The 272,500-nt window shown below is 36.3% G+C and overlaps 1 pseudogene across 1 annotated transcript; it reads left to right on the top strand.

The window, feature by feature from the left end:
- The first annotated feature begins 130,757 nt into the window (after positions 1 to 130,757).
- Positions 130,758 to 248,435, top strand: LOC308431884 (glutathione peroxidase 2-like; annotated as a pseudogene). Its single transcript has 4 exons — positions 130,758 to 130,888; positions 131,174 to 131,278; positions 131,345 to 131,381; positions 247,952 to 248,435. The product of its transcript is annotated as a glutathione peroxidase 2-like (transcript).
- The last annotated feature ends 24,065 nt before the right edge of the window (positions 248,436 to 272,500 follow it).

The raw sequence follows: 272,500 nt of genomic DNA, 5'->3' as shown, positions 1-272,500 counted from the left end.
CTTTAAGGCCAGAAACATAACAAATTTGTGGATTATTTTCTACTTTGGTAGGGCCACATCGTATATCAAAGATGATGGATGGTCCCACCTTCAATTACATATATTTACACATAATCATTTTGTTATTTTTTGAGATTGTTCTTTAATCACAGTTACTCCCTTTCTTTTCTTTCCTTCATACATTCCAGCAAATCCATTCCCATTATCTTTCAAAGTCCTGGCATCTTTTTGTCACTAGATGTTTTGAATGAATATGTGTGTTCATGTAAGCATATACATTCCTAAATACTGCCAGCTGCGGGTGTATAATATTACTTGTATGTTTATTTTAGGGATGACTTAAGGGCTAATTGAATTGCACATCTACGGAGATGGCAGCTTCTCTCCTAGCTTTACCAAATTGCCTAAAGTTTTTTTGTATAGGGCTGGAACCTTGTGTGAGCTTTTTCCCATCCAGTATAGCATGTTTGTTGGTGTCATTCTTGTTCAGAACCTGTTTGTGAAATCAAGATCATGAAATTTTACAGGCACATTTTCTTATGTTATTAGAAGGCACTACTTATATGTTGCCTTTAAAAAAAATGCATCATCCCAGTGATTCTCAAATTGGCCTCCAAGAAAAAAGTTGCTGTATGGTTCTGAAAGGCTTGTAAAAGAAGTAGTTTTGAGTGATGCCTGGACATTTATAATATGGGTCCACAACTAGCCACCAAAAAAGTCAAGATTTCAGCCATAAGCCTAGGAATAATTTTATATATACCCAAATAGCTTAGCAAAGGATTTGACTTCTACTTCAAACTCAGTGTGCTCTCTGATTACAAGCTTTTAGAATCCTGAGAATAGCTACCTAGCTAAGGTATATGAAATAATATTATACTGCTATGAAATGCTAAGAAAAATGAAGCTGGGCCTGGTGTCTTAAGCTTGTAGTGCCAATTACTCAGGAGACAACAAGATGACAATATCAAAGCCTACTGGCCATCAAATGAAAGCAAGGCTGGCTCTGTCCTCTTAGCAAGACACTGAAAAGGGTCAGGCTGGTTTAACTCAGTGGAAATCAATTTAGCAAACATGTCATCATGGATTCACTGTACTAAGCCACTAAAAAAATTAAATATATACATACCTATATATACACGCATACCTACCTACATACATCATAAATACATAAATCTTTTAGAACATTCCATAAAACTATAGTGTGGCCTGAATTTCAGTTTGGGGCAAAGTATGTTTTCTCAGTCATTGTACAGGTTGATAATAGCAAAGGATTTTTATTTAGAAAGACATATAAGAAAAAAAATCTATATTTTGTGGAGCTAAGTGCACCCAATCTGATCAATAGATGTCGAATTTCGATCTGCATTTTGATGTCAGTCTTGTAATTAAACTCAGAACATATTTCCAAAGGGGAAATAATTACTTTTCAGCAAATGCTAGGCCACAACTAGAAGTCCTCTGAGGCAACAAAAAATCATGTGCAAGCTACAGGTTTCTGACAGTGTGGATGATTCTCACCAATAGAATGTGAACATAGCCAGGCATTAAAAATTTCACATAATTTTTGCAACAGAAACAAGCAATCCTAACTTAAACAAGAAAACTTGTACAGTTTTAAGTAATAGATAATTTTTATACTTGTCTGTGGTGGTTTAAATAAGAAATTCCCACTATAGGCCCATGTATAGTAGTCCTGGTAGGTGGCCCTATTTGGGAAGGTGATTAAGCCTTTCAGAAGTTGAACCTTAATAGAGGACGTTTGTTGCTGGAGCAGACTGAGGAACTGTAGGCTCACACTGCTTCCTCTGGTCTCTGTCTGCTTCCAGAGTTCTTCATGCTCCTGCCAGTCACCAAAGTCTCTACAATTATCAATGACTCTATTCTATAGAACTGTAAGCCATACAAATTCTCTTTAAGATTCATTTGTCCACTGTATTTTTTTATCACAGCAAAAAAAGTAGTTCATACTTTGAAGATGGGCAGTTACCAGAAGAGAGTTTGAAAAGTGAAATGGCATCTGAAATGTAAATACAGAGTATCCAATAAAAATAATGAAATGAATTACCAGAGGTTTGTTTTTGAGTTTATCTGTTTATCTGTTTATATGTTTGTTTGTTTGTGTCTTTCTTTTGTCTTTCCAAAAATGATTAATTTATTAATATTTAGTTTTAATGTTTAAAAAGATCAGGGTCTCTTTCCCAGGCTGGACTTCAACTCACAATCCTTCTTCCTCAGCCTCCTAAGTGCTGAGATTACAAGTGTGCTCTAGAATGGCTAGCAACTGGAGGTGGTATTTATTTCTGTTCATTTTCTGATTACTCAGGGCCATGCATAGCATAAGCTCGTTTTCCTTTTAGGTTTCTAATCATCAACAGATATTTAAAGCAGAGTAGCAGTCACCTGTAATTATGAAGGAAGGTAGTGCAAATGCTCAGGAAACAAACATATCTAGCACTGTGTCTTTGTGGAAAAATTATTTTCAAATTGTAAGTGACAACTGCTAGCTAGTTGTGAAGCCAACTTACAAATTATGTGCTATCTTAAAATAAAATGGGGTAATAGAAAAAATGCCAAGGTGTGTGTGTGTGTGTGTGTGTGTGTGTGTAATACTTAGAGAGGCCTAATATTAGGGGTATATGAGTTCCATAATGTAATTTCACAAGGCTGTCTCTACCTTATAAATCTGTACCAAAGACCAGGCTTGGTTCCAGTTTTAAGTAAATGAAAACAGTTGAGCAAAAGAATTCCCGATTATCACAAAGCATCCACAGTGTTTATTCATGTGTAATACCAAATATAGGTCACTCTTGGTCGTTTCCCATAAGGCTTAGGTCTCTCTACATTTTAAGCAGCCTGGAATTCCTCAAACTGTTTTTCCAAATGAGGAAAGCTGGCATCTTATAGATCAGAAATATTTACAAGTGCATAGATTCTTTTAAAAAAAATATTTTTCTCAGGAACATGCTAGCAGATGTAGCAGGTGGCAGCACTGTGTATAAGTGAAGACCAGGAATGGAAAATATTGCTCATTTGTATATTCTCAAAGTAATGGGATGTAGATAGTAATTAATAGGTATATTTATACCCCCTGATTTAATTAATTTCAGCTTAGATGTTTGCAAACGTGTAATTTTATATTTGGGTAAATGTGTCAAAGTGAAAATTAGTTTCTGGTTCAGACATCAAGGAAGAATAGAGGCCAGCAGCAAAAGGCAGAGCCCAAGGTAATTCTCAGTGTTCTACTTTTAGACATTTTGCCTATTGAAATCACCAATGCTATTTAATAACACAAAGCTCAGGAGCAGTGGAGGGAAAAGCAAGGTAGAAAGGACAAAGGCAAGAGTAAAAGGTGGAATCCATCTAAGTCAGATCACTGTAGGATAGATTAAAAGATAGTGCATTAATGTATGGCTGTGTAATTTCAAAGTTTCATTTTAAACATACTTTTCCAAGGCAAAATTAAAACTGTGCATAAAATATGTTTTATTTTGAGGTGGTCACTACTCCAAGAGTCTTCACAAAATTAAATGAGGACCACACAGTGCTCGAAGGTAGGCTATAGAGAGACAAGATGTTTCTAATGCATTAAGACACTAAATTGAAATTTGTTCTACACACTTGCAAGGAACTTTTTAATACATGTCTATAATGTCGACAATATATAATGGGTATACATATGTATGTGTACATATTACAATATTATATATGTGTATCATGCTATCCCTTACAAGATATATGTACATATATGTTTAATGACCTAATTAGGGTCATTGGTATCTTCACCTTATCATTGGCTCTTTTCTAGTGATGGAAACCTTCAAGGTCTTCTCTTCATTATCACTGTCATATATTGAACCTATGGTGCTGTAGAATGCTAGAAATGACTTTTCCAATCTATAATTTATACCAGTATGTACTACTCAACAATGGGTCCCTCTATCCTTCCTACCTACTAGTACCCATTATTTGACATTGTTTCTATGATACAATGTAATCACACCCTGCAAAGATTTTATACTTTCTTGTTCTTGCCCACAGTTATGACATGGACTCAGCAGTGGTATTGCCAAGCAGGAAAGGCAAGGATGTCTATGATCACTTTTGTAACACTAGTGACTACACCCAGCATCTGTTCGTATTAGGAAGGAACTTTGCCAAAAGTTCTTCAGCTCTTTTGTTTACTTTATTTTTGTATAGGTTTCTGCTTAGTTGGAAAGACTTTCTACAAAATACCTGGGATTACAAGCTTGCAGCAATAGGCCACTTCTTACTGTGTATTGTGGATCAATTTGAATTAAATTTATTTGGCAATGAAAATGGATTCAGGGTGAGATAGGACATCAACAGAAATACTTGACACATATTTTAACAAATTCTAAAATGACCCTCTAATTTGAGTCTATATCCTCTGATGCTTAAAACCAATCACTGCACACCACATCTATATATACTGGTCACAATCAACAAAATACACATCCCTTAAACATTTCCTTGGTGTATAAGTGATTCCATTAGGCTTGTTAGAAATGGGGGCACATAGGACCAGGACTCCTCACCATCACCCACACCAAAAGCTTGTGCTCAGAGAAGGGTCAGATAGGGAGAGAACACTTGTATCAATGTTGAGGACCATAGCTCAGCCTCACTAATTAGTGTCACTGACTCATGTGGTGTGAAAACTCAACTTAAAAGGATCTATACCAGCAGGGAGTCAGCTCTGGCTAAGGGAAAGAGCAGGGAACCCATTATGTAACGAAGAATGAAGGAGAATCTTTAATATTCTGTTAATTACATCTTTCAAATCTATAATTTCTAAGAAGGACAGGTAGGCAAAATCAAATCAGTGCTGCTGCGACACTGGTTTTATTTTAATTAAAATCTACCACCTTCAGATTACCTCTTGTAAGGGCATGTACTGGAATCACCCTGTCTTGGTCTTAGCTTCTATTTTTCCCTTTTAATTAGTGCATGAGCATTTTTAACCTTGACTTTTATACAATAACTTTATAATGTAGCATTTTAATTTATAGTAGAAATAAAGATGCATAAATATGGATTTGTATGGACTCACACGCATTCGTGAATACATATGTATACACATATTCAGCCATGCACACGAGGCTTAAGGAATATATAACACTGACACTGTCCTTTATAAAACAATTTAACTCCTCAGTGGACTCTCACTTCTTAGACTCCTGGTAGATCTTGTGAACTAACTGATATGCAATTACTGTATTAACAACTCTTTCTACTGAATAGACATACTATTCTATGATGGGAAATTTATAGCCCAGAAGGGAATGCAAGACCTTAAATCAGTTGCTAATGATACATACTGTTCAATAGTAGAGAAGCTGCTTATTAAAAGGGAGGACTTGTGTTACAACTTCTGTGCTGAGACCTGAATGGCTTTGGAATTGACCTTATGGGGTGACAGGGAATGAAGAAAGCAGAGACACATGCATAGAAAAGCTTGAATTCTGTGGTGTGTGCACTATAATGCTGAAACAGCAGCACAGAAAACTAGCACTTTAGAATATGCGTCTGAAAGAGAAGGCAGGCTTATTGTATGCAGGCCATCAAGAAAACAAGCTAGATAATCCTGATCATTGGGCTTGTAGGGGAGCATTGTCAGGCTGCAATCATGTGATTGAAGAAAGTTGTGGTTGATAGTTTTAGGCAAGATCCATAATTGAACCAGAGCAAGGCTTTGCATTTCTCTGAGCCTTATCCAGAACTTTGCCATTCCCAAGGGTCTGAAGCAATTGGGTCCTTAAGACGGAATTGTTTATGTCAACAACATACATTCACTCAGGACTTCAACATACCCCCAACACACAAACATACACACACACACACACAGAGAGAGAGAGAGAGAGAGAGAGAGAGAAAGAGAGAGAGAAAGAGAAGGAGAGAGATAAAGAGAGAGAGAGGGAGATTATATAAAATATTTGGAAGGCAAGCCAAGCCAAAATAATTTGGAAAGTATTGAAATAAACTGAAAGAAATTAGTTTAAATATTCACCAAATTTCACATATATGTGTACTTTAAAAGGTATAAAAACTTATACATAGAAAAAGTTCACTAGTATATGTGCACTTGACTTGATAAAGCCTGCTCAGTGGGATATTTTTATATTTGGTAATAGCAAGGCATAGGCTTGCTAATTAAGTCTTTTAATGCTTCTGTTGTAAAGAATTATAATGTTATTTATATTTTACAGATTCTACTCTATAACCTCTCATAACCCACTTTTAATTTTAAAAAGTATATAAAATGTGACATCACTTATAAACTTTACATATCACACTAATTTTCTACCAGTTACCAACTACACATAATAAACACAGGGTATTTTCTTTGCAGTCAATTCAGAAATAGAATTGGTTGCTGCTGAATTGCCACAGTACTAATTTGGACACTTTCTAATTCTCCTTTTGGGGGGGGGGTACACAAACTAGTGCTAAAGTTTTTAGTTTATGAGAAACATTTAATTTCTCTTACATGATGAAGACAATATTAATGGTTTTAAAAATACAGTGCATAGAGCACAAATAAAGTATGGATTTGTAGAATTGTAAAAAATAGAGTCCAATTTGGGGTATGTGTAATAATAGTGCAAGAATGCTGCATAAGAGGCTGTTTGTTTGAGTGGGCTTTAGCCTATGAATATCTGTGTATATCTTTTTGGTAGCCAGAACACACATACAGATTGCTAGAGGAATGTAAATGCATTTTATGCAATGAGTCATACCACAGTCCCGGCTTTGTTGCAGGGCAGTCATTGCTGCACATTAATTTGGATGCTAACTATGCTACCGTGGAAAACACAAAGGCAAAGGACCTTGCTCACCCAAGGAGATGCTTTAAAGGACTCACTTAGTGAAAACATCTGCAATGCCTATTTTAAATCGAGCCCTCTAAATTACATCTTCGGAAGAGTAAGCTCCTCGTTGTAGTGAACTAACATCTCGTCATGAAGTTAGATTAAGAGAGGAAGAAAAAAGAAGAAATAGAAATAACCAGAGTGGAAATGAAAGGAGAAAAGGAGAAAAAAAGCGAAAGCAGGGAACATGTACTACAAATATCTCTGGGGCTGGCAAAGGCATATATGAAGTTTTCTAAATGTAAACAGGTGCTGTGCCCAATTACAACCATCTTTTGTTGATGTTATAAACAACTGGGAATGTAAGTATGAGAAAATAGAGCAACTGTCTACCAAATACAGTGTTCTTTATGACTCTGGACATTTATCTTTGATAACAAATACAGTAAGTTTCTTTTCTCAATATACAATAAAGACAATCCTCTGTTTACATGTTTTGCAATGAGGGTGAGGCGACTTGCACTTTGACTGTTTCTGGAAGAATTCTCAGTGCAGCTCACATGTTAACAACCTTCATTTTCCTGCTTGGAACAAAGCATTTTATAGACAGTAAGACTGTCAAACAATGCTCACATTATCCAGAATATGGATGTTGAGGCCAACTCATGGGCTCCAAAGAATGACTTGTAGAAGAATGACTATCTTAGAATCTTCATCTCAGTTAACTAGTTATTCATTACACTTAGGAGAACAGTCATTAAAGTACTCATGAAAAATTATTCAAGAGAAAATATAGAAACTGATGTTTATTTTGTTGGCTATAGTTTAATAGAGGATCAAATTAAATCACTTTCCCATATCCTTAAAGTTTACCCTTTTCTACATATTGATATAATTTATTAATCCATGAGATAAAACCACTCAGAAGGCCAACATTAAGTTTGTTGTTTTTAAAAGTTAACATATTAGAACTTTAGAAGGAATAAAAATTCTAACTAAGTTCAAAATGTAAGAAACAGCTGCAAATGTGTAGGTATTTATGTAGATATAAACCTCCTGTGAGATAGACTTGCTAATTAATTGAGGCAAGACATGCAAAGACATCATATTTAACAAACTAAATGGCAAGCACATCGCAGGATGGAATATTTATATATGGTAATATCATGTATGTAGCATAAAAGAATGAAACATTTATAAGCATGGAAATAATTTCCTAGAACTGAGGTGAGAATTGGAAGACTATTTCGTACATGGATGAGTCACTACAATAGTACAATGGCTTTAGGTTCCAAACTAGTTTAATCTAATAAGAATCAAATCATCTGAAGTACTTCAGTATTTGACACTGTAATTCAAGCCAGGTCACCAATAGTTCCACTGTTTTACCACAATTATTTTTCTATACCACCATGTATAACAACATTGGCCTGAATCTGTTACCCACTAGATTCAAAAGATCCAGTGTCCTGGACTACTTAACCACTGCAACATGAGAAAGTTTTTGAACGACCACACTATGTTGTGGATGAGTCTCTTACAAAGGTATGTTGAAACTTACCACCTATCATAGTGGTAAGAAAAAATGAGGCTTTGTAAAAGTAGTTAAGTCAGGAGTTTCTTGTGTCTGCACTTAAAAGTGTACCTTATGGGAGGATTGTAAGGAATGGTTGTTCTTATAGATGAGGAACAATGTACAGATTTCTTACATCAGGAAGTGGTGAATTATTAAATACAGAGAGAGATTCTGAAAGTAGGAAACACTACATTATAGAACTCCTCGCTTTGTTTGTTTAAACTGTTGAACAGTATGAGGATAAGAAAGAATATAAATAATGAATGTATTAGTAGTTAACAAACAACAACAAAAGCACCAAACGAACAAAGAAAAGAGCATGTAGTCTAAAAGGTGTCTTGAGCATTTAAGGGATGGTACCTGCACAGTGTAATTATGTGAAAATAAGAAACACCTACCGATGACCAAGAATAAATGGAGAGAGAAATTATGTACCAATATATTTAGCTCTGAAGTCCAACTTTTTAAAAACGGAGAAATACAAGTAACAGGTTCATAAATGGTTCATGTAGTTGAATAAATAGGAGGGGAAAATCCTAGTAAGAGTGCAAGGTTCTATACACTTTAAAGTTAGGACATTGTTAATCATCTTGTTACATAGAGCATGGATTGAAATAGCCAGCATAAGATCCCAATGACCTCTGAATCTTCTTTCTTAATGCAAAATAAAATAAAATAAAATAAAATAAAATAATGTAGAGGGATGGTTTCCCATGTAATATAAATACATATCTATTGCCTTGCATACATGGTAGATGGGCAGGTGGTGGAAATTCTTCTTAGCTAATCTGCATATTAGTAGATAAGGAAGCCTTCACTGGATGAGCAAAGCTGAAAATAGGAATTTAGCCAGTGAAAAACAGACGAGTAGATATTATACTAAGGAATCAAATGCATCACATTACAAAGACACTTGCACATCTCTTGTATGGCTATATTATTTATAAAAGCTAAGAATTACAAGTAGGTGAGAATCAAGAGATAAAAAATATATAAAACAGATATGATGAATTTATACAGTAAAATTTATTTTTAACTATAAAACAAACAAAATTGTGCTATTTTTGGGAAAATGGATGCAACAAGTATTATTATACTAAATAAAGCAAACCACTTTTACAAAGATAAATACAGTATTTGTATTTTTATTTGTATTTGTATATCCAGAGCCTTGATTTTAATATGTATGTGAGAAGTCAGGGGATCATTTACGTACAAAGGAGACAATAAGAGGTGAGCAAGAGAATTTTTAGAAGAGAGCCACTGAGTTTGTCATGAGAAACAGTTGGGAAGTATTTCCTGCAAGAAGGGAATGGGTCGATCCTTCCGAGCAGCATGTGGGTGTGTGCATGAATGAATAGGAAGAAAGAATAGTGATACATGTGCATGAAAATGCTGTAACAAAGCCAATTACTTCATATGGAAACATTTATAAAGAGATATTTAATAAAAAGAGTAGGAAGAAACCATGGTACCGATGTCAGCTAGTGTGGAAAAATGTAAGCTGTTGGAAAGCAGCAATACCCTGAAGATGCTGGAGCTGATGACGTGGGAGGAAAGCGACCGAGTGCTTATAGGATTAAAAACTGCATTCACTCTACAGGGTGACCATCTGCAAATATACAAATAGCCCACTTGATTTATGTCCCTAAACCATCTTGTCTTTCTCTCCTCTTTGTTCGGATGGTAGTTTATATCACACAATCAAATGACTCCTTTCCCCTTTAATATAAAATTCATCTCTGGGAAACCTGAACAGGAAATCAGGACAGAGCCAAGAAACCTGAGTTGCATATTGCCTCTGTCCCTCCTACTCTGCAAGGCTCTGTGAGATCTTCAAACAACTTCTAGTTCTTTTAATGTGTTCTTTGCAGAGTTTCTTCCATTGTCTCATGAAATCCTCCCTTTCCATATCTAGAGGTGATGACAACTCTTGTGTCTCCAGATCCAGGTTACTAATCACTTAACTCTATGTGTTCACCTATTTTTGAAAATCCTTCCATTTATAAAACAGTTTCTGAAAGATGCTAGTTTTAAAAGTACCATGAAACTGTGTTTCCTAAAAAAAGTCACTAATGTTCAGTTCATCTGTTTATAGAGCAACAACAACAATATTGACATCTAAGGCTTAGCATCTATTAAATTAAAATATTCCCTTAAATACAATGTGCAGTCGATGACAGAGGATAAAAGTTCCAACAATATGTTTTTTGGCTTGCTTTATGTATAGCTCATCCCAGTGCATTTTAAGTACTGGCCTGTTTGCTTTCCTCTCCCAAGAGACTAAGGAGTTCTCAAGGATAAGGCCACAGGCATGCAGATCAGGACCTAATCATCCAGCAGGTGACCTGGTAATGTCAGGTAAATGATCACAAAGAAAATATGCTGTACCTTCTGCAGAGACAGAACTCTTAAGACAAGTCATCCCCAGGTGAAGCAAGAATATAAAAACCCATAATTTGAAGATGTTATAATTATAGATAGCATTAAATTGAGAAGACAGTGTTGGTATTTTTAGTCATATCTGGCTAGCAACTGAGTTGAGACTCTCTATGTGTCCCAGTGTGCTTCTCTGCTCACTTATGGATATACAGGTACATTGAATATGAGTGGGTGGACCGGTATGCAGGCCCAGAGACACATGGTGCAGAGAAAGTGTGGCTCACATTCAACTGAGTAATGTGACATATTTTCACCAGGAATGACACCTGGAAATGAACTGTACCTAATTAAATAGATAATTGCACCAATCCACTGTCAATTACCTAAAATCTGGGAAAATTAAACTATTAAAGAGTGGATTCAATTAAAGTAAAGAGCCTATGTTTTCTAAAATTTAGCAGTTAAAGGCCAGCTTGATTTCTACTAAGACATAATTTCAGAAGGTTTTTCTTTCATTATATGTTATCTATTACAAAATGTATATTAACATTTTTATATGTGGGGACATGAAAAGAACTGTGTGTTTCTTCCATTCGAAAATAGAAAAGTGAAAGACAATTTGAGGATGGCCTAAATGATTGGCACATGTACTTTAAAAGCATGCATGCAGAATTCGAAAATGTCCTTCTGTGATATCCTTTTCCTCTTGAAATCTACTGGGCTGTAGTAAGAGGGGCATGTGTTGAGTGGGAGGAATTCTGGCAGCATAAGCAGAAGTCTAGTGTGTTTGTGTGTGTGTTAAACCAGTTCAGAGGACCTGACAGATGATAAGATGGAAAATCATGTTTCTGGCATGATTTCCTGCTGGCCTGCAGACAGCCTTTGACTCTATCTCATCTCTGTTGGTTTCCTATTCACATTTACCTATATCATCTCTCCCTGTCTGCTCATCACTGTGTCTCTGGTGAGAAAGCAATGGATTCTTTGTAACTGAATTTTATAACTGTAGGATAGTGTTGGAAAGTCTTTTTTGTCTATGTGTGCTTGTGCCTGTGCTCTCTGTAGCATGTGAACACATCCCCTTTTACACTTTCAGTAGAAATAACATCTGCCATTTTTCATTACATTTACAATAAAGTCCTCATTGATTTTACATTTGGACCTTTAAAAACAGGGTCTGCAAAGCAGGGTTTTGTCTATGATTCCAACAACAAGCAGCACTGGAAGCTCACAGAGAATGCTACAGGAGACAGAAGGCAGAGCTTTGTACTTAAGTAGATGCTTACATCAAATGGATGAAGATGTGAGTTCAGCTCCCTTTGTTATTCACATGAAGCCATGGGAAAGTGACTAAACCCTTCTCAATCCTCATGCTGAAAACAGATTCAGAATAATGAAAGTTTTTAAATCATTGCATTGTTCTAAGGAGCAAATGAACTACTTTGCTGGGTTGAGGACACTGTGGGTATAAAAGAGAATAGAATGAAAAAGGAAAAAGACAAAGGGAGAAAAGAAAAGAAACAGTGACATATTAGAACAGTGAGATGTGGCAGAAGGATTGAGAGAGGCAGGAAGGAAAAGGCCAGTGAAGAGAAGGAAGAGGGAAAAGATTAATAGAGATAAGGAAAGAGGAGATCCCTCATAGTAAATGGAACACTATCCACAAGAACACACTTTCAGGGAAGTTGTGACTTCACATAATAGAGAACGAATGAATCACAATGAGCAAACCACACACAAGTTCTTGAATAATTTCAGCCTAATCTATATCTAAAATTATGTATTTTATTTTCCTTTGATTTCTTTGCTACAAAAAGAAAATAAACATCTTTCTTTTATTAATAGAAGCAACCATACACCAAAATTTCCAAATAATATTTGACATTTTCTATTTTGAATTTTCAGAATTATGCTTCCCTACGTGATGATATACTTTGCAATGGTCTCTTCATCATGTATTATTGATATCTCTATCATCCATACTAACTAGAATGCTATCATCAATAAGGCAATGAATATGTGAGCAGACGTCCGCGACCAAGAGCAAAGCGGTATACATATGGAAAAGGAAAATAGCAACAGGACCAAAGGTTAAAAGGAAAAAAGAAAAGAAACAATGAAGAAAAGTGAGAAGGTATAGAAAAAATAGGAGATAGGGAGAGAAGATGCTGGAGAGTGCTAAAGGCAATTTTATTTTTATCAGTTATTAGAATAATTATTCCCCAACTGTACCCCATTCATCAATGACTACCTATTATTCAACAATGAGGATCTATGCATATTCCCCAAATGAAACATAGTTAACCAATTGTTACAATATAGTGACAATAATAAACAACATGGTACTTTTGTGAATGATACTTTACATTTTTTTTTTAGTAGTCAGGCACAAAATCTTGTCTTGAGTTTCAAACTGAGAGTTTCACTGTTGTCTTATTCTTTCTGTTTTCATTGTAGGGTGCTTTATAGTAAAGTGCTTTTTCCTGCCTCATTTCTCCCTTCATTATATCATCCCCCATCTATTCCCTCCCCTCTTTCTCTCTCTCTCTCTCTCTCTCTCTCTCTCTCTCTCTCTCTCTCGCGCGCGCGCGCGCGCACGCTTTTCCCCTTCTTCCTCTCCCTCTTGCTCTCTGTGTGTATCTTCTCTTCATCTATTTTCCATTCCTTTCTTCTCTTCTTTTCCCTTCTTTTCCATTCCATTCCAATTCTTCCCCATTTCCTTTATTTGAAGCTACACATAATACTGCACATGTTTATTGAGTAGGAGAGGATCAGAATAGGAAACAGGGAATAGGTCAAAAGTTATAGTGAAATATTCCTCCTTTATCACAATTTCTATTGGTACTAAGTTTGATATGCATGTTTCCTTAGAAGATAAGACAAACACACACAAAAAATTAACTCCCATAGCTTTCTTTGGCTTTGTTTTTATTCTTCAGGTTTTGAGGCCAGATGGAATTATGGGATAATAAGACAATAGCATCCCTGTTTAGTACCATAAGAATGCTTTGTGATTAACATTTTTAACGTACATGACAAGCTTAGTTGGCATGTAAAGCTAGGTATAACATGACCAATTGTATTATTGTACAGTGTCTGAGAGCAAGGCTAGTTCAGCTTAGTATACTTGCCCATAAGCAAGGTAATATGGGTGATTGAAAGGTTAGCATAACCTTTTATAAAACAAGTCTTACTGAGTCATCAGGAAAAAGCTTAAAGAAGGAGAAAATCAGAATACTAGGATGGCTGTAATATGAAGGAGAAACACAAAAAAAATAAAGCTTTGATAATTGGGGTTACAAATTGATAATCTGGTGTCTCAATCATATTCACCACTAAAATGAATCTTCCTGTCTTTGGTAAGGAACACTTGTGGCCATCACTGTCCCTTTTCTGATCTTAAAGTAGTGGGGAAGAAATAATTAGAGAGATTGAGATATGCACAGTGGGAGGATTTGCAGATGATAGCATATTTAATTCCTAAATTTCTTAAAAGAAGGCATATATTAGTTCCTGTATCTTAGGTTAAGCAACCTATTTAAATTTATCTCTGCTATTCATTCAGGGACATTTAATGTATAGTACTTAAGTTAACAATTAAATATTTTGCTATTTGGGATAATATTTACATTTTTAAGTAATCTGCTGGGTATATTATATGCCATTCTTTCTTCACTTTACTCGTGCACACCAGTATGAGATAGATAGTAGTATGTTTGTTGTCCAAAATAGGATCTTCCTGCTGTTACCACTGCACTTCCATCCTGGTCTAAACTACCAGATGGACATCTCACCCATCAACCTTGTCCTCAACACAGGAAACAGACAAAGGGGGCAAAATAATATTGTTATTTGATAATTTTTTGTATTATAAAATCAAGAGAAACAGAATTGCTTGTTAAACATCTAATATGAGCCTTGCATTAAAATAAGGATTCTAACTGATATGTACATGACAATATAAATTGAATGCGGTGTGGCCCAGTATACACAGCATTGCACACAAATCCATAAGAGTCAGACTGAAATAGTCACAATTACCTTATTGTACTTAGATCTCAGTTGGCTGATGGTTTCTTTGTTCATAGAGTGGAGCTTTGTTAACTCTCCTGAGTCTGTGTTTTTACACTTTTCTGAAATTTTATTTCTAACATGTGCCATATATTTGCTGATCACTCTTCTAGAAACATCAGGTCTTTTAATTTTTGCAACAGAGATAGAAAGAAGGACTATTATTATTCCTGACTCACAAAAGAAAGTTAAAAATCTAGGGCATGGAGAGGTAAGGAAGACTTGTAAGCATGGTGACATGATGGTGCAGCAGATGTGAATCCTCAGGGGGCCAGAGTTTAATACCTGGGATCTTAATTACTATCTTGTAACAAAAATGTTAGCTTTATAATTAAGGTACAATTAAAAGATTTTTCAAATGTAGTTTCTAAATTAGCTACCAGTAAATGCAAAGGTGTTAACATTAGGGTTAGGGCAGAATGAATTTAATCACTACTATTTTAATTTATTTTTTAACACCATTTTGTTGGATTGCTATAGTTATCTGATTTTCTTTTGGCTATTACAAGGTAAATCAGACTCTTTTTTTTTTTTTTTTTTTTTTTTTTTTTTTTTTTTTTTTTTTTTTTTTGCTCAAGTAGTTTATTTTTCTAATTATCAATATCAAATTATCACAGAGTACTGTCTGGAAACAAATACAAAAGTTTGTTTTATTTATTCTTCTTTCTTTATATCCCCCAATAATATAGTAATAGCTGAGTTTACCACTACATTTCTCTTTTTTTCTAGTAGTCTAACACTTTACATTGCCTGTCCCCAAGGAAAACAGGAGAGTGGCCTCAGTTTCTGGATGCCTACTACCATGAAGCTATGTTCTTTCCAGACCTTCACTTCTCTACTGCAGTTTATGGTCTGGAGCATGGATTTAATAGCACTGTTGTGCCTGGACAATGATTTCATTCTAAAATCTATCCAAAACTTGGTGGCAATTTTGATTCTGTTGTTTACTGAAAGACTGAGTTGACTAGAGAAATAAATAATTAAGACTAAACTGCTATATCTTGGGTTTCCATTTGGAAGTGTGAATCTGGGGAAAGACCTTCCTAACTTTGAGTTGATTCCCAGGCACTTGTCTTCTGCCCTTCTATCTCTTATCTGTGATTACACTTGAGCACTGACACCATGCTAAATGCAATCAGAATTGGTCATACCAACAAACGCAAAACCCTTGAAAGTGTGACATGTGTTAGAACCTTATGAAAATAACTTTGGTATTACATCATATTCAGAGAATATCATATAGTCCTAGGAATAATGAAGAAATCAAATTTCTTATACACAGTAAGCTACAAACAGGTATGGAGATGAGGTGAAGCAGCCAGATGATGAGGTATCTGTCTAGAATGATTATTTGTTTCTGTTTTTCTATTTGTTTGACAGCGTGTCATAGCCCAGGATCCTGACATCCATCTAGTTCAACAGAATCCTGGCACTGGAAGAAGCCTGACATACGCACAAGAGGGAATTCTGACACATGAGTGAAGAAGATTCAAATTGTATCTTGTTTTAAAGAAGGATGCTGAGGTCTAGTTAGTGAAATGCATGAAGGTTTAAATAGGAAATAAATAAAAAATGTTGAGATTTAACTGTGCCTAGTCTTATACAAAGGGACAATAAAATCTTTAGAAAGTAAACTGTGTATTTGAGGAGGGAGGAAGGAAGAAAACAGAATCAAAAGAAGTTTGTAATTAACAAATGTATTGAACCTAGAAAATTATACACATATAATAAGAATAATATATGATAAAGTAGAAAAAAAGAGAGTCACTAGAACACATAAGTTTTTGAGTAAATTTTGGGAGTACTACCTGCCTCCCAGTTATACTTGATGATGGAGTTAATGAAATTTAATGTAGTCTTTTAAACAGATTGATTTTTGCAGAAGTCATGGTTTAAGAACAACCTGTACCACTTAGACCTAGTTGTATGCCTTACAAAGATTAGAAAGATGAGAATTGCAAGTATTGCAGCTTGGAGGTCAAAAGAGACTTACAGACTCTATTGTTCCTGCTTCTCAGATAGGCAAGGAACATAGAGAGGTAAACCTTGCATAGGTGACATTTGTCCAAGGTAATGAGTAACAAACTCAATAGTCTGGTCCCTAGATAAATATAGACAAAAAAGGAGTAGAAGCTTACAAACTCTCAGCAAAGCCCCACAACCTCTACTGTTCCTAACTGCTTACAAGAGCTCATTATTGTTGAGAGCACAACTGGAAGGTCTTTACACCAACGATCTCCAGTGATACCAATCATGTTAATCATGCAGGACTCTCTTTCCAAAGGGAAACATGTAAAACCAGCAAACAAAACCCAAACATATTTTTCCAACCAGAACACTGGGAATTCGAAGTGATTAATACTGTAGTGATCTGTGATATCTCTTGAGCTAGTACATGTCAAGTTAATACAACCAGGACATAAAGTGGCGGCGAGTAATCTATGTGTTCTTTGCAGCTCAGAGATTCTCAAGCTTCCACAATCATGATCAGAAGTAATTCATCGTCTATATGACCTTATATCATCTGTATCTCCCAAACTCGTTCAACTATTACCAGAGGTGGTTAAAGGTCCAAATCACCTCTATGCTATCTGTATGGCCAAGACTAGTATAGAGCCATCGCTAGGGCCTTAGCACAGTACAGATAGCCTACCTCTAGAACCCATCTTCTTGGAAGAAATCACATGTATCCTGAGTTAAGTTTTGATGTAATTATGCTTCTTTGTGTACTACCAGGAATTTTATTTTATCAGAAAACTGTTTCCCCTCCCCCCAGACTGTACTATGTTTAAATTAGTTAGAAATAAAATGCCTTAGAACAGACTCCCTAAAGTCTTGAGCCAGGCTGATCAAATCTATCTAAACCAAGTTCTCATTCTCACCTCTTCACAATTTACTTTCCTGCTTCCACATCTGCAGGACAACCTTATATTAATCATGTCTTAGTCCTTTTCTGTTGTCATAAAAGTTTGTCCACCCTCTCTTTCAGAATCACCAGTTGATGTCTTTTCCTGTATATTTATAATTCACCTGTACTTTTTGTGATCACTATTTTACGAGGTGGTTAATTTATGTGCTTATTTTTTTATACAGATGTATTAGTTTAGCTCTTACAACTCATCAGCAAAATTTTTATTTGCAACAGCTGAAAAATAACTAATAAAGAGTCTCACAACCCATCAAAGTGCATAGAATAAGATGCTATGACATCTGCAGACTTAAATGGAACATCCTTAACACATACCTCCCCTTCAAAGGTACAGGGATCATAGTTGAATAAAATGTTAAATGAGGTTGTAGAGAACTTCTCTGAAACAGTGCTTTCCAGTCATGACATGGATCTTTAAAATACTGATGACTTATAGCAACTGAAATTTCATTAATAATAGCAATCCAACAAAATTACACCATGGATGCAGAGGAGATCAACAAGTTCCCACCTCTCCTTGAAGTGATATGGGCAACAGATGTCTGTGAAAGACAGAAGTCGGTTTTCTACAGGTGCAGGCACTGACAGGTTGTCTGTGTTTTAGTAACTGCCCTCATTTGAACACATATTGTAAGCATGAAACAGACACAGTCGATATTTAAAAAAACATGAAGTTGAGAAGGAAAATGGTAGTTTTTGAAGGTGTCAGAAAGAAAGAAATGGGTGTAAATTTTATAAAAACAGCACAGTCTTGTAGTCTCAATTAATTATAATTAATTTTTCTACAACAGCAACAACCACTACTACTACTACTACTACTACTACTACTAATAATAATAATAATAATAATAATAATAATACATTTTAAAGGAAACAGTGAATTGTTGCTTCAAGTTTTTCATTATAATTTCACAAATGACCCAAAGGTCTTGCCAAGACAGTACTTTCCGTCAAAAATTAATGGAATGAACTAATGCATGTTTAAACAAATAAAAACTAACCTATAATTAATGGCAAAATCCATGATTTTTTTATTAAAGGACGGACCTCCTCTATATCACAAGTTTAGTTGATGTGATATTTATTTCTGAGTATTTAGAATTTCTTCATGTCTTCAATTCCAACTTTAAGTTTATTTGCACCTATGTGCTGGATAAATGAAAATTAGATGTCATTAAGATATTTATTTCCCTTCATATATTCCTGAACCAAGTCTTCATTACGTGGATGCTGATATATTACAAAGTTGTTTTACAGCCTCTTTTACACCTGGAGATGTTTGGAACTGGAAATATGATTCTGCGTGGTTGCATGAAATTAAGGATGCTTAAGTCTGAATTTGTTATGTTCTATTCTTCCAAAGACATGAACAATATTTTTGCTCTGTGAGCGGTGAAATGACTCTCAAGCTTTATGCAAGTTTGCAGCAGATTGTCGACTCCATTGATGAACATTGCTGCCACTAGAAGGTGGGTTGTCTGACTTTTTCATTTCTACAGACTGAGGCTTAATAAAGAAAAGTTACTGATGGATAGATTTTACTTCTCCCTCTAAGCAAATTATATCACACTCCAACTCTCCACTTGATCTTTTTGTGGGTTTGAGGCCTGCTGTCAGGAAGCATTTTGTATAAGATGCCCTCAATAACTTGGGAGTGGCAGGATTGTGCCAGAGGGTGGGGACATACTTGGGGGTGATTGCAGCAGTTGCTGCCCCTGACACATTTCAGTCTGACCACAACAGCCCTGTGCCAAGGAGTATAACTAACAAAAGTAAGCAGTGAATGCTTTGAGGCTCAAAACAGATCATATCTTTTTGTTTAGGGGGGTGGTGCAGTGAAATAAAATGCAGCCACTCAGCAATGCTGAGGAAAGCCTAAAGAAGCCATGGCCCTGACTTCTCTCTTGATTTTAGGGACTAGCAACATGCTAAATGTAAAATTGTATCTGAACAATTATCATAGCAATGCTCCAGAGCAGCAGAGGCATTCTCAGGTGAAGATGACAATTCTTCAAGGGGAAATGCCTTTCAGGAAGATATTTTCTGAGCTACTGAGTCAGTGCCATTAGATGAAAATTTTAACTCATTCATTTCCACTGAGTCTGTTATCATTTTCAGTATTTGGATCGATAGTCTCCTATGGGCAGTTTCAACTCTTTAGTTATAACTATAACTGAAATGCTACATCTCCTCCTCCTCATTTCTTGTCCAGAAGCCTGCCTCTAATTTTTCTCTTACAAATTGGCTGCTCTCTTTCTAACACCAAAAGATATTTATACCACAGAGACTAGGGACTAACCACTCCACTATGTATTGGATACACACAAGGAGAGAAAGCAGAGGATTTGGAAAGACACATACTTTGATATTGTCGATGCTTGTTTTGTCCACGTTGTAGCATGTTAACACTTTCGACTTAAACATCAGTTCCTTCATCAGTATGAGAAGTGGGGAGACTGAATGATTGTCATAAATGAGGGACTTTTAAAACCAGTTCCTAAGGAAGGACACTTTTTAATCATCACAGGGGAAATTTGTCAGGAGGAACTCTCAATCCTTAACATATATGCTCCAAATACAAAAGCACCGATATTCATAAAAGAAACCCTACTAAAGCTCAAAAAATACATTGTGCCCCAGACAATAATAGTGGGAGACTTTAATACCGCACTCTCATCAATGGACAGATCAGAGAAACAAAAACTGAACAAGTAAATGGTGAAAGTAGCAGAGGTTATAAACCAACCGGTAATAATAGATATCTACAGAAAATATCATCCTAAAATAAGAATACATCTTCTTCTCAGCACCTCATGGCACCTTCTCAAAAATTGACTACATAATTGATCACAAAACCAGCCTCAATAGATATAAAAAGATTGAAATACACCCATGCATCTTCTCAGAACAACATGGTCTAAGGCTGGTCGTTAACAACAACAAAGACAACAAAAAGCCCACATACACATGGAAACTAAACAATGCTCTGTTAAACGATATCAGGGTCAAGAAAGAAATAAAAAAAGAAATCAAGGATTTTAGAATTCAATGAAAACGAAAACACAACATACCCAAACCTATGGGATGCAATGAAAGCAGTACTGAGAGGAAAACTCATAGCTCTGAGTGCTTCCAAAAAGAAACTTGAGAGAGCATACATCAGCAACTTGACAGCACAGTTGAAAGCTCTAGAACAAAAGGAAGCATATACACACAAAAGGAGTAGACTGCAAGAAATAATCAAACTTAGGGCAGAAATCGACCAAATAGAAACAAAAAGAACCATTGAAAGAATCAGCAAAACCAAGAGCTGCTTCTTTGAGAAAATCAACAAGATTGATAAACCATTAGCCAGACTAACTAGAGGGCAAAGAGAGATTATCCAAATTAACAAAATTAGAAAGGAAAGTGGAGAAATAACAACTGACACTGAGGAAATTCAAGAAATCATCAGATCATACTACAAAAGCCTATACTCAACAAAGCTGGAAAATCTGGAGAAAATGGATGAATTCCTAGACAGATACAAGGTACTAAAGTTAAATCGGGACCAGGTAAACCAGCTAAATAATCCCATAACACCTAAAGAAATAGAGGCAGTAATCAAAAGCCTCCCAACCAAAAAAAGCCCAGGTCCAGATGGGTTCAGTGCAGAATTTTATCCGACATTTATTGACGACATAATACTAATACTCTCCAAATAATTCCACAAATTAGAATCAGATGGAAAACTACCCAACTCATTTTTTGAGGCTACAATAACCCTCATTCCTAAACCACACAGAGACCCTACAAGGAAAGAGAACCTCAGACCAATCTCACCTATGAACATTGGTGCAAAAATACTCAACAAAATCCTTGCAAACCAAATCCAAGAACACATCAAAACGATCATTCAACATGATCAAGTAGGCTTCATCCCTGGCACGCAGGGATAGTTTAACATATGGAAATCCATCTATGTAATCCACCATATAAACAAATTCAAAGAAAAAAACCACATGGTCATCTAACTAGATGCTGAGAAAGCATTTGACAAAATTCACTACCCCTTCATGTCAAAAGTCTTGGAAAGAACAGTAATTTAAGGCCCATACCCAAACATAATAAAAGCAATATACAGCAAGCCAACAGCCACCATCAAACATAACGGTGGAAAACTTGAAGCAATCCTACTAAAATCAGGGACTCAACAAGGCTGCCCACTCTCCCCCTACCTATTCAACATAGTACTGGAAGTCCTGGCTGGAGAAATTAGAAAACAAAAGAAAATCCAAAGGATACAAATTGAAAAGGAAGAAGTAAAAACATCACTATTTGCAGACGACATGATAGTGTACTTAAGCGACCCCACATATTCCACCAGAGAACTCCTACAGCTGATAAACAAGTTTAACAAAGTGGCTGGACATAAAATTAACTCACACAAATCAGTAGCCTTCATATATTCAAAGGACAAGCATGTGGCAAAAGAAACTAGGGAAAAGATACCCTTCACAATAGTCACAAAAACTATGAAATACCTTGGTGTGACTCTAACTAAGCAAGTGAAGGACCTGTATTACAAGAACTTCAAACCTCTATTGAAGGAAATCTAGGAAGATCTCAGAAAATGGAAAGACCTCCCATGCTCATGGATTGAAAGAATCAAAATTTTAAAAATGGCCATCTTATCAAAAGCAATCTACAGATTCAATGCAATCCCCATCAAAATTCCAACCCAATTCTTCACTGAGTTGGAAAGAGCAGTGTGCAATTTCATTTGGAATAACAAAAGAACTAGAATAGTGAAATCCATCCTCAAAAACAAAAAAAACATCTGTGCTAATCACTATCCCTGACCTCAAGCTATATTACAAGGCAATTGTGCTAAAAACTGCATGGTACTGTACAGAAATAGTCAGGTGGATCAATGGAATAGAATAGAAGATCCAGAAAGAGCCCTCATGTATATGGTCACCTGATTTTTGACAAAGGAGCTGTAAACATTCAATGGAAAAAGTACAGCCTATTCAACAAATGGTGTTGGTCCAACTGGCACTCAGCATGCAGAAGAATGAAAATAGACCCTTTCTTATCTCCTTGTACAAAGCTCAAGTGCAAATGTATCAAAGATCTCCACATTAAACCAGGTACACTGAAACTATTAAATGAGAAAGTCGGGAAAACCTTTGAACACATAGGCACAGGAGAAAATTTCCTAAACAGAATACCAATAGCTTGAGCTCTAAGGTCAAAGTTTGACAAAAGGGACTTAATGAGATTGCAAAGTTTCTGTAAGGCTAAAGACACTATCATGAAAACAAATGGCATCCAACATAGTAGGAAAAGATATTTACCAACCCTAAATCAGATAGAGGCCTGATATCCAAGGTATACAAAGAGCTCAAAAAGCAATATACCAGAGAATCAAACAACCATATTAAAAAATGGGGTACAGATCTAAACAAAAATTTCTCAATTGAGGATTATCAAATGGTTGAGAAACATCTAAGAAAGTGCTCAACATCCTTAGCCCTCAGGGAAATGCAAATCAAAACAACCCTGAGATTCTACCTCACACCAGTCAGATTGGCCAAGATCCAAAACTCAGATGACAGCAGAGGCTGGCAAGGATGTGGAGAAAGAGGAACACTTCTCCACTGCTGGTGGGGCTGTAAACTGATACAACCACTCTGGAAATCAGTCTGGCAGTTCCTCAGAAAAATGGACAGAGTACTACCTGAAGACCCATTTATTCCACTTCTGGGCATTTACCCCATAGAAGCTCCAACATACAACAAAGATATATGCACCACAATGTCTATTGCAGCTCTATTTATAATAGCCAGAAGCTGGTAAGAACCCAGATGTCCTTCAGTAGATGAATGGATGCAAAAATTGTGGTACATTTATACAATGGAATACTACTCAGCTTTCAGAAACAATGACTTAACAAAATTCTTAAGAAAATGGATACATCTAGATAATATCATCCTGAGTGAGATAACCCAGTCACAAAAGAACAGACATAACATGCAGTCACTGATAATGGGATACTAACCCCAGAAAACCCTGAACATCCCAGAAACAACCCACAGACTGAGTGAGGATCAAGAAAAAAAGGAAAAAAAAAGAATATATTTTAATTAAAATAGAACTGTACCACATCCCCCTTTTTTTTCCTACAGCTCCTCCCAGTTTTTCTTCTATCTCTTCAAATTAATAACCTCTTTGCCTATATTATTGTTATATATATATACATATATGTATGTATAGGTACCCTCAAATACTTAATTACAACCTTATAAAAATGTGTTTGTATACTTTTATGCAAAAATGCTTAAAAATCTGTACATGTATCTTTTTTTTAAATAAAGTTAAAAAATAAAGAGCTTTTTCCCTCACACAGAAAAAAGAAAATAAAGAATAAATAAAAATAAAACCATTTCCCCACAATTAACAGATACAACACTCAAGCTTTCACTCTGATACTCAACCCTTAGGGGAAAAGGGCACAGGGAATAGAAAACAAATTTGGGATGCAAAAGGAGACATTGTTGGCAAGGCCAGAGAAGAAGGGTAGGATAAGGAAACTGTGGCACACAGGGAACATTCCTTGGGTTACTTAGATGGAAGGGACATCTGTTATTCAACTTCAAATGAGTAATTCAGTAACACCTTGAAGTGAACAATACTGAACAGATACAGAAAAGGATACAGTTTAAAGCTCTAAGGAGCCAATTTGATAGATGTCAAACAGTGAAGATGCTGGCTTAACAGAAAGTAAGTTGGATCATTCTCCCAACAGAACCTCAAATTCTTTTCGATATGAAGAGACCTTACTTAGCAAGAACAGACTGAGATACGGAGTTTCCTTAGATCCTAAGCAATATTTCTGAATTTATGCTTACAAAAGTTTTATTCAATAGTTTTTCTCCATATGGTAGTGAACCTCTCTTATATATTTGAATAAAAACATCTTTGGCTTGAAATAGTAGGATTTTTTCTTGAAAATTTGGGGTATATATCTAGAGAATTTGTATTATTAACAGTATAAAGAGTAATATTATTTTTTTTATTGCTGTGTTATGTTTTCAATTTGGTATATATGTATCATAGTATATTAAATCTGCATCATTTTACAACCTGGCATGTTTCTACTTATGCATACATATATCTAGATCATTTTTACACGTTCAATGGATGCAAATGAAAGCTACAGCAAGAAAGAATCTTTATACCAAAGCATAGGCGTCTCTATACAAATCTGGTGCTAAATGAGGCATGATTTGTTTCTCATGTTCCAAAAACCAGAGAGCTATAAATTTCAAATCACCACCAAAAGGGAGGAAAACACATGTACTTGCAATGCCATGTGCAGACTGTGGTCCCGATTCCTACAAAGAAGCTTCAACATGGACCTTGATTACAGGGAATGGAAAGGGTGCAAACACGGTTGTCATGGAAGCTGTCTCTGTGTATACTTGTGTAAATTTTTGATATTCAGTTGATTGCTATGTTCCCCTGAGAACAGATTTCAGAAATAATCTTAGTACATCAATCATGAGGACTTTCATTCAATTTCTTAAACGCTTTTGCATCAAAGCAAATTTACTGTGCTATGGGTAGATGTGACTATGTCAAAGCAGGCAGGCTGTCTGCTCTTTCCTTTTGAATCTGGGCCAGGCCTTTTATGAACCTGCTCCAGGTCTAAAATTGGGCCACACACCTGAAAATGTAACTTGACTTCGTGACCCTATTTTTTTTTCTATTCCTGTTGTGATCTCCTAAAGATTAAAAGAAATGTCCAGGTTTCACTTCCTTTTAACTTGTGGGGTCCTGCAAGGTCTTTTCACTGGGTTCTTTCTTCATGCATCTTTTTCTTATAATTAAACAGATTTTACAATCCTGAATATTAGCCCACTGATGTACAGCATTGTATTCCTTTGGCTTTTGCCTCACATAGATATCCAGGCACAGAAAACATAATGTATCGGCATGCCTTTCACAGTTCGAAAGTCTTGCTTTCAAATTCCGATTCAGTTAGACATGTCCCTTATCCTGGTGCCTCAGTTCTGTCAACTGTGAGAAATAGATAGCCTAGTATCCTTTCAAACCACTTTATGAAAACCAGTGAAAAAACACAGAAACATAATTAGCAGAGAACTTCACAAGTCACATAGAAGCTACTTCACATGAATCAGATTCAAGTATCAACTACAGAAGAAGTTATCTCAAAGGCACATTGCAACATGAACAAAACCATGATCAAAACAAAAGACAGGACAATGTTGTTCAAGTTTTAGCTTTACTCAAGAGTTCTCTGTGATAGTTAAAAGAGTTTAAGAGTATCTGATCTCTAAATGTGGCAGGATTTTGAGTATGTACAAAACAGAAAAGGAAACAAAACCAAACCAAACACGGTGACAACACTGAGCAATCATAGGTTAACTTTTAAAATTAAGAAATACAGTTTAAAATGCACCAATTAACCTTGTCATTTGTGACATTTGTCACTTTCATAAACAATGAGGTCAAGCCAAAGGCTCACCTGCCTTCTTCATAAACAAAAACAGCCAGGGATTTTTGAGCCACGATGCCCTGTGAGAGCTGGCAGAGAAGAGTCAACAATAAAAACCTGACAATGTGGGACTTTTGAGACAAGACAAATGAAAGCTAAAGTCATAATATATGGGAGTTTCAGGTGTATCATCAGAAAAAGACTGCATTGATTTTTAGATTTAGATGTTCCTCGATAAGCTGCTGAAATAGTCTTCCAGCTATTGGGGTCCAAAGAGCAAAGTACAGTTACATCCTTATACCATCACCAATCCAATCTGCCACATGGCTCCTCTGGCACACAGCTGCACACTAATGAATTCTAGATATGTTTTGATTTGACACAGATGCCTTTAATTATTAGTTTAGTCAATTAGAACATGAACCTGAAAAGTCACCTTCTCGATTAGATATGTTTGAACAAGAATTTTAATAGGCGACAATTCCTGAAGTGTGAGGGTTGAGAGAGGTAAATTCTAATGAAGTCATTCAAACATGAAACGATTTTGCCTGGGAAAAATCAGTTTTTGATGAAAGAATTCCTTGAATAAGCAAAGAATTAACTCTGCCTTTAGTCGGAGAACACAGGTACAACACAGTCAGAGGAGGGATAATGACTACACCTGAAACTGCACGATGTTTCCCTTTGCTTTCCACAAAGCATTTTCAAGAGCCACATCCAACCAGCTTCCCTGCCCTGTTGCTCCCTAGTCTTCACAAGGGGGAGGCTTGCATCAAAGGATGCCTGCAGTATTTACTGATCCAAAAGAGCTTCCATTCTGTCAGCATCTACTCACTGTGTTTGCTGATGGAATAAATCAGAGCAGCAGCTACTACTGCTGAATATGATACACGCACACCCAGGATTATGAGCACCTCCTACACATTACAGCAACTAAGCCAGTGTTTAATCATGTAGATGAGGAAACAACTCTGTGAGAACATGGTGCTAAAATGCTGGGAACTCAGATTTGAACCTTGGTTACTTATGAAGAGTTAGCTCACAGGAAGAACATTGAGAGGAAAGAGGCTCAAGTTCATATAACTTCTACAACACCCTACCTTACTAGTTCCCTCCAACAGCTGAACCTGCCCTCACATTTTGAAATAAATGTTCCTCTTTCAAATGCACGTATACTTACACTCTAAACACATTGGCCATAGCAATTCTCCATCCTTCAGTGCTTCCTGCTCTTAATAAGCTATATGAAATCTTTTGCAGTATCCCCCAAATTTCTATTCCAGTCACATCAAAGCCAACACTAATTGAGTGTGACATTCTTTCCTGGTGAGCCAGATACAGGTGAAAATCTTTCTTAGAGTAACTAAGATCATGGCATTTTATCCAGAAGAATTGACATTCAGGATGAAACTCATTTGCCACTCTAAGCATACTTGCCAAAGTTATTAATTACTTTTGTACTTAAATTCCATCAAGTTATATAAATCTATCATTTCATTCATATTTAAATGAGTTTTATAGAATGGCATAAGATTCTAAACTGAAGATGAGAGCCATGTCTATATTTGGCTATGTTATATTCCAAGTGAAATACTTTCAAAAGATTGCCTTGATATCTGGCAAACAAAGAATCTCTCTGTGTCTCTCTCTGTCTCTCTGTCTCTGTCTCTGTCTGTCTCAGTCTCTCTCTCTCTCTCTCTCTCTCTCTCTCTCTCTCACACACACACACACACACACACACAAACAGACACACTCACAAACACACATAGAGAGATGAGAGTATAATTTCTCATCATATAACAGAGACAAACAACTGGCCTAGAATGTGGAAACATGAAGCACTTGTGAGATAAAGCAGTTTGTGTTTAATATCAAGTAAAAAGTCAATTGTCTTCAGGCATTGGATCTTTTTTGTGCATGAGGATAGAACACATGACCAAGCTAAGGCTTTGGTAGGGAAACTCAGAAATGATTTATTATCAAAAATATGGAGTTGAGTGGATACTAAACAAAAGCTCTGCCAGAGTAAGATTAAAATACAGAACACAAAACACTTAAAAATCCCCCAGGAAATCAACAATTCTAAATTATGTGTCCTATCACAAGGTAGGTGGACTGAGAGAGGTTATGAGCTGGCAACATTTGTAGTAAATAATAATACTAATATTAGTACTAATTATAGCAGCAGCAACAACAACAACAACAACAACAACAACAATAATAATAATAATAATAATAATAGAAGAAGAAGAAGAAGAAACAACAACAACAAGGGAAGAACAGAAAAGGAAGCCTATTGTGTTACACAGCTCTACCAAAGACTTCACGCCTTGAGCCCGACCACCTTTCTTGCTGGTATTCACTTCCCTTTCCTATGTAACTCACATACAGACACACACACATACACACACAAACACTCACACACTTGTAGGCTCTTTCAAATATACCACAATAAAACATGGGTCAGTATACACAGGTGTTCAAGAAACCATAATAAATAAAAAATATATCACACAGAATCTTTCTTGAGTGGTACATTTCCCATTAGGAGATATGAAAATTTAAGGTGTTACTCAATTATCTCAACTGAGATAATATGTTTCACCTCTAAGCTTAGTATTATGTCATAGATAAATAAATAATAACTATTGTTTTCATAGTAAAATGTCAATCATTTTGGTACAATGAGCACATATGAATTTAATTACTATCCTTTTAATTACCAGGTAGAATATTAATTATTCAAAATCAGTTAGATCTATGATTTACCCAATATCCCTAGTGAGGTATTTGAACACAATAATAGACCATTAGGCTGTAGTCCCTTGGGCAATTTTCTCTGCAAAAACTACATTCTAATAGAATAATCAAGCATTATTGAGGAGCTCGAGATGTACCTCAGTTGACACGAAGCATGTCTAGCATACGTGAATGTAGGATGATGTCATCATGCAGAAAGGCAAGTCTAGGATAAGGTGAAGCCTGTCATTGGATGAGATGAATGGTAAGTGGGGAAAACTCTAGGAAGGAAGGAGGAAGGGCAGAAGCAGCAGAATTGCGGGTGGAGAGAACAGGAGGAAGAGGTAAACTGGGAAGGAACTGGAAGCCAACTTGAAAGCAGAAGTAAATATTCTCTGTACATAAAGGCATGTTGTTAGGAGTATTTTGGTGTGTTCATTAATGAGGCAACTTAACTGTATGAAAAGGAAGTACACTGGCAGGATTGGGATGTATGAGTGTCAGGTGTGGTAACAACCTGACATGGGAAAGTGAGAGAAAACAGCGCACTGGGACAGTCCTTGGACTACCCAGGTCAGAAGCAGCCAGTGTGGGCGGGACAGACCACCTGGGTCAAAGGAAGCCAGAGTCTGGGAGTGTTGGGGAAGCAACATGGAGCTGCTGAAATAAAGATGTCCCACAGTGTCCTATGGCTCCCCAATGCCAGAACTGACCTGGGATAAAGGCTACCCCATTTTTGTTATTTATCTCAACAGGTGGCAAACCAACATGTTAGGCAGTAATCCCCTAAATTTAAGATTATTAACCTGAGAGATTGTTATTTTCTAGGTAGAAGGGGCCAGAGCAATGTTGAGTCATGTGATGTCTCAAGTTTGGGAACCTTAAACAAAAGAAACACAGAAGCAGCCTAGGTTTGCTGGCTGAGGGTACCCTGCTGTGATAAGTACTGACAGCTCAGAGAGTTAGAGATTAGAAACTTCTTCCTTCCTCAGCCATGGGTTCTCTACCCCAAACCTTGTCTTACTGGTGCACTCCTATAATCCTAGAAGTTAGAAGGTATAAACAGGAGAAGAACTTAAAGGTTGTGTTCAGGCATGTAGTAAGTTCAAGAGAAGCCAGTGATACATGAGACACTGTCTTAAATTTAAAAAGCCAACCACCAAAGGTAATCACTAATTATTGGGATATAGAAAAAGATATGTCCCATCTCACGCCCAAATTTAAAAAAAAAAATTAAAGTAAAATAAACAAAAGTAACTAAGCTAATTCATCCAGAACTAAGTACCCTTTTAGAATGCTAGCCTCTCAATGAAACACAGTTTTAGCATAAGTGAAGTAGTTGGGTTTTATTGTTGTTGTTTTGTTTGTTTGTTTTTCTGATAGGAAATTAAGATCATTTGTTCTGAAAACGTTTGCATTCTCTCAATTGTACCGTTTAAGTTTGACCATCAACAAATTATGGTAACCTTAAAATTAACCTCCTTCATTTAGTTACGTCTATGACACGTGAGAGCTTATAATTGATCAGAGACATCTTGTCACCTCAACTCATGTCACAGTCTTCAGTTGATGCTTGTTTGCTTTCAGTTCTGTTGGAAAGACTCTCCTGAAAAGCAACGTATAGGAATTGGGGCTTATTTAGCACCAATCAATAAATGTTCCAGAATCTTGCTTAGAGGCCAATAGAAGTCCTCTCTGAACCGAGGTTCCTTCTTCCTAGAAGAGCCAAGCTTGTCTTAAATTGGCAAAAACAAACAAAGGAAAACTAACTGGAGCATTTAGCAACTGATTATTATGCCAAATTCTCCCTTGTTCAAAAATATCCATAGCTTTCTTGTAGCTCAGATGCAAGACCCTAACTCATTTCACAGCTAAAGCTTTCACTATGAGATGGACCTACTTTCGATTGTTTAAAATTGTATTATACCCATCATGGCCTATAACTTAGACTTCACTTCTGCATTTCAACTTTACCAACTATAGCAATTCCGTGCCTTCCTGGAATCACTGCATTTTACCAAGAAAGTACATTATTTTCTATAATGGTATCATAAATTCCTGGAGGACCATACTGAGTTTGAATATCATATGTCTTTTTATGTCTAACATAGCACTACATAACTTTCTAATCAGTCTTTTATATCTATGTCACTAAAGCCACTGTTTGATAAGGCAATCTGAATAAGCACTTTTATGTTAAATAGAGTTATTATATTATACTAAAATATGTTGCTAGGAATAATCAGTTTTATGAAAATCATATTTAATAAGAAATATACCATTACTTAATAACAAGAGTAATGTAGGATAAAGGAGAAGACTGTTGAATGTTAGAGAAAGACAGGCATAGAGTAGTTAGATTAGATTATGGGCTTTGTATAGCATTGCTTATTTGAATAAATTAGAACAAGAAAGAAGAAGGAAAGACAGTTTGTGTCGAATTTTTGTTCTCATTTGTCACTAAATTCTGGATCCCTTTGGACACATGGAGAAATAAGTGCTAAGAGGCTCATTGATTCATGTCACAAATGTACCTTATATGCATGGGTATGGAAGGGACAAGTGTGACTGCATCTTAGGAATCTATGCTCATCTACTTACAGCAGAAAATACCACAGCCCCATTTCATATTTGAATTACTGTATCTCTTATCTCAACTCTTCCATTACTTTGTTTACTTCATTAAGAATCTTTAAGAAAGAGTCTCCACAAATACTTTACCAATACAAAAGATGTCCCAATCTGCATATCAAGATACACATTTATTCATGTATTCCTTTGAGAGGGTTAAATGTAGTCAATTTTGAAGCTCAAATAAGATTTAGTATAAAATCCCAATTCTAGACTAAGATTAATGCCAGTCCTTATCTAGCATCGGCACCCATGCATATCTGTAGGCCATTCTGGGTCTCAGATACAGAATAATTCTACATGTATTTACATTCTTCTCATTTGCTTATTCAGCAAGGTTTCTAAATGGATTCTGGCTGGTGCTTTAGTAAGAGAGTCAAAATAGACTTAATAGAGATCTCAGAATCAGGGCACAGATTCAAACACAAACATAGCTGTAGAGTAGGAATTACAAAATCATAGAGCAGACGGGTTCTTCTCCAGAGATTATGCCCAAAAGGAGATGAGGGAAGTATATAAATTATAGAAAAAAGAAAGGACAGAGATCATCAGATAGGAAGAAGGCTGGCTCATGAGTACAGAAACATAGAAGAGACAAGGTAAGGACAAAGCATTACTTCTACTGTGAGTGTTGAGAAAAGTTGGCTCCAATTACATCAGGTACAGCAAACCATTTTTAAGAATAAGTTTTTTTCACACTTATTGAAGAGCTTAATTACCATGTTTTGAGATGAGAAATGCTTCCACAGATTTTGTTTTAAAGGGCTTTCTTTATCTTCCTTGATTTAAGATAGTTTCATGGTTTTACAAATGTAAGGAAATGAAACCTATATCTAGTAAGATAAGAACAGTATTTATTTTAAAATGATACTGAGCCTGTAGAACTTAAGTATGAAAGATCCCTTTAAGATAGTCAGAATGTATGGCGAGTTTTATAATATGCTGCTTTTCCTCAAATAATTTTCATTCTGAGAATGTTTCCATTAGAAAGTATAAGATAGTATAAAATATGAGAGTCAGCCTTGTAGATTGGCTTCAACCTCTTAAGTCTCAGGTAAACTAATATTATTTTGGAAAGAGGAAATAAATTTAGAGAGTCTTAGAATCAAGATCATGCAACTAATAGTAATGGTACCCTGACATAATCTCAGTAACAACTCTTTCTGAGGATTATATAGAAGCCTAGTATTACTGAGTTAGCCAAAACCTATAATATAATATTGTTCAAGCACAGAGCATGGTAACCAATACACAACCCAAGAACAGCTGCAAAAAGACTATTTTCTTGTCTTCTCAATCTCCTCTTACAGGTAATTTGCCAGATACTTGAAAAAAGAGAAACTTGCAAGGAGAAGATAAACAGTCCCAGCTGGGCTGGAGGGAGGGCTTGGTCATAAAAGATCATGTTCACAACAAAAACAATTGGAGTGAACTGGTCATAATTTGTTCTATGCCCCAATTTTTATCTTTTTGTTATATTATAATAATATTATAAAATACTGATGCCAAACATTCACCAAAATTTATATCATCTTGGCCTTCAGCCTTCAATTCCAAAGATTCTCATGCCCTGTACAGCATTCCTTAAATTATCAATTTGATATACTTTATCTTGTTATTTTGTCCTTTTAGAACTCTTGTCCTAAAACTCAAAATCCCAGTTTTTCATAAATAGATAAGCTTGAATCAACAACATACAATTCCTAGAATCTTCATAACTGAGGGTTGGCTTTTTTTCCTAGTTTTCCTCTTTCACCAAATTTTCATCTCTTCTCAATCAAAAGTGGTTGCTGCTGTGACATAGCCAGGGAAAGAAACTTTCACACTAAGCAACTGAGTAGGAGTTGGGTGGGCATGCACATAGATTTATGTGATGCAAGCTCATGTGTACATATGTGGAGAAAGAGAGGAATAGGAGGAGGTGGAAAGAGGTAGGTGGGGTGAGGCGGGGGAAGCTCTGTCCATTGATCCTGATTAAATTTCACCCATGGACTTTAAAAACAGAATCATTACACTGACTTCTACTTGCTTGACTCAGTCTTAAACGTTTAACGTGGTACATGGAAATTCTTACCATGCATTATACTTAAGTTTCCAAACTGATTTAAAAATACGGTTGTATGAAGTTTTTCCTTCTTTCTTCGGTTCTCCTAACTTTGTCTATTTACATATTCATTCCTAGAGAAGAGGAAGAAGGGGGGGAAAGCTCCACATTATTTTTGTGATGACAGACAACCATTTAAGGAAAAAAAAAAAGAAAACCTTTTCATCTATCTGAAGAGTTGATGATTTCTCATTTTATCTTAAAAGCAATGGAGGACATTATTTCCTGAACAATGAAGTCATGGCTCTTATTCAAGGACTCCACCTGTGATCTGTTGTCCTCTCTCACAAAGGGTCATTAATGCCCACAAGATGCTCATGGACATATGGACAGATATGAGTCGGATCCAAATAAAGTGCTCAAGTCTTCACGTTGAATGATACTTGCATTATGTATTAGTCATGAGGGATAGAGGAAAATACATTTTATAGAAAGTGATGCTTTTAATACAGTTACTTGTTCACCATAGCTATATAGACTCAAAATTAACTTGAGGGAGGAGCAAAAAGTGGGAAAGAGAGTTAACAGACAACAAAAGCAACTTCACATGGTTCAAAGGACAGCACATCATTTTACCTATCTCTTGCCTTTAACTATAGTAGCAGTTCAGATAAAGATGAAGATGAATAAGCAAAGAATATTAGTTAAGGAATCAGATGTGTGAATTAGAAAGATTTCTGCTAATAATCTGAGCTCTTACACTTAGAAGTCTTCGATTTGTAGAAATATTTGGTCTTTTGAGATAATCGGTATCTGGGCTTACTCTGGAAACCATTGGAGGGAGCTGGCCAATCACGATGACACCTAAGCAGATTTCCTCAGAGGGCATCAGCTTGATTACAACACAAGGGTCTCCAGAGTGGCCTGTGTTCTCCTAAGGAGGTGGTTTGTATGAAGAATAGCTGACTCATAAGTGTATTTCTGCTCACATCAGTTTCTCATTCTCTAATCATGAAAGCATCACTGAATGACAAAGAAATGTCATCAATTAGAGGGAAAGCTAGGCAGGAAGAGGGATTCTCTTCCTGCACCCTACAAAATTTTCTACCATTTATAGCTCACATAACCTTTGTGGGTCTTGTTTCTCTATATTCAGTATAGATGTATGTGCCTGGGAAAAATGTAAACACACAAAAGTTTTAAAACTTTAGAGGCTTTAATTTCCCAAGAGGGAAGAGACCTCTTTAAGATCCCAATAAACAAGAGATTTTGGTAAATGACTCTAGGTCCTGCATTATGATCAATTCCTAATACCAGTGATGGGTCCATCCTGGTATAATCTAAAGCTAGCCTGCAGGGAGATGTTGCTGAAGCAACATCTAAAAGCAATAGTCAGAGCTTTGTCATTTAAGAAGAAAAAAAAAAGGAATTTTATTGCTTTTCTAGAACACTTCTAGAGCCTAGAAGCTCCTGGAGCAAAATATGGGAGCTGGCCTAGTTATCTGTCCTTAAAAAGGATAAATTTCTATAGCACAATTTGCATTTATTGTACAAAATTTAAATTTGTGTACTTTCCCATCCTTATTTACAAGTCATTATAAGAAATTATACCATTTATATGTACCTATTCCTCAGTGAATGCTCTAAGGAAACCTTAGCCACTATAATATATGAAATTTCCCAACTGAATAAGCAAGCCAAATATAGACTCTATTGGCAAATTCTGTCATCTCTTTGCAACAAGGCATTGTTATTTGTGGCTCTCTTTAAAGACTGGAGTTTACCCATGTTCAATTTCAGCCAGTTGAAATGGTATGAATATGTTGTGAAGTTAGTACTGGTGAGTCTATTAGTATTAATATACAATTAGCCATGCTGTATAGTATAAATGAATATGCCAGACATTATCTGGAAAGCCTTTTAAGAATGGAATAAATATTCTATTAACCTTCTCACAAGGGGACTCTTAACAGTGTAGGACAGATGCTGTTGATAGTCATTCTTTCTTCTTCCATTCTGGCCCAGGCAAAGGGGAGATGATGTTTTATTGAGTTGAACTAGTTCAATAGTGCTTGGTTTCCCCGTGTGATAGTTTGTTATCAGAAGTGCAAGGTTACTTTTATTAGTGAAATTGCCAGATATTTTACCTATTCTTGATTAATAGAACTGCAAAGAGAAGAAACGTAAATCCTTAATATCCAAAACCAGAAAAGGAGGAAGTTACTGGGCCATTAAAGAAAAGCCACATAGGAGTAAAAATGAATGGATTAAAAATAATGAGCAAGTATCTCACTTAGAAGTGGAGCTGGGTGATACTTCAGAGGAAGTTTTCTCACTGAATGGGCTGGCATTTCACTCCACAACTTTTGGAAGTGCTGATGGGATGTCACTCAACAAAGGGAGTAGAATTCTTAGTGAACTATCTGCCTCTCCATTCTAAATATGTATTTTAATTCTAATTAAATTCCAACTTGATTAGATTTTTAAGTTAAATTTGAGCGAGTACCAAACAGACATCCTTTGTCTCTGTTCCTTCCACGTGGGTTTTCTAGAGAGCACTGGGAGTTTGTCATTCAGCCTTAATATTCTCCTGTCTCTCAGCTTGGCTATAACATAGGCAAGACTCTGATTTTTGGCCCCCTAAATTTTCTTTACTTAAAATATTTACTTTAGAAACTCTTTAATTATAAATTCTTCATCTGCTCTTCTGGCATGTAGAACTTTTTACAAGTATCTTGCCAACTTCTTAACATTTTCAAAAGACCTGGGAGCCTTCTCTGAATTGTAACTAATCAAGTCGAAAGCTCCATATGTCTTAGCTTCTGTGTGACAGGGGGAACTGATCTTCCCTCAAGTGGCCTTCTCTATGTCATTAGGCTAGCTATCTTCAAGGTAGGAGAAGGATGCCTTGGAAAGCACAGCCATCCTCTAAATATTTGCCATGCATTTTTCATGATCTCACTCCAACCATTAGACAATTTTTAGTCTTGCTTCTGTGAAAGAATTTTATCTTTAGTGGTGACTTCTGTCTCTTACTGCAAAAAAAAAAATTGAATAAAAATATCTTTCCTGCTTACAGCAATATTTTCATTTTGATATATGCCCGTCACAGAGGCTTAAAGCTCTCTGATGTTCATAGATGCCAAAATTCACACATTCATGTAACCACTCCATCCATGATTAATCCCAGTCTTCCTCATACTAAGAAAGAAATGAATTTCACTAAAAATTTTAGTCAATTTCTTTTACTCCGTTTGAGTCTACACAGACAAGGCCTAATTTTTATACTTTCTTTAACTATCCAAAGTAAACTTCTATTTAAATTAAACCTTCTCAGTGTTTGTGTTGCCTATAAAATAAAATTTCTAAAGAGGTAGCCGAATAGAACTACTTCCAGGTACTCAAGAAGCATTGAAGGATTTGTTGTTGTTCTTGTTCTCTCTGTCTCTCTGTCTCTGTCTCTCTCTGTCTCTGTCTCTCTCTGTCTCTCTCTCTCTCTCTCTCTCTCTCTCTCTCTCTCTCTCTCTCTCTCCTTCTCTCCCTCCCTCCCTTCCTCCCTTTCCCTGTCCATCTCTTCCTCGCCCTTTCTATCCCTTCCTTCCTTCCTCTCCCTCCCTCTTTCTCTCTCTGTCTTTGTTTTTCTCTCTTGCTTTTTTTTGCTGCACAAGGAATATAAAAGGTTATAACATAAGAATATGAAATGTCACACACAGATCAGAAGTCACAAGAATAAATTACAAATATATCCATGTTTGTTTTTGTAATGTTTTCTTAATCTCATAAATAAAATCATTCTTCATAAGGTTTCAATAGCCCAAGGCAAAGATCGCAAAATTCTTTGATAGTTTCATCTCCCAAACATCACCAAGAAAAGATGTTAGACGTTTATTTAGGGCTGACTGAAAAGGACAACAGCTGGCAAGCCTTTTTGTGACTGTGATCAAATCATGGCAGGAGATCAGCAACCGCTCTGACTTACTCCACATTGTGTAAAACAGTGATTATTTGTGAGACTCTGTCTTGCTCTTAGAGAATTTTTTGCAATTATATTCTAATTCCATCCAGAGGACAGGGGATGGATTCAAAAATAGTACCTTCAATACAGCACCAATGCAGCACAGATTAAAAAATGAAGAATTCCTATGAGTAACAAAGATAACAACCTATTAATTTATGAAATGTACTGGAACCATGAAGGGACACTATACCAAGGGAGGGGTGAAATCTCTTCCTCTGACCTCATAAAAATAGAAAGCACAGCTCTTGCTCTCTTGCTCTCTTGGCCTCTTGTTCTCTTGCTCTCCCTCCCCTTTATCCCTCCTCTCCTATTTCCTTTCCCTCATCTCTCTCCACATGCTCATAGTCCTCTGCATCTCTTCTCCTCTACTCCTCTCTCTCTGCCTCTACTACCCTCTTAACTCCCGCTCCCATGACCTGAATAAATGCTAATCTATATAAAAAAAAAAGAAAAAGAACAAAAAAAAAGTACAAGCCTTTGTGATTGTGATGGCACCTGCCCACGCAAAATCTGATGTGATTTGTACATCGAAGACTGACAGAGACATCTTATTGTTTCCTAAGCTTCATCTAGGCTTAGAACCAGCTGCTAATATACTTAACTATGGACTGCTTATCTTCCTACGGGAACATCTGAGTTTGCCTTTCCTTCATTGTTCTATTCCTTCCTCTTGACCTGGGCAAACAGTTTCATCTCTATAGCTGAACATATATCTATAGCTTCACTCTCAAACCTGTGAACTACAAAGGCTGAGTAAAAACATCAGCTTTTCCCTTAGAGTTTATTTTTATTTAGGGTCTGTTTTCAATGTAGTGATGCCTGCATCCCTTTAGTGTCTCATGGTTAAGTTTTCAGGCCCCTTTCTGATATTTGTGACGTTTTTGTTGGTTTCATTGTTTGTTTTCCACTTATGAATTTTGTTGTGCAAAAACCACAATGCATTCACCTATGTGGCTAACATAGTGTATTAATGAATCTTGAAGAAACTATCCACAGTCCTCCTACTTTTTACCACTTAACACTTCCTTGTTTTGGTTTTAGAGATTTTTATACTCTGGATGATCTTTGGGAGTTCATAAGTTACTCAGGTGATTAGCCAATTAGTTTGATTAAATAGATTTTACATCCATAAAAATACTATCAATTAAAAATGTATTAGTGGTGGACTCAGAAGGGCACACATGGATTGAGGACTAGAAATCTCAAGGTATGTTACCTTTTCTTTAAATAAAATTTTATAGATACATAAAGCATCCTATATTTGCTTAGATCCAGTCATTAGTTTGATATCCTTTTCATTCAGTATTGAACACCATTTTATTTGTATGTTTAATATGGAATAAGCCTTCAACATACTTTTACTGTATTATGATTATACCTTCTGCTTTCTCCATAAGGGCAAAGTTATCTATCTTATAGGTCATAGTGCTCAATATAGTACCTAGTCATTATTTTGTTAATTAATCATACTATATTTCAATAAATATATTCAAAAACATAAAACAGAGATTAAGTAGGGCAATTATTCCAACTGTCATATAAAACTAAGGGTGGGAGTAATATTTATTGACACTTTACAGGGAGGTTAAATGATTATTTAGTGCATACTATTAGAGGCCTATACTCCTAAGTAATGAGTGCATATATAGCCAGGATATATTTGGGTGTGTATTTAGGACTGCAGTCTCTGAGTATGTGTGTGTTGGAGATATGTGTGAATTCCAGATATCTGAGAAAACTTACAAAGAGGAACCTAAAGTTTTCTATGTGCATATGTGTTTACATTTGTGAGAAAGTCAAGTTGATCTCACTCTGTTTAGGTTAGGTTAAACATGCATAATTATTTTATTTGGATTTGAAAAGAATGACTTCTCCATGACAGACATGAGGAAGAAACACAAGTCTGGGGAGGAGGTACTTTCCATTATTCACCAAGAAATTAAGAGATAAGAAAGTAGACAGAAAGTATCCTTGGGGCAACAGTGATGGTGGACTTCCATCCACTAGTTTACTCTGTCCTTTAAACCCCAATGTGTTCAATTCAAGATGAAAAAGCAATTTTCACAAATCAGTTATCTGTTGTGAAAGCCTTAGCCAATCATATATTTAGATATGTACAAAACCTTCTACATATCTAAAATGGCTTCTTTTCTTCCACCTTAATTTTGCAGGAAATGCATTTGGCAGGGGTAAAAGTGAGAAATTCAGATGAGGAAGTATCATTAAAGCTACTTCCCTAGGCCATAGGAAATTGTGAATCTGATGCAATTGTGCATAAAAAGCAATACATTAGGTTTTTAAAAAGAGGAGAGCCAAAAGATTTCTCAAGAGCTATTTTTGAAATTATTGTAACATCTTTAATGCCCTGAAAATATCAACTTTAAAACTTTAGGATAGTCCATTAGTCATGCTGAACAAAATCAAGGATGACTGTCAGCTGAGCATAAGTCTATGGATCTGTTCAGGCTCTGCTACCCTTGGTCTACTGGTGAGTCATCGGATGCTCCAATGCAACTTGATTCAAATTCATTCCAAGAGATAAAATTTTTTAAAGTGGTTAAGTTAAACTTAAGGGCTATTTTAACGCTAACATTTCATTCATTTGTATAAAAACCTCTTCTTCATAGGGCAAAGAGTAGCCTCATCCCTATGAATAATGCTTGAGAAGAGAGTCAGGTTTCACACCTTCTTGACCTACCTGTCTGTTTGTTAACACTGGTAGTGTATTAATTAATTCTCTAGAAGAACAAGGTTAGTAGACTGTGTGTGTGTGTGTGTGTGTGTGTGCCTGTGTGTAAAACATATACATTTATTCTATCAATTATGGGTATAATACATATACACATACACACAAACAACACACAGAGTTCCTAGAGTGCCCTTTAGGCTATGGTCCACTCAGTCCAACAATGAATGTCTATCAATACATAGCAGTTGCTCAGACCATAAGGCTGGAAGTCTCAGCTAGTTTTCACCCAACGAAAAAGCTTTATCACTGATGAAAGAATAAACTTGCCAGAGACTGAGGGAGAGCACCAAAGAGCAGCATGCTTCCCCGTCCTTGTCACTTATGAAAGCTGCTATGAGAAGGAGTGCTTAAGATGGACAATGCGTTTTCAGAATTTATTCAATCTCAGCTTCACATAGGCTTCCCGCTTCAAATGATTCAACTAAGAATCCCTCAAAGGTGTATCCAGAAGCTTCTGTTTTTAGTTAATTTCAGATGTAGTCCATTTGAGAACCAAGAATAGCACCAGAGATGGGTAATGTGGAAATCACAAGTAGGTATTGTGGAAACTGAATCTATTGTTCCACATCAGCCTAGGTTTTTTTCTTGAGAAGTTTTCTAGGATGTCTCTAGATTTTCCCTCATAGTGTGATAAAACTTTCAGAAATAACATCAAATCAAGAAAACACATATATTCAAAGGACACATTAAACTTAAATGTACTCATATCATGAGTGAACTTAGCAAATATAAACCAGTTGAATATAAACATAAAACACCACAAAAGTATGAAAGATAAAGGAATGCTAAACTACACTGCAAATAAAAACTTTTTTTTTCTTTTTCAGTAAAAAGAGAAAAGACCACTGAGATGGTACTGAGAATCTACACAGGAGCAGAAGAAATCTCAAAGTCAATGAATCAACCCAGAATCAACTGCCCAAATTAGATATGTAGCAAGTCATAACTATGATTTCATTTACTGCCTTTTCGAGCCATTATGAAGTGGAGAAGAAGAGGATTTTGAAATAAAAGCCTATGAGTTTCTATTGTGCATTAGTGTTCCTTTTCTTCTCTCATATTTTCCAGTGGAAATTTCAGCCACTTTGTTTTCAAAATGTTGATATTTTATTCAAATTTGCCTGAGTCATCTCCAGAAGTCTGCCCTAATATGTACTTTATAAACATATTAGCTTCTTGAGATCAAGTCTTTTCTTGATCTCTGTGGAAGATCCTCAATAATGGTTCAGCAGCAAAAGCTTATGACTTCACTAGATACAAATGTTCTTTATGTGATAAATAGATGGACTCATCTGTCAACTTTTGTGTATATATGTGTATGAGGGTATGAATTTGAATGTGTGTGTGTGTGTGAGTATGTGTGTGTGAGTGGATGTTTGTGTGAGTGTGTGTGTGTGTGTGTGTGTGTGTGTGAGTGTGTGTGTGTGAGTGTGTGTGTGTGTGTGTATGTGTGGTGTTTCTGAAAATCAGTAAAACATTTACTAGCACACCCTCACACCCTCACGATAACCCCTAAGACTTTCAGAGAAGGTACTATAGAGTCTCATTCCAACAGTCTGCAGAAGAAATGCAAAGATGAAATAATGATATCCTGTATGCCAAGGATGCTTACAGTCCAGTGATGATCTCCTGGTATAAATGAATGCATATGCTTTTCATTTTATATAAACCTATGATAGTCTAAGGTTTAAATTTTGCCAAAAATAACTATTTTATGGTTGTATGTTCTATTGTCAATTAGAAGATGAATAAAATTTATGTGAAATGCTTTAAAGTACATAAAGCACAGAGAATGGTAAATAATAAGTCCATGTAAACATATATTTAACAATAACTTCTGATAAATATCATGTATCCCTGCAAATAATAATTTTTGGAAGGATTACATAATCAAAACACAATTTATATGCATATTCTATTTTCTTTATGCTGTGAGCATTATCCTCATCTTTAATGGGGTATTTTTTTTTCACCCAAAACAAAATATTTTTAAACTGACTGTGTGCCAGGTCCTTTGCTAGGTATCGGAGTTTCCAGAACAAATAAACTTTGCATTTGACAACTTAAGAACTTCTATTCTTGTGGGAAATAAAAGGAGAAGCATAAAATCCTAACAATACACAGAGATGCCAGTGATGACAGAAGTAGAGAGCTGAACGTGGACAGAAGTAATTAACTCTCAGAGAAAAAGCTAGGGAGACCTTTATGAAGGCAATGCCACAGAGTAATAATAGCACTTTGTGAAGCAGGGGAGGAAAAGGCATGCTAGACAGAAATATACAAACAATTATGCAACACACACACACACACACACACACTCTCTCTCTCTCTCTCTCTCTCTCTCTCTCTCTCTCTCTTTCTCTCTCTCTCTCTCTCTCTCTCACACACACACACACACACACACTCGCACACACACACACTCACAGACACACACACTCTCACACACACACACACACACTCACACACACACACTCTCTCTCACACACACATACTCACATACACACACTCTCTCTCTCTCTCACACACACACACACACACTCACACGCTCACACACACACACACACACACACACACACACAGCACAGAATCCTTCAGGATGATATGTTAGGGTAGAAGAATGAATGCAATGAGAAGTCTTAAAATAACTGTCCTGAAGGAACACAAATGTAACAGCTCAGCTACAGTTATCAAGGCCAGTTTTGTATAAGGACATTTTATTACAGAGAAGGAAACACACTTACAAATAAATGAAGGTTCCTGGAAGACAGAGGCACAAGGTTGAAGACTTTTAAACTTTCTGAGCTGACTGAAAGTCTCTAGAGAGTAAATAGTTCAAGCTCAGCATAGGAAAAGATTCCCTATTCCCGTTTTTATTTTCTAGGCCTAATGAAGTAAGCTTCGCAGAAACAGTCAATCAATCAACAATGGGAGAACTGGAGAAGAGAAAAGTAAACAGCAAAAGTAAAACCAGACGTCTCTCTTTTCTCTTGGGCTTGGGCAATTACAGTGTGCTCACTCACTGTGAGGGGTGCTGGTGTCACCCTTCCTCTCACTCTGTACGTGTCTCTGATGCCTCATCTCCTACAAATCTTATTTGTCATCCATCACTTCCAGTTCCCTTGCCCTAGTTGACCCTCTGGAGCTCTAAATGATAAGCTGCTTCGAGCACATTTTCACCCAAAGGCATGGGCATGCTGGCTTTCTCAACAGAGATGCTCACCCCATCACCCTACTTAAAGAGCAGTTCACATTATCCAGCACCTTCTTGTCCCTAACGGCTTTATTAACTGCAGTCTAAATGATGCTACTGATTTATCATCTCTGCTGCCCCATCAAACACCTGAGCCCCAGACCAACTTTCACTTCATTTTGCTCACTCTTGTTCCCAACACCTGACTTAGTATCTGGAATGCAGGAGAAAAGAGGTATAATAGGCAGAAGCTGAAGGAAAGTGTGAGTTTGTGAGTTGATTTCTGTCTGTGTTTTGATGAGACTGTTTTTTAGTCTTAAAAGACAGTGTTGTGAATCAATAAACTTAAGCCAAACCCTCCAAAAAATTCACTAATTGTGAACTGATTTCAAAGGATAGGGAAGAGCACTACATGGAAAACAACATTAACAATTCAATATTAATGGAAAATACTACCTTCTAAATTAACAATTCATTTGGAACATGATTTTTATCTATTTAGTAACATTTTCCCTTTTCTTGCATAAAAATTTAATTTTAGTTTTGGACTAGAATGAGCCTGAAATGAAGGGTAATCTCTTCCATAAAGGAAGAGTCATAAGAGTCGGAATGAGATATGTCTGCATGCCCTGTAGAGATCCAACAATAATGTACCACCAAATAAGCTATGTTGAACTAGAGGTGTTGAAAGGAAGCCCCTTCCACACCCTTTTACTTGCTGTTTCCTGTAATGTGCACACAGTGGGCTGAGACTCTGGAAGCACTGTAATTTTAATTACAAAGCTGAGCCATTTCTGCTAGAATGTTAAAACAAGAAGTCTTCATTTTAGAAAGGGAGCCTGTGAACTCCGTATGATTTCTGGGCTTTTCTGTGAGACACTAGGACAATTTTCTGACAATTCCACTGTGGTGCTTTGAATGGCAATGGGCCGAACAGCATCTTATATTTGATTGTTGGTTCCCAGATGGTAAAACTATGTGCAAAATATTGGGTAATGTGGCATTGTTGGAGGAGTAGTGACACTAAGAACAGACTCTGATGTCTTAAAAAGACTGCCTGACCCCTCTACACACACACACACACACTCACACACACACACACACACACACACAAACACACTCCCACTTTCCCATTTCCCTCACCATACCTCCTGCTTGGGAATCACAAGGTAAGCTCTCAGATAATCCTTCAGTACCATACCTGCTTTCTTCTATGATACCCACCATGATGATGGATATCACTCTTAGAAATTGTAATTCCCCAATCAATTCTTCTATGAGTTGCCTTGGTCATGATATCTTATCATAGTGAAAGAAAAGTGACTAAGTCAGCCAGTGTTGTTATATTTTTGTTTTTGAAATATAATCTAAGATTCTTACTTCAAATGAATATCTTAGAATACACCAGCAGTCAAGTTTACTTTCCCATTTGTGTGATTTCTTGACTGGGACATAAATGTGAATGCCATGATTACTAACTCAACTTGGAAGTGACTCAGATGTAAAGAAGGGCTACTGTCGCAGTACTGTTTTTATCACCATTGTTGACACATACACCACCTGCTTACTGAGGACATCTGTTCATTTTCATGATTTCACTAAGTCTTACATAAATATTAATTAAGCACAATAGCTCTGGAAACAAACTAAATGTTTGTTGTTGAGGATTAAGAGCAAAGAACTCTGAGTAATTACATGTTTCTTTCAAACTTTTCATGGTTTATAAAAGCAGACAGCTTTTAAGTACCCAGGCATGATAAACAGGGGGACACAGGAAAATAAACATGTGTGTGTGTGTGTGTGTGTGTGTCTGTGTGTGTGTGTGTCTGTGTGTGTGTGTGTCTGTGTGTGTGTCTGTGTGTGTGTGTGTCTGTGTGTGTGTCTGTGTGTGTAAGTGTCTGTGTGTGTGTGTGTGTGTGTGTGCTTTCTTAAGGTACTCTCAAAACCTTGAACGCTGGGGATTATAAATGAATTGAGGTACCTCTTTCAGTCTGTTAAAATGAGAGATTTTGAATTTACAACTAGTGAAAAGATTAGTAAACTAGTTGGGTAGTCTACTTCCTTAGCTATAATCACTGGGGATGGTATTTTATAAAACTTATATATGTAATCTCCACAATCCTAAGAGGTCAATATTAATAGTAATTCTTATTTTTTTAAATATGAAGAAGCTACTGTGCAGAAATCCTAAGTAAATTGACCAGAGTCCTAAGATCAGCAAATGGTGGAGTCAAAATTGGAAACCAAGCAAGTACATTTTAGAGTTCTTTTGCTGAGACATCAATCTGGTTAGGAGATGCTTCAAAATGGTTGGGAGGAAACAATGTGAGACATTTTATACAAATAGAAAAAAAATCCAGAAGTGAAGTTAGAGGATAATAGATGGGACTGAAACACAGAGGTTGAGGGTAAGCATCTTGCCACCATGATACACCTGTGTTATCTTGCAATAATCTCACTGACAAGACCTGGGTGGATGACAACGCTTAAGAATTAAGTATAACTCAAAACAACTGTTCTCCAGGCTCTCATTAATGAGTAGCAATTCGCCTCACAGAAGAGCACAACAAGGGACTTTTCTAGCAATAGTGCTTCAAAGCAATATCTGTATTCTTATAATTGTAGGGCACTTGAGATCATGCCTCTTCGTGATATTCCTTACTTTGAGCTTGCTCTTTCTTGTGTGAGGTCAGGAAGAATGGCATGTTGGCTAATTCAAGGAGATGAGGGCTTGCTAGGAACATCAGTCATCACTGTGATGGTAGCAAGTGCTTGAGTACTGTTGGTGTATATGGCAGAATGCAGATGGAATCAAGAGGCTAAGACTCTCCACTCTGCTATATAGTACCTGAATAAAATTTTCCTCCAATTATGCTAATAGCCTTTCCTAGTAAGCAAAAGAAAGGGACATTCTGTGGGCACAATAATCCGTAATATCTGCCTATCTTCATTAAATCATGGTGGTCTGGGAAATAATCAGAAATCATATTAACATAGAGAGTTGGGAGTGTAAATATTTCTCATTTCATGTTACCACAAAGATTAACAATGCAGATATTAGTAATATTTCCTTCTTTCTGAGTGATGGCTATGTTGATTTCACATCAATTGCCTTCCAAGTTTTTTGTCTTATATTGCATGCTTAGCGGTGCCTTTATGGTCTGCACAGTACCCAAGAGAACAGATAACAAAAAACTAGAGAAAAAAAGGGTCAGATAGCATTTAGCCACTTACTTAACCACAGAAAAATCAGAAAATGGAAGGCGAAAAAAATTAATTCCATAGCTAGTAAACAAGAATAATGAAATTATTTTAAAACTTAGACATATCTTATCTCATGCTGAGGGTTAAATTGTGTCCATTTAAAATACATGTCAAAGGCATAAAGTCTAGCATAACTGTCTGAGAGAAAGCCTTTCTGAAAGCCACGTTATATAGATGAGCCTCTCTTCATAAATGTTCTGTGAGAAGGCAGTCCTGTGTAGGGCAGATAGATACCTTCCCTGATTAAGTCCCACTGACATATCCTGACCTAAGAAGTCTGCTCTTTTGCAGTGTTTGGAGACTTCAATTTTCTGTTATTTAAGTTCTTCAGTTTCAAGGCTTTTAGTGCCATTTTCTTTACTCTTTTTTTTTTTTTTTTTTTTTTTTGTTGTTGTTATTGTGCCTAGTCAGTGATTCAACTGTACCAGAAAAAAAAGTTGGAGAGCGAATTGACAAGCCAGAGAATTTATATTTCATATGTGAATTGTTGGGGGCAGTCCATAGAGATTTCCTGTACACACTCTGTTGCAGAACAGCCTCATGGCCCTGGGTAACACCTTCATAATTAACATTAACCCATAAGATCAATGCATCACTCGGTGCCAAATGCTTAACTTGTCTCCCTTTCAAATGACTCCATTTAGTGCAGTGATGATCCCTCTGCTACGCATTTTGTGTGCACTACTACCAGCAGCCCAATTTTGAGAATAATTAAACAATCTCATTCACAATCGATTTTTAATTAAAATTCTTTACTTTATTTCCATGGCACAGGTATTGCCTGTGCTTTCCAGATGAAATGGGAGAACTTCGGGTAGAGAAGTGGTTGACGCAGTGCACACAGTAGGACCTCTGTGCAGTATCTAGTAACCTTGGCCCTATGGGCTCTGAACGTGCTTGCCTGTCTCTCTCTTCCTAAACTAAGCTTTTCCACGGCCACTATTTTAGCAATTGTAAAAGTACATTTGCCAGAATCCTTCTAAAGGGCAGATGGAAGGAAGGCATGATTTCCAGTGAGTGGAATGACCTCACAAAGCATGCCTAGTGAAATGAAATTCTACCCGTGGGGGTGCCACCAATTAGCTTCAGTGTCTAGCTCTTGGAGCTAAGATAGTGGAACAGCTTCAGAAAAATTCGTTAGATTGATTAGTCCAATTAACTCAGATTCTGACACATAAAACCAAGCAGGAAACCCCTGCTGGGTCCAAGAAATAAATAAAAGGCTCGCCCCTGGCCTCGACTGCATAAGCATGAGGAGCCGGTGGAAGAGTTCCCATGGAGTAAGAAACAAAGACAGGCTGGGAAAGGACCAGTGTCAGGACTGGCTGGAGAGGCACACAAAGAGCAGAATTAGAGACTGTTAGGAAGGCAAAAAGCCTAAAGGGAGCTGGGGGAAACAAGGGCTCTTTGGCAGGCCTTCAGGTCAAAGAGCTGAGAAAGAAATTTGCAGAGTATTCAAGAAAACCAAGAAAAAAAAAGATCTGATTCGGAAAAACATGGCTTTCTTTGTCCAAAACTCCTAATGAGATCACTCCTTCCTTTTTTGTTTCCGTGAAAAATAAATGGAATAAATGAGAAAAAATGAGAAGGAAAATCTCCATGTGAAAAGATTCCTGGTCAAGTACACATTGTTTTGGTTGGTTGGTTTGTTTTTTTTTAATTTTTAGTGGCTATTTTATTTATTTACATTTCATGTGTTAGACCCCTTTCCCAGTTTCCCCTCCACAAGATCCCATTTCCCCACCTCCCTCTGCCTCTGTGAGAGTGCTCCCCCACCTGCTCAACTAGCATTCCCCTACCCTGGGTTGTCAAGCCTCTAGAGGTCCAAGGGGCTTCCCTCTCAATGATGCCAGATAAGGCCATCCTCTGATACATTTCTAGCAGGAGCCATGGGTCCCCCCTCCTCCCCTCTGTGTATTCTTTGGTTGGTGCTTTAGTCCCTGGGAGTTCTTGGAGTGGAGTGTGGTGGTTGATACTGTTCTTACTATGGAGTTGCAAACCCCTTCAGCTCCTACATTGTTTGTATATCTTATAGAGGGCTGCCTGCCTTTTATGGATGTATTGAAAATAGACACAGTCCTAATCTCCTTCCTTTTCCTTCCTTTTCCTCATGTACTTATTTCATATTTATGTATGTATTAGCTTGATCAATCACTTCATTCAATTCTTAAGCAATAGAGAGAAACCAGGCCTCCTAATGTTATGAGGGTGTTATATCTCAGAGCAACTTCCTTTATTTTGTTAACATATAACAACTAAATGCTGAGGTTTGATCTGGTGGTGGGTATTCAAATGCTAAGTTCTGATCTCTGGGATCTGCTTCCACCATGGGACTAAATTCTCACATTAACTGATAGCTGTTGTGTAAACCCTACTCCTGAATTCAAAGCTACTGGTCAAATAAAAGTGCCACAGCCAATTACTGGAAAGAATGGAGTCAGGCATTTCAGTTACTGGGCTGGGGATTGCAGGTAGAGACTAAAAGGAAATGAAAGAGAGGAAGACGGAGAAAGAAGACAAAGAGAGGACGAGGATAGATAGACTAGCACATGGCCCGGAGAAGTGCATCTTCAGCAGAATGGCAGCCCTGGCAAAACTGAATTTACAAAAAACTTGGGGAGCACAGCTGGGAATTAGCGACTACTGTAGAGCAGAAGAAAAATAGATTAATGGGATAATTGTCCATTAATTGTACTAAATTGATTAAATAAATCAATAGGACTCAGTCTCAATTATTAGGGTGCTGGCTGGGTCACATTAAGAACTAATAGAATTAATTATTAATCCTTTACAAGAATTGAAGCTGGAGACTTGTATTCTGACTCAAACCAAGGATCTAAGCAACACTATTAGAACCTGAGATACTTCCGTAATCCAGGCTAACAGTGTAATTTTGTATAAAGTTGGGCTTGGTAAACAGAATCTTTCTACATGTGAAAGTTCTTCATCTCCTCAAGACTTAAATACTTCCAGAGCTGTTTTCTACCATACTTGTCTTCAACAAGACCCAGAGATCAACTAAATACCAATGTCCTTTACCCTCTTCTTAATTTCTCTCCTTCTGTGCATTAGGCTTTGACCTTAGATTAGGATCAGGGTGGCATTATATACATTTTTTCTTCTTTACAGGTCATTTTCTTACATAAGAGGGACAGAGTTTTTATGAAGCCAAATGAATCATTTTAGCAGAACAGGCCAGATTTCTTCAACACTAGCATGATGAAGAAAGAAAGAAAGAGAGAGAGAGAGAGAGAGAGAGAGAGAGAGAAAGAGAGACAGAGACACAGAGAAAAACAGGGACACACAGAGACAGACACAGAGAGACAGTGACAGAAAAGAAAAGGAAATAAAAGAAACACAGAAAGTATAGTGCAGTGTAAAAGTAAACCCAGGAGATTTCCAGAAACAAGAAAAGCAGGCATAATATCCCAGTTACTAAACCAAAAGAGAAAATAAAAACAAATTCATTCTCCACTTGATGGTCAGTATTTGATAGCATATAGTGAGTAGTAGAGTTCGTAGACAAGTCACAAGAGCAACAAGAAGACACGCTCAACCACAAAAAGCAGCAGTCCATAGGATGCCAAAGCCAATCTCTGTGCAGACACTGATCATGAGCAGACAGCCCCAAACAGAGAAAATGTGAAGGAGTCCAGGATATTTTTCAGTTCCTTGCAAGGAAGTCATTAGGATGTTAATCAATTTTCCTATGAGTTCATTAATAATGGTATCTGGTTGCATATAATCTGTAAATTATAAGAAGATGAAAATGAAGGAGTGTGTAGTTGGAAAGACAGAAGGAACATTGGACTTTTAAAAAATCTTCTTAACAACTTAAAGAATTAATAAAAAATTTTCCCTTATGCATGCTTATGTAAGTACATCAAGTAAAATAATTAATAATTGCCCAAATGCATTAAGTCTCTATTCTGTCCTATACTGTTTTCTGTACATTTTGTAAAGATTATTCCAAGTAATACAATGGTATTTTAATGCACTGAATTTCATCAGCATTTTGCAGACAACATAATTAATAAATCAATGCTATAAACAAGAAAAGTAATGTCATCACGATTGAAATACTTCAGTATCAACTGAGATACTGCACTAGATACTATGTGAGTTAAGTTCAACAAGGCATTGTAGGCACAGCACAGAGCATGCATGTATAAAGTAATAGTGCTGGTAGTGAATTTATACCGTTTTGTTTATTCAAGGACTTACTTGGTGCTACTCAATAAATGACAAGCAATAGCACATTTTAGAGATTCCTCAACATTCACCTTCAAATGCTGTTAAGATTTTCTCTCCTCTTTTCCACTTTTCTTTATATAAGGATCATTTACCATCATCTAAACTGATGAAAGAAAGAAAGAAAAAAGAAAGAAAGAAAGGAAGGAAGGAAGAAAGAAAGGAAGGAAGGAAGGAAGGAAGAAAGGAAGGAAGGAAGGAAGGAAGGAAGAAAACAGATTAAGAGGTTACAATTTTTAAAAAGGAATTTAATTAAAGGAAATCAGTCCTCCTTAAAAATTTTCTGAATTAAAAGTAAACTTTGCAAGGAAGGCATTATAATTATTATTACAGAGCTATCTGGCTTTTTTGATTTTTTACAAATGAAGTCACTGATAAAGTTAAAATCTAAAAGAATAGTTTCATAGTCTGTTATACAAAAATTAAATGTCTATATATGTTGAAAAGTGTTAAAGTATGACAGTATTATTTTAGTGAGATGTAATTCAAGACAATTCTGAATACGTGAAGCTTCCTTAACATCCTATATAGTCTTACACACCTAGTAGTTTTAATTGAAAAAAATTTTGCTTGCTAGTTTCTTCTGCAGTGTGACCTAAATTTCTCACTAGTTTGACAGAATTGCCAGCCTATAAAAATTGGCCTATTTTTTTCCATAGCATGTTTCCATTACATTTGGCTTTTGAGATGATCTCACTCTTGAGACAGAAAAAGGACAACTTTGCTGTGGTCAGGATGGTCTAACAGTCAAAGGGGTAACATACCTTACCAATTGGGCAAACAAGAAACAATAGGTATTCCTTAAAGAACTGAAGAACAGGTGAAATGTTTATATATATATATATATTTCAGCTAAAGTACATGTCTACAAAGGCTTGAAGGAACTGGAAGCCTAACAAATTGTTATAAAATTTAAGATTGAGAATGAATGTATACTATTTTAAACTTTAGGGTCAAGTCTCAATTCCTCACCAAGGACTTGGCCTCCTGTCTCTTATCCTCACACAGATGCATCCAGACTGTCCTCCATTCCATTTTATTTTAAAGCCAATGCCTTTGCTAACTCTGCTTAAAACCGTTTGCTTTCCTCTGCACCAGCTTGTTTATCCCTGCACGAATACAGATGCTCATGTCTTGGGAGAGATCATGTGGGAAGGATCTCACTATATAGCCAAGGCAGGTCCTAACCTTCTGATCTTCCTTACTCAAATTCATGAGCATGTGTATTTGAGATGCATGCCGCTCTTCTGCAGGACATAATCTGCACTTTTAGAACTATATGTGTAACTTGCCAACAGCATAGGTACACACCTCTTGTGGTTCTTTAAATTAATTACAACTAGGTAAAGTTTAACATTCAATTATTAGTCATACTTAGCTTAAATCTAGTATTCTATAACTATGTACAGCCTGTGTGTCCAAAAGCAGAAAACACTGCCATCGTGGTCATTTCTATGGGACACTACTGTTCTTGGTTTGCATGTTCTTTTTGTGATTGCCATTTTTATTTGTGGGTTTTTGTTTTCTTTCCTTTTGTTCCAGATACTATTTATGTAACCTGTCCATGTCTTTCCCATGGAAACGACTGTTTTATAATTCTTGCTTTATTCCCAGTACTCATAGCAATCTTAGGCCCACAGAAGATAAATTACCTTTGAATAAGAAAATGTCTTAACACAGAAACTTCATTATTCCCTCAAACACACACACACTCACACACACACACACACACACACACAGAGAGAGAGAGAGAGAGAGAGAGAGAGAGAGAGAGAGAGAGAGATGGCTAGTTATATTACTCTTCATTTTTTGGAATTTCAAAATGGCAAATCATTGTAAGAATTTATCTGTTGCTTGGTTTTTTTCTATTTCTTCTTACAAAACATATTTTATTGCAGAAGTTAACAGCTTCAGGTTCCTTTAGAAAATATCATTTTGAGGACAGATATATAGATATGTATATATACAAATACATAGGTATATTCATGTAACAACAATGAATACAAAAGAGGCCATGAATTTTATAAGAGCAAGTGGGCATACGAGAGAGTTTAGAAGTAGTAAAGGAAATGGAAAAATTTCATAGTTATATTATGATTTCATAAATAATCTGGGCAGATATTCAAAATATGCAACATATTTAAATGTGCTTACAGACACTTAAAGCCTTATTTTTAAAGAAAGAAATGGGACATATTGCTATCTGTTGTTTATAATTGGCCAAACATCTTGGAATCATTTAATATTGTATTTTTTTCTGTAATCATTTGTCCTCCTAGCTTGAGAAAGAAAAAAGATGTGTCAGGGTTTGTTAGAAAAGACTCCCAACTCTGACACCTACCAGAAACATGTATTTATAACAAAGTTTTCAGAATTGAAGTTGTTCTCTGAGCTCAGGCTATTGTAGATACATATAGACAATAGCCATCAGACAATATTTCTATTGGCATTTGCACATAAAATTTTTATCGTTTAAAATTTTTCTATGATCCTGTAATAACAAAAGCTTCCAATGGATCAGGATAAATGGTCCCACCCCATCTCATGACCATCATTTCTACTGCTTAACGAAGACTATTGATTACTGGGTAGGACACACCATAAAACTTTAACCTTCTCTTAAAGATTCTTGGTAACGTTTTTGCACTTAATTTATAAAATCATGGAAGAGAAAATCCAAGGCAGAGCTCAGAACATTTGCACCATGAGGAGTGACTAAAAGGTGCCTTTGTCATTTGTGGAAGTGGACAACCATTAAAACACATGCTAATTCAAAATATAACCCAAGAGAACAGACATGTGTCTGCTGGACAAAATACACCAACACCAATTTTATCTGCATTTGCCTTTGGGGAAATTAATTCTTTCTCTCCTTCCCATCACCTACCATTCATGCACACCTTTGCTGAACTAATTATTTTTAAATAACTACATGCTTTTTATGCTGCTGTAAGGAGTCTTTGGTTTCTATATTACATTATGTAGCAGTTTAGCTTCTATGAGAAAATAAATTTCTATAAGAATTTTTATTTCAATGTATTTTTACACTCATGGAAACTATTATTTGAGTACATTGGTATATGTACTTGGGAAAAATTAAAAGTACCTTTTAATGATATGTGTCTGTGTATGTATTTTTTCTTAAATTGACCATTTTGAGCTTAGAGAAATGTTTTATCTAATCTTGTTTGTATTCTTCAAGTAATTGAACATCCAGTATTCCCAGGGAATAAATTTTAACAGAACATGGCTTTTTTATTCAATGCCAGATGTAAAATAGCCAATAGCTTCTACATACGTTAAAATCTGTATTATATAATGTTAATACAACACATATGTACATATTTTTTCTTTTTCCTTCCCTGGCCTGTGGTTCTCACTGTCTTCACTCTTACTGCGAGTGTGCAGCCAGCCTTGTTCTATGTGCGGCTCACGCGTATGTGGTTTAAGAGGCTTCCAGGAAGCAAATGCTTTACAAGGTTCCAACACTGGAGTGGCAGGTGAAAATGGCATGGGACAGAAACTTCACATTTCCTTTGGTGACTAATCAACTGCTTTAGCCCTGAATTTTAGGATTCTGTCCTTTGTGGAACGGAAACTACTGCACCACAAGTCCAGTAATTTTTTTTAAACGACTTTATTTTGCAAAACAAAGATAAATGTAAAGATTTTAAACTTTTTTTGCTTAAAATTATACATTTTTGTCAGTACTGTTTTTTCAGACATTAAAATAAATTTTACATAAAACCATGTGAATATATTTTTTAGTCAGTACTTGATTTTTTTCAAGGGCTTGACAGTATGCATTGAAAACCTACTAGTTGTAATAAGCGTAAAGTACATGCAAAACAAAACGCAACATGGAAATAGTCAAAGTCTTCTTGTTTTGTGAATATATGTATATTTTTTGTTTTCTTTATTTCTTGGACTTCATACAGTCTGTGAGTTGTTTCTGGGGGAGTGCAAGCCTCTGGGGTTAGCATCCCACTATCAGTGACTGCATAGTAATTTGAAACTGACACATACCTATCATGCTGAGAATTCAGCATCCTGCTCAGTATCACCGGTGCCTCTTCAGATTCTGTGATGTGAAACCCTTGAAGCTGCGTCATATGGAGAGCACCCTTAAAACCATTCTGCATCTCTAGTTTAAGCACACAGTGCTGTATCAGGCGTATTTTAAACAATTAACGAGGGATTGTCAATACAATTTATAATCAATAAATAAGCCTTATCATACCTATTTATCTACCATCCTTATCATGTCATACTCAAGAGTGAAATACTCATTAATGTCATTTTATAAAAAATCTTTTCTTTCTGTTTAGTAGACTCTAATCGCGACAGGAGAGATCAAGTACAACTTCTTCAAATAATACAAGCATAACAATGATCCCAAGAATTTGCTGTATAGACCATTATAATTGACTCAGACTAAAACAGTTATAAAATATAATAGCTCTAATAAAAACATTGATCTAAAGAATCTTTGAAAGTTGCCTGCTTAATAAAACCAGAATTCCTCAGAGAGTTGAAGCTACTCAAATTGAATGACTGACTCCATTATGTTTACTATACATGAGGAATGTATATGTGTGTGTGTGTGTGTGTGTGTGTGTGTGTGTGTGTGTGTGTGTTTGCTTGTTTTATTTGGTAAAAATTTTGTCATTTACAAACTACACTTATTGAGCTAATATTTTATTTATAGTGGATAATATTATGGGATCAATAGTAAAATGATATTTTTCCAAACTATCACAAATAATAGTCCTTCAAACCACATGTTCTAGAAATTGTTCCATCTTTTAAATGAAAATAAAAACTCTACAAAAAAGATTAGTGATTTTTCTAGAAAAAAATGTAGTAAGTAAAGTGGAGGAGCTAGGATCCCCAAACTCTAGCTATCTGGGTCAAAGTGTTGATGGGGTTCCCTTATAATTCAACCATGCCGCCTAGCCTATCAGCAGCAGTTCCAGGCTATAATAATATCAGGTGAAAAGATTCATTCTGAGATGTTTCTGTAGCCTGCTCTATACTAGAAGCTTTCTGTACAGTTTTCCATAACTCCAGACCACCACCATCCAATTCTACCTAGTCCTGGAAGGTGTTGGCTGCCTCAGCAAATGGGGTAGATTCTTGCTGGTAACCATTCCCTAAAACAAAGTTGACTTCAATTCTACATTTTTAGTTTTTCTGATAGAATGTAAGTTATGTATGACCTTCTATGCAACAGACATAATACTGCTAATCATTAAGGTGTTTTCAGGTCAGTCACCAACCGTCTTCCCCTCAGTTCTAGGTTGGATCCCATAGGTTTCATGTAGAAGCTCTCTATCCTGAGGCCTTTTCTGGAGGTAAATAAAGCAGGCAGGCTGATGAATCCAAGCTCTAGTTTATCTTATAGATTCCATAAACTCTAGGTTCTCAGAGATTTCTTTCCAAGTCTGCTTCTTAAAGGACAGGGGTACTAAAGGGATAGTTTCACTTTCCTCCCAGGATTAAAATCCTTCATTTCATATGTCCATATGTATATGCATGTGCTGTGAACTTTACTTTTAGAGAATCACTAGAATGTCTGTTAGCTGAGGAGGAATTTATTTAAAACTAGGGATATGGTGGTCCTCTGGTTTACAGACTTCTAGAATTCATTAAATCTCATCAGTCTGTCAGAAAAGTGAGGCTCCAGCCTGCTATTTCCTGTCATATTTACATGTGATATTTTAGAACATAAGGCACCCAGAATGTAGCACAGGGCACTCAGCCTGCAAATTGGACAGCAACATCAGGGGACAGTTCTGGTTTTCAGTGTTGTCTTGGGAATCTTTGGCAAACAAAGTTAGTATAACTACTGGCATGACGGCCCAGCAAGGAGTTGGAGTTGCGCACCCAGCACCCATTTCCAGAAGGTGAGTCACAAGTTGCTATAACTCTGCTAGCTCCAGATGTGTGAGAAAGGGAGGGGGGAGGGAGAGAGGGAGGAGGAGGGGGAGAGGGTGGGAGGGAGAGACAAGGAAATGGGGGGGGGGAGAGAATGCTCTTCAAATTTTGATAGAAGCAAGTTATCCTTGTCCTCCTTTTATCCCATGGTTTATGAGTACTGAATGCAATTTGTCCTATAATTATCTCTCTACTACAAAAAAAAAAAAAAAAAAAAAAATTAAGTATGTGATGCTTTGTTTAAGGTTACAGTGATGACAGCTTTCACTCTCCTTGCATCTCACATCCTTCTTCTGCCAAAGGAAGCTCCTTAGTAAAATCCAAAATCAAACCTTTATTACTGACACCCCCAAAAGTTATTCATTTCCACACCTCATTTTAAAGGTCTAAAAGCCACAGCGGTGTTTGTTTGTTTTCTGAAGGAGTGGCTAGAAAGGGAGGAGGAAAATGTATAGACTTCTTTTGATGAAGGGTTCTTATTTAAATACAGGCACCCTCCCCTGCCTTCTTGAGTTAACTAGCCCTGGTGGTATGTAAATTCAGAAACAATAGGAATCCAGGTAGAAAGAAAGAGAATACTCTGAACCATGAAGAAACTACAGAGTATGCCATTTACTCCTGATCAAAATAAACTTAAAATAGATATATCAAGTAGAATTCTAGTTAAAAATAGAAGGTGTTGAAAACTATCTTTCCTTCAAATTCATTGCACATAGTGGGACTAGACCCACTGTTGAGCAAGGGACCTGTTGCCTTCCTTAGGACATGCTCTGTGTTAACCTACACAATCTAAATAGTAGTCTGCTGATTCCTAGGTGTAGTTTCACTCTATTACACAGGGAGAGAAATCTCAGAGGACTGATGAGCTAACTAGGAGTGATAACCAGAAAACTTGAAACCAGGACTTTCTGAACCCACTTTTTAGTCCAAATATTTGTTCCTAATCGCCTTAAATCATCTCTTTCAAATAGAGTCTTAATAGCCACTTTCAATAAACATTAGCAGAAAGGCTGTGTAGGACATTCATAAACTTCTACATCCCAAATGTCATAGTTTACCAGTGGGGATAGATCTATGGAATTCCGGTAGTGCATCAATGAGGGTACACTAAGTCCTGTGTTTCTCCTTCAACTGCCAGCAAAGCACTTTTTATATACATTTAAAATTAATGTTTTAGGGTTGCACAACTCTCCAGTTGAAGTTGGCCCCACCAAAGAAAAGATTCAAGTTTCCACTGTTATCAATCAGGGAAATGGAAATAGGGACAAAGAACTCTGCCAAGAACAGAGTAAGGAAGGGTTGAGGGAGCAATCTGACATTCTATAACCCCATTGTTAAAAAAAATAAAATAAAACTTATTTTGTTTTGTTTTGTTTGGAACATTTTCCTCAGACTAGACTCATGCAAGCAAAGAGAAAAAAGACAGTTCTCTTTTCCCAAATATGGAAGGTTAAACAGTATTATAGCTAAATCTGCCTATAGTCTAACCTATGTCTCCATGCTTTCTCTGAACTCGGAAGTATACATGGAACACAAAGACAATGGGAAGGACGTCAGTACTCTTTCTATACCCATATCTACAAGACTATAAATAAAGTCACTTTTTTTATTTTTACCAACTTCCGTTTCCTAATTCCTTTGAAATACAGAAAAACCAAAGTAACAGGTTTCCAAACCTAAATGCCAATAAGAATCTGTGCCCATGTTTCCATGGATTCCAGGCAAATTGGGAAAGTAACATAGACTATAGCTTAGACTTCATTTCAAGGAAACTCTACTGTGCACTGTGGCTTGCGCATGCTTTATAAGAATCCTACTTCAAAGTGAAACAGATCCCTCTCGAGGGAAGGGAAAATTCAGGTAATAAACCTGCTCTCTCCTCCACTGCTGTAAGCTACTATGCTATACAAACGATCCCACATTCATCCACCTTACAGAAAGTAGAACAGATGGAGCATTATGATGACCAGTCACATTTCCCTAAGTGCCCCACCATGAATTATAAGAGGGTCCTTTGCTTGTGTGATGATGGTCACCAATCATCCTTTCAACACAGGACTCTGCGAACGCTTTATGTTTGTGCTTCAGAAGTCTGTGCTTGAGCACAGTTCTTCCCTTAATCATTTAGAACATGCAGTAAGTGGCTGGTAAAGGATCAAAGAAGTACCATTGCCAGTCTAAACATTCTGGGAACCACTCTGTTTTGGACGGCTGCACAAAAACTATTTGCTCAGTAAATCTGATTTTTAGTTGATCACCAATGAATATGCATATGGCAATGACTCCCCTGTTTGCTAACAGGACTCAGCTACCTTGCCACCTCGGGATTCACATGTCAAAAATCCTGCCAAAGGTTACCACATGTAAGATCTTTCAATTTATTCAAAGAAAGCAAAGGAAGAATAAGTCACTTGGAAACTCAGAAAGCCATAATCATTTTATATAAGAATTTTCAAAGCTAGACTATAGAGAATTAAATAATCCTATTTAAAATGGCGTACAGAGCTAAACAAAGAATTCTCAGCTGCGGAATATTGAATGGCTGAGAAGCACCTAAACAAATGCTCAACATCCCTAATCATCAGGGAAATGCAAATCAAAACAACCCTGAGATTCCACCTCACAACAGTCAGAATAGCTAAGATCAAAAACTCAGATGACAGCATATGCTGGCTAGAATGCAGAGAAAGAGGAACACTTCTCCAATGTTGGTGGGGTTGTAAACTGGTACAACCACTCTGAAAATCAGTCTGGCGATTTTCACCTCAGAAAATTGGACATACCTGAAGACTCAGTTATTCCACTTTTGGGCATATACCTCAAAGATGCTCCAACAAAATAAGGACACAAGCTTCTCCATGTTCATAGCAGCCTTATCTATAATAGCCAGAAGCTGGAAAGAACTCGAATGTGCATAAACAGATGAATGGATACAGAAAGTGTGGTACATTTACTCAGTGGAGTACTACTCAGCTATTAAAAAACAATGACTTCAGGAAATTCGTAGACAAATGGATGGAACTAGAGACTATCATTCTGAGTGAGGTAACCCAGTCACAAAAGAACACACATGGTATGCACCCACTGATGAACTGATAAGAGCCCCAGAAAGCTCTGAATACCCAATACCCAAGAAACAATTCACAGACATTATGAAGCTCAAAAAGAAGGAAGGCCAAAATGGGGATGCCTCAGTCCTTCTTAGAAAAGAGAACAAAACTCTCATGGAAGAAAATGCAAGGTCAAATAGAGGAACAGGGATAGAAGAAAAGATCACTCAGAAGTGGCCTCACATGGGCCACCACATATGCAGTCACCAACTCCAAGCACTATAGCTAATCCCAAAACGTACTTACTGGCATATCCCCTCGGGTACTATGTCAGAGTCATATAGATACAGCTGAGCGTGCTTGCAGCTAACTATCAGTATAAACTCAAGCATCCCAATGAGGTTGATAAAGGAAGGAGCAAAGGATCTGAAAGGAGTTGCAACCTCATGGGAAGATAACAACATTATCAACGAACCAAACTTTCCAAAACTCCCATGGAGTAAAACACCAACCTTTGTGTGCACTTTGAGAGACCTATTGATCCAGTTGCATATGTAGCTGAAGATAAAAGTGTCTGGCATCAATGTGAGAAGAGGCTTTTGTTTCAGATTGGGCACATTTTTCCAATGTAGGGGAGTGCAGGGTGGAGAGGGGGATCAGAAGGGAGTACACCTTTGTGAAGACAACTGGAGGAGGAGGGGAAAATGGGAGCAGGGCAGGGTAAAAGGATAACATCTCAAATGTAAATATGGACTATTTAATAAAAAAAGAAAAAACAACAACAACAAAGGAAAATGTATAATTAGAAAAATAAAGAAAAGAAACAGTATGGACATGTACAAATGCAATTTCTTTCCCACTACATGATTTTAAGCTACGGTTAGTTGTATCTGCAAATGTGGAGCACCAAGATATGGAAAGCTGACTGTCCAGAACATACTTTCAGTTTTTTAATTTAACATATTATAGATATTGCCATAATTTTACAGATGATCTACCTTATTCATCATTATTACCAAAAGATAAAATCAACATGATGAGCATTTCTTTAAAAAAATAAAAATTTCAAAGCAAATTTATATTTCCCTCTTTTTCCTGCCCATTCAAGGAACTGTCTTCTCAAAGCCTCCTCTCCTCAGAGTTCCTTCCTTGTGCTATTGCCCTCCACCCTTCTAAACCTCCCATTTCAAAAGCGTTCAAACTTTCCTTTTCATCTATATTGACACTTAAATGGATTAAAATCATAGCTTTCTAGAAAATGAAGCTATTTTGAAAGTACTTAAGAGACTCACATGTAGAAGGGTTAATCTAGATCTTTACACCCTACACAGACACATGAACACACACACACATGAAAAAAAAATGTATCAATGTGGTCAATCAAATAGCTGAAGCTCTGAAATTATCCAATTAAAACAAAGTCAAGCACTTCAAGATATACATACAAGCATGCACTTGGGGACATGGACTTCAGTATCTCAGACAATGATGCTAGAATTGACAAATAGGTTTGAATGAAATTCTAAAGCTTCTGCTCTGCAATCAGCGACAATGGATAGGCAGCATACACAACGGGAGAAACTATTGCTAGTCTTATACAATTATATGGATGATTAAAGAATTAATACTTCACTCTCTAAGTAACTTCAAAAGCTAGAAGCTAAATAATGAGACCAAACGTGAGTTAAGGAAATGAACAGACGTCATTAAAGATGAAATAAAAATAAGCAATACATATTTTATTTTGGTTTACATTTCCTAGGCTGACTTCAAACTCTCTACGTATTGCCTGCTAGTCAATACTGAAAAGCAGAAAAGGAGAAAAGGATGCTCAGCTTTATTATCGGTCAGGAATATAAAATTAGAAGTACTTGAAATCCTATCTCACTCTAACCAGATTGGTCATTTACAAGAAAACATATAGAAAATTTCAAAGCAATTGTGTGGGGCTGGGTGGAAGGAGTATCTCTTATGTACTGCTGCAGCCAGTGTGAAAGACAGTAAGAAAGTATTTATTATTTTTCCTTACCAGTTAGAAATGATAGGATGCTTAGAGTTGTATTCTCCTCACCCAATAGGATGGATTCACACATATATGTACATAATACACACACTTACATGCACACACACACAAACATGAAGACACTCATACATACACAATCACACAAGAATATACACACACACATACACACACATTCACACACACACTTTGTTCTATACAAGGCAATATATACAGTATTCCTTTAGATGTACAGTGCTCAAATAGGTATACACTACAAGTTCACAAATAACTCACTAAAGAGTACAGAGCAGAAAGATATTTCAAAAGCACAGAAAAATAATCGAGGCTAATGTTTATGTCATGACTGGTATGTTAATGACTTCTTTTCCTGAATTGTGTGCTTTCTCTCTCATATTGGGCACAGCACCATCTCCCATCTGCTCTCTGAGCAGTCAGAATATTGAAAAAAAATCATGTTCATACTTGGAATTCCCTTCAGAAGAATAAAATTCCAGTGAAGGGGAAGAATGTGGAATTTAGCAAGTTTATTTCTGTGGAGTGCTGTGTGAGACGCTTTTGATGCTTACCAATCAATAAAATTCTAAATGATTATTCTGTGTTAAACACAAGCATTCTTCACTCTCTGAGAAAGGGGAAATACGCAGAAAATGTTTCACAAACAAGACACTGACTTAATTTCTGGATCCTTTCAACTGTTGCTGCCTAGCAACTTGAAAACTGATTTCTTACCCTACTAATGTGGGGCATAAAGAAAAAGTGTACAGAAGTTACCCAAGAGAGGGAACAGCAAAATTAAATGGAGATGAGGAGGATTTGAAGATCAGTTATTCTTGGAGTTCAAGCAGGTCCCAAAGAGTGGGTGAGGACCCCAGATTTTAGCTGAAGTGATTTACACTTGACAAGTATTAAGAACATAGAGAAAACGGTTTTATAAGAAAAAGAAATGCAATGCATTTATTTTTAGACAAATGAATTTCAGATATCTATGAAATTTCTATATAAAGATTGTCAAAAAATCAAATGGAAATGGGATCTGAGAGAGGGGAGTCAATAACAATTAGTCATAATTATTTGAATGTCTTCCCCAGCATGTCGGTATTAGATGAAGAGAAGGGGTTGGAGGAAATACAGATGAAAAAAAATACACGTTATTGTGATTTTAATCATGGTCTTTCCTACTGTTCTTTGTTTCATATAACAACAGGTATACATGACATTAATGATAACAGCAAGTCATTTCAAAGACTCAGGTGCCTGCTGACTCTGAAGACCACTCTATACCACACACGATCATGATTTTTCAGTGTGTTGATTTATCTTTGTGTTCTTGCCTGAGGAAAGTGTATGTTTTGGAAAGCAAGCAATCCTGTCTGTCTGGCACAGAAAATACAGCCAGCAAATACATGATAAAATACTTAGTCAGTCAGTGGAGGAGGGCAGAGTATGAAGACAGGAGAGACTCTCAACTCATGCAAGTCACATCTGTAGGTTTCTAGCTCATCTTCTCACAAAAGTTGGCAGCAATGTTTGAAGCCAACAATTATCAAAAGAAAATGCAAAACCAAGCAATTTTAAAAAGGGGTTCAAAAGCTGTATAACATATTGAAGTCACTAGGAGCCATTATTTTTATAATAGTCAAAATTTGGTATATCATATATATATATATACATATACATATATACATGAATATGAATATAGATGTCCAAAATTTTCTAGAATGCTAAAATTATTTTAAATAAATTATATATGAAACATGCAGTAATGAATATTATACTGAAGTGGTATGTGGACATTTGAAATTTATTAGATGATTAATGTGCCAAATGCTAAAATCTTGAATTATCAGAATTAATAATTAAATTAACACTATATGAAAAATCAAGTTACACTTATATTAAAAGTATGTTAGGTATACATATACCATAAAATACTTTCATAGATCAGATTTAGTCATTGAAATGGAACGTTTTATTTTCTAAATATGACATTTAAAGCCTTATAATCTGGCTACAATTGTATATACATCCATATCTGGCATTTATAAAATTCATATTCCACACAGCACACACTATGTTGGCAAAGATATGGGCAATTTCTTCTTATGTAAACTCTTTTAATTTTTACAGTCTGCATTATTTTGAATTATATGCATGTGTCTATGTGTGGCTATGAACAGGTAAATGCAGGTCCAGGGCAGATTAGAAGAGGGCAGTATTTGTCAGTTTAAACATGGTGTGCTCTGTCATGAACAAGATCTGGGGGTGATTTAATGAGGTAGAAGACATTGAATCATTGAGCCTCAGTTGCTAACTCATTGATACTCACTTGGACTATCAATCTGGATATTTTCTCTCAGTCCCTAGCAAAGCCTACCTTGCAAGAGTTCTTGGAGGGAATGCCTCTCCTGAGACCAGGTCCTTCACATCTAATGTGCCCACTTGCTCTTCATCTTATCATATCAGATTTCAGGTTCTTATTCAGGGCTCTGCAATTTGGAAGTCCAAGTTCAGAGTCCACTTTGTAAAGTTTGACTCCAAATCACAAATATTTCACATATGAGTTTCTGCTGATTTATTAGCCAGTATGTCTTTAGTGTATACTACTGATAAATAAAAAGAAAAGCCTAAGGCAGTGATCCCCTGATCATACTTACAAGTATTCTGTTGAAAGCTCAATACAGAATATGATTGGTTTAAATATTGTTGGTTACCAAATAAAATGTATATATTATGAAAAGTCAAATGAAAGTACTAGATTCAGAAAGCTGATTTTGCTGCATAGGAACCAAACAGAAAAAGATGCAAACATTTCGAAAGAACTTGGAATACAAGGATTCCAAAACTGTATTTTAAATTGGCACAGAAGTTCATCTAAAAAGTAACAGGACATTATTTTATAGGAGCAGAAACTCAGAACTATTGATAATTTGGAATAAATTCTGTCTGCTGATGCATTGTGCAGCATGAGATATTAGAAAACTTAGTCCATCTACATACAACTGATTCCAATAATATTCCTCTTCTTAGACATGGCCGCCCTAAATGTCCTCGGTGTAGTGGCAAGGCATACTTGTGTCTATGTTTTCAAATATTGCTTTTAGTGGTAGATTATTGCAGTTGGCATGTCTGAATGAAGCTCAACACTCAGTGATCACTTTCAATTTCCATATTTTATTTAACAGGGGCAATTTATGTAAGCATGGTTTCCTTTATTCAACTTCAAATATGTCGTCCAAGCTGAAGTTTGCTTTTATGATATTTTTCTCTTGAATAGTTTTGCGGAGTTCGAAACTGTGGAAACAGTAGGACCTAAGTTGTTTAAATTTTACTGGGTCAGAAATAAGCTGATGGTCATATGACACTGGGAAATTTTCTCACACATTTCTAAACCATAGAGACGCTATGTTAACAAAGTCCTATGTAACAATTATCCTAGATAAAAGAACACGTCCCTGTAGCCTCCTTTATCGTAACGTCTATGAACCGAACATCTTATTAGTACAGTTCACAATGGCATCATTATTGGTAGTTTTATAATTTCTCTTTTCTATGAACAGTTTACAATTTCCAAGCAGATGCTCTCCAGACTCACTAAAGTGATTCACTGAGTTACATCACATTTTAAAATACTTAGCACATCCATTATATGAGTACAACCTTAGACTGAGTGGAAATTGGAAATTAACACACAGTGACATGCTGTTGAGGAGAAACACTTGACTTGTGTCCAGGAATGCACTACACTATCATTATGAATAAAGCACTGTAAAATTATATTTTCTATAATTTTTTAAAAAGTGGTACTACGTATTATTTCTATATTCCTTGCATGCTGCCATGACATTCCTCAATAGAGTATCTTTTTTTTTCCAATTATTTTTCTGTTAAAGTTATTGTCAGAGACATATGTTCTAAAAACAATAGAAGAACACACTGCATCATTTAGCCGGTTTATTATTTTTCAACTCTACTCTGCAGAACTGTATATTTTCTAAAGCAACATATGCAAGGCATTATCATTTTTATAAATAAAATATGCATGGTTTTATTATTTTTAACTCTTATTTGTCTTCAAAATATAGAACTCTCCAATGGCCTACGCTTTGATGTTTTCTATGTCCAGTGCCAAGAAACTGTCTCAATATTTTCCCATGCCAGTCGGAAATGCTGAGACATTATAAAGAACAAGTTCCTAGCAGGAAACTAGCTACTAGGGTGCACAGCTTCCTTCTGCCCTTCATGCCTCGTGAGCACAGTGGGCAAGAAAAACTCTCTTCATTCTATGACAAAACATCTGCTACAAAGCCACTGTCTTAAGGAAAACAGAGACATACTCTAGGACCTAGGTTTGATTTTTAAAACACTTTCCCTTCTATTTATAAAGGCAAAGCAGCCAACTTGAATGTAAGAGAACACAGGCATTTTTAAATCGCGAGTTAATTATTTGAGATGAAAAAGGAACTCTGTAAAGAGAACAGCAGCTGCTGGAGTAAGGAGCTACAGGCCTTGCCAAATTGTAATATGGCCCTGAGTACTCCCCTGTAATTACTATTTTCCTCATATGACTGAATCCCTCCCTTAAAAGGAGATAACTTTTTTAAAACCTAATCTTTATTCTCCAAAGAACACGTGATTCTTCAGCAGCAACTACTGGTATCTGTTAATTATTTCATGGCCCAGAAAAGACACTTCTCAGCACCCTCCCTAGCCAGGCTCCCTTTTACACCCTCTGTTAAAAATGCTCTGAGAAACAGAAGGTGAACATTACTGAGCCAAGTGTAGAGTTGACTGGAGAAAGCCCTTGAGGCTCTTTCTTCACGGGACAGCAAGAAAGTGAAACTCCATGTGCAGAAGGCACTGCCATATGTGTAGACTGTCCTCTGACAGTTGCCTCCAGGGGGTGGTGCCTTAGAGGACAAGGCTTTGTATGAAGACTAACTTTTGTTTGATTTGTTTAAGAATTGATTTGTTTTGGCGGCACAGTCCTGACATTCCTAATATTGTTCTTAATACAATTTCATGAAGTTAGTAATTGTTTCCTGTTGTGTCATTCTAAGGACATTTGCCCCAAATCTGAAATATCATTTACTAATAACCTTAGATTTAGATTTCAATAGGAGAATAAGAAAGATCATTTCTGCATATTAAGCATGTATAGATTATACATAGACCATCTACTAATTTGGGAGATAATACCCAGCATGTTTCTATGTCACTGACTAAAAGATGGAGAGATCACAGTCACATCAAAACACGGTGCCTCTGTATTATGACCTGTATAAAGTAGTTAGAAAGACAGTGAACATGGTAGGTAATGTGCTTGTATCAAACTTTTATTTAGTACCCATTCTTCTTAAGCTTTTTATGTAAATTGATAATCTCATCTTTATTTAAGTTGATTGTAAAAAAGAGAAAAAGAATGTTTGTTTCGGATGCACTGGGTAGCAGGACAAGCAGATAAAGATACAGATTCTTAAATCATCTCCATTTATGAAGATATGACAGGGCCTTTTCATTAGAAATTCTTACTGTGCCACTGATGATGAAGGGTCAATGGAAACAAGGCCATGTTTGCTGACAATGGTCTCCTTGCCCCATACAGATTGACTAGGCTCACATGTATAGATTCTAGTATACTACTTAGTACCTCATGTAAGTTATCACTCAGCAAAGGTTGGTCTCATTTCCTAATGTCCTTATTACCCCAATTCCTGCTCTTTATATCCTTTCCTTGTTTAATTCTGATGGCTAATAGATCCTGTATGCTTCACACTGCAAAACAAAATGCTAAATGATCTCTACCACCACCACCACCACTGATGTCATTAAAGGATGGTTATGGTCTGTCATTGGAGATCAATAGCATTATCTGACAAAAATCCGAACAATCCTTAGCTCACACAGATGAAATCAGCGTGTGGCGAGAAACAGTTACAGAAAAGGCAGCCATGGCAGACACAGGCACAGAGGGGCAAGGTGAGCCTGAACTGCAACAGGTCAGATGACTCAAAGGAAAAAAATAGATTCAGGAACTCAAATTGTCTTAATGGATTTTAATTAATTTGGATGGATTGAAAACAAATTTAGTAAACAGGGTACATTGTGTCAGTCTCAGTGGAACTCAACAGAATCAAAATTTGGAAGTGGCCCAGATTTTTTATTATCCCCCTGTGCTCTAGAAGAGTGTCTCACAAAGGTGGACTACCAAAGATCTGAAGTGGCTCTTCCAGATCTTTCTGGTGTTTTAGGCATGACTTACCCATTATAACCAACGTGTAGTGGGACCAAACGATTTCCATCAGGTCAGGCTCTAGTCACTGTTTCCTGGCATCTTTACAGTTTTTAATCCTCTTGAATTTTAAATTTCTTTCATTTCTGGGATATGGCCCCGAACTTGTCCTTGTATTTTATAATGGTCAGCCCTAGTGATTATTTTTATTGTTGTCTACACTTGCTCTTGAGTCTATATGGATGACAAAAATACTAGATAGGACCCCAGCTGGATTCATTCATGCCACTGCATCACACACAAAAAGGATGGTTATAGGCCTCAGAATCAAGGTTATTACACATGGCTTCCCAACTGCAGATCCAGCAAGAAGAGCAATCAGACATCTTTCTTATGCTCATTCTTCCAATGTAACCATAATAAACAATTTATTTGCTGTTTAAAAAACAAAGAGCAGTGAAACGCTATGGCAATGTGTGCTGAACATGATCTGGAATGTCGCACATCTTATCAGAAGTCCTGTGCTCCTGTGTTAAGGGGAGATTCGTACATAAAAGTGTGTTTCCCTCCTGGTCACTAAGGGAACAACCTACTATGAAAAATCTACTTTTAAGAGGTTCACTTGCCCACAACCGATTAAAGTGTAAAGAATGAAACATCATGGAATTCTCATTCATAAATGGGATGTCTGTAGCACAGGTCCAGTTCTCAATCCTCAAATATCACTGAGGAAGAGGGGACCGAATGATTGTGAGTGTTATAAACTAAGGATCATTACAAAAAAAGTCTGTCTTCTGCACAGCAGCAGGGCAGCGGCAGATAAGAATTCATAGCAGTTGAGACAACATATGTAAGACCTGCACAGGCTCAGACAAAATGTGAACATGGAGAAGAGAGGTGGGCATGAACGTAAGCATACATTGGCAGTTACTAGATGCTGGCATAGGGAGAGTCCATTTATATTAACAGTGAGGCACTTAGGTTGACCATACTCTAGTGAAACACATAAAGAATATATGAGCAACTAGAAGAGTACTTGATGGATTGGGATGAGAGGAGTATTCATAATGTTAGTGGGTAGGGAGGAGAGAATGAATCTGGGTGGAGTAGATATAAGCAAAGCACAATGAAAGAATTTTGTAAGGAACATAAAATAAAAATTGAAAATCTATGTTCAAATTCTTTCTTCAAAATAGTTCTCTAATTTCTCTGCAGAATTGCCACCCCCCCCCATTTTTACTTTACTTTATATGTAACTATGTAATCTCCTAAATTTAAAGGCCAAACCATATTACATTTGGGTACATTCTCCTGTTTCTTTAGCATGTAAAAGTAGAAAGCCTGGAATGTGCCATCTGGGTCAATATATTTTACCCAATGCCAAGTATACTACTTTGTAACCTAGTAACTGGATCACGTTTGATAAATTGGATTTAAAATATATAATGCCATAGAAATTCCAAATAGTTGCTTCCTGTTCATTTTTATTTTAGAAAAGTGAGTGATCTAACCCAGTGCAAATGTTCAGAGTATCAAGAGAAAGAGCACTGAGGTCACCAATCGAAAGTCCACAATTCTTAAGGCTGCATTCGACTTTCTTCATTGCCTTATCTAATAGGTCTCCTATTAGATAAGACCTTGTAAATGTCCAAAAAGCAATTCAACTGCCTTAGCCATGCATAGTCTCTCTAGATCTTGTTTATTCCTAATTCCATTGCACATAAAATCCTACTTTCTCTCTATCTATCATTCAGGAAATTCAGGGAAGCATTAGAAGCTGAGTGCTTTCACAGCACTTTCGAATAAAAGCAGAAAGTAGAAGGTCTTTAATGGCGTGGCAATGTGTGTGTTAGCTGGGAAGGATGTCATTCTCTTGATATATAAACTCTGACAAATATATGACTCCTTCCTGCCAAGATACAGACTTGACTCTTGGTTGTAGGTAGTAGCCTGAAAGTGCACTACTTTGGCATTCAAAGTGCTGGAGTCTAACAGTATTGCATTGCCCATGAGTTACAAAGAAAGAAGAGGTCTCAAAACTCATAGAGACAGAGACATCTTAAATCTGAATTAGCATTGTAAGAATATCCCCAAGTGCCTCATAGGGAGATACCTTGATGAAGCCTAGACATTCGTTATTCTAGTACCACATTTCATTTGCTTTCTAGCAGTCTCTGTGCTTCCAGTCATGATTTTCTTAGAAATATTAAACTTTTGCTTCTGTTACTTCTTCCTTCTCTGCACTTCATGTCTTTTTAATGCACTTGTGCATAGTTTTTAATATATAGTGCAAAAAGACAAAATAGTTTTCATATTTATTTACTATTTGATAACCTTATGGATATATATTATTGATGCAAAGTTGACAGTATGTCATTTATGCAATAGATAGGCAAGATGCCTGCATGTTAATCATTTGAAGATGTGGAATGATTCCCAGAACAGCTAGTGAACTTTATAACCTATGAAACAGTGCATTTTTAAAAAAATATATATTGTGTTAAGAAGTTTCAAAACCTCTCGGTTGTAAATCTTCTTCTGAAATCTTCTGATACCATAAATACCCAACTTATTCAGCTAATAGCCACAATGCATTCACAATCCTGATGAAAATGTGTTACCTTAACGTTGTACGATTTCTGTCAGTTGCCCAAATTGTATGTATGAAATAAATGAGATTTTGATGGGGATTGCGTTGAATCGGTAGATTGCTTTTGGTAGGATTGCCATTTTTAAAATGTTGGTCTTTCCAATCCTTAAGCATGGGAGATCTTTCCATTTTCTGAGATCCTCCACAATTTCCTTCTTTAGAGGTTTGACGTTCTTGTCATACAGGTCCTTCACTTGCTTAGTTAGAGTCACACCAAGGTATTTCATATTTTTTGTGACGATTGTGAAGGGTACCTTTTCCCTAATTTCTTTCTCCACATGTTTGTCCTTTGAGTATAGGAAGGCTACTGATTTGTTTGAGTTGATTTTGTATCCAGCCACTTTGCTGAACTTGTTTATCAGCTGTAGGAGTTCTCTGGTGGAGTTTTTGGGGGTCACTTAAGTACACTATCATGTCATCGGCAAAGAGTGATGTTTTTATCTTTTCCTTTCTGATTTGTACCGCCTTGACAAAAATTATTGTATAATTTTATGCAAAAAAATGCTTAAAATCTGTACATTTATCTTTGTTTTGTAAAATAAAGTTGTTAAAAAAAAAGAAATAAATGAGAAAGAGAAGGCGAATCAAATTCCCATGTAACACCATAGGTGTTTGCTGTCTTGTACAGCATGAATGTTCTTGTGGCTCTCTATTCACTCATGCGATCTGAACTTTCTTGGTTATGAATAAAACAACAGAGGCAGTGTTGTTATTCAGCACAGTGGTGTCATAAGAAGGTATTTACAGAGACAGGGTGCCATGTAGTAAGCTGTCAGCTGTGTTCAAAAGGAGGGTGCATTTCCAAATGTTTATACAAGACAAGGCAACGTTTTGAAATAAATAAATGAGCAAAATCTGAACATTAAGAAATTTAGTGTCCATCAGAATGTCTCAATACTGCTGCTTGGGCATAAACATGAAATTTCTTGTTGATGGTGTTTCAAGATATTTGATCACAGCAGAAAGAAGAAGTGCCTAGAATTTGAATTTCTCAGTGTGAGATATTAGAACAAAATGGTTTATACCAACATCTATCAAACCTATCCATACCTTCATTTCTTTGATGTTTAAAGGAAGCTGAATAAGGTCATAGGACATGTCAGAGTTTCTAGTGTGTTCTATCACTTTCTATCTAAATAAGCTTCATCAAGTCCTTTCTCTTTCATTTTCAGTTTCTGGATATGCCAAATGTCACTGGCCTGGATGATATAGGCTACCAACTACAACTAAATACTATTTTATGGACAACTAAAAATCACAAACTAGATTGCCTCCGTTCCATTAAAATAAAAAGAAAAAGGAAAAGAGGAAATGTCTGTTAATTCACAGTTCCAGGATTTGGCTTTTAATACGTTAATTCCATCTTAGTAATTTGGCATCATGGGTACTGTGGTTAACCATGACCACCGAGCAAAGTCAGAGCCGAAGAAGGCTAGCCTACTGTGCATGGAAGGCTAGCCTACTGTGCATGGAAGTTGCTGTTCAGCAGTTAGTAGAGAAGGAAAGATAATAAATCTCACCCTTTCCAGTAGCTCTGTGCTGGTCTGGGTTCACCTCAGTAATATTTTTCAACAAGTTCACTGATGCCCTGGGAATCTAACCCTTAACCTAACCTCAGACAAACATCCATTTCCTTCTGGAAAACTCCCTGCCTTGACAAGTCAATAAAATCTTGAAAAGGAACTCCAGGCTCCAGGGAGCTGCACATGTTCTTGTCTTTTAATCTGTTTGTCTGCCTTTGGCTGGTCTGTGTAAAATCTTTTTGTTTTTCCTCTAATTACAATTTCATCATGTTAACAAACAAGGAGTCAGTTCACATAATACAAATGACAAATTCAATCTTGTAGGCTTGGTCATGAACATTTCTTTTTACACTTTAAATACACTTATGGAGCTTTCAGCTTTATTGTATTACCATGTAAGATACTGAAAATCGTTCCTACCTTAAAAAAGTTGACTCTTTCACTTTTCTTCTTTTTTATCATTGATATTTTCTTCTACTAGGAAACCAAAGATGTCAAGCAGTAGCTTAGTTTATTGTTTTTGTTGTTTTGGGAGGGGATGATAGAAAGGACAAATGAAAAAGATATAAATCAGACAATCTGGGCAGTGTTGGTGAAGGCCTTTAATCCCAACACTCAGGAAGCAGAAGCAGGTAGACCGCTGAGCTCAAGGTCAGCCTAGCCTATGGAGTAAGTTTCATGTCAGACTGGATTACACAGAGAAATCTCACCGCTAAACAAACAAGCAATTAAATCAGGCTTTATATTTGTATAAAATGATGCTACCCATATTCCTATTAACATGGCAGTTCTGAAACAAATATTTAATGTATGGGATGGTTTGTGACATGTAAATGCCTTCAGAACTCTTTCTTCTGTTATTTGTAGAGAACTAATACCATAGAACGACTGTATCATCACTCCCATGTGTACTGGCATTTGCTACTTTTAATATTTTCATTATCACTATCGGCATCAAAATCACTATCCTCATTTTATTGTGGACAAGTCTAAGGAGTGTGTTCTCAATTCTTTGTGGTTAGTTTTAAAACTTATGATGGTATTGCTGCATTAATCTTAAAATATGACATCAAAGTGCCAGAAATTCTCCCGCCAGCTTCGGGGCTTACTCAGCTTGCAAAAAAGGGGCCATAAACTGTAATTAGTTACAAGAGAAGCAAACAAACAAACAAACTAACTAACTAACAAAAAATATGAATGTATGATACAGAAAAGCTGTGTTGGGCATAACTAACATCTACAGAACAAACACCTCTATTTTTATTTAAAAATAAAATTAAATCTACAAAAATCAACAAAAAATAGCAATCCCCCCGTTCCTGGAAAATGGTCAAGCCAGTACAATTTCCCCCAGCCTTTTGATTATCTATAATGTCTGGGAGAATAGATCAAATCTGCATTACCCAACCAAACACTAAAGACTAAAAATATAGACTGTTTTTAGTATGGCTTTCTTTAAAATAATATGGGCTGGAAAGGGGTCTAATGAGTCATTCCATTCTGAAAGAGTATTTTTGATACTCCTCATTGAAAACAAATGCACACCCATTTCATCTCTGTCAACAAACCCTCACACTGCCCTCTGCCTTTCCAATTAGCTAACATTGCCACAGCATTTTCTATGAAACTCATTCCAATTTCTTTGAATGTAGTTTTTGAAACAACAGAACACTCTGTTCATTTCTTGCAAGGTAATACAGAGTCAGCAAGATGAACTTTTAAGTGGTATGTATTAAATTGACTTTTGAAAGATGAACTTCAACACTGTACTCCACATCAGTATTTTTCAAACAACTTTAGCCATGAAGCACTTCTTTGAAAATCATCTTAAGGAAACACACTTTAAATACCCATTATTAGTGCTGAGAATGCCTCACCTACTTTGCTACACACGAAGAGCCCTCCTTGAACATGAAAATAAGGGGAAAAAAAAAAACACCCTATTCTTCAGTTTGAAACACTTTCTATTATTCCTTAGAAAACTGATTTCTTCAAGGAGAAAATCATTTGAGCATGCTTGTTACACAGGGACAAAAGTTTGACTCTGTGACTCATTCAGTCTTTCAGACTCCACTTCGTATTCTGTGTGGTGTTTACCATATACACATCATATGTACAACTTCTAACTACACAAATCTCCATCCATCACATAGTCATTTAATATCGGAGTACATGTTGTTCTTAGGTCCAGTGTTCTGAGTTTTCTAAGTAGATGTTGCTATCTGCAACAAATATTTTGAAAATATAGCTGAGGATGTGCCAAGCACATAAATAGCTTTAGTAATTGGCAGAATGTGTTAATTGTTAACACCATGGGAAAGTATGAGAATTTAACAACTGCTAATTTAATTATTTTCTAGACTTACATAGAAAACTTTTATCTATTAAACAATTATTAAATTTGCATACACCATGTGAAAGGAAATGGGGTTGTAATTAACAAAAGTTGAATAGCTAGAAATTTAATATACATTTATACAGCAGCGATTCATAGTGAAAATTTGTTTTTAAAAGCTATAACAGTAATTAAATATATTGCAGCAACGAATTCATTAAATTGTTGAAAGGGAAAAACTTTGTGACTAACTTTGTGTATCTGAGTAGACCATGAGAAATACATGGAATTTTTCTGTTAAGTGTTCATTATTCCAATGTAAACAGTGTTAGAGATAGGCACATTCCACTATTCCTCCATATCTTTAAATACTTTTACAGGAATCACTATATTAAAAGTCCCAATAATAATTATGCTCATAAAAATAATAATATCTTTAATGATTTGCTGTGATTTTCACAAATCTGATTCTATTTAAATGCAACAACAGGAAGATGTGACGCCCAGGTCCACAAGACATGAGTGAATCTCTCTTTTATTCATTCAAGAGACAGAAAGTTTACTCCATTTTAAATTGTTTTACTTCAACATTATGTGCTCGAGGCTTTCATTATTCTGATTTTTAATGAACTTACAGATGGATCTCATTTATTATTTATTTATTCATTTATTTATTTATTTATTTATTCATTCATTCATTCATTCATCCATTCATTTATTTATTTTTACACTCCAGATTTTATTTTTCTCCCTGTCTACTCTTAGACTCTCCCACATCCTCTATCTCCTCCCTACCCTCCCGGTCTCACTGCAGATAACCCTACCCTACCCACCCTGTCAAACCTCTAAACTTCCTGGGACCTCCAGTCTCTTAGGGTTAGGTGTATCTTCTCTGACTGAACCCATACCTCTGCTGTATATATGTTGGGGGCCTCATATGAGTTGGTATATGCTGCCTGGTTGGTGGTCCAGTGTCTGAGAGATATCAGGGGACCAGGTTAGCTGACACTGCTGGTCCTCCTACAAGGTCACCCTCTTCCTCAGCATCTTCCAGCTTTTCCCTAACTCAACCACAGGGGTCAGGAGCTTCTGTTCATTGGTTGGGTGCAAATATCAGCATCTGACTCTTTCAGCTGCCTGTTGGGTCTTTCTGAGGGCAGTCAGGATAGGTCTCTTTCTGTGAGTACCCCACAGCCTCAGTAATAGGTCAAAGACAACGTAGTTACATAATGAGTCTCAAAAGTATTGTTGTGTGTATTTGAAAAGAAATATAATTCTTTCTACATTGATATATATATATACATATATATGTACATATAAATTATTTATGTGTGACATCAAAATACACACACATCTATATAAGCCATAATATTTAATGGAAAGTTATATTTATAAGAATATTAAATATATTGTGACATATATAAACACAACACATCAACACTGCTTACTATGAAAGAAATCTTGTGAATAATTTTTGCACAAAAGTCCATTTATGAAAATATGATACTTGCTTTAGTTTACCTTTGAAGTAGTGGATGAAACAAAGAATCCCAGGTAACATTCTTTTCTTTGATTCCTGACAAGTTATTCATCTCTTTCCAGTTTATCACAGGAAATAAAAGCCAGTTTCACGTTGTCTGACCCTGCTGACTTCTGTACAGGAGCTCTCCATTTATTTGGCGTGAAAGTCAGAGTGACTGCAATGTTCATGCCAACGTGTGATGAAAAACGCTGCCTCACCTCAGAACTCAACTGGCACCATATTCTTTCTTTTATTTCCCACTCCTAAGTTTTCATTAAAATTCTAAAAGCAGGGTAGGTTTATCTTTCCATCTTTAGGGAGTGAGAAACTCATGAAAACCCTTATTTTTGCTTCTGTAATTTCAACCCCGCGTAAACCCTCAGAACAGAGGTCACTCACAAGCAGACATCAACCATCCTTGCAAATCACAGAAGGCCTTGATGTCAGGGCACATTTTCCTAATGGTGACATCATTCCAGTTTTTGACATACAGACTCTACTTTTCTCATTATAATAGTACGGGCAAGGTACTGTTCTGTCTTTATAAGGAGCAGGTGATTGAGGGGAATATATGTGAAGACAACTAAGACATTGCGTGCTGCCATTTAACTGCTCAGTAAATGAGGCCAAATTCAGCCTAGATTCAACTCAAGTCACTAACTGAAGGTGTCCCAGAGGACATGGGGTTCCTTTTGCACCACTCTTGTATACGCTAGCCATAATTAGATGAAAACTTGCAGAGATATTTTCAAATATACATCTTTCCTGATCCTCCTCTCAACTTTATACACAGGAAGTTTGTTCCAATGAAAATAAAAATAACCGAAAAAGAATTGAATGTGTGGAACATTTAATTCAGAGGTCAAGTGGCCTGCATACCCGAGATAAGAAACAAGCACGAAGCCTTTCACCTTCTCATTTTGCATTAATGTGTTTCCTTTTATTCCTGTTACACTGAAGAAACTCCTTGGCTCTAATAAGGTTCCTTAATTTGAAAGAACTGACTTCACGTTTTCACTAATGGTGTTCCTTAGTGTATACTAACAGACATGTCATTTCCTGCTATTTTTACTGCAGTAATTATGACACAGCCAAGATCCAGGCTCAACTGACCTTCTGCTTCTTGGGTATACAGTGTGGAAGACATTCTTGGTTAAGAGGCATTTTATTTCTAGACCTATCTCTCAAATAGCTGTAAAATTCGATTTCATTAATTTCTAAAAAAATATTTATTATATACTATGTACCTATCTTATTTATCCATAAATATGTACTTTATATCAACATAATACAAATGAATGCACTGTACAGGCTATAAAATCACATTCACATTTAGTGACTGGATGATATTATTGATTATGGACTCAATTCCTAAAGCAGAAGTATATACATACATATACTTAAATACATACATTCATAATATACATCTATTATAATATATAAATATATACTTGTAAACACATTACTCACTTTGCATATACTTTTAAATGTACCCATGATATTCTTACATACATATTGCATCTAACAGACATATGTGCCTACATATATATGCAAATATACATATAACACATGTATCTCCATAAAAGAAGAGAGAGGTCACAAGACAAGTGTTCTTGACATTCACCCCACAGCTCTCCGTCCAAACTGACAGGCTCCATTTTGTCCTGATAGGGGTGTGGAAAGGTTAAGCATTGATTTAGGCCTTCAGGGGAAGGAAAAACTAAAAATGCCTTTCTGAGAATATTTACTGAACTTTGCTTTCATTTGGCATGTCTTTGTGGCGCAGAAATGGTCTGAAACAGAAAGGATCACAAAGATATAAAGGCCCAGTTTCTGAATGTAGTCCTAAGATCAATATTACTTGTTCCTCTGACCTTTAATACTCAAAGCAGAAAACTCCTGTAGAGTTGCAATAGAGACAATATGAGAGGCCAAAGCAAAGCAGGTGAAAGGTTTATGTGATCCATGTATTAAAGTACATGTTACTATTCATGTTTATAAATAAGCAGCTTTGCAAAACAGCCTTTCTGTGTAGATACAAAAATGAATTTACAAAACATCAAAAATTTTTTGGAGAAATAGACTTGAGACCCTCTTTTCTGTTCATATCATTGGAATGTATGCAGAGACACATGTAATGTCTGAGTGCAGTGTTTCATATGTGTACGACACCAGTGAGAAAAGCATTGGAATCAGAAGGTATTTCACATAAACCTGCTTTAAATTATGTAGACAGGAGCACTTCCTAATTAGATTAATTAATGCCACAGAAATCTTTGTTTTCAAGGCAGTAATTTAAACAGGTTTTTGATCTATTCTTTTTGTTACTATGTTCAAATATCCCAGGATATTTCTATACAAAGAAGTTGAAGTTATGAAGAATTAAGACCCGAGGTATGACTAAAATAGAATTCAGACCATGACAGAAAGCAAACAGAGCTCCTTTAATGAACTTCCTTGTTGTTATGGTAAATACCGAGCTAAGACACAGGAAGGCTATTGAGCTGATGCGGAAATAAACAGATCTTGTGGTGACGCTATAATGTCGTATTTTCTAAAAGAGGGAAGGAACGTGCCATTCAATGGCAGTTCAATGGCACTGTATTTTCATCATCTACTAAACATGATGTGAAAATGCCAGTACTATAATTTGTGTTGGTACAATACTAATGTCCGTGAAAATGGCATCCACTGTTGCCTTTTCTCATTAGCTGAGAGAATGGGGATGAATGTATGTTTGTTTAGGTTTGGTTTTTGATTTAAAGAGCAGTAAAGAAACTACATGAATTTGGGCATTATTAATTTATTCGTTCAAGCTGCATTCAACTCACTCACTGTTTTAGATAGGGACTCTAGCTCTGACATAAACCATGTTTAGGACCTTCTATGAGTCATTTAACCTTCTTTGTCTAGGTCGTTTTGTTTGTTGTTTAGTCTGGGACTTTATTAGTGAGTGAATATAGCACCCCCAGGCTATTGTTCTGCCCTGTCACCAGCTCCTTCATCTCACTTTCTTAAATGACATGATGGGACAGATCACTGGATTGCTTAGAGAGTTCAAAGAGTTTATATCTGCACAGTGTATAATATGCTTCATATTGCATTGTATTATATTATATGCTATTATTATTATTATCATTTCCATTGTTTTCTGATGAAAGAGTACCACAGTCTCTAGGCTATCCTCAAGCTCATGATGCATCTGAGAAAAGCCCTTAGAAATTTAGTCATTTTGTCTTCACTTCCCATGAGCTGAGGTTTTAGACATTTGTCACTATGCCTGCCATCATGTTGTGACAGTGATTAAATTTAAGGTTTGGCTCATGACCTTTATCATCATCCCTGCATGCTATGGTATCACTTTAAAATACCAGTTAGAATAAAGTGTTTGCTCCCACTGCATACCTTTAGTTACTGAAAACCAACCAACAAACCAACCAATCAACCAACCAATTAACCAACCAACCAATCGACCAAAACAGCAACAGCAATAGCAGCAATTAAAGCTTGCTTCCTACAGTAAGCCAGAGAGAGCAGATGACCAAGAAGGATGAATTTCTACTCTCTTTAACTTATCTCTAGGCAGAATAAATTCGGGTCTGTCCAGCATCCTCAATTTCAAGACTTATACATTTCTGATCCTTACTGTAACTTTGCATTTGGGTCTTAGCTGCGTTCTCAGGCTTGAGTGAAAATACTAACAAAATGCAGGTCAGCAACTGAAAAGAAAAATCTCTAGTTTTCTAATTTTTATCAGCAATCCTACTGACATGGTAATAAGGTTGATGAGATACAGTAATATTTGTTATTTGTAAAAGAGTATTAAAAATGATGTTGGTGGAACTTAGAGAATTTACACTTTTCAGTCTACTATTTAGCAAGGGAGTACAAGAGCTATGAAAAACTGCTTCTGGATATGAGTAAACAGTAGGAGCCTTAGTAAACAGTATATACCACAACCATAACAAAAATGAGTTCCTTATGTTTGTTTTCTTGGTGTTTAAAGCACTGACATTTGAAAGCGCCTTGTACCATTGCCAATAGGGTGGAAGGTACAAAACCAAAGGACTGAATGTATTTATTTTCATGTGTCTCTGATCTTGCTTCATATTTCATATTGACTATGCAACAAAAAGATGAAATTATGGCTTTGAATTTATATATAAGTTCAAAATTGCATCATGATCAGAACAAGCCATTCTCAGATGTGATCAAATATCAATTTCTTTTTCACATGCATTAAACAAGTTGAATATTGTGGGTATGTGTGCACAAGAGCTCTTTCATAATCAAGTAGTATTTGTATTAACTAACATACTATAACTGGCGAAATACTAAACATATAAAAAATGGTTTATTTTGAAAAACAAGCTTGAAGGCTTTTAAGGCACCAGTCTAATATCAATTGCCCTGTAATTATGGGTATTTGGTCACGGTACCGATTGTGCTTCAGGTGACAACATAGAAAAGAAAAATGCAGAACACTTGGATGCACCATTTCTCCTACTCAAGGCACATGAAATGCATTGAATAAAACTATACAACTCCTGATTTTTTAATGTATGGGAGACAGTGTCCTATTCAATTAGCAGCTAGTCTATCTAATCAAAATGGTGTTGAAACAATGAAAAATAACTCAATACTCTGCTCTTGAGGAATGGAAGTTTGTGTAAGACCCTTGGCCCCTCTGGTCCAGTCTTTCTTTCATCATACAATGCAAAGAGACATACCTGCCTTAGGTATGACATTCACTGAATTGTTTGACCTTTAGGCTGCTAAACACTTAATGCTATAGTAATATTTAATGCTTAAAATTTGTGAATTATACGAACATTATATTTATGTCACTTAGGTTGTTGGTCTATCATCCTCATAAAAGAAACCTCAATCATTAAAGAGGAGCTAAAAATAACTTTAGAAGACACATTTAAAATACCAAGTACATTTATTTACATCAAGTAAAGCAGAAGATCTTCTCAGAGTAGATTTATTCATTGCTTTGGTGAAATTCTAATATCTTAAACACAGAGGTTTCCATGAGTACTACCAATTGACTTCAGCTTTGAGATATCTGATTCTCTTAATTGTGTTGGATTGATTTGGATCCACTCAAAAATTCAAGAGAGTTAGAAATTTGACAACAGAATTGTCAAAGTACTTAGAGATAAAAAGAGTCTGTGATTAGGGTAGAGAGCAATTCACTTCAGAGTGGAAAGATCTCTGTCCTGGAATATCAAACTCTAAATTTAAAGAACAAGTTCAGCACCAACAGTAATATCCATGCTGAGTGGACTTGAGGTACACATAGAGCCCCAGTATTCTGTTACAAGAACTTGAGGCTATAACATTTGTCCTACAAAGTCATAAAGAGAGCCAAGGAAGAAGGGAAGCTTGGTAGTTTGTGTTCCTTTCATTATCTGACACATGCCTCAAACTCCATCCTTTCATCTTCACAAGCCTGAATGTGTATAATGCTCTAAAAACATCTTAAGTAATTGAATGAAATATGAATAAGTGAACATATTAATAAATAAATGAATGCACAAACATGGAACCTTGTATATGAACCTATTCACTATTTAACTACAACTAATGAATCCAGACCCATCATGAAAATGTTATGGAATTGACAACTGCTAGGAAAACGAAAAGCCTGCTAGAAAACTGTCTGTTCTGTTTCTCTTCCCCAAACTAATGCATCAGCATTGCTCCTTACACTCAATAAAACACTGTCTGCAGCCTCCATTCCCTCATGCCCACATCTCATTTGGATTCCACAAACTGTCCCCTTTTTAATCTCCTGCCAAACACTTGTTGCTTTGTATCAGACCCCAGCTCTACCACGTACCCCTAATAATACAAAGTCATCTCTTCCCAAGGCAACAAATAGACTGAAGGCAAACTTATACCCTTTATACTGTGCCTGGGGTCCAATCACAAATTTGAAGCAGGAAACTGCTAAGATTTCTATATTTCCACTCTGATCCACACCATCCCCAAAAGATCACAAAAACCTACATTTCTAACTTTCCTTCCCCCAAGTCTTCACTGTATCCCTGCCTCCAAAACTAGTAGACATTTTCTGTGAACACATGAGCAGAGCAGACCAGTAAAAGAGGCAATACAGAGATATCTTATTCTCTGATAATAAAGAAAGAAACAGAATAAGGAACAAAACACACCCATGTAACAAAGACAAATTAAGCAATCAGCATCTAGATATATAACTTTTCCAATCCTACATGCCCAGATGTCAGTGTGTAATGCACCAATAACAGCAGCCAGTACAGTATTTCTTCACTAGAGCCCAGATATCTTAACATATCAGGCCCTGAACATTCCCAAATGTCAAAAGTACAAGTAAAAAGACCTTAAAACCAACTATATGAATATGGTAGATATCTTTAAAGAGTATATTAATAAATATCTTAAAAGAAATCCAAGTAAACAGAAATATTTCATAGAAATGAATAACACTGTTCTGTAGTTGGAAATGGAATCAATAAATAAAACACAAAGAGGAAACTCTGTAAATGAAGATAGGAACTTGTACAGGAGCTACTCTGACAGGGTTCATCAGTAGCACACAACAAGTGGAAGAAAGAACCTCAGACTTTGAAGACACAATGAATACATCAAGAAGAAATTAATCCATCTGTCAAAGACAATGATAAATGGTAAAAAGAAAGGGAAACTCACTCAAATAATTCAGGTAATCTAAGAAGACTAAATCTAAGAGCCTAAAAAAACCTGGTTAAAAAGTACGGGGGGAGGGGAAATCAATGTCTACAAAAAAAAGGGTCCAGCAATGTCTACAAAAAAAAAAAAAGAAGAAGAAGAAGAAGAAGAAGAAGAAGAAGAAGAAGAAGAAGAAGAAGAAGAAGAAGAAGAAGAAGAAGAAGAAGAAGAAGAAGGAGAAGAAGAAGAAGAAAAACCTTCAAATCTACCAAAGTTGGTGGCTAACAATACAAGAAACAAAGAACCAAATAGATTGGAACAGTAAAGAAAGTCCCCTTACTCGGTAATAATTGAAACCCAAAGCATACAAAATAAAGAAAAATATTAAAATGTGCAAGGCAAAAGCAAGTAAATATAAAGTTAGACGTATTAAAACTACACCTGACTTCCTATTTCTAAAGCCAGAAGGGCATAGTTCGATGTGCTATGTGTTTTAAGGGACTGCAGATTCCAGGCCAGACTACTATACCTTGGAAAGCTATCTATTACCATAAATGAAAAAAGATATTTCATGGTAAAGTCAAATTTAAACAATATTAGCCTACAAAACAGCCTTACAGAAAGTGCTAGAAGAAAATTTAAGGTAGTTAAGTATACCCAGGACAACACAGAGAATAAACAATCCTGGATAATCAAATTCAAATGAAGAGATGCATGCATGCAAGCCCATGTGTGTTTAGCTGCTCCCACACCTACATGTAAACTCTCATATACTCTATAATATACACCATCACTATTACCAACAACAAAATAATAGGAATCAAGAATTATTAGTCATTGATATCTCTCCCTATAAATTTTCTCACTTCCCCAATATAAACACACATGCACAAACACACACACACAAACAAAATGATTCCTAAAATAATAAAACATATCTTGGGTAACTCTGACCAAGGAAATGAAAAGCTTATATGATAAAAATTTCTAATCCTTATAATATCTTAAAATAATAATCTTTAAAATAGTATTACATATTAATCCTAAAGTAGATATCCTACTGGAAGCAATCTACAAATTCAGTGAAATAACTCTCAAAATTCCAACACAATTCTTTATAGACCTTGAAAGAACAAATCTTAGTTTGATGTGGAAAAATGAAACACCCAGGCTATTTTTAACAATCCTGAAAAATACAAGATCTTTTGGAAGAATTACTATCTCTGATTGAAGATACATTATAAGCCAGGAGGTGGTAGCACATGCTTCAATCAGTTCCAACACTCCACTATGGAGGCAGAGAAAAGGTGAATATCCATACATTTAAGGCCAACCTGGTTCAAGAGTAAATTCCAGGACTGTCAAGGCTACACAGAGAAACCCTGTCTCAGGAAAGATAAAAAAGAGCCCAAACAAAACAAACAAGCAAACAAACAGCAAAAAACCTTCATATACTACAGAGGTAAAGTAAAAACATTTGCATTGAATAAGCATAAAATATATATTTATTAAGGGAATCAATCTGAAGACCTAGATATAAATTGAAATAAATATTAACACTTGATTTTTTTAAATAAAGAAGCTAGAATTACACATTGAAATAGACAGTATATGCAACAAATGGTGCTGGTCAAACTACATGTCTGCAAGAAGAATTCAGATTGGTTCATATTTGTCGGCATAATGTTCCAGTGCACTGTGTAAATGTTATCTTTGTGTTAATAAAATGCTGGTCTCTCTGCCGTTATATATTGTTTCTATTAGGACACAGCATTTTAACACTTATCTACATAATCTCCAGTCTCAGGTTGCTGTAAACAATTCTTAGCATTTATTCTCTGCCTTGCCAATGAATACTTATTACCCAGTGGCTAGGCAAAAAAGAGAATAGAATAGAAATGTGTACCAGTCAGGGGACAGAAAGAGAAGGAGCAAGATTCTGATCAGGCAGGAGGGGAGGCTCCAAGAAGACACAGTGAGGAGGCAAAAAAATAAAATAAAATAAAATAAAAAATAAAAAACAAGTGAAGTCCAAAGAAGCAGATTAATACGAATATGCAAGAATCATGGGATTATGCCTGGAAGGTAGCCAGATTAAAGTATGGGTTAATAAAATTCACTACTGCTCAGGCATTGCTATAAATACTGGTACAGATATCTTGGTGTCTTTATTGAGGACTAGAAAGGTAAACAAATACGACCTGTGGATTACTTCACTGCTTGCACTTATATAAAAAATAATTCCACTTTTAGATATTTACGATTTCTCACAAAACTCAACTTAAAATGAATCACAGACTTCAACAGAAAACCATTTACAATGAACCTGATGGGAGAGTAGGGGACAGTGCTCAGTACATTGGCAGAAGAGATGACTTTCCGAAAAGAACACAAATAGCACAGAGACTATGATCAATAATAAATGAATCCTTATTAAACTTAAGGATTTTTATAAGGCTGATGGCACTATCAATTAGATTAAAACATCATACAAAGTGGAAAAGGCATTTTAAATAATCCATATCTGATAGAAGACCAATATGAAAAATACACAAAGAACTTGAAAAACTAGATACAAAATAATCCAATAAAAATGAGATAGAGGATCTGCCACCCGGAACGGTGGCTCTTAGAGGCTGAGCAACTGGTAAGTGGGAGACCTGGGCTGCCAGGGAGCAGAGAGATTTCTGCGGAGTGCACACAGAAGGTTCACCCCCTGCCTTGCCCTGCCCTGCCCTGTCTGATCCAGCGACCAGAAATAGAACTTTAGAACTTCTATTCCCACCCGGCAACTCTGAGGCATAGAACAGGGCTCGACTTATCTGCCACCTGCACAGTTGAAATCCAGTGACACAGACCAGATACAAGGGAAAGGCAAGAACATATCACTGACAACAAAATGGCAAGAGGAAAGCAAAAGAGTATATCCCAAGGAAACCAAGACAACCTGGCAACACCAGAACCCAGCACTCCCATAACAGAAAACATCGGAATTCCAAACACTCCAGAAAAGGAAGAAACAGACCTGAAATCATACCTCAAGATGCTGATAGAGATACTTAAACAAGAACGGGAGGAAAAGCAAAAAGATTCAAAAGCTTTCAAAGAGGAAACGAGAAAAACACTCAAAGAACTCAAAGAACTAGAGGAAAACAGAATCAAAGAGATGAAGGAATGGAAGAGGGAATTTAAAATGGAAATTGACACAATAAAGAAAACACAAAAAGAGATAACCCTAGAGGTAGAACACCTAAAAAAGAAATCAGGAATCACAAAAGCAAGCATTTCCAATAGATTACAAGAGATGGAAGAGAGAATCTCGGGGTCAGAAGACATTGTAAACATAGACAAAACAGCCAGAGAAGATGCAAAAAACACAAAGCTCCTAACCCAAAATGTCCAGGAAATCCAGGACACAATGAGAAGACCGAACCTAAGGATAATAGGAATAGAAGAGGGAGAAGAGTATCAACTAAGAGGCACAGTAAATATCTTCAACAAAATCGTAGAAGAAAACTTCCCTACCCTCAAGAATGAGATTACCACGAGCATAAAAGAAGCCTTCAGAACTCCAAATAGGTTGGACCAGAAAAGAAATACCTCCCAACACATAATAGTAAAAACATCAAGTGCCCAAAGCAAAGAAAGAATACTAAAAGCAGTAAGGGAAAAAGGTCAGGTAACATATAAAGGCAGGCCAATCAGACTCACACCCGATTTCTCAACAGAGACTATGAAAGCTAGAAGAGCCTGGAGAGACATCATGCACACCTTAAGAGAACACAAGCGCCAGCCCAAGCTGCTATACCCAGCAAAACTATCAATCACCATCAATGGAGAGACGAAGATATTTCAAGACAAATCAAAATTTACACAATATCTGACCACAAACCCAGCACTACAATGAATTACAGGTGGAAAACCCAATAAAATGAGGGAAAATACAGCCTAGTAAAAACAAGAAAACTCCTAAACAAGAAAACTAAAAGAAGAAAAAGACACAGACACAACTCAACCCACAAAAGCAATAATGGCAGGAAACAGAAACAACTATTCCTAGATATCTATTAACATAAATGGTCTCAACTCCCCAATAAAGAGACAAAGACTATCAGACTGGATACATAAACAAAATCCAGCTTTTTGCTGCATACAGGAAACTCATCTCAGAGACAAAGACAGACACTATCTCAGAGTTAAAGGGTGGGAAAAAAACTTCCAAGCAAACAGCTCCAAGAAGCAAGCTGGAGTGGCTATTCTAATATTGAATAAAGTAAATTTCCAACCAAAAGCTATCAAAAAATATAAAGAAGGACACTTTTTAAACATTACCAGAGAAATCTGTCAGGAGAAACTCTCAATTCTTAACATATATGCTCCAAATTAAAAAGCACCCACATTCATAAAAGAAATCCTACTAAACCTCAAAAAATACATTTCACCTTACACAATAATAGTGGGAGACTTTAATACCCACACTCACCAATGGACAGATCATGGAAACAGAAACTTAATAAGGACACTGCAAAATTAGCAGAGACTTTGAAACAACTAGAATTAATAGATATATACAGAACATATTATCCTAAAGTAAAAGAATACACCTTCTTCTCAGTACCCCATGGCACCTTCTCGAAAATTGACCACATAATTGGACACAGAATGAGCCTCAATCGATATAAGAAGATTGAAATACTCCCATGCATCCTCTCAGATCACGATGGTCTATGGCTGGTCTTTAACAACAATAAAGACAACAAAAAGCCCACATACACATGGAAACTAAACAACGCTCTGTTAAACGATAGAGGGGTCAAAGAAGAAATAAAAAAAGGAATTAAGGATTTTCTAGAATTCAACATAAACAAAAACACAACATACCCAAACCTATGGGATTCAATGAAAGCAGTACCGAGAGAAAAACTCATAGCCCTAAGTGCTTCCAAAAAGAAACTGGAGAGAGTTTAAATAAGCAACCTGACAGCACAGCTAAAAGCCCTAGAACAGAAGGAAGCAGATATACCCAAAAAAAGTAGACGGCAAGAAATAATCAAAATTAGGGTAGAAATAGACCAAATAGAATCAAAAAGAACAATTGAAAAAATCAACAAAACCAAAAGATTGATAAACCCCTAGCAAGACTAACTAGAGGGCAAAGAGAAAGTATACAAATTAACCACATAAGAAAGGAAAGTAGGGACATAACAACTGAAATTGAGGAAATTCAAGAAATCATCAGATCCTACTACAAAAACTTATACTACACAAAATTGGAAAATCTGGAGGAAATGGATGAATTCCTAGACAGATACAAGATCCCAAAGTTAAACCAGGACCAATTAAACCATTTAAATAACCCTATAACACCTAAAGAAATAGAAGAAGTCATCAAAAGTCTCCCAACCAAAAAAAGCCCAGGTCCAGATGGGTTCAGTGCAGAATTCTATCAGACATTGATTGGGGATATAACACTAATAATCTCCAAACTATTCCAAAAGATAGAATCAGATGGAATACTACATAACTCATTTTTTGAGGCTATAATAACCCTCGTACCTAAACCACACAAAGACCCTACAAGGAAAGAGAACTTCAGACCAATCTCACTTATGAACATTGATGCAAAAATACTCAACAAAATCCTTGCAATCCAAATCCAAGAACACATTAAAACGATCATTCATCATGACCAAGTAGGCTTCATCCCTGGGATGCAGGAATGGTTTAATATAAGGAAATCCATCAATGTAATCCACCATATAAACAAACTCAAAGATCAACATCACATGGTCATCTCACTAGATGCTGAGAAAGCATTCGACAAAATCCAACACCCCTTCATGTTAAAAGTCCTGGAAAGAGCAGGAATCCAAGGCCAATACCCAAACATAATAAAAGCAATACACAGCAAACCAACAGCCAACATCAAACTTAATGGCAAAAATCTTGAAGCAATCCCACTAAAATCAGGGACTCGACAAGGCTGCCCACTCTCTCTCTACCTATTCAACATAGTACTGGAAGTCCTGGCTGGAGCAATTAGACAGCAAAAGGAGATCAAGGGGATACAAATCAGAAAGGAAGAGATAAAAACATCACTCTTTGCCAATGACATGATAGTGTACTTGAGTGACCCCAAAAATTCCACCAGAGAACTTCAACAGCTGATAAACAAGTTCAGCAAAGTGGCTGGATCCAAAATTAACTTGAACAAATCAGTATCCTTCTATACTCAAAGGACAAACATGAGGAGAAAGAAATTAGGGAAAAGGTACCCTTTACAATCGTCACAAAAACTATGAAATACCTTGGTGTGACTCTAACTAAGCAAGTGAAGGACCTGTATGACAAGAACTTCAAACCTCTAAAGAAAGAAATTGAGGAGGATCTCAGAAAATGGAAAGATCTCCCATGTTCATGGAGTGGAAAGATCAACATCTTAAAAATGACCATCCTACCAAAAGCAATCTACAGATTCAATGCAATCCCCATCAAAATTCCAACTCAGTTCTTCATGGAACTGGAAATATCAGTGTGCAATTTCATATGGAATAACAAAAGACCTAGGATAGCGAAATCCATCCTCAACAACAAAAAAACATCTGCGGGAATCACTATCCCTGACCTCAAGCTATATTACAAGGCAATTGTGCGGAAAACTGCATGGTACTGGTACAGAAATAGGCATGTGAATCAATGGAATAGAATAGAAGATCCAGAAATGAGCCCTCATGTATATGGTCACCTGATTTTTGACAATGAGCAGTAAACATTCAATGGAAAAAGGACAGCCTATTCAACAAATGGTGCTGGTCCAACTGGCACTCAGCATGCAAAAGAATGAAAATAGACCCGTTCTTATCTCCTTGTACAAAGCTCAAGTGTAAGTGGATCAAAGATCTCCACATTAAACCAGATACACTGAAACTATTAGATGAGAAAGTAGGGAAAACCTTAGAGCACATAGGCACAGGAGAAAATTTCCTGAACAAAACACCAATGGCTCAAGCTCTAAGGTCAAAGATTAACAAATGGGACTTAATGAGATTGCAAAGTTTCTGTAAGGCCAAGAACATTGTCAAGAAAACAAAACGGCATCCAACAGAATAGAAAAAGATCTTTACCAACACCACATCAGATAGAGGCCTAATATCCAAGGTATACAAGGAACTCAAAAAGCTAGACACCAGAGAATCAAATAACCCTATTAAAACTGGGGTACACAGCTAAACAAAATGTTCTCAGTAGAGGAACACCGAATGGCTCGAGAAACATCTGAGGAAGTACTTGACATCCTTAGCCATCAGGGAAATGCAAATCAAAACAACCCTAAGATTCCACCTCACACCAGTCAGATTGGCCAAGATCCAAAAATCAGATGACAGCAGATGCTGAAGAGGCTGCGGAGAAACAGGAACACTTCTCCACTGTTGGTGGGGATGCAAGCCTATACAACCACTCTGGAAATCAGTCTGGCGATACCTCAGAAAATTGGATATAGTACTACCTGAAGACCCAGCTATTCCACTTCTGGGCATATACCCCAGAGACACTTTAATACACAACAAAGATATATGCACCACAATGTTCATAGCAGCTCTATTTATAATAGCCAGAAGCTGGAAGGAACCCAGATGTCCTTCAGAAGATGAATGGATACAAAAATTGTGGTACATTTACACAATGGATTACTACTCAGCCACCAGAAACAATGACTTAACCAAATTCTTAAGAAAATGGCTGCATCTAGAGAATATCATCCTGAGTGAGATAACCCAGTCACAAAAGAACAGACATAATATGCAGTCACTGATATTGGGATGTTAACCCCAGAGGCTTGCTCTTCCCCAGAAACAACTCACAGACTGTATGAAGTCCAAGAAGTAAAGAAAACAATATATATATTACAAAACAATATATATATTACAAAACAAGAAGACTTTGACTATTTCCATGTTGTGTTTTGTTTTGCATGTACTTTACACTCATGGTAACTATTAGGTTTTCAATGCATACTGTCAAGCCCTTGAAAAAAATCAAGTACCGACTAAAAAATATATTCACATAGTTTTATGTAAAAATTATTTTAATATCTGAAAAAACAGTACTGACAAAAAATGTATAATTTTAAGCAAAAAATGTTTAAAATCTGTATATTTATCTTTTTTTGTAAAATAAAGTCGTTTAAAAAAATGAGATAGAGGTTCTCTTTCTTTGTTGGGACTTTGTGTGATTTAAGTGTAAGGGTATTTGTGCCTTCAAAGAATGAACTGGGTTGTGTTACTTCTATTTCTATTTTGTGGAATAGTTTGAACACTATTGGCATTAGGTCTTCTTTGAAGGTTTGATAGAATTCTGCACTAAATCCATCAGGTCCTGGGGTTCTTTTGGTTGGGAGACTTTTAATGATTGCTTCTATTTCTTTAGAGGTTATGGAACTTTTTAGATGGTATGGTACCTGGTATTTTCCAGTTGTATTGAGTAAAGGCTTTTGTAGTAGAATCTGATAATTTTTTTGAAATTTCTCAGTTTGTCTTGTTATGTCTGTCTTTTCATTACTGCTTTTGTTAATTTGGATACTAGCACTGTTCCCTTTGGTTAGTCTGGCTAAGGGTTTATGTATCTTGTTGATTTTTTTCAAAGAATGCCCCAGAGCTCCCAGGCACTGAAACACCAACCAAAGAGTACATGCAGGGGAACTCATGGATCTAGCCACATATGTAGCAGAAGACCGATTGTCTGGCACCAATGGGATAAGAAGCCCTTAATCCTGAGATTGCTCATTTCCCCACTGCAAGAAAATGCTAGGGTGTTGAGGTGGAAGTAAGCAGATAGAGGGGCAGCATCCTCTTAGAAGCAGAGGGAGGGGGGATGAAAGAGGAGGAAACCTAAAAAGTTTTAGTGCAAATAAAACATTTTAAATGCAAATACATAAACAATCCAATAAAAAAAAAAGAGAAAACGTAATGGTCATAATATTGATAATTTGAGTTTCATAAGATAAAATTTAAGATAATGTGTAAAAAAGTGGGGTACAAATCTAAATGCAGAATTCTCGAGAGGAATGCCAAATGACTGAGAAACACTCGAAGAAATGTTCAACACCTTTAAACATCAGAGAATGTAAAGCAAAAACTTATTTGAGATTCCAACTTAAACCTGTAAGAAAGACTAACACCAACAATGCAAGTGACAGCTTATACAGGAAGAGATGTGAAGCAAGAGAAACACTCCTTTTTTGTAGGACTGCAAGCACACTGCCACTATGAAAATAAATTTAGTGATTCCTCAGAAAGTTGGGAAAACCTTAAAATCCAGTAATACCAATTTTGGGTATATAATCAAAGGATGCTCCATTCTATCACAAGGACATTGGGTCAACCATTTTAATCATTTTTTAAATTGGATATTCTCTGTACTTACATTTCAAATGTTATCCCCATCCCCCTTCCTCATCCCCCTCCCCTTCCCCTTGCTTCCATAAAGATGCTCCTACTTCCAACCACCTACCCCTACCTCAGCACCTTGGGAAAAAGAGCCTTCACTGCTTCAAACGCCTTTCCTCCTTGATGACAGACAATGTTATCCTCTGCTACATATGTAACTAGAGACATGGGTCTCCCCATGTGTATTTGGTTTGGTCTTTTGTTCCCTGGGATCTCTGGAGAGTTTGGTTGGTTGATAATTTTGTTATTCCCATGGTGTTGCAAACCCTTTCAGCTCCTTCAGTTCTTTCTTGCAGTTTTACTATAATAGTCAGAAAGTGGAAATACCCTAGTTGTCCCACAAAGAATTGAAAAGTAAATCATGATACATTTATACAATGGAGTTTTCCTCATCTCTAAAAATGATATTTATAGATAAATGGAAGTGACTAGAATAAATTCAACCCAGAGATAATTCAGATCCAGAAAGACAAATATAGTATCTACTCACTTACAACAAACCTATAGTCCATAGACTCAGAGAAGTTAGATAAAGAAGAGGGCTCTAAGGTGAATGCATAGACCTCTCAAGGGAGAAGAATTAATTTTGATTTTGCAGGTAGACTGGGTCAGGTGGACATGGAAGTGGAAATCTCAATACAGATTCCTCTCTTTGGGACTTCTCTGTTTATATTCATGTGAGAGGGATGATCTAGGGGTAGACTGTGTGGGAAGAGATGGTGAGAGTTGAGACAGGGCATTTGAGGTTGGTGTAGAAACTATCTGCAATCTATAAAGGCAATCCTAATGAGAATTCTTAATAATTGGTGGTATAGAGTTTCACCTCTTTTAGCCCAAGAAGGCTTTCAGAGGCAGAACTGGGTTATACTCAGTTGAGTTTTTAGCCAAGAGTGCCTCCAGGATATTCTCCAAACAAATCATACTGTTTCTAAGACAAAAAAGATTGCCCTCTGCAAACTGACAGAAGGACCCCATTGTCAAGGACATCATCTACAAAACTCACTGAACATGGACAATTTGAACTAGTAACAACATGGAGCCTTCATACCTATGCTCTATTCTCTTGGTGCAGAACAGGATGCTGTAGGCTGCTGAAAGACATATGGAGACACCAAACTCAGCCACAATGCTTATGACCTACCTTAATGAAAATTTTTAGGTTTTTTTGGAAAGTCAGTTATGTCAAACACATGAAAGGACACATGATCTTCATAAAGAATATAAATATGACCACACAGACAGTGGGAGCTTGAGCTTTAGTTTGCATTGTTCCATCTTGCTATTCTTCACTGATGATACACATGCATTAGTTTGCCTTACGTCACTCCTTAATGGTAAGGACTTAATTTAAAAAAAGAAAATACTTGCTGACAGGAACAGCGGAGATCCAGGGACACAGGCCTGGTGAGACTGCACTGCGAGTAGCCGGGGCGCAGAGAAGTCTGGCCTGAGCATGCGGAAAGTGCACCCCGACTTTCCGATTGGTTCAGGGAAGCAAGAACTATGCCTTAAGGACTAGGTTTTCACCAGGAGGGCTTTTGCATGCAGACCAACTGCCATAAGGAAGAGCAGAGATCCAGGGAAGCAGGCCTGGTGAGACTGCACTCCTAGTAGATGGGGCACAGATAGGTCTGGGCCAAGCACATGGAAAGCACGCTTTCTACCCACCCCCGATTGGTTAAGGGGAGCAGGAACTATGCCTTAGGGACTCAGTTTCTACCCAGAGGACATGTGGATGCAGAACAAATGCTCAGGCCGTCTGCCACCAGGAAAAGGGGCGATCCAGGGAATCAGGAAAGGTTCACTGGAGAGTCAAGAACCAATCAATGACAAAAAAAAAAAAAAAAAAAAAAAAAAAAAAAAAACATGTATAATCAAAGACAAGATGGCAAGAGGAAAGCAAAAGAACATACCCAGTGGAAAACCAAGACAACCTGGCAACACCAGAACATACATAGTTCTCCCATCACAGCAAGAAGTGGAATGACAAACACTCCAGAAAAAGAAGACTCAGAACCAAAATCATATATCAAGATGATGATAGATATCCTTAAACAAGGAAAGGGGGAAAAGGCATAAAGAAATAGAAGTTTTTAAAGAGGAAACAAGAAAAACACTCAAAGAAATCAAAGAACTGGAGGACAACAGAACCAAAGAGATGAAGGAATTGAAGAAGGAATTTAAAATGGAAATGAAAACAATAAAGAAAACACTAAAAGAGACAGCCCTAGGGATGGAAAACCTAATAAAAGAAATAAGGAGTCACAGATGCAAGCATCTCCAACAGACTACAAGAGATAGAAGAGAGAATCTAAGGGGCCAAAGACAACATGGACAACATAGACAGAGCTGTCAGAGAAGATGCAAAGGCCAAAAAGATCCTAACCAAAAATATCCAGGAGATCCAGGACACAATGAGAAGACCAAATGTAAGGATAATAGGAACAGAAGAGGGCAAAAAATATCAGCTAAGAGGCACAGTAAACATCTTCAACAAAATCGTAGAAGAAAACTTCCCTACCCTTAAGAATGCTATGACCATGAACATAAACCAAGCCTACAGAACTCCAAATAGAGTGGATCAGAAAAGAAATTCTTCCCGACACATAATAGTCACAACACAAAGTTTCCAAAGCAAAGAAAGAATACTAAAAGCAGTAAGGGATAAAGGCCATGTAACTTATAAAGGCAGACCAATCAGAATCATACACAACTTCTAAACAGAGACTATGAAAGCTAGAAGATCCTGGATAGATATCATGCAGACCCTAAGAGAACACAAGTATCAACCCAAGCTGTTATACCCAGCAAAACTATTAATCAGCGTGAATAGAGAAACCAAGATATTCCAAGAAAAAACTAAATTTCCACAATATCTGACCACAAACCAAACACTACAATGAATTATAGATGAAAAACCGAATACGAATACAAGGAGGAAAACTACATCCTAGTAAAAGCAAAAAAAAAAAAAAAAAAAAAACCTAAGCAAGAAAACCAAAAGAAGAAAGACACACAGGCATAATTCGACCTCTAAAAGCAAAAAAAGCAGGAAAGAGCAATCACTATTTTTTAATATCTGTTAACATAAATGGACTGAATTCCCCAATAAAAAGATATAGGCTATCAATCTGGATACATAAACAGAATCTAACATTTTGCTGCATACAGGAAACTCATCTCAGAGACAAAGACAGACATTATCTCAGAATAAAAGTTTGGGAAAAAAAAACTTCCAAGCAAACAGCACCAAGAAGCAAGCTAGACTGGCCATTCTAATAGCGAATAAAGTAGATTTTCAAACAAATGTTATCAAAAAAGATAAAGAAGCACACTTTTTATTCATTACAAGTAAAATTTGTCAGGAGAAACTTACAATCTTTAACATATATGCTCCAAATCAAGAGTACCTATGTTCATAAAAGAAACCCAACTAAAGCTCAAAAAAAAATTGTACCCCACACATTAATAGTGGGAGACCTCAACCTCCCACTCTTATCAATGGACAGATCATGGAAACAGACACTGAAAAAGCACACAGTGAAAACAGTTGAGGTTATGAACCAATTGGAATTAATAGACATCTACAGAATATTTCATTCTAAAACAAAAGAATACACCTTCTTCTCAGCACCTCACGGAACCTTCACCAAAATTTAACATATAATTGATGACAAAACAAGCCACAATAGATATAAGAAGATTGAAATACTCCCATGCATCGTTTCAGATCACCATGGTCTAAATTTGGTCTCTAATAACAACAAAGACAAAAAATGTCCATATTAACATGGAAACTAATCAGTGATCTATTAAACGATAGCATGGTCAATAAAGAAATAAATAAAGAAATAAAGGATTTTCTAGAATTTAATGAAAATGAAAACACAACATACCCATACCTATGGAATGCAATGAAAGCAATACTGAGAGGAAAACTCATAGCTCTGAGTGCTTCCAAAAGGAAACTGGAAAGAGCATACACTAGCAACTTGACAGCACAGTTGAAAGCTCTAATACAAAAGGAAACAGATACACCCAAAAGAAGTATACGGCAAGAAATAATAAAACTCAGAGCAGAAATTGGTCAAACAGAAACAAAAAGAACCATTCAAAGTATCAACAAAAGCAAGAGCTGGTTGTTTGAGAAAATTAACAAGATTTATAAACCCTTAGCCAGACTAACTAGAGGGCAAAGAGAGAGTAGTCCAAATGTGAAAGGAAAGCAGAAACATAACATCTGAAACTAAGGAAATTCAAGAAATCATCAGATCCTACTACAAAAGCCTATACTCAACAAAGGTGAAAAATCTGGAGGAAATGAATGAATTCCTGGACAGATACAAGATACTAAAGTTAAACCAGGACCAGTTAAACCATCTAAATAATCCCATAACACCTAAAGAAATAGAAGCAGTTATCAAAAGCCTCCCAAAAAAAAAAAAAAAAAAAAAAAAAAAAAACCCAGGTCCAGATTAATTAAGTGCAGAATTTTAACAGACATTTCCTGACAACCTAATACTCTCCAAACTATTCCACAAAATAGAGTCAGATGGAACACTACCTAACTCATTTGTTGAGGCCACAATAACCCGCATTTTGAAACCACACAAAGATGTTACTAGGAAAGAGAACTTCATACCAATCTCACTTATGAACATTGATGGAAAAATATTCAACAAACTCCTTGCAAACCAAATCCAAGAACACATCAAAACGATTGATCATTCACCATGATCAAGTAGGCTTCATCCCTGGGATGCAGGGATGGTTAAATATATGGCAATCCATCAACATAATTCTCCATATAAACAAATTAAAAGGAAAAAAAAAACACATGGTTATCTAACAAGATGCTGAGAAAGCTTTTGACAAAATTCAACACCCCTTCATTTGAAAAGCCTTGGAAAGAACAGTAATCCAAGGCCCATATCTAAACATAAAAAAAGCAATCTACAGCAAACCAATAGCCAACATCAAGCTTAACGGTGAAAAACTTGAAGCAATCCCACTAAAATCAGGGACTCAACGAGGCTGCCCACTTTCCCCTTACTTATTCAACATAGTACTGGAAGTCCTGGCCAGAGCAATTAGACAGCAATAGTCAATCAAAAGGATAAAAATTGGAAAGAAAGAAGTAAAAAAATCTCTGTTTGCAGATGACATGACAGTGTATGTAAGTGACACCAAAAATTTCACCAGAGAACTTCTATAGCTGATAAATAAGTTCAGCAAAGTAGCTGGATATAAAATTAACTCAAACAAATCAGTAGCCTTCCTTTACTCAAAGGACAAACATGCAAAGAAAGAAATTAGGGAAAAGGTAACCTTCACAATAGTCACAAACAATATGAAATACATTGGAGTGACTCTAACTAAGCAAGTGAAGAACCTGTATGACAAGAACTTCAAACTTCTAAAGAAGGAAATCAAGGAAGATCTCAGAAAATGGAAAGATCTCCCATGCTCATGGATTGGAAGGATCAACATTGTAAAAATGGCCATCTTACTAAAAGCAATCTAGAGATTCAATGCAATCCCCATTAAAATTCCAACCCAACTCTTCATAGAGTTGGAAAGAGCAATGTGCAATTTTATTTGAAATAACAAAAGACCTAGAATAGCAAAATCCATCTTCAACAGTAAGAAAATATCTGCAGGAATCACCATTCCTGACCTCAAGCTATATTACTAGGCAATTGTCTTAAAAATGACATGGTACTAATACAGAGATAGGCATGTGGATCAATGGAATAGAAGATCCAGAAATGATCCCTCACATATATGGTCACTCGATTTTTTCCAAAGGAGCTCTAAACATCCAATGGAAAAAGGGCAGCCTCTTCAATAAATGGTGTTGGTCAATCTGGCAATCAACATGCAGAAGAATGAAAAAAGACCTTTCTTATCTCCTTGTACAAAGCTCAAGTTCAAGTATATCAAAGACTTTCACATTAAACCAGGTACACTAAAACTATTAGAAGAGAAAGTAGGGACAACCTTAGAACACATAGGCACGGGAGAAAATATCCTGAACAGAACACCAATGGCTCATGCTCTAAGGTCAAATCTTGACAAATGGGACTTAATGAGATTGCAAAGTTTCTCTAAGGCTATGAAAAGTGTAATGAAAGCAAAATGGCAGCCAAAAGATTGGGAAAAGATCTTTGTCAACCCCACATCTGCTAGAGACCTAATATCCAAGGTATACAAAGAACTCAAGAAGTTAGACACCAGAGAATCAAACAACCCTATTTAAAAATGGGGTACAGAACTAAAAAAAACTTCTCAATTGTAGAATATAGAATTGCTGAGAAGCATCTAAGGAAGTGCTCCACATCATTAGCCATAAGGGAAATGCAAATCAAAACAACCCTGAGATTCCACCTCACTCTAGTCAGAATGGCTAAGATCAAAAATTCAGACAGGAGATGCTGGTGAGGATTTGGAGTAGAGGAACACTTCTCCATTTTTGGGTGGGTTGTAAACTGGTACAACCACTCTGGAAACCAGTCTCATGGTTCCTCAAAATTTGGACATATTACTACCTTAAGACCCAGTTATTTCACTTCTGGGCATATACCCCAGAGAAGCTCCAACATACAACAAAGAAACATGTACCACAATGTTCATAGCAGTCCTATTTATAATAGCCAGAAGCTGGAACGAATCCAGATATCATTTAGTAGATGAATGGATATAAAAATTGTGGTATATTTACACAATGGAGTACTACTCAGCTATCAGAAACAATGACTTTATGAAATTCTTAAGAAAATGCATGCATCTAGAGAATATCATCCTGAGTGATGTAACTCAGTCACAAAAGGACAGAAATAATATGCAGTCACTGATAACTGGATACTAACTCCAGAAAGCTCTGAATACCCCAGAAACAACTTACAGACTATATGACGTTCAAGAAAAACAAAGGCCAAAAAAAAAAAAAAGAAAAGAAAAGAAAAATCATTATGCTTTATCTTTACACACCAAGAAAACTTTGACTATTTCCAGGTTACATCTTGTTTTACATGTACTTTATGCTCATTGTAAGTTGTAAGATTTCAAGGCATACTATCAAATCTTTAAAACAATCAAGTACTGAAAAAATGTATTCATATACTGTTATGCAAAATTTTTTAAAAATTCTGTACATTTATCTTTATTTTTTTAAATAAAGTTGTTCAATTAAAGAATAATACTTGCCAAAGAATTTCTCCTGAGGTTCTAGCTGCTTCTTGATGTTTCACGGATCAGTTGGTGAGCCTTCTGGCTTTTTCTATACTGAACATCTGGTATGTGTGTACTGCCTGCCTAGTGGACTGGAGTTCACCTGCTGATTCCTGTGTGGTTTCCGCCCAGAAGACTGATCTGCAGCTACCGATTTGTGTTTGGTGTTTGATAGTGCATTAGAGTGATAACAATGATTATAATCACTCTAAAGAATTATTTCTAAACAGGCCCTGGTATCCAAATAACCATTCTTTTCAACTACCTCTGGTTGGTAGTGTGCCAGAAGCGATGTTGAACCCGTGTTAATGTTGGTTCATGAAAATTTATGCCTATAACATGCGAATGGTCCTACCTGTGCATTATTTTAGGGCAGTAGTCAGAATAGTTAACAAATATCTGATGTGACCTAAGGCCATTCCAAAAGGAGAAACCCATACCCAATGCAGCTTCATAAGCAATAACCAGAGATTAGATATCCAAGAGGTTTAGATTGAAACTAAATGTTGCTACTATAAAATATCAATAAAATTATTCCTATACTATGTTCTGCTATACTCATAGATCAGCACCTTATCCAACCATCAGCATGCATGGATTCCTCTGACAGCAGTTGGAAACAGATGCAGAGACCCACAGCCAGACATTATATAAAAAGATAGTCCACACTGAGAGTTTCTCTCATATTCCACCCCTCGGGTCTCAGGAAATCCAGCAGAAGAAGAGGTGGAATGATATTAAGTGTCAGAGAACACCAGGATAGAGGACACCAAAAGAATGAAGTTCTCTGAATCAATTAAGAAGGACTCATATTAGCTCATGGAGACTGAAACAGCTATAGCATGGCCTACATGGGGTTGTACCTGTCCCCCTTCATAAAATCTATTAACACAGCAGTTTATGGGAATCCTGGTTATGAGGATACATGGGTCTCTGACTCATTTGCTTGCTTTTGGGACACACCCTTCATTTAAATTGTTTTGTGCAACTTTAATATGACAGTCTTTGCTTCATCTTATAACTTATTTTGTCACATTTGGTTGTTATTACTCAGAAACTTATTCTTTTTAGTGAGAGACTGAAATAGAGAAAATCCAGAGAGAAATGGAGGAGATGGGGAGAAACTTTGGAAAAGTAGAAGGGAAAACTATAACCACAATATCTTGTATGAGAAAAGAATCTACTTTCAAAGAAAAATAAATAAATGAAACCAGGAAATTTAGAGTTGGTCCTCATCAAAAAAAAAAAAAAAAAAAAAAAAAAAAAAAAAAAAAAAAGAATAAAAGAAAGAAAGAAAATGGAGAATACCACATTCATTCAATATCTTTTTATTTATTGTTTAATTGCATATTAAGGGCATAGTATCTGTGACTGTGCATATGCTATCCTTCTTTAGTGCCATGATATCAATTTAGTTGGCACAAGAATATCAGGCTGAAAAATGGGCTTTTTCTGGCAAAAGGTAAGAAGTAATTTTTCTCTAGACATGTACTTTAGTATCTGGCCCAGTTATTCATTCTCTTTTACAAGGAGAAACCCATTTGGGTCTTCAGAAGACAGATGCATCAATCTATCAGGTACTCTAACAATCAGCTCCTGCCAAAGTCTTGATGTTTTATTTCATTAGTGCAGCCACTTTCCATTAATTTGAAAACTCTTAAAAAGTGTTAGTTCCAAAGGACATTGTGTGTGTGTGTGTGTGTGTGTGTGTGTGTGTGTGTGTGTGTGTGTGTGTGTGTGTATTTGTGTGTGTGTGTGTGTGTGTGTGTGTTTTATTTATTTTTGCTCCTGTATTTCAAAGGGCTATTTAATACATTACTAAAATAAGTTGGCATAATGCCAGAAAATAAGCAGTGGCCACTAATTCAGTCAATTTCTCACAATATAATTCTAATGATTGGTCTATTGACATTTTCATTCTGTACTATCTAGACAAGAAAAAAAATCAGAAATATTTACTCTCTAAAATCTCTCATTCTCTCTCTTCCTTTCACCCTCCCTCCCTCCCTCCTTCACTCCCTCCTTTTCTCTCAGTCTGTATGTCTTCCACCCTCTTTCTTTCCCCCTTGCATAAATGTAAGAACAAAAGCAGTTTATTTTATATTGAATATAAAGCATACATTATTTACTATATGCCAAGTGCAATATAGTATTAATGAATAAAAATAATTATATCCCAATCATTATCTTCTCAAATTACTCAATAAACTCCAGTTTTATGTACAAGTTTAGCTTCTTGTATATTGTCAGGCATTTGGAACAGACTTTGATGAAGCAGGAAATGGCGATGCTTCACTCCCCAATAATAATCATGGGTGTTTTATTTCTTTCCCTGAAGATTTGTTTGAGTATAAATTTCTAGACAGTTAAACATAAAGGTAGATTTGTGAGAGAAGGTCATTTTCTGAGAAAGGCCTGTTTACTGCAAAACAAAACAAAACAAAAAAAAACAGAGGTTTGTGTTGTGGTTTTGTTTCTCATTTTGTTTACTAAATAGTCTTTGAAAATTTAAGTAAATCCTAAAGATTAAAAAAAAAAACAAAAAAAAAAAAAAACTCTTCAGATGTAGGGTACATAAGGAAAGGAAATGTTTCACCCTCATGTCAATGTTCTATAGTGAAATAAACCAGAGACACTTTCCCCCCATGAACTTTCTCATGGAAAAATAAATATATTTAGTATCAAGAAATAATAGAGATACCTATAACTGGGTATATGGTCTCAAGAAGAGCTGCCACAGAGCATGTCCATCTTTAATATAATCACACCTTCAAAGCTTGTAGAATGATAATGCAAAGATTCTGCATCATCAAAGAACATAGTAATGCTCATGTCTCTTAAAATAAAAATAAAGAAATTGTTTCATTTGCAAATGTTTCACAGTATCTCTATTCATCTTTAACTTCTATGGCCAGCTGCACAGGTCAAATTGTATAATGATTGCACAACTCTCTGGTATTAAAGCTAACTGGAACCCATTCACAAGTTTCTTATGAACTTGCATGAAACATGGGAGATTGTACACTAAAAAAAATTTACCTTCGAAAATTTTTGCTGAAACTTTCCAATTCCTCCAAATCCTATTAGATGTCAATTTTCCCTTTAAAATAGTTGAAAAATAACAATTGCTTTAACTATATAATCATAGTAGCACGTATATACATATTGTATTGAATCACATAAATTCTTTTACGTATTAGTCTGCTTTCTATTATTATAATTGAAGATCCACTCGGACTTCATTTTTGTAAAGGAGATAGGAATGAGTCTATTTGCATTCTTCTACATGTTGACCTTCAGATGAACCAGTACCATTTGTTAAAAATGCTGTCTTGTTTTGACTTACCACTAGATGGTTTTGCAAACTCACTTAAAGTCTCAGATCTTATGAGTAAAATATTGCAGTCACAACTGAACAAAGTAGCTGCCTCCAAGCAAGTCTTCTGTGATACTCAACTTTCAGAAGACTCCTACTCTTTACAAAGATGAAAGGACTGTAAAAATAAAAGAAACCTATTCAAGGAGATTTCTTGAATAAGGGTGGAGACCAACATTAAAGAACATCATTTAAAAAAATGTACCAGGAAACATAATATACAAGAAGAAAATACCCACTCATACCAATCTTTACCTTTTGTCTACTTTATTTTCAAATACTATTATTTCAAGACTGACCTACTGCTTCCAAAAAAAAAAAGAATTGGGAGAAAGACAAAACACACAATGTGTACACAGTAATTAACAAAATAAAAGAAAATGATTGCTTTTTAACGGTGTGATAAAATTTAAAAGTAAACATAGTGGGAAGAATGCTACTAGCAAGAAATAAGAATAAATTCAGCTGCTATGAGGCATTTTCTTTCTGATTATTAAAAATCGACAGCCTATGTAGCTGGACTTTCTGCACTATTAGAAGAGAGGTTAATTCATTGTGCTTTATTACTTTTCAATATAGATGAGAAGGAGATATCAGTCATTCCTCAGTAGAGTAATACATATGAGTGGAGTTGTAGGAAGATTATGTAGAAAGGAAATTTCAAGCATGCACAAAGACAAAACTCTGGGAGGAAGAGTATTAGTGCAAATGTGGCATGCTTTCTCTTTTCTTTAAATGAGGCTTTTCATCCTTCAGTCTGACATGAGAAGTTGTTTTGAGGCAACATTAATTAGTAGAGGATCAAATCAGACAGATTTTGGATTAAATGAAAGAAGAACCTCGACATACCAAAGAGGTGTACATGATTCTATTCCTAGTCCTTAGAAGTCAAAGCTAAAAGATTATAAATTTAAGGCCAACTTTGAGTAATTAAGTAAGGTCATATAAAGAGACAACTTCAAAAAAAAGAAGGAGAAGCTGAGAGGAAGAGGAAGAAAGAAAGGAAAGAAGGAAAAAAGGAAGAAAGGAAACAAGGATGGAAGAATAGGAAGAATGTAGGAAGGAAGGAAGGAAGGAAGGAAAGAAGGAATGAAGGAAGGAAAGAAGGAAGAAAGAGGAGGATAAATGAAAGGGAGGGAGGGAGAGGAAAAGGAGGAAAACTGGATCATTGGTTGATAAGTGTTATGTGTATGAGGTAACTAATGGATTCTTTTTTTAACTTTATTTTAAAAAACAAAGATAAAAGAAAAAATTTAAACATTTTTGCATAAATGCATACAAATACATTTTTGTCAGTGCTTGGCTTTTTTTTTTTCTTTTTTTTTTTAAGGTTTGATACTCTGCATTAAGGTCTTACTAGTTACAATGAGAAAAAAGTACATGTAAAACAGGATGTAATCTGGAATTAATCAATGTTTTCTTGGTGTGTAAGGATTGAGCATAATGGTTTTTTTGTTTGTTTGTTTTCTTTTCTTTTCTTTTTTTCTTGAACTTCACACAGTCTGTGAGTTTTTTCTGGGGGCAGTTCGAGCCTCTGGGGTTAGCATCCCACTATCAGTGACTGCATATTATGTCTGTTCTTTTGTGACTGGGTTATGTCACTCAGGATGATATTCTCTAGATGCAACCATCTTCTTAAGAATTTGGTTAAGTCATTGTTTCTGATAGCTGATTCTTATACTACTGCCTGCAACTCTACTGTTTTATTTCTGCATACAAATGGCCTCCCAGGTTGCACTCTAACTATTGTTTTTTGTAAGTATATAATAAGTTTATAGCTTATTGTTCCTCCAACAGCTGTGTATAAGGAAGCTATCACTGTTGCTGGTACCTAGCAAACTGTCTTTAAATATTAACTATCAACAGAAATGCCGGTATTTAGAAACAATGACTACAATGGCTACTGTGTTTCTACCAATACCAAGCTTTCATCTCCTGGGGGTAAGAAACACAACATCAAGTGCACAGAAACCCCAACACCAAAACAATAGTTGTTTGCTCAAAACACATGTTTTAAGTCATCATGTTGGATGCAGATCTTTACTGTACTAAAATTGAAAACTATTTTAATTCAACTTATGATTAAAACAAAGTTATCAAGGTGCCTTAAATAAAACTAGTTGAAATCTTTAAATTCTTTAGCACATATGCTCCCAGCTCACTTCTTCTACTTGCTTCATAGGTAGTGCAATGAGGAACAATGAGGGCCAGAGAGAATTTTCCATATTGTCAGGTTGAATTCTTATAGTTTCAACAGAGAAAGACGACCTGCATCTTTAAAGCTGCAAAGGTGTGTATGTGTGTGTGTGTGTGTGTGTGTGTGTGTGTGTGTGTGTGTGTGTGCATGTGTGTGTGTGTGTACTCATGAGTCCTGACATACATATCTAAGCTCCTTTGAAGAGACAACTCTGCACCCTGATTTGGAGAAGTGTTTCTCAAATATCATTCTTGGTATTCACTCAGTATGTACCCTAGGAAAGCTGCCAGAAAGTGGAATTTCTTGATTGGGATAAATTATGCTTGATATTTGAGATAGCTTGCTCTCACTTTCTACCCAGCCCTGGGAAAGCGTGCGACGCTTCTTATGTCTTGTTTTATGTCCCCAGTTTCTCCTCCCTGTCCTTGCATTTGGAAACTTATAACTTTGCACCTGACACAGACTACCGATTTCTAAATTTATGACTTGAGTAATAGGGTACTTCAGGAAAACACAGGGCGATACTGGTTTGTGTTGTTTCACAATGCCAAACTTGATGGCAAAGTCTGCTTTTCATGCTTCACAGTTAAAAGGAAAGGTTCAAGTGGAATTTGTTCTGCTGGGTATTTTTTTTGCTCTGAAGGCAACAAAGATTAAAATAAATTTGTTGTGCCTTCGGTTACCCCTTTATACACAGCATAATTAATGTTTTCTCCTTCTGTCTTCCCATAGTATCTCATGCAAAATCCCATCACCATTTCTTCATTGTGCTATAAATATTGGCTTCCATCAGTGTCCTTTTCCCCAGAGCAGGCTTGGTAGTTTTGTCTTTCATTATCCTCTTGGCATGATTGATCTCATTACTTTGCCCTTTAACTCTGCCTTATGTATTTCATGTTGGTACTTTCCCATTTCATTTTATTATTGCAGCTGTAGAAGTAATTTAAATGTGCTTTGAGAATACTCATAATGTTAGGAAACTTAATTTTTCAAGTGCCTATCTGGGCTTTAAATATTTTTTAAAATGGCTTTAATTCTCCACTGCTTTCTAAATGCTCCATAACCTAACAATCCTGTTATCTCTCCTGTAAACTCACTGTCTCCGATTAAAAACTAAACTAGGAGGAAAGGAGACCAGCAGGTAGCAGAGAAAAGTGATAGGGTAGGTTGAGTGAAAGTAAAATATGAGCAAAATAACAAATATATATATGTATTAAATGGCATAATAAGGTCCATTTTATGTGAATTAATCTAAAAAGCATTTGTGGGCTTGATTGACAACTTTGAAATAAAAAATAAGTCAAGTAAATTTAAAATTTCATTTTTACTGAAGCCCAACTGATGAAAACGACTGAATTGTCTTCTTTTCCAGGGGATAGACACAGCAGGAATTAGATATTTCTGCAAAATTCAACTCCTTATATCACCAACATTGCCACTTGGCACAACTGTGTTGTCGGGAATTAAAATCTGGGCAGCAGAATTAAGAGCCTGGCAACAAGTCCACACATGAATAAAATTCAGCTCGGGCACAGGAATATGCAGTCTGCATCTGATGGAGGGATTAGATGCATACATAAATAAACCATTAAAATCCTCCTGCTAAGAGTCTGCTCAATGCATGGTAATTTGAGCTTCAGCACCAGTGGCATATCTAAATACAATCAGTTTGTTTTCAGGACGAGAAGAAAGAATTTGACAGATTTTAAACATTTGCAGAAGGTCCATTTGTACATTCATACAATGGGTAATACATTCCAGTAGAAAGATGGAATTTATCAAGGCATCTCATTAGAATGAGAATGAAATGAAGAGGAGGATAAAGAGAAGAAGGAAGTGGAAAAGGAAGAGGAAGGGGAACTAGTTGTAGTCAAGTTTAATTGTGATATATCTCAAAGCATCACGAGAATTCATAACTATGAATACTGGATTGTTATAATTAATATGAATAAAAAGATAAAAATATATTTATACATGTTATTCTGAGTAGGTTTATTATGAAAACCTTAAGGCAACAATCAACAGGATTATTTACCATACTATGAAATAAGAAAATCAGACAATTATTTCTATCATGAATATTGGAGTTTAGGGAGTCCATGATAATGGCAATATGTAGTTCAAGTTGGTTCTAGTTGTACAACTCAAAAATTACTCTATTTTGGTTTTCAGTGGACTGAAATACTTCTATCATGCACAGTTATCTTAATCATATTCCATGAAGATGTTAAATGATGGATGACTAAGACTTTTAAGATACAGTTATTTTTGTTTTTGAAAAGAATAATTCTCATATAGGAAATAGGACAAAATTAGTACTTTCAGTGCCATATGTGATCTTAGCTTCTAGTAAAAGTGTAATTGATACTCACAAATCGACTGGGGTTTGGTCTGAGTAAGCAGTGGGTATTTTTCTGTGTGTCTGAGCACCTTCAGTGAGTGTGACTGCCATAATATTTTGGTGAAACCTATGAAACATCTGTTCAGTAGGCTGGCTAACAGGAACTCATATAGAGAAGCCTAATATGTGAAAAACTGATAGCACTTTGATCAAGCTTGGTTCTGAATCTTCAGGACCAATTTCGTTGTAAATAAATGTAGACTTGTAAACTGCAAACAAATGTAGAGAGATAGGGAATGAGCTGTGATGAAGTTATATTAGTTTTCACACAGCATATCATGATAGGCTCTCTCTTCTCTATAAGATTGTATTTAACATTTGGCAGTTACTGGCTTTCTGCTTCGTAAGTTTCCTATTACAAACCCTTATGCTTTCCTTTCTTCTGCAGATGAAATTATATATAGACAACACGTGAATAGAAAGGAGGAAATTAAGTCCTTATGAAAATGCCAAAGAACTCCTAAGTCAATGAGTCCTTTATACTTTTGTCTTGGCATATTCCCTCAGAGCATAGGAAAGAGTAATGGTTTCTTGATTCCAGTAAGATGGAGACTTTAAACATTATGCTTAGAGATGGCAAAATTTTTAAAACACAATTTTGCCTCCAATTTGGTTACAGCCATGAGAAATTCCCTGGTGTATGCTTTTATTTTGTTTCATGTTACAATAAACTATTAATGTTATTGACTATTACCAACCAAGACACTTCAGGCTGACATCAAATTGCACCATGAACTTTTTATTCCAGAACATTATTCAAAATCAATCATGATATGTACTAAAGTGAAGAATTAGTTACAGGGAAAAATGTTTTTAGTATTGGGAATTTAGTGCACATGCTTCATATATATCACTAGGGTTTAAATATGAAATATGCCCCCATAGACTCATATATTTGGACCCTTGTTCTATTTAGGTGCCATTTTGAAAGGATGTAGAACCTTCAAAAGGTAGAACTTTGACAGAGAAATGAGTCATTAAAGGAGGGTTCAGAATTGCTTCCTGGTTGTTTTTGCCTCCTGATTGTAGACACAATATGACCAACCATCTCATATTCTTGTTGCTGTGTCTTATGTACTATATACTAAGTGGCATCTTTCTTAATCTGTAAGACAATTTTTATTTTTTCTTAAATGGAATTCTCTTAGGCATTCGATCATAAGAATGAGAAAAAATAAAAAAAAATACATGACTATGAAAGACTTCAATGTACTTCAAAAATAATTGTTCTAAATGTGTTAAACATTTAAATAAAAAAGTAGTGATTGTTGAAAATATAAACATATGGGCATTCTTCTTTATACATAAAAAGACATGACACTTAGAGATATTTTTAGAATTTGTAAATCAAACTGGCACTGGGAAAGAAATTAGCCACAAATAATTTTCAAAGAACAGCTAAAAATAACGTTTTAGCTCATGACAGTTTGGGACCCTATTTAATAGAGAAGCTATTTAATTCCATGAGGCTCAACGCACACTGTAAATTATTCAGGCTCCCTTGCGGAGACTTTGAAAACATACTTAGAAGCAGAATTCATCTCTTGCAGATTTTAGTGCAGCTTTTATTCTCTGAAAGAAGGAACTAATATTGGTACTTAAAAAGCTCTGTGTTTTAGATATAATCTTCGCTTATGAAATTTAAAGGGATTTTTTCTTCTACAAAAGTTGAAATTTTAAAATATTAGTGATGCTCCAAGAGATAAAAAGCAATAGCAATAAGTCAACATAAATTTTTGTTCAGCTGATATAGTGTAACAGTGGTTTTCAACTTTCCTTATGTTGTGACCATTTAATACAGTTTCTCATGTTGTCATAACCTACCAACATAAAATTATTTTTATTACTATTTCCTAACTCTAATTTTGCTACTCTTTTCTATTACAATGTAAATCTCTTACATGTAGGCTATCTGATGTGCAACCACAGTGAAAGGGTAATGTCATATGACCACACACTAGAAATCAGTTTTTGTGGGCTTCCTCCATCATTTTCCTCTTTATTTTTTAGAGGCAGTTCAGTTTTGATCTCCCACTGAGTTTGGAGCTTACCAAGTTGGCTAATGTTGCAAAGCAGAGGGCTCTCACGTTCATCCTGTCTCCATCTACTCAGTGCTAGAAATAAAGATATGCACCAGTGTCCCCACGTTTTGTAGGTGCTCAGATCAAACTACGATCCCTGTACTTTCTGGGCATGTAGTTTGCAGTAGACAGTGAGAAAATATTTTGAGTCTTTTATAAGGAAAAATTGTTTGGTGGTCATTTTATGATAATGTTAAACATTTCTTTTCTGCTATGGCCTAAAATCATTTTAATAAAACAATCTTTTCCACAAATATGAGACAGAGAATTTTCAACCATATATACTCACAGCTGTATCAAGCACATGATTCAAATACTGAAGCTGATGAAGGGTATATATAACTCACCTCCAAGTCTGGGGAGACTCCATGGGAAACTATTCTAAAGTTTCCAAGCTTAGAAGCAAGGTCCATAGACAGGGGTCTTGGCAAAGTATGAAACAACTGACAAATTAAATATATGAAATGGGAGGAACAAAACTTGTTTAAATTTTATATTTTTCATGAATAAGAGCCCCAAAGATATAAAGAAAGAACAAAAGAAAGATAGAATGAGAAAGAAAGTGTAAAGGTTCCATGACTAAATGAATTAAAACTAAGAAGAACATATTTTTAAACAATAACTAAATTCTCTCTTGTTTATTTATTTGTTTGTTTGTTTGTTTAAAGTTTCCAACACAAGTCACTTTGAAGAATGAGTCTTCCAGCACAACTATTTAATCTTTTTTCAGACTCATAAAAGGTGTATTGAACAACTATGACCCAGCAAAGAGGTTCACAAGGAAGAAAATATTTGCCTTCATATGTAGGCAGAGCACAGAATCCCAGGGGAAGATAGATAATAAACTTAAGTATCTATTAAAATGTGTGAAAATCACTGGGCTAGGTTATTCATGGAGTGCTGGAGGGGAAGTGACTGACAGACATTGTTGATGTAATGATAGAAAAATGAGATCAAAGATCTCAGCACAATAATCCAGTAATGGGAAGGAAGGTGCCTTAAGTTAATTGCATCTGATGCATTTTAACTTGAGAATAACATGCAAGAGGTATAGGAAATATTAGCACATGTATATAGTACACTTGTCTTTATTTCTTTTTTTTTTTTTTTTTTTTTTTTTGGCCAAGCTATTTTCGACAAGTCACTGAATGCTTGAATGGTTCCACAGAAAGGCCTCTTTAAAATGATCAATGCTCCATTACCAAACATTCTATTTTACCACAAAACATGTTTCGCCGAGGTACTTAGTATTTTAGAAAAGAAGCCAGGGATCTTTATATAAATGTAAATTTAAAAAGCCCATGCCCTTGACAATGAAAATATCCTTGTACATTACATAGTCACTATTGGCACAGTTGTGCTGGTTTCTATTTCCCAAAGCAAAGGACAAAGGTCTGAGATAGGATCATTAGAAAAAATTAAATTCTCCATAATAACATGGCAAAGGCTGGGATGTGACATGTCCAACCTCTGACTACTCTTCACCTGCATTCCTTCTAATAAAAACAAGGAGAGAATTTCATCTAGGTATGTAGACCTTTCCTTTTTTCCCCATGAGGTGTGGGTATGAGGGCAGAGGCCGTGGGAGAATCTAATACTGAAAGCCTATCACTTTAATCTCTATACTTCCACTGAGAATTCTTCCGGTGTATCAAAAATAAAACTGAAGTTGTGTTCAGAAAGCCTGGGAAGGATCAGAGTAAGGAATGATTGCTTCTGTGGTCACAACGGATGCAGTTCCTGTAGGATGCAGCTTGTTCATCTGGCTGCTCCCCAGACACATGAATACTTCTGAGAAATAGCAAGCTAGATATGCAGTGTGGGAAGTCAGAGGAGTCTTCAGGGGCAGAGCAAGTGATGGGGGATTCCCGTCAAGCCTCTGGCCACATCCAGGGCTTCCCTTTTAATGAGTTAATATAAACATCAAACCAAGTGCCGAATCAATGAATTCACCTACTTAATTTTGTAGTTAATTAGTGGAAGCGAGTCTGAAATTAAGTGCTTACCCTGCGGAATAGCCTCACATGAACAAACACACACAAAAACGGCAACTGTGAAATGGACAAAGAATTAGCTAGACATAGACAGAAGAAGAAATGAATGTATCTTATAAGTGTGATAGAAAGAGAGACAGAGGAACAGACAGAAGATGTAAAGAAAAGAAATAAGCCATCCAGAATTTACGAGAAGATGAGCAAGAAAATGCACTTCCATTCTCCATGGCAAAGATAGACCCATTATCTGTAAATAGGTCTATGAAATGTCTGTAACTCTGGCAGAGCTAAAGGGAATATTGGGGAGCAATAATATGAATCATATTCTTCATTTTACAGAAACAAAAGGCTCAAGAAAAGAAGTGTAACATGCTTAGAGTCTTGTGGGCAGTCAGTAGCAACACTGTAAGCCCCATTTGACAACAACATTCAGCAGCAGGAAAGGGCTGCCATAGCCAGGGTACTAGAGAAGTTTGGGAAAAATAAGACCACACACCTTGTTTACTCACAAATACCTGCTCAATATGTTCAACAAGGAAGGGAGTGGTAGCCGTGGCACATGCTGGTAATCAGCTTCTGGTATTTTGTTTTGTCCAAGTAATAACATTTGGTGGAAATTTTAAGGTACATGTACTATTTACTACAAAAAAACAAAAACTAATCAATGGGAGGTTGGAGGAAAGGCCATTCTTTTTAATCTGTTTAATATAACGGGAAACAGAAGACATTCTGAGTTTTCTACTTGTTCCTATGAATTTCATCTGCCCTCTTTCAGGGGAGGGTTTGTTTTATCAAGGACCCCTGTGCTATATCAGAATAAGACACACAGGCAGAATTTTAAAAGCATTAAGATTTACAGCTCCATCTTCATCTTAGAACATTAACCAAGAGAACAGTTAAAGGAAGAATTATCCTGCATGAGTGAGCAGTTATTTTGGTAAGCTCAGCCATAATTTCATAACAACGAAAGCTATCAACTGCTAATGAACACAGCACACCAGATCCACCAACACACCTTTTGCTGACGAATGAATGTGAGATTCTGGCTTGGTCAGTGTCTGCAGATGTTGATACTGCTGCTGTTTGAACTTCTGATATTTTCATGGCTCCCTTAGAAACAGGATCTAAGTAAACTTCTCCGTAGAGTTGTTTTGTGGTTCAGAGGTGACACCTTACTATGTGGTTTACCACGCCTAAAATAAAGTGGTGTGGGTTCAATTCGATTCTCTTTTAAAAATTAAATATGAAGGCATGATAGGGAGGACCAAGAAATGAGGCCCAAGGACTGGGTTCAGAAAGCCAGCATATTTCATTAAGAGACACAAATTATGCGCCTTCAGAAGAACAGACCACATGAACCAGGGCATTGGCATTAGAGCACAGCCAAGAATACTTACTAGTTTGTTTGAAGGAAGAAGAGCTGAGATACAAAGGTTTTTGGAAAGGTGCCAGGTTACAGGGTCTGGAATCTATTTCACAGTGAGGGTTAGCAAGCAGGGGCTCAACACAAAAGCAGTGCTTTTGGAAGAAAAATAACTGGGAGGAAAAGAGCAAATCAAGGGGTGATTATAGTTATCTGGGCCCGAGAAGTGCTAAATGCTCAAAGCAGGATAGGAAAGGGGCCATATTCTACAGACAACAGGAAGCAAGATGCGATTCTGGCTTGCCTGCCTGAAGAGACAGGAAACAGTGTTTCAGAGAGCAGAGAACTCTGAGCAGCCGCAGTAAGCCTCTCCCATCTGTTCTATAAAACCTTTAGAATTGGCCATCAAAAGCCAACCTGATATTAGAGTCTCTTTATACCCTTTGCAGAGGGGCTTTTTGGGTCACATATATAGTAGGGAATGAGAATAATTGTGCACTGTCCCACCATGACCTACATCCATAGCCTATGGCCTCAACGTGCCGACTTTTCTCTTGAATTCTGAACAGCAGAGGAAGATGAAGTGGCACATGTCTTCAGAAGACATGGGGAATTTAGGACACTGAGATAAAGGCCTAGGGACCAGGTTGTGTGTCTATGTAAGTGAGCAAGTGTTTGTGTCTTCAGATCCTGCAGTCCTGCCATGCTGAGCCTGTCTCCCCTGCTGTTGCAGTGTCTGCATCTCAGACAAAATAGAGAGACTGAGACACTAGAGGCATCTGGGCTGGTTGAAAGCCTTGCTTCTGTCTGGCTCAGTGGCTAGGTAGCTGAGAATGGTAGCTTCATTTAGTACCTGCTGCTTCATGCCTCTCTCCTGTATCATCCAAGTGGGAAAGGGCTATGATTCCTGAAGACTTTTACAAGGATATATCTTATTTCTTTGCACGAAGGAGAGTGTGCGCTGATCAACTGAGACAAGAAATACTTGAGATACCTTTGTGCTACTAGGTTTGTGACCAGCATTATCATCGTAGTATATTCACTTTAGAGTGCTTGAACTATTTTATGAATTGTTTAATAATCTCATTGGGCTTTACATTACCTCTGAGTTTATAAGCCCTTGTCGTTCTTATAGAGGGCCTGGTTTCAATTTTCAGCACCTACATAGTGGCTCACCACCATGTTACTCCATGTCTGAAGAATCTGATATCCTCTTCTGATATTTGCAGGCACCATATATGTACATGGTCCACTCAAACACACACACATATACATTTTTCAATACACACCTGTGGAGGCAAACACTCATGTACATTGAATAACATGATTAAATCTAGATAAAAATGTAATGTATTTTGATCACATTTACCTTAACTCCTCACAGATCCTCTCAGTCCTTACCCTTTCAACTTCATGACTTTTATTTTTTATTTAATTTAATAATTTCTGTACTGATTTTTCTGTCTATATATTCCTGCCCATAGGGGCATCCAATGGAGACTGGTAGCTCTAAACATCCTTAAAGAAAACTAACAGCTCACCCTCCACCAAAATGATCAACTGTCCACAGATCCTCAAGGGAGGAGCTCACAGAACCCTTTTAACTTCATGAAAGAGAGAACAGATATAAATTAGTACTAATTAGTATCTGTGCAGATTCTAGAAGTTTAGTTGTGAGGAATCACAGGAATATGAAGTTTTACTTGGGCAAGAAAAATAACTGGCGTTCCTGCAATACTCTTGGGTTTCTGGTGTGGTCACCTCATCTTCAGTGGTCAGTATGTTTAAAATAGTGTAGCACAATCATTATTTCTGAATATCCAGAGCTGCCGAAAAACCAGATACTTCAAAGTACTCTACTAAATTGTCAAAGCTCAAAATGTCCCTAAAGTAAAATAATATAAATTAAAATCACTAAGGGCAAATAAATGGCTACTAGTTTTTGGTGTCTTGATTTAAGCTTGGAGAAATCAATGATCATGTATTTTTAAAATGTATTTAATTATTAATTATGTCTCAGTGTTTGCGGATATGATTTATCTGTACTACATTGGGACAGATGCACTCTAAGTCACTAAAGCGTGGCCCCATAGGATTCCATAGGATTGGAGTTGTGCATTGTTATGTGAGGCCCGGGCACTGGACCGAGGTCCTATGTAAGAGCAGCCAGTACTCTTAATCTCAGGTCTTCTCGCCAGCTCCACAGTTACAGTACATTTTTGACATTTCTTGGCTCTATTGAATGTATAGGTGACTGAGCCTACCTAAACTTCCATTTACTGCCCTTTGAAAACCAGGATCTTATTTACTTGTAGATTCAATGTTCATAGAAGACAAAGCATTTAGAAGACACCTTGTAACCACTTAATAATTAGCGTATATGATTGATTTCCTTTTTAGCATTATTGCTGCTGTTCTAAAGACACAGTGACAATAACAACCCATTGGCCTGGCAATGTTAACATGGGCGATGACTCGCAATCTGTATTGTTCTAAACTAATTGGAAGAATCTACCTTGTGGTTATCCTCAGTCTGGGAGCCTTTTAAAGAAGCATACAAAGTTTGCTTGACAACCAATTTTAAATATATCGCTGCACCATAGTTTTCTCAGTATGGAATTCAAGTACAAAAAAAAAATCATTTTTTTAAAAGAACAAAAAAGGAAGACTATGAAAAGTAATGCTTCCGTCTTTGAACTTGCTAAGTAACCTCTGGCTTTCAGAGGAACTGCTAAACAGATATTTGAATGTTAGTACAGTTTCCTCTTATCAGTCAGTGAAGAGGCAAAGGAAACTGTGACATATTATTTGGACTATCGAGCATGGGTAAGGAAAATAGAGACATCAGGGAGAGGACAGGTGAGTGTCACAACTCTGTGTACTGGAAATTGCATTAAGTCAAAGCCGAGAGAAGCATGGTCAATGCAGGTGGCCAGAGTGTGGGCTTTTGGGATTTAAAGGACATCTCCAGTGATCTTTTGTTCTTGCTTTAATTTCCTCATTTTCAAAATAAGCTGACATTTCCGCCCCCCCCCCCCCCCCAGTGTGAATCTGCTCCTAAGGATGGGAGGAACAATGCAAAGGAAACGTCAATGCAGATGAAGCAGTTCTTAGAAACTGTTGGGCACCAATGACTTTCAGTTCTTAAGATAGCTCATAAATTTCAATCCCTATGCAGTATACAGCATCACAAGTACCAAAGTAACTAACACTTCTTGTAAGAAAGAGTATGATTAAGTTAGAGTCTGAAGCCCTAATGTATAACCCCTTCTGTACTACTGGATATGACATAGGTATAGATGATTGTTTTTCTCTCCAGGACACAAAATGTGATTCTTAAAATTTCCTATGTTTACTCTGTTGCTTAGTCCTTAATTTTAAGTGAGGCATCTTCCTGTCTTTTAATTCTATCCCTTCCAAGTCAGCACGAGTCTATGACTGGGGATATGTGTTATGTTGTAGGAATTATTTAATATCAATCTGGGGTTTCCCTCCCACCATTGGTCATTCAATTCCCAGATAAGTGACACAAAACTTTTATATTTATGATAAGTCTTATGCATTAGAGCTGACCGCATATCTCCCCTCTATGCTATCATGTCTATTTCCATGACAATAACCCTAAGATATAACTTGTCACATTCAGGCTCTGAGTTAACGGAATTGAATTTAGAGCAGCCCAGGCAGAATATGGCACATTATTTATTATAAGGCAAAGAGCCTTTTTAAATTTAAACTAAAGGGGAATTGTTGAATCTTGGTCAGTTGCTATGTATTGTAAATTTAAATACTGCCCTTTGTTGCCTCAGGGACCAGAGAATCTCTTGTACAAGTTACTCTGTATGACCTTGCTCCTTCATTTAAAACTATTGGTTGAATAAAGTTGTGGACAGGCTACAGCTGGACAGAAGAGAGGTAGGTGGAGTTTTCAGTTCCCTGGCTTGGACTCTGAGGAGGACCATGAGTCAAAGAAGTAGGAAAGAGAAGAAGAAGCCATGGAGTAGTTGAGACATGAAAACAGGGGCATGAGGCCTGGTCAAATTATAGTTAAGAGCAGCCCAGGCAAAGTACAGCAGGTCATATCTTGAGGTTAGTGTCAGGAAAGTGGAACAGAATGGTCAAAGAATGGGTCGACAGCTCTGTCTGAGATTAAATAATCACTACAATCGGGTTGTGCTAGCCAGTGGATGTAGATTTCGAGATCTTGTCTGTTAATGATGGACACACATGCGGATCCTTTAATGAGTGGTGAAAAACAGAGGAAAGCAAATGCCTCTAAGTGAGAATGGTGCATGTGGAGGACTCCCTAACTGAAAAGAACTGGGGATCCTAGAGAATTGTGAAGAGCTGGGTCAGATTGTGCCTCACTCTCTAATGCTTGTAGGATTTCCCATTTCCTTTTGTTTATTTCCTGACTAGCTAATGGCTAATAAGAAATGCGCAGTTCTTCCCTGTCATAGAAAAGTCTAATATGCCTGAAAAAAAAATCATATGTTCAAAATGAGAGCAACAAAGACACTGGTTCTACATATGTTGCTACCAAAACTACAGTGTTATAAAGGAACAATTTCAAATCCCATAATCCTAAATCTGGAAACCCAATTTCTAATGCTGTTTTCCTTTGTCATTAAAAACCAACTACTTAGTCACTTTTTTTTAATATTCCTTTTCTTTTTTAGACAGATGTCGGCTATTTATTTCACAACACTGTTGTAAGAGAGCATAGTTTGGGAGGCCCTGTGATCATGCCTGTGGTCTTAGCACTTGGAAAGCAGGTCCAGGAAGGTCACCTCACTGCCAGTAGACATATTCTTTGACAAACATTTAGAGGTAGAAAACAACTCTGATAAATGTTCTAAATTTGTATTTTCTATTATATCATCACCACATGTACTACAGTTATTCTCATATTATATACTGAGAAATTTGGGGTTAAGAAGATCGAGGAGTTTGCTCAACTAGTGACATGGGCCTCGTTCAAATTTAGTTCTGGGATTTATTTGTGCCTTTATATTCCAGACCTTTTAGAATCGTATTTATTTTAGTTAACACCAAGTCACTGAAATACACAATATTCAATGTATGGTAGCTGATAATACAGATGGGGCTATAGTCTAAGAAATATAGTATCATTCCAGCATCCTTAGTTATGCCAGGCTAGTGGGGTAAGGCAAACAGCACCTTTGTATCTAATAACACTGTAGTTCCCGGTGGCTTCGTTGGCAAAGTCTACCCATCCCTCTTTTCAGGTGAGAATCTGGAAATATTTGCAGGAAAAACAACAACAAAAACAAGTACAATCCCAATGCCATTCTGGGAAAAACATCATGTAGGTGGCAGCCTACAACGGCTGCCTTTAACTCCACAGTGATTATTAGAATCTTTCACGTTTCTTTTCCATAAACACCTAGGGGATGTGCTATGCCTCATTCCTGGCCAGGCTGAAAGGGCCACAGGAGCCTTACAATGAACAGTAGACAGAGAGTGTTGGGACCGAAGCCTTTAATACAGACAGAGCCTCTGTCCCTTCTTGGCTGCTGTGAAGAGCAGCAGGGCTGGACCCAAAGTGATGGCGCTGTGCCGGCAACGCACTTTGGCACATGCCAGGATATGAAAGGCTCTAATGAGACCCATTTCACAATTCAGCAGCCACGTGCATTAAGCAGGCAAAGAGACCATGCTACTATCCTCACGATGTATCCTATGGTTTTAGGTCTCCAACAGGACAGGGTTCCCTCGGCAGCTCACCTAGCCAGATCTTCCCTCCCTTCTTGTCCCATGCCAGGGAAATAGACTAAGTGAAAAGCAGCAGCATTCTTGCTTAAAGAGACAGGATGCATTTCTCACTGCAGATCCGTCTTGGGTATACTGGAACCTTCTAGAGACTTGCAATGCATGCTAATCCCTGCACTGATTCATAGAGGGGGCTGCTTCATAGTAAAGCCATTGTTCTTTTTAATTGTCAGAGACGGCTGCTCTGCACTTGCCTGGGGCGATCCAATTAACATATCACCACAACACCAACCATTATAATATGTTCTGTGTCCCACCAACAAGGGAAAGCCCCAACCCTGCTTCTATCTACAGCTTCAGTCTAATTAGGTCTTTAACACATAAACAGAAGGGGGAAACAGGAAAATGGATAGAGTACTATATGCCTGAATTACTTTCTCTCACAAGTGACCCCTTGGCATAGAGACACTTTTGTTATTAATGAGGATGAGCGGAAAGAAATGAGGACAAGAGGGAGGACAGAGGACAGAGAGGAAGGCAATGGCTTGAATGAAGGCTCACAGGCAAGGATGGAGAGAGGGTGAGGAGGGAAAGCCAGCTTGATGCTGTGGGGAATTGAAAACACATAACTTCTGCAGGAAGCGATTGCCATGGCAACATCCAAACAATACAGAGAAAGCCCTCATAGCCCCATTCTTGCCTTTCTGAACACCATTGCATAGATGTTAACTCTTTTCGGGTGGCTTCTGACTTTGAGAGGCACACCACGCAAGTCCCCTCATGACATGTTCGAAGGCTGGTTCTTGTTTGAGTGAGTCTCTATAGAGACTAGCCAACTAAGCAAATAACATTCTTTCTACAGCGTTATAACATCAGGTCAGAATTATTCTCTCTCTCTCTCTCTCTCTCTCTCCTTCGCTCATTTCTTATCCTCTCAACTAAAGACTGAGAGAAATCTGCACATCGAGTTCTGGCTGCAAACCCAAGGAAAGGCTTTCAGGAGAAAGAATTCTTTATGCTTCCAAAGGTCACAAAGCTTAGAATCTTTGTCATAACTACTGAAATCTCCACCATCATTACCAAGCCACCATTAAAGAACAAATACCCTTTGCCATGAGAATGTATTTCTCAATACTACAGTGGGTTCTTGATCAAGTAACCAATACAACCAACAAATGAACATGTGCATCCCTAATAGCATCTCAATCAATTTGGCTTAGGCCTGACTGCATGTACAGGAATAGATGATGGTAACAATTATGAAAGTATATTATTTTTCCTAAATTTATGAACCATTAAGCAGGCTCATATCTATTTTAATAATAATTTGAACAAAAACAAACTCTTGGCTAATTTTTTCTTTTGCATTTCTTATTATTACTCATTCAAGATTAGTGAGATTAAACAAATGAGCTACTCTCAAGAAAACAGTATGATCCAGGCAGTTTGTAGTCTGGCAATAAGGAATCACCAGATTCACCACTGACTCTTCCAAGTAACTCCTCCTTAGCACCTGTCCATTCTCACATCCTTAGACATTATCTTGTTATGTAATATTGGAGATGCAGCTGGGTTAGAAGTCTTGGGATACAAATCTTTCTGAGAGGGTGAAACAGAAAAGTGAGGTGTTCTAAAAGCTATGAAAATCAATAACAGTTCATGTTTACCTACTATGAAAATTATTACTAATCCTAATTTCTAAGTGGAAGATGTCTAAAATTAGAAGAACACATTTCAAAGAAGACTTAACCAAATAGTAATATTCCAAAATAGTCAAGACATTCATTACTAAGTGTGGAAGAATAAAATTTAAACATAAATGAGTTTGATGTTCCCTTTAGCCTTCTCCTTCTAAGTTAGTATTGTCTTGTGTTTTTTGGCAGAGAAGTCATTATTTCAAAACATAAAGTCAAGACAACTGGATTTAGTAGAAGCAGTTCTTGATAGACCATGAAAAGCATCTTACACCTAATTCTCTTTTTAAGAGTTTGTATACAGGCATACTTTGGGCTTGAAAGCCATAATCATTCTGATAGTTCTTATAAAGTACAAAGGCAAACCTTACCCAGCTTTGAGTATTGTACAGTGAACAACTTGATTTGGGAGAGCAATGCTATTTGTGAGTGATGCCTGTGATGAATGTGCCTGGCAAAATCTGCAATAAGCACACTAATCATAGGGAGATGAAACATAACACTGTATCATAAATGCCTATGTTAAAAATGGTTTCTCAAGGTAATCTGCCATCACTATCTCAAAACACCAAACAGGAATCCCAGATGTACTCAGAATATTGCACAAGCTAAGGCACCTTTACTAGTTAATCTATTTGTATCAACTCATTGTAGAAATGTACATTTTTAAGAAGTGATGGTTGAGAAATATATATTTGCTATTACTAAAGCAGAGAAATCTTACAGTACATTTTACATATAATGCAACAATGTATATAAAACATATTGGAAACATAGACCACTGGAGAAAAATATATGTTAGTAATTCTAATGACAAAAGTATTTTTAAAATTATAGGCTACATTAGAGGCCAGTTGGAAGGTATGTGTTAGCTCTTTGAACTTGTTCCATGTATGTATGTATGTATGTATGTATGTATGTATGTATGTATGTATTTATTTATTTATTTATTTATTTATTTATTTTCTTTACATGACAATCGCAGCCCCCTCCCTTTCACTTGTGTATAGGTTCTGCCCAAATAAATTGGTAATGTCTTGGTAAGTGTTAGAGATGAGAAAAGGGATATGATGAGGCCTTTATCTAAATTTAGTGGGTTTAGCCAAGTAGGTAGATACCTTGTAACAAACCCTGGAACAATGACAGGAGGGAGGGCAGGTGATAATCAAGATGTTCTTGAGAAAAATGAACACAACTATGTGTCTAGAGGAGCTGGGTAAGAGGCTAGGAGGAGGCAGGTTGTTCTGAGGCTTGACATATAGAACATATGTCAACCAGTGACTTGTCTCTGCTAGAAAGTTCCGGTCAAAGATAGCCAGATGTCCAGAGGAGTGAAATGTTTGGAGGAATAGGAAGATAAAAGAATGTATGACTATGTTGGCCCATTCACTGGTTAAAGTCAGGAGATGAGCATGAAGTTTAGTCTACAAAGATACTCATAGACGATAAAGCAAAAGTTGGTCGGCTTGATTCATCAGAATAGTGCCTGTAACAGAATGAATGACAACTGCACTGAAGAAGAGTGCATTATTAAACATAATGATGGAATCTAGACTGAGGAAACTGTGTGAGCAGAAGCTATGTTTATAATTAAATTTGAATTCTGCTTGGACAAGGAGGCTAAATTATTGGAAATGCTAGATACGGAAGTTACCAGAATGAATTGTAAAAAGTTTATAAAGTTATTATGGGATCCAAGGTAGCCAGGAATCTATTGATCTTGGAGATTGATTAGGTCTTTCCATATACTATTATAGCAAAGGAATTGAGTTGGATGTCTCTAAACAAACTAGGGAAATGACACTCAGAAATACAGAGGAATTCCTGATCAGAGAAGGAGGAAGAGAAAGTAAAATGAATAATGAAAGTAACTTATGAAAAAATTCCTCAAACCTTTGAAATTCCTACGTGAACTCATGGCTGAGCTGAGCATGTGGTATCAAACTCAACTGTTATATAATTAAGTCTTGGTAACTCACATTCATGTGCTTACCCTGTGTAAAATATATTGTTATGTAAAGTCCAAACTTTTGAGCATTGATATTATTCTTCACATAGTCCTGAGTTTAGAGATAATATCATAAATATTTCAAAAGGCATTTTCCCATATATATATTTTATGTGGATTAGCATTATTTTCCCTAAGTCTTTCATGGAAGTAGTCACTCTATTAAATACATTTCCTCAATGATTGAGGAATGAAAAAAATATGCACGTTATATGCAGATTGTATGGTAGTGAGCTTCTGGGTTTGTTATCAAGACAACAAATTTGAGTTTATTGATACTGATCTTTGGTGATTATAAACAAATCCTGTTTTCAGAGTCACCTTCCAATTGCTAAAACATCTTTGCACATACCTTCTTTTTCTTTCTGTTCCATAATTGGGAGTCAAAGTAAAAAGTTTTATTTGTAACATAATGTCTGGTATTTCTTACATGACTCCCAAGTAATAATTATGTTTGTCACTATTAAATGACATCCAAAACGTCCAAAAATGTGGCTTTTTTGGTAACTACAGGAATCTGCCATAAACCTGCACCAAAGTTGAAAATATATTTATATTATGCCACAGCTGTTTAAAATCAGGTAAACACTTCATTATGATTTTACTCATGTGGTGTAAATATAAAAAGAAAGTATTATTATAAATTTGATAAGAAACAAAAAATCATATTTTATGCTCAGTATATTATAAGACAAAACAGTAATGTGTTGGATGTTCCTGTTAGTACAGTAAATAAAAGGGTTTCACAGAACAGACAATGAGCTATTATAGTTTTCTCTGTTTGAGTACTGTCCAAGGATCTATACTGTGTACCTTAGTTTTCTTGAAATAAATATAAAGATAAAATAAAGGGTAATCAGGTTTGCAGTGTGGAAAACTGAGGTCTAACTGGCAACTTAGAGACAAGCAGCTAGTAGATGCTGAAACAGAGTTGTAACAAATACTATCTATTCTAAAGTCATGATAAGGTATTTGAACATCCTTTACATTCTATTTTCCCTTTATCCATTGTACCGGCCAGGGTGAAGGGCCTTGCTGCTCCCATTCACCCCTGAAGCATTAGTTTCCTACTATCAGGCATTGTATGCTACCAATAACCAGCAACCATGAATTTCTAGATAGTCAGCTACAGACTCAATATCAGGTTCCTAGTGCTTGAATTACTTTTACTTTAAGTGTTATTGAACATAAGAGACTATAAGAACAAGGGAGCTAGTATGAGGCATGCCAAATATCACCAGTCCACCCATGACAACATCAAAAATAAGAAAAAATGTACTGGACCACATCATGTCTAGACTTCAGTGTTTCCAGTATAGGATGGAATCTCTTCTCCCCTCTCTGTGTTTGCAGTCAGAACATTCATGAGGAATTTTTATTAACTTTCTGTAGATTCCTAGGAACAATCTTTCTTGTGTGTGTGTGTGTGTGTGTGTGTGTGTGTGTGTGTGTGTGTGTGTGTGCAATCACAAGGGTATGTATGTACACACATATGTGCATGTGTACATGTATTTGACTTTATTACAGGAAGTGATTAAGTGAAGCACAGTTAGTCATCAAAAGACCATTTTTTATTTGTTTGTCTGTTTGTTTGTTTTTTGCATGTGGATATTCTGAATTTCTGAGAACATGGCAGGAAAAAACACAGCCTATTGCTTTAGAGAAAGTTCCTAGTACATTGTTTCAGCTACTAGACTGAATTTTGTCTATTAATTCAATACTGAGTAAAAAAAAATTTGAACCAAATGAAGACATCATAGATTTTTGATCTCCCCCTCCCCAAGTGTCTTCTAAGATATTACATACAAACGAATTTTTTTTTTATCTATGATATAAACCCTTGGCCAACCCAATGTATACATGGACATAGTGTATGTTATCCACAATTCACAAAGTATATTCATGACTTTTGAAGACTGACTGTTTCGCTGAGATACCCCCACATGTGTTTTAAAGCTGTAGGACTGGCAGATTTGTGTTCTGTTACTGCCATAAATAATGTGAGCAGTAGCACTTTGAGGAGAAGATGTTAACTTGATTGCAGGTTATAGTCCTTGATTTAGGGAAGTCAAAGCAGAAATCATGATGGGAAGCGAGCAGGAAAAAGATGAAACAGAGACCATGAAGTAATGCTTCTTACTGGTTTGGTATCTAAGGCTCAGCCTACTTTCTTATACAACCCTTGACTATGTGTTCATGGATGGTACCTCCCAGAGTAGCCTTTGCTCTTCTATATCAACCAACAATCAGGAAAGACTCACCAACATAGCCACAGAACAATCTAATCAGGCAACTTGTCAACTGAGAATCATGAGTCCCAGGTGACCACAATTTGTATCAAGATGCCATACTCAACATCAAATTTAGTCCTATCTTTGTTCCCAAAGCGAACTGTAGTCAAGATCTTTCCCTCAACTAAAACCTGTTACTCTTGTTTCTGAACCGCACATCACCTGAACACAGAGCAGAGAGGATTAATTTAAATGTGGAATTATTGAATGAGTACAGTACATGACATAAACCTGATTCAATTTTTCTGCTAGCCAGTATCCTGTTGTTCTCTTGAATTTACAGATAAGCATATCGGTTGCAAAGGGCTAAATAATATCTAAATAATATGTGTCCCAGAAAAGTTATTTGTGTTCACTTTTAACTCAAACACCTGAGTTCATCCTGATTTTTTTTATTATTTTAGGAAACGCACACAGACACGGAAGTAACAAATGGTGAGCATGTCCATGCTAAAATTTCATTTTTGTTAATGGAAAGCGAGAACGATGAATGCCAGGAGAGCTTCTCAAAGCTTTCCAGATTTTAAAATGTTTTCTCAAGTCCAGTAACCAAAACCCAATAAGCTATACACCAAGGGGACAGGATTATTATACACAGGTTGCAAATATGATGCAGATGTCACCAGTCACAATGACTAAAATGTAGGCCTCTTTTTTTGTAATTATTAAAGGGAAGAGAGTTCTTAGGAAGTCCAATGAGCACATAGACAGAATACAGGACCACTATGGTAGACAAACAACAAATCATGGTAAAGACCCACTGCTTAGAACACTGGAAAACTAATGGTCTGTTTCATATATAGTTATTAAGGCTTCCATATGTCTGTTCATTCATCTTCCATACTCAGATTGAGCCTACACATCAGAATAGGAAACGCTCCCATCCAGGAAGTGAAAATCAGGCCCTTAATAGATGTAATGGAATGATGTAGTATCTCATTTAAATTATATATTTGCAAAGACATTTGTCTTTTTTTATGCATTACAGAACAAGATGATTGCATATGTAACCACAGGACACGTAAAATCCAAGGTTATATATATATAAAATAAGTAGACAACATAATGGGTGCAGTTACATCATTCTCTCATTGTGCCCAAATCATCTTTTAAGTATTTTTGCTCAGATTTTTTAAACAGAATTTTATAATATACATTATGATATATTTTAAACAATCAACTCCGGTAAAGCCTTGGGGGGGGTAACCTTAGAAGGAATTTTAGCTCTGCCTTGTGATCACTTTGCTTGAATGTAACCAACAGACCCTTAAAGTACTTGGTCACACTTCATGCTTCCTCAGGAAGTGGATACACATGAATTAACTCGAGAATGACCGTGACAGACAGACAGACAGCCCAAGAGAGGTTGTTGTCCTGTGGTTTTGCACTACATCACATAAAATTTACAAAACGACATCTAATTTATCAACAAATTAGGTATTATTTTTCAACCCACAAGCAAATGAAAAAGGATGAGGGACAGGGAAATTTAAAATGTTGCTCACAGGGTGTAGGTATTAGATTACAGGAGGAAAAAAAATAAATAACTTCAAACCAGCACAAATCTGCAGAGTTCTGGGTCTGTGGTCCCCAGCAGACCCAGATGATGTGTGTGTGTGTGTGTGTGTGTGTGTGTGTGTGTGTGTGTGTGTGTACCCCAAATACACTGAGTGGCCAACTTGAGCTAAAGCAGTTATTAAGTAGGATTTCAACTCTATGATGGCCAGGATTTCTTTCCTCTCCCACAAAAACCTTGTGCAAATTGTAGAGCCAAGCAATTCCCAAGCCAAAGAAGGTGATTCCCAAACTTAGCCTGTGCACCTAAATGCAATGCTGGCAAAGTGGTTCACCTCACAAGGAACATCTTCAAACCCCTGATCAGTTCATAGTGAGAGAGCTTTGTTCCCACACAGATTTCAAATACAATATTTCTTTTTCTTACCTTCCTTTCCTTCCCTTGGCAACATCTACCTATTTGTGAAAGAAGGGAGGGGGACAAAAAGCCATGACAATGTTGAACAGAAAAGTGTAGTTTGTCATCTGATGGGAACAGTGTTTGGAATTGAGAAAAGCAAAGATGATTAGAACCAAATCTCCGGATTACCAGACAGAACCCACTTGCAGGGCAGGTTTACCAAACAAAGCCTGAACTTGAACCACAAAGTAAGGAAAACCTCAGGACTCTCCTTACTTCTGTGTCCTTTACACTAAGTTGCAGATGACCAACAACTTTGGATGGCTTGACTTGTTCCATTACCAAAAATTAACTTCAATAACCATGCAAATCATAGCTGGAGTGCAAAGACACACACACTCACAGGAGAGGGGGGGTTGTGAATTATGTAGAATCTCCCATAGAGTTCCAAAGAAACGTAATTTCCACTTGTATTTTTATAAGTTGGTAAATTCCTACAGAATCTGTGTTTCCCAATGTGAAACATGTACCTAGAAAAGTAAATTAGGAAAGTGCTTGTCTGTGGGCCCCCTTCGTTAAGGAATAATAAAAAAGATAAGAACAGACGATGGACACGAAAGAACTGACACAGATGCTGTTAGCAGGGTGATTCTGGTTTCTATTATCACCTCTCTAATACAAATCTAACTCTACAGTTCCCAAATGACTCTCTGGAGTCTGGCACTCACAGCAGTAAACCTGCCCAGCACTAACAGGGTCCTCAGGAGGGAGCTGCCATCTATCTCCTTTGGGACATTTCAGCCTGTGGATCATCTTAGGGTTTAAATATTTTAAAGCCATAGTTTTGTGAACCATGAGACAGGCAGAGAGAGGGTAAGCGGGAGAGGAGAGGGGCCGGAAAGCGATGCTGACACTTAGGAATCCTGATGTCTAGCTGACAGAAGTTTACTTCATCATCTCTAGATCACTGTGCCTTTCTCTCCCAAATAAAAAATGGCAGCTGTGATCCTCCTATATGTGCCAGATTCCTTCCTAGTTTGGATTCAAAACTTGTCTGCTTCTCTGAGGCTTGTGTGAGTCATCTGTCTCAGACTTGTTCGGTCATTAACCAAGGAATTTTGGTTTCTCTCTCGGCCTCAGTTTCCTCTTTTTTTTTTTTTTTTAGCATGTAATGTGTGATCTGGCTCTAAAGTTACCTGGGTCCATGATTCTAATGGTGTGAGGTTGGGGTGAAAGTATTCTGTACAGTAAACAAACTCCAAGACTCAGACAGAAGGGGGTGAGGGGAGGTGATCCTGCAGGTCCCAGCCTCTCAAACTACTTGCAACATTCTCTCTTATTTAATTACTATTTACTTTTGATCGCTGCTTCCTTTGCTTTCATTGCCTTCTTTCTTTCAGAGCTTTGGTACTCCACATACAAATCTTTCCTATGGCCTTCCTTTCTGAGCTACCACAGGATAGTGGATGTCTGCCTTTTTCTCAAGAGTTGTAGTTTAGTGGTGTTTAGAGGGCTGTGCTAAACACTCAAGTCTGCTACCAACTGTGTGCCACTTCCCTGAGGAACAGAGGTGGGGTGACTGTGTCCTCCCTGTCATAGTGCTATCACAGAAGCCCCCAGGGATTCAAAGACCACATTTAAACAAGGGAGTGCAGAAAACACTCTACCACTACCCACTACCGGGCTTTGCTGGTACCTCTTACCCATTTGCCAGAAGCTACCCTTCACCTTCTTGAGCATCTCAGTTTTGTGTTATTACATTCTGTTGATCTGCAGTGTCAGGCTGGGTAATGCATTTTAAATTGGGCCTCTTCGATTTCCGAAAGCCAACATTTGTGCTTCTAACTCTGGGGGTTCCTGGTAACTTAAAGGCATTCTAGAGTGTCAATCACTCGCATCTGCACCCCACACTGCAGCAGCATTCATGGAGAGATTTTTTTTTCTTCTTCTCCATACTGAACATTTGCAAAGGCATTTGCGTAGAACGCAGGCAACCTGCATCATTAGAGCAGCCCAGCTTATCAAGAGAGTACAGCTTGATGAAACAACTGCGTGGGCCACCCTGTCCCTCATTTTCCTGTTCCCAATAGCCGGGTCCTTGCAAACCACAGTGAGGGGGGAGGGGGAGGAGAGAAAGAACCAGAATGCTACATTATTGAACATTTTTCTTCGCTGAGAAATAAGAAAATTAGGATCACTCACTGTATTTCAGCACAGCTACATCCCGAGGGAAATCCAGGTGGTTAAGAACAAGAAAGAATGCATGGTCTCCACGCCAAAGAAACAGAGAAAGAAAACAAACAAACAAACAAAAAAAAAAAAAAAAAAAAAAAAAGGAGCTTGGTGAAGAGAAAAAAAAAAATCCAACTGCAAGTATCCTTCAATTTTAGTCAACACGGGCACCGATCCAAGAGTCCTCTGCTGATTTCTTTGCCAATCAATGCTTCGTTCTTCCACGGTCAACTTTTCTTCAGTGAAATTTCTTTGCAGATGTATTATTAATTTCCTCTTCTCTTGTGGGAAATTCCAAAAGAAAAAAAAAATATATCTATCAGGTCTCTACTTTTCTTTAAAAAAGCCCCAAACTTTTCATTCCAAAAATATCTCCTTGGCGTACTTTCTCTTTTATAGAGAAAAATGAGCACACTTTTTCTTTGTGGGTCCTCAGTTCTCCATTTACAAACATCCTTGGGGGAGGGGGACCGCTATTTTATGATTATTTATGTCAGAACACACCAAACCCCGCAAGTCTGACATCAGCTTATTTCATTTTCCCCCAACGCTCCCCGTGTGGCCATATAGACATTTATGTTACGATCCAGGTCTCACAAGAAAAAGCTTCATTCTTTCTTCTCTCTGGCACAATCAGCTCATCCTTTGCCTTCTGCTCCAAGAGAGAGCTGCGTCCGGTATCCTTCATTTTAGCAAGGCGCCCAACAGTCACCTCCTCCGGGGTAAAAAAGAAAAAGAAAGGGAAAAAGAAAAAAAAAAGAAAGAAAAAAGAAAGGGGGGGAGGAAAAAAAAAGAACAGCAACAACAAAAAGTCTTTTCTTTACATCCTTGATTCCCTTTCCCCCAGCTTTCCCTTCGGAAAATTTAGGGATCAACTGTCCCCACCGGCTACCCTTCCGGCCGGCCCCTTCGTCAAAGATCTGATTAGATTTCTCATCACAACCCAGTGCGCAATTGGATTTTTGATTTCAGCCACCCAGCCACCTTCCCCCTCGCCCCTCCAAACTCCCTGTTAGATCCCGTCGCCTTCCCTCCACCGCCTCTGCGATTTCATAATCTCACGTTAAATGGAGTGCGGGGGGCAGGGGCGGGGGAGGGGGCGGAGGTAGAGGAGGAAAATTTCAAGGCTCCGTCAGCTGTCAAGAACAAACCCGTTCCGCCCCCGGTCAGCTACTTTTTTTTTTTTTTTAAGGCTCAGGGTAGCTTTCACCGGGTCCCCTCCCCCACCCCCTGCACTGGGTACAGGTCCTCCAGGTACAGCTGAACTCGGCGATCAGAGCAGGGATCACCGGAGAGACGTTTGATGCGGTCCCTTGCCAGCGGTCCCTGCCAGCACCGGTGTCCCCTTCTCCATTATCCGACCGGCCGTAGTCCCCAAGGTTGTGGAAGTTCAGGCTAGGCTTTTTTTATTTCAAGCAGGGAAAGCAAAGTAACGGGGCTGGCGTTGTGTTAGGTAATTTTAAACGAAAAAAAAAATATTAAAAGAATATATATTTAAAGAGGGAAAAAAAAAAGAGTAACGAAACAGGAATGAAGAGGGTTAAAAAAAAAATCTCTAATCACTGGCTCCTCTCATCCTTCTGGAATGAAACTGCAGCTTTGATCTCATTTCCAGCTGCGTTGGGGAAGGTCTGGAGCCACAAGTTGGTTCCTCTGTGCGCATCCGTTCCCGATGCCCGCAGGTCCTCCAGGAGGAGACGCGTCCTCGGGCGCGCAGCTGCTCCGCGCCGGTCTTAGAGCCATAGTCCCGGCTCGCGACTCTCCGTGCCGCGGGAACCCGGATCCCCTTCCATCCACTTCGCCGTGAACTCTCTCCCTCTCCTCCCTCGCCTCTCTTCCCAGATAAATGAATGCGCTCTCTGAGCGGTTAGCAGAGTCTGCCAGTCTAGACTTTCCACCAATACCAGGTTCTGTACTTAGGGTCCTGACTCCCCAAAGCGTTCCAGGACTGCAGTCCCTTCCCCTCCTCTGGCCCTCTTTCTTGCCCCTTTCCCCTTCCCTTTCTCCGCTAGAGATCAGTAAAATACAATTACCCAATTACCTCCCATCATCTTAGCAGTGATTGGTCAATTGCATTAACACTTGAAGTCAGGGAAGAGGAGTTTGGAACCACAGAGGTGTGGCACTGCTGCCACCTGGAGGAGAGATTCGGAAGGACGCCGTTTTAAAGCAGCCCCTCACCTTCGGAGGCTAGTAAGTAATCAGGAAAGAAATTCAGGCTGCGTGGGAGTTGTCAATTTTATTTTTATGTTTTTAAAGCTTGCTGGTTTTCATCCCGAAAGCCGAGAGTCTTAAGGTACAAAGGAGAAGATATTGAAATCAATTCACCACTTGATTCAAAACGAAGCTTTTGCTTTCAGATTGATGGTAGAGCCTCTCCGGGAAGTCCAGCAGACTGGTCCCAAGGCAGGGATTAAGTCTTCTCCCCTTTGGAGAATCCCCCCCCCCCAAGGAGTCGGAGGCGGGGTGCAGCTCAGGAGCTACTAGGGAGAGAAAGTGTGGGGGAGCAGGGTAATCTCTCCAGGAGGAAACAAGTGTAAAGGTAGATAGGAGCCTCCAGCCTATGCAGGGCTGCAGTAAATTGGCCTGTTCAGTTTGTACAAGACATTCGGGACAGCTTGACAACTCAATTCCAGCATCCCTCGCTCCTGAACGTGGGCTTTTCCATCACATAGTGTTAGAAGAGCACTTGGCAAGTTTCACCCCCACCGCCTTTCCTCAGTAGCAGGGACACGGACCACAGAACAATGATACAAATAGTGATGTATTTTGTCATTTTTCTCAGCTATGTAATCATCACAAAGCTCCTTCCACTAGCTACAGTCACTCATTTTATATCTCCCAAGCATGCTATTTGAGATATGAGGCCAAACGAAATTAAAAATGCGATTCTAAATATTAGCGACCATGCTTGTTGAAGCTGAAGGTAAATAAAGATTTCTGTTTCACCTTCTACTAGTAAAGACCTTCGGGCAATATGTGGTGTGTTTGGTTGTCTGATTGTTTTGCTTTTGTTTTTCTAACACTCAGAGTATCAGAATACACTCTTGGCTTAAAAAAACAAAACAAAACAAAAATTAGAAATAAACCAAAGAGTCAAACCCAGTGTGTAAGTGATAAATGAATTGTAGCAGGGTAATAAGACAAAAATAGAACTTTTGTGCTACTACAGAAATATTTAAGGACTATCCAAGTTCATGACAAATGTTCTTTTCCCCTTTACATTAAATGCAAAGCATTGTATCTTTAGTTCTTTGGAGTTCAAAAATGTGCATCTATATATTTCTTTGAAAATGAAGGAGAAGCTCTATTATAGATTTCAGATGTCATCACCTGCAAGGGAAAATACCCTCATCTTAGACTCAGCTATAGTTGTTTATGCTTTCTCAACGTGTTTATGGAGAGCTTTCATATAGTTGTAACTCACATACAATTTGAATTTGTGAAAGAGCTAATGCTTTTATACTTAAACGCCTGTTACATGGCCTGGTTCACAAACACAGGTAGACCCTTGGTTATAACTTCAATTTGTGTTGGTCAAGTATCATTTATCCACTGGCGAAACATTGGAAGATGCTTCCTCTAGATGCTCTGGATGGATTCAGAGGACTTGACCACAGTGTGGAGAAGACCAACGGTTTGTTTATTCACAGTGGGGCATACCAGCTGTCACTGGACACCTTTAACACCCTTCAGAGTGAAGTGTTCTCTCAAATGAATCAAAAGGAAGGAAAGATGCTAAGGAGAAAATCAAAACCAATGTTCTAGCTCTGCTTAGCTCCTCACTGCCTATCTTCAGCGACACAACTGCCTGTTCGCTCTACGTGGAGCTGAATTGCTTATCTGATTGTCATATTTGCTTTTGTAGTCAGGTATTAGTCACACTCGTGTGTGATGTTTTGTGGCCTCTTTCATGGATCTCTTTATTTAATATTCATACAACTGGATGATTTTGAAGGCAGACAAAGTGAAATGTCAGATGGTATACTTGGTAAATGACAGCCAAATACTGAACCCAGATCCAGTCACTTTTACTTCCCTTAGTTTCCCATAAAGTCCAAGTTTTTGGTAACATAGTGAGCAGCTTGTCATATAGAAAACTGTCATGAACACTCAGGCTTCAATTACCAGTGAGGATCCCTAGCTGAGAATTTGTGGTTCTGTGTGGGGATGACATTGTGGCATGCTGCTGGGTGGCCTTAGTCAAAGGGAACTGAAATAAACACTGGAAACTGTGCTGAAAGCACATGCCATTCCAGTTGTTAGGACACACAAGGGTATATACCTATCCAGTAGGGCTGCCAGTTGTGCTTACTAGATTCATGTGCTTAAGATTCCTTATGAGCCCTCTTTTAGAAGAAATGATTGCATAGTAAACCACCCATCCCCATGCCTCCAACACATCAGTTCTTCTTATTAAAATCTCGTCTGCAGTAAAGGTCATCGGAGTGAGATAACCTGCGGATAAGGAGTGTGAGGATTCTGTGGACGCAGAGAGGTTCATATTCTTTCTTCTGATGTTGAAATATATGGGTAAAATTAATTTGTCCCATTATTTCTCTTGGTTGGTGACTCTGAACTTGTATAATCCTTACCAAACAGCAGGGGACAGCATCTTGTAATCAGACACACAAAATAGTAAATATAATGAATTCAGTGATTTGTTTAAAATTAAAGAATAAAGGACTCTGTATATCCTGTTATTTGATGGATTTAAGGACTGACTATAGGCCATTCTGTCAGCGCCCAGTGTAATCCTTTAAGTCTGAGTCATTCTATGGTGGAAAACCTGAGAGTTCTCAGTTTTAGTTCCAATTTTATTATAAACAGAGAATAGTGTTATCAAGTTTGCCTCTGTAATTCACACAAGCTGATATGAATTAAGCCTATATCAACGAATCAGACCCCACAAAGCTTCCAGGGTCTAAACCACCAGCCAAAGAGTACATGTGGAGAGACCCATGGCTCCAACCACATACTTAGTAGAGGACGGCATTGTCTGGCATCAATACAGGAGAATCCCTTGGTCCTGTGAAGGCTCATTTTTCCAGTGCGGGAAAGGCCAGGGTGCTGAGGAGAGAGAGGGTGAATGAGAGGGGGAACATCCTCCTAGAAGCAGGGGGAGGGGGATGGAAGAGAGGACACCTGGAAAGGAGATGGCATTTGCAATGCAAATACATAAACTGTCCACTACAAAATAAATAAAAATGCTTAAATATTAGATGCTACGTTTTATTTTGTGGGCAGATGTGCCACTAGGCAATATAGCACAGACAATGCTTCAGGACTAGAAGGCATCTCAACAAGCATACATTCTTAGATCCTAGTGATGAGGGTACTAAAGTTCAGGTGAGGATGTGCATTTGTAGACAGATGTTTATTTCCAATATATTACTTTGATGATGGCAACTCCAACACACCACATTTACCCTATATAGATTTACTGTTTGTTCTCTCTTGGATTTTAATATTTGTCTTAGCTTTTATCTTCTCTATACGATCCAGTGTACACCCCTATTTTAAAGTCATTTGATGCATTCCAACGAATAGAGGATTTTTATAATCCCCTATTATCATTTGCCTTTATGGAAGACATCACTAATTCTAATGCACCCCATCTAACTGACAATGAGGAAATACCTCTTTTTTTTTTCCTACAGACGTGACTCGGCTTGTGAGATAGCCTTCTGCCACTATTGATTTGTTTGTTTATTATACTCCTCTTTAGTATCGGTTTGGGAAGGGAAAAGGAAATTAGAAAGAACGAAGAAGGGAATTTGAAGGAAAAAAATTCTGTTCTATATATAGTGAAAAGGAGCCCCAAGACTGGGAATAGTAGGTGTGAAGAACTAGGCACTTTAACAATTATTGGGACCCAGACACTGATCACTACAGTGTCCGATTCGTTTCTTCTTAATACATCTTGATTGATTCGATAAATGAGCTGTCCACTTGTTTGAATGAAAAATATCGATAGATAGTTCTACTAATTTAATGATGATTCAGGGAAGAGGAGGGGTGGCTTAGTCAGTAAAATGCATGCTGCAGAATTTCTACGACTTGAATGCTATTCCCTGTCATCTCCCCAAAAAAGCATGGTGTGCTCACCTGTAATACCAGAACTGAAAAGGCAGAGATAAGACAATTCTGGAGCTTCCTGAGTGGCCACAATGGTTAAGTCAGCCAGCTCAGCTTCAATGAGAAACACTGTCTAATAAAATAAGTAAGAAACTGGCCAACAAAGACCTGCCTCTTTCTCTGTATGGATAGACATGTACATGTACACACATTTGTATACATACCCACCCCCACATGTTATAAGTTATTATATAATGTAATCAGAATGTTGAAGGAAGGTAAGTGTAAAGACCTGAAGGAAAGAGGGGACAACTAGCTTCCTTTAACAGGAATAGCTTAGTAATAACTTCATAGGTGGAAAATATATTGTATAAATGACCCTGTGAATCCATAAGACCTGTCTCCAGTTTGTTCATTTTGCAGCCAGCATATATATATATATATATATATATATATATATATATATATATATATATATATATATATATATATATATATGTGTGTGTGTGTGTGTGTGTGTGTGTGTGTGTATGTGTGTGTGTATATATGTGTGTGTGTGTGTATGTGTGTGTATGTGTGTGTGTGTATATGTGTGTGTGTGTGTGTGTGCGCGCGCACGCGCACGTGTAATGCATTATATTTTTAAAAAGTTACTGTGAAACTAGCTAAATTCAATTGTTTCACCCTGTCATAGAGTGATTTTTAGATATGTAGCGATACTGTTTGATGAAGTTATAAAAAATGATATTCTTCATAGAAAGTTACTCTTTACAAAACCATAAGTAAAGTACGAACATTACTTAACAGGTTCCCCTCATGGGAGGAGTTTTTATTATTTAAAATACACTGGGTACCATGACAAAAGATTAAAGTCACCTAAAGTCATAAAAAATACTTTTTAAAAATGTATGACAATTTGTCAGTTGGAAATTTACTTAGATTCAATTATATTTTAGGAATTCTTGTTAAATAGTGACCTTAGACCTAACAAAGTGCAATTTCCTTTCTCTACAGTTTTTAACAGAGATAATCCTTGTGAGTAGATACCAGAGGATTTAAAAAAAAAAATCTAACTTAGGAATCTTTACATTGGGAAGAAAAATCACCCATAAAGGTATCTTTAAAATCCCACCAGGAATTAGTAGATGGTGTGAATCCAGTTGTGTAATTTGATAAGACAGCTGCATTTTATCCAGAGAAATCAGCACTCGATTCTAAACAACTCCTTTGGAATGCACTGCTTTCCAGCATTAGCCCCGCAGTGCACATTTAGAAAACGATAGCTTTGTCTTCGGCATCACATTACCATTGTTCTTTCTGGAAACCAAGCATATAGACATCCTATTTACAGTTCTTTCACGCTGAAGATTCAGTAGCACGTTCCTGATGCCAGGCTTTGACCTGAGTAAGTAGCTCACAACTCAGTGGTAGAATAGCAGATTTTTGCTTTTTAATTTCTAAATTTCTTTTGTGCAATATATTTGCATGCATTTGAGTATTTATAGGCACATTTGTATGAGTATGCTTGCATATATGAGAGTTTATGTGTGAAGATCAGAGGTAAACAAGTGGTTGCAGAGATCTCCCCCCCCTCTCTCTGTGTGTGTGTGTGTGTATGTATTGGATATACATACTCAGAGGTTAGGGGATAATTTGGATGCTCTGTTCTTAAGCTACACGACTTATATTCTTAGAATAGTCTCTCACTAATCATGAAAATTTAGTCTGCAGCTAGAAAGACCGGAAATGCTCTTGTCTCTGCCTTCATATCCCCCAAACTACAAATGTGCTGATGGCTCCCAATTTTTATAGGTGTTTCTGGGCCCAAGCTCATGTTTACACAGCAAACAGATATTTTTACTGACTAAGGTCTTAGCACCCTTAATGGGCAAAATATTTTTAAGAGAAAAAAATGTCCTTAATGTGGTTCATTCTAGTATATTGACACAAAAGTTGAAAATACTTAGATGAGTAAAATAATACTCCTGATAAATAAGCCTGGTAAATATAAGGAAATATAATTTACCAACACAATCATAGAGTTTATGTAGGACTCTCCTCACTGACTTCATATAATTTCTCAGCCTATTAACAAGTAATAGTTTTAGAAGATCAACTGAAAATTGAGCATTCTTGTAAAAGTTGAGCACCAAGGATTGTGTTATGGTATCATTGCACAAAGTATAAACCCGGTGGACATCCAATAGTTGTGCATTTGATACTTTAATATTTAATTCACAATTTTCTAGAATGAATTCTTAAAGAATTTTTGCAGAAATTTAAGGTTTTATTAGAATAACAATTTTATGCCACAAACTTCAACATTAAAAAAATATATTTTTGTTGATTTAAAGAGATACATTTAAAGTTATCATATCGATTTTTTTCTTATACTAAGTTATGCCTTGATTCCTTTGTGTTTATATTTAACAAATCTCAAATTCATGAAATTTCAATAAATAAAGAATAAAGTTCCCTTCTCTATTCTATGACAGTTTCTTTCTTACTGCCCTTTTTGTAAACCTGAGGCCTTAAATTTAGATCCTTCTTTCTTCATAGAATGTATATAAAACTAAAACTTGCATATAAACTATCAATTTAATCAGTCCTGCCCATTTATTGCTAATATTGGTGAACTCAAGCTTGAATTGGGGTGCATTAGAAAGATTTCAATTACTGGTCAGGGAATTCAGATGAATTTGTAATAAAAGAAGACCTCACAGAAACCATCCTATTCAAGAACAATTTCATGTTTTATCTTTTGTAAGAGGTTTCATAAAAAAGAACAGGGATTTCCTTTAGGGATATTGATTTAAGAATATTGTAATAAATTAGAGGTTTACTAAAACATTGCAGGGGACCTGTGCAAAAGATTTTTCTGAGGAACATGATCAATGAAACCCTGAAGAGCCAGGAGGAAATGATTGAAATTTAGGGGCACCTAAACCAAAGTAGCAGCTTGTGGTTGGAGAGGGTTGGGAACTACCCAGTGTTAGATTTTACAAAATAATAGTAATTTGCATATTTACCACATTCATTGTTCTATTGTAGCAAAATGGAAGGAGTGGCAATACCATATTGGGACTGTTCTGTCAGCCAGATAAATTTACTGCAATGGTAAAATAAAAATAAAATAAACCTTTCACTTGATGATTAATTATTTATCACATTTTTATAATTAGATCATTCGACTTTTCTCATTTTTTTTCCTTAGCATGCAAACAGGTGGCAAAATACAAGGTTGAAAAGACTCTTGCAAGTGCACCTTAATATTGATGACCTTAAATGTATTACAGTCTAATATCCAGTGGGTTGATGGCTGTTTGGACCTCTGCATTCAGATTTTAACTTCCATCAGAAGATTTCTGCCTGGAGACATGTGTTCATGTAGGACAACCAAAGAGTATGGTTGACAGTATTTAATCCCTCATACAACATACCAGTCTCCAAGTTTCTACGTGCATTTCTCAAAAACCAGATTCTCAAGGGAAATTGATGACATCTTACGAACTCTTGCTCGAATGCTTTTTTCACAGCAAGGCACAACATTAAAACAATATTAAAAACCAAGTGCGTGCTTTGCTTACCAAATCTAACCATTCCAGAAGCCCTTCCACACAGCCCTATCCACCCAGCTTCATCTACTTTCCCCACGAAAGTTTGGCATCCTAAGGGTGCTCCCCATATAGCCCTGATCCTATCCCCAGCAACTGAATCTTTTTCTTCAGGTGTTTTTGACAAGCAGTATAATTTGACTAAACTTACAGTCACAGAGGGTGCCTCTAAGTGCCTGTGCAGTCAAATGCCACTGATTTCAAAGGGAAATGACATGAATTAATTTCCCAAGAAGAAAGAAAAAAGCTAAAAACATAAAGAAAAGGAAAAGTCAGAAGGATGGCAGCTCCTTGTAACACAATATGCAGATTAGTGGCACCCACTGATTGATTAAAGTGTCAAACAGCATACTTTTCAGCTAGGAACCAAGCTACTGAAAGATATTGGGGGCTTTTTGCTCATTCTGGCATGAAATATGAACTGATAAAGTCAAGGTAAAATTAGACTTTCCTGGTATCTTTAACTTCTTCACTATACACAGATCTGTCTTAGAGGACAATAGTTCCTTGTGAAGTAGAATAGAATTCATTCAAAGATATCTCAGTGTACCAGGAGTAAAATTATAATTTTTATATTGACTTATAAAATCATTCTTTGACTGGCATTGACCTCTTCTCAGCCTTTCTATAAACTTTCCTCCACATCACCTATCCCTGCACTTTGGCCTCACCATTGACCCCCTTTTGTTCCAATTAGAGCCTTGCTCATGTTTCCTGCTGTTCTTTCTGGTGCCATCATCCCTGATCATATAAGAGAGCACACCGCTTAGAAGAAGTAGCAGTGGCCAATAGGGTCGGCTTACACCCCTGGGTTCAACTGCTTTCTGAACAGCACTTATCCATTGTTTACTTTTTATCTGTAGATTTGTTCATTTGTCTCTGCAAATTATATACTCCATAGAATCCTGACGCTCAGCTTCCTTATTCATTCTCTATTGATATACCTAGACAAAGCAGGTGTTACATTAAAAATGTTGCAAAAAATACCATAATAAATAAAAATGATATATATACCAGAAAGCCAATGTTTTAGTACTGAGAAAGGTTAGCATAAAGATCTAAGAAGGGCATGTGCCTAAGTAAATAATAGCTTTGTCTCTGGGCTTATTTATATGCAATCAAATAAAATCATTATAAAATACAGAAGAACTAGAGGTTTAGAAATTGGAATTTAGAATTAGAAGCCTCTAATTCTATACATATGAATCTGGGCAAATGCTTGGGTTTTCAGTCCAACACCCTGCTTAAGCATACATTTTATTATTTGCCAGTTTTGCAACTTGATTTATTCATTCCCTACAAACCTCGGATCCTTAGCAGTGATCTGAAGCACCTGTCCTAGACAGCTGCAAGGCTGATGACGAAATAGTGCAGCTGCAATTGCTAGTGTAGTTGCTGACATCTAATGAGAACACTCATTATTAAAATATTCTAGGCTAAGGTGTCAGTTCCTGGGGTTTCTTTTCTCTGCATGCTACTTGACCAGCCTGGACACTCCCATGTTCTCCTTTAACAATGTGTCAAAATTGCCAGTGTGATGAAACAGTTTAAAAAGCAACAACAGGAGCCACAGCAGGAGAACCCTCTCTCCTGATGTTTGGACACCTCTTCATCTTAATCTTTACCCATCTCATTCAGCCAGGCTGAAAGTTAGAGTTACATTTATATCTCTCTCTCTCTATCTCTCTCTATCTCTCTATCTCTATCTCTCTCTATCTCTGTCTCTATCTCTCTCTCTATCTCTCCCTATCTCTCTATCTTTATCTCTCTCTATCTCTCTCTCTATCTCTCTCTATCTCTCTCTATCTCTCTCTATCTCTATCTCTCTCTATCTCTCTCTATCTCTATCTCTCTATCTCTCTCTATCTCTATCTCTCTCTAACTCTATATCATTGATATCTGTATCTGTATCTATATCTATATCTGTTTATATATATCATATATATGTATACATATACACACACATATATGAAAAGAAGTGAATGCTAGAGCTGTTTTAGAAAGTCTATTAGAAAAAATGTCATTTTGCCCTTATGTTGCCTATAAAAATTTAGATACTGTATCTTTCAGCAGGTCATCCCTTTCCTTTCTCCAGGTGTCGAAAAGATGTATCAACACCCCTGTAACCTTGAACTAACTGTTTTCGGGTATAAGCTTGTCTACTGCTGTAGACAAACGTAACAACTCAGGGTATGGCATTTACTTGCTCCATGGTGGAGAGGTGAAAATTAGTCTCTCATGCTGAAAACAAACTTCACTGTTGCATCCCTCCCACTGTCCCACTCCTACTCATACATTCATGCCCTTGCCCGTTTCTCAAGGTTCTCTATGTGCATTTTCCTGCCCCCCCCCCCCAAGAAGTCTCTAACTGCTGCCACTTCACCTTCTTTCTGATAGTTTCTGCACACTGTCTCGGGCCACACAGGGTGTTAGAGCCTCTTCTTCCTTTCTCCTACAACTCAATCTATTTGTGACCTCTACATGATACACAGAAGAAAGCACCTGCTGGTGGACAAAGCAGTGAACACTTCTGTGAAGTGTTTGCTTTGTCTCAAGCCCTGAGCAGAGGCCTTCACATACATGCATTTCCAGTCGCAATGATGCCCCATTTCTTTAACCACAGATTATACTTAGGTGGCTGATTATATCTAGACTTGAGTTACCTTTACTATGACTCTGAGTTTGCGATGCTATTAATGACATTGGGAATTTGGATAAGATGTATAATTTCAAGTGATCTCAACTTCCTAATACAGTAAAATAAGAAAGAAGTAAAACTAGTATACACCTGTAAAGTTTTGTGTGATTTTTTTTTTCTTTTTTTTGGCAAGGGAGCAAAGGTGATAGGTGTGGGATGTAGGCTTGTCAAGCATTCTAGGAGAACACTCCTGTGACACAACAGTCTTCCCCATAGAATCCTTAAATATAGTACGGTTGGTGTTTTAAGTGAGATTCTGTTTCCTTGGTATCCAATGCCCTGTGCACCGCCGATGTTAAGCAGCAAGCTTGCACCGTAGAGACATCACGCAATTCTCTACTCTCCTAGTCTCCTCCTCACCCCTACACTGGCAATCGAAATATCTACTTGTATTGCCAAATCTTCCCTAACCCTACTGCCAACCACCGGGGTGTACAGATGAAATATCTAGACCCTAACAATAAAGGACTCTTGCTCTCTAAGGTCCTGTGAGCCATTTGAATTTGCCCTACTCACAAGTATAACCAGATGTCCAGCTTCCAACATTAGTCTGAAACCTTTCTTTCTGGCTTTCTGGCTATTCATGTTCAGCAATCTCCTGTCCCATTTCTGCCCCACAAGTGCATTTTACTCATCCTCCAGAGTGACTTTCCTGTTGAATGGTTCCAGTATTTTCTACCAATTTCACAACTTTTCCCTCTGAAAACTTAAAAAGACGTCATTTTTACATTGATTACAATCTCTATATTCTATCACACTATATAGTAGTTTCATAATTATTTAATTCTCTTGAGAACACACACACAGAGAAACAAACCACTGAAAATGTGTTTGCCTTTTCTAACCTTTAGAGCAATAAATATAATTTTTGGAATGAATAATCTGTATATTAAACTTAAGCCAAAAAAAGAAAGACCTATGTCCGTCTGTATGGGGTGGCTGTAGACACATGGAGGCCTTCTTACCGCCACTAATTCAGCCAGGGAGGAGGAAGACATACAGAGGGCCACGCAGGCCTTGCCACGCAGCACATTCCAGGACAGACCTCTAGAGAAGAGCCTGCTGTTGCACAGCACTGGCATGCTGAAGACACACAGAGGCACCGCTAATGTCATGCCAAGGGCAGGAGTAGGAAGAGCTTCATAGACCTACCTCCTACACTTGTAGGGAGCAGTTTTCCGACCGCGCCCGCTAAGATGGCGCCGACATCGGGCTTGCACTGTGGTAAACAAATGTACTACACATGTGCAATACTGCTCTTGGCGTTAGGCGGCGCTATGCTAATTTGGTGATCCCTGCTCCGCCAATCTCTGAGGGACAAATCATCCTTCCCCGGTTAGAGGGAGATAAATAGACAGAGCGCTCAGCGCTCCGGGTTCCCGTACTCAGCATCAAGGTGTTCCTGAATAAAGGCTGTTGAGAAGAATCCTGAGTGTCTTGTCTTCCTTGCCGGTCGAGTAGGGTGCGACACACACTGCCACACAGGCAGGTTGTAGAAACTAAGGCCCACCACACAGAGCAGGCAGAGGAGGCTTCCCAGAAGCCTACTAGCCATGTGTCAGCTTACAGTGTGAGATACTAAAATGTGCATGTATGTGGTGGACAAAGAGAAGCAGAATATCTTGAACATTATGAAGAGCCATGGAACATGCGCAGATAAAAAGGAATATCGTGTTGTGAGTAGCTAGTCCCTCTACACGAGGCTGGGCTGAAGTTCCAGCCTGTATTGCTGCTGAAGGCCGTATCTGGGTCTGTGGCTATGCAGGTACAAGGGTCAGTGTTGATGTCAGTGACTCAAATTACCATTAGTGGCCATGTGGTCATCATTTGTCTGGGCAGCTCCCTCTGACCATGTAGATGTCCAAGGGCTGCACAGAACTGTCCCTGTGGCATTCTGGAGAGCTGACCATGCCCTGTGCCGGCTGCAGCACTCTGAAGACCTGGCACTGCACCTTACTTGGACAGTACAGCAGAGCTGCCCCATATAGAGGGGGAGAGGGAGCCAGCCCTGCAGGCTATGAGCATGGAAGAAGTGGTCCAGTCCTCCTGTGATGTGAGATCGCATAGGCATGGGACTCATGTCATGCCCTTTAACTTCTACCTCCTTGTCAACTGAGGCAGTCTGGAGAGGTGGCCCTGGTCATGAAGGGGGTTAAACTGGCCCCGTCCCTCAGCAGATGCAGCACTTAGGAGAGCAGGTTCTGCACCTCACTGAGACAATGAATTGGGCTTGGCTCTGCACACAGGTGTGCAGTTAAGCCAGTCTGAGTTCATGAGATCAGGAGAGGAGACCCTGCCTCCTGCTGATGACAGCATTGGGGGCACTAGTGGAGGAATGCTGGAGGACTCATCTGCTGGTTTAGACATGGGAGAACTGGCAACTACATCAAAGGTCTAGCATCAGGGCTTTGAGCTATCACACCCGAAAATCAACTTCATCTATGAACCTACAAATCACTGGAGTAAGTAAAAGGTCATTCCTGCTGACCCTAGACTGCAGGATTGCCATGACACAGGGCAACAACAGATGACCTAGAAGAATCCTGATAAGGTTCTAATAGTGATGGTGTGACAGAAACCGGAGGCCTTGAACCAGACTAATGACTCCTTGCAATGAACATTTGCAAGTAAAGATGTGTAGAGTTTGGAGTGTACTGTAGGACACCCGGTGACACACCACAGCTTCCATGGTGAGATGGTTTCTATGCCTTGTTTTGTTTTGGTTGTTTGTTGTTTGTTTGATTGATTGAATGTGTGTTTGTGTGTTTTTAAGTTTCTTTTAGGGAGAAGGTTACAAGGGCAGAGGGAAGATAGAGAACAGGCAGATAAGTGGGCCCGGGGTGGGTAATGTGAAAGTCACAAGGAATCAACAGAAAGTTGAAAAGTAAGCTAAAAGAAAGAAATGATTTAGGATAAGAGATAGCTAGAGATGATAAAGTCATCTAGAAGAGTTAGAAAACAAAATCTGGATCCGTGTAGAGATGTTGTTGAACAAGACAATTAAGCCAATGGCTGCTTATTGTTTAAACTGTTCACACAAGTGCCTCGGTTTTCTCGTCCTTTTAGCACATGAAGAAACAGCTGAGGACAAATTATAGTTGTCATTTGGAAACAGTTAAATGATTTCCCGACTGATGGAAATTGTATTCCTGTGTTACAAACAGAATCTATCAAATAAAGGAGATACAAGCCAGCCTACATTATTACTTTATTAATCAAAAGGAAGACCAAGGAAGCAACTGCCTATTTGAAATGACACAAATGAAACACAACATGTTTTCCATTGTCTTCCTGTGGTGTTGCAAAAATCTCAACTCTGTGTACATGTTTCTTTTACGGTAAATAAAATTCGCAGTCATTTAAGAGTTGATTTCTAGATGACTTTATACACAAGCATTGTCCCATCAAACAGTTCCAATAGAGCAGAAAAGACAAATGCAACAAATTAATACTTAATAGCATTATAACAAAGTCTGTTTGAATAATGTCTTCACAAACATATCCACTTTCTAACATGGGGACTTGTGACTATGTCACCTTCTATAACAAACGGGACCTGGGAAGTGTCAGTACATTTTGTGTGAAGATTTTGCATGAGTAAATTGTTTTAAATTTTCTGAGCATTTCTGGCATAATCACCAGGATCCTTCTGTGATCAAGGTGTCGATGTTTGAAGGTATCCAATAGCGTATCAGTGCACAAAGCTGGTTTTAAGAAGGAACATGATTCAATGGGCAATAGAAAACATTTCCTCAGGGACCATTAGAAATGAGGTCTATCCTCAATCGACTGAGATTGTAAACGTGATAGAATTAATACTGAGGTTGCTAGGTAATTTCATTGTCAGCACATAGTAACACCGGCTTAAGACAGCCACAACAATGGCAACTGGAAACCACTGAGAATTAGTGACACAGAGCATGTCCTACTGACTACTCAGTTTCTGTATCAAGCCTTGCCTGAAGCTGTCCTACTTCCACATTATTGGTTATGGGAAAATATATATAATATGCATATTATATATAATATAAAAATATGTATTTCTATATATATTCAATACACATATTGAAAAAAGGTAAATATATATGTGCATATATATCTGCATGATATATTCATTAGATAATTTGGATCTTATTTACTCAGAATAAAAATCAGTTATAAAATATATGAAATTCATGACATTTGGTATAAAAATGTAGATGATACTGATATGCACGTCGTCAGAATATGAATCATTTTCAATTACAGAACTGTAAATAATCTTTGTTATTGCACACCTTATTTCTAATTGACACCGAATGCATGATATAATTAGTAAATATAAAAAAAATGAGATTTTTCAAAGACTAGATTTTCCAGATCTATCTTTAAAGATAAGGAGAAGTCTGATAAGCAAAATGAAATGTAACCTAAAATACTTAAAGACAATTGATTTACTTTTCTCTTTTTAATTGGATTGTACCCACAGCTTCATGAAAACTAGGCAAGAGCCCTAGATGAAGTCTTCAAGAATTGATTCTGGCAACAGTAAAAGACAACTTTGCTAAATAAATAGTTCCATTTCCACAAAGCATTCCAAGACTTGAGATATCCATTCTTAACATTGAATTTGGGTTTATACTATGTACCATGAATAAAAAATAAATTAAAAATGAACCACTTACCTACTTGTAAAATATAATGTGAAACATATTGAAAGGAAGTGTACAGGAGAATATTTGTGATTATGACTATAGCAACTTTGTAGTCTAGTAGTTTCACTCCCAGGCCTCTGACTTCCCTTTCCCCACAACTTTCTCAGTGAAACTTGTACCACAGCTTACATAAATTAGCATTGTGTGTCTGTACCACTAAAGTCCTATGTCAGGCTAGCTGGTTTCCTAATCTAGAATTAAAGTTTTTGTCTATAGCACCAGTTAACATTGTCCTAATTTTAGTCTACCTGTTGTCTTTGCCCATGCACATGATGGTTCCAAAATTTCAAGGAGCATGGTTATTGCAGTTTTCTGGATTTAGCAGATATCACATAGAAAACAGAAAGTGTCACAAATCTTTCAGCAACTAGTTGTAATATCAAACAACAAGGAGTGGTGTCCACAATATTAATAGCCATATATTTTTTTGAAATAATTTCTGACCCATTAAAACCTCTTCATTCTGTACTGAGAGGCAAGAGTAAGCTCTGGTTATCTCTGGCATACCATTGAAGTCTTAGGCTTCAATAAATTTTCCACATAAACAGGATTAAAATTTCCAAAAAAAGTCATGCTAAATCCTTACACACTAAGAACATGTTGACTAATTCCAGGTTACACCCTGTTTTACATGTACTTATTGCTCATTGTAAATAGTAAGACCTTAATGCAGAGTATCAAACCTTAAAAAAAAAAAAAAAAAGAATTTCCAAATCTTTTTAAGGTTTGCCTTTACCTTCAACAACAATAACAACAAAAACCTCACCTTTGTTTATCCATGTTATATTCTACTAAATGTTGCCAGAGGAAAAAGACCATTCAAAGATTTCCTCAAACCAAATGTTTAACTTAATCTCTCTTGAGCTCTATCTTCCATACAAAAATAATATGACACAAATATGAATCCAGTCAGTCTTTTTCTCTTTAAAATGCATTTTTTAAAAATTTCAAACCTACTTTTTAACATGGTAGCCATTAGTAGATATAGTTTAGTCTTTTATATATTTTTTGATTTGTGTATAGTCAGGGACTACTGTATTCCAGGCCAGTCTCAAAGTCACCATGTAACCAAGGACTGCCTTGAACTTCTGATTCTTCTAAATCCATATAACACAGGTAATTGGATTACAAGCACATGCCATTACAATGTGGTGCTGGGGTTGGAACCTAAGCCATCATGCATTCTAGGTAAGCATGAATAGATGAGCATTGTCTATGAACTCAATTTTTGTTACAACTGCCTTCCTTTTGAAGCATGCTGGAATTCCCATTGACAATCTATTAACAGAAAGAAACTTGTTAGAATTCACCTCAACATTCTCACATGCTCAGCCCACTTCAGAGCTCCAGAGCTGCTTATGTGTTTTAGACAATTCCTACAGCAATGCCTCTACTTCCCAGCAACTATTTTTCTTGTACAAACCCAGTAAGAATTTAAGCAATTTCCCTAGTTTTTCACTTCAAGGGATGAGTCTGTGGTGAACAAACTAGCATTGTGGTAGTGTGTGAGTCGCACTATTCTAGATGCTTCTATAGCTCTGTCATTCATGGTGGTATTCATGCCCACCTGGCCTTTGTGCTCTCACTCAAACCTGCTGCTCTTGAAACTGTTGGCTGCTACTACATTTACGCTACCAAATGAATGTCTGTCATTACAAGCATCAGTTGAAACCTTAATAATAAGGACATTGCAGGGATCCTCAAGAATTCCTAGACCCCTTCTCAACTTTGTTTCTCAATGTTACATAAGTATCTTGAATCTATGCCAGTGTGGGGAAGAGATATTAAATCACAAACTCAATACAACTTTTCTATTTCCCAAGCCACTGAATCCTTTCTGGTATTTTAAACAAATGAAGCTGGGCATTTTCATTCTCTTCCTGTGGACTATTATTTGCTGTATGTCTTAGCCAGCAAACTGTCAAATTGTTAGGTCCCTTTCGTGCTCTATGAGTTTCAACATTAAATATAGAAAATTATCTTAGCACATCTAAAAAATAAATGTACTCTAATCTTATGATCCTTCTACAGTGGTAAAAATTGACTGTGTTTAAGCTCAATTCTTACACATGTCTACTAAATTTGGGGAAATAAATTAAGAAATGCAAGTAATGTCTTTTGAAGTGTTTCACACCTTGGGATTCATACTTTATCTTTCTCCCTGGGTTCCTTCTGTGATTTGAGTCTAGAGGGATAATAGGGTAGGTACTAAAGAGAATCAGGGTTATCTTTTACCTTAGCTGCATCAGAGGACACCATTATCCAAATAGAGATAATGCAATCTGATGGAGATAGAAAAGTCACTACCATCACGTGTAGGGGTCGAACTCCTGTCATTTCTGCTGTGGTCACAGCCTTGGCTTGCAAGAGGGAAGTCAGTTTCACTACACCTGTCCCTTGTTATTGTCCATTTTGAAAGTCTTCCAGTTTCACCTTTAGCCCAGTTACAAAGATGATTTTGGGATGTGTTCACTGACGCAGAGTCCCATTTCTGGTATCACCATTATTTCTATGAACATCTGGGGCATTCTGTGAAAATGTAGAAACTAAAATAAATGTATTACTTATATTTCTGTAAAAAGGGCAGTCTAAGATTCCCAGTAGATCTCATATATGGTTAAGACTTTTCTGTGCTTCTAAGGTGCTAATTTTTTGCTTTCTTATTACATGGTATAAAAACCCAATTCATACTCTTAATGTTTTGATATTCCAATTTATGATGACCATTTTCCCCTTAAATCTTGCTTCTAATAGTACTGTTGTAGATGTTACAATTCCAACATAGCAATTTGTGAGAATGTGAAAATACATGCCATATAAAACATTACTAAATATTGAAAGAGAAAGGGGAATTCAGGGCACAGTATTTATTTCTATGTGCTTGGAGCACAGAGAATACATGACCAGAAGGAAGCTGGGAGTAACATGAACCTTTGGGTTCAAATTCTATCTCAGAATTTGCTGACACTGTAACTTAGTAAACTATGTTATACTTAAATAGTTATCTCATGACAACATGTGTTACTAAAAATGAAACTGTTTTAAAATATTGCTTTGAAAGATAAATTTATTTATATAATCAATACATGCACATTGGTATTGGTATACCAAATATATATGCCCTCTGATAAGGCTACTACAATAATCTAACAAGTTTATGTATATAATCTAATGTCATCTGCAATTACTCCATTATATGAAATTGTTGCTTTTCATAGTGTATTTCCAGGTCATTTATGAATATGGTTCTTGCAGTTTTGGAAATATCTGTGCCCCTCAGTCCTAATTATGCCAGTTTAACCTCAGCAAGCACTAATCCATTATAATTACACATATTCTCCTAAGCTACCTTCACACTTTAATAGATCATAACATAGCACAGCATATGCAACATTTCATATGAAAGCAATTGCACCATGCATCTTTTGTGCCTTGTTTTCTCACTCACCACAATGTTTTCAAGCTTTATTTATAATACATCACATATCAAAACATTATTAGTTTTATGCCAACTAATAATTTATCAGTGGATGTGCCATATGTTATCCCAACATGAAAAGTACAATACAGAACACAAGAATGGATGAAGAATTAGCAAAGTTGAAATATTAATGATTTTTCTATACCCAGGAGCAGCAAAAGGGTGTGTCTGATTACAGAAAGGTTACCTTATTTAAGAGAGATCATTGGTTTTTCTCTAGAGTCAATGACCTACAGTTCCATTAAGCAACCATAGTGTGAAACTGACTTCTAATGACTTTGCTTCACAAAACAATTTGGGACAAATCTCAATCTTCATCAGAGAAACATATTTTGCAATAAATAGCTAATAACTCAGAGATCACTGTCTAGTCAAGTGGTATAGAATAAGAGACTGTGTTATACTCAGCCTTAAATGAGAAATCTACATACTACCCCTCTTCCCTACACAGAGTTCATTATGGAAGATAGGGCAGAAAGAGCTTGAAGCAATGGATGACTACAAGGAAACTGCTTTCTGCATACAGCAAGAAAGTTTCACATACAAACCAATAACAGTTGTGATAGCACAACAAAGCCAGCACAAATCCAAGGCAGAAACATTCCAACATAGAAAGAAAAGGTTGGCATGATGTCCCAAGCAAGTGAATTGCTGGCAAAAGATAACTTTGAGGTGATGGAAGAACTGTTTCCATTAATGGTGTGGCCCATGTGCTACATAGGTCTATCATACTCCAATGGAAGATCTCACATCTGGGGGTAATTGGGCAACATAAATTTTACTTGATGGGATTAAAGGAAGATTTGTGTTTGGATGGACAGAGAAGATGAACTGGACGGAATAGATATTGGAGTGCAAAGTTCAAGGAAATAATAAAACTGGAGAGAAAATGAAAATATTGGTTTGTTTGTTCAATGATGCAAGAGACTCATCTGCTTTCTAAAGACTGGTTCTGCCTGGCTACAAAGGAGTATGACGTAACTCATTTGCTTTATACTATGCAAGCTAGTGCAGGGTCCTGGCTCTGTTGCTTTCTGCCTACCTTTCCGAGGTGAAAACATTAATGTCTTCCATTCATCCTCTTCATTCTCATTGTTACGCACTGAGCTTTCTGTTGGGCTCAAATGTTACTACTAACAAAACAGTTCATACACTGGGTAATTTTTAAAGTAGTTTAATGTGGTAGAGCAATTTTTCAGTGATTTTGAGAAGAGAAAAATACATCAGCATACCTGTATGTCAATGGAATTTATGGGTAGATAGACTAGATACAACTCATAGGCCACTGTGATTAGTTGAAAATGGTGTCTCATAGACTTTGATGCTTATGTAGGTGGGAGTCCACATTGTATATATGGGCACCATATCACCTGCACAAATTAAAGCATCCTACAACACATAGATTATCCCACTTAATGGAAATAATACCAAAAAATGTATATTATTGAGCCTTATGTGTATGATTAAAACTTGCATACTATAATTTAATTGCATTTATTTAAGAAACAAATGTTAACATTACTATTTACAATTTTATATATATATATATATATATATATATATATATATATATATATATATATATATATATATATAGTGGAAGTGTATCATATTACATGACAGGTATTTTATTAAATACTTAGTGAAAAATTCAAAGAAAAGTAATTTAATCCATTTTTATGGTTTTGAAAATTATATACATGAGTTTCAAAAAGCTAACCTCTAAAAACCAAAACAACACAATAATAAAATGGGGTATAGAGCTAAACAGAATTTACAGCAGAGGAATCTTGAATGGCCAAGAAGCACTTAAAAGAATGCTTAAAGTCCCTAGTCATCAGGAAAATACAACTCCAAACAACCCTGGGGTTCTGCCTTACACCAATCAGAATGAAGGGGGGGTGATATGGGTATTCTTTGGAGAACATCGGGAGGGCCTGAAAATAGATGCATCCCTGAGGTGCACTGTCTAGGCAGAGGAAATTGAGTTTCAAATTCAGTAAGAGACCCAGTCTCAAAAAATAACCATAGAAGAAGAAATAAGGCACTGAATAAGTACAGTCTTCATGAACTCTCCTAGACATTTAATATTCCACACATGTAAGCACATACCTTACCATACAGTAGAAATAAAAAATAATTCACAGATGAGAAATTTCTCCAGTGTTTTCAAAAACCAAACGACTTAAAACGTGATTTCTTCTATTTAAGTGTAATTATTATAAATGAACTAATAGCAGAAGACTTGAAGTCCTAATGTGAATTTTTTTTTATTAATTATTCTTTTAGAAACATTCTGTAAAGCATAGGCTTTACTTCTGATTTGATCAGCCAAAGAATGTTTCACCTGAGCTGATTGCTGATTCGAATGATAGTTCTCCAAGCAATGGAAACACCTTTTGAATCTTCAGATAGCTCTCTCTGCACAAAAACAGGAAATGTCTCCAATTCTACACCATCGTATTTTACTGACATTTTTCCCCCAAAGTTTTCAAAACTCAACTCATTCGTAATTTCTTTTGCGATGAAGACGGAAGCCACCCAGACATTCTGTTAATATCTTCAGTGTGATTGATATTTCTCTCCTTCAGTGTGGCGAGATAGCATATGTGTATATGTGGGCAAGCGTATATATCTTTATGTTAATGTGCATCTGCTCCATCCGTCTCTACCATCTACCATTAAGATATTAAACTCCCAGGGTCTGTTCTTGCTCCTCTCCACCGAAAAGGACATTTATTTACCCAGTAACCCCTGTGTCTAATACTGTGGCCTGATGTTCAATAAACATGCATTGAATGAATGAGTGGGCACTTAATGACGGCAGTGACGACTCTGAAAGAATTTCCCCTCACACACAGAGAAAATAAGATCATGTATAAACATAAGTGCAAATCGCTTGCTTCCTCAAGTGTATAGTTTTTAAGCACTCTCAGCTGAAACGTGCTGGGGGAATGACTGGGATTTAGCAGGTGATTTTCTCCTTACCTCGGCTTTCCCAATGGCTACCGTCCCAAACAGAGCACACAGAACGGGAGGTTTTTTTCCCTACAAAATAATGCTGCCTTCTTTTGTATGGCATTGCTTTTCAAAACCTATGGCTTCATTTATTTCTTTTCCTTCATCACAAATATGTTTCATGGGCTATAGATAGGCAAGGAAGAGAGCTGAACAAGGGGTCCTAACTTTCCAACCTCCCTATTTTGTTACTGATCTAGAAGGATGTGCTTAGGCCTCCTATGACTCCATAGCCCAGTGTGGGGTGGTACCTAAGGCAATCTTCCCAATCTCTGAGAAACACAGAAGCAGGTCAGATAATAGGGGAATGGATTTGCAAGGGTGTGACTGGGTTGAGAGGAGGGAATGGATTGCAATTGGGATGTAAACTGAAAACAAATACCAGAAAATCTGATATTCTGAGTCATATGAGATACTTCCCTTGCTACAACTTATATCACCTTTAAAAATTATTTTCATAACATTACTCTACTACAGGCTCGGCATAATGACATACACCTTAATTCCATGATTTCGGTTGGAGAAACAGGAGGATTAGCAGTTCAAGATTATAAAGGGTATATAAAAAGTCTAGCCTAGGCTATATTAATCATACAAAATAAAGAAAACAGCGTAAAACTATAAAAACAAAAGGCAATAAACACTTCCCATTAATATAAAAATGAAAACACTTACTATAAACATCTTCTATGTAAACCAAAGTACCCAAAGCTTCAGAGAATTTGAATTGCTTTATACATATTTTAATCTTAATTTTCCCCTCTATTTTGATTCCTTTTGAATGACTACCTCCACTACTATCTTTTGAGGTCTTTAACCTTGAAATTAGGGTGAAAAGGGAATAGTGGTTCAATGATGGAACTCATTTAAAGAAGCAACATTTGACTCTGCATATCTGCTTAACAAGGACCTCACTGTTGCTGCAATCTGACATAATTTCCATACAATTGAAATGACAAGTGACTAGAATAAGTCGACTTTGTGAACAGAAGATTCATTTAAAACTTCCAAAAAGGGATTATTAACTTGTAATGACCCTGCATAGATCCACACAGAACTGTAAAATGAAACAGTGTTACAAAATTCCCTGCATAGATCCACACAGAACTGTAAAATGAAACAGTGTTACAAAATTAAGAGTAAGACAGTGCTCACTCACTCACATCTTTGTCTTAGTATCAATGGACTCCATTTATGCCTTAGAAAGATTTAATCAACAGACAGTGATGTCACTTTATATATTCTTAAAAATAGAAGAGTGTCAATATCTATACAAAATGGCACATTCAAAGCATTTATTTGTTTTCAGTCTTTAAATTATAATTATAATTATGACAGGTTAGTGTTTTCCCAGCACCACAATGGCACCTTTCCTAAATAAGTTTTCTCCCCTTCGCATGATAGATCTAGTCTTCCACAATTGAAATACCAACACTGGAACTATTTTCTATTACTAATCCACTCCTCTCACTTTGACCTAATGTTTACCACTCTAAAAATGTCACTATGATGAAGAAAAATACAGAGAATATCTCATCTTTTTCTATCATTCTGAAAGGCTATTTTTAGTTCCCAGCCTTGGAAGTTGCACAGAATATTCTTTGTTCTTAATATATTCTGTAATTTATCCAAGTGGTTTATTTATGGTAACTGTCTCTGTGTTTTTATAGTTTTTAGATGTTAAAGCACACATCTATGATTTATGAAACCATGCAGAAATCATTGACTGTTATGGAGAAACTCTGGGAGTCATGGATCAAATCTTCCTCAGGAAAATTTGATAATTCCACACTTCTGTGGTGGGAATAATTTTTCTTAAATAGATCTGACTAAAGCAGCAATAGCTTGTCCTCAGAGCCCATGATCTCCCTAGGCATACTCTGGTCATATTTGCTGTACTAAGGATAATTTTTTTCTATGAGAAAGGCTGACCTTTCAGTTAAGAGAGTTACTGGATATAAAATCAACCCAAAACATCAGTAGCTTTCAAGAAATTAGAGAAACAATACCCTTAACAATAGTCTCATGTAATATAAAATACATTGGTGTGACTCTAACCAAGAAAGTGAAGGATCTGTATGATAAGAACTTCAAGTCTCTGAAAAAAGAAAATGCAAAAGATCTCAGAAGATGGAAAGATTTCCCATGCTCATGGATTGGAAGGCTCAACCTTGTAAAAATGGTCATCTTGCCAAAAGCAATCATCAGTTTCAATACAATCTCCATCAAAATTCTACCTCAGTTCTTTATAAAGTTAGAAAGTACAGTTTACAAATTTATTTGCAATAACAAAATATTCTAAAATAATCTCAACAATTAAAAAAAAATAACTTCTGGAAGAATTACCATCCCCAACCTCAAGCTGCATTACAGAGCAATCAAAAAACTGAATTGTATTGGTATAGAGACGGGAAGGAAGATCAATAGAATAGAACTGAAGACCCGTAAATAAATCCTGACACCTATGGTCACTTGATCTTTGACAGAGGGGCTAAAAATTTTCAGTGGATAAAGGAGAACATCTTTAATAAATGGTGTTGGTTAAACTGGCAGTCAGCATGCAGAAGAATGCAAATCGATTCCTTCTTATCTCCTTGTACAAAGTTCAAGCCCAAGAGGATCAAGGACCACCACATAGATCTACATACACTGAAACTAAGAGAGGAGAAAGTGTAGAAGAGTCTTGAACTCATTGGCACAGGAGAAATTTCATGAACAAAGCACCAATAGCTTATGCTCTAAAATCAAAAATCTACAAATGGGACCTCATAAAATTGCAAAGCTCTGTAAAACAAAGGACACATTCAACAGGACAAAATGGAAACCAACGATTAGGGAGTTCTTCACCTATCCTACATCTAATAAAGGACTAACATCTAATATATACAAAAACTCAAGGAACTAGACTCCAGAGAATCAAATATTCCTACTTAAAATGGAGGACAGATCTAAACAAAGAACTCTCAACTTGAGAATATTGAATTAATTAGAAGCACCTAAAGAAATGTTCAACATCCTTAGTCATCAGGGAAATGCATATCAAAACAACCCTGAGATTCTACCATACACCAGTCAGAATGGCTAAGATCAAAAACTCAGGTGACAGCAGATGCTGACAAGAATGTGGAGAGAGAAACACTCCTCCACTGGTGGGATTGTAAACTGGTACAACCACTCTGGAAATCAGTCTGGTGGTTCCTTAGAAAATTAGACAAAGTACTTACCTGAGGGTTCAGCTCTTCTAGTCCTGGGCATATACCCAAAAGATGCCCCAATGTATTAAATGCAACATGCTCCACCTTGTTCATACTAGCCTGAGTTATAATATCCAGAAGTTGGAATAAACTCAGTTGTTTTTCAACAGAGGAGTGGATTAAAAAAAATGGTACATTTCCACAATAGAGTACTACTCAGCTATTAAAAACAATGACTTCATGAAATTCTTAGGCAAATGGATGGAACTAGAAAATATCATCTTGAGTGACGAAACCCAATCACAAATGAACACAAATATGCACCCAGTGATAAGTGTATATTAGCCCAATAGCTCAGAATAACCATGATTCAAGCCACAGACCTCATGAAGCTCAAGAAAAAGGAAGAATAAAAGTGCTGGTATTTCAGTCCTTCTTAAAACAGAACAAAACACTCACAGGAGAAAATAAGACAAAGACTGAAGCAGAGACTGAAAGAAAGGCTATCCAGAGACTGCCCCATGTGGGCATCCATATGTAGCCACCAAACCCAGAAATTCGTGTTGATTCCAAGATATGCTTGCTGGCAGAAGTCTTATATGGATGTCTTCTGAGAGGCTCTGCCAGATCCTGGCCAAAACAGATATGCAGGCTTTCAGCCAAACATTAGACTGAGCAGGGGGAGCCCAATGGAGGAGATAGGGATAGGACTAAAGGAACTAAGAGGATTTGAACCCCATAGGAAAAACAGCAGTATCAACCCACCAGACCCCCTCCTCTGAGCTCCCAGAGACTAAAGCACCAACTATAGAGTACACGTAGACGGACCCATTGCTCTAGCCACATGTGTACCAGAGGATAGCCTTATCGTGCACCAATGGGAGGAGAGGCCCTTGGTCCTTAAAAGGCTTAATGGCCCAGTGTAGGGCAATGCCAGGGTGGGGAGGTGTGAGGGTGTAGGTGAGCACTCCCACTGAGGCAGAGAGAAGGGTGATGGGATAGGGGGATTCAGGAGGGAAAATAATGAAAGGCAATAACATTTGAAATCTATGTAAAGAAAATATCCAGGAAAAATTAAATTTACAGCTGAGAGAGTGAGAGAGAGAGACAGAAAGACAGAGACAGATACACAGAGAGAGACAGAGACAGAGACAGAGAGAGACAAAGAGTTGTACTTCTTGCCTAGCAAGGTGGTAATTGTAACAAGCAGTGTCTGGTGCTGTGTAAGATCACTGCTGTCTTTTCCCTGTCGTTGTCACTACGCTACTGAAGTGAAGAATCATTATGACTAAAGTAACTCTTATGAAGGAAAATGTTTAATTAGAGGGCTTGCTTACATTTTCTGAGGTTTAGTGTATTATCATCATGTTGGAGGACAAGGCGATACTCATAACACTGTGGCAGCAGCTAAGAAGGACATCCTCATATGGTGTTTGAGAGAGAGCAACCTGGGCCTTACATGGGCTTTTGAAATACACACACCTTTTCAAGAAAGTAATGGGTATCCTGTTTGTGGTTTTTTTTTTTTTTTTTTAATATAAGGATCTGTAAGAAATAATTTTTTACTAATTTTCTTGCCTTACTATTTTTTATTTCTGGTCTATATATCTATAAGTTCATTTAATCTCTATTTTTAACATAGAAAGCTTAAAATACGTTATAGAATTACTGATGTACATTCCACACTTGCATATTCATATTATACATAATTTTTAAAATGTATATAATTGTTGCTATTACTCATATTGTTTTTTGTATCTCAATTTTAAGTAAATATTTATTTCAGTGTGATTTTGTATATATCTAAAATAAAAAACAATTATGAATAATATTTCCATGTTTTAATAGGTCCATATACAATGTCATAAAATGATATATATTTTATAAATAATTTTTGCAACATATTGTAACTATTTTCAATTCAGTTCAATATTTCTCCCACATAAATATTTGTTTTTACATATGTGTTCATTGATATAGTTTTGATTTCTTTCTTCCCCTAGGAATATTATGTAGACAATGAGACAAGCTAGACATATGGCCCACCATAATTTTGTCTATTGGACTTTCAGAGACATATTTCAACAGGAAGATTTAAGTCAAAGGCAGGCACATTTCATATAAGTGCCAAATTGTCCCCAGAAGGGTTATGCCCAATTATTCTTTCAACAGGGGTTTATAAAAGTATTCTCTTACTACCATTGGTTGTTTGAATCAGAATTCAATTTAAAGAGCAAGAAGGGGGCACAACAGGACACAATAGCTCCCCGAGTAGGATCATATTAGATTCATGGGGAAAGTTTTGTTAACCAGGATAAGAGTCATGGGAGTGTGGGTATGTTTGTTCTGTTACCAAGAACTCTATGAGTCAGTTATAATAACTGTTCAGCCCCTATCAGTACCTCCACAGCTCAGAGATAACACTGACCAGGGAAAAGAAAGCATGCATTTAAAAAAAAATTATATGTTTGTGACAATAGCAAATATCTTTTTTGTTCTTTCTAACAGAGGGACTATTATTTCACTTGAACATATCTATCTCATTTTAAATCTGAGGAACACCATATATATATATATATAGCACTTATAAAAATAAACAGAACTCTATTTCTAAATAAAATAAATGTCAATTATAATGTAACAGCCACTGAAATTTACCCATGTACTTCTTTATGCACATGAACCAGGAACCTGACAGTGTTATTGGGGTTATACCAGCCTCCAATCTGTTGTCCTGTCCACTTAACAACCTTTCAGGACACAATAACCCTCGGACTTTCTATTAGGAAGAAGAATAAATGACAGTGTTGACAGGCCTGACTCCTGCTGGACCCAATAGCCAACAAAACTGCAGGCTGAAGCTTTGTATAGCAGATAGGAAAGATCTATGGTACATGATCAAGTAACTAGTTATATTGTATTAAAGCCCTTTGAATTTTAAGTATTTTTTTAGCAAAAGATCCTTGACATATTCTATAAATATTCAAACTTTACTATAGAAGCTGTTTTTCATTTGTTTTATTAAGAAATTCTTAATTTGGTCAGAATTATTATGTCTCTTAAGGAAAATAGAAGTTAACATGTTCCCCATCATGTGATTTTATTCCACTGTGATGTATTAATGTCCTAAAATTATTTCTGAACTTCCTATATCATTTAGAATAGATCTCCTAGAATTTATTTAGTCTTCATTTAATGTTCTATGCAATAAAAACATAATAGTATAGTTAGAGGAGGAAAAAGAGAAATGGAAAATTTGTAACATTGGAGCCATGTACCATGTCAAGAGATAAAAAGTCTAAGGAAAGGCTTTAGGAGAAAAGGAATAAAAGAAGAGGCATCATCAGGACAAGAACCCATTCAGCTAAGCTTCCTACGTGTGAAAACTTAAAGGTTATTCAACAGAGGAAATTATCAATAATTCAAAGTTTATATGAGCACATATCTTGAAAAGGACTAGTTTCCAGCCCTAGAAGGCAGCAGAATTTGACAGCTTTAGCAAAGAACTTCAGGGTTTATCCCGAAGATACAGGTGTAAAGGGATCGTGGAATTTTCCTTAAAGGTTAGGAAAACCTGCTGAGGGTACACATGTGGCAGACGACTTTCTGCAGGGAGGCCCTGAGAGGCTGTGGCCTGAAGCTGTGAAGGGAAAGCCTAAATGGTGTGGGAGACCTTAGAAAGTTGAAGGTGCCAGAGCCATGGATTCCTGCCAAGAAGAGCTGCAGACAAGGTCTGGCACAAGCTCAAGAGAAAACATTGTGCTGCATTCCACAAAGCTGGGAGGGGTGGGAGATCTGAAGAGCCACATAGCCCCACACATGGATTTATAAATACGGAGTTGGCACTGCTGGGGTTCAGCTTTAATTTGGTCCAGTATTTTCTCACTGCTTGGCATTTACTCTCTTTTGGAATGTTTATGTATAATCCTAATAATTGTATGATGGAAGGATATAGTTTTCTTTTTGCTTTTCTACGGTGCTATATTTAAGAGATTTCCCTGAGTCTCAGAGAAGATTTTGGACTTTAGATTTCTCAACAGTCTTGCATGTGAAAGACAATGTGGACTTCTGAGGTTGTACTGAGTGCATTTTGCATTGTGATAGGGATGCAGATGTATGGGGGCCAGAAAATGGAATGCGGTAATGTGAAAATGGGCCACATTGGCTCGGATATTTGAACGTTTGGTTGGTGTACTGTTTAGGTATGGTTAGGAAGCACAACCCTGTGGAAGAAGGTGTGGCATTCGGAATGGACTTTGAAGTTTCGAACGTCCACTCTACTCACTGCACATGGATAAGACATTAACTCTGCGTTAACGCTTCAAGAACATGACTGGCTGTTTGACTGCCTTCCGCTGCGATTCCACCATGATAATCATGGGCTAAGCCTCTGAAACTGTAATCAAAACCCTAGTTGAATGCTTTCTTTTCTAAGCTGGGTTGGTCACGATGTATCTTTATAGCAGTAGAACAGGAACGAAGAAGCATGACTGTAAAACGGTGGGTACTTTGATAAATATTGTGATGCACATTAGAGGGGAACTATTTCTACTTTATACTCTAATTGTGTAGAGATGAGAAAGCACGCTTCTCTGAATTACCTGAGTTTTATATTCTCTGAAGGAGCAGAGGCCGTTGAAATGACTGACCATGTCTTTTTACAATAGTGACCAACGGTAGGAGAGGTTCGTTTATAGATTTAATTATATCATGAATATACGGAATCATTTTCAAAATTATATGTTTGAGTGTAAAAAAATAAAGTTCTAACTAATTTATGAACCATTTGATATCCTTAAAAGATAAACAGAAAAACTTTGCTGATAATCAGATTTCCAAATGGCCTTATAGAGTGCTCTTTTGGCAAACAATATATGTTGTTTATGCTAAACTTGTATTTGCTACACATATTTAAATGTAGAAACTGAGTAGAAAAAAATTAAAGTCAGATTCCATATCTTGAAAGTAGATTTATCTGATTCTGATGATTAAGTGTTACTCATGATATGGTTGATATTAGAGTAGTAAATTAAATATTTGTTCTTCTGTAATAAGATGCCAATTGGTCAAGTCTATTAAATTTTTATCTTCTGATATTTTAGCCCAATTAGGAATATAAACCAAAATTTAATTCATTCAAATGACCAAAAGTGAAGTTAAGTGTTTCTTGGATATTTTTGAGCCTGAAATAAAGAAACAGAAATATGAAATAAATAGGTCCTGTTTCTCTTGGAGCATTGTTTCACAATCTATTTGTCTTGACCTTGGGCTTCACATATCTGCTATTTCATTCATCTGATAATTACATTATGATTCATGGCAATAGAAAAATTTTAGTTATGAAGTAGAAAATTAAACTTTATGATCACCACAGTTTAAGGAAGAGTATTAAAAAGTTTGAGAAAAGTATTAAAAATCATTAGCATGATTGAAAACCACTGACCTAGAGACAGTGCCAGGTACGTGTGCACTGGGTCTCACACATGCTCTAGCTCCTTTCCTTGGTCTGTATTCCTAGATCCACAGTTATTTTGCTTTGCTTTAACGTTTTTATTGCTTTTCTCTATTTTAAGTATATTATTTTACTTAGATTTATTTATTATTGTTATTATTTTTCGTTTTACACTCCAGACCCTATTCCCCTCCTGGTCCACCTTGTGACTGTTCCACATCCCATATAAAATCGAAGCTCATATATAACTTATTAAAGTATATCGTCAAATTCCCATTGAATCTGGTCTATTAAGGAATTAGCTAATGTCAATTACAATGTCACTATATTTATAAGCTGCTTCCTTCACAAACATTTTGAATAAATAATTTAATAGTATATTATGGCAATTAAAAAATTCTTCCGCTGGCCATTTGGCATTAAAATATGGATATGGTCACAAATGGTTGTGGTTTACTGTATGCCATCATTTGCATAGTAATAGAGGGAGCTTTTGGTAGTACTGAAAAAGCATCACATCTAGAAGAAAGCTGGTTAAAATATGGAGCGATATTTAATATTTTTATTAAATAAGGAGGCATCTCAGTGCCCTGGCTCTTTCTCTACCCCCTACTGAAATTACCTTACTATGGCAGTAAGTGGTGAGACCCACCATAGAATCATGTCTGTCTTCCTTGTGTCAGATCCCCCCATTAAACATCTTTGATATCATAGAGCAATGTGACCCTGGTAAGCAATTTGGCCCTAAATGAGAAAAGTCTGTCTTTGTTACAAAGGGTATTGATCCTCTATTTGTGTGTTCTTTACAAAATTTCTGCCTTGTGCCGTCCTTAGCATATGCAGCACGTGTGCCAGCCCTAGGAGGATAACAAGCGAACTGAACTTACCGTAAAGTGTGTCTAGCTGAGAGAATTCAAAGAAGTAAAATACATGTTCTGAATCTCTATGGGTAACGTTTCTTCACACCTGGAGAGAACAAGACAAGGATCCATTTTAAATTACAACATATGAACAAGGATAGATTTAGAATCATATGTGCCTCTTTATTGTATGTTCTTAGTAGAATACTATAACTGCAAATGACAGAACAGCCATTGTTCATTAGCATGTGACTAGTCAAGTTAAATATGGGTAGAGTAAGGCAACTCCATGTACACTTACATGTCATTATTTATCCGGTTTCATATATTTATACATCCTCCTTTGCTTAGGTTTTGTCATCCCTGATTTCATCAGTCTTTCATGTCTCAGTGAAATTTAAGTATGCTTCATTGTTGGATGTATATTAAAATGAATATTATTGGGGAAACATTTTATAAACAATAGTCATAAAAAATATGACAAGCTTCTTTCTCTTTTCATTTGAATTTACACAGACATAAGAAAATCAGGACTGAGACTGTAGTTTGGTGGTTGAATGTGTGGTTTGCACACATGAAGGCTCAATTTCAATTCCCAATACATTTCCTTATGTAAACATACAAGTAAGTAGGTGAATAAGTACCAAAAGTTTACATTACAATGTCAATGTATCAGTCTAATATAGAAACAAATATAGGCAAACATCAATATTTAAGTAAACTTTATGACTTGATACAATTTTTCTCTACAATATTTAGTAAAGCAATTTTGAATGACATTCAAAACTTCACTGACTCTTAAGGTTCTCTTCTTCTAGCAGGAATAATATTACATGAAATTATTACTAAGGCCATGAATTTTTGAGAACATGCTGCCTCTAGTTCCCTAGAGCAGTATAGTTCGTAACAAGACTCTAAGTAATTATTCTCATACTACAGAAAAGCATAGCTCTGACCACTTATCAAAGAATCTTCCAGGTTTACTTTCAGCAGAAGGATAACATAGAAAAACCACACATGGTCATAATGTAATTAAAAACAGACAAAAGAGCCCATTCTCATGGCTACATCTACTACATAACTCTTTTACCTGAGGCTCAGTGAACAATCTCCAAAGAGAGGCCAGGAATATTTAAACGCCAGAGGAAGTGGAGATCTGCTCTAAAGGTGTACCTTCTAGCTATGACATTGAAGCCATGTCCATAAAATCTCAACCATGTGGTTGCCCAAACAAGTCCTAAATAATTGCAACTAATATCCTAGAGTAGTTAAAAGAAACTTTACGGACCATCCACCCCAGATGATGAGTTAAAGAAAAGTAACAGTTGTTGTGAGAGACAGGTTTTGTCTTCCCCAATGAGGAGTCCTCTCACTGGTTATCCAAAGCCAGTGAAGTAGTCAGCCTTAAGAAATTATACATCCAGCCAATGATCACAAATTTATAAGGGAGGGGGCTTTAGACATTGGAGGAATAGGAAGAAAGAAAAAAAAGGGAGAACTGATCCAATTATATTTTTAAATACAAAAATATTATAAATACCCAAAGATATAGCTCAATTATTATCGTTCCTGTCATGCACAAAGCACTAAATTTGATCGTTAGTATTTCGTAAACTAGTTGAAATAGGGTATACTTATAATCTTAGTCCTCATTAGATGGAAACAAGAAGATCAATAGTTCAAGGTCATATTTTGGGCACATAGAATGTTGGAGGTCAGGCATGCACACATAAAACAAAGACTCAGGAAAAAACTCTCACTAAGTTATGGCCTCTCAAGTTCTCTCATTTTTCCTTCTAAGAACATTAATTGTTACAGTAGTAATTTTAGGCAAAACCTTCATGTTTACAAGAAAAAAAGTTTTTGGAAACTATGGGCAAAAATCTACCGACTTCCTTCTTTATATACAATTAATTATGAATAAATAGTACCAAGATGGCTATAATCAATTGACATGATATTTATATGCCAATTCAGAAAATCAAAATAAAACCAACCAACCAAACAAACAATCATAAAAGAACCCAAAAAAGTCTGCTTGTTGACATTTAGCAATATTTTTCTAATTCAGAAAATTAAGATAATTTTGTTTCAACAGGTAGTTAGTAGTGCAGCTGTGTAACTCTGTTTCTGGGGGACAAAGGGTGGAACTCTGAAGAGATTAGGGAAACATCAAGAGAGCCACACAATAGCTTACGGCTGTGGCATGTGTTTGTTTTGGATTTGGTTTGGAATTTTTTTCTTTTTTCTTTCTTTCTTTCTTTCTTTCTTTCTTTCTTTCTTTCTTTCTTTCTTTCTTTCTTTTTTTTTTCCTTTGGTTTCTCTCACCAGTCAAGGAAAAATAGCTCTGACAAGAGATGCACATCTTATGGGTATTTCATTAATCAATCTTTCCATTTTTATTTTTGCCTTCCCCAGTAAATAGGGAAAAATCAAAGTACTAATCTTTTCATATCATTGAAAGTCAATAGTCAATACTCTCAGAAAATAGGTTGAGAAAGTGATTGCTTAAAAATAATCTAAGGTTACTGCTCTCATTTGCAGAGACCCTTACAGCTTATTTTATTTTTAAGCATCTCATGTATGAGTACTTTATATTGACATCATTATCACATCTTCCACTCCCCCTACAATACATCTTATAATCCCGTATTAATTCTCAAATTTATGACTCTTCTTCCTTGTTTATTTTTGTTACAGCCCCCAGATACACATGGACACACACACACACACACACACACACACACACACAACACACACGAGTCCACCTATAATTGTTTGCCTATATACAAAGATAACTTATCAGGAGGCTCCTCCCCCCGCAGCAACCATTAATTGTCTCAATGTTTCACATGGGGCAAGGTCTTATGAAAATTTTCCCATCCATATTTGCATGTTATTATGCAGGTATGGAGCTATTGTTTAGGAAACAGTATTGTTATGTTTTTTTATTAATGAAGCAAATGTGTGTGTGTGCATGTGTATGTGTGTGTGCACACACACACAAATCATATGAAAACAAAACAGGAATAAAAAGAAAAGAATCACAAAGATAGTCAAGTTTTCACATGATTGAAAGCAGTTTATGTGAAGAGATATTGATTTGAATTCTTCTGTTAGAGAGCTCAGTTATGCAATATTCATATAAAAGAGTTCCAAATCAACATGACATATTTTAAGTTTATATTAACATTTAGATTAATGAGAAGCTCAACTTGAATTATGAGATTTGGATTCGTGGGTTCTATCCTTTCTAATTTGGAACATGGTCTGTTGACTCACCTTCAAGTCTCATCAGCAGATTACAGTATTCGTGTATTTCTAGTGCCAGAGGATTTTCAGGTGAGTGAGGGTGCCTTATTGACATTAACAGTGAAAGAATCAGTTCTTAACCATGAAGAATGTAAAACGTGTTCAGCAAATGCGTTTTTCATAAATAATTGTGAAGAATGGAAATTCTTTAGCGGGATAGCTTATAACTTCTTCATGAAAAAGTTATAGCTATTCATTAGTTTTTTCTGGAGACCCTACTCTGTACTGCAATCTGCTTTAAATCTTCACACATTCTTCTTTCAGGAACTCATTTTCTATTCTATGTTCTCATACACATGATCAGAATAATATACAAGAGTTTATGATTAAAGATATCACAGTGATTTCTATCTTGAAATACAAACTAAACATTAGTCAGATAGGGGAAAGCAAGTCTCAAAATGAGGAAAGACTCTGAGAGAGTCAATGAACCTGGAATGCAGAATGATGAATTTGGGATAAGTTAAATACACGCACACACACACACACACACACACACACACACACATACACACACACACACTTATATATAATATGTGTAGGGAGTATATAATATATACAGAAGATATTATATATCATATAGATTTATATATGCATATGAAGTAACGAATTAGCATACATAATTTGTTAGAGATTAATTTATACAATCAATTTAATTTTAATTATAAGAGTTTTGGATGCCTTCCTTAAAATTCATCTCATGCGGAATGACTGGTGGTGTTTAAAGTTACCCTGATTTAAGAAGTGTTTTTCCTGTTGTGGTGCAAAGAATGGAAGAAAAGTGAGCATGTCTTTTTTTATAACATTGTCAGATGCTAAGATGGGTCCTCACATGCCAGATTTTAAGGAAAGCACTAAACAAAAGCAGACAAGCAGACAGACAGTGGAGAATGTGAGACTTAAATGGTGTTAACCCTTATAGCTTCTCTTTTCATGTTGAACATAGTGGGGAATGAGAGCCTAGAGCTGACCTCATTCTATAGTAGCTCTACCACTCTCGCTCACCTCGTTAAAAAGCTGTGCAAGAACACTTAATATGTTCAGGAAGAGTATTAGATCCTGTGATAACAGGATGAAAAACAGAGACATGCTCTCTACCAGAAATCTAATTTTACTAATATACGGGGAAGAATTACTGAGTAAGAATAACTCTATGAGACAGTAACAAAAATATTTGGAAATAGATAGTGAATGGTTTAGAAAAGATGTTGTTCCTGGACACGTTTGTTTAATCCTGAGGTGGACAAACCCTGCAATGAAGTAGAACTTTAGATGCAAAGCCAGGCATTTTCCTCCTATGGTGCATTGACTGGTGCGAAGTTGTGCTTCTATCCCTTTTCTGTAGAATGATGGTTAACATTCTACTTCATTTACGTTTTTGTAATTAGCCTGGCATTAGGCATATAGAACTTACAAAAATCCCGACAGTTGTCTCTACCACTTTATACTATTTCTGTAATATTCAGTGGGTATCTTGGCTCTGGAAAGCTGATTTGAGCATAACTTCTAAAATTATGCCTAAGAATAAAACTACTCAAACTTATAAACAACTTTAAGATGAATACACTATTTCTCAGATAGAATAAACGGCAGTGTGCAATTCTAGAAATGACCTTGATATTAAAATCCATTTAACTTGAAGATTACTTAGTACAAAAGATGGATTATAAAAATTCCACAAGTTTCCATTGAACTCTGAGAAAGAAGAGATCAGGTATCAAATCAGGGCTTAAATGAAAATGTATTAGGCAATTTGAAGAGCCACATTTCAGAAACAGTAACTAATGTATTTTTAATTTGAGAATATCTGGTCACTAAGCTAATGATAATCATTAGGATCACATATGGCTTTTTAAAAACCAGCTTATGCATGATTTATTGATTTATTGGCACTATTATTGTTAGGAAAAAACTTTTACTGACAACATGAACCTTATTCATGGTAACCGACATGATTTGGGTATTACTGGCACACTGTTTATACAATGATACATCAGAGGCCACAAGTAAGCATCATTAAGCTGGCTGTGGCACCTGAAGTGTTATCTACTAGCAATTCTGCATTCATTGATTAGGGAAAGTCACAGTTACTTGAAACAGCTGTAAGTGTGCACTCTGCCTCAGGTGAACTCATGGAAAGCTGTTATAGGTTCAGCATAGACTATAGAAAGGTTTTGTACTTGAATATGGTTATCAAACTGATTATCTAAGACATGTTTTATATTTAGTTAAATCAAGTCAGTGGTTCTGTTTTACTGCTAACTGGTGTTTTAGTTAAGGTTTTATTGCTGTGAAGAGACACAAAGACCACAGCAACTTTTATAAAGGGAAACATTTATTGGGGACTGGTTTAATGTTTCAGAGGTTAAATGGCAGCATGTAGGCAGACATGGTGCTGGTGATGGAGCTGCAAGTTCTACATCTTGATATCAAGACAATAAAGGAGGGACTGTGTCCCACACTAGACATAGCTTGAGCATAGAAGAATGCCAAGTATGTCCCATAATGGCACAATTCTTCCAACAAGCCCAGACCTGCTAATAGTGTTGCACGCTTTGAATCAAACATTTAAATGAGCATCTATGGAGGCCATTTTTATTCAAGTTATCCTGGACAAGTTGTGATAAGAGGGTGGTGAACTCACAGCCAACTCAAAGTCTTTAAGGCAATATAGTTTACCTGCCCGTGTATGATACAGGAAAAAAATGACTTCCAGTAATTTTATAATACTTAATATATCCAAATGTTTTTAGTAAAGTATCGCACCTATAGTGTAAGTGCTTTTAGATATGGAACTTGGAGGTGGAGGCAGGAGGACCCTGACCACGCCACAGTACATTTTTGGGTTTTATTCTCTTTATTATATAAAGCACTAAAATACATATATGGAGTTACTGGTCTCCTCATTATTTTTTCATGTTTATAATGACCATAGCATAAAAAAAATTGCAAGAGTTAACACTGAGTACAAGGTAGAAGGTTAGACATAGTCCAGAAATTTATAGAATAAACCTATGGCACCTCCTACAGTAATAGGAAAAAATGAAAAATACAGGGATATTTGCGGATGTTTTCTGGAAGAAATTCTGACAGGATTTGGTCAAAGATTGAAGGTGAGGATTTAAATAACAAAACCTCTGGCCCAGATTTATTCTTGTTTAAAAGGAATACATGGACAAAAGTGGAGAAGAGTCTGAGGAAAAGAAGGTCCAGAGCCAGGCTCAATTAAGACCTTTATCACATAGAGGCTACAAGGCCTGACAGTAAACCAGTAGCCAACATCAAACTAATCTGTGAGACACTTGTAGGAATCCCACTAAAATCAGGGACTAAACGAGGCTGGCCACTCTCTCCCTACCTATTCAATATAGTACTTGAAGTACTAGCCAGAGCAATTACACAGCAAAAAGAGTTCAAAGGGATATAAATTAGAAAGAAAGAAGTCAAAATATCACTATTTGCAGATTATATGATAGTATACTTAAGTGGCCCCAAAAATTCCACCAGAGAACTACAGTTGATAAACAGTTTCAGCAAAGTAGTTGGATATAAAATTAACTCAAACAAATCAGTAGCCTTCCTCTACTTAGAAGATAGACAGGCTGAGAAAGAAACTAAAGAATCAACCCCCTTCACAATAGTCACAAAGGATATAAAATAACTTGGTTTGACCATAACCAAGCAAGTGAAGGATATGTATGACAAGAATTTCAAGTCTCCGAAGAAGAAGACTGAAGACCTCAGAAGGTAGAACGATCTCCCATGCTCATAGATTGGAAGGATCAACATAGTAAAAATGGCCATCTTGCCTAAAGCAATCTACAGATTTATTGCAATTCTCATCAAAATTCCAAGTCAATTCTTTATAGAGTTAGAAATAGCAATTTTCAAATTCATTTGGAATAATAAAAAACCCAGGATAGCAAAAACTATTCTCAACAACAAAAACTTCCTGAAGAATCACCATCACTGACCTCAAGTTGTACTACAGTTTAATTGTTATAAAAATTACATGGTAGTCATATAGAGACAGGCAGGTAGATCAATGGAACAGAATTGAAGACCCAGAAATAAAGCCACGCGCCTATGGTCACTTGATCTTTGACAAAGAAGCTAAAAGGATTCAATGTAAAAAATTTCAAAAATGGTGCTGCTTCAACTAGCAGTCAGCATGCAGAAGAATGCAAATCGATCCTTTCTTATCCCCTTCTACAAAGCTCAAGTCTAAGTGGATCAAAGACCTCCACATAAAACCAGGTATACAAAAGGTAATAGAAAAGAAAGTGGGGAAGAGCTTAGAACACATAGGTACAGGGTAAAACTTCCTAACAGAACACCAATGACGTATACTCTAAGATCAAGATTTGAAACATGAGACCTCATGAAATTGAAAAGCTTCTGTAAGACAAAAATCACTGTCAACAGGACAAAAAAATACAAATTGGAAAAAGATCTTACCAATCTTGCATCTGTTAGGGGGCTACTATCTAATATATACAAAAACGTCAAGCAGTTAGACTCTAGAGAATCAAATAAACCTATTAAAAATCAGGTACAGAGCTAAACAAAGAATTATCAACTGAGGAATATTGAATGGTTGAGAAGCACCTAAAGAAATGTTCAACATCTCTAGCCATCAGGCAAATGCAAATCAAAACAACCCTGAAATTTCACCTCACTCCAGTCAGAATGGCTAAGATAAAAAATTCTGGCAACATCAGGTGCTGGCAAGGAACACTCCTCCACTCTTGGTGGAGTTTTAAGCTGGTACAACCACTCTTGAAATCAGTGTGACAGTTTCTCAGATAATTGGACCTGAGGACACAGCTATACCACTCCTGGGCATGTACTCTAAACGATCCTCCAACATCTAATAAGGACACATGTTCCACCATGTTCACAGCATCCTTACTTATTATAGCCAAAAGCTGGAAAGTAACCAGATATCCTTCAACAGAGGAATGGATACAGAAATATTGGTACATATACACAATGGAGTACTACTTAGCTATTAAAAACAATGATTTCATGAAATTCCTAGGTAAATGGATGAAACTTGAAGCTATCATCCTGAGTGAGGTATCCCAGTCACAAAAGAATACTTGTGATATGTACTCATTGATAAGCAGATACTAGCACAAAAAAGATCAGAATACCCATGAAATAATTCACAGAAGCTCAAAGAGAAGGAAGGACAGAAGGTGAATGCCTCAGTCCTTCTTAGAAGAGAGAATAAAACAGTCATTCAAGGAAATAATGGGACAAATAGAGGAGCAGGAATTGGAGAAAAGATTATCCAGAGACTGCCTCAACTGAGGATCCATCACATATACAGCCACTAAACCCAAGCCCTATTGATGATGCCAAGAAGTGGCAATGATCAACTAACTAAACCTAACACAGCTCCCAGGGACTAAAATACTAACCAATATGTTCATATGGAGAGAATCATGGCTCCAGGTGCATATGGAACAGAGGATAGCATTCTCTGGTATCAATGGGAGGAGAGGCCTTTGGTCCAGGGAAGGCTTGTTTACCCAGTGTAAGGGAATGCCAAGGTGTTGAGGGGGGAGAGCGTGGTTGGGAGAGAGAAGAACTTCATAGAGGTAATGGAAAGAGGAGTGAGGAATTGGACTTGGGGAAAGGGGATAACATCTGAAATGTAAATGCAGAGAATACCCAATTTTAAAAAAATGATGATGATGATGATGATGATGATGATGATGATGATGATGATAATGCTCTTCCTCCTCCCCAGACCAGAGTCTTCTGTGGAAGAGCCTCCATGCTTAGTGTAGAGGGTAGAGGTACCTGTGTTACCAAACTAACACTTACTGTTGTTGCCATGGGGCAGCTTTAGAAGACCCAAGAGGTTCCCAGTACCCATCAGAGAGGACTTTAGTTGAGATAAGCAAACAAAGGAAGATAGAACATGTAGAGAGCATACTGATTTAATAGTCACTGCCCCCAGTTGACAGAGAGCCCCCAAGTACCCACCTAAAATTATTATCGGACAATTCCTCCTGTCAAAAGGAAATGAAGGGAAAAAGAGTTCCGCAGACCCCCAAAGCTTCCAGGGACTAAACCACTAGCCAAAGAGAAGACATGGAAGGACCCATGGCTCCAGTCACATATCTAGCAGAGGACTACTTGATCTTGGTACTGTGGAGGCTTGATGGCCTAGGATAGGTAAATGCAGGACCTCAGAAATAGGAGTGGGTGGGCCGGTTGGAGAGCACCCTGATAGAAGTAGGTGGAGTATGAGTAGGGTGCTTGTGGAGGAGAAACTTGGGAGTAACATAGAATAAATAATATAACCAATAAAAATGGAAAGTAGCGGCAGAAGGAAGAAATGTAAGCCTTTTATTGACTTCCTTACAGAGACTTTCAGAAAGCTGCTGTCTCAGCATCATTTCCATCAGAGGCTGCTCATGACTGTGTTATAACCTCTGCCCTTGAGGTCACATCAAGTGACCGAATTGCATGCAGTGGCCATTTTTCATGAAAGAATGAGAAGATCCAAATGAGAGATATCAGTGTCTGAAATTTGCATCAACTTTAGTGACTATTATAGTTGAATTCCAGAGAATGAAAGGTGTGGAAAGGGGCTTCTGTTCTTCTTTACAATCATAGGGATTATAATATATATTAAAAACTAAAGAGCAGCACAATGTCCTTGGCTTGAAAACAATTTTTTTTTCTGGCAGTTCATCAAAAAATTAGACATAGTTCTACCTGAAGATACAGCTATAACTCACTTGGTCATATACCCAAAGAAGCTCCAACATATCACAAGGACACATGTTCCATTATGTTAATAGCAGCCTTATTTATAAAAGCCAGAAGCAGGAAAGAACCCAGATGTCCTTCAACAGAGGAATGGATACAGAAAATGTTATGCATTTACACAATGGAGTATACTCAGCTATTAGAAACAATGGCTTCATAAAATTCCTAGGATAATGAATGGAACTTGAAGCAAACATCCTGAGTGAGGTAACATAGTCATGAACACACATGGTATTCACTCACTGATAAGTGACACTGGCCCAAAAAAAATCTCTGAATAACCAAGAACAATTCACAGACCCTTTGAAGCTTAAAAAGAAGGGAGGCCAGAATGTGGATGCCTCAGTCCTTCTTAGAAGGGAGAACAAAGGAGAAAATACAAGGTCAAATAGAGGAGCAGGGATTGAAGAAAAGATCATTCAGAGACTGCCTCACCTGGGGATCCACTTCATATGCAGCTACCAAACCCAAGCAATATTACTGATTTCAAGAAGTGCTTACTGGCAGGAACCAAATATGGATACCTCCTTGGAGGCTCTGCCAGAAGCATACAGATAAAGTTAAGAGTGCTAGAAGCTAACCATTGACTGAACATGGGGTCTCTAATGAAGGTGCTAGAGAAAAGACTGAAGAAACTGAAAGGTTTGCAACCCCATGAGAAGAACAAAATGATCAACCAACCAAACCCTCCAGATTTTCCAGGGACTAAAACACCAACCAATGAGCACACATAGAGAAACCCATTGTTTTAGTTGTATAGGGAGCAGAGAACAGCCTTGTCTGGCATTAATGGGAGGAGAGGCCTTTGGCCAATTGAAGAGCAGTTTACCCAGCATAGGAGAATGCAAAGGATCTGAGGTTAAGAGAGTGTTTGGGAGAGGGAGGACCTTCATGGAAACAAGTGGGGGGTAAGTAGGAGTAGGAGAAAAGGGAATAATGTTTGAAATATAATTACAGAGAGTATACAATAAAAACAAATAAAGAGGAAAAATATCCAGAGAATTTGGTTGAACTAGTTCTAAAATCAGCCATTCACTCAATTAAGATGTGCAAAGAACTGGCCATGCACTTGGCCAGGTTTCAGTGATGAATCTCCTGTAACCTTTATTTATACATATCCTATTCATTTAATCTATTCAATATCAACTAAAAAAAATACTTCACTACATGTTCCATCAAATCTGGAACTGCTTCAGTAAAGATGAAGAAAATAAGTTAATCACTCTCATGTTTAATCTATGAAGAACTTATTTCTTTTCAAAAACAATTTTTAAAAAATGTTGTTTTCAAATTGTAATTTTGGATGCCTTATATTGAGAAAAACAACAGAACTAGTCATTATATAAACTGATGTAATAATCTTTACACATGCTAATGAGCATAGAAAGATCACTTGTTTGTTAGACCAACACTACACAACTGAACACTTTCCATAAATGTTATAAAATGATTCAGTTTGAATGAATAGGAAAAATGAAAATATAGATATTCATCACCAAATATTTTATTTTATACTATCATGGTCTATGTAGCTTTGAATGGACACCTTTTGACCTGTGTTGTTTTGTTTGTCTGAAATGGAGTTAGGCCTATATAGTCACTCGCAGCAGTTCTTACTTATCAGGAGAAAAAAGGAGAGTCATATAAGGTAATAGCCAATATTAACATCTAAACTAATATATAGGTTTGGTGTTCATTGAGGTTGTGTTCTAAATTGACATATTGCAAATTAATATCTTTTACATTTGTCTTCAATTGTAGGAGATGGCTGCATTTGTTAACATTCTGCAGGTATATGTCAATTTACGGTTTCATAAGTTATACTGTGTTTCTGTAAAGAAACAGTGGACAGGTGTTATACAAGTCTTATGGGCACATTATTTTATAAATTTTCCTGATGATGAATGATTATATTGGAAGATTAGTTAACCCAAGGTTACCTTGGTGGCAAAACTATGTAATTTTGTGTGGTAGTTGGTTTCCTTTTCCAGACATTAAATCATAAGCAATGAAAAAATTATGTCAGGATAAATAGAGAAAAATTTATAGGTTATTTGCATAGAAGAGTAAAGATTTTCATTTGGGTAGTTTGTAGATATGGATAAATGAACCAAGATAGCAGTTGGACGTAGAAACATCCCAAATATTGTCGACTAAATATGGCCTGTCTGCATTTCTTATTTTTATGTATTGTAGTCCTCCTTTTTTCTATGTCATTGGGGGTGTGAGTGGTTGTACACTTTTGTTTGTGTGTATGTGTGTGTGTGTGTGTGTGTGTGTGTGAATGCAGAGACAAGGTATCTTCTTTATTAACACTTTATCTTTTGTTGAGACAGAGTCTCTCACTCCATGACAAGCTCACTGATTTGGCAACCCTGGCTAGCCAGCAAACCCCTTTGATCTGAACATCTCTGCTTTCTCTTTCATGGTTTATGAGGCACATGGTATCTTCCACACGTGGGTGTTTTCTTTTCAATGGGTTCAGGAAATTGAACTCGGATTTTCATGCCTTAATCTTAGCCATGCTATTGACTGAAATATCTCCTTAGTCCTAAGTCATATTTTTGTGCTGCTGATGTCATATCCTAAAAAGAAAAAATGCTCCCACATGAATAATTTCTTCGTCCAGGCTAGGTTTTAGTGGGACATAATCAGAAGCCGAAAAGTAATCTCAGTTAGAGAATGTAAGTGACAAAATGCTGCTCTCTGAACAAGGGGCTGACTCTGTGCTCTACCCTCTCTCATTATGCATTCTGCTAATGGCAGGGGAAGGGAAAATAACAGTTAGCACTGGAAAGAGTGGGCACAACATTAAGATTTAATTAAACCTTGTTTTACTTGGGCAAACTAGTCATGCAATGATGTCATGGGAGAATAGAGCTCAACACTTTGTGACTAAAAGCAAAAAGACATGCGGCTGAAATACCAGTGCATATGGTTAAAGCAAGCAGGGTGAGAAGAGCAAACTTGGCAGGCTGTGTCCATAAGACATGTCGCACCCACCACCCTGCAAGGATATGAGGCGTTGGATTTGGAGAGAACAGATTTGTGGACCTGGACAGGAATCAAGGTTTCCTCGTTGTTCCAGGGTAATTAAAATTCTTTTATGTGCTTTAAGGTAGAGAACAAGCACCAAAGAAAGCAAAGACAGGAAATGCAATTATAGTACCGCATAGAAACATTTCTAGCCCTCAAAACCATCCAAGGATAGAACAGACTGCATTTGCACCTAGTGTGTTTATTATCACCGAGGGATTTAAAAATAGGCTGCACAGACACTCGATAGATACTTTCTAACTTGGTAAAGTGTCTCAGGAGCCAATAAATTACAGCTGTTTGATTAGACTTAATGGAGAAGACATATTTGTGTTGTGGATATATCTGAACTGTAGTTGCTTATAATATATGGTAGAGCTTAAAATGGATTAATAGCTCATTTTACACAGCATCTGGGTTGGGTATTGGTAGGATCATTAACACTTTATTTCTGGAAGTTTCTGAGGCTATTTTAAAAAATTAGTATTGATGTAGATCTACATTGAGGAGAGTAGAAATGGCCTCACTTACTTAATTGTTATAATCCTGGAACTCTGATGTGAACAAACATTATTATATAACATCATGATATGCTCAAAAGAGAGAAAAGCAACTGTGTCTGAACTGAGGTATTGTGTTCGTTTCATTGCTTCTGTGATCATATGCCCCCAAAATATTTTGAGGGGGAACATTTTTGTTTTTAGTAGTAAGATTGTGGGAGGATGGCTTGGTCATGGTAACAGAGAGTATGATATTGCTGCCATAGTAGTTGGTCAGAGAAACATACAACTAAGGAAATGCACCTAGGGATGAAATTCTCTCTAATCTGGCTTCATCTAACACAATTCCTTTAAGTCTGAATAATGTATTCAGATATCAACTCATCAACAGTTCAAACACTTCATTAAAGCAATACCCTTATGTTCTAATTGCCTCTTCATATGACCTTACAGATACACCAAGAGGTGTGCTTCATTAATTTAATATCCCCATTTAAAAATAATTTTTAATTCAACAGAAAATGGAAATGACATTTACCTCACATGATTATTTACATTCTGGTGTTTATGCTTCAGCGTTAATCATCTATGGATTATTGGATGATAAAATAAATGGCCCTATGACCCATACTAATGTCAGATGGGATCCAAATGAATGTGGAGTGGTGGATCTTAACAGAAAAAGAGATTTAGGCAAGAACATGTCTCCTAGGAATGTCAGAAGCTATACCCTTTAAGTCTCATTAACATAAGACGAATAAGAAAAACAACAGCAGAAATGCCAAAGTGGATGGGAAAGATCAAGAGGGTTGAACTACGCACAATGAAATATAGACATCCAGTGATTTCTGAGAGCAGGAGAAATAGCCACTCTAGAGGAGAAGCACGTTGATTGGTTATACTACATGAAAGGGTCAGACCTGAAAAAATGGACATATAAGTAGTAATATAAGCCTGAGAAAGTTCACTTACGTATTTATTAGTGTGTGTGTGTGTGTGTGTGTGTGTGTGTGTGTGTGTGTAAAATATCAATTGAAGAAAAAGAGGTCATGAATATGTGAGAGACCAAGAAAAATAATATGAAATGTTTTGGAGATAGAAAATGAAGACAAAAATTATGTAATTATATTATAGTCTCAAAATATTAAATAAACAACTTAAAAATAGGTATTAAAAAAGTGAAGATTGCTCAAAGCATGCTACATTGAAATAAACTAAAAACAGTTGTTTATGGCACATTTCTATGCTACAATAAAACTCTATGTAAAGGCTTTCTCATTTAATTTTACTATATGAATAAAAATAATTGTAATGGGTCACTATCATAAGTCTAAACACGATATTTAACTACAAGGGCATTTGTAAACATAAGAATATATAATTAAAACATAAGCCAAGAACAACCCTTTTTTAGCTAATGTAAAATTGTATAAGTCCTTGCAGATCAAGATGAAAGGGCTCATCCTGTTACTTGTGTTGGAGGATTTTAGTGTGAGCAGGAGCACTGAAGATCCTATTCCCTTTATACTGATGGGCACCCATTATACTTCTAAAGACTTTTATTTCTGTATTATTTTGTTTCACAAATTTAAACCCGTGGCTATGGCAACATTTGCTTCCTGTCAAGGACAGAGCTAAAACATCCTTTTTATGTGGAACTTTTAGCAATGGTTTCAGAGCAGACTAAGAAGGAAATCACATATCAGTAACTATTAATGCTGAGGACAGGAAGTTATACTTCAGGAAAGCAAGGTGCGGAGTCATATAGCATTTAAAGGACCATTTATAAGTAACCTGTCAGCAAGTATGAATGGCTGTTTGGCTGCCACCTGTCATGTGAATTCATTGTTTTATAGTGTATGGCAAGTAATTTTAAGAACATCAATAAATAATATATCAAACAGATACCTGATATCAGATGCATGTATGAAGCCACTCAGCCAGTGAGGAGACAGTGAGGTATTATAAATGGAAGATTCCACACTAGCATTTGTTCTCTCTCTGCATCTTCACGTCCTCCCTCCTTTTATTTCTTTGTTTTACTCTGTATCTACTCAATCATATAACCTAATGATTAGTCTTTGTGCTTACTGTACCTTTTGTCTTATTTTTTCCTAAAATTTGGAAGGCAAAGGGTTTTCTTTCAAATATAAAATGTTTGTAGAAATCAGTATTATAGGTATATATTTTATTTCCCAATGTATTCTTAGATTCCAAGTGTTTAAAAGTTATGCAGAAAAGCAAACAGAAAAGCAAACAAAGAAATGAACAAAGATCAACAGGAAGACAGAAAGCGTGGCTCGGGTTCAGCACTATACCAGGTAGCCCATTTGCTCAGCATGAGACAGATATTAGGTCAGCTTTAGAGCAAAACAATGCGAAAATAAAGCAAAATAATTAAACAAGAACACCTAGTGAAAAGCAGTGATTTGGCCATCTGGAATTGAACTTCAGTTGTAAATTAATCAGGATTTGATTTATTCTTGAAATACTAGGAAATATATAACTGTCTAGATATTGTTATAATTTTAAAATAATGCTACAGATTAATGTTCTCTTCACAAAATAGCTTGTACATTATTTTTTTTTAAAAAATACAAATCAGATGTCTAGGGTCATTCTAAGCTGAGACGTTTTACATACCACCCTACGACATAATTATATTTGCTTCCTGTGCTAAGTGAGGGAGCTATGTTTTAAAAAGCAGTGATCAAATCGCTAGGTAACTTGTTCTCTGTGAGTGTGGACCACATTTTTATTATGCTGAGAAAGAGTGTTTGGTCCATTACATTTAGGGGCATCAAACAAACAAACATATGAATTAGAATTTAAGCTTAGCATTTCTTCTTCAGTCTGTAAGCCCTACACATAAGCCCTATTTTATTAGGATGTAGAAGAGAAGGCAAAATGCTTATTACAGGAGGGTGCAAGCATGATTCTGAGTATAATAGCTCAAACAAGAGGAAATTAAAATCAAAATTTTAATACGTCTCTGAATGGACCTTACTCGTGTTTATTTAGGTGTGGGGTGGATGCTTGTGTAATCATAATATAAAAGCAAAACCTTCTAGAATTATAGTTAGCACGATTGCTGGGTATGTTTTGTTCTGTTGACCATGGAAGGAATTTCTTATCCATTGTCTCACCATCCTTCTAGAACACACACCTTTAGGAAGGGTGCTTAATATTCAATTGGAAGGCAATTGTAAAGCAAGTGTACTGATCTCACTTTCTACATTTCTTCCCTCCTTCCTTCCTTCCTTCCTTCCTTCCTTCCTTCCTTCCTTTCTTCTCTTCCTTCCTTTCTTCTCTTCCTTCCTTCCTTTCTTTCTTTCTTTGTTTTGTTTACATATCAAATGTTATTTCCTTTCCCGTTTTCCCCTCCAGAAACACCCTCTCCATGCCTGCTCCCCATGTCTCTCTGAGCAAGCTCCGCACCCACCAATCTACTCCTACCACACCTCCCTAAAATTCCCCTACACAAGGAAAATGAGCTTTCAGACGACCAAGGCTTCTACTCCCATTGATGCCATCAATGCTATCCTCTGCTACATATGCAGCTGGAGCCACGGGTCTCTCCTTGTGTACTCATTGGTTGGTGTTTTTGTACCTGAGAGCTCAGGAGGGCTTGGATGTTTAATATTGTTTTTCTTCCTATGGGGTTGCAAACCCCTTAAGCTCCTTCAGTCTTTTTTCTAACTCCTCCATCAGGGTGCCTGTGCTCAGTCCAATGGTTACTGAGAGCCCCAACTTTGTATTTGTCAGGAACTTGCAGAGCCTTTCAGGAGACAGCTTTAACAGTCTCCTGTCAGTGAGCACTTGTTGGTATCCTTAATAGTGTCTGGGCTTGGTGTTTCTATATGGGAGGGATCCTAAGTGGGGCAACGTCTGAACCGTCTTTCCTTCTGTCTCTGCTCCACACTTTGTCTCTGTATTTCCTTTAGATAGGAGGCCTTCTGTGTTTAGAATTTAGAGATGAGTGGGTAGTTCCATTTCTCAACTGGGGGCGTTGCTGAACCTCTGGATATGGTCACTACAGGTTCTCTCTTCCTTTTTTCAGGCATTTCAGCAAATGTCATCCTAGTTGCATCCTAGGAGACTTTTGCTTTCCTGGCATCTGGGATTTACTGGTGGTTACCCCAATTCTCCATTTCCCATTGCTTCACACCTCTGTTCAAATTCCTGACTCTCTGTTTATCAATCTGTCTTCTCCCAAACCTTATTTTGTCCCCCATTTCCCCTCACGTTCCTCTCTTTCTCCCAAGACCCTTCCACTCTCTACTCTACTGAGTAATTTGTTCCCAATTCTAAGGAGGATTGTAGCATTCACACTATGGTCTTAAGCTTCATAAAGTCTAAATTGTATCTTGGGTGTTCTAAACTTGTGGGCTAATATCCACTTATCAGTAAGTGTATACGATACCTGTTGTTTTGTGGTGGGGTTACCTCATGCCAGATGATATTTTCTTGTTTCATCTATTTGTCTAAGAATTTTATGAAATCATTACATTTAATAGCTGATCAGCAATTCACTGTGTAATATGTACTACATTTTCTGTATCCATCCCTTTATTGAAGGGTTCTTTCTAGCTTCTGGCTATTACAAATTAGACTGCTAGGAACATAGTGGAGCATGTGTCCTTGTTATACATTGCAGAATCTTTTGAGTATATGCCCAGGAGTGGTATAGCTTGGTCCTTGGGGAGTACTATGTCCAATTTTCTGTGGAACTGCCAGACAGATTTTCAGAATGGTTTTACAAGCTTGCAATCTCACCAGCAATGGGGGAGTGTTCCTCTTTCTCCACATCTTCACCAGCATCTGCTATCACCTGAGGTTTTGTTCTGAACCATTCTGACTGATGTGAGGTTGAATCTCAGAGTTGTTTCTATTTGCATTTTCCTGATGACTAAGAATGTTGAACATTTCTTTTTAAAATATTTTATTTAATATGCTCTGTATTATATTTTAAATATCCCCTACCTCATGTCTCCCCCCCATTCTCCCTTTCCCCTACTTGTTCCCATGAAGTTACTTCCTCTCCCAATCACCCTCTCCAACTCAGTGCCTTGGCATTCCCCTACACTGGGAAAACACGCCTTCACTGGACCAAAGGCCTCTTCTCCCATGGATGCCAGACAATGCTGTCTTCTGCTACAATTGCAACTGAAACCGTGGGTCTCTCCATGTGTGCTCAATGGTTGGTGTTTAGTCTCCATGGGAGTTTTGGAGGGTTTGGTTGGTTGATAATGTTCTTTCCTTTCATCTCCTTCAGTCCTTTCTCTAGCTCCTTCATTGGTGTCCCATGATCTGTCCGATGGTTAGCTGCAAGCATCCTCAGCTGTATTTGTATGACTCTGACAGACCCTCTGAGGAGGCATCCTTATTTGGTTCCTGTCAGTAAGCACTTCTTGGCATCAGCAATAGTGCTTGGGTCTGGTAGTTGCATATGGGATGGATCTCCAGGTGAAACAGTCAATATTAATCTTTTCTTCAATCCCTGCTCCTCTATTTGACCTTGTATTTCCTCCTGTGAGTGTTTTGTTCTCCCTTCTAAGAAAGACTGAGGCATCCACATTCTGGCCTTCCTTCTTTTTGAGCTTTATAAGGTGTGTGAAGTATTTCCTGGGTATTCAGAGATTTGGGGGGGGTAGTATCTGCTTATCAGTGAGTGCATGCCATGTTTTTGTTTTTTGTTGTTTTTTATTGTTTTTGTTTGTTTGTTTTTTTGTGACTGGGCTACCTCACTCAGGATGATAGTTTCTAGTTCTATCCATTTGCCTAGGAATTTCATGTAGTCATTTTTTCTAATAGCTGTGTAGTACTCCATTGTGTAAATGTATCACACGATCTGTATCCATTCCTCAATTGAAGAGCATCCTGAGTTCCTTCCAGCTTCTGGCTAATATAAATAAAGCTGCTATGAATTCTTTAGGTGCTTCTAGGCCATTCAATATTCCTCAGTTGGGAATTCTTTATTTAGCTCTGTGCCTCATTGTCAATAGAGTTATTTGATTCTCTGGAATCTGACTCTTGAGTTCTTTGTTGCAAGATAAATCTGATGGCACTACATGACACCATGAAGGGTATAATTCATGCAGTTGAAATCTTTACTCTTTTTTCTTTAACCTTGTAAAATTAAGAATGTTGATCTTTTCAGTGTTCCACTGACCACATCTACATAACATAGATATTAGAGCCACTAATGATACATAATCACTTTGCAAATGTTTCAATTTAAGCATGTAGACCAGTGCCTGAAACATTATTTAAGTCTTAAATGACCATGAGACTATTATATTTACTTCTGATACACATAAACTGAACTATACACAAAGATACAGACACACATATATATACAGATGCATCATGCTGAATTTTAGCTGATCCATTTTTATAATGTCCTAATTGTATGTAGTGTATATTTATATGTCTGTAGCAGAGGATGACATAGTTGGACATCAATGGGAGGAGAAGCCCTTGATTCTGGAAAGGCTCAGTGCCCCAGTGTAGGGCAATGCAAGTGTGGAGAGTCGGGAGGGAGATGGTGGGTGGCTAGGGGAGCACCCTCATAACAGTAGGGAAAGGTTGGATGGGAGAGGGGCTTTCCAGAGGGGAAAGCAGAAAATGGGAAAACAATTAGAATGTAAATAAATAAATATACAATAAAAATGAATGTGTCTATATAACTGTACTTTGACCAATGAGTTGTGGGAAAAAGTCATGTTTACTATTTTTACTTCTCACTCCTTGATATTTTCCACCTGTTCTCTATTGCTTCTTCCTTTGCCTGTGGTCAATATGAAGATGCCAGTATTATCTTAAATGGCACAAATTAATGTTATGGTTTGTATTGCTAAATAACTATACAAGGTAGTCATCTACAACCTTAATGTTGCATGGGACCAAAGTTCCATATAGGAAAAGTCTCTTCTAACATAATGCAGCTTACATTTCAAGAGTTATACAGCATTTAAATTGTTCCATTAACAAGGAGATGAACAAAAATCCAAGCAGTATCAGCCAGTGCAAAATGATTTATAGCATGGTGACTATAGAAGACGAGTTGGGTACAGAGAACGGTTAGGGAAGCCTTTGCTCCTGAGAAAGACCAGAAGCACTTGAGATATAAAAGCATCTTTACAACCACCGAAAAAGCACTCCAGAGAAAGTGAATCAAGAGCAGAGATGCTCATGAGGTGAAAATTTCAGCTTATATGACAAAAGCAGTGTCAGCATTAGCGGAGTAGGAAACGAAGTCAGAGGAAATCAGAGAATGGGTCTTCCAGGGAACACAGAAAAGATTGAATTTTATTTGGTAGACTCTTTAGCAAAGAAATGATACAATGGAATTTATATCTTAGCTCAGTCTCTGTAGCACTTGGGTAGGTTCGGGATTGACTGGAGAGGAGCAGAACTTGTGATCTCATTTGCAAAGCCACGACAGTATCTTTGAAAATAAACGGGAAGTCTACATTGATACTTGCTCTTGTCAATGTTTATGCTGGATAGAACTTTGTTTATTCATCGTATTTACAAAACTGTATTGATCACCCATAAGCAAGTTTGTGCCTGTCCCAGAAGCAATTATGTTTGATGTCATTTTACTGAATTCAGCCAGACTAATCTATGCTTCATAACTTCCACCTTCCTTCCTAAAGCTAGACACTGTACTCTTGCATAATTCATCAAACTGTGGGAACTCTCTCCTATTTTCCACCCTGAAATCCTGTCACATCTATTTTTAATTTTAACAATTGAACTTCTTAAAATTCCTTTTAAATCTCTTTCCTCATGAAGCCAAGCTAGTGTAACCTAATATTGACTTTCTTTTCCACTTGAAGGTGTGGCTTCTTGGGAACATAGCTTGACTTCTTTTTATCATCATAATTGAGTTCTGACCTCCAAATGACATGTTCATATAGGGAGTAAATAAGATTGACATAAAAAAGTGGTCTGTAATCAAGTATGTTTTGGAATCATTGAACTAAATGATCAGATCCCATGCCTCCAGGGCAGCTACAAGAATGTTGGATACTTTTTATTATAACTCTCCGTGAGGTGAGACGATATTTGTTGAATTTATTAAAGTTAATGTACTATGAAATACCATCCCCCACATTTTCTTTATAAACCATTTCAAGATGAATGTCCTGCTGTACTCTTGAAAATTATTTTCTCAGGGAAATACATGTAAATACTGTCTAGTTATAGATACCTATAAATAGTAACATGTGTGATCAAAGACTTCTGTAAAAATATTTATCAGTCTACACGTTCATACAAACCTCATTGCTCACACATACACATATATACATATATATATGAATATATTGTGAGTATCTGTGTGTGTGTGTGTGTGTGTGTGTGTGTGACAAGTAATGATAAAAGAGGCCATGGAATTGAAAAATATCAAGGAAAAGAATATGGCAATATGAGTTTGTAGGGACAACGAAGGATGAGGTAATGATATAAATATAATCTCAAAAAATGCAAAAGAAATTATGTTTTAAAAATATGGTAAAATTTTCTAAAGGAGCCTCTTAGAATGTCATTTTCCAAGTGTCAATTGGACTAGCCAACTGATGAGTACTGACTTATATTGTCTAGAGGCCTACTCAAATGCTATCATGTAGTCAGAATTCTTTACATCAGAAATGAAATTTACAGAATTATGGCACTAAAAATAGGACCAGGTTCTGTTTCTGACCATTAAACTATGAGAGCAGAAAGATGTTGCACCATATTGTTCAATATGGTACAAATGATGCCTATTACCCAGGAGGCCCTGGGAAGCCAGGAGAACGTGTTCACCCTTTTCCCTCTTCTTATCTCGGGGTGAGCAATCAGTTACAGGGGAGAGAGAATATTTTCACATATTTCTGTGTAGTTATTAATGTAGACTACCTAGCATATGCATGACAGACAAGGTTGGGGCACTCTAGCTCTTTCCAGGAACACCTTAGTAGATTTGTTAGAAGTTAAAGTCTTCAGATTGTTTGACAAATGAAATTTTGTCACCACCTATCTCTTTGCACCCAGAAAAGATACCTGTAGTTGAGTGTGTTATATTTCTTTGGGTAGCAGTTACCAAAAAGTAAAAAAAATGCTTTTCCTTTCCTCAACACAGTGAAAGTGGCTTTCCAGTGAAGGGCTCCTCAAGTTCTGCTGTCTTCATTTATAGAAGGTCTATTGGTTATTGGCCTGAAATATCATGCTTAAATCAGGCAATAACAAGAGCAATAACTGCCATTGTATTTCATGACTTTCTTATAATAATTAATTTGATGGCAAATTGGTATGCTTTTTTTAAAAAAAAAAATCTTTAGTCTTTTTTTTTTTTTTTTTTTTTTTTTTACAGTCCAGACTTTATCCCTCTCCTGGTCCACCCTCTGACTGTTCCACATCCCATATCTCCTCCCTGTCTCCAAAAGTTTATCTCCCCCCTCAAGCCCTCACTCCACCTCAAGTCTCTTGAGGTTTAGGTGCATCATCTTTGAGTCCAAACCCAGCAGCATCCAGCTGTATATGTGTTTAGGGCTTCATATCAGCTGGTGTATACTGTCTGTTTGGTGGCTCAGTGTCTAACATATCTCGGAGATCCAGGTTTGAGTATGTAAATATTAAAAGCTATCCACACTAACACCTGCTACTCAACAGCAACATGGCGGTCCTCAAGCAGTGGTCTGCTCAGTTTCCTATGATCTACTGCTGCTGAACCTCTGGTATGTTCCAAGGCCATCTCCCTCCTCTGCTAACCCTTGTGGGACTGGTGGCCACTGGCTTTAAATCTCTTTGCCCCATTAACTAAAACTCTAGAGACTTGTGATTTGTAAGATTTATAATAGTAAATTCTCAGTCTCCAAAATGCCCACACAAAGAATTCAAAACTCAACTGATATTGATACAAGCTGTCCACCTCGATGTAACAAATTGCCCTGTATTATTATATTGCTCTTTTATGATATACATAGCTACCTGTGGCTACTTTAAGCCACATGGATCCAGTTTGTTTTCTTCCTCCATCTTTCTCTGTTCTTCCCTATCTGTTTCTCTTTTCCCTCTCTCTAAAATGTTTAGCTTCACCTTCTTTTTCCATTGCCCAATCGCAGGCTCTAGCCTTATATTTTATGAGACCTCACTGAAGTATAGACAGCAATTGACATTTCCCCCTCTTTGCCCAATTTAAATGTTCTTAATCTCAGATATAAATTGAGCACAACTATTACCATTTTGTAACTTATAAGATTTACATAACACCCAGCCCTTCATTTTTGTCAATTAAGAAAAGGACTTTGTCATCTATCCTAACTTTAAAAGGCATATAATTACACATTTGTTATGACTTCGTTTAGCTTGTATATGACCTGAAAACCAGTCTTTCAAATCTATATCATATTTCTCAGTGTCAAAATGTTTACTTTGGCTATGATACTATAATCAGTCTTCAATCGTGCCAGAATTCCAAAAGAGACATAAAATTTCTGAAAATATAGGGAGCCTAATTCAATTTCTACACTGAAATTGTAATGATAGCTGCCTACCTATACAGTCCCCCATTTCTCAATACATTAGAGCTTTATTTTGTCGGGCTGTTAGGCACAGGATCGTCTGAGAGACCTTTGTAATGCAGAATTATAAAAATTGCTTACCCTGTCTTTGCAGAGATTATTAGTTGACCATCCCACATAGTGTATTCTTATGTGCAGTTATTTGTCTGTAGGCAATTTCTGCCCAGTGGTTATCTTACCACGAGATAAAACCTCACGTAATGGCAAGATGTGCACTTTTTATTTTTATTTTTTTTTTGTTTTTGTTTTTTTTTTTTTTGAATCCAAGAATGGGGTGCTATCAGGTACCAATATGTCTCAAGAAGAAATGATTAAATAATATAAAATGTCATACTATGTGGATTTCTGTTATTTTTGAAAACTAGCTTTGTAAAGTAATCTGAACTGTTGTCCTTTAACTACTCTTAGCTATTACTAATTAAAATATCTTGAAAATACCCTAACAATTTGCCCAATTGCAGACTCTAGCCTTTTATTTCATGTGACCTCACTTGTGTACCGACAATAAACTACACAGGCTAGTTGAGCCTGCTTGCCTTTATATAGAGTATCATCTTGAAGTAAGGACCTAGGATATAGTTTCCAAGACCAAATTATCACCTCCTGACCTTAATGTCCAAAAATGCCTTATATATGAGGCTGGCATCAATGCACTTTTGATTGTTCTAGTTGAACATTACAAAACTGGGAGTTATTTAATCAAGATTAATAAAATACAATATCAAGTAATAAGTAATGGGTTAAAGAGAATGCTAATCCTTATGTTGTACTTTATGTGTTTTTATGAAGAGTTTTGATCACTTTATTTCCATTTCAATCTCCTGTTTCTCCTTCCTTTCAACTGAAACTCTGAATCCTAACAAACCCCCTCCTATATTCATGTTTTCTTTCCTTTCTTTCTGTCCTCCCTCTCTCTCTTTCCATAAAGTAGCTTTTCTAATATTTAATGTATTTCTGCTAAGTAGCTATATGGTTATAAAGACGGCAATACAAATAATGTTTGTATCTGTTGATTTATGAATGTCTGGAATAATCAATGTAGTTTGGTGACTTTCTGATAATTATAAAATCTAAAAATGGTTTTAATACTTTGTTATCAAAAGGAAATGACATTTCAAACAGAAAAAGACTTTGGAAATTTTATATATGTGTTTCTAAGAAAAAAAGTCAGAGAATAGCATTGACATATGTCTTTTTTTAATATCTCTTTGTGGTGTTTTAAAATGAATGACAGAAAACTCAACTGAGAAAGAATTTTATGAAAATTAGTTTGTGCTTCTCTAATAACCTCTAATTTTCCTATGTAATCATGAATTTCACCCTGCCCGATATCCTACCAAAGCATATGTTGAATTTTGCCTCATACTCTATTTTGTGTTTTACACCTATTTTATATTCCCCTGTAAAACACTAATAGATAAAACAGGAAAACAACAACAACATTGAAAAATGCATATAGAATCCTTATGTGTCTGCTGTTTTTTGATGAGGAAAAAAGACATACCTACTGAAGTGCTGTTTACTATGTTTTGCATTAACATTCTATAAAAAGCTGAATGAACAAGAGCTGGCTTAAGGAGGTTATTACAATGATTTCCTGATTAAAATATAGGAAACCATTCCCCTATATTTACAGTGTGACAGAGGCATACGTTTGTGGTGGGGGAGGTCACTAAAAGGTGTAGGAACAACTTAGAAGAATGTACATTTTGATTACTTATGTCCGTTATAATATACGAGTATATAGTTTCAGACATTGTCAGCACAATAGTAATAATAAATGCCTAACTGCTTCTTCTGTAGAGATGTACTGACATGCACATTTTCTCTTTGTTTTACTCCCTGGAATATGATAAAGAAAGATTATCTTGATTTCACAAAAATGTATATTTATTAAGTGTTCAGTATTTGATGCTATTTATAGAAGAATGGAGGTTAAATTTTATGTCTGTTCATTCTGCTTTCTTACACCAACTAAAACATAATATTTCTCTTTTATAAATACACAAATACACATTAAGAATTGATTTAGGTTTCAAAGGCAAAAATGATGTTTCAGGTAGCATCAGTGGGGGGAGAAAACTTCACAGTCAGAATCACTTTTATGAATGATCTCACATTCTAGATATTTTTGATAACTAAAATGTAGTTGCATATGCATCACAGACCAAACCAAGTCAACACTGAGCTCTTAAAGGCTCCTTTGCAAAGGATTGCTTGCTGTCACATATGAAAGTCTGTTGTAAGAATATCCAATAACAAAAAACCTAAAACTGGAAAATATATAAGGTTTATTATGACTTTTCCAATTTAAAATGTATGAACTATAAGACTTTTAATATCTGTTTAATTGACAATGGTTTATTTACATTGAAAGCTAGAAGGATATGCAATCACCTTACTTGGTAACAGATACTCTGTCTTGCTTGAGCACTGAGGTTGGGATTCAGTTGGAAAAGAACATATGAATAGATATTTCCTAAGACTGACAAGCAGGAGAGGCAAGAGAATATTTGCTTCTTAGTCAAGTTCCTCAATTTGTTACTTTTTCTTTTTTGTAGATTCAAGTCCAAGCCTGTACTTCAGATCTTGGAAAATATTCTTGTTACTGGCACCTTTTAAAAAGCAAAACAATTAAATCATCTAAGTAAAATGTAGCAAAGCTTGTCTATATAGAAGCCATATGGTTGTAACATCAAAGCGTACTATTATGCAAAATTAATCATTTTTTCATTTTTCCCAAGTGTATTAATGCATACATTTGGAGAAAATTTAAATTTTGATAAATTTAAGTATTTTACAAAGTAAAATCTTAAAAAATTATGAAAAATTCTGAAATGTCTTTTAAAGACACAAAGAGTAATTGGAACTAGCTTTATCTGTAGATAGTGAGATTTTATGCTTCATGAAATCAACTCCCAGAACAAAGCACATTTTAGAAGCACCTTATGTTTAAAGTTTCTTCTTTGCCTAGTTACTGTGCTATTCCCTCGTCGGTGTTTATTACACACTGAACTCTGTAAGTTTCTTATTATGTTTCTATCCTATCTACCATTGAATATTTACATATCCAAGTTTTCTCTCACCAGGGCTTCTATTAACTGTCTATTTTTATTCATTAATTACTTTTGGCTGTCTAGAATGTAGGCTTCATATATTCATCGGTGGTTGTGTCTCTTATTTATTACATATTTTAAAGGGAAACTATTGCTAAATCTTGTTCAAAGTGTACCAAAACCTGAAACCTTTGAAGTCTGTCATGAAATGGTCTAGTACTTGTATGTAATTTAGGCACATCCTTTGGGATCCTTTCAATCATACCTTGGTCCCTTAATATAGCTAATATAAGTGCTATGAGAATGGGTCTTGTATTACTTGTAGAACCTTGACAAAAGTGCAGTGCTAAATATAGAAACACCTGCTTCTTGACTATTTATGATCTACAGTCATTGAGTTAGTGGATGCAGAATTCCTGGTAGAGAGGACCAATTCTATTTTGGGATATTTGCACAGGAAAAAAGAAACTGAGAATATATAGCTAGTCATATTACTTATGGCAACTGTGAAATAAACCCAGGTTTGTAAATATGTATTGCCTTTAAATGCTGATTGCATTTTATAAAACAAAGACATTGCTACACAGAGAGTCTCCTTTATGAATTATATTTTTCCTAGTGCCTGAAGGTGTTACATACAGTGCCAATGGATGGAACCGAACAAAAGCCTATCACGTTGCAATACCAATGAACCACAATAATGCCATTTTAAGATACTTTTAATGTGGCTCTCATATCTTTGTGTTAACAAAAATAAAACCAAAATATCTGCTCAGTTGAATTGGTCATAGTACTACCTGAGGACCCAGTTACACCACTTCTGGGCATATACCCAAAAGTAGCTCCAACATCTAACAATGACACATGCTCAACAGTGTTTATAGCAGCCTTATTTATAATATTCAGAAGCTGGAAACAACCCATATGTTCTTCAACAGAGGAAAAAATTGTGGTACATATACACAATAGAGTACTAATCAGCCATTAAAATCAAGAAGTTTATGAAATTCCTAGGCAAATGGATCAATCTTGAAGCTATCATCCTGAGTGATGTAACCCAGTCACAAAAGAACACTCATGTTATGAACTCACTTATAAGCCGATACTAGCCAAAAATGCTGAGAATACCCAGGAAACCATCCACAGAACATATGAAGCTCAAAAAGGAGGAAGGCAAGACTGTGGATGCCCCAGTCCTTCTTAGAAAATAGAACAAAACACTCATGGGAGAAAATACAAGGTCAAATAGAGTAGCAGAGATTAAAGAAAAGATCTACAGAGACTTGCCACACTTGGAGAAACACCCCATATCAGCCACTAAATCCAAGCACTATTACTGATGCCAAGAAGTGTTAACTGACAGAAACCAGATATGGATGTCTCCTCAGAGGCTTTCCCAGAGTCATACAGATACAGTTGAGGATGCTTGCAGCTAAACATTAGACTGAACATGGGGACCCCAGTGAAAGAGCTAGAGAAAGGACTGAAGGAGCTGCAAGGGTTTGAAACCTCATGGGAAGAACAACATCATCAACCAGCCAAGGCACTGAAGTGGAGAAGGTGATTGTGACAGGGAGCACCTTCATGGAAGCAAATTGAGAAGGAGGGGGAGGGGAGTACTGTTAAATGGTATAACATTTGCAATGTAAATAGAAAGAATATTCAATAAAATTGAAAAAATTCTATTTGATAGTAAAGGCCAATTCAACTACTGGGCCCTATAAGATCATACATAGATCATAGAGGAAAAGCTATTATTGACAGTGTAATAGACTAGCAACAATTAAGACTACATACGAAAATACATTCTTATAGTCATGAATGAGTGTCACTTTCACTTCATAGTAAGGAAATTTTTCTTTGCAGCAAAGTGTTCATCATAGAAACCCATATCTGTCCCTGATGTAGTAATGAACTGACCATGAGAAAACCAGCCTCACTAGATTCACCTAGAACACAATTCATGTACACAAACTTAAATAGAACATCACAAAAGAGGGGACAGAATGATTGTAATAGCCGGAGCAACAGAAAGTCAGTTCGTGTGCCTATCATTGAGAGGGACACTGCAATATACTTATGATACTTAAATATGTGGTTGCCTAACACAAGAATACATACAAGGGTATTATCAACAGACATGCAATTATAGAATGGAAAAGTTTTCCTGGGCATCACTACTAGACAAAGGTCTACAGACAAGCTACTGAATCTGGATAGAGAGGGCATGTGTCACTCCTAGGGGTGAGGATAATAACTGGTTTTCTAGTATTTAGTGGTCAACCCTGAAATCATATACATACAAACAACATTAATAAAACTGGGATTGTATTATGTATATGTGTCTGAATGTGTCTCTTTGTGTGTGTCTGTATGTGTTTCTTCCCCTATACCCCCTCTTTCTCTTGTTCCCCCCACCTCTCTCTCTCTCTTTCTCTCTCTCTCTCTCTCTCTCTCTCTCTCTCTCTCTCTCTGTGTGTGTGTGTGTGTGTGTGTGTGTGTGTGTGTATGTATGTAGAAAAACAGGTCATCAACTTGATAAGTAATAAAGAGAATATGGGAAAGTTCATAGGGAGAGGATCTGGAAAAGTTTAAATAGAGGAAAACAAGGGGAAATACCATTGGAAAAAGCAATAAAAATGTAAAGTAAGAATATCACTGTGGTAGTTTTCTGAACTGTATGGACATATGGTAAGGTTCATGGGCACTGAAAATAAAAGTGTACCTATAGTCATCAGTCCTTTTTATTCATATCTAACTTTTAATGTAGAAAGAATTAAAATGGATTGGATTAAAAATATCGAACTTTGGGTTTAGTAGATTTTGAATATGTTTCTCCGGCCATATCTTAGAAGTAGAAGAGCATTCAAAATAAGGAAAGTGAGTTTAGAAACTAAAGGTTAAGTGTCTGGGATATGGTTCCATAAGTAAAGGCACTTACTGCACAAGCCTTCAGGGTCATGACCAACCTGTAGATCATAGTACAAGGAAAAAGTCAACTTCACAGAGACAACTTCTTACATCCCCATGCACAGAACACACCTTAATAAGATAGATAGGGGATGTGGGGTGAAAACCTAGAGAGTCTTATTTTATTTCTCAGCTACAAACTGAATGTTCACTCAGGCAAGATCAAGTTAAACTTCTCAAAGTGTCCAAAGTTCTGTTTAATTAAGTCTTTCGATCTAGAATTTTCATACCACCTAATGTGTTAGTCAGTGATGGTTATAACTTTCTTCCTAATACTTCAGAGAATAACTATATAATCTTTTTGCTCTATCCTTCCAGCTTTTTTTTTTTTTTTGAGGTTCATCTACTTAAGACTATTTTGTGGTGTGTTTCGAGTAATTTGCAATCCAGAAGTTTGCAAAGATCATCACAAAGTCCTTAGGACCTTGCACTATCTGGTAAATAGGATGTTTTACATCATCAGGAGAGAATAGACTCAAAGTCATGGAGCAGCCACAAGCTCTGCTGGCAGAAAGTGCTTTATGCGGGTTCTTTCTCTAATATATATCATCCCCTTGTCTCTATCAAGTATCACTTTAAGCCAGTAAAATAAGTATTGGCATTTGGCTGCTGAAAAAAAAAAAGTGATCAAATATAATTACTTCCCCAAGCAAGTGGTAGAGTTGGCCTTGGCTCAAAACATTTTATCACAACCTCTCTGCTAATTAGTATAAACCTGAGGGAAAAACGACTACAGCTTGTTGCATTGTCCTAGCACTCTTCCATTATTTCTTTCCATTGTAGTAAGGATGCCATATTCTTCAAACCAGCATGTTCCTACCTGCACTCGCCAGTTAAGTCAGCAAAAAATATTCAACATCACTGGCCCTCCAAAAAATTTGTGTAACAGGAGATGATGATCTATTCTCCATCTACTTTACAAGGTTGTAATATATCAAAAATACAATAGAAGCAAAAATAGCAATGATTATTCTGCTGTTCATAATGGTCTGTTCCTCAGTATATAGGTAAAAAACATATTGTTAGAGAAGAGAGAGCTGGAGAAAGAAGACACAGATGTGCACTGAGGAAAGTGTTGTTTCAGTGTGAATGGTTACTAACATTTACTGGGCACTTACTATGTAGTACACTATTAGCATACAGCATCATTGAGTAGAGCTGATTTACAGAGGTATAGACAATATACAGAATGAGTTCAAGCCTCAGCTTTTGGCATTAATAAAGTAAAATTTCCAGCTTCAGCTATATTTAATGTTAATGGTAATATCACCTTTTTCAAAATATTCAGTGCTATAGTATTGTCTGCCAACTTCACTGGTGTAAGAATTTCTACTAATTTCTGTTAAAAGCTAGTAATAGTCTGATGAAAAGTACACTAATTACATTTTGGTAATATCCTGTCTTGATGTATTATTAAATATTTTTCAATATTTGATAATTGAGACTCAAAAGGTAGATAAGGATCTAGTACAATCATACTGCAAGATTATTAAATAAATTGTATTTTAATTTTGTAGGAGGGTGGCTGAAATATAGTATGTACTATGAGAAAAATTTACTTAAATGTTTCTACATTAGTTCACTTATTCCCCACAATTATCTTATGATAATTATTATTTTCTGGGAAATTTAATAAAGAAGAAAAACTTTTAGTGTCTGAAAGCTGTAGGTAATATGATACATCTATGGGATTCGGTGTTATATGAAATCTTGTCTTAGTCCTCATTGGGTCATAATCCCATTGTCTCTATGAACAATGTGGTATTGCCAGACCAGAGGGAAGAAAGAATGAATAGTCAGAGTGCACCAAGGAGAATGAAAGTCTAATGTCAATTATGGTCACACCATATTGGTGAATATGTCTATTTTCTAAGAAACAAAAATTCATTATATTATGTCCAAATAAAGATTATAATTGTGAAGTTATAAGAAAGTGGCAGATAGAAAAGATAGTAGGTATTCCAAAGTGTTTAGAATTACTGGGCATTTTAGTAATTTTTGACAAAAGTTGCCTTATAGAATAATAGCAAGTTTCTGAGAGAAGGAAGTACTCATTAGTCCAGAGAAAAGAAGAAGCATACACTAATGCTTAGGACTGTCACCTGACTCATTCAAGACCAGAAACCATCAGCAAATGCAAATGCTTGTATTAATAGGATCTGACTTTGAAACATATATATACATACATATATATATACATATATACACGCACACACATATATATACATATATATACATATATATGTATATATGCATACACACACACACTCAGTCCTGGAAAGAAGAAGATAGGAGGGTATTTGATTTTATGGACCAGTCTAGGAAAATTGTTCAGCTCCAGACCACTAGGAAATCCTGCCTTAACAGTGAATATCATCTATGAGGATGATATAATTGTTATTTGTTGATCTTTAGTATCTACATGTGCATATCCATGTGCATCATCTTACATGGGAACATGTACACACATTAATAAAATCAACTTCTTTGTGAACTCAGTGTCTACAAGTAAGCTGTGTCCTATGTACTGGTCATGCCTAAAGTCGTGGAATTTTTTTTTTTTTTTTTAATTCTGCACCAAATTATGTTTTGGAGTTGTAAGCAGTGAGAAGTGTAAAGGCCAAATTGAAACTTATTTGACAGAAGAGGTAAAATTTAATAACAGAAGATGGTCAGAGACTTATTTATTTTGACTACTATTCTATAGAGTAGTATTTTACTATAAAGTGTTTTTTAAGTTTTGAATAGATATGTATGTCTGAGACTGCTTTCTGCACTTGCCAGGGGATACACGGCAGGTAGCAGACAAGCCAGGTTCAACCTCAGGCTACTCCACATTCTACTTCACACCTCCATTGTTTCAGAGAGGAAAAAGAAAGAGAATTAATTGCTTCATTTAGCCCTGCACTTAATTCAGCCTTTCATTGTGCACTTCAGTGCTCACCCAAATGAGCAGAGACAGTGTGGGAAACAGAACACACTTAATGAGCCTCTCAGAAATGTGCCGTTGTTGCTCTTTCTTCTTTCATAGATACAAATCATTTCTTTTCCTCCTGCAAAACACCATTACCCAGCAAAGAAGAGTGTCTTCAAAAATTTGTATCTTATAAAAAACATGAGAACTCCCTTTCCCTCCTTTTACCTCTATCTGACCTTTCTGGTGCTATACTGGGCCTCAGTTTCATCGTGTATAACACGGAGCAACCCAAGTTATATGAATTTCCACCTTGTTCATGTTAAGAATTTGTGGATGAAATAAAGAATCCAAATAAATAAGAGGTTAATGTTAAGCCAAAGTTGGTGAACCCTTACCGAATTTTAAAAATTAGAAATTGTATTTATTTACATTCAAATATTAAATAGTATATACTTTCTTGGCTTTTCCCTCTGTAAATCACTTATCTTATCCCCCCATTACCTTGCTTCTACGAGGGTGATCACCCATCTACCCAATCCAGCCTCACCACCCAAGCATTCCTCTCTATCAGGTCATCCAGTCTTCACAGGACCAAGGGTCTCCCATCCCTCTAATGTCAGAAAAGGTCCATTCAGATCCTTGAGTTCTTCCCCTAAGTCCTCCATTGGGGTCTGTGCTCAGTTGGATGGTTTCTAGCATCTGCATCTGTATTGGTCAGGATCTGGCAGAGCCTCTCAGGAGACAGCTGTATTAGGCTCCTGTCAGCAAGCACCTCTCAGCATCAGCAATAGTGTCTGGGTTTGGTGTCTGCATGTGGGATCCCCAGTGGGGCAGTCTCTACATGGCCTTTCCTTCAGTGTCTGCTCCACTCTATATCTCTGTATTTCCTTTAGACAGCAGCAATTCTGGGTTGGAAATTTGGAGATGGGTGGGTGGCCCTATTCCTCAACAGTGTGTGTGTGTGGGGGGGGGGGGAATGCCTAACCTCTGGATAGAGTCTTGACGGTTCCTCCCACCCACCTGGAGTTCTCAGAAGCTCTTGCTTTCCTGGCATCTGGGACCAGCCGGTTGCTACCGCCAGTTCCACATCCCTCATTGCTACATGTCTCTGTTCAATTTCCTGACCCTCTGTACATCTCCTTCATCGCCCACACCTAATTCTGCCACTCTTCCCCCCCTCCTCTCTTCTTCCCAAGTCCCTCCAACCTTCTGCTTCCCCGTGAGTATTTTGTCTCCCCCCCCCCCAAGTAGATCTGAAGCATCCACAATTTGGTTTTCCTTTCTCTTGAGCTTCAAGAGGTCTGTGATTTATATCATGGGTATTTCATGCTCTTTGCCAATAGGACAAAATGGGGATCAACAGATTGGGAAAAGGTCAAATCCTGCAGCTGATAGAGGGCTAATATCCATAATATACAAAGGACTCAAGAAGTTAGAATTCAGAGTGCCAAATAACCCTATTAAAATGGGAGAAAGAGCTAAACAGAGAATTCTCAACTGACGAAACTTGAATGGACAAGAAGCACATAAAAAATGTTCAAAATCGTTAGTTCAAATTCCCATCAGGGGAATGCAAACCAAAATGACCCTGAGATTCCATCTTATACCAGTCACAATGGCAAAGATCAAAAACTCAGCTGACAGCACATACTAGCTAGCACGTGAAAAAAGAGGAACGCTCCTCCATTGTTAGTGGAATTGTAAGCTGGTACAACCACTCTGGAAATCAGTCTCGTAGTTCCTCAGAAAATTGGACTTAGTGTTACCTGAGAACCCAGCCATAGCATCCCAAAAGATTCTCCAATATTTAATAAGAACACAAGCTTCACTATGTTCATAGTAGTCATATTTATAATAGCCAAAAACTGGAAGCAACCCAGATGTCCCTCAACAGAAGAATGTATACAGAAAATGTGATACCTTTGCACAATGGAATACTACTCAGGTATTAAAAACTATGACTTCATTAAATTCTTAGGCAAATGAATAGAGGTGGAAAATATTATCCCGAGTGAGGTAACTCAGTCACAAAAGAACACACGGTACGCACTCACTCATAAGTGGACATTAGGCAAAGTGCTTGAAAACCCTTCTCATTTTTCAGGATGGAGAAGTGAGGTTTGAATAGTTAAAAAATCGTTAACAAGAGGACATGCAGGCACTTAGTTATCACTTTGCACTTATATCTATCCCGTCCTTTCCAGTGCCATGTGTCCTGTGAACCAGGCTGCCTGTTTATTATTGGTTTCTATCATAGTTTCCTCATGCTCATAGTCTTTGTTGTTACCAAACATTACTGCAAATGGGTGCAGACATGCACATGTACCAGATAAGTGTCTTTGTTGAAAATTCTGTTAACCCTATTTGGGACTCAGTGTCTCTGATTTTGAAACTCTGATTTTGATAGAGAACATTCTGGAGTTTCAGTCTTAGAAAAATACCTTGGAATTGATTTTTGATATTTTTTTATCTAAGAGAAGTTTCTAAATCTGGGCTGATGTTTTTTTTTCTGTTTCTACCCATTCTCCTGAAAAGCCTTCTTCCCAAAAGTCTTTAAAGGGCCTGTTGGATAATGACTTTTTATCATTTTAATAAACCAGTTTAATTAATTTCTTTGCGTTTAACACACTAAGTTCATGTCACTGCAGAAGAGACAAGACAGGTCACTTAGAAACTTAGAAGCAGTAAAATTGGATGGGATGATTGGATCAGTCTATGAGGTATCTGGAGCAATGATCCAGGGGTAGTGCATGTTCTGACAGGGACAGTTAACAGTAAGACACCGTGGACCCTAAAATGGCCAGTGAGTAGATTTTTAGACTTCTCCTCATTTAAAAAAATGAGTTAATAAACTTTCGTTTTTGTTTCTATTTTGTTTTGACTTTAATTTTTCTTTCTTTCTTTTTTTATTTATTTTTTTAGTTTTGCTGTGAGACAGGATTTTTGTGTAGTCCAGATTGGTCTTAAATTATGTTTACAGATCCCATGGGGTTATGAATGTGTGCCACACTGCTTAGTCAGATTGACTCACTGTCAAGGCTCTGAGGTGGAGAGGGTGATTGGGAAAGGGGGCACTTTCATTAAAAAAAAAAGTGGACAGGGAGGGGAGATGATGGAGGGAGGGAATAACATTTAAAAGGTAAATAAGAGAGTATTTAATAAAAAATAAAATAAATAAGAAAAAACAACCAAATCGACAAATGGGACCTCATTAATTTACAAAGCTTCTGTAAGACAAAGGAGACTGTCAAAAGGACAAAACAGCAATTAACAAACTGGGAAAAGATCTTTAACAATCCTACATCTGATAGCTGGCTAGTATCTAGTCTATACAAAGAACTCAAAGAGTTAGACTCTAAAGAAACAAATAATCCTATTAAAAATGGAGTACAGAGCTAAGCAAAGAATTCTCAACTGAGGAATAAAAAAAAAGGTCAAGAACAGATGAATAAATTTACCCTCCCTCTAAAATCTCTATGATAGTAAAGAGGGGGAAGCCAGGCTGCTGTTTCTCCCTTTAGCAAAGTTCCAGGTAGGTGATGAAAACTGAGGGGAAGTACATGTTCAGTGCTACAAAACATCCTTCATTAGCATACCAACCTGGCAGACTATGCATAGGAATATTCTGTCTTCTGTGCAAGACACAGGCACCCCTTCATGTGGACAGCTGTTCCATGTCCTAGGAGTACACGTCATATCCTAATCCCCTTGGAAATAAGCTGTCACATAAGTTTGGCCTTTCCGGTGATATGTATCCTCCTTCTCAAATATTTCTTTTCCCCACAACCATTCCAGTGTTAAATCAGTGGTAATTCCAATGCTCATCAAATAAAACCATATTTTAATTTGGTTGAGATTTACAAATTATCACAGGATTCATTTCATTATGTTATATCTATGATAAACTCTGCTCTCTAAGTATTATGGTCTCATAACTTCCCAGGTGAGTTTGTTCTCTGGACAGAGCAAGCATCCTACACACATCTGTGAGTGGAACATCTGTCTGCTTCTATGTATGTTAGATTCCCACTAGCTATAGGACTTACTCCACATTTTCTAATGTTACATTTAAAGTAGCTGCAGTCTGAGTCAGTCTACTCAGTTCAGCCTAACCTCTTTCACCCCATTTCTGATCATAGATGTATGTATACATGCATGTACATGTACATTCACGTGAGTGTATGTTCACACACAGGCTCACACACACAATTGATAATAATTATGAATAATGGAAAAATACTATTATGAAAAATAAAAACAGTTAAAGTCGTATGTGTGTGTGTGTAGGTTTGTGTGTGGCTTTTTGCTACAATTCACAAGCATGTGTAAAAAAATATTTGGTTCTTCTTACTACAGCAGGCAGTGGCCAATGTTGAAAACCATAATTCACTTAAATGACTTAAGTGATGATGGAAATTTGGGATTGAACTGAGATAGAAGTAATTAACACCTTCCAGAGTTTAGGAGACATCTCAGAAAAAGATCTAAAATAATCTAACAGCACAGGATGGGAAGACATGCAACAAACGATGTATTCTTGCCATAGCAGCCATTGTACTAAGGTAATCACTATCGCCATTATTATCTTCCCAAAACTTACACAAGATTGAGCCTGTCTACATTTTGTTATGAGTGATGGGGAAACTCATGAGGCCTCTCACCTCCTACAGTAACTATAACAACTAAAACTTGTTGGGAGCTGGGCATCACTTGCTCTAGTTGCACTGGTACAGATGAACTGTCCTAGCATCATTGCTGTTCTGAATTAAGGGAGTAATTGATAAAAGCATTAAGTACTGATTATATGCAGTGAGAAGTTTTTTTTTTCTTTTTCTTTTTTTTCTTTTTTTTAAGGCAGCAATGCTATAGTTTTTGTTTTGTTTTAATCCTTTGTGTGTGATATGAGTGTTTTTTCATTGTCTTTAACAGCTGACTATGATTTGTCCCATGCTTTAGGAAGGTTGTAATTTTGACATCTCCATGCATGCAGTTTGTGCAAGAATATGACTTGTGGGATTCTGAGGACTCATGAGAGTGAATATAAAGAGGGGCTGTGGCTACTGCTACTTCCCCTGCTCCTGCTGATGCTGCTAGTGCTTGATAGTTGCTATAGTTACTGTTGTCAAGTGTTAGTGCACAAAGACATGAGAAGAAGAAATTAGATATACTAACTGTGAAAAAGGAACTCAACACCACTAATCGGCAAGAAGTAGTCTATTGATAGTGCTGCCACTTTTCCCTCTGCTTTTCCTTGTCACTTACCTGGTGTAAGGAGGGGTTGGAAAAGTGTAATAGGGAGGGAAAACAATGGGAGAAAAAAGGATCTGATAAAGTAGTCAAAGGTTTTACAGTCTTACTACAGTTATACATTGTGTGTGTGTGTGTGTGTGTGTGTGTGTGTGTGTGTTTTCAATAAAATTAGAGGCAAGGCATGAACAGTTATAGAGAGTAAAATATAACCAATTAAACAGAAAGGAAAATGTATGAATGAGATGAAAAATAAATACTGAATTGCATTGAAAACAGAGTAGGTACTGCAAAGTCAACATGACTCAATGACATAAAAACTATCCAGGAGATATCTAGATTAAAAGACCAAATACATATGAACAAGGAAAAATTGGTATGACATAGGTTAAACTATACATTTTATATTGTTATAGAATAGACTGAAAAATAATGATAGAAAAAATCTCTACAAAAATTTCAAGAGTAATAAGACTCTTATACAAAGTCAACAGTAGAAATAACTAGAAAGATTTGAGAAATATGGAGAAGAGTACATAGATACATCACGTTATTACTGAAAAGTAATGATATATTCATTCCATGCACAGACAAAAAGTGATCCATATCTTTATAGAAACAAAGATTAAAGAAAGTGGAATCTTTTTTTAGTGGGAAAAAATCCAAGAAAGAGAAATATGAAACATTATTTATATATTATTGTACTTAAAAAAACTAAGATACACCCACAAAAAAGAACAGTTAACCTAAGTTCTCTGACCAGCAAAACAACTTTTTCTAAAATTTGTACGTAAGTATATCATTTAAGAAATAAAGGTCTAATCTCACTTCTGAACATTGATGCAAAAATACTCAACAAAATCCTTGCAAACCAAATCCAAGAACACATCAAAATGATCATTCACCATGATCAAGTAGGCTTCATCCCTGGGATGCAGGGATGGTTTAATATAAGGAAATCCATCAACGTAATCCACCATATAAACAAACTCAAAGAAAAAACCACATGATCATCTCACTAGATGCTGAGAAAGCATTTGACAAAATCCAACACCACTTCATGTTAAAAGTCTTGGAATAAACAGGAATCCAAGGTCCATACCTAATCATAATAAAAGCAATATACAGCAAACCAACAGCTAACATCAAACTTAACGGTGGGAAACTTGAAGCAATCCCATTAAAATCAGGGACTCGAAAAGGCTTCCCGCTCTCTTCCTACCTATTCAACATAGTACTGGAAGTCCTGGCTGGAGCAATTAGCAAAAGGAAATCAAGGGAATACAAATTGGAAAGGAAGAAGTAAAAACATCACTATTTGTAGAAGACATGACAGTGTACTTAAGTGACACCACAACTTCTACCAGAGAACTCCTACAGCTGATAAACAAGTTCAGCAAAGTGGCTGGATATAAAATTAACTCATACAAATCAGTAGCCTTCCTATATTCAAAGGACAAACGTGGAGAAAGAAATTAGGGAAAAGATACCCTTTACAATAGTCACAAAAACTATGAAATACCATGGTGTGACTCTAACTAAGCAAGTGAAGGATCTGTATGATAAGAACTTCTAATCTCTAAAGAAGGAAATTGAGGAAGATCTCAGCAAATGGAAAGATCTCCCATGCTCATGGATTGGAAGGATCAACATTTTAAAAATAGCCATCTTACCAAAAGCAATGTACAGATTCAATGCAATCCACATCAAAATTCCAACCTAGTTCTTTATTGAGTTGGAAAAGGCAATGTTCAATTTCATCTGAACTAACAAAGGACCTAGAATAGCGAAATCAACCCTCAACAACAAAAATAACATCTGCGGGAATCATTATCCCTGACCTCAAGTTATATTACAAGGCAATTGTGCTGAAAACTGCATGGTACTGGTACAGAAATAGGCACATAGATCAATGGAATAGAATAGAAGATCCAGAAATGAACCCTCATGTATATGGTCACCTGATTTTTGATAAAGGAGCTGTAAACATTCAATGATAAAAGGACAGCATATTCAACAAATGGAGTGGATCCAACTGGCACTCAACATGCAGAAGAATGAAAATAGAGCCTTTCTTATCTCCTTGTACAAAGCTCAAGTGTAAGTGGATCAAATATATCCTTATTAAACTAGGTACACTGAATCTATTAGATGAGAAAGTAGGGAAAACCTTAGAACTCATAGCCACAGGAGAAAATTCCTGAACTGAACACCAATGGCTGGAGCTCTAAGGTCAAAGAATGACAAATAGGACTTAATGAGATTGCAAAGTTTCTGTAAGGCTAAAGACACTGTCAATAAAATAAAATGGCAGCCAACAGAGTGGGAAAAGTTTTTTATCAACCCCACATCAGATAGAGGCCTAATATCCAAGGTATACAAAAAACTCAAAAAGCTAGACACCAGAGAATTAAACAACCCTATTAAAAAATGGGGTACAGACGTAAACAAAAAGTACTCAATCGAGCAATATCGAATGGCTTAGAATCATCTAAGGAAGTGCTCAACATCCTTACCCATCAGGGAAATGCAAATCAAAACAACCCTGAGATTCCAGCTCAGACCACCAGTCAGATTGGTCAAGATCCAAAACTCAGATGACAACAGATGCTGGCAAAGATGTGGGGAAAGAGGAACACTTCTCCCCTTCTGTTGGGGTTGCAAACTGATACAACCACTCTGGAAATCAGTCTGGTGGTTTCTCAGAAAAATGGACATAGTACTACCTGAAGTTTCAGTTATTCCAATTCTGGGTATTTACCCCAGAGACACTCCAACATACAACAAAGATACATGCACCACAATGTTCATTGCAGCTCTATTTATAATATCCAGAAGCTGGTAAGAACCCAGGTGTCCTTCATTAGATGAATGGATACAAAAATTGTGGTACATTCACATAATGGAGTACTACTCAGCTGTCAGAAACAATGACTTAATGAAATTCTTAAGAAAATGGATGCATCTAGAGAATATCATCCTGACTGATATAACCCAGTCACAAAAGAAGAGACATAATATGCAGTCACTGATAATGGGATACTAACCCCAGAAAGCTCTGAACACCCCAGAAACAACTCACAGACTGTGTTAAGTTCAACAAAAACGAATATATTTTAATTAAAATAGAACCGTATCACATCCCTTTTTCCTCCCTACAACCTCTTCTAGTCTCTCTCCTATCCCCTCAAATTATTAGCCTCTTTTCCTATATCATTGTTACATGTGTGTGTGTGTGTGTGTGTGTGTGTGTGTATGTATGTATATGTACCCGCAAATACTTAATTACAACCTAAAATATGTATTCAAAAATAAATAAATAAAAGAACTTATATATATATGGTCTGATCATGCTCATCATGGTGAACTGAGCACCAGAAGAAAGGCTAAAGGAATCCGAGTAAATGAAATATACAGGGAATGTGAATATGCAGAAAGACATTTTCTTTATAAAATTGTAAAATGTAGTTGATTTTGAAAGCATCACAGTCTGTGAAACACATATTTATATTTAAAAATATTCACATGTCTTTTTGCTGTATCATCCACAATGTTTTCTGAGCCTTTGGTTAAAGGATCAACATAATTTTGCAAAACAGTGTAGATAAGGAAAATCTTAGGTCCCAGCCAATAGATGAAGATCTACAGGCAATTAATAGCTACTAGAGAAGACAAATTTGTCTTGTGTAGGTTCAAATGCCAGTAATAGATTACTCAGTGCCAAATGGTAAGGGGAAAATACTCATTTACATAACTCTAAATGGACACAGGAGATTGCACACAAACACACACACACACACACACACACACACACACACACACACACACTGACAGCTGCAATAATAATGACATACGAAAGATCATGCATTTAATAGGGAGTAGAGAACAGACATGGAAGGATTAGAGAGACAAGAGAGTGGATTGGAAATGATGTCATTCTGTACTCATGCATAACATTCTCAAAAATACATGTGAAAAAATAGATTTCAATTGTCATAAAAACATTTCAACTTCCTCTAGACTTCATCTCTAGATGAGAACATACAGTAAACCAAGAGGTCACATGCCAAGATCTATTTGTAGTTGTGTACTTATATTGAAGCAGCTTTCTCACAACGAACCTCTCTTACTCATTCGTAAAGACAGATACTGGGCATTGGCAAATAAACCTTATCTCCATTTCTTGACAAACTATTGTAGAATATGTTCTATAAGAAAATTAAAAAAAAAAACCTGGGGGTTGGGTCCATCAAGGAGTTTTTTCATCAGAGGGGATGTAGATGTATTACTCAAAAGAGAGGTGAGAGATAATCTCTAATTTTTTGTTAACAATAGCGTGTGAAGGGAAGAAGTAAATGTCATGGCTGGTGACTCAAGCAGATGATTGTCACATATTCATGATGCTGAATATAAATGTCAATCTTGACATGGTGAGAACAATTGACTTCATTGTCACTCATGAATTTTTTTCAAATATTTATTCTATTTAAAGTTCTTGAGTAGGTTGTACAAGGTGTAGAACTTTCTGCTTGTGCTTGTTATATTCTATCTTTACAGGGCAATGCATACTACCAACACTATTTTAGGTTTCCATCAGTATTTAAAAATACAAATAATATACACTTCATATACATATGTAAAACTTAATTTAGTACAATGATTTATTGAAAATAAATAGAATGATCTAAAATAGAAATAAATATATAAAGCAGCATTTTAATTTCAGCACAACCATCTATTTCCATAACATTGCAAGAGTAAAAAGCTAATTTTATCTTTTAAACATTTTGCATTCTGCAAAATAAAGATTCTAAAAGGTATTATTTTAAGGCCATTTCTAATAGTTAGACACTCCTACTTTTGTCTTTGTAAACAAAACTGTACTACTAACAGTGTAATAAAAACAGGTAACAATATGCTTTTTTTTTTTTTTTTTTTAAATTTGGTCTCTCTCTCTCTTTTTTTTTTTAAAGATTTATTTATTTAGTGTTTATGAGTACACTGTAGCTGTTTTCAGACACACCAGAAAGAGTATCAGATCCCGTTACAGATGGTTGTGAGCCACCATGTGGTTGCTGGGAATTGAACTCAGGACCTCTGGAAGATCAGTCAGTGCTCTTAACCGCTGAGCCATTTCTCCAGCCCCAACAATATGCTTTTTTACTAATATAAACTAGTATAGTATTTTGGCATAATGTGCAATATATTAACTCAGAATTAATTACAAATGTTCTTCATGTGCACCGTGTCAGACATAGAGAAACTTGCAGTAGTTAGAATAGATTCGATTTCTGGATAAATATTGTCAGCCCAGACATATATTACAGATGCTTTGGAAAAGTTGATATTCATGACTTATGTTATGGAAGGAACACAATTAACTTAAAAAACAGGACAAATTTAAGAGAGAAATTGAGATTTCTAAGAAAACATGTAAAATAGCCCCCCAAAAATGAAACTCCAGAATCTAACAAAGGTACTGCTCCACTATGTTCATGGCATCCATATTTATAATAGCCAGACCCTGGAAAGAACCCAGATGTCCTTCCACAGAGAAATAGATACAGGAATTGTGGTATATTTACACAATGGCATAATACTTAGATATTAAAAACAATGACTTCATAAAATTTTTAGGCAAATGGATGGAACTTGAAGCTATCATCCTGAGTGAGATAACCCAGTAACAAAAGACCTCATGGTATATCCTCACTTATAAGCAGAAACTAGCCCCAAAAGCTCAGAATGTACAAGAAACAATTTACAGATCTTATGAAGTTCAAAGAGAAGGAAAGTCAGAATGTGGATGCCTCAGTCCTTAGAAGGGAGAACAAAACACTTATGGAAGAAAATAAAGGGACAAATATAGGAACAGGAATTGAAGAAAAAATCATCCAGAGACTGCCTTACCAGGACCTCCATCCCATATGCAGCCACTAAACCCGTGCACTATTGTTGATGCCAAGAAGTGCTTATTGGCAGAAACTTGATATGGATGCCTCCTCAGAGGCTCTACCAGAGCCATACTGATACAGAGGCAGATGTTTGCAGCTAACCATCGGACTGAACAGGAGGACCCTAATAAAGAAGCTAGACAAAGGATTGAAGAACCTGAAAGGGTTTGCAACCCCGTGGGAAGAACAAAATGATTAACTAACTAAACCCACCACAGCTCCCAGGGACTAAACATCAACCAATCAGTTCTCATGGAGAGACCCATGGCTCCAGTTGCCTATGCAGCAAAGGACAGCATTGTCTGGCATCAATGGGAGGAGAGGCCTTTGGTCTAGGGAAGGTGCATTTTCCCAGTGTAGGGGAAGAGGAAGTTGTTGAGGTGGAAGAGGGTGGTTGGGAGAGGGAGCACCTTCATGGAGGCAATGGGAGGAGAGGGGGGAATGGGATTGATAGAAGTGAATAAAATTTAAAATGTAAAAGTAGAGAATATTCAAAAACGGAAACATGTAAAAGAATATTATCAATATTAAATAAATATCTGAGACTATGTTTTTATGTATATATGTAGCACTTGTGTGTTCCATGTGTGTATATGTCCTGTGGGTGTACATGTGTACACACATATATTGAGGATATGAGGAGATGTGCATGTCCATCTGGAGTGCACATGAAAACCCAGGGCAGGAGAGATTTCCATTGTTCCCAAAGAATCCATCTGACTCTCCCTTCTACGTTTTGAGATTAAAAGCATGTACCACATTACCAGGCCATTTTCCCTCATGGGGCTCATACATGTGCTCCATGCTTGCAGAACCATTTCTTTACCAATCAGGTTACTTTTCCGGCTCCATGTGCATTTTATAAATAATATATTGTATACTTACTGTACATGTACATTTCACATAGAAAAACAAAATCAAATCCCATACACCCACACAGTTTTCCACTGTCATTTTAATGAATTAAAAGGATGATAGACAAAATAGTACCCAAATGTTCTCATTTCAAGATAAAATTTAGTTACAAAATGTGTGATCTTAGGCTATTCTCTTACATTGTTTGTTTTTAGTAAATTTGAATGAGGGTTTACTACTCTAGGTGACTTTGAATAGCAGGGGAGTTCCCTAATCCCATATGGCCAAATTGCTGCACACTGCACTTATGGTGGTTTCTACACAGGCAAATACAGCTTTAAGATTGACAACCAAAAATCCAAAGTTATAAAATGGATGCTGTGAATTTACATAATTCCTGTATTCTTTCTATTCTTTTTACATCCACTTATATTGTGAGTGCATATGTGCTATTTGTTACTGTATTACCAGCGACTAGCATAGAGTAAAGCACAGTCTGGGCTGTGTCAGCTTGATAGAGCAGTATGAGAGGATGGTGGTACCCGAAATGCCTGTGAAGTGTCTTCAAAGACATCAATTTTCCATCTCTTAGAATGTAGATCTCCATGTGTGTCTAGCTCTTTCCTGGTTCAAGTCTTAGGTGAATTTTGTCACAGTTTTAATGAAATGTTTTCTAAGATTCTTACGTAAAATGACAAGTTCCTATTTGTCGTTAGTGTTCTTCTTTCCTCTTTAGTCATTATTTTCTAGGATAGTTTGCATCCTGTACAATTGGTCTTATTCTCATGGCTGCTGCTGGATTTTAAGCTTTATAAAGGAAGAGGGTTGTTTGTTTATTTCAAGTACATGCATCCCCAGTCTTTCATTAAATGCTTTTCACAACAAATATTCAAATTTGGAAATACTCATTATGCAGTTCTCTCCGGTCTCCTCACACCTGCATCACTTTGGAAACCATGACATCGTTTCATTTTGCGTTCTGTGTGTCATAAACCTTTCTGTTCATTCAGCAGACTAGACAATGTGGGAACATGATAAGGGTTATACAGACATTCCTGTTAATTGTAGAAGGCAGGGAGCAACTGTTTCTAAGATAAACATACATGGACTGTTTGACATTTTACTAATGATTGATGAGATGAAAGGAAAGACAGAATCATGGTGGGGTTCACATTTTCAGGGCGCTTTATAAAGATGATTTTCTAGATGGCATTGCTTGATTAGAGTCTTTGAACAACAGAAAATTTAAACTAAGAATGTTTTATAAATTATAGCAGTTGATTAATCAATTAATCAGATTTGCACACATGGAAACTTCATGGAAGGCTGAATCACTGTTTTTCCTTATAATATTTTGAATTTTACATCATCTGGACATGTATACATGTTGGTATGGTTAATGAATATTTTTTGCATGTGTTCTCATTAACTATAAGAATAAATGCAGTTCTTAGCATCTACTAATCTTTTTATAAATATATTTTTGAAATTAAAATATAATTATTAATTCAGCCCTTCCCCCATCTCCTCATTGGGGTTCTTGTGCTCAGTCCAATGGTTGGCTACATGCTTACATCTACATATATACTGGTCAGGTTCTGCCACAGCATCTCATGGGACAGCCATGCTAGACTCCTGTCAGCAAGTGCTTCTTGGCATCAGCAATAGTGTCTGGGTTTAGTATCTGCAGGTGGAATGGGTCACTAGATGGGGCAGTCTCTGGATGGCCTTTCATTTAGACTCTGATCCTCGCATTTCCTTTTGACAGGAGCAATTCTTGATTAATACTTTTGAGATGGGTGGGTGGTCCCATCTCTCAATCAAGGCCATGCCTATCCACTGGACATGTTCTCTACAGGTTCTATCTCCCCTATGTTGAGTATCTCAGGCAATGTCATCCCTGTTGGGTCCTGGGAACATCTTGGGTCCCTGGCATCTGGGACTTTCTAGTGGCTTCACAGTTTCCTGTCCCCTACTACTACATACCTCTATTCAAATTCCCGACCCTCTGTAGTTTTTCCCCTTCTCCTCCCACAACTGATCTTGCTACCCTTCTGTCTCCCTTTCTCTCTCCCTCCAAGGTTCCTCTCTCCATCTATCTTCTCTGATTATTTTCATTCCACTTCTGAGTAGGACAGAAAAAAATCTGCACCTGGGTCTTCTTTCTTCTTTAGTTTCATATAATCTAAGACAAATATAGTGGGTCTTCCTAGCTTTTTTTCTCAAATATTCGCTTATCTGTGAGTACATACCTTGCCTGCTCTTTGTGACTGGGGTACCTCACTCAGGATAAAAATTTTTTTTCTGTTTTTTTTTTCTTTATTCTTAAGGATGATATTTCCTAGTTCCATCCATTTGCCTAAGAATTTCATGATGTCATTGTTTTTAATGGGTGATTAGTACTCCATTGTTTTCTGTGTCCATTTTTGGTTAAGGGTCATCTGGGTTGTTTCCAGCTTCTGGATATTATAAGCAAGGCTGCTATGAACACAGTGGATCATGTGGCCTTGTTTAATATTAGGGTATATTTTGGGTAGGTGCACAGAAGCAGGTAGAGCTGAGTCCTCAGATTGCACTATGTCTAATTTTCTGAGGAACAATCAGAATGGCTCCCAGAGTACTTGTATCAGCTTACAACACCACCAACAGTGGAGGAGTGTTCCGTTTTCTCTATATCCTTGCCAGCATCTTCTGTCATCTGAGTTTTTGATCTTATCAATTCTCACGAGTGTGAGGGAATCTCAGGGTCGTTTTTATTTGTATTTCTCTGATGACTAAGGATGTTGAACATTTCTTTAGGTCCTTCTCAGCCATTTAAAATTTCCCAGCTGGAAATTCTTTGTCTAGCTATGAATCCCATTTTTTAAAAGAGTGTTCTTTGCTTTACAGAAATGTTTCAGCTTTATGAGATCACAATTATCAATTGTTGATGTTAGCTCATGAGTGATTGTTGTTCTGTCCAGGAGAGTTACCCCTCTGCCATCTGTTCAATGTTCTTTTCCATTTCTCTTCTCTTAGACTCTGTATATCTGGTTTTATTTGGAGATCCTTGTTTTACTTGAACTGGAGCTTTATACAATGAGATAAGAATGGATCAATTTGCATTTTTCTACATGTGGGCCACAGTTGCACAGGCATAATTGGTTGAAAATTCTATCTTTTTTCCACTGAATGGTTTTTACTTGTAGTGTTAAGAGCATTGACTACTCTTCCAGAGGTCATGAGTTTAATTCCCAGCAACCGCATGGTGGCTCATATCCATCTGTAAAGGGATTCAATGCTCTCTTCTCCTGTGTCTAAAGACAGCTCCTGTGTACTCACATATGTACAATAATTTTTTTAAAAGATACAATTTTACAGAGTTAAACAAAGAATTCTTAACTGAGGAATATTGAATGGCTGAGAAGCACCTAACGAAATGCTCAACATCCCTAGTTATCAGGAAAATGCATATCAAAACAACCCTGAAATTCCATCTCACGCCAGTCAGAATGGCCAAGATAAAAAAACTCAGATGACAGCAGATGCTAGTGAGGATTTAGAGTAAGAGGAACAATCCTTTGCTGTTGGTGAAATTGTAAACTGGTGCAACCATTCTGGAAATCAGTCTGGTGGTTCCTCAAAAAAACTGAACATAGTACTACCTGAGAAACAAACTATGCCACTCCTGTGCATATACCCAAAAGAAGCTCCAAAATCTAATAAGAACACATGTTCTACCATATTCATAGCAGCTTTATTTATAATACCCAGAAGCTGAAAAGAACACAAATGTCCTTCAACAGAGGAATAGATACAGAAAATGTGGTACATTTACACAATGGAGTACTACTCAGCTATTAAAAACAAGGACTTCATGAAACTCCAAGCAAATGGATAAAACTTGAAGCTATCATCCAGAGTGAAGTAACCCAGTCACAAAAGAACTCTCATGGTATCCTTTTCCCTCAAAGGTAAACTGACCATAGGTGTGTGGGTTCATTTCTGGTTCTTCAGTTCTGTTTCATTGACCTACCTACCTGTCTCTCTACCAATACCATAAAGTTTTTTTTTAATCATTATTGCTCTGTATAACTTTGCAATTCTATGGAAAGAACAACATTATTAACCAACCAGACCTCCCAAATACTCCAGGGACTAAAACACCAAACAAAGAGTACACATGGAGGGTCCCATGGCTCCAGGTGCAATGTAGGAGAGGATTGCCTTATAAAGAATCAGTGGTCCTATGGAGGCTCAATGACCGATCATAGAGGAATGCCAAGATAGTGACTGAGGCACGAGTGGGTGGGGAATCAGCCTCATGGAGACAGGAAGGGCAGTGGAGAGAATGGGCATTTCTGAAGGGAAACCTAGGAAGAGGAATAACATTCGAAATGTAGATAATTAACATAACCAATAAAATATAGTTATATTATTTCCCCTTCCCTTTATTTTCTCCAAACATTCTCATTTATTTCTCTTACTTTCTCTCAAATTCATGGACTTAATTATCTTGTTTTATATGTAAATATATATGTGTGCGTGCTTGTGTGTGTGTCATAATATAGCATGCTTAGTCTACTGAATCATGTGTATGTGTGTGTGTATGTGTGTGTGTGTGTGTATGTAGTATGACTTGCTCAGTCTAGTGATTTTTTTAAATATGGAACTCTTCAGGAATTTGTGTGTCATCCTTGCACAGGGCCATGTTAATCTTCTCTGTATCATTCTATTTAGGTATATGTGCTGCTTAAAAGAGTGCTAGTCTAGTGGTTCTTATTAGCAGTCTACTTTACAGAATAATTTATGGTCTTAACATAGAATTTAGACTGTAATTTTTTTGCCCATTCTACATTTTCAGTCACCATAATATTTGAATATATTCTCTGGAGTGCATCATGATAACTTGTACATGTGTGCTCTTTGTAATGAAAAAATTAGAGTAATTAGTACTAATATTCTCTCACATGTTTCTATGTGTCAAGATCATCCAAATAATTCTCTTATAATTATTTTTAAATGCATGATACACTTTTGTACACGATAATTACCTCATTATGTTGTAGAATTAAAGAACTAATTTCTCCTCTCCAGCTCTAATTTGTTCACCACTACCTAACAACCTTCTAGTGACCAGCATAAAATGAATTCCATATTTTATAATACAGTTTTTGCTGGTCCACTTGTTTATGTGAGGTAGTTTACAGAGCATTTTGTTTAGACTGTCTACGAATGTTTTAAAAAGATATTTTAAACCAGGATAAGAGGCAGGAGAACTTCTGTGACTCCCACTCCAACGTATTTTATATGTGTGCTACAGGCAGCCAATAGCTGCATATTAAGATACCAAGTGAACTTTTGGGGCTGGAAACCTGCCTGGGTGGTTAGAATCACTTACTGCTCTTATAAAGAATCTGAGTTTGGTTCCTAAAAGGCACACATCAGCTAACTAGATCTCCACTTACAGGAGATCGGACACATTCTTCTGCCTTTTTCTCACTCTAGAAATATGGTGTGCACAAATACATACACATAACACACACATGTACATATATTTTTGAATAGATGCTTTGTGAATTTAAAAATCAGATTATGGTATTGAAGATCTTCAATTAATTTCTGGCATTCCATTATAGTGATATCTTGAACAAATCTTTGAAGCAGTATAAGATAAATTTTCCAAACAATAATAGCAGGAAAATAATACTCACTTCAAGAAAAATCATGAATAATTGGGTATTGTTAATGAAGGATCTACACTGTCTTAACAAATGTGTCTTAAAATGGTTTATAACTAAAAGATGATGAATAGTTATTCTATTGGCTGCTTTTATGTCAACTGACACAGCTGGAGTTATCACAGAGAAAGGAGCCTCAGTTGAGGAAATGCCTCCATAAGATCCAGCTGTAAGGCATTTTTGAAACTAGTGATCAAGGAGTGGAGGCACAGTGCATTTTGGGTAGTGCCATCTCCAGGCTGGTAGACCTGTGTTCTATAAGAAAACGTGCTGAGCAGGCCAGAAAAAGCAAGCCAGTAAGTAACATCCGTCCATAGCCTCTGCATTAACTCCTGCTTCCTGGCCTGCTTGAGTTCCAGTCCTGACTTTTTTGGTGATGAAGCAATGTGGAAATTGTAAAGCTGAATAAACCCTTTCCTCCCCAACTTGCTTCTTGGTCTTGATGTTTGTGCAGGAATAGAAGCCCTGACTAAAGACAAATTGGTACCAGTATAGTGAGTTATTCCTGTGACAACCTAAACATCTTTTGGGGAGGACTGTGGAAGGAATTTGGAACTTTGAGCTAGGAGGGCCATTGGAATATTAAGAGCTCTGTGGCATGTTCTGTAGGAGCTTGGAAGATAATGTTGAGAACAGTGCAGGAGATGGAGGCCTGGCTTGTGAAATTTCAGATTGAAGACTAAAGACTCTTATCAGGGCTGTTCCTGGTTTGATTGTGAAGACTCTGTGGTTTTCTTTGGCTGGTGCTGAAGAAACAACTGTGATTAACAAGATACCAAAGCGACTAAAGCAAAACCTTTGCATTACAGGGACTATTGAATATGGTCAGCTGGAGCTAAGAAATTAGTGGTGATTAAGAAGAAACCAGAATCATGGGGGTAAAACTTCTAGGAAGTGTTTTCTGAAACCACAAAGTGGCCATGTTCCAGGGATAGCCAAGGTTATACCTTGTGCTGTGGCTGGACTTGGTAATGTGTAAGAGTCACCCGGGTCGTACTGCTTTAGAAGGAATGAAGGGTTCACAAAGAGCAGTTGAGGTTCAGCACTGAGAGGCCATGAAAGGCCATTGCTAATGGTGCAGCCTCAGTTGCAATTAATGTCCCAGGACTGAAAGGGTCATGCAATGGAGTTGAGGCTTGACACCATGAAGAGAGCCTGTAAGAGGCTATTGGTGAAGCCTAGTTGCAGCAGAGAACAGCACTGCATTGGAGATGCCAGTGTCATGAGGCTATCGCCAAGAATAGCAGCAGCAGCAGTGGAGAACAGGCAGCTGGTGCTTAGATGACAACATGTGTGCTACAAAGGGCAGAGCTGGAGAAGTGACCCAAGCCCTTGGAGAAGCCCAAATGTTGTGAATGGACCCCAGACATTGGACAGTTAGAGTTTAATTGTTGACTGCACCCTGATATTTTTCCCTCTTGAAGGAAGAAGTGCAACCCAGAGTTAAGAGACTTTGAATTAAAAAAAATACTTAGAATTTTAAAAGAAATTGGATGTTTTAAAGGTATTGAAAATTTAATATGTAAAATTTTGTAAAGACTGTGGGACTCTTCAGGTTATTTAGTTCTTGGGGATGAATAAGAAAGTAAGGGTTGTGGCTTCAAAATGATGAGTTTGTGTGTCAAGTTGACAAGTGGTCTTTTGTACTGGCTGGTTTTGTGTCAACTTGACACAAGCTGGAGTTACAGAGAAAGGAGCCTCAGTTGAGGAAATGCCTCCAAAAGATCCAGCTGTAAGGCATTTTCTCAACTAGTGATCAAGGGGGGGATGGCCCAGTGCATTGTGGGTGGTACCATCCCTGGTCTGGTAGACCTGGCCTGGTTTCTATAAGAAATCAAGCAGAGCAAGTCATGGGAAACAAGCCAGTAATTCCATTCCTCCATGGCCTTTGTATCAGCTCCTGCTTCCTGACCTGCTTGAGTTCCAGTCCTTACTTTATTTGTTGATAAACAGCAATGTGGAAAATGTGGACTGAATAAACCCTTTCCTCCCCAACTTGCTTCTGGATCTTGATGTTTTGTGCAGGAATGGAAATCTTTGCTCAGACAGTTATGTTGATATTGTAAGATAAATACAGTGGAGTTCTGCTTACTGAAGTTATTGAATATATTGTTATTAAATATCTACTATATATTTGGTATTATACATATACCTACATTCACAGTAGTTGGGATAACAGACAGACTGGACCTGATACCAACCTAAAAAGAAACTCCCTTAAAAAAAATCACATACAAATGGTGCTGCATCAGTTCTGACATCTATAAAATTTCTGTCCTCTTCCATCTACTTCAAATGCCATTCTTCATTTTCCCCAGTGTATTCTTCACAATGATGGTCTTAATTTTTCTATAGGTTTTAAATTAATGTCTGAAAATAGAAATTGAGTTTTATCTATGTGTATACACATTTAAAAAATTAAGTATATATTTTAGGTGCCTATATTGAGATACATAATAGGAGGAGTATTGTTCCTTATGTTTATCTCCTAAATTTATCAGGTTTGTAGGGTATATAGGACATATTAATCTTTAAATAGATATCTGAGTAAATAGTTGAAGGAAATGTACATATTATATCTAGAATTTATCCTAAAACTTGCCATACTTATAAAATATTTTTTGGCATGCCATATAAATTACTGTTTTTTATCTTATTTACATTTTTGTATAGATAAGCAGAAAATTATTTTAATATAAAGTAGCAGTTTTGAGATTCTTAGAATATAATTGCAAAAGACAGTTTTTGTAGGAGATTTTCTTCATAATTTTGATACCTAACCAAATTGTGGAGAGACTTATAGGCTCAGCTAAAAGAAGCCTAGGGAGCAACGGAAATTTGTGGAGACAGCTGGTAGGTACAATGGGATTCTCATTGCAGTGCAAGTCTATTCACATAAAAAACCTCCCACTTAGCATACTAAATGCAATGCAATGCTAGGAGAGAGGCCACAATCACAGCATTAAGCAGAAAAACACACGTGGACCAGAGAGTGCAGCAGGTATATCTCATCTTCATTACAACAGGTGATCAGAGAAAGAATCAGTTATATAGGAAGTTGTGCACATAGCCAGATTTAGCAGGTAGACCAGCAAGAAGGTAAGTCAAACAAAATAGAAACATCAGAAAAATAAATTTATTTTTCACATGCTGTAACAAAACTCAAAAGGAAGTACAACATGTCCTCAGACCAGTCTACCAAAGCACAGGCTCGTGAAAGTGTGACTCAAAGACCCAAGGACACATATCAAAGAAACATTCATATTCAGCTGTCTTTTGGGATGTCACTTTCTACTTTCTTTTTTTAATTGAAAAACTTTATTTTAAAAATAAAGACAAATGTACAGATTTTAAAAGCATTTTTCATAACAGTGTATGAATACATTTTTGTCAGTACTTGATTTTTTTTATAGATTTGATAGTATGCCTTAAGATCTTACAAGTTACAATGAGCATAAAGAACATGTAAAACAAGATGTAACTTGGAAATAGTCAAAGTTTGCTTGGTGTGCAAAGAATTAGCATAATGATTGTTTTGGGCCTTTGTTATTCTTGAACTTCATATAGTCTGTAAGTTGTTTCTGCAGTGTTCTTTTTTGGTTTAGTATCCAATTATCAGTGACTGCATATTATGTCCGTTCTTTTGTGACTGGGTTATCTCACTCAGGATGATATTCTCTAGATGCATCCATTTTCTTAAGGATTTCATAAAATCATTGTTTCTGATAGCTGAGTAGTACTCCATTGTGTAAATGTACCACAATTTTTGTATCCATTCATCTACTGAAGGACATCTGGGTTCTTTCCAGCTCTGGCTATTATAAATAGGGCTGCTATGAATATTGTGGTGCATGTGTCTTTGTTGTATATTGGAGCTTCTCTGGGGTATATGCCCAGAAGTGGAATAACTAGTTCTTCAGGTAGTACTATGTTCAATTTTCTGAGAAACCGCCAGACTGATTTCCTGAGTGGTTGTAGCAGGTGACAACCCCACCAACACAGTGGAGAAGTGTTCCTCATTCTATGCATCCTCAGCAGCATTTGCTGTCATCTGAATTTTTGATCTTAGCCATTCTGACTGGTATAAGGTGGAATCTCAGGGTTGTTTTGATTTGCATTTCCCTGATGATTAAGGATGTCAAGCACTTCCTTAGATACTTCTCCCCCATTTGATGTTCCTCAATTGAGAAATTTTGTTTAGCTTGGTACCCAATTTTTTAATAGGGTTGTTTTAATCTGGTATCTAACTTCTTGGGTTCTTTGTATACCTTGGATATTAGGTCTCTATCATATTAGGATGGGTAAAGATCTTTTCCCACTTTGTTGGCTGCCATTTTGTTTTCTTGACAGTGTTCTTAGCCTTACAGAAACTTTGCAATCTCATTAAGTCCCATTTGTCAATATTTGACCTTAGAATACGAGCAGTTGATGTTCTGTTCAGGAAATTTTCCCCTGTGCCTATGTGTTCTAAGGTTTTTCTTAATTTCTTTTCTTTTATTTATTTTTATTTTTTTAAACAACTTTATTTTACAAAACAAAGATAAATGTACAGATTTTAAACATTTTTTGCTTAAAATTATACATTTTTGTCAGTACTTTTTTCAGATTTTAACATAATTTTTACAAAAAACTATATGAATATATTTTTTAGTCAGTACTTGATTTTTTTCAAGGTTTGATAGTATGCCTTGAAAACTTAATAGTTACAATGAGCATAAAGTACATGTAAAACAAAATGTAACATGGAAATAGTTAAAGTTTTCTTGTTTTGTAAATATTTTTTTTTGTTTTGTTTAGTTTTCTTAATTTCTTGGACTTCATACAGTCTGTGAGTTGTTTCTGGGGGAGTGCAAGCCTCTAGGGTTAGCATCCCACTATCAGTGACTGCATATTATGTCTGTTCTTTTGTGACTGGGTTATCTCACTCAGGATGATATTCTCTAGATGCAGCCATTTTCTTAAGAATTTGGTTAAGTCGTTGTTTCTGGTGGCTGAGTAGTATTCCATTGTGTATATGTACCACAATTTTTGTATCCATTCATCTTCTGAAGGACATCTAGGCTCCTTCCAGCTTCTGGCTATTATAAATAAAGCCGCTATAAACATTGTGGTGCATATATCTTTGTTGTGTATTAAAGTGTCTCTGGGGTATATGCCCAGAAGTGGAATAACTGGATCTTCAGTTAGTACTATATCCAATTTTCTGAGGTATCACCAGACAGATTTCCAGAGTGGTTGTACTAGCTTGCAACCCCACCAACAGTGGAGAAGTGTTCCTCTTTCTTCGCAGCCTCGCCAGCATCTGCTGTCATCTGAGTTTTGGATCTTGGCCAATCTGACTGGTGTGAGGTGGAATCTCAGGGTTGTTTTGATTTGCATTTCCCTGATGGCTAAGGATGTGGAGCACTTCTCAGATGTTTCTTGGCCATTTGGTGTTCCTCAACTGAAAACGTTTTGTTTAGTCTGTACCCCATTTTTTAATAGGGTTATTTGATTCTCCCTACTTTCTTTTCTTATAGTTTCACTGTACCTGGTTTAATGTGAAGATCTTTGATCCACTTACACTTGAGCTTTTTACAAGGAGATAAGAAAGGGTCTGTTTACATTCTTCTGCATGCTGAGTGCCAGTTGGACCAACACCATTTGTTGAAGAGGCTGTCTTTTTCCCATTGAATGTTTGCAGCTCTTTTGTCAAATATCAAGTGACCATATATATGAGGACTCATTTCTGGATCTTCTATTCCACTGATTCAACGTGCCTATTTCTGTACCAGCACCATGAAGTTTTTTTAACACAATTGCCTTGTAATATAGCTAGAAGTCAGGAATGGTGATTCCCGCAGATATTTTCTTGTTGTTGAGGATGGATTTCACTATTCTAGGTCTTTTGTTATTCCAGATGAAATTGCACATTGCTATTTCCAACCCTTGGAGGAATTGGTTGGAATTTTGATGGGGATTGCATTGAATCTGTAGATTGCATTTGGTATGATGGCCATTTTTACAATGTTGATCCTTCCAATCCATAAGCATGGGAGATCATTCCATTTTCTGAGATCTTCCAAGATATTCTTCTTTAGAGATTTAAATTTCTTGTCATACAGGTCCTTCACTTGCTTAGTTAGAGTTACACCAAGGTATTTCATATTGTTTGTGACTATTGTGAACAATATCTTTTCCATAATTTCTTTCTCCACATGTTTGTCCTTTAAGATAAGGAGGGCAACTTATTTATTTGAGTTAGTTTTATATCCAGCCACTTTGCCGATCTTGTTTATCAACTGTAGAAGTTCTCTGGTGGAATTTGTGGGGTCACTTATGTACACTATCATGTCATCTGCAAACAGTGATGTTTTTACTTCTTCCTTTCCAATTTGTATCCCTTTGATTTCCTTTTTCTGTCTAATTGCTCTGGCAGAATTGCCAGTACTCTGTTGAGTTGGTATGGGGATAGTGGGCAGCCTTCTGTATTCCCATATTTTAGTGGGATTGCTTGAAGTTTCTCACTGTTAAGTTTGATGTTGTCTATTGGTTTGCTGTATATTGCTTTTATTATGTTTAAATATGGACCTTGGATTCCTATTCTTTCCAGGACTTTTAACATGAAGGGGTGTTGAATTTTGTCAAATGCTTCCTCAGCATCTAGTGAGATGACCATATGTTTTTTTTTTCTTTGAGTTTGTGTTTATGGTGGATTATGCTGATGGATTTCTATATATTAAACCACCCTTGCAATCCAGGGATGAAGCCTACTTGATCATGATGAATGATGGTTTTGATGTGTTCTTGGATTCAGTTTGCAAGGATTTTGTTGAGTATTTTTGCATCAACGTTCATAAGTGAGATTGGTCTGAAGTTTGCTCTTCTTGTAGGGTCTCTGTGTGGTTTAGGAAAGAGGGTTATTGTAGCCTCAAAAAATTAGTTAGGTAGGGTTCTACCTGACTATTTTGTGGAATAGTTTGGATAGTATTGATATTAGGTTGCCAATAAATATCTGACTAAACACCTCTGGATCTGGTCTTTTTTTTTTTTTTTTTTTTTGGTTGTGAGGATTTGGGGATTTGGTGACTGTTTCTATTTCTTTAGGTGATATGGGATTATTTAAATGGTTTACCTGATCCTGGTTTAAATTTAGTATCTGGTATCTGTCTAAGAACTCATCCATTTCCTCCAGATGTTCCAGCTTTGTTGAATATAGGCTTTTGTAGTAGAATCTGATTATTGAATTTTCTCAGTTTCAGTTTTTATGTCTGTACTTTCTTATCTGAGTTTGTTAATTTGAATACTCTCTCTTTGCTCTCTAGTTAGTGTGGCTAAGGGTTTATCAATCTTGTAAATTTCCTCAAAAAAAAAAAAAAAAAAAACAAAAAAACAAAAAAACAAAAAGAACAAAAAAAAAAAAAAACAAAAAAAACCAAAAAAACAAAAAAAACAAAAAGAACAAAAAAAAAACAAAACAAAAAAAAAAACAAAAAAAAACAAAAACAAAAACAAAAAACAAACAAAAAAAAAACAGCTCTTGGTTTTGTTGATTATTTGAATGGTTCTTTTTGTTTCTATTTGGTCAATTTCTTCTCTATGTTTGATTATTTCTTGCTCTATACACCTCTTGGGTGTATCTGCTTCCTTTGGTTCTAGAGCTTTCAACTGTGCTGTCAAGTTGCTAGTGTATACTCTTTCCAGTTTCTTTTTGGAAGCACTCAGAGCTATATGAATTTTCCTCTCAGTGCTGCTCTCATTGCATCCCATAAGTTAGTGTATGTTGTGTTTTCATTTTCATTAAATTCTAGAAAATCCTCTCTTTCTTTCCTCATTTCTTCCTTTAATAAAGCATTGTTTAGTTTCCATGTATATATGGGCTTTCTCTTGTCTTTTTTGTTATTAAAGACCAGCCTAAGTCCATGGTGGTCTGAATGGATGCATGGGAGTATTTCGATCTTCTTATATCTATTGAGGCTTGTTCTATGACTGATTATATGGTCAATTTTGGAGAAGTTGTCCTGTGGTTCTGAGAAGAAGGTATATTCTTTTGTTTTAGGATGAAATGTTCTATAGATGTATATTAATTTCAATTGGTTCATAACCTCTTTTAGTTTCACTGTGTTCTTGTTCAGTTTCTGTTTCCATAATCTGTCCATTGATGAGAGTGGGGTGTTGAGGTTTCCCACTAATTATTATGTGGGGTGCAATGTATTTTTTGAGATTGAGTAGGATTTCTTTTATGAATATGGGTGCTCTTGTGTTTGGAGCATATATGTTAAAGATTGAGAGTTCCTCCTGACAAATTTTTCCTGCAATGAGTACTGTGCCTCTTAGTTAATATTCCTTGCTCTCTTATATTCCTATAATCTTTAGGTTGGTCTTCTCATTGTTTCCTAGATCTCCGGGATATTTTCAGTTAAGAGCTTTTTGTCTTTTGCATCTTCTCTGTCTGTTTTGTCTGTGTTTTCCACGTTGTCTTTCTACCCTGAGATTTTGTCTTCTGTCTTTTATACTCTGTTGGAGACGTTTGCATCTATGACTACTGATTACTTTTTTAAGTTTTCTACCTCCAGGGTTGTCTCTTTTAGTGTTTTCTTTATTGCTTCCATTTCCATTTAAAATTCCTTCTTCAATTCCTTCATCTCTTTGGTTCTGTTTTCCTCTAGTTCTTTAATTTCTTTGAGTGTCTTTCTTGTTTCCTCTTTAAAAGCTTTTATTTCTTTATGCTTTTCCTTTAGCTCTTGTTTAAGGATCTCTATCATCACCTTGAGATATTGAGATATGATTTCGGTTCTGAGTTTTTTTTTGTTTTTTTTTTTTTCTGGAGTGTTTGGCATTCCGCTGTTTGCTTTGATGGGAAAGCTTTGTTCTGGTGTTGCCAGGTTGTCTTGGTTTCCATTGGGTAAGTTCATTTGCTTTCCTCTTGCCATCTTGTTTTCTGTGATTATATGTGGTCTTATTTTCATTTATTGGTTCCCACTCTCCTGTGTACCTGGACTGTGTCTGTGGATCTTCACTGCTCCTTGTGGCAGAAGGCCTGAGCGTTTGGTCTGCAAGAACAGGCCCTCCTGCTGAAAACCGAGTCCCTATGACAGAGCTTCTGTTCCCCTGAACCAATCTAAGTGGGCGCACTTTCCACATGCTTAGTCCAAACCTCTCTGTGCCCGGGATACTTGCAGAGCAGTCCCACCAGGCCTGTGTCCCTTGATCTCAGTTGTTCCTGGTGGCAGATGGCCTCCACTTTCTACTTTTAACATGAGGTGAATTAAAGCTGACAGACTTCTTGGGAAATCATTTTTAGAAACTCATCCTAATTCAAAGTTTAACAGAACAAGTATGATTAAATGTTCCTCATCAGGATCCAATTTTCAAATAGATAGGTATATTTGAAAGTAAAATAAAATTATATAATATATTGGAAGTCACCATTTATTAAATAAACACCTGGACAAGTTATCATTTCAGATATAATCTAATGAAGATATAATCCTAGGAAGCCAGTAACTCATTGTGAAGTTATGTGCCAGACGCTGGATATATAAGATAAAGCAAACAATACTTTTTTTTTCTGAATTTAACAAATTTTCTAGACACATATCAAGCTACAAGTAGCGCTGTAGTAGACATACCTATAAAATTCAATGAAACCATTGGAAACATATAAAACAGAATGAAGAGGCAACAATTTGGGGGCTCCTATGATCCATGTGTTGTTTGTATTGGATATTCTCTGTATTTACATTTCAAATGTTATCTCCTCAAATAAAATTGAATAGAAAACAAACTAACCAAAAATGTCCCCCCTCTCAAATAGTGTTCACATGCATAAACACACCCACTAATCTCAATAAAGGACAAAGAAGGACTGGTTGTCTATAGGTACAAACTTCCCTATGAAGTTTTTCTTATAGAATATACTTGAAGCAAATGTATGTAGAAAGAAGGTAATAACTGAAAGGTAAAAATCCAAAACATCAATGAGATGGTACAGTACATCATTTGCATAACTATAGGGTTTAACTGTCAATCTTACATATGTTAGTATAAGATGTTAGAATAAGTATAAGATATCTAACAGTAAGATGTTTATTATAAATGTGATGAAACTAAGAAATTCTGCTTATAATGAAGCAAACATTCTACAATCCAAAATAAAGTGGTAAAAGGACAGAAGACATTTTACATCACACAATGGATATCATCTGCATTAAATGTTTTCCAGAACTTAGATGCATGGCTGTAGAGAGATTATACTTAGTTTGTGTGAGGCCCTGGGCTCATTTTTCTCATAACAAATATATAAGAAAACCCACAAATTTCTTTTTTAAAGTCAGTATTTTAAAACCATAAAAGATGAGAAATGGTCTAAAAAGTTGGCATAGCATATCCAACAGATATGGCTATTATTCTCAGCATCAAAATGGCAGGTTCAGGGCTATCTATTATTCTACTTCCAGGAGATCAAATACTTTCTTCTGGTCTCTTCAAGTATTGCACACATTTGGCACATAGACATTTATTTAGGCAAAACTCCAAAACCAAGATAATTAATTAATTATTAGTGGTTGGTAGGCAGTAGAAGGAGGACGGTGGCTCACTAGGCACAGTGCTTGCTTCATAAGCATGAGGAGTAGAGTTCAGGTCCTCACCAATCATGTGAGAGCTCTCTGAGAGTAGTCACAGAACACTGGTCAGGAAACAGAATCTCCAACGCAAGTTGGCAGGCCAGGTTATTAATGACGAGTATCAGAAATGAGATAGGTAGCTCAAGATAATTCTCAGTTAGTTCTTTAAAAATCAAAGATTACATCCATATCTGTGATTTCAAACTTGTAGTATAAAATTTTCTGAGAGAGTGTTTATGTTGAGGTGGATGAGGACTGACAGATCATCCTATTTCTGCCTCCCACAATGATAGTATGCTTAACCAGTTACAACTTTCTACTCCAAACTGGTACTGAATTAGACTGAGGATACAGCAAATAATAAAAATAGTTATACTACCCATGTAAAATTGCTTAATATTCAATGAAATCCACAACTCAGACCATCACTTTACCTCTGTCTTCTACATATTGTGTACTATCATAAATACTGATATGCAAAATTTTTGAGAACTTATCATGAACCATAAAAACAGACAGTATTAGTCAAAATAATGTGTTTGGGGGAATAAAGGTATAAAAATTCTCATTAGGTTCTTTTATATTTTAGGTTTTATTTCTATTCAAATTCTAGAAAATCTTCCACAAAAGTTCATTTCTTACCCAGCATACATAGCAGATAGCAGAAGAATCAGAGGGAGGGAATTTGCTAATTATTCATGAAATTAGACTACGGTTAGTACAAAGCATACTTGCATTAGTAATCTACACATTTATTTTTCCCTCTAACTAACACATTTATTACCAGGCAATGAATCCCAATATCCTTTTAAATATTATAATAAAGAAATTAATGCTATAAGATCACTTTTTGGATCTGCTTGTTTCCTAGTTGAGGAGAACTGAAATACAAGTTAACTGAGGGGGTGTTTCATGTTCCATATCTGGCAATGTGACTACATCTTCAGTCTTCACTTTCATTGTATATTATTTCTTTCAAAAACATGTACAATATGTCCTCATGAATCCCTAGACTTTAAGTTAATTTTCAAAGAAACATAGTTTTCAGGTATTAGAACTAGAAAACAGATTGGTTTCAAAATTGTGTATCTACCAGTTATTAAATATTGACTAGAAGATGCTTCAGTCATACTTAGAAATACACTTTCCATTTTATCACCATCACACCATCTTAGAAGAAAAATTAGCACTGGCAAAGACACTCCAGAAATCTTTTTTTCAGCAGCAGTAATTAAAGTGTGAAGAGCTTCCTACTGATGGAATGGGGTGATGGGGTAGCGTGGGGGAGGTCAGCACACTTCAAATAGGGCAGGTCTTGAAAATGAGCATTGTCTTCACAAATGTAAAGAAATGATGACAAGCATGCATCAAAATACCTCCCCTGAATCGCTGACACATTTAAAAGAAACAAGGTAGATTATAAATGATCTATTGTAAATAATCTGCAATATGTTTTTTCCAAATATGACATTCCAGGACAGACCATCAAAATAGAATCAGGTAGATATAAATGTTCAGGTCTTTAAGTGTCTCAGTCCTAATGAAGTTTCTCTTTAAAGGCCTAATATTTTAGTGTGGACATGTCATAGTTTTGTAGTTTCTATGTGGTCTGAAGTAGACTGTGCAGAACATCAAACATAGACAGTCTGGAATGAGGATAGATAGACATAGTCCCTGTCCACACCGTGATATTTAACTATTAGAACTTAAAGAGAATAACAAAAGAATTATGTTGCTACATGTTTGCCTGCTTTTAAATACCTGACTTCTCTTCCTAGTAATGAGTGTTTGTCAATTGTCACCTAATGTCTAGTTTTCTCTGTCATTTTAAAAATAAAACCAAGCTAAGTGGTAATCCTGCTGTATCATTTACATAAAAACTATTTAAAGTTCATATTGCATGGTAAATATAATCTAACTGATAAAGTGAAGATTAATAAAGTTTTGTAAAACCAGGCAATAGTAAATAGGTAATTATTGATAATATGACAGGGAAATTCATGATGTATTTTACAATATTCTATTTTCATATATTTTTACAAATATAGAGTCAACATTAAAGAAACAAGACTAAAATAATGTAACATCTGCTTGTGAGAGTATCTCTTGTCAGCCTGTCTATGATTGAAATGTTGCTACAACTAAGAGCCTAGAGCACAGTAACTTTTAAAAAAATTTTTAGGTCAAAAATGTGTAGACATCTCAGTATATTGTAGATTTGATTCCCTAGTGCTTCCATAAAGAAACAGAAAAAAGAAGCAAGGAAGAAATATGTATGCATTTCTTTGGGTTGTGGAAAATCTTGAGAAAGTGAAGAAAAGCTAACTCCAGCTTCAAAAAAATACTACAGAAATTTAAAGACATCTGGTTTTTCCATATTTTTATATAATTGTTAGTCATGGATTTTAACCAATAAACTCCCAAGAGGATTAAACAGCTTTGCAGCCAGATGCTGTATCCTGGTCCTGGCATGCAAGAACATGATGAAGTTATCAACTTTGAATTGAGCATAGAGTTTGCAAGTATTCCTTAGCACACACAGACAAACAGAGATAGTATAAACATTTCAGTGCGTGCCTGTACGTGTGTTTGTGTGTGTGTGTGTGTGTGTGTGTGTGTGTGTGTGCGTTTGCATGTGTTCCAGAGGGGGAAGAAAAAAGGGAGGGAGGGAAGAAGGGAGGGAGGATTTCAGATGTTTAGTACGCACATAATTTGTATAAGAATGTATAATACTAAATGTATAGCCAAGAAAGAAGCTACAGGAATAAATAAAGGAATTTCCTAAGCAACTGAGAAAGTGCACACTTAGACTCCCAGACTCAACATCCTATTTCATTTATCAGTTTAGACCATTCATGATTTTTTTCTACAATGTGTCTGTAACCAGTAAACACTTATTCCCACAATAATATTTAAAAACCTTTACAATGTGTTTAATATTTCATAAACAGTTAACCAAGAGAGGAATCATTGAGAATCAAACTATTAAGAGGAAAATGTAGTAGTTCATTCATATCAAGGCTTTGAAATGGAGTTTGGTTATCTTTTGAACCAACAAGGAATTATTTATTCATTATTTGTCTTTCTCATTTTTTATATTAGCCTGGTTTTTGTATGCTTATAAGCTCTGTATATGTGTGTGTCACATACGCACTAGTATGTATGTACACTTGCATGTGCTTATGCATGCACAAGGAGGCTAGAAAAACATGTAAAGTGTCCTGAATTATCGCTGTCTGCTTTTTTCTTGGGGATGGGGTCTCTCCTTGAAAATTGAGAATGGTTGATGGCCTGCAAATCCCAAAAATCGTTTCCCTGACTTCAACATCTCCAGAGTTACAAGCAGATATGGCCACACTTGGCTTTCAGTGTGGGTTCTAGAGAGTGTATAATAATGCAATTGGAGAAAGCATTCTTGTTCACTGAGCAATCTCCACAGCCCCTCTGGTTTTGGTTCATTCTTAATGTTGATCGTTATTTCTCAATGGACTACTAGCATTTCTTCGAAGTTATGTATCAGGAAAGATTTGGTAATTTATATATGACAGGGAATAAGGAGTAATATCAAGTTAAATAATTTTTAAATTCTTTTAAATTCATAAAATAGTGAATTAATTTACTTTTCATTCTGACTGTAGTTTCCCTTCCTTCTTTTCCTCCCAGTTCTTCCTCTTCCCCTTCCATCCACTCCACTATCTTTTCTATTCAGAAAAGTGTAGGCCACCCATGGATATCAACTAGCCTTGGAATATCCAATTGTAGTAAGACCAGGTGCAACTTTTCTTTTTGAGGATACAAGAGGCATCCCAGTAGAAAAGTAAAAAAAAAAAAAAAAAAAACAAAAAAAAAAAACGACCAAAAGTTGCACAACTCTTACATAGGTCCAGAGATCCTAAGTCAGACTCGTGTAGATCCTAAATCAGTCCCTTGTTGGCAGCTCTTTCTCTGCTGGCCTCTACAGTACCAGGGTAGTTGATTTTGTAGGTTTTCCTGTGGTGTCATTGACCCCTTTGGTTCCTAAAATGCTAATTGTATTATATAAACTATACGAACTTTAAGAACTAATCCCCTTCCACAGGAATTGTCCAAGCTGTGTATATTGTTTGTCTGTGACATACGTCGTTGCTGGGTGAAGCGTTTCTGATGATGTTTATGCTAAACTCCAATCTACAAGTATAGCAGAATATCCTTAACAATTTCAGGGGTAGGGTAGCTCTCATAGCACAGGTGTCAAGTTGGATCAGGCATCCCTTGGCTATTACCTTAATATCTGTCCCATCTTTATAGATGCGCATGTTGTAGGCAAGACTAATTGTATATAGAAGGTTGTGTGTGTAGGTTGTGTTACCAATACCTCTACTGGAAGTCTTACCTAGCTACAAGAGGTGGACAATTCAGGACTCCATTTTCAAATTCTTGACTTCTTTCTTGGTCATTTCAATCTTCTTTCTGTAATTATATGTAACAGAATTTCCTACAAATTGGAGTTCTTTCCCTTCTTCTATCTGTCCTTTTTTCCTCTTATTTTTTTCTTTTAATTAGAAATTCTGGCCCAGTTGTGTTAAAGATTCTTGAGAAAAATGAAGCATTACAAAGCAATCCAAAAACTTTTAAAGAGAAAAGAGACTAAAGGAGGAGTTCATTCTTGAGCAGTGTGGCTGTCATCCTGGAGTAATATGATCATATTAGGAGGATTTTCATTGATTAGGAAGATTTTTAGTTCTTACAGTTTATATCATACAACTAGGTTTGTGTTTTTCTTCTCATATTTTTTTGTGAGCTCCTGAGATTTAAGTCCACAGCCTTTGGTATGCAACCAGTGAGTGCCCAATAATAGCCCTAAACCAAAGTCCTGTTTAACTTTTACATAAATGAGTCAAGACACCTAAAAACTAAGAATAGACATCTCATATCTGAAGCTGTTTGTAGTTCTATGCTGAGAGTCTCTTTCTACTGCCTACACTCAATTGTGAACTTACTCAAAAAACAAAAAGGGAAGAAATATCTGAAGGGATTTCTCATAACGATGTTCCCCTTCTTTTATTGGATATTCCCTGTATTTAAATTTCCAATGTTATCCCCCTTCCCACATTCCCATCCCCCCCCTTGCCATCCCCATTCTCTTTCCTCCATGAAGGTGCTCCCTGCAGTTCCTACTTCACCACTCTTCTTCTAACTAAACCAACATTTTCTAAGAGATAAGTTTCAGACTAAAGCATGCTCTCTGTGTGTGTGTATTTGTGTGTGTGGTGTGTTTTATGTGTGTATGTGTGTGTGTGTGTGTGTGTGGTGTGTGAATGTGTATGTGTACTTGTATACACAAGCAGTTCTTAAATTGTGTTTCAGATCCAGCATTGTCAGTCTCACCTATGGACTCATTGAAAATACAAATTTCTGGAGCCCAGACCTGAGGTATTAGAATCTCCAGAGTCAGGATGCAGCCAGATAATTTTAATGGAGGTTTTTGGTTGATTCTGTTTGGAAACCTATCACCACTGTGATATGGTAGTTCAAAGAATACTACATAGCATCCCACACTCTCTATAGGGTTTGGAGAATATTAAAATATCTGTAAAGGTATTTCATTATTTTCTGAGGTCATGTCTAAGACATAAAAAAGCTTGTTTTCTGAGGAAATCAGGAACAAATCTGATAGTATTCAAAAAATAAAAGACATGGCAATATAAAGATTTGAACACAGGCTGTATTCAAGCAATATTGCTGTGATTGCTCATGTCTTAAATCTACTGAATTATAGAACTGAAACTTTCTCATCAGGTTCATCTATTAACATTATCCTCCACAGAAAGTGATGCTACTGAGAATGATTAGATGACTTCATCCACTGGTTCACATCTGTCTTAATGCTGCTGTTCATAAATACAGTTCTTCAATTAGGTGAGTAGGTCACCATAAAATTATTACCTTGCTACTTCTTAGCTGTAAAATTACTACTCTTATGCCTCATAATGTAAAGATTTGATACATAGGGTATGAGATATGTAACTTCTGTAAAAGAGTCATTAGATCACCACAGATATCATGACCCATGGTTTGAGAACTGCTGGGTTTATTTATTGGTGAACTCATAGCTGTAAAGGCAATAGAGGGAGGGTGGAACAGAATATAGGGGTCAGAGGGCTGTGTCTTTTATGCATATATCTTTTATCTACTTTCTCATCTAGTTTCTATGCTTTCTGAATGTCATTAGTCCAGTCACTCTCAGCTTTCTTCCAAATACTCCTGCATTTCCAGTGGTCCAAAAGCAATGGAGTCAGATGAGTCTGACATGAAACACCCCCAACTGTGCTGACGTACATAAACAGGAGTCAGGGAAGTGAGACACTTCTCAGTGAGACACAGAAGCAATGTAATGTGAAAGTTAAAGTTTTGTGTCAGAAAAAAAAAGGAGTAGGAATAAATTATTTTTCTATCTAGTCAATTTTCCATATTTAGCTACAATCAGTACCTTTGTATCTACAAGGAAAATATTTCATTTCTGTGACTTACTGTGCTAGTTATAAATATAAAAATGAAACACTGTATGTCACAAACTAAATATTTTTAAGTTCTTTTAATAATCTTTTCCAGCATAGTTATAGTCAAAATGGCACTTAATCCGTGTTCTCTGATGTATTGAAAACAAGTACAGAGATGTCCTGAGATCTGAATTCATTGTTAGAATTTGTGATCATTGTCCAAGTCTCCACATGTTTAAACACTGCTGTGCCAATTTCATGTCATGACATCGTTTTCAGAAGCACAGACATTGAAGGCAGGCAGATGTCAGTTTTCAGGAGTGCTAAGTGAACAACTTAAAAGAGAAATAAGCTTGCCATATGTGGAATAGTGTTATCTCTGAGCCTGAGCTCCCAGCCAGGTCTTCTTTGCTAATCACAAACAATCATGGCTCCCCTTTGATGTTGTTTTATTCTTCCATGCTCTATGTAGCTGCCTCCCGAACAGTTTCAGACTTGAAAGCACCTATGACTGTGAATCATTTCTCAAGTCGTTTCCTGGGACTTAGTCTGATTCTAGAGAAGAAATAGCTAATAAGCCTCTCCTGGTAATGCTAACATATAACAATGTATACAAAAATTAGTCCCACATTTTGTCCTTATAAATTTATTATTTATATTCAATATTTTCAGTATCCTTAGATAGACTTCCTTTAAGAATAATGGATACTTTTAAGAGCTGTTAATACATAAAACATGATACATACTTAGATAAACTGTTTGTATTTAATTATTGCACTATGTATAAACTGTATGCTATCTTCAAATTTCCTATAACCTTCTCTACTTCTCAGTTGGAGTATAATAATTGTATGATAAAAATTCGTCCCCTTAGAAACATTTAAAATTTGAAAATCATTTCTCTCTAGCTTGTAACCAGAGACCCTGACATGTGCTGAGACTTTATAGTTTGGCCAAACTGGAGTTGGATGCAATTTTACTCTTCTCTCCTTAGAATCTAAATAATCACAATTCTTTGTGCTTCTCTAAGTTTAACTACATTAGAGTCTTTATAAAATCGGGATAATAATTGTTTTTTGCTTAATGACTGAGTTTACTTTATATAATGTAGTTTAGGTTCACCAATTGCTTTGCAAATAGAAAGGTTTTTTGTATTTTTCAGATTAATAACGTTCTTGTGGGGGGCTGAGTATGGTTGTGATTAATGTGTGTGTATGCATGTAATGGATATGTGTGCTCTTGTTTGTGTGCATTTGGGTGGAGGTCAGGAGTAGATACTGGTTGTCATCGTCTTCTTCTTTTCTCCCCTTCCTATTTATGTGTTCTTTTTCCTTTTGTTATTTTTTTCATATGAGGTAATATTAACTCTATTATATAGGTGAATAAATTAATTTAGATTACTAATTTTCAAAAATTATATACATGAAATAACAAAGCTAGGGTTGAAACTCATGCTAGCTCCATTAAAATGTGCATTGTTGTAACTATATTAATCGTAAGAGAACCATCATGCAAATGTACCTAGAGTCTTCTGGAGAAAATCTCTTAAGCCCTTTTAAGAAAGACTCCTATTTTTGGTTGTGAGCCTATTTTGGTGTCAAGAGCCCTTCCTTGACAGTACCACTGATTGGCATCAAATGACAACTATTCTTTGTTTCCACTCTCATGGCAGTTCACTGAAACTGCCTCAGTAATAGATGAGAATACACCAGTGTGTATACAGAATATAAACACATACAGTGCACACATATGTAGTCTTAAAGCTGCATGTATGAATTACTCTATGCAATGTAAGTTGCCATGAATACCTAGCACAGGTGCTGACTGACAACTAACACCTGAAAGCTTTGACTGTGGAGAGGGAGTTGTGTTTTCTTTTATTCTAAACATTATTTAGCCAATATAAGTTATTTATGGAAATTCTTATATCAGATAACACAATATTAGTTTATTTGAAATCATTGTTCTCTCCTGGACTAATCACAGGCTTTCTGCTTACTCCTAACAGAATTAAGAGAAGCAACTTAAGAGTTTAATATATTGATACATTTAAAAACTATTGTCATTGGAAATTCACCCTGAGTTTTACTTGCTTTATGTACCTCTTCAAGACATCAATTTAAAACATAAAACAGCATACAAATCATAATATGGTTATAATTCTAGCTAATGTACAGCTTGAAGCTTCTAATTTGGTTTTTCCTTACCATAGCTCACATAAACACCTACTCTTACAGGCATCCTAGATCAATAATTCAAGTTTTCCAAGACCAAGACTTTAATATACAATACTGAGGAGTGTACATTAAAGCAAATTCCTTTTGAAGCCATACCATTTTTTTTTTCTAGATGAAAGTTAAGGACAATTTGTATCAACCACTTTTTGTTATGCAAAGAAAGGTTACTTGATTTGTAGTTCCCATACTACTGAAAATCCTGGCCACCAAGCTTGGACTCTATGGGATTAGACACTTAAGGTTTTGTTGAGGATTAGAAATTAAACTGATCCCTGCAGAAGGGGGGAGATGGGGGAACCATTTAAATTCAATACTTAACAAATTTTTGCTTATAGTTTTACTGTACATTTATTTTTAAAGAAAAGATAACAAAAGTCAGAAAAATACAAGTTGTCCCAGCAAATAAATTCAAATCTTTGTCATAACTGATATTATAACCCTTCTACATAGTTTTTTAAATTAAAGTTATTTCTATATGCCTTGTATTGTGTGATTTGATTATATGCACAAACCTTTCAAAAGCTAAGATAAAAACAAGTATTAATAAACTTTTATCTTACAGAGCAGGAAAAGGCCCAAGCAAAAAAAGAGTTTAATATATTGATACATTTAAAAACTATTGTCATATATATTTCTATGGGGCACTTTTAAATAAATTATCAGGCAAAATCACGCCAAGAGCAAAAAATTCCTATATTCATTAGAATTGTTTTGACTATTTTCTGTTGTTTTCTGTTTAGTTATTAGTTAATATAGTCACTGGACATAATATTCTAACCATTGAATATGCCATATAAAATGTACATGAATAAATGATCAAGTTATGAGTATAACCATAAAAACATTTATCAAGATGCTTGAAGTTGTTTTCAGAAGTAGAGAACATCATGATAATTGAATGGATGCATCATCTGTAAATTATAAAGGTTATAGCCTACGGTTTAGTCAAGAAATAAAGTTGGGACACCTGGGAGGAGAAATGACTCTCAGAGCGAGTTTTGTGTAAAAAATGTGACCAGGTAGACACATGGTACCTTGGCACAAGTACCAGCCACTTTTGCAAAATGTATGTTAAAATTATTGGGCTATTTTACTTATGATCCAGTCAGAGTAAAGCCTAGCTATATGACAAAGGTATCTGTAAATATATTTTGAAACTTAACCTTATTTCTGAGAGCATGGAGCTGGGAGGAACAACCAGGAATTAACTCCAACAGGTGGATTTCATTGAGACAGGTGGTTAATTTATGCTCATGTGGACAATGGCACTTGGATCTGATAAGAAAAGTCCATTTTCTGACACAGAAGGAAATCAAAGAGATCACTGACTCATTCTTCTAATTAACAAAAAATTAACTCACCTCAAGGAGTATTCTCTTAACAAACAAATGAGCACTAAAATAGGGGAAGCCTGCCATTTTAGATTTATATGGAAATAGCTTTTACCTCTATGTCTCTAACCCAGTTTAGTCTACATATCTCATATATATTATAATCCATAATATATATGCAAAGAGAAACATTTATAAATGTTACAGGTAGTATATAAACACATAGAGATATTTTTAGCATTTAGATCATGTATTTGACAAAATCTTTAAAAATACCTAGTTTTTGGAGATACATAAAAATATAGAAGATTTATCTTAAGGACAAGAAATATGTAAACCTTGGGTCAATTTCCAAGTTTACTATCTATTAGTTTTATTTGGCTGATTTCACTAATGATTCCTGATGGATTGTGTGTTTTATATATAACATATGGGCAAAAACCTCCTCCCTTTCAGAATTATAGTGGTTATGAAAAAGAAAGCTAGCAAACAATCTAGTGGGGCTGGCTAATCAGGCTAACTACTTTTATCTCTGTTCTAGTGGAGTGCTAAATTGCATGGTATTATTTAGGCTAAAGAATAAATTTAATAAGCCATGCTTATTATTACTGTTATTTCAACCCTTTATTCCCTTCAAATTTCTCATCCTCGCCACGAGCTTTGCTCACTTTTATTTTTATGATCTCAGATGTACCAAACACTCAGTACAACACTCTAACCTTTTTAAAGTAATTTTTTATAAATGCAATAAACAAATATGTGGTAATAATAACAAAATGTCTCCTACCAGATGGGACTTTTCAAATTTCCTCTAATTGGAAAGAACATGTACATAATTTTAATGTGTGAGGCTTCCTTAGGTTAATCATTTCAAAAGCCCTTAAGTTCCACCAGGGTTAATTAAACACTCCACTTTATTATGGCATATATATTGGAGTCTATTGACCCAGCGGTTTGATTCCATATGCAACCAATACTCACACTTTATAAGTATCAAATAGATGCTGAGACTATTATTTAGTGATATTTCTTTCATTCCAAATATAATGATGAATGTAATTATAAAATAAAATGAGGAATTGCAGGAATAAGAGTGTATAAAAATAGTCACTTTTGTGCATCTGCTATGCCATAATTTTGTTTTATTTTTATTTTTAGGTCTGCTTATATGTATTGATATAATGTGCATATGAAATAAAACCTCTGAATGCTACTTAAAAAGAAAAATAAGCTTTAAGGTTCAGACTCCAGTTGTTCATGATTCCCAATTAGTTATCCCACTTTCCTAATTCTGAGATCCCCACTAAGTCCCAGGGACATTCTTCACTTAATTTTGTGGTCTCTCAACTAAAATATTGAGAGAGTATCTGAGTATGAATCTATTTCTGTGCCCTTTTCAAACTGTGTTTGTTAGACTGCCAACTAACACTTCAAGAACAAATAATAAGAGTTTTCAAATGGCTCATTCTTTTCTCCTTATGTTGTTTTCTGTTTTTATCTCTCTCCCATTTATGGTAAGGGCAGGTCAAGTAATAGTAATTGCGGTAGACACAGAATCCAACCCAGGGTTAGCTATTTCTGTGAAATTGACAGTTTCTTCTGACTTAAGATCGTATTTGGATTAAAAAGCCATAGTTCACACATGTCAGTAAAGCAATGGGCAAACAAATTAGTAGATTCCACGGGCAATAGCTACAGCGGGTGGACTGGATTGAATCAATGCATTTTCTCCCTGCGCATCAGTAACTTTGAACATGATTTCTGTAATATTTGCATGTGCTGTCCTTTCGAATGCTGACCTTCAAAGCTGCAGTCAAACTACCTTGCTGCTGGCAGCATTTTGTTTTTAAAAGGCTCTTTGGAGGCCAAGCTAATTTCCACAGAGATTTCCTTTTGCCCCAAACATTCCATCTCGTTTTACCTACTGTGCTTCTTGCTCATTATAGCATGATTGACTCAAGTTAGAAATATGGAATATCATAAAGGTATTTTATCCCCAATAAACCTCCTCAACCCTTCATCAGATTTTATATATATAGTAAAATATGCATCGAGAAAAGCAGCCTACAAGCTATCTGCTTTCATCCGTGTGTGGCTGACTTCTTTAACCTTCATCTGAAAAGTGAAATTCTTTTCTCAATTAGACACTTCGAGTCTTTTGGGATGCATGGGAGAAGCTGAAGCAACATGTATTTTTAGGTTCTTTGGTTCTGGACCCATTGGTAATTTCTTGGGTCTTTCCAAAATTTGACATTTCTCTTGGATAAGAATATTTAGCCCTGGCTTTCTTGAGCTCACAGCATCCCTACACTGACTATAAATGACAATGGTGATTATAGTGACAGATGCAAATGGTATTGTTGCCGGGCTAAAAGCCTGGACATTTTGGTAATGCTTGGGATGATGAAAACCTTTATGGCATATTTTTTGGAAAATATTCCCAAACCATACAAACTCCCAACCACAGGAGAGACTGAACATGTAGCAGGAAGAAACAATCAGTGGGAAACCTAATCGACTGCTGCCACACGATTGAGGTGCCATATTCTGCTGCTTGCATTTTATGAGCATATTAATAGCAATCTCTTAACTAGTCTATCTGGGAGTCACCCTAGATTGATTCTCCAGAAGTGTACAAATCGGCCAAATTAATTTAGTGAGCATGCTGAATCAATATGAGTCTCTTAGTTGTACCATCAAATCTTTTTTGTGTGCTGTTACCTTTGGATGAACTTGAGAGCAATTGATGAATTTTTTTAATGTTTTGAAGACAAGGTACTGTAATGTGTCAATTTCTGTTGGGATTCTGTAAATCCCACCCTTCAATTATCTGGCAGTAGCCTGGTATGCTCTCCTCCAGTGACCTGACACTATAAAAGGGGCTGCTTGCCCCCTCCACTCTCTCTGGACTCTCTAGGCCTCTTGGTCTCTTGAAACCTTGCTCTCCCCCCATCCTTCCTCTTCCCCTTCCCTTTCCCCCCTCTCCTTCCATGTGCTCATGGCCAGCCTCTTCTCCTCTACTCCTCTTCTTCTCTATTTCTCTCTGCCTCTGCTACCCTCTTAACTCTCCCATGACCTGAATAACTCCGTTCTGTACTATACCATCAAGGGAAAGGGATTCCCAACATGGGACCCCAGAGGCATTCCCCCTTGCCCAGAGGCATCACCGCACCTCCATGGGCCATATGCCCCCCCCCCCACTCTCTTCATTCTTCTCCTAACAATTTCAGTCTGAGTCCATAGTTTTAAAGTACCAAGTATTCTGTAATAGCATTTTTACTTCCTTCATCTTAATTTGTTTTACATCCATTCTACAATTTTTGATGTCTTTGGGTACCAAAAAAGAATACCGTTTTTCCTCATCTCTCCACTACTCTTCCCTGCCCTTCTCCTCTCCTTCCTCTCCTCTCTTCCTTTCTTGTTGTTAATCTTTCTCTCCTCTTCTCCTACTCTTCTCTACCATGTCCTTCCTTTTTTTATATAAATTTTTATTATTTACACAAGGTATTCGTTGATTACCTGCTCTTAGGTATTTAGAGAATAAGGAAAGAAGAACAATGCTGTGTCTTATTTAGACAATAGATGATATATAGGTTATAAATATTATTTTTATTTCTTTTAAAGAAATTGGCATATACCTAGTCAAGGACATTCCCATAGGAAAAAAAATAGCAGATTGAAAATGCCCTCATGGTATGTAGAAGTAGAATTTTTATTAGGAACTTATACAACAAATAAAAGGGTCATATCTTGTCAAGTGTATTAATATTAAGACTATCTGAATATACATTCACAATAAACAGTGCATAAATGTCTAAGACACAATGATAGCGAAAGGAAATTAAATTCAAGGTCTGAAAACTCATGTAAGTTGAGCCAAAAAAGGGTAGTTTGTAAGCTTAAAGGCCTAGGACTGAGAACATTTTAGAACAAGTCCAGGCATGCCCAGTTAAACCCATTCTTAACATTCCTGAGGCTAACTGACCTTAAAGATAAGATAGGAATGCAGAAGCTAGTCCAGGCTGCCTTTTACATCTGAGTCATCAGTCAAATGAGCCCCTGCCGAGCTTATCCAAAATCTATAGGTTAAACACATGCATCCTGACTTAGATAAGCATCTGCTCTGCCAGTCTCCTGACTTCCTGACTGCATGACTGTAAGTAAGCTGTGGGTGTTGGGTGAACTTTGTACTTGAGCTAATTCTTCCCAGCCCCTGACCCTCTCTCCCGACCCTCTCTCTATAAAAACCCCTAGCTTTGGAGTCTCAGGGTCACTACCTGTCTCCTGCATGAGTTACATATCGGCCCAGAGCTCTGCCATTAAACTATCTTGTGGTTTTGCAGCAAGAAGGTCTCTCCAGTTTCATTGAGTAACCCCATGTCCAGAGGCTTGAGTGGGGATTCCCGAAAGGGGGTACTACGATACTATTTTCATGCTTTAGTTTTGGGTCTCCATTTAATATTTTAATTTCATGAACAAATCATCATTTTAGCAACTGAATTCTTTTTAGACAAACTGACAATATTAGACCTTAACTCACGATTTTGGGCTTAAATAAGATCAGAAGTTGTGATGAGCATTTTTTGGCATCTCTGGACAGTTGGTGGTGGGAATTCTTGCTTCATCAGGACATTAGAAGCTGGTCAAGGCAGGAATCTGACTCTAGTCCTATACTCAGAAAACTGACCCAGATTAAGAACATTTGCATTTGAAGCTCAGGGTAGGTTCAGCAAATGTAGGTGTGACAGTCTCTTTGTCTCTTGGGACCACATTTGTCCCTGATCTTCACACCTGGCCTCCAGAGAGATGTTTTTCAGGATTTTTTATTATTAACTTGCTGGTTCCCTGACTCAGAACTGATGTAATCTTTCTGCCTGTAATTAAAGTGTTTTAAAAGAGGACTAAATAAAGAAGGCTTCCTTCAGCCTCAAGACTTGTTACAATTTTGACAGTCTCTTTTTTCTTTCAATCCTTGCTCCTGCCCTGGGGAACATGTTGTTTGACTAAGCTGGTCTCAGACAAGAAGGTGTTTATTTTATTGATATACACTATTTAAACATATTTGAACTTTGTTGTAATTACTTGATTGTTTTCAATATGAAAACCAAATTTAAGAAAACATTTGCAAATTAACTTTTGAATTATCTGCATATGTAGCAGAGGATGGCCTTGTTGGACATCAATGGAGGGAAAGGCCCATATTCATGTGAAAGCTGGAAGCCCCAGTGCAGGAAAATGCCAGGCTAGGGAGGCAGGTGGGAGTGGGTGTGTAGGGGAGCATTCTCATTGAAGCAGGGGGAGAGGAATGGGAGTCTCTGGAGAGGAAACTGGAAAAGGTCATAAAATTTGAAGTGTAAATTTAAAAAATATTCAATAACATAACAAAAATGCCATAGGGAAACCATATATATAATAAGTTTATATAATCAAACAACATTTCAATATGATATAGAATATATTATTCATATATATATACATATATATGAGTGAGAGATACTAACTTTGAGTAAAGTTAGGATAATGTCTATTGGATTTACGCTCCATTATCTATCTTGTAACCACACCCCAGCCAAGTACCAACTTAAATCTTCCTTTATGTTATCCAAGAGACCCACTAAACTCGTAGATTGTTGTTGATATTCTTGATTTCCTCACAGAATATAAGTACCTATTTCTAAAGATGGCAGAAATTTGAACAAAGTCATTGGAAGAATGAATTAGAATTACTTAGAACCCTTTTGTCTGAGAATTAGTAACCATAGTGTGATGATTTGACTAGACATGGCCCTCATAGACCCATGTATTTAAATGCTTGGTTCATAGCACTACTATTGGGAGGTGTGGCCTTGTTGGAGGATGTGTGTTACTGTGGAGGCAGGTTTTTATCAAATGCTTATGCAGAAACACTGTGTTGCACTCTTCTTCAGCACCATCCCCCCCTGCATCTCACCATACATCTTTCGATGATTATAATGGGCTAAAAGTGTAAGCCAGCCACAGGTAAATGTTTTCTTTTATAAAAGTAAAAAAAAAAAATTTTTTTTTCCAAAATCTGAAGCTTGTGTAGAGGGTATATTTATAAACAGGATTATTCCACAGTTCTAAGAATGTCTAGGCTTTAATTATAAAATGCCAGGGATGCATTTCACATGTATAAACAAGCTGGAATAATGTGTTATTTATACTATAAATTATTATTTGTTTCAGTCAGTTACCAATGAAAATATAAAACTATGCATGTTAGCTTTCTATAGATTTTAATTGATATTTTCTTGCTATTTGCAAAAGATTTGAATTCACTGAATTCATGTTAAATGAATTTTAACATTGTTTCAGTATATTACATATGTTACATACGCATTTATTTTGGGTATGCATGTATATATTTATTTACATTCAAATGCTGTTCCTCCTCCAAACTTCCCTCCCAATCTCCTCCCTCCCCTTCTCCTCTGAGTAATGTCTTTTATACACACCACCAGCAGCAGTTATCTTGCAAACAGGAGCCTAATATAACTGTACTTTGAGATGACCCACTAGGCAGCTGACTCAGATGGATACAGAAACCCATAACCATACATTGGATAGAGGTTAGAGACTCTCATGGTAGAGTTGGGGGAAGGTTTGAAATTCCTGAAGGGGATGGGAATCTCACATGGAGATAAGCCTTGACCCATAGGAGCTCTCAGATACTGAGCTACCAACCGAGGAACATAAACCAGTAGAAAACTGACTCTGAGCACATAGGTACTAGATATGCAGCTGAGTCTCCATGACTGCCTTTCCTGACATCAGTGAGAGAAGATGAGCCTAATGAAACAGAGACTGGATGGAAGAGAACTTTACAAAAGATTGTTTAAAAAAAAAAAAAAAAAAAAAACAAAACCTCATGAGGATCCCAGTAGGGACATTAAACTGGAGAAAATTACAGAAACTACCCAAATCCAAAATGATAGTAATATCTTTGATATCACTGAAAAATTCTCTGCCCCCTTGAGAACAGACAGGACATCTTTATCTTCATAGTAAACCTCACATTTAATCATTCTCTAATGGCTACAGTTTGTCATCAGTTAACACTAAGGTATAATGCTGGGAAGCAAGGGGTCCTCTTCTATGTACAGGAAGCTTAAACATTTTCTCAGGCATGCCTCAAAAAATATGTGTATCACTATGATCCTCATTTTAAATACCCAAAAAGTAGACTTAAATTATTAATTGTTTAACAAATTATGGTTTTGCTAGCTTTCATTGTGTGGGTGGCAGAGTGAGATTTTAATTTAGGAGAGGAGAAATCTTACCCTAGGCTCAGTAAGTCCTTAACAAGTAACAAGAATGAAAAGCCTTCTGATAGAAGTTGTCACATTTTGTTACCCGGCTGACTTTCACTGAGGTCTTATTGATGCTTCCTTGATCTCAAGCAGAATCTTGGTAGAAGAGGCTGACTTAAATGTCCTCCAAGAGGGTGTTGAAGGCAGCAATTACGAAATTAAAAAAAAAAATCATCTCGTAAATTACCAGCGGAAACATAAGATCAACTCAAAATGAAGAATTTTAGGTTTATAATTAAAATTGACCAGTTTGAAAATAGAAGTCTCCAAGCACACTAGGACCCTAGAGTAATGTTAGCTAAGGGTCATTTTGCCTGGATCAACGTATCCCAAATGATGATTTATAACTACATCAATGATCATTTAAGATTTTATGCCTCTATTTATAGGGAATCATCAGAAGGCTAAAATATCTGCTCTGATCTTATAGCTGACACATTGAAAAATCAAAACACATCAGCTCCTGCCATGAATAATCTCTGTTTAAACAGTAAAGCAAATAACCTTTGATTAGTATGGCTGGCATTAATTTAGACATCACGCTTCTGTCAGTGGTTAGCTGTACAAGACAGTTACAGAAACATCAAACATGTCTCCTTAAATAAAACAAGAAGTTCAGATAAATCTTGAGTGTTAAACTGAATAAATCGAGTTTAAATTAGACTTCAGAACTGTTGACCCCAAGCTCTCGAGTTATGCAGCATATTTTAAGCTAACCCCTCTAAAACTACTGTCTACACATGTAGAAAACCTGAGAATTCAGTGATCAACTGATAAAACATATTTATAGCAATTCACAAAGATCCTGTGGTTAATAGAAAATGGCTAATATTTATTTAGCATCTACTGTGTGGTTGCTATTAATTTTGTTAACTAAGCCCCCACCTCCTTTAATATATAAATGTTATTATACAGCTTTATAAATTTGGCTGAATTTTGTGTGATAAGAAGCCTGCAACAGTTTGTTCATCAAGATGGAGATGGGAATCCCAGTTTGATGTAAATTCATGATGATCGCATTCCCCTCCAATAAACAAGTACCTGTTTGCAAAAGTGTCCAAACAAGTACTGGATACACTCATGAAACATAAAAATAATATATTTTATATTATCTGGCTATGGTCTTTGATCATTCATATTAAGCTCAACTACCTCATATTAACAAATCATAACTAGTTATTGAGGAAGCATGTAGAGATGTCTTGTTTTGCTTGTTCTGGAAGATTACCAGGTTGGTAATTCCAGCCTCATTTATGGGTACAGATTCATGTAGAATCATTCATAGTCATCCCTATAATAGAGCATAATTTTTAATAATCACAGCTTTTAACAGTTCATATATTTGATCACTTTTTCTCTCCACTGATATACTATTGCAATGTCTACTCTGAAAAGATATTATAGAGTTGATGGAAATGCAATTTTCTTAGGACCATGAGGGATATCATGAGGAACTAATGTTGGAAACCTGTTTGGAGTTACCAATTTTATTACTGCCTAATATATCTTTAAAACAACTAAAATAATGAATTAATAAAATTTACTCAGATGACTAGTTCAATGGCAAAATCAATACTCTTTGTGTGTGTGTATATATATAAAGGAAGCTGTCATTGGGGGTTTTCTATTAAATTTGCTAAAAATTCTCTCATTTTCTTTAAAACTAAATATTGCTATATATCTTTATCTACAGAATCAATATTTGAAAAGACAAGAAAACCCTGTTCTGTGGGTTTCTTTTTCACTTGTATATTTAGCTGAACCAAAGATGCTTTTTAGTTTGATGAGTTGCAGTAGTCAGGTGTTGGTCTTAATTCATTGGTAAATGTTCACAAAGTCCTTCTCTACACTCATACTTTATAGGTCACTGCTTATACTTTACCCTAGAAATTTTGTAAGATTTTTGATTCACTTGAATCTAATTTCAGAACAAAGTGATATATATATATATATTTAAATATTTTCAATCTTTTATATATAGACATTCAGTTTTCTCAGTACAATTTGTTGAAGATAGTATCTTTCCTTCAGTAGCTTTTTTCCTGTTTGTAAAAACTCAGGTTATTGTAGTTAGAAGTAGCTAAGTCTAAATACATGTTAGTGTATTTGTCTACCTGTCTTTATACTACTAGTATGCTGTCATTCTATTACTAATATGCTAAAATATAGCATATTAGCTATTTTATTTTTCATATTGAGGTATGAAACCATAATCCTTAACAAATTCTTTTGAGGAATATTGTTTATTTTCCCAGGATGTTTGGTTTTGTTGTGTTTTGACAAAAATTTTAGGAATTTTTCTCTTTTTAATTGGATATATTTTATTGACATTTCATTGGTTATCCCCTTTCACGATTTCCCCTTCATAATCACCCTATTCAACTCCCCTCCCCCATGCTTCTATGGGGATGTCCCCCTACCCACCCACACCTGCCTGCTTCCCCTCACTGACATTCCCCTACATTGGAGCAACAAACTTGGCAGGACCAAGGGCTTCTCTTCCCATTGACGCTCAACAAGACCATCCTCTTCTACACATGCAAGATATGTCCATTTCTACTCTTTAGATAGTGGGTTAGTCCCTGGGAGCTCTGGTTGATTCGTATTGTTCTTATGGGGTTGCAAACCCCTTTAGCTCCTTCAATCCTTTCTCTAACTCCTCCACTGGGGACCCCATTCTTAGTTCAGTGCTTGGCTGTGAGCATCTGCCTCTGTATTTGTCATGATCTGCCAAAGCCTCTCAGGAGACAGCTGCATCAGGCTCCTGTCAGCATGTATTCTTGGCATTAGCAATATTATGTTGGTTTGGTAGCTGTATATGGGCTGGATCTCCAGGTGGGGCATTCTCTGGATGGCCTTTGCTTCAGTCTCTGCTTCAAACTTTGTATTTCCTCCCATAAATATTTTTCCCTCATTCTAATAAGAACTGAAGCATCGACTTTGATTTTCCTTCTTAAGCTTCATGTGGTCTGTGATTTTTATCTTGGGTAAACTGAATTTTGGTGTGTGTGTGTGTGTGTGTGTGTGTGTGTGTGTGTGTGTGTGTGTTTGTGTTACCTCACCCAGGATGGTATTTTTTAGTTCCATCTCTTTGCTTATTAATTACATGAAGTCATTGTTTTTAATAGGTGATTACTATTCCATTGTGTAAATGTATCACAATTTCTGTATTCATTCCTCTGCTGAAGGACATCTGGGTTGTTTCCAGCTTCTGGCTATTATAAATAAGGCTGCTGTGAACATAGTAGAACATGTGTTCTTGTTATATGTTGGCATGTCTTTTCGGTATATAGCCAGTAGTGATAAAGCTGGGTCCTCAGGTAGTACTATATCCAGTTTTCTGAGGAACTGCCAGACTAAGTTCCAGCATGGTTGTACCAGCTTGCAATCCCACCAATAATGGAGGAGTGTTCCTCTTTCTCCACATCCCTGCCAACATTGGCTGTCATTTGAGTTTTTGATCTTAGCCACTCTTACTGGTGTGAGGTGGAATTTCAAGGTTGTTTTGATTTGCATTATCTTAATGACAAAGAGTGTTGAACATTTCTTTAGGTACTTGAACATTTCTTTAGGTACTTCTCGGCTGTTTAATATTCTTCAGTTGAGAATTCTTTGTTAAGCACTGGCCCCCATTTTTAATGCAGTTATTTGATTTTCTGGAGTATAACTTCTTAAGGTCTTTGTATATATTGAATATAAGCCCTTTATCAGATGTAGGATTGGCACAGATTTTTTTTCCCATTTTCTTCGTGCTGTTTTGTCCTAATGACAGTGGACTTTACATTACAGGAGCTTCACAATATTATGAAGTCTTATTTGTCGATTTTTGATCTTAGAACATAAGCCATTGGTGTTCTGCGCAGGAAATTTTACCCAGTACCCATGTTTTCAAGACTCTTCCAAACTTACTCTTCTATTAATTTCAGTGTATCTAGTTTTATGTAGCAGTTCTTAATCCACTTGGACTTGAGCTTTATACAGGGTAAGAAGAATGAATAGTTTTGCATTCTTTTACATGCTAACTGCCAGGTGGACCAGCACTATTTCTTTAAAAGGCTACTGATTTTTCACTGGGTGGTTTTAGCTACTTTGTCATAGATCAAGTGGCCATATGTGTGAGGCTTTATTTCTGGATCTTCAATTCTATTCCACTGATCTGCCTTCCTGTCTCTGTATCAATACCATATATATATATATATATATATATATATATATATATATATATATATATATATATATATAAATTTTTTTTTAAATCACTATTGCTCTGCCTTTCAACTTGAGGTCAGGGGTGGAGATGCCCCCAAAGGTTCTTTATTGTTGAGAATAATTTTAGCTATCCTGTTTTTGTTTTGTTTTGTTTTGTTTTTGTTATCTAAAATGAATTTTCAAATTAGTCTATCTAACTATATGAATAACTGTGCTGGAATTTTTATTTGGATTGTATGAATTTGTAGATTAGTTTTGGCAAATGACCATTTTACTATATTAATCCTGCCAATAAATGAGCATGGGAAATGTTTCCATCTTCTGAGATCTTGTTTGGTTTCTATCTTCAGAGATTTGAAGTTCTTGTCATACAGATCTTTCACTAGCTTGGATAGGGTCACATTAAGATATTTTATATTATTTATGACTACTGAAAAGGGCGTCAATTCTCAAATGTCCTTTTCAGCCTATTTATCCTTTGAGTAGAGGAAGGCTACTAATTTGTTAAATTTTATATCCTACCACTTTGCTGAAGTTATTTGTCAGGTTTAGGAATTTTTGGGGTCACTTAAATATACTATTTTACCACCTGCAAATACTGATAACTTGAATTCTTTCTTTCCTCTTTGACCTCCTTTTGTGGTCTAATTGCTCTGGCTAGGACTTTGAATACTATAGGTAGGATTCAAATGTGGTACCTGATTTTAATGTGATTGCTTCAAGGTTCTCTCCATTTAGCTTGATGTTGGCTACTGGTTTGCTGTATATTGTGTTTACTATGTCTAGGTATGGGTCTTGAATTACTGATTCTTCCAAGACTTTTGACACAAAGGGGTGGTGAATTTTGTCAAATGCTTCCTCAGCATCCAATGAGATGATCATGTGGTTTTTTTTTTAATTTGTGGTTGGTTATATAGTGTATTATATTGATGGATTTCTATATATTGAAACATCTCTGCATCCCTGAGATGAAGCCTACTTGATTATGATGTATGGTCTTTTGGATACATTCTTGGATTCAGGTTGTGAGAATTTTATTGCATATTTTTGCATTGATAATCATGAGGGAAATTGTTTTGAAGTTCCTTTCTCTCCTGGGTCTTTATGTGGTTTAGGTATAAATGTAACTGTGGCTTCATAGAAGAGATTGTGTAGTTTTTCTTCTGCTACTATTTTGAGTAATAGATTGGAATTTATTGGTTTTAGGTCTTCTATGAAGGTCTGATAGAATTCTGCACTAAACCCATCTGGTTGTGAGTTTTTTTTTAGTCGGGAGACTTTTACTGACTGCTTCTATTTCTTTGGGGGTTATAGGATTGTTTAAATGGTTTTTCTGACCCTGAATTCATTTTGATACCTTGTACCTGTCTAGAAATTTTCCACTTCATCCAGACTTTCCAGTTTTATTTAGCATAGGGTTTGGTAGTAGGATCTGATAAGTTTCTTCAGTTTCTGTTGTTATGTCTCCCTTTTTAGTTCTGATTTTGTTAATTTGTCTCTGGTTAGTGTGTCTAAGTGTTTTTCTACCTTGTTTATTTTCTCAAAAGCCTGGTCCTTCTTTTGTTGATTCTCTGCATAATTATTTTTGTTTCTATTTTTGTTTGTTCCAGAGCTTTTAGGTGAGTTGTCAAGCTGCTAGTTTATGCTCTCTCCAGTTTGTTTTTGGAGGCAGTCAGTGCTATGGGTTTTCCTCTCAGCAATGCTTTCATTGTTTCTCATAAGTCTGGGTATGTTGTGCCTTCATTTTTATTAAATTCTAAAAAGTCTTTCTTTCTTTTTCTTCCTTGATCAAGTTATTATTGAGTAAAACATTGTTCAGCTTCCATGTGTTTGTGGGCTTTCTGTTGTTATTGAAGTCCAGTCTTATTTCATGGTGTTCTGATAGGATGCATGGGATTATTTCAGTGTTCTTGTATCAGTTGAGTTCTGTTTTATGACCAACTGTACGGTCAGTTTTGTAGAAGGTACCATGGGGTGCTCAGAAGAAGATATATTCTTTTGTTTTAGGATGGAATGTTCTATAGATATTTGTTAAATCTATTTGGTTCATAAATTCTGTTATTTTCACTGTGTTTCTTTTTAATTTCTGTTTCTATGATCTGTCCATTGATGAGCTTGGGATATTAAAGTCTCCCACTTATTACTGTGTGAAGTATAGTGCATGCTTTGAGCTTTAGTAAAGTTTCTCTTATGCATGTGGTGCCTTTGCATTTGGAGCATAGATATTCAGAACTGATATTTTATTTTGGTGGCTTTTCCCTTTCATGATGTGTCCTTCCTTATCTTTTTTGATGACTTTTGGTTGCAAGTTGATTTTATTTGATATTAGAATGGTTACTCTAACTTGTTTCTTGGGACTATTTTCTTTGAAAATTGTTTTCTACGCTTTTACTCTGAGGTAGTGCTTATCTTTTTTTCATTGAGGTGTGTTTTCTGTATGCAGCAGAATGTTGGGTCTTCTTTATGTATCCAGGCTGTTAGTGCATATTTTTTTTTTACTGGGAAACTGAGTTCATAGATGTTGAAAGATATTAGGGACAAATGATTGTTGTTTCCTGCTTTTTTTTGTTTTTGTTTTGTTTTGTTGCTGTTATTGTTGTTGTTGTGTGAAGTAGAGTTATATGACTTACATTGCCAAGTCTTTCTATGATCTCAGGTTCTGAACAGGGCTGTACTGATTGAGGATGTGACATCACTCTGGGAAAAAACTACCTCGGACTATACCCAGCTCAGTGAGTTGCAATGTTCCTTTCCCAGGGGTCTGTTGGTTCTTGGCTTCCCTTGCATCAAGAGAACTGTAAGAATGAGGAGATCCTAAACAGCCTTAAGTATGTCTACCCTGGGGATGGGTACCCGCCCTCCTTCAGTCTTACCCCATTGTGTGATGTCAATGGGCACAATGAACATCCTGTCTTTGCCTACGTAAAGACAAGCTGCCCTACACTTTTGATGACCCATTCTCCCTCATGACTGACCCCAAGCTCATCATATAGAGTCCTCTGTACTGCTCAGATGTTTGTTGGAACTTTGAGAAGTTCCTCATAGGACCAGAAGGGGAGGCTTTCAGTCACTACAGCAACACCTTCCAAACCATCAACATCAAGCCTGACATCAAATGTCTCCTCAAAGTTGCTATCTAGATGAGGGCTGCTCAGACTAGGAATTTCCCACTGTTTCTCCAAATAATCTTCCCCAGGGCTCATTGTACCCTGAGGAGACACTGGGAGACAGAAGCATTCCCTTAATATTGTCCTCTTCCCCTCACTGCCACCTTTAGTTTTCTCAAGGTTCTTGTGGTGTCCACTTGGGACTCTAGACCTGGGGTAGGTTTTGGGCCTTCACAAAATGATGCCACCTTCCTAAAGCCTTCTGGGAGGTGGCTGAGAAGTTGTGAAGGGTCCAGAGAAAGCCTGCTTTATAGTTCAATATAGGGTAGGTATGAAGTAAAAAAGAAGTAGAATTATGTTTTTCTGACTGTCTTCTTTTGAGTTAGTTGAAAGAAGATTACTTTCTTACATTTTCTAGGGTGTAGTTTTTCCCCTTGTGTAAGAGGGTTCCATCTATCATCCTTTGTAGTTCTGTGGATTTATGGTAAGATGATGTGTAAATTTGGTTTTGTTATACAATATCTTTGTTTCTCCATTTATTTTAATTGATAATTTTGTTGGATATAGTAGCCTAGGCTGGCAATGTATTCTCTTAGGATCTGTAAGACATCTGCCCAGGATGTCCTATCTTTCATAATCTGTTGAGAATTCTGGATCAGAGATTGAAGAAAAGATTATCCAGGAGACTGCCTCACCTAGAGCTCAGGGAATTTCATGAAAGAAGAGGTAGAAATATTGCAAGAACCAGAATACAAGGAAGTCCGGTGTGAATTAGTCTCTCCTAAAAATAGCTGAACCAGCAAGACTAAAACAGCAGCAGTATCAATGGGCATGTTAATACAAGAGGGAAAAATTTACAAGGTCTCATGGTTAGAGAACGAATTACAAAAAACTAATCAATAATCCTGGGAGAATTTCCTTTTCTATAATTGAGTGACTTATTGGTCGTTCAGCAAAGAGTGATCAGCTCAGTCCTGAATACACACACACACACACATACCCCACAACTACTACCACCACCACCAGCAGCAGGAACAAGAACAAAAAGAAACATACAAAACAGCAAAGTGATGAAAGCAAAAATCAAAAGAAAAAACAGACTCAGCAGGCTGTATTTATGTTCATGTATATACATGTATGTATGTAACAGTAATAAAGACAGAAAGTATCAACTGGATGGTGGAGGCAATCATAGAAAGTATTAAAGACAGTCAATTTAGAAACTATATAGCCTCCAAACCCAGTCACTATTGCTGATGCCAGGAACTGCTTGCTGACAGGAGCTTAATAAGGACATCTCATCAGAGGCTCTCCCAGAGCCATATGATACAGATACAATGCTTGCAGGTAAACTTTGGACTGAGCACAAGGACCCTAATGGAGGGCCTAGGGGAAGATCTGAAGGAGTTGAAAGGGCTTGCAACCCTATAGGAAGAACAACAATATCAACCAACCAAAGCCCCCAGAGCTCCCAGGGACTAAAACACCAAACAATGAGTACACATGTAGGAACCCATGGATCCAGCCACAAATGTAGCAGAGGCTGGCATTATCTGGCATCAATAGAAGGAGAAGACCTTGGTGCTGTGAAGACTCGTTTCCCCAGTGTAGGGGAATGTCAAGGTGTTGAGTTGGGAAGTGAGTGGGTGTGAATGGGAGCATCTTCACAGAAGTAGGGGGAGGTGGGAGGGTGGATGGAAGAAGGGAAAGGCAAATAACATTTGAAGTGTAAATACATAAAATTTCCAATAAAAAAGAAAAAGAAAAAACGGGCTAGAAAACAAAAAGCATGGTATAGTTTGAAATAATTTTATTTCCATTAAAAGTCTATAAAAATGTTCAAAAAACCTTTCTAATAATTCTTTTTATACTTACATATAATAGTTACTAATATTCTGAACATTTTAAAATACCAACAAAAATAAAAGAATTATATTTAGATTTATTGTTCTACAAAGTGAAATAGAAAAGGAAGAAAAAAAAGTGACAAATGCTAATTTCTTTAATACCCACTGTGTGGCACACTTTTCTAGAGGATCACCCTCGAAATTATAACTGATTCTAGACCCAGTTCTAAGTAAAAAAGTATTTGTCAAGTGTTCAATATCACACTGAGTTCTATGACAGAAAAGGAAACAAGGCTTAACTATTCTGGCTAACCTACTATTATTCATCTATCATTGAAAAGAGATGCCAATAACATACATACTACAGTATTGTCTACCTGGTGTGTTTGTGTCTGTCTGTATGTCTGTATGCACAAGTCATCAAAATCAGAGGTTAAACATTACCTTAGCACACATATAGCCTTGTGAAAGATACAGGTCTTGAAAAACAACACAAATATCGCATTAGACTCTTCTCTCAGACTTCACAGCTTTCCTAGCTACTACACACAGTTGATTCAATAGGAATTGGATGAGCCCAGGAATAAATGAAAGCTTCAATCTATAAATGCTTTGCTACCTGTAAGGTAATATGCTATGTTTGATGCTTGTCTGGAACTAAATAATTTCATTACAAATCAGTTTAGGTAAGATTTAGGTACTAAATTTAATGGCGCTTTTAAAAAAAATATTTAGGTAAAAAATAGATTTTTTAAAAAAAGTTGAAGATTTATGAGAAACTAGCAATGAATATTGACACATTAAGAGTATACTCAATTATGATTCCACTCCAAATTTTTCAGCTTCACTTCTTTTTGTAATGGACGGTTTAAAAGATAGTATAAAGAAAAGACAGAAAAGCACTTATATCATAGTTCACTGGAGAAAAGAAAAAAAAATAAGAGTCCATATAGAAAAAAAGAACATTTAATTTGAAAATATCTGGACTCTAACTCTGAAACTCAAGAGTAGAGACCGAAGATCACAGTAACATCATAAGCTGAGTACATGTAGGATTTCAAAGCTGATGAAAGACAGGGAGCAATGACCACGTAATGAAATCTACACTATACCCGTCATACAACCACTGGAATTAAATCAGATCAAACCTGTGCCTTCTGTCTCCTACATTAAACTGTCATTGACGACGAGCTTTCTCAGGATTTGATTGCGTGTTCTCAGGTGACTTAGGGGATCTAACAGAAATTGTTTCTGTACAGATCTACAGTAGTATGAATGGAATTCTTTGTGGCTTAAAGAAAGACTGAAACAGAGACTTTTTTCTCATTAACAACTTCAGCAGTAGGTAAAACAGTAGTTGGAAGACACTAGAGGTAGAACATATTGAAGTGACAGTAGAAAAGAATGAAAATTATAATGCTTGGATAGGCAATCAGTAAGGGAGAAGGGCTAGGAATCCTCAGTTAAGAAAATGCCCCCTAGCAGTGAGATGATTCTAGGTGTCATTAATCTTGGATTCTGGGAGTTTAAAAAATAAGGTGACTATTAGATAAAAAGCAAATATTAACTACCTGCTGTATCACATTCCCATAGCTTACATGGTAAACCTCTCTCTCTCTCTCTCTCTCTCTCTCTCTCTCTCTCTCTCTCTCTCTCTCTCTCTTTCTCCTCCCTCTTTCTCTATCTCCCTCCCCATCTTTATTTTTCTGTCTTTACAGAAGATTAATCTTTCTGACAAAATAACCATTTTCTTCCTAAAGGAACAGGACAAGCGACTGACATTCACTGAAGAATTATCTTCAAGGAGCCAAGACAAATAAGTAGGCTTTTTGTTGAAGATCTGCTGAATTAAAAGATAAATTCACCTTTTAAGAGTCAGTGGTTCATTTTTCTTTTCTGTGACAGAGGCTTTCTTAAGAAGTTCTTCCACAGAAGACGTCAGATGCCTACAATGTCTTTTTCTGTGATAATTTCAGATAAAGTAACCAACTGGACCAACTCCCATAGTAACCTTCTTTACCTATATCAAATCCATCAGTACCAAAGATGCACTATACAGTTCATGGAGAAGTCCCTGGAATTTGTGACTGAGTTACATACAGCAATGGGAAGCATGAAGCAGAACAAAGATGCAGAAGACCATGTCAGAGAATTGGAGGGAAGGAATGCCATTAAACATAAATCATGCTTCACCTTCTCACATGTGTTTTCCTCTTAATAGAAAAGTCAATCAGTATATTTAAAGAAACTTTAATTTGGGAATATGTAATCCCGTGGTAATTTTTTTCAGCATATTTTCCATCAACATGGATGGTCTAGATAAAAGCCTTGAGCACATACCAGTCATTCAACTCTTACTCTAAAGAGACTGATCTCTGTCTATCTTCTAATTAGTGGAAGTATATAGTGTTGTGAGATAAATGAATGCATCACGGATAAATACAAATACTTATAACACAATTATGTCACTTTTGTGTGCTATGTTGTCTATCTGAGGCATCTGTCTATATGTAATTCAAACACTTTACCATTCATATTGTCCTTCCTGTATACAATATTTGGAGATACAGGGAGATACAACCTTTGACTGTTCTTGTTTATAATTAGTGCTAGAATGCATGACACTAAAGTATGGAACTCTAAAGTCCTGTACTGCATAGACTGGTTTAGGCCCTAGGTTTTTCTGAGTATCTTCACAGTGTGTTCTTATTGCCACATTCTCTACAGGATTCTATCTTTTGCACACTTATCCATTTATAATTTAAAAAAATAGAAAATCTGAGCTAAATTTAAAATCTAAGAAATCATGGTTATATAAATTTATTATAGAATTTTCAAAATTTTTGTTGAAGCTTAGTAATCAGAAATAGAATGATCATCAAACCAATCTGTACTACAAAATATTCTGCCCCAAGAAGAGGTGGAGGGGAAAATTAAGAAAATTAAGTAGCAGGAAGAGGAAGAAGATAGACCAGAAGAGGAAATGGAAGCTGGGAAGAAAAAAAATCATCAACTGTTTGAATATCATAGTTTTATGCAAAAATGCTTAAAAATATCTGTACATTTATCTCTCTTTTTAAAAAAAGTTGTTTCAATGAAAAAAAGAAAAAAAGCATGGAGGCTAAAGTTAAATATCTTCTACAGATTTCATTTTTAGAAATTACCATATAATACAGTTTTTTTCTATTTGCTTTTAAAAATTACATATGATCTTAAGGCAGAAAAGCACAATAGCTTAGCTTTGTGCATTAATCTTTAATATTTTCATTTTGATCTCACCCCTAACTGTCCTTTGACAGCAATCAAATCGAATGTTCTAAATATGTATATAAATATAAATATAAGTATACGTATACGTATACATACACATACACATATACATACACATATACATCATATACATATACATATACATACACATACACATACACATACACATACACATACACATACACATACACATACACATACACATACATATACATATACATATACATATACATAAGAATACTAATACGAATACAAATGCGAATATGAATATAAATTCTAAAATATACATTTAATAATATAATAATGATATAATAATATAATAATTATATATATATATATTCAGAGAGAGAGAGGTGATACTAGTCCTAAAATTGCTGAGTAATTTTATTTTTACTCCACCCTTTCAATGGTTATTTTTATTTATGTTTTTAATTGGTTATTTTATTTATTTACATTTCAAATGTTATGTCCCTCCCTAGTTTCTTCATTAACCACGCCCCATCTCATATTCCCTCCTAACTGCTTCCATGAGGGGCTCTGCCACACATCCACCCACTCCTGAATCATCACCCTAGTATTCTTTTACACTGGGTCCTTGAACATTTCAGAAATTATTAACCATTTGAATAATTTGTTTAATTCTATTTTTTCTCTTGAATTTCTCCACATTTAAGTGTTAAATAGTTTTAGTATCATTGTCACTATCTGCACTCTCTTTTCTTAGTGTTCCTAGAGATATGCAAATACAAAGAGTTGAGTGGAGAATTAAGTGATGAAAAGGAACTTAATATATTATACACAGCAAAGTAGGTTATATATTAGAACAGTAGAGAGTATAGACACATGCAGCACAATGTTCATAGCAGCTCTATTTATAATAGCCAGAAGCTGGAAAGAACCCAGATGTCCTTCAGTAGATGAATGGATACAAAAATTGTGGTATATTTACACAATGGAATACTAGTCAGCTATCAGAAACAATGACTTTATGAAGTTAAGAAAATTGATGCATCTAGAGAATATCATCCTGAGTGAGATAACCCAGTCACAAAAGAACAGACATAATATGCAGTCACTGATAATTTGATACTAACCCCAGAAAGCTCTGAACACCCCAGAAATAACTCACAGACTATATGAAGTTCAAGATTAAACAAAGGCCAAAAAAAAAAAAAAGAAAAAGAAAAAGAAAATGAAAAACCATATGCTTAATCTTTACACACCAAGAAAAGTTTGACTATTTCCAGGTTACATCTTGTTTTACATGTACTTTATGCTCATTATGACTAGTAAGATTTTAATGCAAGCTATGAAACATTTAAAAAATCAAGTACTGACAAAAATGTATTCATATATTTTTATGCAAAAAAATGCTTAAAATCTGTACATTTATCTTTGTTTTTTAAAATAAAATTGTTCAATTTATAAAAAAATAAAGACGATGGACATAATTCCTGTCATTGCAGAGGATTAAATAAGACATGAGCATCTATTGCTGGTGACCATCTGTACATCACTCTTCATAGCTAATAAACTGGTCAAATGTCTAAAAAATAACATTTGGAGAAAGAATATATTAATAAAACCAAATATTATTATGAAAATCACAGCTTGAATATATTAATCATGATTGTTTTTTGTATACATGTAATCTGTAGAGTCACAACTTAAAATATTAATGCTGATTATTCTATTTTTCTATTTAAAAGATAAGAGAACGTATAGTCAAGGTGAAAAGAGAAACAGTTTCATGATTTTCTTAGCAAAACATTCAATTACCATCTAGAATATAGTTTTAAAGATATGCAAACAAATACAGTCCATTGACCTCAAGATCATTAAAATTTGTCGAAGATATAAAAATAAAAAAGAGTTATAAGATTCCCTAGATGACATCCTGGTTGTCTTATGATGCATCTTAATGTTCTGTATAGTACAGGTATTAATATAATGTAGCCGTTATTCTTATATTGATATATGAACCATGCATAGAAGCAAGACCAATTTATTAGAGAAAATATCTTGAGTTTTGACCTACTGTAAATTGAAAATATACTTTAAATTGAAAAGACTTCTAAACCTTCCTGGGGCATTTTGGTGTTCACTTATTAAATTAACTCAGTTCTGTGTGCCATGAGATTCTGATATTTTGTGACTTGCAGCATAGATTTAAATGGTAAGAGAGTTAAATCACTCTCTTCCCAAAACTCTAGAAAGATTTCAAATAGATATAACTTTAAAAGATGGTTTATGTTCTGATCTCAGTGTGACAAAAAGTGTTCATAATGTTTTGATGACGATGTGGAGAAAAAAATTAACTTCAAAAATGGAAATCAGGAAATAGTGTAATTAAGCAAAACATATGGGATGATATAATATCATTGGCAGTCATCCTGGATATCAATTTGGAAGTTAATTCAGGAAAAGAAGTGGAAGTATTCTGCTGCCTTAAAATATTTTTATATTAAAAAATGAGGCTGACATTTATATAGAGAAGAAATGGAAGCTTGGATACTGTCCTCAACTCTCTTGATGGCCAATCAACAACTGAAGTAAAAGATTTGTTTTTTTCCTTGTGCACTGAGAGCCGAAGTTGAAAAGTTGGAGGTTAAGGTAAGAGTTATAATTGGAGCTATCCAACCTGGCCTGCACAGGGGAACTCTCTTCAGAGACAAGAAATTGTGAGCAATATTAAGCCCATGTGAATGAAGGCAGTTGTGCCTAGCTGTGTCAATATTCAGATGATGTCTGACAGTAGCCTCCTGGCAACAAACATGAGTCAGACAGTAAAAGGTGCAGCAAATAGAAATGTCAGGCAAGTCACACAAAATTTTAGAATTATATTTACAATGAAAATGTAGGGCTGGTTAGTTGGTTCAGACAGTTATGTGTCTGCAACTAAGTCTGTGGACATTATCCATCCTGATAACCACTGGACGGAAGCTTAGAACTGCTCCTTGCTGTTTTCATCTTCTTCCACATTTTATTGGTTCCAGATACACACATCAGCTCAATGAATAAAACACATCCACACAGTTACAATGCAAAAACCTACAAAGTAATTTTCATTATATATCAAGACATTAAAAACATTATTATTTTCTTTTGGAAATTAACTTCCTGTAACAAATTGTATCTGTGTGTAGATTTTCCTATAAGATTTGTTATAAGAATACTGACAGTGTAGAAAGGTATATGACCGGGTTAGGATTACTAGTGCTATGATAAAACACCATGATGAAAGAAGTTTGAAGAGGAAAGGGTTTATTTGGCTTACACTTTCCCATCATAGTTGCCCACTGAAGGAGATCCGAACAAGAGCTCAAACAGAGTAGAAACCTGGAAGCAAGAGTAAATGTAGAGGCCAAGGAGGAGTGCTGCTTCCCCGTTTATCCCTCCTGGCCTGCTTAGCCTCCTTTTTTATAGAACCCAGGACATAAGCCAGGGGATGGCAGCAAACACACTGGGCTCCCCATATCACTAACAAAAGAAGCAGGGGCAGGAGGAGGAGCAGGAGCAGAAGAAGCAGGAGCTGAAGGAGGAGGAAGAGGGGGAAAAGGAGCAGGAGGAGGAACAGGAGCAGAAGCAGGAGCAGAAGGAGAAGGAGGAGGAGGAGCAGAAGGAAGAGAAGGAGGAGGAGGAGCAGGATGAAGAGGAGAAGCAGGAGGAGGAGCAGGAGGAGGAGCAGGAGGAGGAACAGGAGGAGAAGCACATACCGAGGATTTAATAAAAATGTACTGTTGTTATTGTTGCTTTGATGTGGATTCTTAATAGATCACTGTTGGACAAATATGTAACCTTAAATTATGCAACTAAAACTGGAAATGTGCTAGCTGACAATATGACAATCACTGTTTTTTTTTTTTTATTTTATTGTATTTCATTTTAAATGGCTTCTGTATTCTGCTTTCTTAAATCTTTATATACCAAATATTTTATGACTGTGCAAATAATGGATCTCAAATTTGATTCTTTTTGCACATCAAATCCATGTCCCAACTTTTAATGTTTTAGGTCACCCTCCAATTGTCTTAATGATTAAAGAGGTATTGTCCTCACTGAAATCATTCAGAGTTCGCTTGTTTGTTTTTTTAAGAAACTAGGAGTTACATACTTCTTTTAGGCAGACAGGAGAGGGCTGTGGCTATGTAATAAAGGTGGTAAATTTATAACATGTTTGGCTTCTTCCTTTTTCTCCTGACCGGAGAGAATGAACTGGCAGCATAAAAAGGGGGTTTTGTAAGCTTTTGTTTCCAACCAGTAGGCACATGAGCTGCCCATCAACAAATTCAACAAGTTCAAGGCTTGCTCAAGACATGTCAAACAATTGTGCAAGCCTGTGAAGCATCCTAGCTTTCCTTAAACTGACTACTAAACTACTGGAGATGGGGATAAACCCAGCTCCCCAGAAGAGCCTGACATTTTTGGCTCTCTAGATCCTTTTTCTACATTTTATCTTGTTTCTTTTACATATGTGATTCTTTGCCCTCTATAAACTTCTTTCCTCAACTGCTGGTTCTTATTGCTTTGGTTTGAGGTGTTAAAGGTTTCTCCCCTGCTACCTGAAAGGCAGAGAAAATTAACCCAATCAAGACCCTTAGCTTGTATCAGAAGCAGAAAAATATGTCACAGAGAATATCACTACCTGGTGAACCCACATTAACTGTTCAGAACATGAGAAAAATCTCCCTATCACAAACTTGCTGCTCTGGCTTAGGCTTCATCATTGTCAAATCCAGAGGGTAGCTCTTTCTAGAAAATGCAGATTAAAATTAAAATTGCATTTTCTATAAATATTTTATCAAATGCTTTAACTAGCTTTTTACCTCACCATTAGGCTTTTCTTAATTACTATAAAATCGTAATATATTCAAAACATGTGTGTCTATACATGTCATTCTCACAAAAACCTTTACTACAGTTTAATGTACCTTATCTAAATTGCAATTCATTATTCTCTCAGTACTCACTGGGAGAATTTTATTGCTGTAACAATAATGACTTATCTTTGTTTATATTTTTAGCACCAGAGTTTCCTACAGTCTTCCATCTCCAACTGTGTAATACAGAAAGATGTACAGAAATTCTAAATGTATAAAATTATGAAGCTATTCACTCTTTTCTATCATCTTATTACTATAAGTATGAGGGAGAAGCATTGTTATTCAGTTTCCCTAGAGAGCAAGGACTTATAGTTTGAGATTTTGTTTACCCCACATTTCTTTGTAATATTGTCTGTCACTCAAAATCTGGCACAGAGCTATAAAACCCTTCACATTCTTTTGTCTCATACCACATCAGTTCATGTTTCTCAGTTTGCTTTCTGGAACTATGTATTCCAAAGAAACAAGTATCATGTATGTCTTGTTAAGTGTCTATCACATTACTTAAAAAGAACATCTAGCTATAGCAATAAATTGTGGCTTTAAACAAGTGACTGAGTGTTTGTTATTTTCAAAATGTAGATCAATGATCTCCTAGGAGTCAGACTCAGCCTTGTCTTTTTAAAACTCATTCTCCAGCACAGTATGCAATCCATATGGTGGGAAAGATTACATTAAAGTCATTTTGGAAAAAAAAAAAATGTTTTCCTGCTGTGGTTTTTGGAAGCTGATATCATTATAAAAGCAGTCAGTCTTTTTATCTCTGGAATAGTAAGGTCTTTATCTCTGTGTCTCTAACTTTCTTACATAAACACACATGCACACACACACACACACACACACACACACACACACACAAATCACCAACAGTTAGCTCTTACCTTACCAAAAACATTTATGTCTTCTTTGAGAAAACAATCCTGCAGACAAGAATGAACTGGAAGTATGACACTTACAGTCACACTGTCACTCTATGTCAAGTATAAATGTATTACTGGTTATGCAGGATGTGGTTCATGGAACCATGTGACTTACTAGGCTATCATTCACCTTCCGAGTGAGTACTTTTGGTAATTGGTTGTGTTGACAGATGCAACCCCCATTATGAATTAGAGCTTCCAGTGTGTTCATCATGTGTTGATCGCTTTCTCTGTTGCTGCGTCCTGCTTGCCATGTAATGAAATTGAAATGAAACTCTCACAAATTTGTAACTCATCAAATCTAAGGCAAGACAGAGCATTTCTTCTAGCTGAGGAAAATTACACATGTATTTTGCCTTTTATAGCATACTGTCTGAAAATGTATCTGGAAGCAAGGGTGAGAAATAATGAAATGAAAAGGGTATTTGATATTTTAGTATGTGTGCACTTTGTGTACTTGCTCACAGTATGATAAATTGACAAATACAACAAACATAATTTTTAGTTTTTGTTGTGTGTGTGTTTGTGCATATATTTGCCTTAGGTTTGTATTTGTTACCTAGTCAGTTTGTATGTGGAAATATAAGTAACTATGTCTTTGAGGCCTCCTGCAAGAAGGAGATGAGATTATAAAATGTGGAAAAATAGGTTGGAAATGAAGCAGAACAAAATAAAGATATTTAAGCAATACTGGGTAATATTTCAATGTTTTAAAAATATTAGCCAAATATTTGTGAAAAGAACACTGAACAGAAAGAAGATTAAAGTATAGACCTGAAAGTAAAAGCAAATTACCTTTTGGGACTTCAGTGAACAGCTGCTTTATTTAATAATTTTCTTTCCCATTTGGTAATGTAAGCAAAAGATGCTACTATATGATGCCCAGATTGCTGGTAGAATATTTGTTACAGATACTTTCAGAATAATGTTTTATATCATGCAGAGTGTCTGGCAGTTTTTCAATTTTAATTTGGATTTTATATTTTTAGTTCTTTTAAAACTTAATTCATATTGTTGGCAATTGTGTTCAAGTGAAACTACAGACTATCTCTTTGTATTTACTGGGAGAATTATTTGCTGTGGTTAAGACAGTATTCTAGTCAGAGTTCATGTTCTTTTCATAAAAGGAAAGTTGTAGAAGAACCAAATGAATTGTTTCTAAACATTTTTTTCACTTCTTTTTCTGTGTTACTGAGAATTGGAGAGGATGTATGTGACCTGTCCACTAAAGGACAATGAAATGGACTATGTCCTTTAAAATACTACTTTATGGATATGGCATGGCCCTAGCACATGTAAACTCATAACAGGTACAGTTGCCCAAATAAAGCCTTCAAAAGATGGAGGAAACACATAATTTTCCAGGTTTTGGTTGAAATAGATTTCTGGGGCACAGGCATGTTCAGAGAAGCTATTGGAAGTTAAGGACTAATGATAAAAAGAAGGTTATTGTCTTTAGTAATATATCCACTGTTGAGTTATTCCAACTGCAATAATAATTTCCAACAAAGTCCATGAATGTTGCCCTGATTGAATTCCGTGAGTCACCAAAAAAAAAAAAAAAAAGTGTGGTGTGATCAACAATCATAGTCTACAATTCTGTTACTTTATTTTAAAACATTCCATGTCACTTTACTATCCTTAAGTAACACTCATGCCATACATCACAGTAAGAGAAATACCTTTCCTTTTGTGCATCATCTTGCAATTTTTGTAAAGGCACAAGGTCACCCAGCTGAGATATTATTCAAAGTGGCCAAATGACTAAGTGATTGAAAATGCCCGCAGTTTCTTGCTTCATTCTTAAATAAACTTCTGTTGTTGAGATCCTCCGTTTCAGTGGAGGTGACTTACATTGGAGGAGCTGACCACGTAAACATTAAGGAAAGTGTGATGCATAAAAAAGAAGGAGCTTGGTGCATAGATTATCTGATAGAACAGAATAGCATTGTCTTCTTACATTTGGCCACTCACCACTCTGCATGCATTACATGGGAGAAAGAATCTACTTTTATTTGTTTGCATGTGTGTTGCTGTTGATTGGTAGCCTTATCATGGAGCTCAAGATAACCTGGAATACGTGGACCCTTCATACACAGATTCTCAATGATGTAACTACACTTCTGATGCTAACATACTCTGCTCAAATTTCCATTCATTTTGAAATACTATAGATAAGAGCATTTCTTATGTTATACTGGTCAAGGCTAACTAGTATTCATTGTTTTCCTTTGGATTATAATACACTTGATAGTCTGATCATGAAAGCACCACACTTTTCAGGTGTCCAGTGTAAAGTTGTGAGAAACCTGTTTTTACAACCTAGAATGGCTATCTGAGCCCTGTTCCTAGCTCCCATTCTCCCTGGCCCTTCAACATCATTGTCTGACTACAAGCTATTCTATCTTCTCAATAATCTGAGAAAATACTGTTCCTGTAAAACTTTTCCTGCTACCAGTCACACCCTGAATAACGATCCCATAGAACAGCTCTTATGTTCTGACTCATTCGGTGGAAGTTTAAAACATGTTATTTTGTATTTGCTTAATCTCTTAAAGTAATTGATAAATTCTTTGAATCAACAAACCATCACTGACCTTCAATACTGAATTCCCAAAAAATTCAATAATTGCATATAAGACTAACATTTTTTTGCTGGTTTTAATATTTTGTTTATGATCTCTAAAGGAAATCTTAATTTTATGGTCACAAAACATAAAGCAAAATAATGTGCTTTTATCTAAAATATGTACTAAACACATAAATTCACTTAAAATTTGACTGTAGAAATATTCACTGAGAGAAAATGAAAATATACTAGTCATGAAAATCGTGTGCCTAGGCTTTTAGCAAATAAATGTCAAACATTAAGAGGCCAGTCTGAAGTTTTAGCCCCAGAGAGATTAAATCATATGCCATCATCTTGTCTCACTAGAAAATAAATTTACACTTAGTAATGTGTGTCCTGGATTCATGTAACATGCATTCCCTTGGCACTTCTTCACGAAGTCTATTATGTCCTATTTCCTACCCACATTTCTGTAAATGCTTTAAGAACTATGGTTGTTCCACAATTAAAATTTTATACAATGGAGAAAATTTAGGGAAAGCTTATGTTTTAGTAAAAACCACATCTGCACAGAAATTGGTTATTGAGTTAAAAAAAAAAATTAACACTGTCTTCTAGCATATACACCTAAGTAGTCAGTGCACAGGCCATAGCATTTGAGAAAGTAAGCAACTATTGGAGAATCTTGCTCAGGGCATAAGGCACTCAGTACCCTGGATATATTACTCTGTCAGAGAACAAAGATAATTTCCAGGTGTATCCTTTTGTCCTTGAAATAGTTAGGTTGTTTTGATTGATGGAGGTTTGTGTATTCAGTTATGGATTTTTCATTGCTGTACTCATTCTTCAGGATAATAATATTTCAATGCATGGGTATAAAGGAAGTCTCGCTGGAAGTCATCAGTTTAATGAGGACCAGTCAGTCACTCATTCTGATGAGTTTTCCTCATTCTGGAATGAGGACAAATGTCACAAATGCATTAAACATAGAGAAAGCTGGGCTATGAAACAGCAGAAAATTAATTCAATCTTCTGATGTACCTTCAACTACCTACATCATTCAAACAACAGCAATTCAGAATTAATAGCTTGACATACCTTGGCTTTTAACCTTGAAATATGATTGGACAGTTTTAACCAATGAAACACACAAATTCAAATTCTGTCTGTATAAAAAATCCATTAGTGATTGATCCAATTAATTAAAGAAAGGAACATAAACTTAAATAATTGCAGCTTATATTTTGTTGGTGTAAGTCAGCTGAAGATGATAAAGTTCCATGAGAAAGGGAGGGAAAACTTGTGAAAAGTACTTGTGAACATTGGAGCCTACATACTGATATCAACTGGTGATTCATTATTAATACATTGATAGTCACATAAAAGCAGATGTCAACCAATCTTTATAACATCAATTATGTTTTTAAGTTTAGCTATAATTAGATCACCGTGGTAGGATAAAATACAGACAATTGGATCTTATATTTTTACTAAGGCCTTCTGTGGACCGATGGTACTCAGTAGTATAATCCACTTCCTGTTCCCTGATAGAAATATGACACAGTTATCCAAGAATTTGTACTCGGTTGGCTTCCACAATGTAGTCAAAACAAAGTTAAAATATTAAAATACAAAACAAATTATATACTCAGAATATTGAAACAATTTGTTATTATTTTTTAGCTAATGCCCAGTGTTTTATTTTTTAAAAAAATGTAATAATATTATTTATGTTTACATATCTCTAGAATCTGGAAGCTTAATAGTTTAGTGAGAGCCTATTCATGCCTTACCTGTTCCATCTCAGATATTTTAGTCAAGCTATAAACTTTAAAACATATTTTCTCACTTAAAACTTAAAAAGCAGGACACACCTCTGACAAAACTGCACATGCCATGTTTTAAAAAGGTAATTCTAAAGCAATTATACTAACTGATTTTCATGAATGCAGAATAAAGCAGGAAATAAAGGTTTGAAAGTAGTTACATGAGCAGCTTGATTTAAATGCAAAAGAATCTCTCGTTTATTTTTAAATAATTAGAAACAACATTTATAATGGCATTTTCTGACATATAAAAACAGAAAACATTAAAATCTCAATACCTTTTTGAATTAGAATATATGTATAGCAATTATAAAAAAATAAAAATAGTATGCATGTGTAGCTTGTGTTCCTGGATGGGAAGAAGCCAACTTCTTAGTGTTCCTACTTCTCCAGGTTATTTTCAATTTGATTTGCATCAACACTTTAGCAATATTTCCCACAGAAATATAGAAAAATAATTCTAAAATTTTATTGAACTAGAAAGGACTTCCATAGTCTGAGAAAAATAACACAACAATAAATAACAGTGTCGGACATTTCCCATCACTTGACTTTACATCACCAATCTACTCTAAAGGAAATAGTGTAATACTATGAGAAAACTTGGCATCTTGAAGAATATGACAGAAAAACCATCTAGGTATAAATTTATCAACTCTGACTTGACAATGGTGCCAAAATATGGCATATGAGGACAATGAATATTCCCTTCAGTAAATGGTATTGGATAGTTAGAGGCCTTCATGGAGAAGGATTAACAGGACTGATCTTCAACACTGTGCACACATATCAACATGGAATAGATACAATGTATTAGAAAAAGCTCATAGTTCAGAACTCCAGAATGTTGTTATGGCAGGGATAAATTGTGGGAGAAGACATTGAAGATGCTGAGGTACCAAAAATAAGAAGAAAAGTAAGAGAGTACTAAAAAATAAACAAAGAGCAAGACAAAAAAAGGCAGAGATAAGCATACAGCCACTGCAATAAAAGACAACATGAAAAACCAGGAGGATGTGACAGCTGTAAATCTGAAAACGGTATTTTTGGTTTTGTTCCTTTGTTTGTTTGTTTTCTGTTTGGCATAATGGATGATCAGAGAACAGAAGTGGATGTTTTAGTATGGTGATTGTTCATAAAAATAGTAGCAAATTATTGGAAGTGGGAACCTACAGTTCTCAATTCTGAGATAAATTCAACAATCTAGGTGCTGCCTTTTCATTTTAAATCAAGGAAAATGTCATCTCTTTGGCTTTAGAGATAATTTTATTGTTAATTTTGTCTTAGTCTAATTAGATTTCTTGGCAACCACATTTCACAGTTGATTCTTATTATACCCATGAGAAAATATCACCTCTATGTCTCTTTGAATGTGCTGCAATTAGAGCATATGAGTGTACCTGATTCATGCAAAATTTTCTCTTTGCTTTCTTATTTGTGGCCCATGACTCAGAAGTTACAATCACGAGCAACATTTAAGGTTGACAAGCAGGATGGTATTTTCTTGATATAATAAAAATAATTAAGTATTTCCATTTTGTATATGCGAATGTAAATTAATCATATTGACTTAAGTTTATGTTATTTTACTACAGAGATTTTAAAAATTTTATTGTTGAGCATCTTGCACATTAAGACATAATAAAATGTGCAGCAAATTGTTACTGGAGGAACTCACAAAAGTCAATGATGTTTATGTTTTCAGGACTTGTATTCACAGACTGTGATTTTAGAGCTTTCTCTAATTGCACAGTAATGTTTTAATGTAGTAAAAAATTTTTCACAGATTTTAAGATGGAATTAAACACATCAAAAATGTTTGCCATTAAAGAAAGACTTCATTTGTGTTTTCAACAACACCATCCCATTTCCATGGGCTCAGACCTAACCAGCTGAAGATACGCTGCTCTACATATGGCTCCTCTCTTTCAGTATGTGCTCTGTGTGCTGTTTGTGTGTGTGTGTGTGTGTGTGTGTGTGTGTTTGTGTGTGTGCTGTATATGCTGTATATATGTGCGTGCTATGTGTGAGTGTTCTCTGTGTGTATCGTGTTTGTACTGTGTGTGTGTGCTGTGTGTGTACTGTGTGTCTGTGCTGTGTGTATGTGTGTGTGTGCTGTGTGTGTATGTGTGTGTGTTTGTGCTGTGTGTGTATTGTGTGTGTGTGCTGTGTGTGTACTGTGTGTGTGTGCTGTGTGTGTATGTGTGTATGTTTGTGTGCTCTGTGTGTGTGTGTGCTGTGTGTATGTGTGTATGTTTGTGTGCTGTGTGTGTGTGTGTGTGTGTGCTGTGTGTGATTGAGTGTGCATACACTTGTGGCTGTACTCATGCCATATATCTACAGGTCAAATGAAAATTTGTTGGGTTCATTTATCTTGTTTGAATAGCAGATTCTAGGACTAGCATCCATGTCCTGAGAATTATAAGCAAGCATCCTTACTCTCTGAACCATCTCTACTGCCTCATTATTAACCACTTCTATATCATGTTTATTAGAAGTTTTGCTTCAAACCTAGAGTGCCAAATGGATTGAGTGGACTATAAATACTGACTATTGCAAGAATACAAATTAGTTCCAATATTTCCTTTATATGAAATCATAAGATAAAACATATTTTGTGACTACTGTAGGTTTTCTAAAGGAGTAATTTAAGTTTCCTGCAGCTGTAAGACATAGTTTATATATCACCTTAAAATGAGTCCTAACTATTCATATATTTATTTCTCCAGTGATATGAAGATTATTAGCAGAGTATTTAAAGTTAAACTTTAGCAATAATAGAACAATGGTAACTAGAGATTTGGAGGGTATCCTGTGGACTAAAATTATATAAAATATTTTATATATTGCATTTAAATTTTTCAACATCACTATGAGTTTAATTACAACAGTTTTCTAAACTTACAGGTGAGGAAACATATTTACTGAGTTTAATAACAATTTTAAAATCACAAATATGTAAAAATTACTGAGTTTTAGAATATTCAACTTGGTTTTTCATTGGCAAAGGAAAAAAATCAGACAAGCAAACAAACAAAAACCCTTATTGTTCTATAATGGCTTATCCATTTTGATACTTAATTTAGAGGACTTATTAATTTCTTGTTAGCCATATAAAATCACTTTTATGTTGCTTCTTCACATAGGCCAGATTAGTAGGACCCTATATCCTCACATATCCCACAGCCACTACGTCTCCCAGGAGGTTTACAACACATCAGGAACACAAATACAAATGCGTACTCCTGGTGTGACATCCACAGATTCCCCTCTCCAACTAGATACACAGGAGATTTATATATATATAACTTATATTAACGTATTGAAGATATATATATATATATATATATATATATATATATATATATATATATATCTTCTTTCAAATAACTCACAGGCCAGTTAGCATCAGAGATAACCAGATGGTGAGAGGCAAGGACAAGAACCTAAGCAACATAAGACAATGCAATTTGGCACCATTAGAACTTACTTCTCCCACGAGAGCAAGCCCCAGTACTCTAACACACATGAAAGCAAGATGCTGACAAAACATTATATCTTATGAAGATGATAGAGGTCTTTAAGGAGAATCCAAATAATGCCATTAAAGAAATACAGCTAAACCCAGGCAAACAGGTAGAAACTTTTAAAGAGGAAACAAATAAAACCCTTCAAGAAATACAGGAAAATACAATCAAACAGGTGAAAGAATTGAACAAAATTTTACAAGACATAAAAATGGAGAGAGAAGCAATAAAGAAACACAAATGATGGCAAGCCTCGGAATTGACAACTTAGGAAAGAGGTCACTACCTACAAATGCAAGTATTGCCAGTAGAATACAAGATATAGAAGAGAGAATTTCAGAAGTAGAATATACCCTAGAAGATATTGACACATTGACACAAAGAAAATACAAATTGTAAAAATCTCCTAGCCCAAAATATTGAGAAAACTAAGGATATAATGAAAAGATAAAACTTAAGAATAATAGGAATAAAAGAGAGTGAAGCTTCACAGCTAAAAGGGCCCGAAAGCATCTTCAGCAAGATCATAGAAGAAAACTTAATGGAAGAGATTAACATAAATGTACAAGAAGCCTACAGAAGACCAAATATATTGGACCAGATAATAAAATCCTCTTTTTTTAATTGAACAATTTTATTTTAAAAAACAAAGATAAATGTACAGATTTTAAAACCATTTTTGCATAAAAGTATATGAATACATAATTCAGTGGAAAAAAAGAAACAGTACTTCAGATTAAAGAGCTGGAAAAATAAGTTTTCTATGCAAATAGTCCAAAGAAACAAGCTAAAGTAACCATTCTGAAATCGAATAAAATTGAATTTCAACCAAAAGTTATCAAAAAAGAGAAGGAAGGACAGTTCATATTTTTCAAATGAAAATATAGATAGAACACAGATAAATAAAATAATTTTTTAAGAAGTAGAACTGAAAAAAAATAACTGTTATATACAGTGTGCAGTTTTAAATGTTATTTTAGTTGAATAACTCTTATAATACCACTAGAATACAAATGTCAATAATATTACACATGAAACACTTTTGAGTAAATAATTACTGTTTCTTTTAAAATGTAAACTACACAACAGGATATGATATTCAAAACCCTGAAATGTATAAATAATAAATATTACAGTATTGCTAATAAGACTGTCTGCTGCCCTAGAGATCATGACTCTCCACTCAGTTTTGTGGGCTCAAATCTTTGTCATTCTCCTATGCGATGATGTATCAATTTTATCTCAGACAGAACAACTAACAATTTGTTGTGTCTTTGCTGCTTCAATTACATCCAGATTGTGGAGCTTGTCTTATCCCTCACCTTATGCCTGTTCCTTTGATTTCTTTTCTAACAAGATAACTATTTTGAAATATAGTTCTTAGTAGTAAAGAGCATCTTTTACAAACCTAAAAATTTAGACTAAAAAAAAAATTAGACTATTGGATGGACTTTGTTGCTACTAAAACAAGCTTACTCTGACATGGTTTTAATACAGTATCAACTAGTGTGTTATGTTACTCTAAATGGTAAGGTATATACATCATAGAAACTATTTCCCAGTAACATATCATTTTTTATTTTTATATTCATGATAAATGGCTTCACCGGCTATACATTTCTATGCATGGCACTCAAGTTTCTTGACATACAGTTCTAATTAAATCTTGTACTTATATTTAATCTTGACTCCATCTCAACTCTGCCTAACACCTACTTACACAAAATATAACCTTAAAATAAAGATTCTTATAATGTTTAATTTCTGTGCTTATTGTAACATGTAAACAATCTCTAACACATATGTGTCAGGTATATTTACAACTGAGTGCTGGGTTGTAGGCAAAGAAAAATGTCTATAGATAGAAATCTAGTTATCTCTTGATACTAATTTTATTGATGGACAGTCTAAAGAAATGAATGCTAGATTATATCATTCATTACTTCTAATGAAAGTAAAAATAAGCACTTATATAAATAATAAGCCATATCAATGACAGAAAAAGATTTTCACATTTTAATCTAAACAAACTCAAGGCCATTATTGTCTCATTTATATGAAAACTTTATACTCAATGAAGTAAACGCATTTTTAATATTTGTGTGGTTTTTAGTACTTGTGGTGAGATCTAGACTTGTCTTTACATTTCTGTTGATACAAAATAGAGTACCAACATTTCCACATGAAACATGTTTATACTTTATGACCAAAAGGTAATGGTGGCATGTGTGCTTCTAAATGTTCCTTTATCATTTCCATCTCAAGAAAATTCTAGATCTACATGATTGATTGTTTATCCAAAGCATGTAATTAAGAAATTATTCCTACCCAGCGCCCTCCCTACCTTCCTCCCTCATTCCTTTTTTGGAGGGAGGTTGTTGACTTGTTTGGGAAAAAAGACAGGGATGGAAAGAGGTAAACATGATCGGGTATTGGGTGGGGGAACATGACTAAAGCCCCGAGGGCCAGAAGAAAGAATAAAAATGGGCAACATCTGGAGGTAGGAGGTGGGGTAGCATTCTAGAATGTTGCAGAGAACTTGGAGGTTAGAGACTCTCAGGACACAAAGGGAGAGACCTTAGATGAAATGTCCTACAGTGAGGTGAGGGAAATTGTAGAGACCACCACAAGTAGAAAGATAATGTATCAGGTGGAGGAATGGAGTTACCATCCCACAGTCAAAAGCTCTGAAGTAGGAATTGTCCATATCTGAAAACACTTCCTGGATGGAAATGGAGAAAAGCCTGAGGGAAGGAGGTCCAGTGACAGGCCCAATTTAAGATCCAGGTCAAGGAAAGGCCTCAAGGCCTGACTTTATTGCTCTTTTCACTTCCTTACTTCTTGTAGCTAATGCACAATCCACACACACTGAATAGTGCTGCCTGTTTCACAGGTCATTCATACAGTCTCTCTCAGACTTGACTCTAGGCTAATCAATCCAGTATATCCATGAATATGTCTTCTAGATTATTGTAAATCCAGCTAAGTTCAAGTTTTATATTAAAATTTCATTCACTAATGAATTATATTTATTTAAATAATCAAAAACATGTACTGATGAAAAATTAAGAAGTGTACTTTTCTAAAAACAAAATTTTAGAAGGTACAAGGTCTGCGTTGGAAAAGAAAAAAATTTGAGTGGGTAGAGTGAGTTTCTGTCATGATGGAAGTCTGCACTCACATAAGCTCCTCTGGTTGTGAAGTCCCAAGGCTCGGTTTGTTCTTCTCCCTGAGCTTTTGATATTTGGAATAACTTTCTTGTGTATTCTCTCTGGGGTATTTAATGGTGCAATAAAACATATGTATGAACAGAAGAAATTATATGAGATGCTCCACCCTGCATTGCCATTGCAACTGTAAACAGCATAGATATCAAGGATCATAAAGAATGCTGCTATTCATTGAGACTTAAAAATGTCCATGATGTATAGCAACAATGGCCAGGAAAATAGGTGACCTGAGACAAAACATTTTATTTTATCCAGACTTGTGACTGCAGAAAGGCAATAATGGTACTTCAATATAGTTAACAAGCCATTACATTTTGTCTTACTCATATTACATTTCTATGCCAACCAGTTACTCAAGCACAAAATAATGACACTAAGACAAGGAAGGAAGATAGGGGAATCTGATGTTCTTCTTTCCAGTTCTTCCTTATCAGTCAATAAGTCAAAATAGAGATTGCTGACAAAATACAGGCACATCAAGGAGTGAAATTAAAGCATTTCTCAGAGTTGGGTAGTGTATGAATTGTTTTAGTAGAAATGAAATATAGTTGCATGTATAAGTAGAAGAAGAGAGTTGTATCTTGACCTCAATGAAGTGCATATTACTCTTTCACATAGATTCAAACACATTTCCAACAAGTATTGTATTGGAAGCAATAGAGAGGCAAAACTGTGATCAGGATATATTAAATAAAAACAATATTTTAAATTAACAAAGAAAGAAATATGAGTACAAACTTGTACTTATAACTAAAATATGTTTAATGTTCTTTAGTTTACTTGAATAGAATAAAGTAAAATGCAAAAGGTACTGTGAAATGTTGAGTGATGGTGGATAAAAACATATCTGCAAGACAACACTCTGACAGTACATTGTACAAAAGGTCAAGCATTCATGCTTATACTTAATTCATAGAGCAAAGCTGTATCTAAGAGTCTAAGGAACATCTAATATATCCTGAAATTTAGGAAGGGGTAGAGAATGAAGATGAAGTTGGGGGGATGCAAATATTCCCGACAGAGGTTAAGACACGAAGGTGGAAGAGGAAGAGGTTGAAATGTTTGGAAAAGACATTTACCAACAGTGATGCCAGAGAACATTTGCATTGAGTTCCATAACTTGGAGGTAAGAAAAATGACAGAGCTGAAGTGAAGGTAGTTGGAGTAGCTGGTGACAAAGACAGCAAAGGCTACTGAGTATTCAGTTGTTGTTCTGCCACAGGCCATCAGCAAATGACCCAGTGACATAAACTTCTTGGTTATTCCTTGGACAACTAAATACAATCATCTGGCTTCCTCACATAAGCTGAGATACATCAAACTAAGGGTTTTTTCTTGGGCTATACAGCTTATAAAAAGAACCTTCTTTGTATGTAGAGCTAAAGTTCAAGCCCAGAAGGAAGGAGTATGAATAGAGACTTCCTTCTGGGCAGTACTGTGTTCTCACAAAGACTACATAACAGGCTCTCAGTACTAGCTGAATGTAATATACGGGTGAGTCTTACTTTGCAAATATATTATGTTCACCTGACTTTAAGTGACTTTACACAGTGTTCTGATAAGGCTTCTGTATACATTGAGAACTAGTAGATGTCCATTTTCAAATGAACTGTTAAAAATTTAAAAGTTTGTTTTCCCCCTTGTAATCCCAGCACTCCAGAAACCTCAAGGCAAGAAGGTGAAGACTTTCAAATGAAGTAGGGCTATTCATGGAGTACAAAACTATTTTGAATACTTAGTACAAACCTATCTCCCTCTTAAGAGTGGGACTCAAATCACCCACAATACCAATAACAAAGAGCAAAACAGATAGTGAAGAACCAATATAATCTTGATCCAAATTTTTCCTTTTGCTTGACCCCCCCTCTCTCTCTCTCTATATATGTGTGTGTGTGTGTGTGTGTGTGTGTGTGTGTGTGTGTGCGTGTGTGTGTAATTTACCTCCAGTTACTTCCAGTTAAATTTTCATTACCCTAGGGATCACTCAGAAAGAAATAATCTCAACTCACAAAATGTCTCCTCTTAA

The sequence above is a fragment of the Micromys minutus genome, assembly GCF_963924665.1.
Source record: "Micromys minutus genome assembly, chromosome: 17".
Taxonomy (NCBI): Eukaryota; Metazoa; Chordata; class Mammalia; order Rodentia; family Muridae; genus Micromys; species Micromys minutus.
The sequence above is the reverse complement of the archived record's forward strand: the minus strand, read 5'-3'. Positions and strand labels throughout refer to the sequence as shown.